General features: G+C 46.6%; 1 protein-coding gene across 5 annotated transcripts; it reads left to right on the forward strand.

Annotated features, from left to right (window-relative positions):
* The first annotated feature begins 29670 nt into the window (after positions 1-29670).
* ABCB9 (ATP binding cassette subfamily B member 9) lies at positions 29671-182858 on the forward strand. 5 transcript variants are annotated; one of them, XM_085632786.1, is made up of 13 exons: positions 29671-29786; positions 49664-49767; positions 57326-58023; positions 68291-68405; positions 68569-68699; positions 72085-72290; positions 100574-100771; positions 107062-107190; positions 138062-138250; positions 145149-145322; positions 167077-167236; positions 173783-173919; positions 180533-182858. In XM_085632786.1, the coding sequence occupies exons 2-13, from the start codon at positions 49760-49762 to the stop codon at positions 180836-180838; spliced, it is 2451 nt and encodes an 816-aa protein (XP_085488912.1). In that variant the 5' UTR covers positions 29671-29786; positions 49664-49759; the 3' UTR covers positions 180839-182858. The 5 variants fall into 5 exon arrangements, with proteins under 5 accessions (XP_085488912.1, XP_085488911.1, XP_085488914.1 ...); XM_085632785.1 differs by lacking the exon at positions 29671-29786 and adding an exon at positions 42820-43561; XM_085632783.1 differs by lacking the exon at positions 29671-29786 and adding an exon at positions 48555-48953.
* The last annotated feature ends 105500 nt before the right edge of the window (positions 182859-288358 follow it).

Below are 288358 nucleotides of genomic sequence, written 5' to 3' on the forward strand. Positions count from 1 at the left end.
TGATTTTGAACACTTTATAGTAAGACTAGACCACATACCAAAAGCAGTGATTTCTTTAATCAGAAAGAGGAGGTTGAAGGAGGGGTTCTTGACTAGTAAAAGAATAACGTCGGCATACACTGAAAGGAAGAGCCGCCTTGTGCCAAACTGTATCCCCCTGTGGTGGTGTTATTCCTGTAGAATGCGACTCCACTGCCAAAGCAAAGAGGATAGGTGACAGCGGGGCTAGTGGACATTTCTATCGCAATAATCCCTTTTACCGTATATCATCTGTCGTCAATTGAATAGATCCCACGTAAAGTATTGACACAGAAGCCAGACGCAGACCCATATGAATTTCTACCCTTCCCCTACATCATATTCTATAGCTTATGCATATTTTCTACATCTTTCCTCTTAACTTCTAATTCTACAACTGTGGTCTGTGCAGGTAACAGCGGTGGGGCCAGGTTGGGGGGATGCCGACAGACGATGCCAAGGGGAAATTAAATTATTGATTTAATTTTCCCTCTGCATCGTCCGTCGGAATCCCCCTCCACCCGGCCTCACCGCTGTTACCTGCATGGACTGCGGCTGTAATTCTAACCTTAGTCCCTCTTTTATCGGATCATTTCAACCCCCTCTATTGATGTTCTATAGTCTCCTATGCAAATACAAGGAGATGATGGACGGAGCGTTGAAACTTTTCGGACACTCACCCCCAGTCACAGATCTGGGTTGAATTCATCATCGTTCTTTAGCTCACTTCGCCACCTCAGTTCAGGCTGATGAGGGGTGTTACCCCGAAACCGGTCCCAAGATGCTTGTTTCCAGTCCGGGGAGGACCTGGCTTGGCAGTTCGGACTGGACTGTTCCCATGAGGCACAGGGTCAAGACTGATTTGCATATAGTTGGGTCTGAACTGGGGTGGTATGTGAACTAAAGAACGATGATGGATTCAACCCAGATCTGTGACTGGGGGTGAGTGTCTCAAAAGTTTCAGTGCTCCGTCCATCATCTCCTTGTGTTTGCCATAGTCTCCTATGACACCAAGGCCAATGTTTATAGTAGCCTGCCATCGGAGGGTCATTCACTGTTCTAATACATTTGATTCATGTCATGAGATCCTCTACTGCCTTATCATCTCACTGAGTTTGCTTCATGAGTATTTCTTCAGCAGTGTCCCACACCAGAGTTATTAAATTGTAGTTATTTCTGAAAATACATTTGGTGATAGATTGTTACTTAATTTCTGATATGAATTTGGTTATGTATCCATATTCGGTGAGAGCGCGTTCAGTGCCAGTTTTAGGGTGGGGTGACTGGTGCCACAGCAGCGGGTGCCAAGTTCGAGGGGGCGCCCTTGTATGACAGGCTGAGGCGAGATAAGAGCAACCTGCAGAGATCTTTGTGTGATCAGCATTTTTCAGGGGATAATAGCAATGACATAACTCTGGTGGTTATGGAGAGATTTGTGTAGTCACAGTTTTCACTCATGATGAAGTAAAATAGAGGGTTAATGTTCTCACTTCAAAGCACGTGTGACTTGCAATTCACAGATTTATACTTTATTATGTAGATAGCTCAGTGGGTTACTGCTTTTGTCACAGAGATCCTTTTGTTAATTGGAGTTCATAAGTTACAATCCTAATATAGCACATTCAGCTATTAACTGGCATCAGAGTGCTGCACACAGATTGCAAGCATCGGTTTAGAACCTTACTGTTTTTTCCTCAATCGTTCTTTATTGTAAGTTTGCCAAAAAAGGTTCCTTAGGGTAGCAATACAATTGATTAGTTTACTCCCAATCATGGTGCTACTTTTCAAAATCTGAGTTTGTGGGCAGTATTTACTAACACTTTGACCTGGTTTGCATCCGAAATGTAATGCAAACATGGTAGAAAGTGTTGTTTTGGGGTTTAATTTCCAATTCAAATCTGAAATTGCTTTGGAAATTAACCCTAAGCTAGCATACAGTAGCACTGTGCTCTACTTTGCGTCAAGGAGGCATATTATGGGTAGTGCATGGACGTTCCCAGGCACCCACCCATGGATTTTTTTGTAAACAAATTTTATTCGTCAAAGACACATCCAGCGAAGCTCTGTGACCCAGAGACTTCAACCATATCAAAAGACAACATACCAGCTTTGACATTTTTCTCATGAAGTATCGTATACAGACTACAAAAGAGACGTGCAGAACCAAAGCAGTCCCCTCCCTTAAAAAAACATAACACCACCCCCACCCCACTCCCCCACCCATCGCACTGTCCATCCAGTCAAAGCAGCAGATCTATGCACGACTACTATTCTGTTCCGTCCATGACCCATACCCCCCAGACCCGGCTGTGCCTGGTACTCCAGTGTGCCATGCCTCTTTAAAGCTAGAGGGAGATGGTCCACCACCCACCCAACTATTCCTCCAATATGGGCTCTAAGTCCAGTCCCCTGTAGTCCGCCCAGCGCTTCCATATTTTATAATGTTTACGGGGCAGCCCCGTGCCACATAGATGGGGGCCTCCAGTCCCATACAAATATCGAGACCGGTCTTCCAGACAGATAGTGAAGGTGCGACTGTCGCCTTCCACGCCCTCGCTATATCTCGCTTGGCTAGAGTAAAACCCAGGAGCATCAGATGGCGCTTATAGACATTGCCCCCTATATCCTCCATCACATGCAAGAGCACCAGTTTGGGGGACCGTGGGAGATCCCAACCCAGCACCTCTGACAGACAGGTCAAGACCCCCCGCCAGAACCTAGTTAACCCAGGGCAGTCCCATATCGTGTGTAGCAGCGTCCCCTCTGCATTCAGGCAACGGAGGCAATGCGGAGAGGCCACCAGGCCCGCCTTATACAACCTAACTCTAGTGAAATAGACTCTGTGCAGATACTTAAACTGGATGAGCCGAAGGCTCACAGCGACAGCCGCCCCGCGCGGCGAGGTCAGATCCTCCATCCAGTCCTCCTCCTCCAGCTGACCCACATCCCCCTCCCAAACCTCACGGAGATGCTGCAACGACGGGGAGCAGTGAGTTACCAGGGACTGATATATTCTCGAAATCTTGTGGTCTCGTAGGTCCCCCATGAACACCTTCGCCTCAATTGGACTAAAATCGTCCAACTCCTCAAGACCCACCAGACTGGGGGAAAGAGCATGCCGGAACTGCAAGTATTTAAAGAATTGGGTACGCGGCATATGAAAGTCCTTCTGGAGCTCCTGGAAGGATTTCAGGATGGGCCCCCTCATAACGTCACCCAGGGTGGAAATCCCTATCGCATCCCAGTCCCGAAATCCGGGGAGGGCCGCCAGCTGCGGGCCACCCATGGATTTTGATGCTAATTCCTATCTACTAACTTTGGTAGAAAGGGATTTACATCGAAGTATTACATCTCCTTGAGGCAGGTGTAAAGTTGGAGAATAGATGTGTTTTCTCTAAGCCTTTCCAACTTTGCATATGTTGTGCTCCGTACTGTACTAATTCAGAAAAAGGGGGGAAGTAGAGGTAAAAGTTAGGTTCACCCTCCACAAATGTATCTAGCAAAAAAGACTATCTGAACAAGTCAGATAGACAGGAACCTAACTGGGAAAAAAACAGAAGGTGTAGGAAACAATTTGATCCTTAAAGACACCGTTATCAGAAAGAGAAATATTATCTTTTTCTATAGTCCCCTCACTCACCAGGGTTTCCCCACGGTGACATGCTTCATCATAGGGGTCCTCCCAGTCCTCTACGGACTGAGGCGTGCTGCGACTTGCGGTGTTACGTAGGAGCACTGAGAATTTTGTAAACTATGTGTGGTGTAAGTGAAGTAGTGGTGGAGTGGAAAAATTAAAAATAATCAGCTAGTGGGCTACAAAATAAACTTTATTGGTGCTCTAAGCTGAGAATATTAAAAACGGGGTAATATGACAAGGGACCCTAACTATGATGGAAAGGTATGCCTAGCATATTGTGAAGTCAACTAGTTTCGAGCTCCCCAGCTCTTCGTCAGGACTACACTGGGACCAGCCCAATGTCGAGAAACTTGCCACTCCTAGTCGACCTTAATAGGGTGAAAATAAATGTGATGCCACAATAGTAAGGCATGCGTTTTAAAAAATATATGTATACATACGTTATGTACGTCGGTATACTGATCTGTAAATTCCAAAAATCACAGTTAATGGCGAGAAAGGATATATATACATATATATGCATAGCGTAATACATAGTAATTGCTAAAAATGTGAACACACTACACACAGGTGGATGCACACTTCCATGAATGGCGTGCCGCTAAGTGAAAGACAGAGAAAATACAGTTATTCACTCCATGCCGGCGTGGTGAAGAAAGAATTGTGCTGGAATTAAATAAATTATTAGGTCTGACTGAAACACACACAATAACATACAACATAAAACATGTAACCTACTTAAGAAAAAGCAACACTGTGCCTCATGGTCACTGGAGGGGATGTGGAGATCTCGTACATCTAATGGATGAAGGGAATCGAGATCGTTAGGAAAAAACGGCGTGTTCCGTTATGACGGATCGCCCAGCGTGGTCTGGGGGAGAAATAGAGTTTCCACGCTGCATGCTGGAGGTGAGCATGGCAGCACTTACTTGTACGTTGAACCCCACATGCTTCTGACACCTACTGGAAGCCAAACCTCTCGGACCGCATTCTAGCGTGTCCTCGTAGCCGCGATGTTTTTATGTGCTGGCGGGACTGTCTCGAGGCTCGAAATAGAAAAGGGGCAAGTTACAATGTGCAAGTGGAGCCGCCATATTTGAAAGGAGTGAGACAGACGGTCTATAATACTAATAAGTATCCAAATATGTTACAGTACGCACTCAATGTTCCAGACAGTGTGAGAGATCGCTCACAACGAGGCTGAGAGTGCGAAAGGTGGTATTCTAATGAAGCTCATATTTGGAGGAACTTCAAACTGCAAATGAATAAACCGGTTGGGTTTGTTCAGGCCCGGGTCAGTTCAAAACCACTGCGATGGATGCCGCCATGTTGGAATGGGAAGGGAACAGAATGAATGGTCAATTGGAATAGGTTCCGAATTGGTGCTTAGTGATAATCGACTGTTGGGCTGTGGAGAAATAATAATAGTGGCCACAAATGAGACATAGCTTAAGCAAATGAGGGAGGGAAATGGTCAGGGAATGACTAGAATCTTATATTAATGGATAATAATGAGCCAGGTCATTATCCAGTATAACCTGTAGGGAATAAAAAGCTAGATCAGCAAATGTTCCAGTGATTGTTGTTCAAGTAAACTGTTTAGATAAACTGACCCCAGGGTATGTCATCATTGAGACCCCTGTCGTCCGAACGTAGCTTGAACACCCAACGTTGTTCCTTCTCATGTAGCTGTTTCTCTACGTTGGGATGATTCTTGACGTGTTCTAAAACGACCCAGTTGAAGTCGTTGGGAGTATGACGTTTTTCCAGGAAATGTGTGGTCATCTTTGTGTTATCCCGTTTACATCTGAAATTACTACGGTGCTCGATCATTCGGGTGTTTACTTTCCTGGTGGTCATGCCTACGTAGTGCAAATTACAGACGCAAGTTATTAAGTAAACAACACCCGATGTGTTACAGTTAGTGAACGACCGAAGGTTCCAGGTTATCCCATTGTTGCATTCCACTGTCTTAGTCACCTTGGTCAGATGACACACACTGCAGTTACTGCATGGGAAATGGCCCTCTGGTAGGGGTTGGAGCAGGCGTTGTGGACCTGCGATTTTAGTTGTCATTGGTCGTGTATGGACAAGATGATCCCTTAGGTTGCGTGCTTTTCGATGGCTGAACATAGGTTCCTGTAGGTCTAGGCCACCGCTGTTCAGGGTGCGCCAGTGTTTCTTGATTATTTTGCTCACCAAGTTGGATGCAATACTGTATGTGGTGATACAAATTTGTCTCCGTGGCTCATCCTGTCTGGCTACAGTTTTTGTCTCTAAAAGGGCCTCCCTATTGTTATTGAGAGCCCTTTTCCTGGATCTGGATACAAGATGTTGTGGGTAATTACGTTGTATCAATTTCTCTGATAGTTCTTTTGCCTGAATGTTGTAGTCTTCTGTAGTAGTGCAATTCCTTCTGAGGCGCAAGAATTGGCCAAAAGGGAGGTTGTCCTTGAGGCTGCGAGGATGGAAGCTGTCATATATCAGTAGGCAGTTCCTTGCTGTAGGTTTGAAATGAGTGGTACTGTGGAGACGTCCGTTTTGTGCTGTTATGTTAAGGTCTAGGAAGACCATGGTGGATCTGCTTATCGAGGAAGTGAATTTCAGAAACGGGTCTTGTTGGTTAAGCCAGATTAGGAAATCTTGCGCTTCCTGTTCATTACCTTCCCAGATCAACAGTACATCGTCTATGTACCTTTTCCATACTTTAATATGTTCAATGTGAGGATTGTGTTGGTGGAGAATTTTCTGCTTCTCCAAATGGTGCACATACAACCCCGCCACACTCGGCGCAAATGTGCTTCCCATGCTAGTACCGTGGGTTTGCTTGTACAGGACATCATTAAATTGAAAAAAATTCTCAGTCAAAGCCAAACGGCAACACTCAAGGACCACATGTCTGGGTGTGTGATAACCCCAATCATTTAGGTAGAGTACCTCTTCAAGGATGTCTAAGGTTTCCTTATGAGGGAGACTCGTGTACAGACTCTCCACATCTAAACTGATCAATATGTTAGTTGTGGGATTGCATTCGAGATCCTTGATTAAACAAAGGACTGCTTTGGTATCCTGTAGGTAGGTTTCTGTAGCCTGAACCAAAGGTCTTAAAAAGGCATCCGCAAATTTAGACAGGGGTTCCAAAATTGAACCGATCCCTGATACTATGGGTCTCCCAGGGGGAGTTTCCATAGATTTATGTATCTTTGGGATCGTGTAGAAGTAAGGTGTTATTGGTTTTTTGTTTTCCAGGAAATCTGCCTCTTTCTTGCTGATCCAGTCGTTAGCCAGAGACTCTTCCACCAGACTTGCGATCTCCCTGCGTAGTCGTTCAGTGGGATCTTGTTGTATTGTTAGGTAGTTACGTTCATCACCTAGTAGTCGTAGGCATTCGTGTTGATAATCAATAGTATTCTGTAGAACAATAGCTCCGCCTTTATCGGCTGGTTTAATAGTCAGGTCCTTGTTGTTAGATAGTTGGTAGATCGCCTCCAACTCAATTTTGCTTGTATTGTGAAAGACTTTAATTGTTCTTGGATCTATCTCCGTCACCTCTTTTATAACTGCTTTCTCAAAAGCCAGTAATTCAACCGGAAGGTTGTGTGGTGGAGGGGTGAAATTAGATTTTTTATGTAGTCCAGTGTCGGTGGTGGTATTGTCGCTAGGATCTTTATCTTTGAAATAGACTTCCAGTTTGATTTTGCGAATAAACTCCTTTAATTCGCATATCAGCTTGAATTTGTCCAGAGCTGCTGTGGGGACAAAGCCTAATCCTTTTTCTAACACGCTTTTTTGTATAGGTGTAATAGTTATGTTGGATAGGTTCACAGCTAGACTTGGTTGTTGCTTGTTGATGGCAGGTTGGGGGGTCCCATACTCCGGGTATGGCTCCTCGTTATCTCTAGCGGTTGGGCCCACTGCACTTGTTGTCCCTGTCTGGTTTTTCCTCTTCTTGGGGTACCGTACTGTACACATACAAAGTAGTAAAGTGGTAAACTTTGTCAAAGCATAGAATTTTGTGCCAGTAGGGGACCCTTCCAGTGTAAAACCTATGCTTTACACCATGCACACAACCTTGCACTATGGTGCAAGGGTGTGTTCTTTGGCACAAGGCAGCCTAAGGTACGCCAGAGCAACAGCACTATACCTCAGTAGATATGGTGCCCCTGCGCACTCCAGTCTTCACACAAAGCAGCACAGCAACTTTGGTCACTACACTGCATGAGAAGCAGCGCCTTTTATTCTCCAGACCAAGCACTGTAATGTCTTCTACACCATGACTCATTGTCGGTGTAAAATGTTTGTGACATAAAATGCTCTGACACTCTCCACTGAGATGAGGAGCGCCATAAAATAAATGTGAGAGAGGAGCCTGGGAGAGATAAGGAGCACCTATTTGGGTGATAGTCTGTCAAGGAGGTCATTGCAGGGGGGGGGGTGGCCTCCAGCAAAGATCGGTGCACCGGGCGCCACCAGTGCTACAGCTAGCCTCGCTTACGTGAAAGTAAACGTGACTGCTTCCTGCTGATGTGGCCCATCCAGACACCAGTATTGGAATCCTAGACGGCCTCTACTGCTGCCTTGTACAGTAACTGGACCTGCTGCTCCTCAACTGAAAAGCATTGCTCTCGATGGGATTTTTCTTTTCTTCTGTTGAAATTTATTTATTTTTCTCATTTTGCCCTTATTTTGGAAGGGTCAGAAATTACCTCAAACGCTATCAGACTGCCTTACTTTTATCCCACATTTTCCTTTTCTGCCAGTGAGCACCCTGTTCTCCCCTTTTCTTATTTCTATATATTCTTAAACTTGCCCTTGCCATCTCCTTCCTGTTGCTGTTCTTATTTAGGCTGCCGTCTTTGTTTCTGTAGTCTTTATGCAAGCTATTGCACACACTCTCTCCTGCTGCTTTCCATATGGCAGTTTGCTCCTGCCTCGATTGCCCCGTCTTTTCACAGTAGCTGGGTGACCCCGGAAGCTGTATAATGAGTCTGTGATCAGCCGATCAACAAAGCCTCAGTTCTGCAATAGTAACCTGTATGGGCCACCTTTTTTAATCAATAATCTGTGTATAATGCCTTATTTTAAAGCGTATATAACCTGTAAATCAAAATAAACGAAATGTATCAAATTAATGAAAACGCGAATCTGAAAGTATCACAGGAAAAAATATCTGCAAGATTGGTCCTTTGAATCCAGGAAAGAATGACATTGATCCATTTAATAATCCACAGTCCTTAAAAATGATGTAGTTAGCCTTAGCTGGACCTACTAAGCTTTTGCTGGCAGACAATTTGAGCACAATGTCTACATCCACATGAAGCTTAACAAACGCAAAAAGTTGGAAAAAACTTAAGGTAATAGTAGGTTGGGAAGGAAGACCTCCCTTCAAAATGTTTTCCCCCTGAAAATCAAAATGGGGAGCCTGCAAACCTCACAACTCATCAAGCATATAGTTTACCAACTTCACCCAAATTTGAAGGCAAAGTTTAAAAGTTCTCCAAACCCTGCTTGATTCCATCCTGTATTGAATTTAGTCCTGATTTCTATCTCCGATTTTGTACTGAATTTACACATTTTGGGGAAAATAAAGATGCCCACACTGCTTGGTCTTTACAGTGCTTCTTAGGGGAGAACGACCTGCACAACGCGGTCGTTAAACCGCGGTATGTTTACAACGCGAGTCGTTACAACGACTTGCGCTGGATGGTGCTCTAAGCTAAGGAATAGCATGATTTACTACTCCAACACCTTTCCTACTGTAACGTAGGCTGGAGTTGGAATAGTAAATCATACTATTCCTAAGTCCAGCGCCCTCCAGCACAAGTCGTTGTAACGACTTGCGTTGTAAGGAACGCGATGTAAAATACCGCGTTGTGAATGTATGCGTAGTAGCGTCATACATTCCTTCTTAGGAAGCCCTTAAGACAAAGTTAGATGGCTGTGTGGTCATTTTACCCATGGTTAAAATGCCACTGCCAGATCCAGCCGTGGGCCATGTTTTTTAGTTGGTGAATTTGTGTGGCCCTATCTACCTGGGTCCGTTCAGCCATGGCTGAGGAGACCCAGGGATATGGTGAAGCCCCATTGGAAGTTGCGCAGGCTCATGGGTATGTAGAGAATAATGACGATGAACCGACCTGGGCAGGCACAGCATGAAGGATAACTGCCCCCTTCTCACCCTGGCCCTGACTTCAACAGTGAGTCCTCGGAGAGCTGCTGCTGGGCAGTTCAGTGAACTCTTCCCCACTCAGTGGGGCAGCAAGAGGCCAAAAAAGATAGGTCACAATGGCCAAACACCCCAGACCTAGCCAGGTATGGACACTACTGACCAGTAGCAGCTGCTACCCAACAGGGGTGGTGTGGCGGGGACAGCAATGCAATAAAAAAAATTGCCTTACTTTCAATGACCGGCTGCCGCCTCTCCTCCATCCTCGCCAACTTAATCTTCCTGTCCCGGCCGGCAATCCGGCTCCCATGAGCCAATCACAACGCTGCAATGCAGCGTTGTGATTGGTGTGAGCGCCGTGGATCAGCACTCAGCCTAGATCAGGGAGCATGTGTATGTTCCTGACTAGGCTGTGTAATGCAGCCTGGTAGGAACAAGCAAAGTGCGCATGAACTGTTTGGTCGGCCGAAAAGGCCGGCCAAACAGTTCATGCGCACTTAGGGAGTGCACACCACTCCTGCTCTGGCCAGCCCCGCCCGCCCCACCACTGACTGCAGTAGGGAAAATAGAATGATAATAACGATATGTTATCATTTTATTTTCCCTTTTGAGCAGTGGGGCGACGCTCCTCCGCCTCGAGCCGCCACACGTCCTGGAGCGCGGCCGGAGCAGCTGACCACAATCTGCCCGCATGAGGTGACCTATCGAAACACAGAGGCTTCTCCGCACGTTCAAGGCGGGCGAGTGGCTGATCTAGTTTAAACCTGAACAGCACAGTAAGTCTGCCAGTTGGACGACTGGCATCACCATGACCTCGCCCACCCATTGCCTCACTAGCCTGCTGTCACGTGCCTTGTCACCCTGCCTGCAGGTTGCTTTCCACACACCAGCAGATCCTGTTTTCTTCTGTCTGCCGACACCATTCCTCTTCCTCGAGGGGACACACATCCTCTCTTCTTATTCCCTTAAGTTAAACAGAGGCAAAAATCAATGGACCACTTCACCCCTCCTTTGTGTTTTTAACACACATTCAAAGCCTTCAGTGTGCTCGTCTTTCATACAAAATTAATGCACAGCACAGAGTGAATTGCCTCTGTAGGCGTAAATTATGAGCGCTGTCTTTATCTAAGACAGTGGCACCTATGTAAACATCCTTTGGAAGGATGAAAGGCAGATGCTGCCCTGTCCTAGTCAAAGAAATCTCGTGTGGCTGCTACATCAGTGATATAATCCACATGTGTCAAGCCTCCTCCTATTTTACTTATGGGTAACTCACACTCTGAGACAAAGCACATATGTATGCTTGTATGTAGCATGCTGCATGCTCCCTGGCAGCTACTTCACATCATGTAAAGGGCCTAAAAATATCCCAAAATGAACATGGCCTGTGTCGGGCCTCTGTGATGGGATCCCTGTCTTGAGTCTTACTCCTGGGAACCATCTTCCTGTAGGCAGTGAAGCAGGAGGGCAACATGAGAACAGTTGGCTAATGACCTTAGGCGCTTGAGCGAGGACAGAGAGGGCGAGGTCCTGCAACACTGCTGTACAATGTAATGAGTATGAACTATTCTCACTCAATTAGGTCAAGCTACGGTCCAGGCCTGAGAAAAAGTAAATCTGGAGACAATGTATGGGGGGTGAGCATAAAGTATTCTCATCCCATTAGGTCGGGTTACAGTCAAGGCCTAGGAAAAGGTAAACCCAGAGACCAGGTAGGGAATTTGAGTAAATAGCAGTCTGAGAGGGTAGGCGGACCTTATCAATGAAGTCTCACTGTTTTGTATAGATGTTAACATGTTTCTGACTCTTATCTAAGTTTGTGAATGTGTGATTCAAGTAGCAGCAAGTCCTAATTTGGCAAGCCTGTCCTCATATGATGCCAACATTGCCATTCTAATTGCTTTTAATTCCACATGGCGTTTCTTTGAGTACACCATCTATCTCCAGCTCTCGTTACAAATGTTTGCTTACATTCTGAATGAGGTAGGGCCTTTACCTGAGACCTGTAAAATGATAAACAATATATAACTTAACCTTCCAGACACCTCTGCTTGGCTGGACTCCCACTTGCACAAATGCCACGCATACATAAAAATTGATCCAGCGGACGAGCCTTCTCCTACATCACTCTTAAAGAGTGGACTCACCTGCTGCTACACATATGTGCCTCCTCCTCACTGCTTTAGTTTTGCAAGAAGCTGAAGACATGGCTTTTCAAGTAGTCCCTCTAGGACCTAGGTGTGCCTAGGCTCACACATGCCCATCCCCAGGATGCCCTTCCGGGTGAGAGTGCGCTCTACAAATCTGCGTTACATACCATTGCAGAATATTCCAATATGTTGTTTCTTACGGCAAATACAGTTTTGCTTGTTCCACTCTCAAAATTAGCCTCCTGATACTAACAGACAGTGAGTCACAAAAGGTCATGATCCTCGAATGCAGGCCACTGTTTTTGGGAGGTACTCAACCCCATTTCTTATGTGAGTCGAACCTTGTGTTTTTTTGAGGTTATGATTTTATTCTTCTTGTGTCATTGGGACTGGGACAGAAGCAGGTTTTCTGTGCACTGAGAACATCAACTGTATCGTAAACCAGGACCCGTGAACATGAAAAGCAGCTAAACTGCAGCAGCCTTGAGGTTCTTAAAGGCCCTCTCTCTGCTGACGAATTGACAGCAGTGCTCAAAAGCAAAAATGCATTTCGATGTTTTGGGTTGTATTTACAATATTTTAGACACATTTAAGTTCTGTTTTAATTATGACTTCAGAAAGTTGAGGGTATTTATACATGGTGGTTTATTGTTTTACTTTCTTATCTGTCGATATACTAAGGACTTGTGCAAACCTGAAATTTACTTAAGTACTAATTTGCACAGTTAGTTAAAGTGATGTGTGCGGGACCTTCTTCTAACCATAGGAATTGGACTCCGGATAAACTCGAAGTGTCGGGAGGCAAGATGGCGGCCGGCTGCTCGGCTGAGTAAACGCTCGCCGCTACTCTGCGTGTGTGTCCACTGATGCGGTAGTACGGGCATATGAATAATAATTTAACTATCGAAAACATCGATAGGAGCTTTTGGACCGGAGGAGTAAAAAAATAACGCTGTTACTCTGCCCGGTATGCTGTGGGCGCTTCTTACCTTACGGCGATCTTCACTAGTCGGCTCATCGCGCCCGCTGCAGCCCTGGTCCTGGCCGTTTGATTCTCGGAGTGCTTTGCTGTGGTCTTTGGCACTGCGTGTGCACACCCTCGGTTTGGCACGAAGTGAGATGCCTCCGAAGGGTGTGAGAGCAGGGAAGACACGAGCTGCCGGGGGGAATACACCGTTACCCTCCAAAGCTTTGGGAAAAGACCAAACCGACCCAAGACCACAACGAGGTGGACCAACTACAAAAGATGCTCAAACAACCAGTTCTGAGGCTTCAAAAAAGACTACTCCTTCAATTTTCCTGGTGCCAAAGCGCAGAGAGAAGCAAAACCAGAGCACTAGCAACGTTAGAGACGGAGAGGTTTTGGAGAGATCCGTGGAGACGGAGGTGAGCACAATGTTGAGTGGGGCCACAGTGCAAATATTTGAGGGTCTCTCTGATGATTCAATTAACAGACAGACAAATGTGGGCTTGGCAAAACCAAAATCAAATAAATTGGACCCGTCGAAAACTGGAATGAAGGAGACAGCCGCTGTGCATAGACTGTCCCAGGAACAGAGCGAAAACTCCAATGCGAGGTTAGACAACGAGACAATCAATATACAAAAGGCAGATATAGAGGGTCCCTTTTTTTCATTGTCCGATCACTCAAGCTCTTCTGGGGATGAATCTCTACAAGTATCTGAGGATCCCCTTAATCTATCAAACAGACGCTGGAGTGATACCAGTAGCATATGCCTGGAAGAGGAAACTCTGAGAGGTAGTGATAGAATATACACTACCGGGACTACTGGGACTATACGTAAGAGAACAACCCCACAGATATCTGCCAGCAATCAAATAGATCAAGTAGTTTCAAGCGAACATTCTGAAGGAGGGGTCGCTGAGCAATCAGGAGGGATTTCTTTATGAGACGATGATGGCCCATAGGGAAGAAAGTCGGGCAGAAAGTTTAAAGACACAAGGTGCTTGCAGAAAGCTGCAGAATTCTGTCCGACGGATTACTAAAACCTGCTCTGAAATTGGTGAAAGAATGACAGAAGCAGAGACCCGTATCTCCACTTTAGAGGATGAAATGGTGGCACACAGAGGCGCTATTAACTCATAGGGATGACTTACGGTGGAAGATTGAGGACATGGAAAACCGCCTGCGGCTGAATAACTTAAGAATTTTGGGCATACCTGAAGGGGCTGAAGGGGTAGATCCCCACAAATTTGTCGGTAAACTTTTTACCGAGGCATTTCCTGAGTTAACCCAATGGTCCTGGGAAAGTGAGATACAACGGGTCCATAGATTTCCGTTCCAAGTGAAATACCATCAGGCCAATACTAGACCCAGAGCTATATTGATATGCCTTTCTAATTATTTGGCCAGACAGGCAGTATTTGACCTAGCTAGGCCAGATAGACAGAGGAAAGCGTTGGGCACTGAATTTTTTTGTTCGCCCGGATTTTTGCCCCACTACAGTGGAAAAACGATGGCAATTTAGATAACTAATTACCTCTTTTCAAGAGAAGGGGGCGCAAGCATTTTTATTAGCTCCTGCCAAGTTAAGAATCATTTATAAAGATAAAACGAGATTTTTCTCTTCTGAGTTAAAGGCGAAGGAGTATTTGCAAGAGATGAGGCAATAGGCAATAAGGAAAAAGTACTTATGTAGAAATTATATTTTATAATTTGTTTGTGCCGCCGCTTCAAGACAATTGATTGCTAATGAGGGCTCTTTTTCCCCCTTTTTTTTCCTTTATACGTCTTATCTTATGTTTATGTGATGGTGGTACTAAGGGGGAAGAAGGGGGGGCGGCGTTACCTATGGAAAGAGATAGAGGTGGAATGCATCGGGGGACATGGGGAGCAGGGGGAGGCGGCGAGGCTATCCATCACAGTAGACCATGGGGTCTATTAGCCTGCGTATTGGGGAAGGGGGGGAATTGCTTTCCACCGGCAAGGAAGGCAGGCAAGGGAAGGGGGGGGGGGCTTTTTGTGTTGGGGAGGGGGGAGGCTGCCAGAGGGGGGGGTGTGTGTGGGAGTAAAAAATGGTAATAAAAGTCAGTGGCCTTTATAGGATCTTTGAGGGAAAGATAGAAAGAGAGAGAGGTAACCAAGCAGAGCAGGAAGGGCTATATGTCAATTCAAAATTAGATCGATGGCATGGTTAACAGTGTGCACATTTAATGTGCGGGGTCTTAATGATAGGGGGAAGCGACAAAGAGTAGCGTACGAAATAAAGAATATGTCGCCTGATATAGTCTGTATCCAAGAGACACATATTCCTTGGAACAAACATAACTTTTTGAGAGAGCTTGGTTTGGAGATGCAGGTGTGTACTACACACTCGTGGGGCCGCTATACTCTCTAAAAGGGGTCTTTTAAAAATAACTAAAAGTGCTGCAGATAAATATGGACGATGGGCCATGATGGAATGTATTGTTGCTAATAAAAACTATACAATATGCTCTGTCTATGGCTCTAATCATGATGAGGAGCATGTCATTCAATATCTTAATATGGAATTAGCTAATTGGACAACTCCAGTGATTTTGACTGGCGATTTCAATATTCAATTCGAAGATATTATTAAAGGCTCTGGAGATGATAAATATGGTGGTAAAAAACCTAGAGTTTATAAAGCTCTACAACAGCTTCTTCAAGAACATGGCTTAGTTGACGTGTGGCCTAGGCTGAAACATTCTGAACCAGGCTATACGCGTTATTCATGCTCCCATCAAAAGCTCACTAGAATAGATTATTTTTTTATATCTAAAATGCTCTTAAAAGACGCACAAATATCGATTTATCCCCGTATAACTTCGGATCATAATCCAATTATATTGAAATTTGCAATATCTGGTTTAATTCGACCTAGAAGTACATTCTCCTTTGATAAAAAGTTACTGCTAAATGAAGAGTTTGTTGCTCACATTCGTAAATGGGTGATAGAATTTTTAGCTATAAATCGAGGCTCTACTAAATTAGGGATGGTATGGGATGCGATGAAAGCTGGATTAAGGGGAGAGATAATCGGTTTTGGCCTACGCACTCAAACACCTGAGACAACATCAGATGCAGCTATACGAGGAGTTACGTTGCTTAGAACACAGATTAATAGAAGCGGTGCGGGATAAGGCGGACATCGCACAGGCACAAACAGAGGTTGCCTGGGGTAAATCCAAGATTAATGAGGAATGGGCTAAAGATATAGCCCAAATATACCATCTTTTCAGGAGAGATTGTTATGAGTTTGGGGAAACAACTGGCAGATGTTTAGCGAAAAAGATCAGATGCAAGGAAGTTAAAAATTCTATAGAGACAATTGAGGATTCACCAGGGAACATAATAGAAACACCTGAGGGCATTTTAGAAGTATTTAGAACATACTATGAGAAGTTGTATTCTGCGGAGGATCAAAGTATGGATGATCAGGAGGAGTTATATAAGGACCCATACAGGATAATTTTAGATGAAGAAGATAGGAGGGCATTAGAGAAGCCAATATCAATGCAGGAGTTAGTAGATGCTGTGAGGTCATTGGCTTTGGGAAAAGCTGCCGGGCCGGATAGACTCCCATTAGAAATATATAAGTTACTACTCTCTGAAATTCAGGTAGATATGCTTGAGGTGTGTAGGGAGGCACAAAAAAGTACTGCTCCGCTATCCTGGGATGAGGCAAGCATTATTGTATTTAAAAAAAAAGAAAAACCCCCTACACTCCCATGATCGTTCAGGCCAATATCGTTAATAAATTGCGATTGTAAAATTTATGCAAAAGTTTCAGCGACACGATTATCACATGTCATTAAGACTTTGGTTTCAGTTCACCAGCACGGGTTTATACCAGGTAGAGACACGGTCAATCATATAAGCAGAGTAACAACATTGCTAGATATTGCCAACACACGTAAGCTGCCATGTGGGGTAATATTATTAGATGCAGAAAAAGCGTTTGACCGTGTCTCATGGGAGTTTCTATGGGCTACACTTAGGTCAAATGGCCTAGGGGCAGGGTTTATTCAGGCTATAAAGACCATGTATAGATCCCCGAAAGCACGAATATGCACACTAGGGTTAGAATCAAAACCATTAATTATATCAAGAGGAACTCGCAAAGGATGCCCGTGCTCTCCGCTATTATTTGCGATATATATCAACCCGCTCTTGAACCTATTAGAGCATAGATTAAATGAACAGCTGACAGGCTCTAGGTTGGAGCGGGTTGATATACTTGCTTATGCAGATGATATTGCAATAATTACACCGGATCCTGCAATCACATTGGAGCAGATGGAACAATTGGCAGCAATATTTGGGAAAAGTGCAGGTTACAAATTGAATTTAACCAAGACACAGGTAATCTGTACTGAACAAACGCAATTCAGGGATCAGAGAGTTTTAGAGGTGGCTGTATACTTAGGAATACGTCTGAATGCGTGCCTAGATACGATGGTTAAACTTAATTGGGAACCCCTTCTTAATAAGATTAAAAGAGATTTGGACAGGATGGAAAATTTACACTTGTCGTTACTGGGAAGATGTAATGTTCTTAAAATGAATGTGCTTCCAAAGGTATTATACTTTTTTAGGGCAGTACCGCTGGAAATAACAAGAAAACAAATGCAAAGACTACAATCTATTTGTAATAGTTTTCTATGGGCACAGGGGAAACCCCGACGGGCACAAAAATGTATGACTTTGCCACGGGATAGAGGGGGGTGGGCAGTGCCTAATTTTCAATTTTATTACTGGGCCTGTTTACTACAACATGCTGGAATTCTATTGGTGGGAACTGGTGGTGAAACTCTAGGTGATGTACCTCATATATATCAGCTACTACTAGGTGCAAAGACAGAGAGAACATTCTTCAAAATTATAGAGCCAAGTTACTATAAGAAGACTCTGTTTAAAGTCCTTCAGGCAGCTTATAAGGTCTGGTGCCAAATAAAGAGGCAGATAAAGATGGGTAAAAAAAATGATTATACACCCACGGATGCAGTGACACTACTTCCATCTATCTTCTTAGATGGCATTATGAATAAATGGAGAAGTAAAGGTATTATAACTTTGGGCCAGTTGGTAGATGGTAGTGGTGTTAAAACTTACGATACACTGATGACTAACTATGATCTGCCTAAAGCGGACTTTTTTAAAATATTTGCAGATTCGGGACTTTCTGTGCCGTAGGAGGGATATCTTATGCTTAGTCGAGAAAAATAATCTTTTAGAAATTGTGAAAGCCCGGGGTAAAATTGGGGATATATATCAGGCACTTATTAATATACAAAAGGACGATGTTGAGGCACAGAATGATAAGTGGAAATTTAGAGTGGCCGCAGAAGGTAATATTCGGCAAGAATCCATTTATCCAGCTGAAAAGCTTTTAATATCCTCAAATTTGAAAACCCAACAATACAAAACCATGTTTAACCTATATTATACACCGGCTAAAATGGCACGCTGGGGTGGAGCAAATGATGACAAATGTACTCGATGTGGGGAGGAACAGGCGGACATAGTCCATATGTTTGCTACATGTTCAGAGTTGAAATTATTGATAAATAAGATACAGACATTTTTAACTGAAGTCACCGGAGAACACATTGAGATAACTCCATTAGTTATGATGTTGGGGGTTATAGATAATAAAACACCTCCACAGGGGATGTATATATATAGATATTTTATATATATTGCGGTTGTAGTAGCAAGGTTATGTATTGCTTCACTCTGGCGAGAAAAAGAACCCCCTACATTTGAGATGTGGAGAGGTAGGCTATTTGCTATTAGTAAACTCGAGACTAATTTGTATGCCATCAAAAGCCCGCGGAAACGCAAACTTGGTGAAGAGATATGGGGGGCTCTAACGAAACATCTCTCATCGACAATATAAGATCTTAGTTCAGCCCCGTTGGGTTGGTAGAGATTTTATCCTTCTATCTCTAATTTAAATAAATACTTACCTCCTATAGTTTTATGAGAGGTCTAATGGTAAATCAGTATGAATAGATGTAGATTAAATTTACAAATAAAATAGAGTATAGGAGGCTGGTCCGCCCAGAGAGGAAGCCAGAAAGAAAGATATATATTTTGACTCTTGCAGTAATATTGCATTTAGTAGTACTTTACTTTACTTTATGATCTGATATATGTACATTTTTTCCTGCATTATTTGCTCTTCCTTGCTTTCTGTTGATTTTTACTGGATTTTACAATGCCTGGGTTCCATCTCTGGCAATTTAATATGACTGTACAGTCTCTATTCTCTGTTATGATGAACAAATTTAGTGTGTTTTTATGATTTGACTTATTGCTCTGTATCGGTTTACTAACTTAATAAAAAAAATAAAAAATAAAGTGATGTGTGCTGACTGAACTGTCGTGGTAACAGATATTTGTCGCAGTGTCCAGTGGGGCATAGTACCGGCACAGATGTGCATTTACTTTTATGCTGCTACAGATGTCAATAGGCCCCTGACACTACTATGCATTTGTTGGCAAACACAAGTCAACAGTGCTGGTATACGTGGTGGATTATGATCTCTGTGTCCTGCTGTCACCTGTGAGCAATGTACAGACTTCTTAACAAATGCTTCCCTTTGCAGCTTGCAGCAGTCGCATACTAACCCTGCAGTGGCTCCTTTATGAGTTTCCAGCTCTAGTCCCTCCGGGTGTGACGCCCCCCACTCAGAATATGTAGTCCCTAGCTCAGGGCCTGCACCAGTCACATTCAGAGCCTGCAACTGTCTTAGCCACACTAGTGTCATGTTATGGATTTTGGGGGCCCCAGGCAAGACGTATTTTGGGGGCCCTTGTAAGGAACAGATTTGAATTTTACTACCATTTCCTGCTAATTCAAGCCAGCATGATGCCAAACAATACTGCAATATATGTCGAACTTGAATAGAGTCACATAAACAAGTAAAATATGTCTTGCCCGAGACCTAAAAACTAATTAAGATGACACTGGGGATAGAGAGGGAGTCAGAGGTACATGTAGGCAGAGAGAGAGAGAGCTTTCGAGGGAGAAATATCATAGACAGAGGTTTATTAAAAGGAAAGTTCACCCCCTTGGAAGATGGGGGCCCTGGGCAATTATCCATTTTGAACAATCCTTAAACGTCTCTGCCAGGCCGTGACTGAGCCTTATGTAATTCTCACTTAGCCTGTAGCACTCTCACTAGGAGCGCAGCCCTTCCCTAAGCCTGTAGCAGTCCCACTAGGAGCGCAGCCCTTCCCTAAGCCTGCAGCTCTCCCACTAGGAGCGCAGCCCTTCCCTAAGCCTGTAGCAGTCCCACTAGGAGCGCAGCCCTTCCCTAAGCCTGCAGCTCTCCCACTAGGAGCGCAGCCCTTCCCTAAGCCTGTAGCAGTCCCACTAGGAGCGCAGCCCTTCCCTAAGCCTGCAGCTCTCCCACTAGGAGCGCAGCCCTTCCCTAAGCCTGTAGCAGTCCCACGGCTTCTGTAGCTGTTTTACTTTGCCTACGCCCGCCCCGTCTGGGCATGCGCGGCACCCCTCTGAGCATGCTGAAGACTTCCACTGAGCCTTCAACAGGGTGTGTCCAAAATACTGGGAACGATCACTCAATTACAGCACTTTCTTCACAGCATGCAGGATTTCAACGCTCCTTTAGGATTAGAAGAGGTCAGGCATAGAGACTATGTGGTAAAGGAATATGGAAGGTTAGCATACATGCCAACTATTTGGAAGAAGAAAGGAGGAGATTTTTTATAAAAATAATAATCTGGGAATGTATTTCTCCTATTGACTTCTTTTATGGCCTGCATGGGGTCTATCGACGTGTATGGGACTAGCAAGTGGATCTGAAATCAGAAATTCAAATATATACGTTTTTCCATACCTGTCAGGAGCACAAAGAAAGCACTATGGCAGGCAGAGAAAGCATGACAAAAATGTTGTGCACTTGCTTGCAGGAGCAGGTTACTGGCAGTGCATAATCGGAGTCACACGAGACTGGTCCTTGCCATCTGAAGCCTGCCGAGGAATAGGGCTTTTGGATGCAGGAATCAGGAGGCAGAAGACTAGCCTTGAAATCGATAGTCTCCCGCTTGAATCGGGGGGGTAGGCATGTATGGTTTAGCATTCCGAGTACCTTCTGGGTTGAGGGCGGGAACTTCCAGGGCGTTCATAAAAGATACATACAGGCAATGGGTAAGTCCCAGCTGTTTCGGCTTACTCTGCTTACTTTGCCTTCGGCCGTTAGTCACTCTGCATCCATTTTCCCTCACTTTACTTTTTCCTTTTTCATATCTCAGTTCCTTTGGGTCGTATTCATCAAAGACTCTCTCCTTTGATTGCCTGGGTTTCTCATTCATACATTTTGTGTCAGATGTTTTTCCCTCCTACATGCTTTGTGCTGCACTTCTAGAAGTACTGTTGGTGTGCCGCATCTCACTATCTTGGCAGTAACTGAGTGGCATCGGTGTGTGGCCTTCCTGCTACCACTGCAAGTCCCTTTAAATATTGACGTGCTTCCTTCACTTCATCTCAGCCGCCCCAACAGTCTCCTCCGCAAATCCAGCTCCAGGCCTGATTACTGCTAGGACTGGGGCTAGTCACTGCATTTCCTCGCCAAGTGAGAGGTATGCTCATAGCCCCAGTTATGTTAGACACTGTCTGTTTTGTTTATACCAGTTTCAGTTTGTTACTTTGTCCCTATCTTTCTGAAGATTAGTAAACAGTGGTTCTGAGATGATCCTTGGCTGTGGTTGGCACCATTCCAAATCAGGGTATCCGTTGTCTTTTTCCTTCCCTCAGTTTTTCCCCGGGTTCCTAACTGACATGAAACAGGTGGACAATTGGGATTGTCGGTTACCTCCTTCTGGGGGATTTACTCTTAATCCCGGAGCCTAACAGTGTTAACCACTGAGTTTGAAGCTGTCCTGCTCTGGACCTGCAGTGTCCCTTGGTGTGATCAGGGTGGCCCCTTAGCTGTCCCTCCTTTCTGAGCCTGTAGTGGTGCCCTCTTTTCTGAGCCTGCATCAGGAACCCATTTCTGGACCTGCAGTGGCCCCCGTTTTTTAACCCTGCAGCAGTCCCCTTCCGAGCCCTGCTGAGGTTGCCCCTCTGAAATTACAGTGGTCTTACCCTATGGACCACAGTAGTCAGCCTCTGAGGTTACAGTGGTCCCCCTCCAAAGTCAGAATGGTCCTCTTCTGAGGTTGGCATGGTCCCATAGGAGGACGCAGCTGTCATTTTCTCATCCTGAAGTAATCAACTTTTGAACCTGCGCCCATCACCCATGACACAGTGGTCCCACTCTGAACCTGCAGTGGTCACCATGTTGCTTAAGCAAGCACCCACAAACATACCCCAACCCGTTCTCTGCCGAGAGTTTCTCTAGACTAAGCTCAAAACTTGCATTGAGTCATTTGAATAACAGAGATGGAGACACTTCTAAGGTGGTTTATCTGAAATGTATCTCAATGAGCTTCATAGAATAGAGTATTTTTGAGCATTGAAATGAACTTGAGTTGATTGTGGCCCATCTTGTAGGTGCAATTCTGTACGGGCTCGGTGGAGCAAGGAGTTGCGGAAAGAAAGGCTCTTCCACCATACTCAGCTGGCGTACAAGAGCGGCAGAAGGCAGTGAAAGAAATTGTAAGTTTATTTGAATAATTTTAAATACATTTAAAATGTTTCTATAACCCCTGGATACTGTAGAATAAATTACTGGGATGTTTACGTATTAGAGTTTTGTTTGTCACACTACGCCTTCCTAGTACAAAAAGAGGCTTTGAGTGTGCATGGCCAAATTGCTTTATTTATTTCACTTTGTCATCTTATGCAAGTCAGTGGGGCTGGTTCACAAATTATGTATGCAAAGCCTTTAAAAAGCTATTATAGAAACACTTTGTTTATGCCTTGTGTAGTGTAAATGTATGCAAAATACTAGTCCACTGAAATGATCCTGGAAAAGTGCTTCTAAAATTTTGGCAAAATCAATCAATCAGGGAATTGTGAAGCGCGCTACTCACCGCTAAGGGTCTCAAGGCGCTGGCGGGGTGGGGGATGCAGCTCCGGGTCAGCCGTAGAGCCAGGTCTTGAGGCTCTTCCTGAAGGTGTGCAGAGTAGGGGATGGTCTGATGTTGAGCGGAAGCTCGTTCCAGGCCTTGGCCACAACGTAGGAGAAGGCTCTTCCTCCCGCTCTGGTTCTGCGGATGCACGGGGTTTCTGCTAGGGCGAGGTCGGCGGAGCGGAGATTTATTTTGGGTATGTGGAAGGAGACTCTTTTCTTGAGGTATTTGGATCCGGTGTTGTGGAGAGATTTGTAGGTGTGGGTGAGTAGCTTGATGGTTACTCTCTTCTTGACGGGGAGCCAGGGGTGGTCTCGAAGGTGTCTGGCCGCGGTGTTCTGGATGGTCTGGAGTTTGCATAGTAGGGATTTGTTGATTCCAGTGTAGAGGGCATTTCCATAGTCCATTCTGCTTGTTATGAGTGCCTGGGTGACGGTCTTTCTGGCTTCGGGGGTAATCCACTTGAAGGTCTTGCGAAGGATGCAGAGGGTGTTGAAGCAGGTGGAGGTGACATAGTTTATCTGGCGGGTCATGGTGAGAGAGGAGTCGAGTATGATGCCTAGGTTCCGGGCGTAGTCTGTGGGGGTGTGGGGGGTTGCAGAGGGCGGTGTGCCACCAGGTGTTGTCCCAAGCTGAGGGGGTGGGTCCAAGGATGAGGACTTCTGTCTTCTCCGAGTGGAGCTTCAGACAGCTGCGGCTCATCCAGGCTGCGATGTCTTTCATTCCTTCCGGGAAACTGAGTCTGGTGGCTTCGGGGTCCTTCGCGAGGGAGATGATGAGCTGGGTGTCGTCGGCATAGGATATTATGCGGAGTCCATGTTGTCTGACGAAGGCGGCGAGGGGGGCCATGTAGATGTTGAAGAACGTGGTACTGAGCAATGATCCTTGGGGTACTCCGCAGTTGATCTCTGTGGGTTCGGAGAGGAAAGGTGGTAGTTGGGTTCTGCTGGAGAGGAAGGAGTGGAACCAGTGGAGGGCGCTTCCCTGTATGCCGGCATCGTGGAGTCTGGCTGCGAGAGGCGGTTGGAGACGATGTCAAAGGCTGCGGAGCAGTCTAGTAGGATGAGGGCCGTGGTGTGGCCTCGGTCGAGGATCGTGCGGATGTTGTTTGTGGTGGCGAGGAGGGCAGTCTCGGTGCTGTGGTTACTGCGGAATCTGGATTGGGAGGAGTTGAGGATGGCGTTCTCTTCAATGAAGTTTGTCGGGTGGGCGTTGAATTTCTTCTTGGTGACTTTGGCTGTGAAGGGAAGGCGAGAGATGGGTTGGTAGTTTTTCAGGTCCGTCTGGTCTGCAGAGGGTCTCGAGGAGGGGCTTGACTTCTGCGCGTTTCCAGTCGTCTGAGAAAGTGCCGGATTCGAAGGTGGCGTTGATGGTGCGTTGTAGTGCGGGCGCTATGGCGGCGGCTGCTCTGTGCAAGATGGGCGGCGGGCAGGCTCCGTGGGGGGTCCAGAGTGAATGCACTTCATGGTCATGGAGGTCTCTTCGGTGGTGACCGGGTTCCAGGCGGTGACGGTGGGTTGGCTGTCGTTGCTGGAGGAAAAGGTGGTTTCTGGAGTCTGTTCGCTGAAGTTGTCGTAGAGGGCCTTGATTTTCAGGTGGAAATAGGAGCCCAGCATGTTGCAGAGGTCCTGGGAGGGTGTGACGTCCGTGGCTTTGCTTGGGTGTTTGGTGAATTGCTGGATGATGCTGAAGAGTTCCTTCGAGTTGCTGGAGTTGGTGAGGATTTTGTTCCGGATGAAGGTCCTTTTGGTGGATCTTATGAGTTGGTGGTATTCAATCATGGTGTTCTTGTAGGTGGTCTGGTCTTCGGTGGTTTTGCTGTTCCTCCATTGTTTTTCGAGGCATCTGCAGGTGCGTCTGGATTCTTTGAGGTCGGTGGTGAACCAGGTGGCCTTCAGGAGGCATTGTCTGTCCCGGGTTGCAGAGGGGTACAAGCTTGTCTGCGCAAATAGTGATCCACCTGTGTAGGTTATTGGCTGCAGAGTTGGCGTCGGTCGAGGCAGGTCGTGGTTGAGGGTGGAGTTGAGGTGCTCCTCTGTGACCTTGCTCCAGTTCATTCACGGTAGGCGTGGTGTGGGTTTGTGAGCAGTGGCAGTGTTGAATGAGAAGTGTACACATTGGTGGATCTGTCCAGAGGGGCTGCGTGGTGTGGCTGAAGCAAACGTTGTTCCCTCCTGCAAAGATGGGGTGGAAGGTGTATCCTGCCTTGTGGGTAGGGGTGGTGACGAGCTGTTTCAATCTGATGTTGGTGAGGTTGCCCAGGAGGGCGGTGGAGTTGAGGTCGCTCAGGTTGTTGAGGTGGAAGTTCAGGTCTCTGATGAGTATGTAGTCCATGGAGGTGATGGCATGGGGTGCGATGAGATCGGTGATGGTAGTGGTGAATGAAGCGCAAAGCCCGTGGGTCTGTAGAGGAGGGTGGCACGAAACGTTGTTCTGGGGCTGGTCTGGATCTGGAAGTGAAGGTGTTTGGTGGTGGGAGGGTTGTCGCTTGTGGAATAGCGGTGGAGATGTTGGGGGGGTGGTAGGAGGCGTTGGTCCAGGTTTCTGTGAAGAAGGCGACATCTGGCGAGAGGGTGTCGAGGAGGTCCCAGATCTCTACAGCATGTCTGTGAGCAGTGAGCGCACGTTGAGGAGGATGCAATTCAGGGCTTCGGTGGTGCTGTTGTCTGGCGTGGGTGTGGCTATCGTGGGAGTACGTAAGATGGTGAAGGATTGTCGGCAGGAGAACTGGCCGTGGGTGATTTTTGGCGTAAATAGCTGGCAGTTGTTCCTTCTGGGTTGAATGCAAGGATGGGGGCTGAGTCGTAGCGTTGGGAGGTCAGAGAACCAGGGTCCCTGCCGCAGACGGACCAGCATTAAATAGGGAAGGGGGAGGGAAGCGCAGCGCAGCTGGGAGCGGGAACCGGCAGGGGAGAGGGGTCACGGGAGCAGCAGCGGCGGAAAGGAAACAGGCACAGAGAACACAAACAGGAACAACAGAAAAAAACAGGAAAAATGCACAAACAGGAAAAAAGGCAATAAGAAGACACCAAGACAACCAAAGGCACAATAACAAAACAACTCACAAGGACAGAAAAAAACGGGCACAAACACAGAGACAGACAGCAGCGGACCAGCAGAAGAGCAAGGCTCTCCCACTGGACCACCAGGGATGAGGCGCAGGCAGAAGCCTGCGGATGGAGGAGGGCTTCTAACACCTACCAGACAGAGGTGAACGAGATCAGCGGCACAACAGCAGAGCTGTATTAGAGTTCAGAGTCTCACCAAAAGCGGAACACATTTCCTGGAGACCATTAAGGATGAAACTCCAGAGTGCCAAAGGCTGACAATGAGAATTTTTGGGGATAGCAAATCAGTTTTTGTAAGAAAGGGCACATGTGGCAAAGATACCCCATGCTGCTTTTGGGTGCAGATTCCGCTTGTGATCGCCAAGATGTCGCCTGATGAGTTTGTCTGTCTTGATGTTGAGCAAACCTGCTAGGTGTCTGACTATCAAGGAAATCCCATGAAGTGCAACTAATTGCCAAAGCCTCCGAGCAATAAGACGCACTATACGGCTTGTTGCTGTACCGGATGGCGCTTGTGTTGTCTGTCAGCACCTGGATTGATGTGCTGATAATGGAAGGAAGGCCTTTAGAGCCAGACAGAAGGCTTATGGTTCCATAAGATTTATGTGAAGGTGCTGCTCCCTCTAAAACCAGAAACCTCTGATTTCCATCTCATCCTCATTCCCACCCCAGCCCAGAGATGACACTACTGTAATATTTGGAGGGAGCATAGACAACGGCTTAACCCATGGCAGGTTGTATTCAGTCATCCAACACCAAAGAGCCCCAGCTACCTCCTCAGAGATGCAGATTATGTCCCAAAAACATCTCCAATGCTGAACCTATTGCAGTCGCTCACTCCATTAATGGGTCTGCATATGTCAATGACGCGAGGCATCTGCAGGATACCAAGAGTCCAAGCAGCCTCACAGTCATCGAGGATAGAAGAGAAGTTAAGAGTATGCCTCCTGCAGGTCCAGGGACACCAACCAGTCCTCGGGATCCAATACCTTCAGAACCTGGGCACGTGTCATCATTTTGAACTTCTTGAGAAAGGAGTTCTAAAATCTGTCTTATGCCCCTGTCCTTCTTAGCAACAGGATCGCACCCTTTGGCAGAATCGTGGCATGATGGGCCAACAACCGAGGGTAAACAGGGGAAGGTGTATACAGAAAGAGAATGACATTACCAACTTGGATAATTTGAAAGACCCATGGGTCAAATGTGACAGATCACCAGTAAGGTAGGTAGTGTTGGATTCTGATTCCTACTGGCCTCGGCAAGAGAGTGAAGGGGCAAACTTTAGAGATTTGGCAGCATTTCCTGGAGAAGAGGACACGGGGGAGCGTTTCTGCAGTAATTGGCCTTGTCCTTTGGAATCTCCTCTAGACCTGCCACCACAAAAAGATTGCTGTAAAGGCTGAGAGGGTTGTCGCTGGCAATATGACCGCTTGAGTATCCTCTAAGCTTCCTGGAACTGTTGAAGAGAGGAAAGTTACCCCATTGAGCGGGCCGAAGCACTCCTGCTTTTAAATTTCTCTAAGCCTGCATTGGTTTTCTCACCAAAGGGCCTAGATCAATCAAATGGCAGGCCCATTGGAGAAGCCTGGATGACTGCTGAGAATTCAGCAGAATGCATCCAGGCATGTTGTCTAATGATGTAGTTGGTGCCCATAGCATATGTTAAAGAATCTGTAGTGTCTATTCCAGAAAATAGAACATACTTAAAAGTAGCCTGACCATCATTTACCACCTGAGCAATCATTGTGCATGTCCTCTGTCAAAGCTGGAAACATCTCGCGTGCAATGTCCCAAGGGGCTGATTTGTAATGATCCAAAAGAAAAACAGTTTTCAGACAGTCTTGCCCATAGTCAGTTCTTTTTTAATCTCTGTTCAGTGGAGAAATAGAAAAAGAATATGAGTTTGCCTTACTTGTAGTGGCTTGTACTACAAGGTTTTCCGATGATGGATTTTGCTTCAAAAAGTTTGGATTAACAGGTGCGGACATATGGTTCCTCACAATGGGGGGGCTCAAGGCAGAAGATAAAAAGGTTTTGACCAGCAGCCAGGATGAGTCAGACATGACATCTTTGACAGGCAACAACGGCTTACAGGTTGACAGCTTATGTTGCAGATTTTCTGTGAAGAGGTTAGCTTAGTCTCTTCTATGGGAAGCAACAATTCTACTCAGCAGGGAATGCGAGCAAATTTAGATGCTAAGGGTACAAGATCTCATTGGCGAGGAGGGGGTGTCAATGATGCATAATGCCAATTCCGTTAGTAGTGGCCTTTGTTGACACGAGCTCAGTGCATTAGACACAAGACCAAGTATCAGGAGTCTAACAATTTCACCAAACTCTTAAAATACAAACTAAGACATGTCTGTACAGCACCATCTTCAAATAACTCTGCTGGTTTACAGTGGCAGAGAGAATCCAATTATATCCAAAAGTGTGCAAATGAGAAGGCCCTCAATAGGCCGGCCCAAAAATTTTAAAAATACCACTCTGGACATAATATTTTGTCATACCTCAAGAGTAGCATCCTGCTCAAATATATGTCTAGAGAACTGTTAATTATCCAGAAGTGGGTTTGTACTGATGAACTTTTCAATTTTGAGTTTGTCAGTCATCTTAAGAGTAGTAAATATCTTCTATTTATGAGTGTTTGTACATTTCTTAATTATTACTTAGCATTCCTAGCGTAATCATCAGTGCTGCCATAGGAAATCATTCGTAAATGTATGTTGTGCCTTGATGAAGCAAACTGTCAGAGTCTGCCTTCTTTCTCAGTGTGAGTTATGTCAAGTGAAGTGAGTGGGAATAATGAAGCCTGTTTACCTTTTTTTCAGGTTACTGCCAATCTGGCTGCAGCTTACAAAAAGAGAAAAGGGGTCAAACACAGAACGAGGAGTCTCCCCTCTTTGACGTTAAAATCAGAAAATGATGTGTTTGGAAATAACAGTAAAACCCCAGCGACAGAACAGAAGAACCAGCTTATGCCATTTCAAAATGAGACAACCTGTCCTTCCAGTCAGTCTGCGTCCGGAAGGGAAAAAACAGGCTCAAGAACAGAGCAGGAGATGGCTTCTCTTCCGACATGACTCCATCATCGCTCGCACTGATGCCTCCTCTCAGAAGTAGAGTTTGTTGACTGTGTTGGTGGAAGATCTAACACCCTGCATGTAAACAGTAAAAAATGGTTTGGATCACCAAATTCATAGTAGCGTACAAGGACCCAGATAAACTGGGAAATTCTGATTCAAGCTCCTTACCACCTCCCCTACGCTCTGTGTGGAGTCTACCTGGATGTGTGGGTATCTTAAGAGGATAGAACGCTACACACCCTATAGCCGGTTCGTAAATATATGTGGCATTAAATGACACTATTCTCTTAACTGTCTGGGCATTTGAATGCAATCTAGACAAATTTTATCTGACCAATTCATTACCCACAGTTTCTATAACTATGGACTTAATAATTGCAGCGGGTTAAAGGGCAAAGTAACTTTTCGCAGGACTCTATGTTTTGGCTGGAACAGAGTTTAACAAAACCCACCATTGATTTGCTATATATCTCCAGTGTTTTAAAAGTACAGTTTTTAAACTTGTTGTCCTCCACCATGATGGGAAACTACCAGTATTTAAGAAATGACTTGTTGATGGCATCTGACGATCTCTCCCTTTTTAGCGATGGCCATGGAGCAAGTCTATCTGGCTTTCTTTATCTGAAATGTATAATGTAAGTAAAATGAACTGATATACCTCTGATTTAGTCACGGTTGACAGAATATTCATGTAAAACGTTTTGACTTCCAAAGCTCTGGGTTGTGAATGATACCTCAATTTACGGGTTTGACAAAATGAGCCTTTTCTACTGGTTTAATATTTAACCCACTGTGAACGGGCACGTTTGTGTTCAAATCTGTTGTATTATAGTGGTGCACTCTAAAACGTTTGAGAAATAGGCTATCAAAAAGTGACATACTTAATGAATTTGTTGCATATAAACTTTTCTAGTACTTGTGTTTTCCAAAATATTTTTACTTCTGGTGATTTTTTTCAACAGTGTTAAAACTAGAATTATGTTGTTTCATACACTTTTTTAGGTCTCGCCTGAGCCAGCGCATCCGCTGCGCTGGCGAGACATTTAGTGAGTTGGCTTTAAAAAGCCTACCACAGCTTTTTGTGTGGCATACTGCGTGCGGTTACGCGCACAGGTACGAACAGAGGCGCCATCTGGCTTTCCTCTCGCTCTCCCAAGCACGGGCGCGCCTCGCACACTCTTTTCACTTTCCGCCCCTTCACCGCCCCCTAGCGTCCTCTTCGCCACCTACTCATCTGGCTTTCCTCTCACAGCCCGCAAGCGATCGCAATCACTTTCACGGCCGCGTCACTTTCACAGCAGCGCGGCCAATGCTTGTTAATATATACTTTCGGCTTTTAAACACATTTGCGAGAGTCATTTCCCCCACCCCTGCCTCCCTCCCCCACGCTCCCTGCCGCCGAACGGGCTCTCAGCGCCTTAATAGCATATACATTACGTGTTTTTTTCATCCCAGAGCGGAGGTAGTGTTTTCACTTTTAAAGCTAAATTAACTGTCCAATTGAATTTGGCTGGCGTGAGGAATTTGGCTGGCGTGAGGGCTTCTCCCTGACAGGTTTTCGTTATGAAGCATATTTTACATTAATAGAACCCTACGCGAAGATTGCGCGCCTGGGGGATCGGGCGGCCGTACCCTCCAAACATTAAATCTAATATGCACATCCTCCTTTGGGAGGTTATTTTCACATGCACCAGTGGGCAGTGCAGCGTGGCACTCTCTGTCACGGCCGACGCATGAGCCGTGTGCTGCGACGTCAGTTGAGTTGCTGAAGCTGTTGTTTGGGTCACCTATGGTGCAACATAGGTATGCTGTCTTCATACCGGCTTCCACTGACCTTTGACCTTCGGCAATTTGGTAAAACCCTCTTTTTTCCAGGAGAACTGAAAGAGCAGTGTGGTGTGTGCAAAGACACGACACAAAAGAGTAAGTGCTGGCCTGGTGAGACCCTAAGAAGGTCGTAGTCGGTCTTTTTGAGGAAACAGTAAAGTAAACGCATTTGGCAGACCTGAGAGCACACGTCACCACGTCCGTGAACTGGTGGCTGCCAGACACGTCAGCCTCTAACGGCGGCACCTCTGTTGCAAAGCTGTGCACTTCAAAATTCGTCTTAGGTGTCAATTCCAATTGTATTACTACACGGCAAAGGCCACAAAGAGCACAGGAGAGCAATCTAACTTTCCTGGGGTCAAAGGTCAGTTCACCTGCCCTTCCACCTATCAACAAGTCAATATCAACAGATTAGTCGATTGATTTCTGAGGCACAGTTGTCATCCATATTTCCTTTACATATTCTCTTTCCTAGGCTTTGTTTCTTTCCTTCACCCTACCTGTCACCTCGGACTGCTTTCTACCTCCCCTTCTTTTACCCCTCTTTTTCCATTTTCTATCTTTATCACGCTCTGTCTCTTCATCTTTCTCTTCTTCATTTATCCTTTTCTTCTCCCTTTATTTTACTTTTTTCGTTCTCCCTTTCCTTGCACAATCTAGAAATACAGATAATCTTTATCTCTGACTCCTTCCTTCTTCCATTTTTTTCCCTTCAAGTTCCTTCTTGCCTTAAAACTCTCTTGCATCTTCTGATTCCCTCCTTCCTTACCTTTCCAACTCCATGTTGCCTTTCATGTCTCCTCTATTTCCTTCCATGTGTCTCCTAATTCAGTCTTTTCCTCCTTTTTATATTGTCATTCCTCCCTCCAATTTAAAGCTGCATCCCTTCCCTCTTGCTTCCTTCCTTCTCTTCCTCCCTTTATTCCAGCCCTTCCCCTTACTTCTTCCCCTTTGCATTATTTACTTTCCCTTTGAACTTCCTTTCACTTTACCCAACATTCTCTTCTTCACCCACTTGTATCTTGCCTCCATCCTTTATCTCATCCTTCTTACTGTACCTCTGTTTTTCTTCTTCTACACTCTTCGTTCTTTCCTTCCCCCCTTCCACATCCCCGCTCTGCTGCTGTAAACCATAAACTCCGAGGCTGTGATTAGCTCCTCGTGCATTTTTTATTTCTACAAAATGGCTCTGAGCCCCTTTCTATTTCATAGATCCTTCAGGATAGGTAAGGTAGGCCTGGGCAAAATGTTAATTACGCCAGAGTAACAGGAGTCATTTCAGTAACTGTGCGGTACTCTAGTGATGCGAAATTACTGAAATTAGGGAAATACTCTTGCTTGAGTAACTAAGAGTACAATGAGACAAAAATCCCACCGCAGGAGCACAGGAACAACGAACTAAGAGAGGGTAAGCGGCGGCCGGCTACTGCTGCTCATGTCCTGTAGCATTTAGTTCTCTTTTCTTAGCGCAAAATGCACCCTCTGGTACATTTCTGGAGCAAGGGTGCATTTTGCATTAAGAAAACAGCACTAAATTCTGCATTTTGCTTCCCAAACAATTGCACATAATCACAAGTAATTTAGGTAATTACGCTAGAGAGGATTACGCCAGTTATGCTCACCCCTAAAGCAAGGATGGAAGTACCATCCTGCCAGGTGAGGCGCCGACTGCGTTTTAGCCACCTTTGCCCTTTAGAAACATCCTGCATACTTACAAGTGCCCCATAAGATGCTCCAGGTATCTGTATGCAGGGGCCGCACAAAGAAAGTGCCCCCATTCTCAGGACAGAACCCTTCTCAGGCTCGCTGAGTGGAGGTTCGCTCGTTTGTGACAGAATACTATTTTTGGAGTACAGCCTGATCCCCTCAGGGGTGACATACAATACCCACACTCTGAAATCCAAAAACATTATTTGCTGACAGAGCCTGTTCCACCACACAGAACACGAGCTAGATGTCTGCACACTTAAATTCCTTCAGGGGTGACATTTGTGTGAGAGTGCCACTTGTCCTGAGGGGTGTATGAGTTTGGAAGAGATCAGAGAATCTACGGCACAATAATACTCTGCTCTAGAGTAGCCCTTTGCTTCTAGGAATCCAAGGAGGTAGGGGTGCCATCAATGAGGTAGGGATGCCAACAACCTTGTACCATCAATGCAGCATGGCCTCTTACCAACAGGTTCACCTGTCCGCCCAGTCCTAGGAACCAACCACTGGTGCCTGTCATTACGACATGTCCTCTTACCAGCAAGTGCACCTGCCCACCTCTAGGAACAAGCCCGTAGTGACAGTCATTGTGAAATGGCCTTTTACCAGCAGGTCCACCTCTAGGAACCAGCCAGTGGTAATCATCATTGTGAAATGGACTCTTACCAGCAAGTGCATCTGTGCACCACTAGGAACCAGCCAATGGTGACCATCATTGTGACATCAGTGCTTAATTTGAGCCGGTGGTTTCCAGTGTTCGGCACTGGCACATAATTGTCTACACCACCACTTGCGACAGTCTGCCACAAGGTGGCACTGTCTGGTTAATTTAGAGATGACCACAACAACAGATACTTATTAATTCAATATACAGAACAAGCATTTGCAATGCAATAGGTTTCACATTTGCGAGAGTTGGAGCTATTGGCATTGTAAATGACAATGCCTTTTTAGGTCTCGCGCCTAGCGGTGCAGTGCGCAGCACTGTCCGCGCAGCGAGAGACTTTTTGTAGGGGGGTTGGAAATGGACCTAGTAATCTCACACGCTCGTGCGTGTGCTTTTCCTTTTGGCCCAAACTATTGGCCTTTGCGTGCGTCTTTTTATGAAAGACAGCACGCAATTGGCCAAAGGCAGGCGCATTGCTCCGCCCATGGCCTATTGGTGTCTATTACACGCATTGCTGACATGTGTTTTCAATTATCGTGCCCAGACACGGGCGCGATAATTGAAAACACGTCTCGCGGGCTTGTTTGTTTTTCAATAGCGATCGCCTTCGCGATCGCTTTTACTGCCGTTTGTTTTTGTAGGCATTCTGGGACATGTAATTCTGATTTGGATAGTATACACAGGACTACATCTTTCAGAATGCAAAGCTAGAATCTGGGCGTTTCAAGCTTTACGATTTATTTTTCGGACCGTGTCTTTTTCTGCTCTCCGGTCGATGTCGCAATGCACATAACACGCAGGGAAACGCTGTGCGGAACGTCTCTCTGCCCCCGGATGTCCTCACCCCGTAACATCCTTTAGCTTCTAGTTAAATCTCCACCAGAGTACTGTGTCCACCGGCTGTGCGGTTGTCTCCACTCCATCCCAAATCTCTGCCCTATGCTGCAGAGCATGCTAGTCTCTGGCGACTTCCCGATGTTTGCCTTCTTAAACTGGGCGAGCTGGTATTTGGACCAGTGTGTGCTTCCAGGTGCACGGAGTACGACCTCCCCATACGTGTCTAAAAATTCAAGTGTTGAAAGTGTTTTTTTTCCTTCTTTTCTTTTAGGTCGCGTCCAACTCAGTTTAGCTTTGTGTATGCAAAAGGAACAACGCCGGGGTTTTAAATTTTAAGGAGAAACCCTACATGGCCTCTGGTCGAGGAGGGAATGAAGCAGGACATTTGCTTAAAACACGGTCCTCATAGGGTAGAGGCCTTTAAACATTATTAACACCGAGACCCCCACTTTATGCCACAAATTGGGGACTGGCCTGGCTGATCACAATGGGTAGGGATTATGAGATTTTATGGGCTCTTTCCTGTAGGTCATAATCCACTACAAATGTAAGACTTCTAACGGAACAAATGCATCTAACAAAAACACTGTTCTTCATTATTGGGTGCTATCCTCTTAAACTCTTGAGCCACAATGCAACTGCCTCTTCTGTTTTGTCACCCCTTCCACACAATGCCAGGCCAGCACTTCAATCATGAAACATGTCCCTTTCTGAGAATAAATTAACTTCTGCATTTTGACGCACCCTTACCTCCCACTTCTTGCAGCAAAGGTGCTTTCAGCTGTAATGCTAGCAGGGACAATGAGCCCTGCCAATGAGCCCCTGTGCCCCGCTTTTGGGTCGAGCCTGGGCAGCGCATGCAAGGCTCTGCGAGCCATGCTTTATATTACGGAGTTTTATTTAGCACAAACTTGACCTGTATCGGGTATCAGAGCGCTTCACATAGCACCAGCTGTGTTACAAGAGGACACATTCATTTTTGTTAGGCATGGGGGAAGTGATTTGCCCAGAATCACAGGATGTTCAGCGTCATTGCCGAGACTCGAACCCAGTTCCTCAGATTCGAGGTCGACTGCCCTAGCCGTTAGGCCAACTCCTCATGCTGTATTGAAGTATGTTCTTGGAGCCCCACCTGCTCTCTGCCCATATGTGTCATTGGCTTGTGTCGTTTTCCTTTCGTAAATCCTGGCTTCTGATTCGTTATTAGGCCTGTTAGTCCCTCCTAAGTACCGCATTGTCTTAATTTGTTACCTCCCATGAGGATGGCCCTTTTAGTTCGGTTGTTACAAGGTACGTTGTCTTTAGTCTGTAAACACTATTTTCTGCAATGAGTTTCTCTTACTGCAGAGGGTCTCTTTTGCGCAGTTTTGACCACTGGCTTGTTAAACTCGTAGCAAACAGGGTGCTCCTCAGGGGCCATGAGAGACAGAAGGGGGCTACTCTGCTATGCCTTCAAGCATTTGGAATGCAATACGTCTCGTATTTGTGAGAGTTTAAGCAATTGGCATTGTTAATGACGATGCCTTTCATTTGTTTTAAAAACCAAAACATAAATAAAAGGCATTGTCATTTACAATGCCAGTAGCTCAAACTCGTGTAAATGCGAGACCTATTGCATTGCAAATGCTTGTATTCATTTGTTTTGAAAACCTGCAAGCGGTGCATAAACATGCACTTTGTACGTATAGTCCTTGCTTACGAGAAGCAAGGCTGGCAGTAAAAGAGACTGCCAGCCTTGCTTCTCATATGCATGGGCTACAAGTACAAAGTGCTTGTTTACTCACAGCTTGCAGGTTTTCAAATGCATAAATAAAAGGCATGTCATTTACAATGCCAATAGAGCAAATGCGAGACCTATTGCATTGCAAATGCTTGTTCTAAATAGTTCTTTATTTAAATTTTCATTTTCTGTTTTAATTGCACGTCATAGCCATCTTTGTGATAAAGGAAAAACATTACATCAACATTTATATATCAGTTCATTGGAGGACAGACAGTTTTTCCACCAGGGGAAACTAGGCGTGCTGGGTGCTGAGACACCCTACAGTATCAACCTGGAGGAAAATGAGTAGCTGCTTGAAATCCATATGCGGGGTTAACCCTCAATGATGTATCATTTTCACCCACAGGCTCCAATCCTGATTTCCATCCATTTGATACCATCTGCAATAACAATTGCCCGAAATTCCACATCTCATCCCTTCCCCGGTGAAGCCATGGTACTACATTTGTTCCAAGCTGGGCTGATGTCTGACCAGTGCCACCCCCACATCCTTGTTATTTTGTACACTAAGAATACATCTTTGTATTGGACACACATTTGTCCACATTAACCTATCCAAATTATCATTGCAGTACATGGAAACACACATCAATGGCAAATCTAGAGAGTACTCAGACATACAAGAAATTGTGCTACATTAGATGTACCTCAATTCTTTTACTCCCCGGATTGACAAAACAATACAGAGGACCTGATTTACACTTCACACTGGGATGACGTTGTGTCTGTTGGCTCGGGGAGAGTAAACCACATACCAGTTCCTCACCGGCTTCATTAATTTTTATTGGGTTTTCAAACATAAGACAAACATGACAGGCAGAACAAAACAAGCAATCACGACCCCATGGCCTCATGTCATCATCAGGATCCTCGAGTCAATCCCTGGAGCCCAAAGTAATCCCACCAAAGTCCCCATATCATGCAGTGTTTGTGTGGGCAGCCTCGTGCTGCGTATACTGGTTCTTTTAGCTCACCAGTCCATAACCCACTGCCAAGCTTGCAAATCCAGGGCGGCAGCCAAGGTCCAGTTTTGGGATGTATCTCGCTTAGCAATTAGAGTCCCCAGACCCACAAGATACCTCTCAGATCGCCTCTCCCCCAGGCCCTCCAGTTATCCCAGGAGAGCAATCCAGGGTGAACAGTCCACTGGTTTTCCCAACACCCCCGACAGAACTGCCATGATTCAGGACCAGTACCTGTGTATAACAGGGCACGACAAGACTGCTTGATAAAAATCTGCATTGTTAGCTCCGCAGCGATGGTAGGCGGACTTTGAAAGTTGACTTTGTAGGTCGCCCTCCAAAGCCGTAGCGGTGTTAAGTACACAGCATGTATGACATTCACTTGTATCAACTGGAGCAAAGAGGATATAGCCAGCTCTCTCTGGGCCATATGCACCTGCCTCCATTCCTCGTCTTCCAGAATGCTACCTAGGACTCCCAACGGGTACAAATGGTGATGGGCAAATCGGAGAATTACTGACCAATGACCGATAAATGTGGGAGAACCTCTCCTTGCCCCCAGGGACTCATAAGAACCTTGGCCTCCATGGGACTGAATTCAGGAACTTCTCCAAGAGAGAACTGGTGGGAACGTAGGGCATGGCGGAGCTGTAGGAATTTAAAAAACTGAGAACGGTGCAACTGGAAGTCGTCTTGTAAGTCTGAGAAGATCGCATTTGTGATCCTTGCCACACATCACCCAAACATGAAATACCAATCAAGCCAGACTTCCCAAACCCCATCAAGCTGGCTGAGCTGGGTATCCGTCCAAAGGGGAGTCTGGAGGTAGACCCTTCTCAGCATCCAGTCCATCTTATGGTCAACTGCCACACCCTGAATACTACTCTAGTCAGGCCAGGGAGAGAGTGGGGGTGATCGGCGACCCGTACATGCAGTCTACTAACGTGTCGCACTACATAAGCGACAGTTCCACGTGGTATGTCGGGTCATTCCAGATGCCATGGAGCTAGTCATTCAAAACCATGAGTTGGGATGCCCAATAGTACAGCTACAGGTCTGTCGCCAGGCTGCATTTGAAGGTGGACTGTACACATTATTCAAAAGGCAATACGTGGAACCCAGTGGGCCCACAAAAAGGGGTGCACTAGCATCTGAATGGTGCGAAACCAAGACCTGGAGAGGGTATAGGGTAAGTTTTGCAGGACATAGAAATTGTGGTAGCAACATCATTTTAAACAGGGCAATTCTCCCCATAATGTTGAGAGGTAGGGAAGACCACTGCTCCAGATCTTTCTTCATGCGAGCAACCAGGGGCATCAGGTTTATGGACCAGGCATAAAGTGGGACTGAGTGAAATGTAGACACCAAGGTACAGGAAGCTTAACCTACGAAGGGGTGTATGTGCCTGCTAGCTGCGGTCTTGAGTGGCATCCATCATCGTGATCAGTAAGGACTTAGAATAATTAACCAGCAAGCTGGATGCCTGGGCATAAGTCTAGCATATTTAGTGCTCTGGGGCCCGCTCCCGCAGGGTTGCTCAGAAAGAGCAGTATATTGTCTGCATAAAAAGCGATATGATCCTCCTCGACTCATTTCCCACACTAGAATCCCTGCAATTGGGCATCATAGCAACACCAAGCCGTCAGAGGCCCGATCGCAAGAATGAAAAGAAGGGAAGTTAAGAGACACCCCTGTCTGGTTCCCCGCCAAATTGGGAACACCTGCAAAAGGATCATGTTCACCTAAATCCTGGCTGTGCAGCCGGCATAAAGTGTTTGCACATAGGAGATAAATCGGGGGCCAAAGCCCAAACCAGCAAGGGTATCCCAGAGGAAGTCCCAACCAAGGGAGTTAAACGTCTTTTCAAAGGCTATAAGGAGAAAGGCATTAGACCCTGGCAGCAGGTGACAGTATGCCACTTCTGCCTGTACCCTGTGGATACAATAGTGTGTACCGTGATGTAGCATAAACCCGCATTGATCGGGTGGACCAGCCTGTGAATGGCCCGGAGGAAACAGTTGGCTAGCACTTTTGCATATATCTTAAGATCTGAATGAATAAGCGAGATCTGTCTAGAAACATGCACAGCTCACTGGAGACCGCCCTGTCTTGTGTAGGGCCACTATAGTCGCTTCATTTAACTCTGCCCGAAAGTGGCCTAGTTGTAGAGCGCAAGCATTAATCACAAGAAGGTTGAGGCAGACATAGGTATTTGTCACACATATAATCACAGAGTCAAAGTAGATATAAACTCAAAAGTCCACAAACAGATCCAAGCTATAATTCGGTTTTCATTATTTATTTTTCTTTCTTGTATTTTCCAAATATCATTACAGAGACATGACAGCCGACACGTGTTTCGTCCATCCGGACTTTTTCAAGGCTTGTTGAAACAACAGTATTTCTTCACGTGTTAGTTTGATACGAAGTATTGTCACTTCTGTTCTCACTGGTGGATTCGTATTGTTAGATACATCAGCAACCCATCTCTAATGGATATCGTTCCTATAAGCTGTACAGTTCTCCCAGTCGTAGTTGATTATCTAACGGCCAGAATATCACCGTTTTCAGCAGGTAATGATACACCTGTCATCGGGGTCAGTAACCGCGTCCGCACTACCTCAAGCTCTGCGGACGCGGTTACTGACCCCGATGACAGGTGTATCATTACCTGCTGAAAACGGTGATATTCTGGCCGTTAGATAATCAACTACGACTGGGAGAACTGTACAGCTTATAGGAACGATATCCATTAGAGATGGGTTGCTGATGTATCTAACAATACGAATCCACCAGTGAGAACAGAAGTGACAATACTTCGTATCAAACTAACACGTGAAGAAATACTGTTGTTTCAACAAGCCTTGAAAAAGTCCAGATGGACGAAACACGTGTCGGCTGTCATGTCTATGTAATGATATTTGGAAAATACAAGAAAGAAAAATAAATAATGAAAACCGAATTATAGCTTGGATCTGTTTGTGGACTTTTGAGTTTATATCTACTTTGACTCTGTGATTATATGTGTGACAAATACCTATGTCTGCCTCAACCTTCTTGTGATTAATGTTGTGACCTTAGTTGAATACCTTTTGGTTTTCTCGACGGGTCAATTGTTCCTCCTAAAAGCAGAGGGGGTACTTTGGTTTGAGAGCACTATAGGATCCTTCTCCTAAGAATTGTTAATATGTGGATGTGCATGTAATTTCTAGCCTACTGCTGCTTAGGTGCATGTGCGTAAAGATTGTAGAGCGCAAGCACATGGGTCAACAGTGATTTCCATAATTTCCAGTAATACTCCACCGGGAAGCCGTTGGGTCCCAATGTCTTGCTGGAGTTCATGTCCAAAAGGCCTGTGTCGATCAACGCGAGGGAAAGTGGTTGTGTTTCCAGATCTGCTGTGTCTGCTACTGCAAGAGTGCTCACTGGCAGGTCCGCGATCAGAGGGGATACATATTCGCCTGGTGGTCTCAAGCGATGAATATATAAAATGTGATAATATTCTGTGAACGCCGAAGCGATGTCCAGGGCCTCTGTACCCAGTCCCCATTCAGGTACCCAGTCCCCATTCAGGTACCCAGACACTAGGGACTACTCTATTCGTCAGGCTGCTAGTTGCCTGCCAGTACAGAAGCTTACTTACTTATCACCCCAGCTGTAGGCCCTACTGTAGTAGGCCAGCACGCACAATATTGCTTCGGCGAGGCAGCGCTGTCGCAGCAAGAGCCTATCCAACAATGCACTCCGCTTCATACAATCGTTCACACCATTAACATTCAAGGTCATTATTTTAAGAGCCATCGGTTCATGGGCTGGGGACATGGGTCTGGGCGATATACCCATGCAGGCATTCGTGAGAAATAGGACTCTGGAACACAGCTTGCTGAAACATGGACAAACGCATGGACAAACGAGCTAAACCACCCTGACCCATCCCCCCCATTCAACACTTCCACCCGAGAAGCATCTGTTTCCCCAACAATATTCATCACAAACAGCAGAAAACCAACTTTTGGAGCGAATCAAACCACGTCCTCCCACCGAAAGTACTCATTGAAAAGGATATGGTACTGTTGGCACACAGATATCGTCGAGACCAATAGCAGCTGTGGAAGCCGCCTCAAGCCTTTGCCCTGCTACCCCCTCCCTTTGAAGATGAGGTCAAGGCCATCAAGTCTGGCTGGGGGAGAAGGGCCACCTGCAACAGTGGCCCCACCGCCATTGTCCCACGAAGGACTAGGAACATCCGTGGTGGAAGAGGAGGGAGACCCGCTGGCCCTCATTCGGCACTCGCCTCTTTCACGCCCTTTCAAGAGTTTGCTCCCCCCCACTAGAGTGACCAAATTGCTGCACAGGAGACAGTTCTCTGTTGCCAGGCAACTTCAAGAGTGTCGAAAAAGAAGGATTTGGAGGTGTGGATCACCCGGAGGTAGGCTGAAACAAGCATTGGCATAGCCAATAGGTCTCGCCTTTGGGACCTTATAAGTGTTTAGCCATGCAACAGTTGCATAACTAAATACTTATAAGGTCCCAAAAGCGAGACCTATTGGCTATGCAAAGCGGCCGTGCGGCCGCGAAAGTAAAAGTGATCGCGATCACGATCAAACATCAAAGCGGCCGTGCGGTCGCTAAAGTGAAAGTAATCGCGGTAAAGCGCGGGGCGCACGCCCTCGCACATGCACTGTAGCTCCAGGCTGGCCTGGTAGCACTTTTTGGAGCCCTCTCAATAAGTCTCGCCAGACCAGCGCATGCGCTGGGTCAGGCGAGACCTAAAAAGGAGCATATATGGCAAGTTCGTCGTCCGCATCTTTTGCTTGACTACTTCAAAGGATTTGCGTTGGCGCGGCACTAGGCGAGTGTTTTCAGAGAAGCCCAGGATTATGACGGATTGAAAGTTTGGTGGGGCCAACTCGCGGAAGGAACAAAGGATGACATCCCTGTCCTTGCAATTGAGGATTTTTGCGGTTATGGAGGGGCCCCCAGTGGAAGGGTTGCCGGCATCGATCTGTGGGCCCGTTCCACAACAGGGCACAAGGACAGGTACTCCTCAGGGACCCACAATAAGATCCACTTCTCCAAAAAGCTCTCGGGAGCCAGCCCCTTTAGGGAAGCCCACTTAGCGTAATTGTTCCGCCGGACCAGTTCTCTGTATCCTTGGCCTGAATCTCCTGGCTACGGGATGCTGTAGTCAGGCGAGCCACCTCACCCTTTAAGTAGACATGGAATTCTCTAGTTCTGAAATGTGACCTTACGTTCCAGCCACGTGCTACGCGATGTTGATGAGGTTCAGGTGCAGGATGTCTCCCCTCAGAACCGAGATTGAGCGAGAACATATTAGCTCAGTGCTTAAGGGGAATGCAGAATGGGGAATAGGACAGACTGCTAACAATTAACATCAGAATGTATCGATACCACGATGTATAGTTGTCCAAACTGATACCAAATGCCAATAAAGTTTGTTAAAAAAAAAATAAGGTGCAGGAGCGCAACATCCACTCCAACCTCCCAAATCCTGGTCTCCAGTGCTGACCGTGAGGTTTGGATAGCAAGAAGGCTGTCTGAAGCATTAGGTTGACCTGCCGCCGATGAGGGTGGACTCGGAGAGTCAGCGGTGTTTCTGTTTCTAGGTGGGGGCCTGTATATTTGTAAAAATGTTTTGTGCCTGAACCGGGGGTAGGACCCTTTGGTAGAGACAAATGTGCAGTCCGGCACAACAATCAGAAACGGTGGGGAGAAAAGACCGCCGTGCTCCCCCCCCCCGAGAAATATCCAGTGTGCCAGCAGGACGTACACAGCCCGGTAGTGTAGTCGAATGGAGGGGGGAGAAGGTAATGTGAGGGGGGGGGGGGGGGGGTCACCGACGCGCTTTGAGTTGCAAGAGGGCTGTCCACCGCCCTGACAGCACGAGAAGTCGGCCCCACCGCACTGTCCAGAGCCAAAGGCGTGAGCCGGCACGCCTAGAGATGATCCCCCCGGGTCCAAACACGGGAGAAGGAAAGACAATTATGCGAAGCCCACCGTTATCAGGGAGGCAGTAGGCCTGTCACCTGGAAGGCCCCGGCGGGCCGCCCTGTCCCAGGGAGAGTAGATCCTAGAAGGAGGGGGGCAGGGCCGAATCGACAATCATCTGAGGCCCCGCCAGGTCCCACCCATCAAATCCTCAGAAAGCGACAGGTCCTGTTGAGCTGATACCGCTCCGAGATGGCCCCGCCGAAGAGGGCTCCCGAGGGCGGAGCACCCGCACGGCGCCATGCCCACTCTATGACCGCTGGGGCCGGTGCGCTGCCGGAAGCCTGCAGGGGGTCGACCGTCGGAACCGCCCCCAGTCCAGCGAAGGCCTCCGGGGCCCCACACTTGTCCTTCGGCGGAGAATGCGGCGCAGGCGATGCCGCCGGCAGGCTTAGGCCCAAACCTCCCCTCACCGTAGAGCCCACGGGAAACAAGCGGCACCCAGGGCCCGAGAGGAGGAGCGAAATCTCCCCCTCAGAGGGATAATAATAGGCGCCAGCAGCAGGATGGATGTGGAGTCTTCGACCGGAGAGCCAAGAGCTCACAGAAAGATATGCCCAACACCTTGGAAGACTCGTCCCAGCCTCATTAATTAAGAGATGAATGTTTATTCAAAAGGTCCTCGAATAATGTTTCTGATTCCATACATAGGTGATAGATACAGGGATGTTTTAACGAAATTTGTCACACTTTTTTTTAATTTTTTAGGAACACCGATAAACGGTGTTTTTAGGTCTCTGCTACAGATACGTTTAGATGTCCGTAGGCAGACCTGTTGTTTCTAATATACTTAGACCAGGCTTTGGGTCAGCCCCTTGATCACGCATGGATGGCTTTGTTGTCTACCTCATTTGTGCACTCCTGATTCAATGCCTTTCCCCCCTACCCTTGTATTTCTCCCACCCAGGACCGGATGAGTTGTATACTTCCACTGCTTACTTGAAAGTATACTTTTTTCATTTTCCTTTCATTGCTCAATCTGAGTGCATGTGTTTCCTTGCTCTTGTTTTCTGTATTTCCTGTCTCCCCTTTTGCTTTACATTCCCTTCTTTCCCAGTGCTCACCCCATCCCTCTCTTCTTCAAGCACCATATTGAACGCAAACTTTTTTTTTTTGTCATGGGGAGTTCACAGATGCAACTTGATGCAAGCCGCTCACATCCAGTTTTCATGCCCATTGCTGTCCACCATGTTAGAACAGTACATTTGGCTGCCTATATCACAAAGTGACGTGGGTCCCGTACTATCCATGTCAATAGAGTCAAGCGTGCCTGGCTGATGAGGGGTGAAACTCCGAAACTGGTCCCAGGATGCTTGTTTCTGGTCCAGGGGGGATCTGTCCTGGCAGTTTGGGTTGGACTGTTCCCACGGGGAGCATGATCAAGACTGATTTACATATGGCTGGGTTTAAACTGGAATGGCATGGGGGAGCAAAAAAATAATGGACTTGGGCTCAGAGTCTGTACTAGGTGAATGTTTGCCATTGTTCAACATTCTGTCCATCAATTCTTTTTGCATTTGTCACCCCGAGTGGGACGGGTATGCCCAGATGTGGGTCCCGTGCTCTCCATGCCACTGGAGTCAAGCTAGCCTGGCTGATGAGTGGTGAAGCCCCAAAACCGGTCCTATGTGAGAGGACCTGGCCAGGACTGCTCCCATGTGGAGCAGGATCAAGACTGCTTTGCATATGGCTGGGTTTAAACTGGAATGGCATGGTGAGCATAAAAACTATGGATTTAGGCCCAATGCTCTTTACTGAGGTGAGTGGTTGACATTGTTCAACATTCTGTCCATCAATTGTTCTTTTTATCATGTATTCCAAAGTAAACGTGTTAATTCACACATGTGCATGTCACAAAGCTTGCATGTGATCTGGTGGCCAACAAAACCCATTTCATGATGGCCAAGCATGCGTGCTCATGTGTCTTGACGCCTACACACGTGTAGTTGGTAAAAAGCATTGGCAAAGCCAATAGCTTGACCGAGATGGGACCCATTGACTGCCAATGTGTGTTCATTTTCATTTGGACAGAGGTGATTTCCTGTAAGCTTCAGCACTGCCATGCTCCCCTTCGCTTACATTAAAAAAAATTACATTTCACCATTTTTCTTTCTTCTATGTATCCATACATGAGACTTTTCACTTCCTCGAAAATGCCGGGACACTTCATGCGTCGGTGCAAACTTGGGTCCGAGGCTGCCCAATCAATTATATACGTTTCACCAAGTACTGCCAGTACCAAGGCACTCTTAACAGGAACAAATAACCGCTTCAGAGTTCATCAATCACAGGAATTTTATTTTCAAAGCCACAGCCAGAAAAAATACCCTACGCGTTTCGGCGAAAGTTGCCTTGGTCACGGGTAAACTGAATCAAAATACACACACATTTAAGACTCATCATCACATGTTACGTACAACGTAACAAACATAAACAGCAGACTATCAACTCAAAGTTTATACCACAAACGTGGCGGCCATCTTAACACGGTGTTGTCATACAATAAAGTTTTGTTGAAAGTAACCTCGTCCACTCGCATTGAAATATAGCCGAGTGTGCACACAAACTTCTAATATGTGTAATTTTTGTAATTTTCGTATAATTTTTGGTGATTTTTTTGACGGTTATTATAACTCTCCCCTTTCAACATACAACTTCGTCTCTTTATTTATTATTTATAAAAAAATAAGTGTATTGTCAACCAAAACTTGACGATATAAAATAAAAAGTGTAAAGTACCTTGATCATTAGATTGTCTCTTGCCCAAGTCAAAATCAGGTCCCCTGAGTGATCCCATAATTATACATAATGTATTATCACCCAAACCTTGAAACATAAAAAACATTAGTTGTTAGGTTGTCTAATTCCCTAGCTCGGGCTCAAATCCTACAGATAACTCAATAATTGCATGCAACAACCCCAGTGGGTTTAGACAAACTCGAGGCTCTATAGTATATCAAGTACTGAACTGAGGACAAGGTAAGTGTTCACAAATATTCTGACATCATCAAAAATTACAAACTTAAGACATTGGTTGAACAAACTGTGATTTAGGCCCAATGCTCTGTACTGGGGTGAGTGCTTGACATTGTTCAACATTCTCTCCATCAATTGTTCTTTTTATCATGTATTCCAAAGAAAACGTGTTAATTCACACATGTGCATGTCACAAAGCTTGCATGTGATCTGGTGACCAACAAAACCCATTTCATGATGGCCAAGCATGCGTGCTCATGTGCCTTGACGCCTACACACATGTAGTTGGCAAAAAGCATTGGCAAAGCCAATAGCTTGACCGAGATGGGACCCATTGACTGCCAATGTTTGTTCATTTTCATTTGGACAGAGGTGATTTCCTGTAAGCTTCAGCACTACCATGCTCCCCTTCGCTTACATTAAAAAAAATTACATTTCACCATTTTTCTTTCTTCTATGTATCCATACATACATACATTCCATGCATCCTCCATACATGTCTGTGGTTCCAGCTACCCATCAATTGAGCCATGGTATTAGTAATGATGGCACTCCTGGTGTTTCTAATTGGAGGAAAGGATTGGTCTTTATTGATATATGCAACGCAATTAAAATGACCACCCCAACTATTACAATGCCACTCTAGCTGCATGTTTGGAATATGCTGCAACCAATTCACTGGTGTCACATTCGGGGCATATGCATTCAAAATTCATTTAGGAGCCGTATCTGATAGCCCCTCAACCTGTGCATACCGACCTGTTAGGCCTGTTGCTACTTTTGTTTCTTGGAAAGGGATTTTCGCTTTCAACCATATCAGTGCCCCTCGTTCATAAGCGGTAGTTCCTGTAGCATACATCTTTCTGCCCCATTTGTTCTTTAAGTTTCCAGTTTCTACCTGTGATATGTGTTTTTCCGGCAGTAAAAATACTTAGACCACCCTTCTCTTTAAGGCACGTATTTGATAGGGGATGCCATACCAGCCATGGGCATAGCTTCGATGCCATACCAGCCATGGGCAGAGCTTCAGAGGGGTGGGGGTTTTGCGGTGTTACACCCCCTAATAAATGTATTTTCTTGTAAATAGGTGGGTATGGGTGATTTTAGTCCGGTATGGTGAGGTGTCTGTTGGACTTCAACAGGATATTTTACATATACACAGACAAAAACGCACCCTGTCTCTCCCTTTCCTTCTCTCTCTGTTTTGAAAGTCTTAAAAAATGTTGGTTATTTTACAAAATATTGTGTTTTCTCTCAGTAGCCCTACCAATCTGGACTCCTCTCCCATTCCACTGCCACTTAAGCCCACCCCATGCCATTCTTGACATATAATGTATTAATTGATATGCCAACGTGATTGTTGGAAAACTGAAGCTCAACCATCCCCCTCCCCCCACGTCTTACTGACCAAGGTACACCCCCTACATAGTGCAAATATTCCAGGTAATGTCTGCCAGTTCTCGAGGAATGAGAAGAACAATGTACGAAATAGGGTTACACAGGGCTTTAAGTGGGATGAAAAAACTGGGGGGGGCTCTCAGAGGGGCATGGCGATGAAATTAAGAGTGTGGCTTAAAAGCACGCAAGCTAAAATTCTGTGCTTAGCATGGTGTGCCGCCTGACTGGTATTTTCCTGCTTCTTTCATTGCCTCCAGATATATAGTACAACATGTAATATTACACCTTCAACAATCCAGGACTATTGGCTTTGTCAGTGGTTATTAGTTGCATAAAATAAATACGCAACAACTATGGCTTCGTTGCATATAATATTGAAAAAATGCTTCCGTTTTGAAATGTTGAGATTGTGAAAGAACTATAACGAGTGTCTTTGAAGTTGCATCAAAGGTAGTGAAGAGGGTGGTACTGCTGCAGAGTTAAGATTTTTTTTTCCCACCCTGAGGGTGAGCGAAAAAATGGAGAGCCCGACAGGGATCCATCTCAGCACCTGCTCTTTAGAACTGCCGTTGCTGAGCAAAGGCAGGACCTGGCCCACGTAAAGCCCTGGGTTACATTAAAAGAAACATAGGTCTCTAAACGTCAAAGGAGGAAACCGACTGTACAGAGCCTTCGAAGGGTAACAGGAAGTAAGTGTGCAGATGCGCAGTGTCGTCGTACGGAACTGCAAACATCAAGCATGCAAATTGATGTTTTTGCTTAGCACCGTCGTTTATTTTGATTAAACATTAGAAAGAAATTATATAATTGAATCCAAGTTACCATTTTCTCATATTTATCTAAAAATGAAACTAAATGCATTTGGCAATGAATACTATAAAACATTGTCCCTACATACATGACTATATAAAAGAAGTTTATCATGTGTGACAACTTTTGACAGGATTTTATATAAAATAACAAATGTGATATGATGCATAAAAATCGACGTAGAGCGTGCTCGATCAGTGCTGCTTGTAAAACATACAGTTTTACAATCCACGTGCATAGGTGTTCTTGGAGACGGGTACACTTCATGTGGCGTAAGGTCATTGTTGAAAGGTCGGCGTTCACCGTCAGAAATGTGTCTCCACCTGCACATAACAGGTGCCGCCGGTGTGACGTCAACCATTAGTGTATTCCCAACCGCAGGTGCCTTTGTTGGTTCACGCGCCCTCACGCCACCGGAAGCCCAGCCCTACGCCTTCAAAACATACACACTGTACTTTTGCACGCAGCTGCCTGGCGCCTGACTTTGTCCCAATGCTTCCAAAGGCACACGGCATTTCCTGATAGGGCTTTCTGCCAGTGCAGATATGTTATATATCCGGTGATAGTCTGCGTCATGACGAGGGGGGTCATTTTGGCTGCCGCAGCCTTGTTGTAAATTCGACATTTTTTGCTTTTCTGGATGCCCAATGTTTGCCTGCTGGAGCTGTGCACGAGGAGAATGCATGGGATGACGGGAGTATCTCCCTCTGTGTTCCCGGCGGCCGGACCTAGGCTCTCAGACTCATCCTGACACCCTGCACTGCCTTGGAAGATGAGAGGTCCTTGGATCTGTAATATCTGATCTGAACTGGAGAGCTTTTCAAAGGTAGGACCGGCTCCTTCTTTTATACATCTACTAAACTCTGCACTGCCAGAACCCTTGCACAGTCCTCTCCACGGTGAGCAAAGTAGATAGATCTGTGGGTGAAATGACCTAGTCCTATGCTACGAATTTGTAGGACACCTGCAAGTGGGGCAGGCTCAGCCTTTCATCCTACAGGGACTGATACAATGAGAATCATTGAGCAATAGTAGCTCTTTTTAAAACCCCAGAACTATGATAGCAGATGCTCTCAATTTAAAAAATATATTTATATTAGGATCCCTGGATGTTTTCTTATCAAAATTATCTCAGGTTGTACATAAAATGAATATTATTTGTTTTTGTTTCATGAAACGGCGTTTCTAAAAAGCCGAGAGAAAGATAACATTGCTTATCTGTGCATACATTCCTGATGTATAGTGTATTTGCCACTGCGCCGCTTGTATGCTATTTATACATTGATGACTTGCCCCAAGAGGCTAACCAACTTTCTACTAATATATATATATTAGTATACACTATCAAATTTGTATTGCAGATTGTTTCTTAATTTTCCCTTAAATACTTTGTTAGGATTAATGTTATTGGAATATATTTTTTACGGATGCATCACAGAAAATGTGTGTTCTGCAAGTCCTGTGGGTTGCTTGTAAAAGCTACAACCACATGCAGTTTTCCAGAGTAACTTTATATTCATATATATTATTTATCAGGTGTCACAAAATACTGCTGGGATACTAACACTGTGGTAGAGAACTGAGGTAACCGACTTCACAGAGAAAGGCAGCGTTCATGCAGGGATTCAGTGGATGCACAGGTATGTAAAGTCCATGTGTGGATGCTGGGGCTACAAGAGTATGCACTGTCTTCACATGTACACGGAGTGAATGTTAAGTCCGTGTATGGGGGCGCAGCAGGCAGGGCCCAGCTCTCAGGGACACAGGTATAAAAAAACAAGGACACCGGGTAAAAATGTGTGCGGGATGGGATGGAATATGCCTTGCGGTGCGTGTGATGTGGGGATGCCCCTCTGGTACAGGCCGGGTGGCTCCCCACATTTCCACACTTTGTATTGTATCCAGTTCTCTCTGGGTCATTGTCTCTAACACTTCCCGGAGGTCTGGTAGCACTCATAGTCCATTTAGTGTTTGACCGGGAACCAGTCATGTTTGCAGGTGCTACCTCTGGCTTGGGCATGACACCTCCTCTGGCCTTGTGGCGCTTACTGGTGACCCACTAGGCTGGCCCAAGGGTTCTTCTCGTCCGGCCCTTCCTGGTGTGGTCAGGGTCACTCGTGGTGCCAGAAGTGTGCTCGTTGGCTATTTTCACACACCACCTTCCTTGTTTCTTTGCCCTGCTGGACAGGGCTTCTTGGTGGATTTTGCTTTTGATTTAGGTTTTCTCTCTCTGTTGGTTTCCCGTCATTCCACTATGGGATATTTTTGAACCATGAGATGTCTGGGGTACCACTTCTGTGCCTCTTTTGGTTGGTACCGTGACCTGTTTTGCTGCGAGCAAACTCCAGAACCCATTTTCACAGGGGCTACGGAATTTCCATACAACAGCATCTGTCCTTCACCAGCATTCAGTCACGTTCCCGCATCATCACATGGATGGGTCTTTGTCGCTTGCAAGCTGTTGTTTTTCTTTCTGCTTTGTTGACTGCCCTGATGACTAAGGTCGTTGAGTGCCATAGAAAGGCTGATGGAAGGGTGTCCTTCAGAGATCTTCCGAACAAAAGGGTGGCCAGGTCACACTGACTGACGCATAAGGGATGTTTTGATATGCTGGTAGGAAGCAGTGAAGGGCACACTCAGGGTCCTCCCCTTGCTTGACGCTTATCCACAAGGCCTTGTTAAGCATATGCATAAAACGCTCAACAACCTTGTTCGCCTAAGGCCACCGGAGCATTTTCTTTAGATGATGAACGTCTAGTTGGTGTATATAGTTTGGTCTCATATAGTCAAAGGCTGTGTTAGTCACTAGCTCAACCACAGGGAACTTGGTGGGAGCATCCATGAAAACTGCCAATGTCAGCCCTTATCTTGGTCCAGGTTGGTGTGCAGAATTCTCTGTGATGAACAGAGCCGGTTGTGCAGTGTCACTATTTAGTTGAGAGGCTTGGCATTCCCTAATAGTTTTCTCAACGACAGTCCATTCTGGGAACCCACAGCTTCTCCTGCAGTCTGACCTGATGTTGTTAATCTCCATGGCCTTCAGGTGTGTCGCCTGGATTAATAGCTTTATATACTCCTCTATATTATCCACTGGCTTGGGGTGGTGTTGCTGTTGCCTTTCCCTGGTGGCTTGGTGGATAATTACCTATTTTCAGCTCATAGTTGGTAGCTAACTGAAAAGTGGTATTGTAGCTGTACCACCAACTTCTAAGTCTTCGATGGCGGGTGTTGTGAGGTTCCTTGAAACAGATTGATCAGTGGCTTGTCGTGCATGACCATTTTGAAGCACCTACCATAAAGATATAGGTCAAAAATGGGTACACCTCCACTTAAAAGCTAGGGCCTCCTTCTCAATTTGGGCATAGCAGGTTTCAGCGTCTCTTAAGACCCGGCTTGAAAAAGCTACCGGGGCTCATTTTTGCTCTTGTATTACCCATTTGGCTTGCATCAGTTGTGATTTCTCTTTTGTTATACGGGTTGAAGTACACCATGGTGGTTTATTATAGTAGGGATTCCTTCACTTTCCTGAAATCTTCCTCGTAGACACTCCCCACCCCCCTCCCCCCCACCCCCCCTCATTTTCACAGAGCTTGGGATTTTGTGAGTACTCGGAGGCTACTAGATTTGGAATACATTGGTTGCAATAGTTTGCCATTCCTAGGAAGCTCCCTACTTCGGTCACAAAGGTCGGAACACAACGAAGTTGGTGTGTTCTTAATGTTCTCATACTTTTTGTGGTCAGTTCTTGCTCCTTTTTTTGAGAAGACATAGCTGAAGAACTAGACCTTGTGTTAGAAGAATTAAACATTTTCTCAATGTATCATGAATCCATAGTCAGAGTCTTTTTACGATTGCCCTTAGATGACAATTGTGTTCTTTGATTGTTTCTGAGCAGTTTATGTCTTCACTTATATTAAGCATGCCTCTAGCCCTTGCAGCGTTTCTCTTGCCTCATTCCGAAAAACTTCAACATGATAACAAATTCTGGAATTAAGTCATATGTACCTCCTAAGCTCCAGGTGAGTTGAAAAAGCAGTGATGTGTCAGCTCACCTGGTCCAGGAGTAGCTAGAGATAACCAGCATTGAGGTCTGCTTTGGAGAACCACTGACCTCCACTGAGGACTACTGTTATCTCATCCATGGGGGGTATAATGTGCCTTTCTCTCTTAATGGCTAGGTGGGGAAGACAAATGTCGATATACTCCATCAGGTTGCTTGGGTTATGATGTGAGCGATGCGAGAGACGCCCATGAGGTTGGTCCTGTCACTTTCTCAATGATGTCCATCACTTCTATCTGCTCCATGTCTTTTTCGATGTGTGGCCGTAACTGGAATGGCACTGGCCGCTGCCAGAGGGTGACAGGCAGTAATGTTTTGTCGATATGCTGCTTGACTGTATAGGCCCAGAGACAGCAGAGGCCTCTAAATAAATGTTGAAATTCTTTGAGGATGTTCCCAACCTTGCAGTCATATATCTGCCATTCGAAGACTAGCCCTAAGTATTCAGCTATGTAGCTGCTAAGCAAATTTGGTCCTCTTTGGATGAAGTTGCGAAACCTTGTCTCAATTGTTTTTATTCACAGTTGTACACCAGCCTTTAAAACATTTCTGCCATGGCATTGGGTCTTCAGCCAATAGGCGTCGTTTCTTGTCTCAGAGGCCTCAACTTGGGGTGACTTATCAAGGCTTGGAAGTGACTTACGTCCATGACATCCACACTTATGCCTTTGTACCTATTAGTGCAGTCATCTGTGTTCCAATCACCTCAACTTAGCACACGGGCTTCAGTCTTCTCTGCTTTGCCCTTTCTCCATCATCGGATATTAGGAACACCACCTCCTCATCGTCGTTGGGCTCAGTCCCGAACCTGGTGTCCGGGCCTGCTCTCACCTTCTAGTCAGCATTGGGCATTATATTGTGGCTGCTAGTAGGGTGTTTGTATGCCTGGAAGGTCTTTGTTCTCTTCCTTCCTCTTGAGGCCACATGCAAAGTGGTTCAGTCTGCCACATCTGGAGCAAGTTTTTCCTTATGCTGGGCGTGACTCCAGCTCACATTTTGGACATTTGTTTGTGGGCATGCGTATAGTGGTGTATGTGTATGTATTACAGTCCAGCAATGGATTTAGGAGTCATGAGTGTGTGCAGAGACCATATACAAATATATAAGGCTGCATGTGAATCTGCAGTTCACTCACAAATGCGTTGGTACAATGAGTACAAGTGTATTCATAGTCCGTGAGCAAGTAAAGGTATTGCACAGTACATGTACTCGTTGGGATTACAGATTGTGCAGAATCCATACACCGGAATAGTGGATGCGACTTTATGCACTGTTCATGCAGGGGTAATGGTGGTTGGGCGTGTGTGCACAGTTCATGCATGGATACAGAAGCAGCCAGCCTATGAACTGGTCGAATACATAGAGAGGAAGTGAAATAATATATATAGTTCATGCATATAAGCACATTTACAGTTGTTACAGGCATATAGGGTTGTTAGAAAATGGACAGCACAGATATGAATGCAGATGGAAGAGAGACTGTATAATTCAGGAACAGAAACATGGTGTTCAAGTGTATGCCGAGTCCAGACATGGAAACAGTGGCTATACATTTATGTGTAGTCCAGGCACAGAAAATCTAGTCAGAGAACCAAGGATGTAAGTGCATGTTACGTCCTAAAAAAACTGTAGAATCTGAATTTGTTTATAAACAGGGCACGGTCACGGAGTGTACACAGTCCATGCTCGTGCGTCCCCAGTCCACATAAGGAAGATGAATTGCAGGCTTATGCATATTGCAGTAAAATATACAGAGGGTAGGAGGTTATGACAGGTTAGAGCACAAACACAGATGATGACAGTTTTTGCTTAGTCCAGGCACAGATTCAGTGCATACAGGTCCATGTCTAGTCAGTGCAGAGAGAGAGAGGTGGTGGAAGAAAGAGGCACGAGGTGGAATCAAGACTAAGCATCTGTGGTATTTGGCAGCACCAGTGGTGGGCGTCAAGAAAAGCTCTGGGCCCCTGCACTTATTCATATGTATTGTTTTACAACATAAGCATTAGTGTTGTGTGATGAAGGCCCATGGTATATATTGCACAGCAACTAAGTAGTCCCTTCTTACTCCTAATTCTCCAATTGTAGATCAGATGAGCTGTCATGGGTTACGCCAGTAGATGTTGTGGGTTTGGAGCTTTGGAAACAATTAGATCATAGCTTAATAGGAAAGGGAAGGGTAGTACAAAGAACAACAGAAGACCCCAGAACCTTTGGGCCTGAGATATGACCCCTAATGCTGATCTAGCATTTGTGGAGTAAGGTGTGATATTCAGTTTATTTTTAGAGTCTGACTGACATGTTAGACTGTAGTGGGATTACAAAGACTTTGGGAGCAATTAGTTTACTTTGTTGCCATGCTCGAGTCAGTGGCGCCTTGTTACCAGACGTTGTGGTAAAAGTTTGTAATTATAATTGCGTTTACATGGTGCTTACTACCCCTTACGAGGTGCCGAAGCACTTTTCGGCAAGTAGCACGCTACTCCGGAACTCAAAAAGGATTAGTGGTGAATAATGAAATTGATTTGAGATGTAAAAGAAGGAGAGACTGACAAAGATAAAGATATATATTGGATGGATGCATGTTTGGATAGATACATATTTGGATAGATGAACGAACAGGAAGGAGGGACACATAGATGGAGCGGCAGACAGTTACAAGACAGAAAGAGAAGTAAAACGACAGGTATACAAACCAACAGAAGACAGCTACATAGATAGCTAGATCGATGGATAAAGAAGTGACAGATTGATTGTAAAACAGGAAGGTTATTAGACAGTTGAAGAGATTACTAGATGTTCCTCTACACCAATAATCTTGCGCACACATTACTTTCACACCCCTCCTATACCTGGCAGCAACTGCACTCTCACATCTGTTAAACAATGCCATCCTTCCATTGTTAAAGCAGCCACTTGCAGGTGAACCGTTCCATAACAATTTCTGGGAATGTAATCGCCTGTGCTTCTAGAGCAAAACAAACGAGTTATAATCCGTGCAAAGATGGCGCCTTCTAAATATATTGCCAGGACTGCTTGGACGGTGCCCCACAGTAGTAAACAGGGTATCTACCAAGGTATAGTTGCTTCGTGCACAATATGTCTTTCCTGTGTTCTATTTTAAGTCAATAGGGTGTCTAATTTACCAAGCACCTCTGGTGTTCTCAGATACAGTTATGGGGGCTAGCCGACACCAATAGTACTTCCAATGCATTTAGAGATGTCAGAAGGTTTTGAGAATGGTACCTCACAGTAAGCACCCAATGGTAGACTTTAGGATCGTGTATCTCAGAATGACCATTCTCAGTTAATATTCTTACTGATGTGATGCACCCACAGAACATGGGACACCCGCTGGATATGGTTGCATACACTGGAGCTGAGGTTTATAACCACAATAAAGCCAGGCACCCAAGTCATAGAATGACATCCCAATGGTTTAGAATTCAGTCTGGGCATTTTTGGTGAAAGACGAAAACCATACCATTCCAGATGGCCTGAAAACCTGGAGAAATTGAGCACCTCACAGACTGAAAGGGATTCTAGTGATCATTTTGAGGCTGCAGTCCCTATGCACGACTGGGGCATGGGTTCAGGCACTCAAAGTTGGCTTGTAAGAAGGTGTTCAGGGAGGGCAAGTCAAGGCGGGTCAGACCAGGTCCAATGAAAGGGGCAGTTTTTAGTTGTTTTTGGGACAACTTAAATTCTTATGTGTTGAGTATGTGCCTGGCTCTCACAAAGTGCTTTATTTGTCCTTCTGGTTGTTGGTGGGGGCCTCAACACCCATTGTGGGACCACAAATTATCTTTCATCCATCAGTGCAACAGAGTGAGAAGTAGATAAAGTAGAAAAAAGAGGAAGACAGGAAATTGGTGACAAACAGATAAAGTTGGAATGAAAAAGAATACGAAAAAGTGAGATAAAGTGAAAGGAAGTTTAGGGGATGAAAGAAAGAGGCTTGAGTTGGATTATTAACTGGGTAACCTTGGTGTTTGTCAGCCCAACCATTCGGCAGCCCATCGATGACAGGGTTGACAAATACCTGAGAGAGGTTCTGGGCCTTTCAACTTACTGTTTTACAAATTAAGTCCTGGCTCTGAGATCTGGTTCAGGTCTTCTAGGTTGTAGATACTTGTGACTCCTGGGCTGCTTTGCTGTCTTGAATTGGTCTTCCACGCAGGTGTCCGCTAGCGGGGCCCTGTGGGCAGTCTAGTTGTTCATCCTCCAAGAAGAGGCATCAACTTCCACCTGCAACTTCAGAGGAGAGTCTTTTCGTAGGCTCAGCCCAAGCCTAGGTGGAAGCCATAACCGGCCTTTCAGCCTTTGGTACACCATTCTCCAAGTGAGTGTTCAATAGCTCTCTTATGAAGTCCAAAAGAAGTGTAAAGAGTGGTTCCAGTGGTACAATAACTAGGGGAGAATGGTGTCACTGGTGAAAAGTTAGGGCCCAATCACAAGGTGCCATCTCAGAGTATTCACTTTCTGACCAATGAGTGTAGGACACTTTGTAAAGTGTGGTGGAACAGCAAATTCTTAGGCGAATGTACATTAGCGGCTACAGGCCAGACATCCTAATTGGGTTCAAGGCATTGCTGTTAGTCATAACATGGTCTTGTTCCATACAGGCAACCACATTGATTTCATCCTGGTACTGTTTCAGTACAGCTAGTCCAGTTGGAATGTTTGTGTCTTCCCCATAACCTCCAAAATCGGTGTGGCGTTTCCAGATCTAGGACCCAGGAGCTGCTACATGTGGGGTGTTACGACCACAGGGACGACGGCAATTTGAAGGGCAATCACTATTTTATGCTAAACTTATATTCTCATCAAGGCCACCATTCATGCAGCATATGGACTCCAACACATGTTCAACTCAAGCAAAACCTTACAGCACAGTCAGAGGCAAGGAACCCCGTTGCTCAGATCAATAGATACTTCTCCCCACGGTTATGTAAAAGTTAATTGCCCCCACAGCTGCCACTGTCCTCCAGTCTCCCCATACCCTATAGAGGGTGCAATAGCACAATAGGATACAAAGACAGGCAGCTAACTATATTGTACCATGATGCCATGACTTTTCATGATTTGCGCATACATTTAGAGGATTTCAAACATGCTTACTCTTTTTTCTCTCTTTTCAGAGTAAAGTTCCAAAAGTTTATCCAGAAGATCAATGCAAGCATGAAAGACGCATTTGCTAATATTTTCAAGTTGCTCAAGGCCATGAGTCCGTGGGCAGCCACATATGTTACACTCATGTTTACAGCTGCAGACCTCACTATAACAGCTTTTCTGCACACAAACAGATGCAAAAGTAAGACCATTTTCCTGGACCAAGTTCATCTTAACTTTCTGAGCTCCACGCTGGATGTATGGGGGTCATCCCTCCTTAGGGGCCTCTTACTATACGGTGCCCTAATTGGAGTAACAAATTATGGACTCTACAGACAGAAATGGTGGACGACATCGCTAGCCGCCATCTATGTTATTGGTTTGGTCACTAGCATATATATCTTGATTATGCTCCTTCTGCAGTCAGGGGACCAGGAGGCAGAGGGTGAGCCTTGGCTTTGGAGTTTACTTGCGTGGATTTGTGTGTCTTCGGTCACCATTCTCTCTCTTTGGTGGCTCTTTTTAGTATCACATTCTCAAGAGAAATCAAAAGGTGAGTGCAGCAGAGAGGACATGAAAGCAGAGGAAAGACCTGGAAGGCATGCTAGCACAATCCTGCAAGAGGGTCGACCATCGGTTGCAACAATTGCACAGCTGTTATCTCACTGCAAGCCAGACGCTGCCTTAATTGGAGTGGCTTTTATCTTTCTGTTGGGCTCCACTCTAGGTAAGTTCTACAAACATCAGTGGTTGATCTCTTCTTTTCCACATTATGAGTCTGATTTAGAGTTTGAGTTGCATGATTTCCATCCTCGAATATATAGCCTGCCGTAGTGGGCTATACCAGCCACTAAGGGCGCGCTCCAGCGTTAAAAGCCTGAGCCGAAGGCTTACTTCTAACTCTTACAACCCTTTTCTATATTCTGAATTTTTATACTTGAACTTATGGATTTACACTCTTACCCTTGAAAAAGGCAAACAGTTCTGATCTGTGGTAGTCCTATTTGTGCTACACAATTTCTCCTTTAAATTAGGACAACTCACTTCCTAGCAAGCTCGTAAGCAGTCTCTGTAGCACTAGCTAACTAATGGTAGATGGTGCTTAAAATGTAAAGGAAGAAGTGCCCAAAGTTTTGCTCACAAGCCAGGTCTCTTAACCGTTGTTGTGCCGAATACCCAGGCTATGTAGTCTTGATTCCACTCCATGTTCCTTTAAACCATCGCCCGAGGAGGGTAGAAGAGAGTTAAGGGGGGTTTCATTGTTCACAGATATTTGAGGGGAGTTTCCACCTCCTCAAGTTTGTTTGAAGCACATGCACGGACTCACAGACCACGAGCTCCATAGCAAGGACAAACGGGACATGCGAGAGCTGTAACCGCCAACATTTTTCTTAAGAGTCCTGGTCTATAAGGCACTACATGTAAGAGCCTCATAAGTATGTACAATGAAACAGCTAATAATGCTAATAAAAAAGAGTTAAAACTAAACCATCGCCCGACACTCCCTGCTTCTTTATCTCTTGCAGCTTCCTGCGTTCTTCTTTTGTCACAGTTTATACAGCTTTCTCTTCCTCCTTTCCTCCTTGTGTATTTTTCACTCTCTTGTTCTGAGTCACAATCTGATCAGGAAGAATAAATGCCAGTCCCCAAAAATGTGTGCTAGTGGCAACCACCGGCTCAAATTAAGCATTGCCTGAAAATGTGAGGGTGATGCCAGAATGTTGGTGGTCGTAGTCCTTTGTTGAGGAAAAGGTTGACTGGAACATTGACTGAAAAATCCAATCTTCCCAACCTATCCTTTTGTTAATGTTGAATTCCAAATTATCCGTGCTCTCAAAAGCCTTATGACATTTTAAGGCAAATAACGTGTCAAAGATCAGGACAGAAAATGTTTTAAATCAGGACAGAAAATGTTAGTTCATTGTGTGAAATTAAAACTTGGCCAACATTCGGTATTTTCTGTTATGAAATGGTAAAAGTTTTAAAAATCAATTACTCTTTTGATGATTCCCCCCCTGTGTTTGCTGCATAGTACTTCAGCGAAACACGAATTTGCAGGAGGAAAGGGGAGTTTCAACAAATCATATTGCTGACAAAAAGATGGGAAAGTAGTCAACGTGCTGATTTTTTTACAGCAAACTGTTTTGCTGATAAAATCTGCAGAATTAACTTGTTTTTTCGATGTTTTTATCTTGCATAGCTTATGTAGACTTTTTCTCACAATTTTAAAAATTATTACAAATGCATGAAATTTCATGACGTTTTTTAAAGAATCAAACCATTTTAGTGAAGGTGAAGTCTGGAAAATTTGCACACACCTAATACTGCTAATTTGCTAGGTGACATTAGCACTTGGCAATGGATCCAATGCTGAACTCGACTGTGGTCCAGGGAGGTCGCGTCCCACATCTATGCAGTTGAATTCAAATTGACAAACGTTACGTGTGTTCCTGCTAGAGCAACTGCATCGTTTTTATTTATTTATGTTTTATTTATTCATTCTTTTTTATCCAGGGGCAGATACCTAGATTGAAGCAGTTTTGTTTGGTTTAATTTCTTAACATAAGGTATCTTCTTCAGGACAGGCTCAGTTTGTTTGGGAAAATAATGATTAGACCAGTAACTCTATCATCATCAAAGTCTTTATTTGGATTACATAATAATCCGTAAAAAGCATACAAACCAACCAAGCATTACTTCCACAAGGTGCAATAAGTAAAAAAATAAAGTACAATTTATCAATTACCGTCAAAAAGCACCATCTTTACAATAAAATCATAATTAACCATTAATTAACTCGACTAAAAAATACATAACCATATAAAACATCCATCTTAAAACCTTTCTAAAAACAAATAAAATTATCCCAGACACAATACCAATAACCCCAGGCACTCCACCAAGTCAACATTATAATAACTAATGTTCAGCCTAACTTTGTCTCCAATTACTAATTAAAACAGCCAGGGCATCCCAGCCCTCAAAGGGGCAAGCGTTTTCTTCTCAGTCTCAATGCTCCTGGCAAAAAACATTCCACTCTAAAAATAAACTACAGGAGACTGCAACATCTGCAAGTAAATCAGGGTGGGTTTGACCTGAAAAACCCCTTTGCCTCTGAGTAATGGTAAAATATAATGCTGCCTCAGAGTGCTATAATGATCACAAAAAAAGATACAATGGTTTGTGTCTCGCATTGAAAAATTGTTACACAAACACGGCCCTTGACTTTCCACATATTTATGTGGCCCTGGGTTCTGCTCAGAGTTAATGGAAAAGATTTCATCTAAAACGTGTTAATAAAAAGCGATGTAGTGAGCACACCATCTTAAGATAGGTTTCCATACTTGGGGTTGTTTTCTAAAGGATATATGCCCTCACAGTACATTTTTGCAGTTCCCTTTCTACTCTTACACGTTTTATTCTTGCCATGAAAAGATTTTTAATCCAGGGCAAATCTTTTTTTCTTTTTTTGTTCAGGTGCCCCGAATAGGGCTACTCAACCCAACTTTTCTAAGGAGACTTTGGTGTAATGCAACCCCAGGATGGTATGGCCTTGGTCCAAGGCAAGTATCAACTAGCAGTCCCTTGTGTAATATCGTTATTTGACAATTATCCTCCAACACATTTATACAGAAATCATTAGTGTTTATTATTTAAAAAACATGTTATACATCACATTTAAAAACACAGTCTAAAATGGTCCCTACTTAACAGTTACTCTAAACAGTAAATTTTTCCTTAGCAGCACAAGAAGGAACCAATTGGAAATATATAGGGAAAACTCAAATACACAAATTAGATTTTTACACAGAAATCAAATGATAACATCATCCCGTTATGAGCCTGCATAACCGAGAAAACACCACATAAAAAGACAGTACACTTTGTCAAATATTGCACATCCTCTTGAACAAAGCTCAAATTGTACCACTTATGAGATACTCATACATTCATCTCTATAGGTCGGTACCCGTTCCTTGAATTGTGCCTTTTTTGCGTCGACGCGTTTCGATGGGCTCATTTGTTTGCCACTATCTTTCTCAAGACCATTGATGAGGGTTTTCTCAACTCAATGTTCAATATTTCGATCCTTCTTACGCTCTCAATTCTTTCTTATCTTGGGTAAATCTGCTATGTGCTCACTCTTCCTTTCTGATTGTGAGGAACCATCCAACTTTTCTATTCATATGGCTGGAATCTTCTAATTGATCTCAGTATTGCACACGTTTTTCTTCGTTTCTAATCTTGTTTATATTTTACTCCAGACGCAGGGGAAACAGATTCACGTATATGGTGTTTCTCCCTGTTCTCTAGACCGCCTTCTCCCGTGGCGTGCAGGTGATATTATCGTGCAGAGTCGTTTCCTCGGTATTCTCTTGGTCCAAGGCAAGACAATCTTTTATAATTCTCTGGTTCAGCTTCAAGTCAGGAACTGCCCAGATTTTATACCACCTCACTATAGGGGAAAGGGCTAGCTTATCCGATATAAAATTCAGACCCACTTGTTCATGCATAATAAAAGGAGATACTTATTGTGAGAGAGACAGCATACTCCAAATACAATTATTTTCCACTAACCGTATCTGACCACAGTCCTTATAGCCCCACAGATCACTTCTATATCTTGCAATTGACTGGCATTTGGATTGGTAAATTTCCCCTACGGTCTCATTTGGTCTCACCCCCAACCTTCTCGCAAAATCAAATAAGGAGGGCACTGATCTAGCCATCAAATTTCGTTTGATTATTATTTGGGGAGCCCATGTCCTATATGAGTGTTGGAATGTGCAATGGCCCCCACCCGAGCTATGTCCTTGATAGTGCCAGAGAGAGCCGTTCTCAAGTTGTTAATATACAGAGTGAACAATAGTGGAGCCAAAATGCAGCCCTGCCTTACCCCTTTATTTTAATTTTTATAGATGCTGTTAATGACCCATCAATATTATATCTAACTGAAGCACTTAGATCCAGATGGAGCCCATGTAAAAAAGAAAACACCAAGCTCCTCTCCAGGCCTATATCGATTAGCATCTTCCATAATTTTGCCCTATTTTCTCAATCAAAGACCGATGATAGGTCAATGAAGGCTAAGTACATCCGACCTCTTTTGTCCACTGTATACTTTCCAATTATCAAATGCAAATTTAAGCACTGATCAATTGTCCCTTTCCCCTGTCTAAATCCATACTGGAAAGGAGAGATGACATTTTCTGTTCTAACCAATCAGCTAGTCCTGCCAGAATCACAGCCCCAAGATCTTAACAAACGAATCAATCACGGAGATTGGCCTAAAACATCAAGGATCTGACCTGTCTCCCATCTTAAATACAGGTATAATGACCAATCTTCCCCGAGATATAAGGGCCCGCTCTCCAGGCTGTTTGGAAATCCTTTGTGTCAAAATTTCAACCCAGGCTGCCTTGTCATCATTAAATAAATTGTCCTGAACCCCGTCGGGGCCAGGACCCTTGTTCTTAGACATAGAGGCAATGATGACAAAGATCACCACTTACTGGTACTTGACGCCAGTCCGCCTTCATAGAGGGGATCGGAATGAAAAGTGCTGGAGATGTAACGACACCTATGGAACAGTTCTACATATCCTGTGGGAGTGTCCTAAACTGACTCAATTTTGGGAGAAGATCCTGACAGAGATTGACCACTACTTTGACACTCAACTCCCCCAGTTCCCTGCCTACGTGCTGTTGGGCCTCCCTAACCCATCGACTTATCCCCTTAAAGCTAGGAGAGGTAGATGCATCGGTCTGGTGCTGGGGGCGGCTCATCAAATGATCCTGGCCCTCTGGGGGACTGATACAGTCCCAGCTAGACTGGGGTGGCTCCACCGTATTTGGCATCTCGTGGGGATGGAGAGACCTACAATGATACTGAAATTACAAGAGGATACATTCAGGGAAGTTTGTCAGCCGTTTATTTCTCTCCTTTAACAGGAATTCACAGAACTCACTTGCCCTAGGTATCTAAAACTGCTGCGCTTGACTGACCCACAACCCTCATTCAATGGAGGAGACCCTCGAGAATACAATAGTTAAAGGTGTACAGAGACATAAGAGCTTGTGGGCACCTAGGGTGGGGTGATAGGGTGGGAAGGGTGTTAAGTTGCTCACAGAACTGACGCTGGCTTAATGTTGAGGCTACTTCAAAGATTACATTGCCTTATTAACTACTTAGTTCTGTAATAAATAAAAACAAAAATAAACAAAAAAAAATACTAAATGGGGAGCTTTAAATGTTCCCGCAACGGACTGCAAAAAGGATCGTATAGAGCCAAGGTGTTCCGTGGGGGTTAACCGATCAAACAAATTATAAAAAGTTAGCAGAAAAATGCTTGAAGACCCCACAAAATTTTAATTTGACACAGAACATTTTCCATACCAGTTGAAATCTGCATAGGTGTGCACCCAACCCCCAGAGAACAGAGCCCCTTTTGCTCTCCCTGCCAGCGAAGGCTTGGCCGGCAGCAGAAAGGAGTGCCTATCTAAATAAAAATGTTGTTCAGTTTCCCAGGATTCGTGAAAACCCACTATATCAAATTCTCTATTTTTTTCGAACCTAGTGACGTTATCCCTTTTGCATCTTATCTCCACAATATTCCAGCAACAAATATTAAGATAAGGAGGAGGCTTAACCTGAACCATATCGGAGGGTGTGGCTAAACTCTGTTTGGGTTGGCTCATTTCTACTCCGAGTCGGTTGTTACCCTCCATGTCTCCCAACATCCATTCCTCATCTCCAAAAGTTTTTAGGGGGTGTATTCCTACACCTGGTTATCTTATGCTACGAAAGTGGAGGATAGAAAATACCCGATGGAACCACTTGGATCTTCAAGCCAGACCCTCCCTTCATAGAATTGCCAAAAGACAATCCTCTCGCAATATCCGGTTGTCTAAAATGTAACACAATGCAATCCCCTTCAAACAGTTTCTGGCCGAAACCCAGCCAAGCCACTCGCCTAGTCAGTATGACGTTCCCACTGTCCGATCCAGGCAACGCCTCTTTTGATGAGCACCAGTGAGGCTTTACGAATAAGTTTGCTTGCTGTCCCCTCTGCCCCTGCAGACAATCTTGGCGCATTCACCACAATGGCCATAGAAGGAGTAGAATCTGGAGGGAGATGTAGTCTACGGGTTGACAATCTCTGCTGCCTACGGGCAAGCGTTGTTGGGATCCTGTCCCCATGCCTTCTGAACTCAGCCCCTTGAGAGTTTGCCACAATAGGCTGATGAATAACAGTACTACCAAAGGTTTGGCCGTCTCCCTGGCAGGTGCCATCTATCCTCCGCTCCACCCCTGAGTTATTCCCTCCTCTGTGAACAGGATGCAGAAAATCCAAAGAAGCTGGTAACGGGGGCTGAGTATATGTCTGGGGGATACTCTGGTTCTGAACGTGTCTCTCCCCTGACACAACTGAAATTACATTGGAAGAAGGGACTTCCTCCCCCTTAGCTAGGTTGCATTGTGTTTTCTTTAGAGACTCCAGACATAACCCTATCGTGACCAAGCGAGTTCTGATAGGGGTCAGCTGGGCGTCAATTACCGAGGGTGACCAGGCGTCCCGGATTTGCCAGGACAGTCCCGTTTTTCCAACAGTTGTTTCCGGCAGATTTCGGTAAAATCGTCTCATGTCCTGGTTTTTTGAGAGGGTCAACTGAAAACAGTGTGATGCACTTTTTTAGGTGTCCCAAAGCAGGGCAGTAAGCAGCTGTTATGAGTAAACAATTTAATTATTAGGTATGATGCTGGTTTTAAAAATTACATTTTATTTATTTTCTGAGTGCCTCTTCTGTATGTCTACGAGGTTGAGGGCTGTCATTCTTTGCCACTTTATTGATGTAAATTTGTAGTCCTTCCTCTATTTTTGCGAAATGTCCCAGTTTTTGGGTCGCACAATCTGGTCACCCTACAATTACCCCTTCAATCCGCTTCAAAGTTTCCTCCAACTCGCGCTCTCCCATAGTAAGGGGAACTGACTCCTTACAGTGGCCAGATGGCACCGGCTGCGCTGCCGCAGCATAACAATGCCTACTCCCTTTCTTTCCGTTTAGAGGCCGGTTCGACAAGTGATATTATCCTCTTCGGTCTCGCAGATATCAAAGAAGACCTTCCATTAACTTCAGGCGAGGGAGTATCATGTGAGTGCTGTATCCCATGGGGAACTAGTAACACTCCACTCCTAGAAGTAGAGGGTTCCTCTGCCCAATCACCATCACCCACACAGACTAGCTTAGTGCTATTAGACAAGTCCCCCAGGTTGCCAGCATGGTCCAAAGACAACTTGTGTTCAGTCAAGTTAATTTCCTTTGCTACTACCCCAATGACTCCGTCCAACATAGCATCAATACTAGTGGGCTTGCGCGGGGCGATAGAGCCTCCCTTTGGTCCCGTTGCTTTGCGCTTCCCCATGTAGCAGATGAAAGTTGTAACCAGTAAAGGGTAAGATCTCACCATGTGTGGTAGGTCCAATAGCTCCATGTTAGCAAAGTAAAGACCGTGCGGGCTGCAGCGGACCCCATCCCAGAGTCAAGGGGCTGCTGGTCACTGAAGTCCTGGCAGGCCACTCTCTCCCCACACTGTAGGACCCCCAAATGCGCTCTATAGCGTCAGCAATGTAAAGACAAGTGCAGGCTACAGCGGACTCCGCCTCAGAGTCAAAGGGCTGCTGGTCATTGAAGTCCTGGCAGACAATGCTCTCCCCACGCTGCAGGACGCCCATTTGCGCTTTATAGCACCAGCAAAGTAAAAGCCTCAGAGTCAAGCGGCTGCTGGTCACTGAAGTGACGGGATTTCAATTCTGCAAAATTTAGTGATTAAGTAATTTCATGAAATTCCCAAATTTTAATTCAGAATATGGGAGGAAAGGCTGGCAAAAATCGAAGACAGATGCTGATTAACTCTTCTCAAATTTGGTTTCAAGAATACAGTTTTGCTGCAAAAGATCCACAGATTAGTGCCCTTGCACAGCGATTTTTGCAGTGTCTGTTGCTTACCGTAAATGTATCAATAAATAAATGAATAAATGTGCATTTTGCAGGAGAATGTTTGTGCAGACACAAGAAAATATTGCCACAGCCATAATTGAAAGAACAAGTCCAATATTTGTAATTGTAAAATGATGAACTTTTCCGAGTTCCTTTTTATTCACCGCTTACCAGCATGCACAGAAAACTGCACGACTGAATAGTACTTCTAAAGACTACTACAAATTGCATATAGAAGCACTGTGTAACACCATTATGTTACTGCTGATTGGTTCACACCTAGTATGTATCATTACTTTTGCATTATTTAAAATTTGGACAATCATATAATCAAAGGCTGCACTTACAAATGATGCAGAGACCTCCAGTGATTTCATATCAGTGGTGAATAGCTGATACAATGCAGGCAGTGTTTGCTTTGTATACTAGTATTTGTAAATTCCTGATAGGAAAAAGGATAAGAACTTGAAAGAATAAATGAACTGGATTAGCGATACATACCTTACAAGGTATAAGGAACAAATGATGGACGGAATACTGAGCAATGCAAACATTCACCCCAGTCACAAAGATCTGGGTGTAATCCATCGTTCTTTTGCTCTCCACGCCACCCTAGTTTGGACCCAGCCATATGCAAATCAGTCTTGACCCTGTGCCACTTTGGGAACAGTTCAACCCGAACTGCCAAGCTAAATCCTCCCTGGACCAGAAACCAGCATCCCGGAACCGGTTTCGGGGCTTACATGGTATGACATGATATTTGTGGTGCGGGCCTCCATAAGGTTTTTCTCGCTGTGCTCCTGCGGCCATCACCAGTAGCCACACCTTTAATGCCTTACCTGTACCTGGATACTTGAAATACTTGATGTTTGGAGACAAAGGAATAGCGATGGGTTGACTTTAGTTGGTGCCAGAAAGCAACATTTAGAAAAAGAATCCATAAACCATACAGGAGAGTAGAAGGAGGGAGTTAATGAGATGTGGCCTTGCAGCTAAATCTGCTGACTTTGTAAGATGGTACCAAAGTTCGAATCCTGACCATGGCACACGACTCAACATTGGGTGATCCTGGGCAAGCAACTTCATATCCCTGTGCCTAAAAATTGTGAAATTGTATGTGTGAACTGAATTTGTTTAATCCCTTCTTGATGTATGCAGTCTTGTAGATTGTCGTCCATGCCCCAAAATAATGTATAGCGCTCCATTGCTTCCTATGTAGGTTTACACTGAATAAATTCTAATAGATACATACGTATGTCTAATTGTAAAAAAAGTGTTTGCACAAAAAGTGTCACCTTTTAGTACAAATGACAGACCTGGATCTGTAGAACCAGGACTTACAGGCATTTATACTCACAGAGGCAATTTACTACAGCAGAAAATCCGTTAATCAATAGGTTTTCCGAGTTGTAATTGTAGGGTTAGGGGTGGGGACATGGATGCTTCAGGGATTGGTGTAGGGGACACAAGTGGACGTAACCGTTGGGAATAAGATGAGCAACTAAAAAATAAGAAACTTGTTATTGTTCACAAACATTACCGTTGATTGTTCACTCCTACCTTGCGCATTTATCTTTAGTACCTAAACAGGCTAAAGTAAGTGTGCAAATTGTGCAAAAATCCTCAAACACTCCCATGTTTTTTGGGGTGCAAGGCAAGTGATTTCTTCAAATGGAAATATGTAGAGGAAAAAATTAAATATCTTACTTGTGCAAATCCACATTTCAGAATACTTATCCAACTTAATGTTCACTCTGCGGACAATACGAATGAGTGTTCTTACGGGAACCGAAGTACAGCTAGAAATCTATGACTTGTGTAGACTTCCAGGTGTGCACCTGTTTGTTTTGTAAATCCCCTTGAAGGTAGAAATCTTTAAATTTAAAAAAAATTGTTTTTGAATCAGGCTCACAGTTTCTAATATGCTTAAAGTTCTAATATATACTATTGTAAATATGTTGTGTACATTCACCTTCATTTCTATTTACTTCCCAGCGGACATATTTTCCCCATATTATGCAGGATTGGTAATGGACGGGATAGTTGTGCAGAAGAGCTTGGATCAGCTCTCCAATTCAGTGGGTTTTTTGTCATTATTTTCAGTAGTAAGGTAAGCAGACTGTGTTCTCTCTCTCCTTTGTCTATTTATATGTGACTTGCTTTGTACTAGAGGAAGCAATTTGTTGATGTCTGATGTTCTCTGCATGTCATGCAAAATTCATTAGGGGTATTGTGTATTGCCAAGTAACGTGTTGTCTTCCTCCTACTGTCAGTGCTTTTTCGGCTGGTGTTCGTGTCTACTTCTTCAGCTCAGCTTACACTAGACTGAACCTGAGAATTCGCCATCTCCTTTTTCATGCACTACTTTCCCAAGAGATTGGGTTCTTCGATGAATATCAAACAGGTCTGTTGGCTCCATGGTTTGCCCAAATTTTTGCCTGTAACCCGAGCCATCATTGGTTTCCTGGCAGTATCTGTGGTGTGTGTCCTGTTATTTATTACTCATTTACAGGGCCTTAGATACTATTGCACTCTAACGACGAGTAGAATATCTGTCAGTCGATGGTGTTCCCCAATGTTAGGGGTGGGACGAAGGTTGCGTTAGTGGTCGGGGTGGGGGACCTCATGCGAGCTAGCCATTGGGAATGTAGTAAGCAACCAAAAAGTCAGAAATTTGTTAATGTTCACAAGCATTACCATTGATTGTTCACACCCTCCTCGCACGCTTACATTTAGTATTTAAATAGGATGGAGTAAGCGTGCAAAAATCTACAAACACAATATTTTTATGGTGCAAGGCAATAGCTTTCTTCACATGGAAACGTAAAGAAAAAAATAAACTATGTTACTTGAACAAATTCACATTTCAGAATATTTGCCCCTACTTAATTTTCACTCTGTGGACAATGTGAGTGAGTGTGCATAAGGGAAAATATGTTACTTGTACAAATCAACTTTTCAGAATACTTACCCCTACCTAATGTTCACTCTGTGGTCAATAAGAATGAGTGTTTTTAAGGGAAGAGAAGTATAGCTAGAAATCTATGATTTGTGTAGACTTCTAGGTTCAATCTTAGGGTTTTTGTAAATCCCATTGAAGGCATACATCTTCATTTATTTTCTGATTCTTTGTTCATCAGGCTGAACCGGAAGGAGGCAAGTAGCGCTATATAAAACATATAGTCAATTAAATAGATCTCTGAAAATAGCCATGAACCATCTGTCATTTCCCCTGGCTTCTCAGTGGTATGGAATGCAAGAAGGGACATGCCAGTGAGTTTGAGCCTAGGTGGCTGAAAATCTACAACTGTATTTCAAAATATCAAGTCATTCGAAAACGCAAAATAACCATCCAAATTAGTGAGACTTTTACAGGGTGCCATAGGGCAATTTTCCAAAGTCAAGAGACCCAATTAACAAGCTACAAGGGATCCTGTAGACAGCATCTGGGTTACTAAGTCCAGGAAACTAATAGACAGACGAACTGGAAACTGTGCCTAGGTAGAGTAGAATTAAGCCGTCAAAGTATTCAATGACAGCTCTTCTGAAGAGGAAGTGGAAGCGCTCTTTAAGCAATTATGACAACGCTCTGAACCAGCCACCCAAAGAATGAAGAACCTACCTCAAGAGTATGATACAGTTCTGACACACTTATAGTCAAACAGTGTTGTGACAGCTAATACCCCACAGTCTTTTGATCCAAAAACCCAAATACAGTCTCATGACCCAAAACCACAAATTCAGTCTCAGTACCCCAAACACAGATTGATGCCCACAGAACCAAAATCAACTAAGATTAGAACTATCCAGCAGAAGCAGCAAGTAGGTATCAGCAGATGTCTACAGGCAGCTTCATTAGATGAGGCAACAGAAAACCAGACGCTTCTATACTATAATGATTGAACCTTACACGTACGTCTGTGCTGAGGCTGGTCCAATTATAGTATGTGGGTCCTTTCTAGCTGTACCCTCCCACAAGCTGTGTCCTTCCTCGCTCTGTTGAGATGGAGGTGGATGGTGAATGAGCCCAATGGCAGAACCTCCACAGGCTCTGGCATTCGGGCCTTTATGCTGCTGAATAGGATGGTGCGCTGGTCACCAAGTTATGGTTACCTAGCCAGGTATAATCAACAGTGGTGTCATCACTGAGAAAAGCAGCCATTGAGTTAATGGCACTCTCTCCCAGAACAAGCTTTCAAGTGTCCACGAAGCGCTGAGATGAAACTCCTTGTGATCAGGGCCACCTGATATCTGGGTACCCACATATGGCGGCAACGGTGATGTCATGCTGCATGGGAACATCTGCAACTGAGTTTTCTTCCTTCCTCAGGGGATGGACATCCCCACTGGGGCAGCAGGTTTGTAGAGCAGAGGATCTTTCTCCGCCTGTGGTATGGAAGTGTGATCTCACCACACAGGCAGATTGAACGTTTTTCGAGTGGACTTTAAATAAAGGACCACAGATCTGACCAGGATGTGAAGATTCAGCTGGTGATCTGTGTAGAAAAGTATCTTTGTGTGAGTAGCTTCCAGAAAGGCTGATCTTCATAAATCAACCAAATTCTGGAATTTCTGTTTCGGCCGGGATGTTTGAAGTGTAGTCCCTTTATGTGGGTAGCTTCCAGTCACTGTTGATCTCCGCAGAAGCTAATAGACTATGGAGCTTTTTGTGTGGGGCTGGGATGTGCGAAGAGAAGTCATTGTGTTTGGTTAGCTTTCGGTCAGCGTTGGTCTCCACAGAATCGAATGCAGTATGGAGCTTCTATGTGAGGGTGGGATGTGTGAAGTGGAGTCATGTTTGCGTCAATATCTTCCGGTCACTGCTGATCTCTATAGAATCAACCGACGCGTAGCGATTCTGTGTGTAGCAGTCCCTTGTGTGGTTAGCTTCCGTGGTCACTGCTGAGCTCCATAGAATTGAGTAGGCTATCAATAAGGCTCCCTGTTATTCGTTTTTACTGATTTTTACAGCTACACAGAGAAAACAATGTGTTTCCTCTCGCTTTTTATTCCTGTGAGTGACTCTCCATACTGTCTTTCATGAATTCCAGGCCAACAGCTAAGCAGATAGACAGCATAAGGAGTTCAATCACAAAACGAGATTTCCTTAAATACAGAGATATGTTAACATATGTGTGTGGTATAAAACCAATGTTTACCTGTGGGAGTAATGTTTTGTTATATTTGGCAGCTTAATTTGCTAAAATATGTCAGGCATCAAAGTATGAGTGCATGTTTAACAGTTAAATAACTATGGGAATATAATAACTATGGAAATATACTATTTTACAACTTCATTTATCTTCGAAAATACATATGGATAAATACAAATAAAATGGCAAAACAACAAATATGAATAAATACACTTGGTAACGTTAAAAAGAAATACCCTAAACCGGGAGCCCTAGGTATAAAGCGTCTGTGTGAGGATGGAATGTGCGAAGTGCAGTCCCTGGTGAGGGTAGCTTCCGGGCATTGTTGATCTCCATAGAATCAAACATGGTGTGCAGCTTCCATGCAAGGCCAGGGTGTGTGAAGTGCAGTCCCTTTGTGTTGATAGCTTCTGATCAGTGCTGATCTTCATATAATTGACCAGGGAGTGGAGATATAGGGTGAGTTTGGGATGAGTAGAAGTCAGTCCCTTTGTGGAGGTAATTTCCCATCAGGGCTGATCTCCATAGAAGCAACCAGGGTATGAAGTTGTGAGGCCAGAATTGCAGCGGACAGTCTCCTTCTTGAGGTAGCCTCCACTTGGTGCTATCAGCTAATCTCCATGTTTGATGATCCAGGGGACGTCATCTCACGCTTGACCGCAGATACGGGAAAGATGAGCGACGTGCTTGCAGGAAATGTGAATCTGTTCTTGCGGAGTGCGGTGAAGGTCCTGGGGATTATCGTCATCATGTTCAGCATCTCCTGGCAGCTCTCGCTCGTCACTGTCCTAGGCTTCCCCATCATGCTGCTGGTCTCCAAAGCATACGGAAGTTATTACAAGGTATGGACAACACTAGATCTTACCTTCATGATTGTGCATTGTTACATTGTGCTTATTATTACATGCAAGAGGATGTACTAGACCTAGATGAACCTTCTTCAGTGGTTTGCATGTCTTTAGGGCAGGAAGTGACATATATCAAGAGAGAAGGCAAATTTGCTTTACATATGTCTAGAGCCAGGTTGTTCCACAGCATCCATATCCAACCTAGGTCCAGATCCATGCCATATTTTCAGGATATCAACATAAGATAAATTTCAAATTTTACAATAATGGAACACAGTTGCCTCAGTAGTTATCCTGAAAATATGGCTCGGATTGGCATCGCCTGCACCTAGTTTGGACACCTAAGGATGACTATGTTGTAGGAACGTTTCTTAAACGTTTCATGGATGTGACACCATGCAATCAAATTAAACAATATAGCTACATCACTACCTCATCTTTCGTTATTACTATGTTGGTTATGATTTATAGTTGGTTGAGGCATGTTGCTGCATAGGAAGAGTCCCAATGCCTGTGCATGCAGGCACAAGCTTGGGCAACGCTCACCTAAAGGAAAGCGAGGGTTGGAAGAATTCAAATAATGCGTTGAAAGCAGAGAAGGAGAAGAACTGTAAGTCACAACAGAGACAGAACTCGAAACGGAGACAGGAAACGAAGCAAAACCAGAATAGAAACAAGCTACTCCCAGAGAGAAAAAAAGAACGATTTGAGAAAGACGTTTGATGGAAAAGAAAAATTAAGGAGTGGGAAGGAGATTAAAGGAACAAGAATAAGTGGACAGAGTGTTTGAAACATAGGGATGTAAAAATGAAAGCGAAAACTGCTTAGAACGGACTGTATAAAAACGGGAAAGAAAAATGAAAACGTTGAGCAAAATATAGTAACATAATGTTGCAAATAGTGAAATGAGCAAAAATAAAGTGGTCACTGAGGTGAGAGTCACATATAGACACAAGCATGGTAGGGGGAATATGACATTAAGAGAATGAAGAGGGAAAAGGAAAAAGAGGACAGATCGAAAGGTATGTGTAGGTTAAAGAACAAATGAATACCAGACATATACAGAGATGTACTAGGATAGTGGAAAAATAGACACTATAGTAATAGCTCTGTAATGGACCCTTTTTATGTATATCTTGGGCGTATAAAGGCTGAGTCCGCTCTGCCTGGTTGGACAGATGGTGACGACCTCCAGGTTTTTGTTGGTGAAGTTTAGGTGTAGTTCTATTTCAGGAAAATTTGATTAAAAAAGTACATAGAAATACTGTGACGATACTACAGTTAATCAGTGCTCTGTCATTATGCTATAATAAAGACTGCTACGAGCAATATTGTTTAAGAATGTTATTTCTGTATTATATGTCACGTGAAAATAATTGTTAAATCAATCAGTATCTGGGACATTTCAAACCGCAAGGCATGTTTCATTTTTAATCTTTTTTAGGTCGAAGATACCAGATAGCTAGCTTATGACTTCTTGTGGGAAAGCGGAAAGCTTCCCTGGGAATGCATTTCGCTCATTGCTCATTATTGGCTTTGTGGTTTGTAACTTGCTTGCTTTCTATTTGCTGGCTTTATTTGCTTTAGGATGTCCAGCTTGAGTTTGTCCCTCCCAAGCACATGCCTGTTTACTGTACCCTTTCGAGTACTCGTTTTCTGTAAACAGGCCTTTAAATCTTGTTCTTATCTTGTCATATTTGCTGTGCATTCAAAGACAGAGGTCAAATTTCAGGATCTATCTTCTGAAGGAGCTTGGTGTTTACTTGTCTTTCTCTGGCTTTAAAGTGAGAGAATTTATGTGATAATCCTGCTGAGTCGCCATGTGAGAGAAGAGGGTATAGAATATTTTTTTCTAGCACACAACAAAAATTAACTGTGCTGGTATTTCATAATATATCAGAATTACAAAAGTACAAATGAAGCACATTGTTTTGTAGTTCTGAAGTGTGGTGGAGGCAAATATTTGAATACGATCAAAACACCTCAGTAGATTAGGTGATGATATTTCCACACATTATCATTTGTACGCAGTAAAACTGAATGTTTCTGCAAATGTAATGGTCATTTCAATTGAATTTTTGTTGGTCTATAATGACTATACACTACCACACCATGCATACTCCACGCCACTCCACTTTCCAGCACTGTTTTTCTGATGAGAATCCATGTCACATTATAGCTTCTGCCTCCCCTCATACGCAGCGGCATCCAACATTCCTCTCCTTTCTGTCTACAAGTTTCCCATTCAGTGTTGAAAAAAAACCCTACCATTGCCCTGCCCCCTATGTCGCCTCTCTCTACACATTCACTCTCGTCACTCGATAATACATTTCAGGGAAATAAATACCTGCATCCTGTTCGCACAGGACCCTAGGTAACTCTCAGCTACATTTTCCATAAAGCAGTGCATCATGCCAACCCCCTCCCTCATTAAAACTTCCCCAGTCCAACTTTGATAAAAGTAGTACCTGCAATGCTACCACCTTTCACCTCCATCTAGGCCTTTTGAACCCTGCTTAGCACATGATCTGTGTTCTCAGCTTTCATTCATGTGTACTTGTTTTCAGCTGCGCACTGTGGTAATTAGCGCCCCTGGTAATGCATCTAGCTTTGGTGGCGACTGTACAATGGGTTGTAACCTGGTAGAATGGCTTTTAACACAGGGTACTGAATACTCCTTTTTAGGTCTCGCCTGGCGTTAGCAGCGCACATGCGCTGCTCTTGCCATGCAGGGGCTTTTTGACATCGATACGATTCCAGAAGTCGTGTCGCTGCTCCGCCTGCAATTTTGATTGGTGCGCATCGTTTTGCGTCATGGATGATGCAAAACACAGTGTAATGATTGCACCGGAGGCAATCATTACACTGAGAGTTGCCACCCTGTCCGCTTTTGACCCAGCCCACAGGGATTGGATCGTGTACTTGCGGAGGGACATGGCCTCCTTCAGTTACTCTGTAAGCACTCTTTTATTTTCATTTTCAGCGTGGTACTAATGACAGTGCGGTCGCTTTCAGTTTCGCGGCCGCGTTTATTTTCGTTTCTAAGTTTCAAGCTGCATTGCTATTTAAATCATTTGCTTGTGTGGTTTCAGCGCTGTACTAATGACAGTGCGGTCGCTTTCAGTTTTGCGGCTGCGTTTTTTTTTTCGTTTCTGTTTGTGGCATTTTTACTTACCCAGTGCCTTTACTTTCAGGTAGTATAAACTCTTTATTTTACAGGCCCAGTCAAGGCCAACCTTTTACTTTTCGCCATTTATTGTCGACTACTCAAACCCCGCAATTAGATCAACGAATGCCTCTGCAGGATGTTGTCTGCACGAGCACTTTCCCTGTAAATCCGTCAAGCCCGGGAGGGGTTTTTCAACGGTTGAAATCTTGATAAAGTGTACCTTTAACTTTTGGTTATTTTTTCACCTGGGCTCGTGCCAACCATCTGACCTGCTTGCATTCCACTAGCCGCCTGTGAGGTAAGGAATGCTCGCGCGCCGGGTGAAGCACTGCGATGTGACATTTCTTGTCCTCGTATGACATGCTGCAAACGGAGCTCACGCAGGCCATCAGTCTGCATCGCGAGGACACGTGAAATGGTAATTAATTTAAACAAGAAATGTGGTTATTAAAGTCAGTGTCCGTTCAGGAAGGTTTTTACACTGCTTTTGTTACTGAATATCTTTGCGTGGCCCGAATTATTTATTTATATTATTAGCAGGGCTTTAAGAAGGGGTAGAAAAAACTGGGGGTCTCTCAGAGGGGCTTCAAAGCACCTAACCTAAAAACCTGTGCTTAGCATAGTGCGCCGCCTGACTATATTTTGCTGTTTTTGTCATTGCATCCAGATATATAATACAGTAAGTAACATTACATCTCCAACCAGCCAGGACTTTTGGCACTTTCAGGTAGTATAAACTCTTTTTTTTTTTTTACAGGCCTAGTCAAGGCCAACCTTTTACTTTTTGCCATTTATTGTCAACTACTCAAACCCCGCAATTAGATCATCAAATGCCTCTGCAGGGTGTTGTCCGCACGGGCGCTTTCCCTGTAAATCCGTCAAGCCCGGGAGGGCTTTTTAAACAGTCAAAATCTTGATTAAATGTACCTTTAACTTTTGTTGTTTTTTTTCACCTGGGCTCGTGCCAACCATCTGACCTGCCTGCCTTCCAGTAGATGCCCGTGAGGTAAGGAAAGCTTGCGCGCCGGGTGAAGCACTGCGACGTGACATTTCTTGTCCTCGTATGACCTGGTGCAAACGGATCTCGCGCAGGCCAGCTGTCAGCATCGCGAGGACACATGAAATGGAAATTAATCTAAACAAGAAATGTGGTTATTAAAGTCTGTGTCCATTCAGGGAGGTTCTTACACTGCTTTTGGTATTAAATATGTTGCTTTTTGCTGCACTCCCCAGCGCCTGGCACTCTGTCCATCTCTCCTGTCTCCTCTACATCCATCCTCCCTGACCCGTCCCTTGATCCCAGTGTCTTTGTTCCCTTTGGAGTCCTATCGCCTTGGTGCTACCCCCCTCCCCTCTCTTTCTTCCTCTCTGTCCCCCATTCCCTCCTTCCCACTTGCTCTCTCTTCTTCCTTCATCTCTCCCTACTTCTCGATCTCTTTCCCCACTGGTTATCTCTTACTTCTCTCTCTCTCTCTCTCTCCTCTTTCTTCACTCTCACTTCCCACTGTAACCGTCACCCAGCCACCCACCAAGTCTTCCTCTGTCTCCTCTCTCTCTCTTCTTCCTCCTCCTCATCTCGGGGCGGTGATAAGGAGCCCCGAGGCCCTCTCTGAAAATGCGAGCTGGAGGTGACGTTAAGTGTGAAAGCACAAAGGTGTGAACCGAGAGAAGAGGCGGGGGTGGGGGCGGGGGGCAGGTAGAGAGTCAAAGGGGGCACTGGCTCTCAGAGAGGTGAGAAGGGGCGGGGAGCAGTCTGAGCACAAAAACAACACCAGAGCAAGAGGCAGACGCTCCGCGGGGAGCCTGGTGTAGACTGAAGAAACGTACACTTCCATTGCCGGCTTAACAGACGGGGAATAAAAAAAGGCCATGCGCACTTTCACTTTAAAAATACCGCCCGCCCCATACACTTCTTAGCACTACAAAGCAGCCGAATTGCCCCTCTCCGTAGAGCCAACAAGCGGCTGCCATTGCCGGCTTCATAGACTGGGAGCAAAGAAATAAAAACAAGCATTGAAAATGCAATAGGTCTCGCCTTTGATTGAGTTAAAGCCATTTGCTTTGCTAATGGTATTTTATAGCAAAGCAAATGGCTTTAACTTAATCAAAGACGAGACCTATTGCATTTTTAATGCTTGTTATTGTCTGACTTGACAACGCAGCTCTTGTCAGACAAATATGTGAGAAACACCGAAAGAGGGGTTTTGGCCCCGCCCACTTGTTGGGAGTCAGGAGTTATGCAGTGGCGGCTCCTCCGCTAAGGCGGAGGAGCGTTGCCTCACTGCTCAAAAGGAAAAATCAAATGATAACATAACGGTACGTTATTATCATTTTATTTATCCTAATGCAGTCAGTGGTGGGGTGGGGCGGGGCTGGCCAGAGCAGGGGGAGGAATGGTTTGCACTTCCTAAGTGCTCATGACTGTTTGGCATTGCAGCGTTGTGATTGGCTCAGGGGAGCCTGGGTGCTTCCTGCTGCGGGCTGGGACATAAAGATGAAGAGGACGGAGGAGAGGCAGTGGCGGGCTGTTCCAGGTAAGTCCTTCTTTCTTTCATTCCCTCCGCCGCCCAATTACTCCCATCCAGTAGAAGCCGCTATTAAGTGTATGTTTTGATTGGGCAGAAGTTGTGTGCCTCCACTAAACAAGTGCTTGCCCTCTAACAGCTGTGATCATTTTATTTATCCAGCTATCTAAACTTGAAATTTTAGGGGCACAAGCCTGACACTGGAATGCTATTATAGTGTCTTAGATAACTAGATAAAGTATGTCGCTTTATATCTGGCAGAAGCACAGATGGGAGGAGGGCAGTCATTGATCTACATGGATTTTTAGGTCTGACTTGATAGTACAACTGTCACTTGACCTTTTTAACTTGCGCCAATAATATTCGGTTCTTTGGTTCCACACAAATACATATCTATTCCCATTCTCTTGACTGGAAATGCTTCACATTGGCATATAACATTCCTTTAAAGGTAGACCTATTAGCATTGCCAATGCTTGTTTTAACACTGGCAGCCATCACAAAATATCAACCTTACCATAGTGAGGGCCTGAAAGAGTAGCATGCAAGCCAAACACATCTCTTTTGTTTTGGAGGTTACTTTCTAAGGAATTGTGGTAAACAGCAGTTACTTGCTATTTTCTAACAATAAAATGTAAGGTGTAAAGTTTTGTGACCCAGTTACCATAGCTTTGGAGCATATCCCACCAAAAATGTTTACCTTTCTTATTCTCAATGTAAAACATTTACCATATCAAAATTACTTTAATATCCAGTTGTGACTTTGGTAAGTAGTCTCATTTCTCCTTTGAGCCAGGGTCTTGCACACTGGCTCCACAAAGAAAATCGTGAATTGCATGGCCCTTATTCTTTTTAAAAAAACATTTTTTTAACCAATTTGCTTATCTAGATTTATATGTCAAACCTTTAAAAAAGATATTAGGTTCTGATACCATTAGCTCAATGCTGAGTACAGCACAACACTATTATGATGCTTTATGCTTCGAAGTTGTCAATATAGGGTTTATTTATTTATTTGAAGATTTATATAGCGCTGGCCAGACCCGAGGGTATCGGAGCGCTTTACAACAGTCGCATTGCAAAAAACCACAAATACAAATAACAAACCACAATGAAAGTATCACGCATGGACAATGAGTTTCAGCAGGTTAAATAACCAAAGGGCAATGACGACTTGAGGTGCCTTCGCCGGGTGACATAGTCTAGGGTCGCGCTTTCTCCAGGGAGTAGCCATCAGCGCTTCTGCAGCTCAAGTCCCTTCGCTAGGGAACGTTCTAGTAAAAGATTTTTGAGCTGTCCTTTGAATTTTGCGATGGTGGGGATAGTTCTGATGTGGGGGGGAATAGTGTTCAAAATTTTGTGCGCGTTGCCCGCGAAGGACCGGGCCGCGGTTTTTTGTTTGTGTGCGGTATGAGTAGTAGTAGAGTGTTCGAGCCCCGGAGTTTTCTGGTCTGACCGGCTTTTTTGAGTTTGGAGGCCGGGTATTCGGGTTTGCCTGTGTGAAGGGCTTTGTGGGTAAGGCAAGCTGTTCTGAAACTGGCCCGCAGTTCAACTAGGAGCCATTTTAGTTCTCTGAGTGCAGGTGTGATATGGTCAAATTTCTTCACTCCTGTGACCATTCTAGCTGCAGCATTTAGCGTTGTTTTGAGGGGCGCAAGGTGTGCCTTTGATGTGCCTGAGAGGATTGCGATCCCATAGTCTAATCTAGATGAAACCAGTGATTGGGTGGCTTGTTTAAGGTCCTTGGGGGGTGGGGGGGGGGGAGGGGGGGATGAAAGGTTTTATTTTAATTAGTAGCTTCAGGTTGAGGAAGGCGCTCTTGGCGGAGTTCTTAATGTGTTTGGTCATGTTCAGTTTCGGGTCTAGAGTGAAGCCAAGTGATTTTACAGAGTCTGCCAGAGTGATGTTTCCGTTGAGTGCATCGATCGCATTTAGCCATTACACAATTTGGGGATTATCTTCTTTGTTTGAGATGAGGAATATTTCAGTCTTGTCTTGATTACGTTTTAGGTGGTTACTTGACAGCCAGTGTTGACTTCTCTAAGCGTGTCTGTTAGACCTGTCAGCCCTTTGGGTGGTCCCTCCTCATCATTATTTATTTTGTCCCACTTTTGCCTCAAACCCTGTTTGAATTTTTCCTTTTTGGGAACCACCAGACTTTTTCGTGTTGCTACAGATTCAGGGAGCCATTTTACCTACCCCTGAAACTTCTGTCTGAGGGCCTGAAGCACAAAATGGTGGCCACCTGTGACATCACCAGCATCCACTGGAACCTACCAGCACCTTCCAGAACATTCCAGAAGATTCCAGAACTCTGTGACAGTTGGAGGCGGTTTAGAATGTTGGGAGGTTAAGACAGAGTGTTGGCAGTTGGAGCTGGCAGTTGGCACCTGACTGGTGAAGGGAGAGCAGCACAACAGTGAAGGAGGAAGGAGTGAAGCAGCAGGGGTGGAAACTTGTGCCTGGAGTGGGGTCCATAAACCCACCCTTGATACTAGTCCCTACTGATGGATCCCAGCCTGTAGCCCTGTGTGGGAAGAAGCCAGAAAAACTCATCCTAAGGACCTGGACAGCAGGAACAGGCCTTAGAAGCAGAAAGCAGCAAGATCCTGACCTGGAAACTGGTTTCCCTGGAGTCCGGCGTCGAGTAGCCTGAGACCTGGAGCCCGAGGTGGAGAAGCGGCGCTGACTGAAGAAGCAGACGTCGTACCCGGAGCCGCCTGAGGTCGTGAGGAATACCAGAGGTCGAGGAGGAAGTTAACCGAGGTCGAGTGAGCGGCGTCATCGGAGGAGTGAAGTCCGCCCTCCGGAGTCGTCGGAGACCGAGGTGAAGTGTACCGGAGGTCGGGAGTGAGGATCGCACTCCGGAGTCGCCCGGAACCTGAGAGGAGGAGCACCGGAGGTCGGGGGTGAGGATCGCACCCCGGAGTCGCCGGAAGTCGACATCGAGGCCAGGCCGGCCGACGTCATCGAAGCCGAGAGCGCCATCGGACCGGAGCCGCCCGAAGTCGACATCGAGTAGAGACTGCCCGACGCCGTCGAATCTGAGGTCGAGATCGAACCGAGGCCGCCGACATCGGACCGGAACCGCCTACCGGCGTCGTCAAAGAACTGACATTGTGCCGAGGCCGCCGAGATCGAACCGGAACCGCCTCACGGCATCGACACGACTCCAGCGGCGTCGGAGCATCAGAAAAAGGGCAGTAAGTGGAGTAGAGGGCGCCTAAGGCCCTGTGGAGACCTGAGAGACTGCTCTAAAGGGGCTAGGGAGGTGCTGGAACCAACCTGACTGTGCCAGGGGTGAATTGGGACTAACCTAGAGAGGTTGTGTGGAGAGAGAAAGCCAGGGCACTGGTATTCCCCCCTTGATCTACCTCAGTTTAGGCCTCAGCCTTGTCCCAGCCAGGGAGTAGTCCCCCTCAAGCCTTCCACAACCCTACAAGCTGTGCCTGGGCCAAATCAGCCTTAAGAATTGAAAAGTGATCTGATTACATGAGTGTTGCTGTATACTTTTAATTATTTATTGGGGGCACTGTATTTATTGAGTTTTTACATATTTATTGCTTCACTATATTTATTGGTCCACAGGGCTTGTTGGTGTACAATATTTATTGGTGACAGTATTTATTGCCTCAGAATATTTAATTGCCTGTATTACCTGCACTTATATTTATGTCCCTTGTATTTATGATCATCCCTATTTATTGAATCTTCAGACAATATTTATTTGACCTGCACTATTTAAAATTTGTATATTGTGATTGACTTATTTATTTTCTCCAATCAGCAACTAAGAGAAAAAGCAGATAAAGTTATTTTCATAATTTTTACGGTGTAGAGTCGTTTTTGGAACGGATGCACGCATGGTTATTGTTTGGGTATGTTGTATGCTTAGCACGGAGCCTGATTCCTGACCACTCGAGCCAAGCTACCACAGTGTGTCCGGAAGACCACCACCACCCCTTCTAGTGTGGGAGTGGTTTTCCAACATAAATTGGTGTTCAGTGGTGGGACAGAGCTGTGCCTACGCATACTCAACAATAACTGTGGGTAGTCCATAGGCCTACACCGGGAGTTTTCTCAAAGCGGCCTTCCTAATTGTGGGTTTTTGTTTTTTCCAAATTTACTCTGGTGGTGGGAGGAGGTATTATTAAAGGTACCCCCCTGCATAGTTACTGCACAAAACCTGTCCTCTAACCTGAGTGGGCAAGATGGAGTTTGTCCTAGAAAATCTAGAAACGTACACTGTGGCCCAACTCAGGGAGTTTTGCCAGCGGGAGGGGGTGTACTGTCCCCCAGGAGCAAAGAAGGGTGCACTCCAAACCAGCTTAAGGGCTTGGGGGGAGGCACGCCGAGAAAGCAAGGCTGAGGAGGAAGACAGGGATGGAGAGCCTGACCCCGAGGGGGCTGAGATGTACCAACCTGAGGTGGGGAACCTGTCAGCAGGGCCCAGAACCATTTCTAGGAAGGGCAGCAGTGCCTCTAGCGGTGGCTTGTCTGAAGTGGAGCTAACAGACCGGAGGGAGAAAAGACAGCTCACATGGGACTTAGCAAGGCTGGAAAAGGAGAAGGAGGAGCAGAGGATGGCCCATGAATTACGACTGAAAGAAATAGATCTTCAGATCTTGAGAATCGGGGCACAACCTGTTCCTAATGGTGGCAGCCAAACCCAAGAGATCACCAGGGAGCCTAAACCATACCTGCCAAAGGACATAGTAGCTAGCTATGGAGTGGGCGACGATATCGCCAAGTGGCTAGCGGCCTATGAGGTCTCGTTGAGGGCCCATGGGGTTCCAGAGAAGTACTGGGGAGGGGGATTGTACAAGTACATGCCTCCAGCTGGTAGGGATGCTTTATTGGCCCTCGAGGAGGATGAGCAGACCCACTACCCCACCATGAAACTGGCGCTCATCAGAAAGTTTGGACTAACACCTGAAAAGTACAGACAGAAGTTCAGGGGTAGTCACAAACTGGGCACACAGAATTGGGTGGACTTCCTGGACTATGCAAAGAAGGCACTGGAAGGTTGGATTCAGGGCAGTGAAGTGAGGAACTACGAGGGGTTGTTTGACCTAGTACTGAAGGAACACCTGCTCGAGAAATGTTTCCCTGAATTGCGGCAACACCTGGTGGATAGCAAGCTGACCAGTCCCCGGAAGCTTGCTGAGGAGGCGGACATTTGGGCTAGTACCCGGGTGTCCACAAGGGGGACTGGAGGGGATACACAAAAGGCCGGACAGGGCGCCCCCCAGAAGAAAGAGGGAGGGGAAAAGAAAAAGGAGTTCTCCAAAGGCCCCCAAAATAACTTCCAAGGGAAGGGAACAGGATTCACCCCTAAGGCTAACCCGCCCAGAAACCCTAATCCTGGCCAGAGTCAGCAGCCAAGGGTTGTCCATTGCTATGAGTGCGGTGGCGTTGGACACTATAAAGGAGATCCGAAGTGCTTGAAACGACCACCCCCTCCCACTGGAGGAAAGACCCCCGGAGTAGCTAGTGTAGTGCTCGGGGAGGAGATGCCCTTAACTAAGGGAAGGGAGTGGGCGGGTGTCACTTTAGTGTCCCTGGGAGAACGGGAGATGGTTCCTAAGATCCAGGTGCCCGCAAATACCGCAAAGTATGGGCAGTGGGTCACCATCAACGGCCAAAAAGGGGAGGCTCTGAGAGACACAGGAGCCAGTATGACTATGGTGCGTAGCCAACTGGTGTCTCCAGAGCAGGTAATTCCCGATGTACTCCACCCAGCCGCGATGGCTGACGGCAGAACAGGCCACTATCCAGTGGCCGAGGTTCCCTTTGAATGGGGGGGGGGTTGCAGGTTCACTTCGAGTTGCCGTAAGCCCTGCCGTGCCAGTCGATTGTCTGCTGGGGAATGACATGGAGCACAACGCTTGGAAGGAGGTGGAATACCGGACTCACACCGAGATGCTGGGTACACCTGACTGGGCCTGTGTTAGCACAAGGTCCGCGACTACCCGAAGAGGGAGTTCATTTCGGCTGGAGCCTGGAACAAAGGCCCAGTCAGCTGCCAGTCAAGGGAAGAACCGAGGACAGGAGGAGCCTGCCTCGGCGTCCCCACCCCGTAGGACGGATAGGCCACCGGAGGTGGTGGACCAGGTGTCTGCGGTGGGGGACGTTACCAACCTGGAGGACCTACCCATCCCGGCCGAGTGGCACGTGGAGGGAGGCCCGTCCAGGGAGGAATTCTGCCAGGGCCAGAGGGAGTGCCCTACCCTTGAGGGGCTGAGGCGACAGGCCGAAGCCCAGGCAGCAGGGAACGTTGAAGGGAACTACAGTGTTTACTGGGAGGATGGCCTCCTCTACAGTGAACCCAAGGCACCCCTACATGGATCGTCACGAGCCTTGGTAGTCCCTCAACGTTATCGAGCCTTCCTTCTGGAGTTGGCTCACGAGATACCATTGGCAGGACACCTGGGGCAAGACAAGACCTTCGCCCGTCTTGTCCCACACTTTTATTGGCCTCAGATGAAAGTGTCGTCCGATACCTACTGCCGGACATGTGTGTCTTGCCAAGCCAGTGGGAAAACAGGGGTGAAGCTGAAAGCTCCCCTGGAACCACTTCCTGTCGTTAGCACCCCCTTTGAAAGGGTGGGCATCGACATTGTGGGTCCGTTAGATCCGCCAACTACAGCTGGTCACAGGTTTATCCTGGTTCTGGTGGATCATGCCACACGGTACCCAGAGGCAATACCTCTGAGGACCATAACAGCACCTGTTGTGGCTAGGGCCCTGATGGGAATCTTTACCCGAGTGGGTTTTCCCAAGGAAGTTGTGTCCGACAGGGGGACCAACTTCATGTCAGCGTACATGCGGGCAATGTGGAAGGAGTGTGGAGTGACATACCGGTTCACCACTCCTTACCACCCCCAGACCAATGGTCTGGTGGAGAGGTTTAACAAAACCTTGAAGGGCATGATCAGAAGTCTGCCTGAAAGCCTGCGGAGGAAATGGGACGTCCTCCTACCCTGTTTACTTTTTTCCTACAGGGAAGTGCCACAGAAGGGAGTGGGCTTCAGCCCCTTCGAGCTTCTGTATGGGCACCCTGTACGTGGACCTCTCAACCTGGTGAGAGACGGATGGGAAAGAACTCCCAGAAAGCTTCCCCAGGATGTGGTGAGCTACATGCTGGCCTTCCGGAGCCAAATGGCTAAGTTGTGGAAGCAAGCTTCTGACAACTTGGAAGCCAGCCAAGCAGTGATGAAGGCGTGGTATGACCACAATGCTCACCCGGTGGAGTTGGAGCCTGGCCAGAAGGTGTGGGTGATCGAACCGGGAGAGCTTAGTGCCCTCCAGGATCGCTGGTCAGGACCCTTTGAGGTGTTGGAGAAGAAGGGTAAGGCTACCTACTTGGTGGACCTGAGGACCCCTCGTCAGCCCCTGCGGGTGCTGCATGCCAACCGCCTCAAACCCCACCACGAGAGGCCCGAAGTCATCTTGATGATGGTGACTGACGGAGGAGAGGACGTGGAAAGCGAGCCTCTCCCCGATTTGTTTGCGTCTCAAGAAAAGGATGGGTCGGTGGAGGGAGTGATTCTCTCCCCATCTCTAACTCCTGAACAGCAGGAGGACTGTCGCCAGGTCCTGGGGCAGTACTCTTCGTTGTTCTCCCTTGTCCCGGGTAGGACTCACCTGTGCGTCCATGACGTGGACACAGGAGACAGCCCACCTGTGAAGTCCAAGATCTACCGGATGTCAGACAAGGTGAAGGCCAGCATTCATAGTGAAGTCACTAAGATGCTGGAGCTAGGAGTGATCGAACCTTCTAGCAGCCCCTGGTCCAGTCCGGTGGTGTTAGTACCAAAAGCTGCACCACCGGGTGCCCAACCAGAACTGAGGTTCTGTGTGGACTATCGGGGACTGAATTCAGTGACCAAAACTGATGCTCATCCGATCCCTAGGGCGGATGAATTGATTGACCGGCTGGGAGCTGCCCAATATCTAAGTACCTTTGACCTTACTTCTGGGTACTGGCAGATCTCTTTGACTGATGGAGCAAGGGAAAGGTCAGCCTTCTCCACGCCCAATGGCCACTACCAGTTCTGTGTGATGCCCTTTGGGCTCAAGAACGCCCCTGCCACGTTTCAGCGCCTGGTAAACCAGATCCTCACCGGAATGGAGAGTTTCTCTGCTGCTTATCTGGATGACATAGCCGTCTTCAGTAACAGCTGGGAGGATCACTTGCGTCACCTGCAAGCTGTTCTCCAGGCCCTGAGACAAGCTGGATTGACGATCAAGGCCAGCAAGTGCCAGATCGGGCAGGGGTCGGTAGTGTACCTTGGACACTTGGTGGGTAGGGGAGCGGTGCAACCCCTCCAGGCGAAGATCGAGGCCATCATGGCCTGGGAACCCCCCAAGACACAGACTGAGGTCCGAGCATTTTTGGGCCTCACGGGATACTACCGCCGCTTCGTGAAGGGGTACGGTACCTTCGTAACCCCCCTCACGGAGCTCACGTCCAAGAAACAACCTCGACGGGTAGTCTGGACGGAGGCTTGTCAGCAAGCCTTTGAGAGATTGAAGAAAGCCATGTGCGAGGCCCCGGTCTTAAGGGCCCCAGACTTTTCCAAGGAGTTCATTGTCCAGACAGATGCATCAGAACATGGCATTGGGGCAGTGTTATCGCAGCTCAACGAAGAGGGTCTGGATCAACCCGTGGTCTTCCTATCCCGGAGACTACTTCCCAGGGAACAGAAGTGGAGTGCAATAGAGCGTGAAGCCTTTGCAGTGGTATGGGCTCTGAAGAAGTTGCGGCCATACTTGTTTGGCTCGCACTTCCTAGTTCAGACCGACCACAGACCCCTTCGTTGGCTGATGCAAATGAAGGGGGAGAATCCCAAGTTGTTGAGGTGGTCTATTTCCCTACAGGGGATGGACTTTCAGGTGGAACATCGGCCTGGAGTGGACCACGCCAATGCAGACGGTCTCTCAAGGTATTTCCGCCTTAGTGATGAGAACTCCCAAGGGGTTGGGTAGCTCTCCCCACTTTCAGCTGGGGGGGACGCGTGTTAGACCTGTCAGCCCTTTGGGTGGTCCCTCCTCATCATTATTTATTTTGTCCCACTTTTGCCTCAAACCCTGTTTGAATTTTTCCTTTTTGGGAACCACCAGACTTTTTCGTGTTGCTACAGATTCAGGGAGCCATTTTACCTACCCCTGAAACTTCTGTCTGAGGGCCTGAAGCACAAAATGGTGGCCACCTGTGACATCACCAGCATCCACTGGAACCTACCAGCACCTTCCAGAACATTCCAGAAGATTCCAGAACTCTGTGACAGTTGGAGGCGGTTTAGAATGTTGGGAGGTTAAGACAGAGTGTTGGCAGTTGGAGCTGGCAGTTGGCACCTGACTGGTGAAGGGAGAGCAGCACAACAGTGAAGGAGGAAGGAGTGAAGCAGCAGGGGTGGAAACTTGTGCCTGGAGTGGGGTCCATAAACCCACCCTTGATACTAGTCCCTACTGATGGATCCCAGCCTGTAGCCCTGTGTGGGAAGAAGCCAGAAAAACTCATCCTAAGGACCTGGACAGCAGGAACAGGCCTTAGAAGCAGAAAGCAGCAAGATCCTGACCTGGAAACTGGTTTCCCTGGAGTCCGGCGTCGAGTAGCCTGAGACCTGGAGCCCGAGGTGGAGAAGCGGCGCTGACTGAAGAAGCAGACGTCGTACCCGGAGCCGCCTGAGGTCGTGAGAGGGCGCCGACGGAGGTCGTGAGGAATACCAGAGGTCGAGGAGGAAGTTAACCGAGGTCGAGTGAGCGGCGTCATCGGAGGAGTGAAGTCCGCCCTCCGGAGTCGTCGGAGACCGAGGTGAAGTGTACCGGAGGTCGGGAGTGAGGATCGCACTCCGGAGTCGCCCGGAACCTGAGAGGAGGAGCACCGGAGGTCGGGGGTGAGGATCGCACCCCGGAGTCGCCGGAAGTCGACATCGAGGCCAGGCCGGCCGACGTCATCGAAGCCGAGAGCGCCATCGGACCGGAGCCGCCCGAAGTCGACATCGAGTAGAGACTGCCCGACGCCGTCGAATCGGAGGTCGAGATCGAACCGAGGCCGCCGACATCGGACCGGAACCGCCTACCGGCGTCGTCAAAGAACTGACATTGTGCCGAGGCCGCCGAGATCGAACCGGAACCGCCTCACGGCATCGACACGACTCCAGCGGCGTCGGAGCATCAGAAAAAGGGCAGTAAGTGGAGTAGAGGGCGCCTAAGGCCCTGTGGAGACCTGAGAGACTGCTCTAAAGGGGCTAGGGAGGTGCTGGAACCAACCTGACTGTGCCAGGGGTGAATTGGGACTAACCTAGAGAGGTTGTGTGGAGAGAGAAAGCCAGGGCACTGGTATTCCCCCCTTGATCTACCTCAGTTTAGGCCTCAGCCTTGTCCCAGCCAGGGAGTAGTCCCCCTCAAGCCTTCCACAACCCTACAAGCTGTGCCTGGGCCAAATCAGCCTTAAGAATTGAAAAGTGATCTGATTACATGAGTGTTGCTGTATACTTTTAATTATTTATTGGGGGCACTGTATTTATTGAGTTTTTACATATTTATTGCTTCACTATATTTATTGGTCCACAGGGCTTGTTGGTGTACAATATTTATTGGTGACAGTATTTATTGCCTCAGAATATTTAATTGCCTGTATTACCTGCACTTATATTTATGTCCCTTGTATTTATGATCATCCCTATTTATTGAATCTTCAGACAATATTTATTTGACCTGCACTATTTAAAATTTGTATATTGTGATTGACTTATTTATTTTCTCCAATCAGCAACTAAGAGAAAAAGCAGATAAAGAAAGTTATTTTCATAATTTTTACGGTGTAGAGTCGTTTTTGGAACGGATGCACGCATGGTTATTGTTTGGGTATGTTGTATGCTTAGCACGGAGCCTGATTCCTGACCACTCGAGCCAAGCTACCACAGTGTGTCCGGAAGACCACCACCACCCCTTCTAGTGTGGGAGTGGTTTTCCAACAGTGTCGTTAAGTCTCTGAATGTCATCACTGGAGGTGGTTTCCAGGTAGATCTGTGTGTCGTTTGCATACAGGTGGAAGGGGATATTGGCTTTTCTGAGTAGGGTTGTGAGTGGTTCCATGTAAATGTTGAAAAGTTGCAGGGAGAGCACAGAACCTTGGGGGACTCCCCTGCTGACAGGGTGTAGGTCGGACGCAAATTTGTTGATTTTTATTCTTTGGGTGCGATTGTGGAGGAAGGAGGAGAACCATTGTAGAACCACCTCATCTAGACCTGCCCTTTCTTGAAGTGCCTTAATGAGGAGTTTGTGGTCGACCGTATCGAAAGCTGCCGATAGCTCTAGGAGAATGAGCAGGCAGCATTTGTCCGCATCCAGTGATTTGTGGATGTCATCAATGAATGAATGAAGTAGCATTTATAAAGCGCATGGCTACCCGGAGGCATCCCAGCGCTAAGGTATGAACCGCAATGGACTTCCGCACTCACTGTGGGAAAAGCCAGGTCTTGAGCCTTTTACGAAAGATGGAGTGATCAGATTCTTTACGCAAGCACAGCGGCAAGGTGTTCCAAAGTTTGGGAGCATTGTAGGAAAAAAGACGGCCTCCGCTTCTGGACCTCTTGATTCTAGGAACAAATGCCAGATGCAGATCACTGGAGCGTAGCTGTCTTTGAGTTTTATATGGTAGAACAAAAGATGAGATAATGTCAGGGCCTTTACCTCGAAGTATCTTGTGTGTGGTGCACAGGGCTTTAAAGTGAACCCTTTCCCGAATCGGAAGCCAATGTAGAGATCTAAGAGCGGGTTTAGCTGATTGGCGATAAGGAACACCCTCCAACAATCGAGCGGCACAATTTTGCATAGTTTGGAGTTTTTTAAAGACTGCACTGGGAGCACCAAGGTAGAGAGCATTCCCATAGTCAAGGCGAGATAGAATCAACGCCTGAACTACAAGCTTCCTTGCTGAAAAAGGGAGCAGAGGCAAAACTTTACACAAAAGTTTCAAAACGCAGAAGCAGGAAGCAACTGCCTTTATGGCTTGAGTTTTGAAATTAAATTCAGAGGCAAGCCAAAAGCCCAGACTCTTTATTACCGATTTAGAAGCTGGCATAGGGCCCATAGTTGCTGGCCAGATGGTGGCAACCTCGAGGGGAGAAGGATTGCCGAGCAACATAAGCTCAGTCTTATCACCGTTAAGTTTGAGATGGGATTCAAACATCCACCTCATCACCTCCTCGAGGCAGGGGCCGAGACTAGATGAAGGGCCACTTTTATTATTAAATGCCACCACTAACTGGGTGTTGTCTGCGTATGTAATTATATGCACCCCAAAGGGCAAGACAATCTCTGCCAGAGGGGACATATAAACATTAAAGAGGGTGGGGCTCAGGGACGAGCCCTGAGGCACTCCACAATGTAAGAATCTAGGGCTAGAAATGGCCTCGCCCCCAGAGACCTGAAAAGATCTATCATCTAGGAAAGAACACAGCCAATTTAGTGAGTGCTGGACCTTTTACACCCAACCCCTTGAGTCGGTGGATTAAAATACGGTGGTTAACCGTATCGAATGCTGCACTAAGGTCCAGCAAGATCACGGCTAGAGACCCTCCTAAATCAAGTATTTTCCTTGCATCCTTAACAACAGCCATTAAGGCGGTCTCAGTCCCTTGCATGGGACGAAACCCTGTTTGGGTCAGATGTAAGAACTTACCCTCCTCCAAATGTTTGGAGAGGACCGTATTTGCAGACTTCTCCGCAATTTTGCCAATCCATGGCAAAAGCGAGATGGGGCGGTAGTTGGCAAGACAGTCTGGATCTAAGCCAGGCTTCTTCAGAAGTGCCTTGACCAACGCCTTCTTCCATAAGGACGGAACTATTCCAGAGGAGAAGGAAGAATTAATCAAGCCCATCAAAAATGGGCTAACCGAGGCCATAACTGACGTGAGAATTTTTGGAGGAACAGGATCTCGAGGTGATCCACTCCTGATAAGGGCGGAGATATTATAGAAAGTGTCTATAGTCAGGGGAGGAAATATCTCCAGCAGGGGCGATTTCCTCCTAACAGTGGTTGCTTCAGCGAGAGAATTGAGGTCGGGTTCAGTGAATGCCTTTCGAATTAATTGAATTTTATTAAAAAAGAAGTCTGCCAGCTCATTACAACGTTCAGTAGTAAGCTCCGAAGAGTCACGGGCCGTAATGCCTGAGGTAAGTTCCTTGACAATACGGAAGGTTTCCCGAGAAGAATTAGATGCACCGGAAATTTTTCCGCTGTAATAGCAGACTTGGGCTTTTTTGATTTCGGTCTTATAAGTCTTGAGCGTATCTTTATATTCTTTTTTTCTGGAAGGAGAAAAATCCTTTCTCCAGACTCTTTCCGCCCTTTTACAAGTTTGTTTAAGTTTCCGGAGCAGAGGGTTGAACCAGGCTGATTTATTCGAACCCAGCTTCACTTTACAGATCTTTTTAGGGAGGTCTAGATCTAAAGAGTCTTCAATCCAGTGATTAAATTGCTCATTGGCTATCTCACGGTTTGCATTCATTCGAGGAGTACTGTTTTCTAAAGCGAGGGTCCAATCCTCTAGGTGTAGATTCCGCCAACAGCGGGCAGTTTTCTTTACCGGCCGAGTGTGGGGACTAGACACCTTGGGAGACCAGTCAAGGGAGATCAAATAATGATGTTGAGGATTGCGGTTTCCGTGCTGCAGCCCTTTCTGAAACCCAATTGGTGGGTATAGAGGAGGTTGATGCTATCCAGGGGTTGAGTTAGTTGCAGGAGCACGCATCTTTCTAGGGTTTTGGATAGGAGCAGTAAGTTAGAAACTGGTCTGAAATTATTCAGATCTTTTGTGTCCAGGCCTGTTTTTTTTTAGCAGTGGCTTGACTTGCCCGAGTTTGAAACAGTCAGGGACGACTCCGGATCTCAGGGAGCTGTCTATGATCTTGCACCAGAGCGGGGCAAGGGAGAATTTAAGCTTTTTGGTCAGTTGTGGAGGAAGAGGATCTAGAGCGTGTGAGGAGGGCTTGGATGTGGAGATAAGGTTGACTATCTCAGCTTCCTGTATAGGGATGAAGGATTTCCAGGCTTTTGAAGGGGGCTTGGCTGTGATGTTATTGATCGCAGGCGAGATGTTCTTGCTGAGGGGAGTGATGTTGATGTCTAGTGAGACCTCAATCGTGTTGATCTTTTCCTCAAAGAAGTTTGCGAAGTTGTCTCAGAGTTCTTTGGAGGCTTGTGCTGAGGGGTAGCGGCTTTGGAGGTTTGTTGTCTAATGATGTTAAAGAGCTCTCTGGGCCTGTTTTTAGCGTTATCCAGCGCGGTGCAGAAAAAATTGGTTTTTCATTCAGGATATGTTTTTTATACTTCCAGCGAGCTGCTTTGAGTTTCTCGCGGAGGATGTCGGAAGGATTGCTTCGCCATAGCCTCTCTGTGGCTCTTAGTTGTCTCCTTTCGGAGTTGATGTCAGTGTTAAACCATGATCTTGATGGAGTGCTCCTGTTTTTTTTTTTATTTCAGGGGGGCTAATAGATCCAGAATGGAGGTCATATTTGAGATTTAATGCGAGGTGAGATCAGTTGCGGAGAGGTGATCAGAGGAGCTGGGGGGGGAGCGAGTGTATCCGTTCCTCTAGGTCCGCTAGGGGAATCTGCGATAGATTTCTGGACCATTTGGGGGGGTCTTGTGGGGTGGCCTGGAGTAGAGCCTTTTGGTTGATATGGAATAGGATTTTGTGGTGGTCGGACCCGTCCACGGGGAGGACTTGGTCGATCGTCGTTGTGTCATTTTGAGCGATAATAGTATCTAAGGTTGCTCCTTTCTTGTGCGTTTCTTCTGAGCAGAATTGGGTCAGATTGTTTTCATGACGAAGATTGTTTAGGGCTAGAATTAACGGATTGTTGGCCTCATTCCAACGTAGGTTGAGGTCACTGAGAATTAGGTTGTTTGAGTCACCGAGTTAGCAATGGGCAATCAGGTCAGCCAAGTATTGCCCGAATGCGGAGGTGTTGCCTGGGGGATGATATAGAAGATGGCAGAGAATTGCTCTATTGCCATTTGTCTTGATGTTGGCGGTAAGACATTCGATGGTGCTATAATTGAAGGTGTCCATTTCTACAATGGCAATGTTGTTCTTGTGTATGATTGCTATGCCTCCGCCTCTTTTCTGTCCTTGTTGATGATAGAGAAGCCTGGGGGCACCAACATATCTAGGCTTGGTGCAGAGAACTCGTTTAGCCATGTCTTGGTGCTGAGAGAGGATGGTTTCTGCTAATTCTGTTGCGTGTTTGGAGGCTGATCTGCAGTTTATGAGCATGCAGTTGGTAGTGTACTCCTCTTTGGTGAGTTTATTTATGGGGAGGCTCTGGGTATGGCAGTAAGGAGGGCCGGGGGTCTTGGTGAATTTGGGGAGCGGTGGTCCCTTCCGAAACCGGTGATCACTTGGATCTTGGCTTTAGGGGAGGCTTTATGGGGAGAGTCGTAGGATAAAGATAGCTCCGCTATCTAGATAGTCCTTAGAGGACATGGCTGCTTTGGTTCTTCTGGGTCTCTGGGTTCGGTACTCAGTATTGGTTTCTCTGGGTCTCTGTGTTAGGGTCTATGGGGTGGTTGGGAGCTCACTCAGGTGAGGCACGTTGTCCGGTTTTAGATGGGTGGAGCTGGTCAGAGTGGGAGTCCATTGCGGAGTGAGCCTAGTCTTTCAGGCAAGGTCAAGGGTGTTTAAGATTTTGCTCAGGCCCAGGGTTATCACTACTAGCTGTCTTTCTAGGAGGGCTAGTCGCTGTTCCTTGTTTCCCGTGGCGGGGGTCGGACGGCTTGGGCAGGGGCGTCTCGAGAGGAGGTGGGGATGTCAGTGTTGTAGGGCCTGTTGGTGTAGGAGCTGCCCGTATTAGGGACCGTGGGCAGGGAGCACAGTGGGTCGTGATGCGCTATCGCCGACCAGTTGTCCGCGGCAGGGGTTGAGGTGTCTAGATGTCTGAGATTGCAGGTGAGGATCGTTCCTACCTTGAGGGTTGGAGTGATCAGGGGGAGGAGGATGTGGGTGGCATTGTACGGGAGGTTGTAGCTCTTGATTCGTGGGGGTGGGGGTGCAGGAGGTGACTTGTGTAGGCAGGATGGTTGTTCTGGTATCGGGCGTGGGGGTGGTTGATCGTCTCTCCTGGCAGGGAGGACTGGCCAGGGGTACGGAGTAGGGCAGTTCGTCAGTTTGCAGCTGTGCGAGGTGGTCGTGGTTTTGGAGATGGGTAGCTGTATTCTGAACGTGGCGGTCCGGTCATTTGGTCTATCTGTGTGGAGGATTAGATCCATTTTTATCTGCCCTCTGGAGGAGCAATGGTAGATGTGTGCGAAAAGTGTTTCAGGGTGCTATCTAATCAGTTTGTGTTTAAGGTTTCTTTTCGCTTTGAATGAGAGGTTGAGGGGGAACTGATCGCGAAGGAGTTCAGGCTGTGAGGTATCAAGTAGGTCGGTATGGGAGGGCTCGTGAAAGTTGAAGTGTCAGGTGCCATTATCTCTCTGTTTCTTGAGTTGATGAGAGATGCGGGGGACCTTGATCAGCTAGTGAACTAGTAGATGGGGGGATGCGGACCACTCTTGAGGGATCGGCTCTAGTTAGCAGGTCAGGCTAGATCAATTAGTGCATTAGTCTGCTTCCAGATTGGTTGTAGTGGGATAAAGACAGCTCTTCAGAGGTCAGAGCTTGAATGAGGATCGGCGTGTTCTATTACGGGCAGTGTTTCAATGGCTGATGCGGCTTTGGGGAACCTCGGCCGGAGGAGGTCTATTAGGCCACTCTCATTGGAGCAGGGAGGTTGGGGATTTCTGCTCTACTAAGCATTCCCTTACCTTCCATTCACATTGAGGACTTCCAGTTCCAGGCGATGCTTGGTTAGAAGGACAGCAGCCTGGAGCGTTGGTTTGGAGAATTGTTGCGCGGTCTAGTCGTGTGGATAGATGCTCCTCCTGATTGTCCTAAGATGCTCCTGGGTGGTGGTTAGGACCTCGAGGCCGCCATTATAGGGTCAGGTGTCCGGTTACGATACACAGCGCGTCTGGTTGCGACTGAGATTCCTTGAGGGCAAGGTAGCTTATTGGGGGCAGACTGAAGCGCAGGGCTCCTGATGCACACCCTTTCTATGTCTGCTAGGGTCACATCGGTGGGGTTGTGCCGGTGATTGGCGATACTAAATCTGGGCTATGGCCGGCCATTTTGGAGACATGTAACAGAGTTATGAGCTTGCCTGGGGTGCCTGGATGCTGGGACAGGCAGCCAAATTCTTAATTAGATTGGCCTGTTGTTGCTTGATGCTTAAATTAGCTGGCCTGTTGTTGCTTGATGCTGGGCAGCTGAGGCAGACAGTAGAGGGAAAGATGCTTGGAAACTTTGTGCAGTGCCAATATCCGATCTAGCTCCGTGAGTGTGTCAGGGGCGGCCATCTTGTGGTTGGCAGAGACGAGTTAGTGTTGCTCCCTGCATCCCTGGGTGCACCATGGCGGGCAGCTAGTGGCACATATTCTCACGTGTGAAGCAGAGCCTAGCAGCTCTATCCCAGTTACCGGTCTTGGAGGGTGGGGTGTGAGAGCCGTGATCTGCTGATTATCGAGACCTAGTAATCGTCATAGTGGGAACTACGGATGCATCCATCTTGGGGTCAGGCAGTCTCCACTTGCGCTCGGTGAGAGTCCGGTGGCAGCTCCGTCTTGGACCGCGATATATGGGAGGAAGCTGAGCCTCGCTGTGATGGCTGGCGATGAGAGGTCCAATTTTTCAGCAGTGCCTAGTGCTTGTATGGGAGAGATCCATGGGATTGTCGTGCGCGGATATCATGGAGTCAGGCAGTCTCACTTAAAGAGCTGAGCTCTGTGCCAGCCTGGTGCTGGTTTCTTCTTGGCTTCAGTATCTTTTTGAAAAGCCCCACCTGGTTGTGGTCGTTCGTCAGGATTCAGGACTATTGCGGGACCAACTCAGGCTGTCCAAGAGTCGCTTGAAGATCTTTTCCGCTGCGGTCACCTCCGCGGGGACATTAGCCATCCTGGTGGTACCGGGGCGTGGATCTTCATTTCCAAGGCGGGTGTGGCTCGGTTCTGGCTCACCGTCGTTTGATTCAGATCCGGTAAGTCCTGACTTCCTTGGGGTGGGCGGTGGGGATAGGAAGGCCAGGGTAATCACAGAGTTTGCGATCCTGCTCCCAGGAGCTCAGTGTCAGGGTTCCTTCCCTGCGGCCATCTTCAAGATTGTAGGTGCGCATAGACCTAGACCCACGTAGGAAAGGGAGAAATAAAGTGCTGAGTTCATTAGAACACTGGATATTAGGGACACTGCCCTGAGGGAGGTAATTGTCCCATAAGTGTTAGCCCAAATGCTTTAAAATCCTCATGCTGTTGAAGAAATTTCATGGCACTGGCTATGCAGTCTTCAGGAAGTCATGGGCTGGATGAATCAATTGCAGATCAACTTCAAAAGAGATTACCAGGTTTCAGAACTTGCCCAAGAGTGAAGAATAGGAATCTATAGATTGAGACAATTTAGAGTAAAGCGAGGTGATAGTTGTGAGGCCAGTGAGTAACACACTCCATCTTCTATGGTGTAGTGACTGCGCAATTCTTCATGGTCATTTATCTTAAGTATTTATTCATGTTGTAGATACAATACGGGCCAGGCCTCAATGTCTGTGCCAAGTTCTCCATCACTTTTCATGACACTTCATCACATCAACATTCTGCTTCATGTCAAGGTGTCATTGACATCCTAACATATAGCTTGTTGCATAGTCAGTTGGCTTGCAACCAGCCCTGATTGTGACTTAGACAACACAGATAAATACATGTGACTTCGCCCCTTTGGGGCAATCGGAATATGAATGCCATACACACTGTATCTGGTCATATAGGAGATTAAGGTTTATTATAATGAGAACTGCTTTGATAACTGGGGAATGCCACACGTGGTAGTCAACAAGAGATGCATTATCATTCTCATTTGCTTTGTGTGGTAGGTTTGGAAGGATTCAAATAAGAACCATATGGATTCCTATTGCTGTATTCATGCTCTAAGTTCGAAGCTCCAATCCACGATGCCAGCCACGGTGACTTGATTAATGTGGGTGCCCGGCACTGGTCCACAGTAGTGCATAACTCTTCTCCTATTTTAATATTGTCGGTTTCTGTAACCATACTGATATTAACCAAGCAGGCCACTTGAACCTAAACTCAGGCTACTTGATCTTAACCCCACTAGACCTCTCTTCATCGTTCGACCCAGTCTCCCATTCCATTCTCATCAGACAACTCCCTGAGACTGCCATCCAAGGGCCTGCCCTCTAGTGGGCCTGCACCTATATCACCAGGAGAACCCTAACCGTCAGCATGCCACCATACTCCTCAGAAGCCCAGAAACTCATTTCAGGGTTCCTCACTCAGCCCGGCCCTCTTCAACATCTACTTGACTCTGCTGGAAGACATCATTGCTCACATCAACATACTCACCGATGCATATGATATGCAACTGATATTGTACATCTCTGACAAAATACCCAGCACCAGGGCCACTTTCAATGCATGCATAACCAAAGTAACGACCTGGATGAAGTCCATCTGCTTCAAGCTGAGCACGAACAAGACCAAAATGGTAGGCTTTAGAAAAGATGCCTCGCCATGGAACTCTGCCTGGTAGCCTACAGATCTTAGACCCATTCTCCCCCCCAGCACACAAGAAACCTCAGAATCATTATTGACAACAAGTTGGACATGTCTTCACAAGTCAACGCAGTCACCATGTCCTTCTTTCACACCTTGAGGATGCTGAAAAAGATATTCAAGTTGTTACCCAACAACACCAGGAAACCCGTCACCCTAGCCCTCATCACCAGTAGGCTGGCCTAAAGAAACACCCACTGTGCATGAATAACCAACCAACTAACACAAATACTTCAACCCCTTCAAAAGCAGCAGCCAGACTGGTCCTCAACATCCCAGGTTGGTCTCACGTCACATGACACCTGAAGGAACTCTACTGGCTCCCAATGCATAAGCACACAATTCAAGCTCCTCACTAACACATACAAGGCATTACACAACACAGGCCCAGCCTACCTGAACAGCCATGTGCAGTTACGCTAACCCACCAAGTACTTTCGCTCAGCTGGACTCTCACTAGCACGCATCCCACACTTATATAAAAGCAGATCAGGAGATTGTGCATTCTAGTTCCTCACTCCTAAAGTGTGGAACAACCTCCCACTCCAAATTAGAGCCTCCTCCTCCATGCTTGAATTCCGCAAGAAGTTTAAGTCCTGGATATTCGAGTAAGGCTCCCTGAGGCCAGCAGCCACATACACCTGCCAAAGCACCAGGACACCCTCACAGGTGATAATTTGCTATAAAAATAACACAACACAACCTAAAACAACCTTAGAAAAGAGTTGCTTGATAACTAGGAATTTGAGCACCATAACTGTGTGGGAGTGACAACATTGTCAATATTTGGCAAGGGATTCTGTCTACACCGTTTTATTCAAGATGGGAGGAAATATTGCTTACATAAGCTTTTTGAAGGTTGCCTTATTACTAAGAGAAGCATTGGTTAGTTTGGTGATGAGTGGACTAGGACATGAGACAAAGACGACCATTACAAACAGCCCCTTTAAATAATGTGATAGTTATCGCTTCTGACTCTATTGAGTTTAAATGTATCTAATACCACCCAATTGCTAGTTTTGCAGGTATAACACACATTTTGTTGCTTACTGCACCACATTCTGCATGTTCTGCTCAATAACAGGTATTTTTCCTCTAACGAATGTTAGCAGGTTTGCCCTGCCAATATGGATCACAAAGCTCGCTATTGCGATACGTGCAGTCACTGCAGTTACCGAAAATATCGCGATTAACCAGGCCGCTCGTAATGAGGGCCCCAGGGTCTGGTAAAAGTTGGGTGATAATGGAAATCGGTACATTTCTGCAGGAAGTGCTCAGTCCAGAGGAGAATCTAGAGGTGGAATTTAAACTTGCACGGAAAAGAATTACAGAGAAAATTCCACCAGTGGACTGTCCTTTTAATTTAGCATTAACACTGAACTCTTAAACAAGCCTCCGTTTTTTTACCAAGGTGGGGTTGCAGATGTCTTAATGGGTAGAGGAACTTTCGAAAACATGAATGTGTGTCAGAATGTACAACCTTTAACAATAATAATAAACCTGCTAATGTTGTTGTTACTATTGTTATTATTTTTATTATGATTATTATTATTGTTATTATTTTGAGTCGTGTTGCTTTATAATTAGGAATAATAACATTAATATTATTAATAATGTTATTACGCCTCATCAGGGAGAGTTAGCGCTATATAAATGCAGTTATGAACTAACCCGTATATTCACATTATTATTAGTAATAGTATTCCTTTTTATTCATGTTTTATTATGAATGTTTTATTAAACAACAACAAAATAATAGTTTAATAATACGTATACACATAATATTAATATTTATATTATTAATTGTAATCACACTACTAATAGTAATTATAATAACAATATTAAAGGATTGAGACAGAAGATACTGGTCATGATATTAAAATATTGGCACTCATTTTGGTATGAGAAATACTAGGTTTAAAATATAGAGCCAGAGATCAGACACACAGCAAAAGAAGCAAGGGAGATATTTCATATCATAGTAAAGGGAATAGATTCACACTTGCTCCATGACCAGAGTGCTGTAAAACAACTACCAAAAGGACCCTGCTCAATGGAGTCAAAGGGTCTGATTCCGAGTTTGGCAGACTGTGAACTCAGACACAAACATGGCAGAGGGCCCTGTCCGCCAATCTGCCTTCCCCCCCCCCCCTGTTTGCAGTCAGGCAGTCCATGATGTTTCGACAACCGTGTCCCTGCTAGCTCTGCCAGCGGAAACCCTGCACCCACAGCCCAATGGGGTTGGGGCTGTCTGTGTAGGTGCCTCAGACCAGGGCCGGCTTTAGCACTGGTGGCGCCCGGTGCGACAATCATTTTTGGCGCCCCCGCACCCAATGACCGCCTCCTCACATTCTCTCACTACCACCTGGCAAAAGTGCCCATCATCCCTTTAATCATAAGCTATTGCTAAACACAGCACCCTTCCCTCAGGTCGGTGCCCCCTCAACAGGTCAGCGCCCAGTGCGGCTGCACCAGTCGCACTGCCCTAAAGCTGACCCTGCCTCAGACGATCCGCACTATTTTAGAGTGGACAGTTTGATGTACTTGTTTTGAGTTTGGGACCCCAAGGGAAACCCTAGCGTTCCCGAACAGATATTTTAAATAAAATGATGCCCGCTGTGGCAGCGGCTCTTCGGAAGGCACAGAGATCTTGGCAGGGCCGCTGAAGATATCTTATTATGGTGGGCAATAATCCAGCCATTGTGACGAGGTAAGTACCTCTGCCACCCTGACAGACAACGGGCCCTACGTCATAATCTAAATGAAATCTGAAGCCCAATAGGATCATCCCTTCCATCTCATTGCTCAGCTATGGACAAAGTGTTTATTCTCTTTATAGAAACGTATTTTTCTTGTTATATTATCATTATTCGTTTTATAATCAATGTTATTATTATTACGTCTATTTTAGAAACTTGCCGAAGGCGTTCAGGACGCCCATGCAGAAGCCAACAATATTGCAGTGGAAGTACTTTCAGCAATGAAGACAGTGCGGAGTTTTGCCAACGAGGAGACCGAGTCGAAACTCTACAAGGAAAAACTGCAGCAGGTGCACCTTTTGTGCAAAAAGGAAGCCAGAGCTGCAACTTTCTTCACATGGTCTGCCAGTGTAAGTAACTTGTGTTCTTACTTTCACAAATTATGGGAAACATAAACTGCAGTAACACACCAGTGCTATTTGTGATTCCAAAATCTTAGTTCAGCTATTACAGTATCCTAAAATGACTGCACCATGTTTGTTCTGCATTTAATATAAATGTTATTGAATTGACTGCTTGTTTTGGGCTGGAGCTGCATTTTATTTGAGGCATACTTTTTATTTTTAAATGAATATAGGTTTTCAAAACAATTGTGAAAATAAGTTTTTTTCTTTTGAGGTCTGCTGGGTGTTGCCATTTATGACTTAAATTTATTTGGTCTATGTAGGTTTCATGGGTATTTTGAGGAGCAGGAAATTATGCCAATGGATATAATCTAGGGCATGTCAGGCCCCTTAAAAATCACTTTATGCTGAAAAATGCGTATGGTAGAAAGTCTTAAAATGCACTGCAAATACATTTGACAATTAAACACAGAGAGACACAGTGCTGTTCATATGGAGACATTTTTATGTGTCAAAACTCAAGACTCACAAGACTGCTGAACAGAGAAATGCAACTTCGAAAGAGACACATGACATTTGTTGTAGACAGGAGCGTTGAGGTAGGCGCAAATAGCTACCCGGTAAATATCGACCATAGATGCTCCCCTAGATTCAGTCTAAGAAGCAATCACTCCGCTGATGGTACAAACCTAAATCACAGTCAGAAGAGTGCCTTGGGCTTTGTCTCTGCCATAAGCCCTGATAATAGTAAGATGCACTCACCTGCTAGAGGTTTCAGTTAGGGGCTTCTTACCCTGATGAAAGGAACAAAGGAGGCATATGCAGTGTCAAAAGAAAATATAGCTGTGCTGCCATCCCCAATTCTAGGGAATGTAGCCCTACTTATTATCCGCCGAAGAGACCAGGCGGAGGAAGGGAATGGCAAAACCTTAATTCATGTCAACGCTTGGAAGATACGGATCCATGCTCTAGATCCCACTGGTATTCTAACCTGTGTGCAGATATGAGAGTAACAGAAGTTCACCCTAGTACATAAAACATTCAAGGATGATTCCTTTACAAATGGAGCAACCTATAAGATCCGGAGCATTAGTGGAATACTCCAGAAGTGACCAATGACGTGAATGTAGACTTTAGCTGCCGATCTACTGAACAAGTCCTCAGGATTATGGAATGCATTGATAGAAGATGCCATCTGGTCTCAGCGAAAGCTGCCATCTGGTCTCAGCGAAAGCAATCTATGAGCCCAACATGAAGCCCTCCTCAAGAAGGTTAGAACCCTATGGGCATTGAAAAAGAGGCAGGAGATCTCTCACATAACAGTAGTAGTAGAAAGAACGCCAGTGGTGAGCTTACGGACTTAGCGTGGATGACCACCTTGAGTGTTGGGCAGCCAGGGCAACCTTTGAAGACAGTCTCTGTCTTGGCAGACCAAGCTGTTCTGTTTCCAGCCATTTTCTCAGCCTCAGAACAGAGTAGGACTGAATTACCACAGCAGGGGCTACTGACGTCTGCTGGAGATTAGGAAACCAACACTTCATCAAATAGCTGGAGCCTGCCCTTCCTCTTGATCATTGTCAGGACCCTTCCAATGCAAACAGAAGTCCTGTCGGCATACACATTGATAATCCATCCAATACGAACACCCTCAGGTGCAATATGATGGACTCATCACGTTGTTCCGGGATGCCCAGCCAGTGAGCCGCCTCATACTTCATCCCTCTTTTAAAAAAGGCTAATGCCAATTCTGAGATACTTTCAAACTACCGGCCCATTTCTTTATTACCGGCTATTTCTAAGAACTTGGAGAAACATATTCACACACAACTTTCTACCTTTGTTGAATCCAATAAGCTCCTTCACTCGTCACAAAGTGGCTTTCGAGCTGGTTTCTCCACAGACACCACGTTATTAGGGGTAACGGAACGACTACAGCGACACTTGGATGCTGGAGATACGGTCGCGCTCATCTTACTCGATTTGAGCGCGGCTTTTGACACAGTGTCTCATCCCATACTGGCAAAAATGTTAAGCTCCTTGGGTATTGGCGGCTCAGCCCTGAACTGGCTAATTTCTTTTTTAACCAATCGCAGTTTTCAAATTTCTTCTTCAACATCTTGCTCTGATTATCAATTCCTACCACACAGGGTGCCACAGGGCTCTATACTTAGCCCCCTGCTTTTTAACCTGTAAGTGCGACCTTTGGCTGACGTCGCGCAAGAGGCTGGACTGTCCTTGTTTTCTTATGCTGACGACTCCCAAATCATTTTCTCTCTCTCCATGGAAAGCGAGGCCGGGCCCTCCCTCCTTCAGCTTGGCCTAGGTAAAATTGCATCATGGATGCAAAACAACTACCTAAAACTCAATGGAGAGAAGATGGAGGTCCTGATTCTAGGTAATAAAGATCTCTGGGTCCCACAACATTGGCCCAGTGAAATGGGAGTACTTCCTCAGCCCTCCAGCCAAGTCCGCAATTTAGGCGTTATTATTGACGATTCGCTTACGATGCACCATCAAGCAATCAAAGTGTCCTCCACATGTTTTACCATCTTGAAGTGGCTAAGAAAGATTTTATGGATGTTGCCCCAGCAAACTCAGAGAACAGTAGTCCAGGCTCTGATTACTTCGAGGCTGGACTACGGAAACATTCTCTACCTTGGTTCTAACAAGGTAGTGACTCGTAGACTGCAGACGGTGCAGAACGCTGTGGCAAGATTACTGTGCAGGGTCCAAGATTTGCTTCTGTTTCCAGTCATCTGCGGGATCTCCATTGGCTCAGGGTTGAGAACAGAATTAAGTTCAAAGCCCTGAGCCACATGTTTAAAATCAAGGTGGGAACTGCTCCTTTATATCTGCAGTCTTTGGTCAGCCCATATTTACCCTCGCGGTGTCTTTGTGAATCGACCCAAGAGAAATTTGTTGTGCCAAGAACTAAACTGTCTCGGATGGAAGGCAGATGTTTCGCATATCTTGGTCCCTTATTATGGAACGCACTTCCCTTAACTATCCGGAATGAAACGGTTTATACACAATTTCGTAAATCTCTCAAGATCTGGCTTTTTAACCAGTAGCTAATTTAAGCTGACACATCTTCTTCTAGTCTTTGTCGGCGTCGGGAAACCCTTTTTGGGTAGCTGTTGCGCCTTATAAATGTAATAATAATAAGGGATAATGTATATTCTGACAACTAAGCTGTCTCTCCTAATGACTACAGCTTCGCTCGTCAGGAGGTTGTTGAAGAAGGCAATGACTTCTTACTAGCTGTAGCACCTGGCTGCCTCCAAAGAATCCAAGAAAACCTGTGCATTTTAGGTACTTAAGATCACCCTCATCTTTTCATGCTAGCTAGCTAAAGGCTCCTGGGATCCAGATCTACAACTATGGGGAGGTCCTCTCCTCCTACCACCTCTTCAGCTCCCTGGGGATGGACAGAGTCACTAGAATTGTTATTGTTATTTTCATTTTATAAGGCGCACAGCTACCCTAGGGTTTCCCGGCGCCACCTGAAAGTGCACAAAGAAAAAGAATTAGAACTACATATTAAATAACCAAGTTTTTATGCCTCTCCGGAAGATCTCATAAGAAGGTTCGCTTCGGAGACCTGCCGGGAGGGAGTTCCATAAAGAAGGGCCCAGGTGGGAAAAAGAGCGATCGCCCATACGCACTAGTCTCATCCTAGGAATGACAAACTTAGCCTGAGTAGCTGATCGGAGTGTGCGGGAAGGAACATAAGGGTGAACAAGGGTCATCAAGTAGGGAGGAGCCTTACCAGATTTTATCTTAAACATAAGATTCAAAGCCTTAAACTTAATGCGGCATTCAATCCTGAGCCAATGGAGTTCTCGAATTGATACTGAAATAGACACAGTTTTGGGGATCTTACAAAGCAGCCGTGCTGCAGCATTCTGTACTAACTGCAGCTTACGTAGCACTTCCTTAGAGGCACCCAAGTACAAAATGTTACTAAAGTCCAGCCTAAAGGTGATAAGCGCCTGGACCACTGTACGTTGGGTGGAAGAAGGTAACATCCAAAATATTTTTTTAACCATCTAAGGAATTAAGTAGCCATCATCCAGGGAGGCAACAGAGGATGTACCTTTTCAAAATGGATGAGGCCATGTCCCCCTCGAACCAAAGCTACTGACACTACTGAAGCTACTGCTGGACCAACACTGACCACCCCTGAAAGTAGGAAGCATAGTTGATTCTAAAATGTCAGTGCATTAAGAGGAGGATGAAAAACCTTTTCTGAGGAAGTGTTAAGAAAACCCTTGGTGACTTTAGAAGAATGAAGAGCACAGAAACATCTGCATGGCCAGAACAGTCCAATGTGAAGGGACCACAGTGGTTAAATATAGACAGGGGTGGAGAAATACTCTTTCTGTGTTAACAATATAAACCAAGGGTACTTAACCATGGTGATTCCAGAGAGAAGGGGGATAACCTGAACTGAGAGTTTCCTGACAGAACTGTGAAGCTCAGAAAGCTTTGGTGGAGCATTGATGTTAGTGTCCTGCCTGACTGTAGGCACCAACAATTCAGGGATACTGCCAGGATGATTCCCTGAATGGTCTCGGACCTGAAGAGAATGCAGTTGAAAAACCTATTCATGTCCTTCAGGTCAATAGTAGGGCATAATTGTATGAAAGGTTTCTAACTGAAAGCAAGCTGGATTACACTCCGGCCCCAGTTCCAGCTCCTTCCAGAGACAGTAGAATGACACATTTCTACTCTAAATTGAGTGCCCTGTCTGGGAGATAACTGTTTTAAAATGTTGCAGGCCCATTGAACCTGGTGGAGTGCTTGACAGCTCAATGGGATATCCCTTTCTTAACTCATCCAGCACCCACTAGTCTGTCATGTTCCCCCTACCAGACTTTGATGACTGGCTGGAGTCTACCCTCCAACAGTAAAATAAGGGTTTGACCTGCCCATATTCCTATGGCCAGGAGGACTACATGATGAATAATTATGTACCCCTTTGAAAGTTTACTTGGTCTACAACCACATCATCTGCCTGTGGGAGGAAAGGCAGACCTGGCTAGAAAAAACAGGCCACAGGGATAGTCAGTGGGATGAAGGTTGATGCCAAGATTGTGCAGCAGGTCTGAAGGGCCTATAACAGATAGACACATTCTTATCTTCAAGTGCTTGTTTCACAAAATCCTCTGTCATCAACAATAAAGCTTCTGTCTGATGAAGGCCACCTTCAAAAACGTAATCAACTGAGAAAAACCTGCTGCTCAGGAATAAAGATTGAATTGACGCCCTGCTGCCACTCCAGAGAAAAGAGCAAAAGAGGCGGAGCTAGGGTTGCCCACAGCTATGCTAGAAATAAAAGAGCGTTGCAGTCCTAGTTGCCCTCCAAGTACCACAGCCTGAAAATCTTTCATAAGGGATTGAACGATGTAGGAACAATAGGTTTCTGACTGAGTGGCAAAGTAGCTTGCACCTTTGTCAGAGAAGTCTTGATCTCAGAGACAGAATCTGTTGCAACCACATTCTTTGAAACCACTGACATATTACCATATGAGGTTGGAAAGTCCACTCTCCTCATTCTCTGCCAGAGACCTTCAAATACATGAGTTCTTTTAACCTCACTTACAGATTCCACAATGAGAGAAAGTCCAACTGCTGAGGTACCAATCAAACATCCTCCAGACCTAGATTGTCTGCAGAGACATAGCTTAGCCTTAGGCAGTATAAATAGGGCTACTGGTTTGACACGGTGTTTGGCAGTGTCACCACTGGTGAATAGTGAACCTGGTGGCAAAACCACGTATGGCCCTGTTATCGGGTCCATCAGAATGCCCTGCTATCTTGATGGGAGAGAGGAACCCAGAGAAGGGTTGGTTGGGCTTTCATTATATGGCTCAAGTCCTGTGAGCTCCCTCCTCTGATTCACATTTGGTATCTTGGGGCCAGATGTATCAAAGGGTTTTGCCCATTCTGTGTCTATGGGGAAATGTGTTGATACATATGGCCCTTAGTATCTTAGTTTCTCTTTTTGCAATTCTTTTATTTTTTGTGATCCATCTCTTCGGTAGTTCCTATGTACTGTAGGTTTTTGTTTCCTGATTGTTTCTCTTTTTTCCTACTGTCATCCTATTATTTTTGGCCCATTTGACCCTCCTACTTATTGTTTGGCAAGCAATGTTTTAAAAAAAAAAATGGCATTTACTGGAAAAAATGAGATTAATTTTCATAACTATTTTAGACTATTTTAGTATGATCTTACCTGGGGTGACTGCAATAAAGAGTGTATCGATATAAACAAGACTATTCTTTTATTTCAGCTCACCCAGCTGGTTCTGCAGTTCAGCATCTTGTACTATGGATCACATCTTGTGATAACGGGTCAAATCAGCAGTGGGAATCTGGTTTCTTTCGTCATTTACATCTTTCTGTTGGGGGACTGCATGCAGGTAAGTCCAGCTTCCCCATAGCAATATTGTCTGAAGACGGGCAGTCTCTATTTGATTTGGTAGGGGAAAGCTGGGGTGGATAATATATGGGTTTGTGAAACACGTAGGTTTCAATGGAAAATTCTCTTTAAGAAAAAAAAGGAAAATTCTGAAGCAAAAAGTCATATTGTTGGGATTTTTCAGAACCAAATGAAGTTGTGAACTCTGCACAGCTTCACTGACAGCATTTGAATTCTACAAACCAATTGCAGTAAACAGACCTCAACTTTTACCAGTGTTATCAGAGCAACAAAAGATCCACAAGGTTGCAATTTCCTTTAGTTTTTTTTTCTCCAGTTTTTAACAAGTGTAGTCAGTCAGTCAAAATAACTTTATTCGGTCTAACAAGATCATAAAAGTACATATATCACACAATAAAAGAAACCATTTAATCTAGATCCATAGTTTTTGTCAATAGGAGCCTGAAAAACACCTAAAATATGTATTTTGGTGGTGGTGGTGGGGGTAAAATAATCATTAACTTAGGTGATACCTAAAGCAATTCCTTCATTGACGACCATGCAGTAATACTGTACAAACAACAATCGTAATATAAAATACCATTGTATTTTTGTCCAGCTAATGACACATCACATATGCACATAGTACATAATTTGGCAGATACATATGCATATGAGATGACTTAAAAATATAAACAATGAAACATGATAAAGTGCATTATGTGTAAAATCAACTTACCCAAAGAGAGTGTAAAACACTTGGATAAAATGTTCACGCCCCTCTTCAAACGTCTTTCTCAGCCTCAATGATGAGGCAAGAAAGCGAGCAACAGCATAATTTGTGTGTTCATCTGGATGAAGCTGTAGAATACATGAGGGTGGGCTTGACCTGAACAAAATGTAAGGGTTTCAACAAGGTCTATAAAAGCATTCTTCGAGGGGTGTCATAAAATCCACAAAAGACTACACAATGCAAAAGGTCCTTGGGAGAGAAGTTGTCACAAGTGCACATTCTCATCTTCGTGCCCCACACACCTGACTTAGGAAACGCCAACAATATGTGGAACTGGTTAAACCTAAATCTGGTAAGGAGGAATCTGTGATGGACGTTAAAAGTACTAAGCAGATCAGTTCAATGGCGGAACCTGTTACAATCAGTGCATGTCCTCGGACCAGAGGTTTCTCCAAATCACTAACCCCCGTCTCGGTTTTTCTCCATAGAAGAAGATTATCCAGAGTCAAGGTAATGTCAGCTTTCAGAATAGTAGGAGGCAGCTCAATCAGGGCAGGCCTACCTAGTTTGAGATAAGTGTCCCAGATATACACCAGCCATTTGACTGACCTCCACTTATCAAGCTCCAGGCAGTCCTTAATTATTTCTCTACTTAGGTGATTTTCTGATCGCACCCAAATAGTGAGCCACCTAATCAAGGGACGGAGGGAAATGAAATCCGACGAATAGGGCAGTTCTAACTCCTCATGAACCAAAAAAGCAGAGAACTGCTAACAAAAGCCTACAGAGCCCATTTTCCTCCACTTAAAGCTCCCTTGAATTTACGTATCCCCCATACATCACTACCGTAGTTGCCTACTGAAACAGGTTTGGCCTTCTATATCATAATCAGAGCATCCAGTGGTTTACTACCGATTCTAGCGGAAAAAGAGAAAAGTGCACCAATAGATCTTGACAGCTAACCTCTTGGGTTTGATCAGAGGTGCCCACAATGACTGATCATCAAATACATCTCCTAAATAGGAATAAGTCTGGACCCTAGACAACCTATTGCCCCGAATAAAACAGTGTTATTTGCGTTTAACAATGCATAAATCTGTCAGGAAACAATTTGAGGGCAGTCCACCTGCTTATGATTAAACCTTGCCTCCAGTTCATTCACAGAGTAAACGAAAAAGGGGCCATTATATACCCCTGTCTTACACTGCTCCTCAAGCAAAAGCAGCTGGAACATGACCCACCTGTGTTGTAAAGGACAACCGCTCTCGTATCCTTGTTACCCACTGAGGAAGTAAATAATGGCTGTATCCAATCCCAAATCCAGCAAGATCCGCCACAGTTTGGATCTGTTCACCTTATCAAAGGTGGAAGATAGATCCAAGTATGCAATAAACATCGACCATGGTTTTGCCACTGTGTACTTGTTGATCAGCATATAGAAATGTATACACTGGTCACACGTGCCCAGGCCCGGGCGAAAGCCATATTGATGATCTGAAAGGACAGATCCTTCCTCTGCCCACGACATGGCCCTCTCTAGGATCACCCTGCCCATTACTTAGACAACCCAGTCTATCAAAGAAATGGGCCTGTTGTAACACGGAAGATCTCTGGAACCCTCTCTAAATACAGGGATGATAATGGACTGGTAACACAAACGCGGTAGATCAGTACGTACAACCAGATTAAATAGTCGAGTTAATATTGGGGCCCACAGACTGGGTGACATCTTAAACAAATCAGCGGTGATCCCATCTTGGACCTTATGGCCTGTGATGCATTCAATTGCTAGCGCAACCTCCTCCACATCAATGCTAGGTTACACTGTTGTATTATTGGTGCTAGAGGCTAATGTGAGATAACACATTCCTCAGAACCATAAATGCCCTCAAAGTGCTCAATCCCCTTCTCAGGGGGGTTGTGGGAGGAAGTGGCATGGGACCCATTCCCACTGAATAGGGGGCGGTTAACTATGTCCCAAAATTGGCTGCTGTCAGCCTTAGTTGAAGCCTCCATCAGGTCGGACCAAGCGTCCTCTCTGAGTTCCCTCTTCCTCCTCTCATGAGCCTTTTTGTAAATAATACGTCTAGACTAGGGCATGTATGTGAGTCACATGGCACTTTGAAAAATGCATAAAAGTGCATTTTTCAAAGAAATCGCAAATTACCACCAACTTGAAGTTGGTGGTAATTTGCGATTCCTTAAGTCCAAATTGCACTTTTTGTGTGCTTTTTACATTGCATTTAAGGAATCGCAACTTGCGATTCCTTAAATGCAATCGCAAAATAGGGAATTGCAAAATTTGCGATTCCTTATTTTGCATGGGGTGGTTTGTGTCATACATATGACACTGCTGTTTTGCGATCGCAAATGCCGAAATTCTGCGAATTTCGGCATTTGCGATCGCAAAATTGCCTTCATACATATGGCCCACGATGCATGATATATTATCTATCAGGGAGTGTCCTGCCAAGTTACTGGAAGAAATGTAGCGTTTATTAAAGCTTCTGGTCAATGCCTGTAACTTTCTATTAGAAGCCAAAAGAAAACAAAATCTAGTTTCTGGCTTTATAATGATATCAATTGAAAAGAAGAGCCCATATGACTGCGGTAAGGAAGGCTTGGAGTTGAAGCCATACCGTGCTACCCAAGATCATAGAAAAAAATCTGGTTAAAAAACATCTAAAATTTAATTAAATACAAAAAATGCACACAAAATCTCAAGAACTGGGAAGAAGGGCAATAGGCAATTACCACCAATAATTACAACACATTTTGGAGGCTACTTGAATCCAGCTGGTTAGGAGAGTAAAGCAGCAACCAGAACAAAGACAATGTGATAGGTGATGAGAGCTGGTTCAAATTTTTTACATGATCATTATAAAAACGGTGATAGCACAGAGGGAATATAAAACAATCTATAATCTTGATATAATCATTGAAAAGCAGTCTTTCACCACAGGTCCTGGAAGGGTGCATCAGCAGTCACTTAAAATCTGCTCCTCGGTGGTGGGCGACTCTTCTGAATCCCCTTTTCAAATATATCCTCGAGACAGGCCTCATCCAAAAGAGGGTGAGGATTGAGTCCGTGCGTAAAAAGTGGCATAGGTGCAACCCTGCGCACCACCACTTTCTTTCAATGCTTCAGCGCCACAGAACAATTTTTGCATGACTCATCTCAGGAGAACTCATGATGTGTCATCCAGCAATTGCATAATCTTGACTTATCAAACCGGTTTTAGGGAGGGGCACACTGTCATGCACAATAACATTGAACATGCCCTGATGGCAGGATGGTTGCCTGAGGAGCTCTACCTTTGCTTTGTGCTTTTCTGGATTTCACTAAAGCGTTTAGTGGTGTGCCAGGAGCATGTTTGTTTTCCAAAATGCTTGCACTAGGGGCCCTACAAAACTTGGCGTTTGACTTGTCTCAACGGCAAATTAAAACCTGGGCAACAGTCCAACTGCTTAAGACTAGATCGCAAAATGACAGCATCTACTGCCGGTCTAGAGTGAAGCATGAAGTGATTTCCTTTCATATTTGAAACTTACTGCTGCAAATCCCCCTTGGCTATGGCTCGCCAAAAGTCAAGCATTGTTTCATGCTGATCTATTATTTGTATCACGTCAGAAAGCAATAGAGCTTCATAGACTCCTCAGATTCCCCCCTGGAAGTACATAGGTGACTCAATTGTAAGTTATTACAACTTAAAGTCAAATACTTGTTTGGCATCTCAAACTATAAAGGATCCTGGTATACAGGAAATCAGAGACTAGAGAATATATATATCGATCTATATCTATATATATATATATATATATATATATATATATATATATATATACACACATACATACATACATACATACACATATACATATACACCCCCCAAAGGCTGGCACACCCAGGTAAGTTATCGCTTCAACAATCCGCTGCTGTTTCTAAAAGGAGCCATCCACCACTGTTATAGTTCCGACGCGTTTCAAGCCGTAGCCCTTCCTCATGGACCGGAAAGAAACAGGCAGCAACTGTGTGGCTACTTAGCATTCCCTCTTTTATTTCCATTATGTGCACTTGCCTGCTCAAATGAACAACTGAATTCTGGGAATAGTAGTACAATCAAACCTAAATAGGTCACATGTTGCTGAAATCCTTCGTAATTATGCTGGGTATAGAAATGTCCTTAGCAGCGAATTGGCACATTACAAGAGCACCTCCTGTTCCGCCTCACGCCTAATCAACACGGAGGCAGACCCACATAGATATCGTAGTGGTGCCGAGCCGTGGCCGGGTGAGCCACTAATATGTTCAAAAAGAGTTACCCCAAAGGCTGGCACACCCAGGTAAGTTATCGCTTCAACAATCCGCTGCTGTTTCTCAAAGGAACCATCCACCACTGTTATAGGTCCGACGTGTTTCAAGCCGTAGCCCTTCCTCATGGACCGGAAAGAAACAGGCAGCAACTGTGTGGCTACTTAGCATTCCCTCTTTTATTTCCATTATGTGCACTTGCCTGCTCAAATGAACAACTGAATTCTGGGAATAGTAGTACAATCAAACCTAAATAGGTCACATGTTGCTGAAATCCTTCATAATTAAGCTGGGTATAGAAATGTCCTTAGCAGCGATTTGGCACATTACAAGAGCACCTCCTGTTCCGCCTCACGCCTAATCAACACGGAGGCAGACCCACATAGATATCGTAGTGGTGCTGAGCCGTGGCCGGGTGAGCCACTAATATGTTCAAAAAGAGGTCGCTGCTAAGGACATTTCTATACCCAGCATAATTACGAAGGATTTCAGCAACATGTGACCTATTTAGGTTTGATTGTACTACTATTCCCAGAATTCAGTTGTTCATTTGAGCAGGCAAGTGCACATAATGGAAATAAAAGAGGGAATGCTAAGTAGCCACACAGTTGCTGCCTGTTTCTTTCGGGTCCATGAGGAAGGGCTACGGCTTGAAACGCGTCGGACCTATAACAGTGGTGGATGGTTCCTTTTAGAAACAGCAGCGGATTGTTGAAGCGATAACTTACCTGGGTGTGCCAGCCTTTGGGGTATCTCTTTCACACATGTTATAGTTAGGTGGACATTTCACTCGTAAAAAAACAATGAAATTCCCCCGTTATAGTTAGTTCAGATAACTATAACTCGCGCGACCGCCACTCTATCAAAAGGATGATGTCATCAGTGATGTCATGAGTGATGCCACTGACCATGTCATGAGTGATGTAATTTGTGACGTCATCAGCAGTGGATTGCGGTCGCGCGAGTTATAGTTATCTGAACTAACTATAACGGGGGAATTTCATTGGTTTTTTACGAGTGAAATGTCCACCTAACTATAACATGTGTGAAACCTATGGTTTTTTAAGTGAATATATATATATTTGCACCTACAATTTGACTAGAAGATGAAAAGGAATCCTTTCTTTAAACATGAAGCAGTTACCTTTAATGGTATATCTAATGGCCTTTCAGATTTTGGCATTAAGTATGAAGGAGGATCGTTGACCCTATTAAGCAGGTCTTACTCACCAAAAGTAATTCCTGTAGCAGTCGATGGCTGCCAAGTATGGGAATGCCATCAGTCTTTTTCTTAAAGCGTTTTGGGTGGCTAAACTTCAACAGTTGACTAATGCTAGTCGCTATGCATGCAGATGCCAATGTTAGTTGTACTTGTTTTTTCTTTCTCATAAAGGATTTAGCAACATTACAAGCCTACTGGGATTACTGGTAGAATAGTAGTGTCTACACTTGAGGAACACCCAGCCTCCCTTCAGTTTACCTGGAATCAGATATTTCATGATATCCCAGCATTTCGCGATCTCTATCTGGAGATCATCATTTAATTTATATGTTCGAGGCATGTGGGCTGCTGAATTCATATCTGTGCATAGATCGCCGCCTAGTGTTGGGTCCGGATGATTGCACATTGTTGTCCTGGAAGAGTCTTCGAAGTATCACGAGATAGGTGACTCCTCCCCTGGACCACAGTGCGCATGGGCATCCTCTCCATCCTTAGATTGTTTTTTTCCGCCATTGGGTTCGGATGTGCTTATCTTAGCTCAAGTTAGGAAAATTCAGTTTAAGGCCAATAGGCCTTTAGTTATCGTCGGTACTGTTCCCGTTCGGTGTCGACTAGTTTCTTTAGTGCTTTAGCACCTTCTTCCAGCTTTTCGGATCCGCTTGGTCCGAACATCAAACTTCGATCGACGATGGAATCGAGGACTCCATTCAAAAGGTGTCCTTTATGCCACGCGAAATACCCACACATCGACGTCCACCCGGTATGCAACAAATGTCTCTCACCGGATCACGATGAGTCGAAATGTATGCCCTGTGCCCGATTCCGCTCGAAGAAGACTCTCCGGAATCGACGGGCAGCGAGATTGGAGGCGCAGCAATCGGCGCCTGCCCCGACTAACATCTTTAGCACCGAGGACGCCGAGAGCGTGGAAGACGTAGACTCCAGCCCCGCTTCCGAACACAATTCCCGATCGGAAGACGACGATGAGGTGATCTTTCAGAGAGAAGAAGTCGTCGAAGAGGTAGGAGACTACGATAAGGCCTTTGGGGCCGAGGAAGATAGCTCCAGCGAGGAGCTAGGCCCACCCGTTGATACGGAGGCCGAACAAATAAGTCGTCATAAGGCTCCGGTCGAGGGATCGCCTTCGGGCCTTACCTGAGATCAACCTCACGGTTCTTCGGCCCCGCCTTCAGGCCCGGCCTCGAACATTTTGCAAGAGCCATTATTATCGAAGACGACTGGATTCCATTCAGTGAAACCGAAACCATCCATCGCACACGTTCCATCGAAAACGAAAGTGAAACTGGTTGTGAACGGCTCGAAGGCCTCGAAGCCCTCCACTCCTTCGACGCCGGCAAAGGTCATCGGCTCCGACCGCGCAAAAAGGGATTTCGGTGCCGAGCTCACCGCAGCGGATACGGGTGCAGAGGCGAAGAAAAAGGCCCTCGGTCCCCACAAGGCACCTCGCCCTCTGGCACCGAAGACATCGGCCCCGACCACCAAGTCTGCGTCAACGTCTAAAATGGCGGCGCCTGCCAAGTCATCGACTCCAACAAGCGTCGATACCTCCCTTCGGATCGATGACCCCATGACTGCAAAAAAGTCGGGGGCCGCTTCGACGCCTACCTCCAAGGTGCTGACCGGCTCCAAAGAGACATCTGCGTTCACCGTGCAACAGGTCTCGGCATCGTTGCAACGCATCAGAGAACAGGCAGCCCTCCACTCTACGTCGGGCCCCGACACGCACAAGGCTTCGAAGACACCCTCGGCGCCGAGCAACATCACGTTTGGGTTGCCGCCGCCCACGGCGCCGAAATTGTTCGAGATTCGGACACATGTCCGCCGAACACAGTCCCCATCCACAGGACAAACAGATCTCGAGCCTTCACAGCCACGATTTATCGACGCCAACACTGGTAGGTTGATTCTCCGCAAGCGGAAGATCACACCAGAGAAGGGATTGGACTCCTATAAAATTCCTCTCAAACACAAATTACCAGCAGGGTCAGAGCCAGTGCTTCATGAACACTTTCAGCCCTTCCATCAGGATCCACCGTCCTTTTCTCCTACGCCTTCAGAGGCAGACGCAGTAGAGGACTATGTAGGGGATGATACCACCTACCCTGGGGATATCGATCCTGATGATCACCTGCAAGACCCAGATCAGGCATTGGGATGACCCCACAGACCAGGGTACCGCACCAGATACCCATGACACGCAGCTTTATAACATAAATACATCTCCCACAGAGGACACTGCTGCCTTTAATGCCCTCATAGAACGGGCTGCTGCCAATCATGGAGTAGAACTCCATTCTGACACTGTCGAAGAAGACTTCTGGGTGGACACTTTCGCCTCTTCCGAAAGAACTGTCAAAACTCTGCCCATGTTAAAAGGAGTTCTCAAGCCTGCAAAAGACATTTTTAAAGAAACAACTAGGGCGCGGGTGCTAAACCCTAGGATTGAAAAAAAATACAAGCCTGCACCCGGAGACCCTATGTACATTAGGGGTCAGTTACCTTTGGACTCCATGGTGGTTGCTAATGCTCGCAAAAGGGCCCACTCTCAAACAACAGGTGATGCTCCTCCCCCAGACAAGGAGTCCAAGGTGCTGGAGACATCAGGCAAACGGATTGCAGCGCAAGCAGCGAACATCTGGCGCATTGCCAACACACAGGCACTCCTGGCCCATTATGATAGGTCCCACTATGACACACTAGAGTCACTACTCCAACATTTGCCAGATGAATATAAAGAGGCAGCGGAGCTCCTCATTAGAGAGGGACAACTCCTTACCAATGCATCCATCAAGTGCGCACTGGATGCAGCCGACACAGCGGCGAGGGCAATCAGCACAAGCGTCATGTTAAGACGGCATGCATGGTTGAGAATCTCAGGCTTCAAGCCGGAGATTCAGAACAATATCCTAAATCAACCGGTCAACCCAGACTATTTATTTGGCCCTGAAGTTGACACTACCCTCGAGAAAATTAAAAAAGACACTGACACTGCGAAATCAATGGGGGCTCTGCAGACGCAGCAGTTTCGTAGTGGCTCCTTTCGTCGCCCCGGGAATAGAGGAGCAGCTAGAGGTCAGGGGTCACAGCAGCAATACACTAAAGGAGGCACACAAAGTACCTATGATAAAACCAACAGAGGTGGATATCGTGGCTCCAGCACCAAGGGCAGAGGACGTGGTTACGGCAACACCAGGTCCTCCCCCAAAAACAAACAGTGACGCCCTCTCCCTGCCCCCCGACCACATAACACCTGTCGGGGGGAGACTCCAACGGTTCCTGTCAGCGTGGAAAACCATCACCACAGACAGGTGGGTCAGGGACATTATCCAGCACGGTTACTGTCTCGAATTAACGTCCACTCCACCCAACATACCGCCAAAGCACCGTCCTATGTCCGTAGAGCACTTGGCATTATTGCAGCAGGAAGTGCTAAGTATGCTGCAAAAAGGTGCAATAGAGATCGTGCCTGTCAACCAGCGGGGGACAGGTGTGTACTCTCTGTACTTCTTAATCCCAAAAAAGGACGGGTCGCTCAGACCTATACTAGACCTGTGACCCCTCAACCGATACATTCTCTCAGAGCATTTCCATATGCTCACCCTACAGCAGGTTCTCCCGCTACTCAGTCAGGGAGACTTCCTAGCCACACTGGACCTAAAAGATGCGTATTTCCACATACCCATACACCCTTCACACAGGAAATATCTCAGGTTCACCATTCAGGAGAATCACTATCAGTTCATAGTTCTCCCCTTCGGAGTAACAACAGCACCCAGGGTCTTTACCAAGTGCCTAGCAACAGTGGCGGCACATCTACGAAGACAACACATTCACGTCTTCCATTACCTGGACGACTGGCTTGTTCAGGCAAAGTCAGCCCAGCAATGTGCCAGCCACATGTCCCTCACCATTCACCTTCTTCACAGTCTGGGATTCTCACTAAATTACCCAAAATCACATCTCCAACCCGCACACGTACGACAGTACCTGGGCGCGACCATAAACACTCTGGCAGCCACAGCTCAGCCAAATTTAGTGAGGATCAACAGCATGCAACTGCTGATCTCAAAGTTCAAACCTCAACACTCCCTTCCTGCGCGAGTGTTCATGCAGTTGATAGGCATGATGGCCTCCTGCATCTTCATAGTCCCGCACGCGAGACTACATATGCGCCCGCTTCAGGAGTGCTTAGCACGTCAATGGAATCAGGCTCACGGGCAACTAAAAGACCTAGTGTTGGTGAGCGGTCGGGCGTACAACTCTCTACATTGGTGGAATCCACAAAACCTTTGCAAGGGCCGACCGTTCCAAGAGCCTGTTCCACAAATAATACTGACAGCGGACGCCTCTCTCCAGGGTTGGGGAGCTCATGTACTCACTTACACAGTGCAGGGACTATGGACAACGCAACAAAAGAAGATGCACATCAACGTTCTGGAACTGATGGCAATCTTCCTAGCCATGAAGGCATTCAAAGTACACTTGTGCAACAAAGTCGTGTTGATCCGGACGGACAACATGACTGCAATGTACTACATACAGAAGCAGGGAGGAACACACTCTCCACAGTTGTCTCATCTGGCTCAGAGCATGTGGAAGTGGGCCATTCAGAGGAACATATTCCTCATGGCGGAACACCAGATGGCGGATCTGCTCAGCAGACACAGCCACCAGATGCACGAGTGGGAGCTACATCCGTCAGTTCTCCAACCGTACTTCCAACAGTGGGGTCATCCAGAAATAGACCTATTCGCCACAAACGAAAACGCCAAAGCTTTGCTGCCAGGTTCCCACATCCACAGTCACAGGGCAATGCGATATGGATGAACTGGTCCGGCAGATTTGCGTACGCTTTTCCCCCAGCGCCATTAATACCTCTAGTGGCACGCAAACTGCGACAACACTCACTAATGGTTGTTGCTCCCACATGGGCGCGCCAACCATGGTAACCACCTTTCTAGAACTCTCCGTGGTGCCGCATCAGAGGCTGCGGATCAAACCTGCACTTTTAACGCAGAACCATGGCGAGATTCAGCACCCAGATCCGCAACAGCTGAACCTGGCAATCTGGCTCCTGAAGTCTTAGAGTTTGGCTACCTAAACCTGCCACCTGACTGTATGGATATCATCAAGGAGGCCAGGAGACACACTACCAGAGCTTGCTATGCGGCTAAATAGAAAAGGTTTGTCATTTACTGCAACAACAATGACATTAACCCGCTGGACGCATCCATTCAAAACATCACTAGTTACCTCCTACACCTATACCGATGCAATCTGGCATACAACTCAATACGTGTCCATTTAACCGCGATAGCAGCCTATCTCCAAAACAGGCAGCACCTCTCTTTATTCAGAGTGCCTGCCATCAAAGCCTTCTTGGAGGGACTCAAACGAGTAATTCCCCCAAGACACCCACCGGCACCGGTGTGGAACCTCAATTTGGTCCTCACCAGATTAATGGGTCCACCCTTTGAACCTCTCCATTCATGTGAGATTCAGTTCCTCACCTGGAAAGTGGCTTTCCTAGTGGCAATCACTTCGTTAAGAAGAGTTAGTGAACTCCAGGCACTAACCATTCAAGAGCCATTCATACAGGTTCACGCAAACAGGGTTGTACTACGTACCAACCCCAAATTCATGCCAAAAGTCATATCGCAGTTCCACATGAATCAAACTATCGAACTGCCTGTTTTCTTTCAAAATCCACAGAATGTCGCAGAGAGAATGCTCCATACACTAGATGTAAAGAGGGCCCTCATGTACTATATAGACAGAACTAAGGACTTTAGGAAAACAAAACAACTTTTCGTTGCCTTTTCTCCACAACACAAGGGCAACGCCATTTCCAAAGCAGGTATAGCCAGATGGATCGTTAAATGTATTCAAATTTGCTATCAAAAAGCTAAACGCACATTAACGATTCCCCCACGAGCCCACTCAACACGAAAGTTAGGGCCATCCATGGCTTTCCTAGGAAACATTCCTTTACAGGAAATATGTAGAGCAGCCACATGGTCCACTATACATACATTTACCAAACACTACTGTGTAGATGTACACTCAAAACAGCAGGCAGCTGTAGGACAGGCTGTTCTCAAAACTCTTTTTCAGACTGCTGCAGCTGGCACGGGTAGCCGCCGCTAATGGAGGTACTGCTATTTATTCTATGCACAGATATGAATTCAGCAGCCCACATGCCTCGAACTGAATATGCTACTTACCAGTATGCATCTGTTCTTGGCATGTAGGGCTGCTGACATTCATATCGCCCACCCTCCTCCCCGGCGCCTGTAGCGGCTGCAGCACTCAGAATTACTGTATAGCATGGTCATCACTTACTGTATCTACTCCATCACTGCCACAATGGCGAAAAACAATCTAAGGATGGAGAGGATGCCCATGCGCACTGTAGTCCAGGGGAGGAGTCACCTATCTCGTGATACTTCGAAGACTCTTCCAGGACAACAATGTGCAATCATCCGGACCCAACACTAGGCGGCGATCTATGCACAGATATGAATGTCAGCAGCCCTACATGCCAAGAACAGATGCATACTGGTAAGTAGCATATTCAATATATAATATGTGATATATTTTGTGAAAGGAATAAAAACATAGGGATTACAGTCGTTATAAATAGGTTGCTATTTCCTAGCAAAGAAAAGTAACCTTTGTCCCATTTAAACATACTTTTTATCCCAAGACTAAAAAGGTTTGTTACTATTCATCTAGTAACGTGGAGTCCAAGATACAATAATTGTCTCCCATATTGCATGTTCTTCTTTTTGCAGTTGAGGAACAATATTTTGTTTCCTTTTTCTTAACTTTATAGCCCATCACCTGTTCAAATTCAAGTAATTTGTTATCTGAATATTCAAATGTGGTCTAAATTTTTTATATTATAGGAAGACATTTTCCTATAATTGTATTTTAATAGTGTGCTTTGATTAATAAACCTCAGTACATTTTTATTGCACGTAATGTTTTTTCAGCCATAGATTCCGTATATAAGGCTAAGCGTGATACATAGTGGACAGCCTGATTAATTTATTTTTATTACCTGAAAACCTTCAGACAGTCGGCATTAGCAACAACTCTTACCCAAAGGTACTAGTAATGAGACTAGTAAATTCTATTGGAAATATACATTTCGGTAGTATTGCCGTCAGGAAACCCAAGGACACCAAATGCCTTTTTTGTGACTGCACTCACCTACGCTAAAGATATTCTGTGTCCTTCTCCAATATGTGAGTAAATGTGTTTTCTGGGTGATGCAATGCCCTTGAAAAAATAACTGTTTAAGGCATATGAGCTGCAGATTATACACTGTGCATAGATCGCCATCTGGTGTTGGGCCCGGATGTTTGCAGTTTGTTTTTCCTCTTGGAAAGTCTTTGGAAGTCACGAGTTCAGTGGCTCCTCCTCTGGTTCGTATTGCGCATGGGCTTCGGCTCCATCCTCAGATTGTTTTTTTCCGCCATCGGGCTCGGATGTAAAACTTCGTGCTCCGGTTCCGAACTTCCCAGTTCACCGATCGACGCACAAATCCTCGCTCATCGAGTTTCTTCAAAGACATAAATCATCTTATTCATCTTCTCTTCGGCACTTCTTCGATTCCGGTGGACGACGGCGGCCTTCGGGCCTATTCCGGCTCCGGTCTCGGCTGATGGAAAGAACTCCCTTCAAGAAGTGCCTTCGATGTGGGTCCAAGTTTCCCCACACCGATCTCCATGAGGTGTGCAACCTCTGCCTCTCCCCAGAACACGAGGCCCGAGACTGTCCCGCCTGCAAGTCTTTTCGCTCAAAAAAGACCATTCGAGATCAACGGGCTAGATGCAACATGGTGCACTCCTCGACCTCCGCTCCAGTCGACATCTTCGGGGACGACGTCGAAGCTCCGGGACAGCAGGACATCGAACAGGAGGACGACTACCTCGTCAGCGCTTCCGAGGCCGACGACTCAGATGTGGAGGACATCACCCCGGCGCAGCGGGTCGTGAGTACAATTCCCCCTCCCCCGCCGATCCTGAAAAAGGCTTCGGTCACACCTTCGCCTCCGGGCCTAGGCAAGACCAAGGACTTTTTTTTCTCTCACCCCCCCCCACCCCCCCTTCCGGGCCCGGTAAAGAAGCTTTCTAAGCCTTCCGGCAGCTCGGGCTCGAGCCAGCCGGCCACCGGTGCCGACAAACACACTTCGGCACCGTAGAAAAAATCGGCCTCCACCTCCACACCGAACCCGGCACCAAAGCCTTCGGTACCGAAACCTTCTCCGGTGCCGGCCAAACATCACAAGACCCTCAGCACCGACACTCCCGTGCCGAAATCCCCTTCGGCACCGACCAAAAAACCGGAGGTTCCCAGGAAGTACGGCTCCGACAAACCTAAGAAGCCGTCGGCGCCGACCGATCAACCAGTGTCACAGGAGCTTTTCACACCGGATCCCTTGCAGAAAACCCTCACCAAGGATCCAAAGACCGGACACTTGACATTGTCTTCGAAAAAGAGACTCTTAGACAAGCCGGCTCCACCTCCCACTCCAAAGAGAAAGGACATTGCTACCTCTCCTTTCAGGGTGCCTTCCCCAGCTCCTTTACCACCTCCACCCTCTCCACCTCCACCCCCTCCACCTCATCGTTCCCCCACCTTGTCCCCTCTCCCAGACGATTTGGGGGACCCTTACTATGATCCAGCAGATGTGCCACAAGATCCCACTCCTACTGGATCCCCAGACCCATGGGATGATTATAACAATCCGGACATCCCAGATGTCCCACAGGATGACCTTTACCCATCTAGGCCATCCCCTCCTGAAGATTCCTTGGGTTTTCACCACTTGTTACAACGGGCGGCACACTACCACGGGGTGGAGTTACACACCGACCTAGTGGAGGAGGACTTCCTCCTAGACACCTTCGATGATACACATAGGTCCACTGCCATTCTACCTATGTTAAAGGGCGTAATTAAACATGCCCCTGAGGTTTTCAAAGACCCAGTCAGGGCCAGGGTCCTCAACCCTCGAATAGAAAAGAAGTACAAAGCCGCCCCTACAGACCCTTCTTACATTAAGGGTCCTGCACCATTAGATTCACTAGTGGTATCTGCAGCCAGGAAGCGCTCAAATTCTCAGGCGTCAGGCGAAGCGCCCCCACCCGACAAAGAGTCCAAGCTCCTAGATGCGTCAGGGAAGCGCACTGCGTCACAAGCGGCCAATATATGGCGTATTGCCAATACGCAAGCACTCTTGGCCCAGTACGACAGGGCGCACTATGATGAGCTAGAATCCATCATGCACCATCTCCCTGAAAAGTACAAGACTAAGGCTACTGAACTTATTCAAGAGGGGAAAACAATTACCAATACCTCAATACGATGTGCCCTAGATGCGGCAGATACGGCCTCCAGGGCCATAAACACCAGTGTCCTTCTCCGTCGCCATGCCTGGCTCAGGGTTTAAACCAGAGGTTCAAGCCTCTATACTACATCACCCGTTCGACCAGGATCATCTATTTGGTCCTAAAGTAGATGAAGCCCTGGAAACAATGAAGAAAGATACAGACACGGCGAAATCTATGGGAGCCCTACAAACACAGACTCCCAGACGCTCCTTTCGCCGTTCTTCCTTTCGGGGCACGGGTAGAGGCTACTCCTCAGACAGTGCATCCACGTCCTATAAATCCCCCCCTCAGTCTACCTTCAATAAAGGTTATCAAAGAGGCGAATAAAGAGGCAATAATAATAAGGGCAGAGGCAAAACAAATACCGCCCGCTCTGCCACACCTCCCGCCCAATGACTTTCCCCCGCTCCCTCCAGACCATTCCACTCCGGTCAGAGGCAGACTACAGCATTTCCTTCACGTCTGGGAGACAATCACCTCAGACAAATGGGTGACACAAATTATTCAGTCAGGGTATTGCCTGGAATTAACATCAACACCCCCCAACATTCCACCCAGGCACCGCCCTATGTCGCAAGAACATACTGTGCTACTAACACAAGAGGTAATCTCCCTCCTGCAAAAAGGAGCAATAGAGCAGGTCCCCATAAATCAACAAAATTTAGGGGTCTACTCCCTGTACTTTCTGATTCCAAAAACAGACGAGACCCTAAGACCTATCTTAGATCTCAGACCTCTAAACACTTATATTCATTCGGACCATTTTCACATGGTAACCCTCCAACAGGTTCTTCCACTTCTCTCCCAGAACGATTTTCTCACCACTCTGGACTTGAAAGACGCGTACTTTCACATCCCAGTACACCACTCTCACAGAAAGTACCTCAGATTTGTGGTAGACGGACAACACTACCAGTTCAAGGTGCTCCCGTTCGGGGTAACAACAGCACCAAGGGTGTTCACCAAGTGCCTCGCAGTAGTGGCTGCACACCTCAGAAGACAGCACATTCACGTCTTCCCTTATCTAGACGATTGGCTGATAAAAGCCACGTCCTGCCAACAATGTGTGCAACATACCGCCGCCACGGTACAACTCCTTCACCAGCTAGGTTTCACGGTGAACCATCAAAAATCCCACCTGGTACCCTCACACACAAAACAATATCTCGGTGCCACCATAGACACCTCCAAAGCCATGCCTAGCCCAATCCTGCCAGGATTGCAAAAATACAGGCGCTGCGTCAAAAATTCCTATCTCAACACTCTCTCCCAGCAAGAGTGTTTATGCAGCTCATAGGGATGATGGCCTCTTGCATCTTTATAGTGCCGCATGCAAGACTCCAAATGCGTCCACTCCAAGAGTGCTTGGCGCGCCAGTGGAACCAGGCCCAGGCAAAACTGACAGAGCTGGTGTTGGTAGACGGTCGCACCCATCGCTCTCTGCAGTGGTGGAACACCACAAACCTTTCCAGAGGTCGACCGTTCCTGGACCCGGTCCCACAAATAATCTTAACAGCAGATGCATCGCTCTCCGGCTGGGGAGCTCATCTGTTACATCTCACAGCACAGGGCACGTGGACGCCGCAACAGAAGTTACTCCACATCAACCATCTGGAGTTACTGGCGATCTTCTTCGCCCTGAAATCCTTCCAGGCGCAGATCTCAGGCAAGGCAGTCCTCATTCGCACAGACAACATGACTGCCATGTACTACATTAAAAAACAGAGGGGCACACACTCTCCACAGCTCTCTCAGTTAGCGCAGAGCATATGGAAATGGGCAATTCCGCAAAAGATTTTCCTCCTAGCCCCACACATCCCAGGAGTACAAAACACCGTGGCAGATCTGCTGAGCAGGCAGACACAGCAGATCCACGAGTGGGAACTTCACCCACAAGTTCTTCACCCGTTCTTTCAGAAGTGGGGGCATCCACACATAGACCTATTCGCCACCCACGAAAACAAAAAATGCCCAAGCTTCGCCGCCAGATATCCACACCCATTGTCCAAAGGTAATGCGATATGGATGAACTGGTCAAACAAATTTGCATACGCTTTTCCACCTCTCCCACTAATTCCATTAGTGGTGCGAAAGCTGCAGCAGCACTCCCTTACTCTGATCCTGGTAGCTCCAACATGGGCCAGACAACCGTGGTACACCACACTCCTGGAACTCTCAGTAGTACCACACCAAAAGCTACGCCTCTCGCCATGCCTCCTAACCCAGAACCATGGAGAGATCAGGCACCCGGACCCAGCTCAACTCAACCTTGCGATCTGGCTCCTGAGGTCCTAGAATTTGGATACCTTAACCTTCCCCCTGATTGCATGGACATTATCAGGGAAGCTAGGCGCCCTACTACTAGGGCGTGCTACGCAGCAAAGTGGAAAAGATTTGTTGTTTACTGCCACAACAACACAATCAATCCTTTAAATGTACCCATACAACACATTATATGTTATTTACTCCATTTGCAAAGGTGTAACAGCATATACTTCCATTCGGTTACACCTCGCAGCAATTGCAGCCTATTTACAAAATAGGCAGCACCTCTCACTTTTCAAAGTACCTGCCATCAAGGCCTTTATGGAAGGCCTCAAGAGAGTGATTCCACCCAGAGTGCCACCCTCACCTGTTTGGAACTTGAATGTAGTTCTCACACGGTTAATGGGACCCCCTTTCGAACCATTACATAAGTGTGAGCTGCAATTTCTCACATGGAAAACAGCTTTTCTAGTGGCTATCACTTCCCTCAGAAGAGTTAGTGAAATACAGGCACTCACTATACAAGAACCTTTTCTTCAGATGCATCACAACAAGGTTGTACTCCGCACCAATCCCAAATTTCTACCCAAGGTGATTTCTCCATTCCATTTAAACCAGTTGGTAGAATTACCAGTCTTTTTCTCGCAACCCCAAACAGTTGCGGAAAGAGCCTTACACACACTGGACGTTAAAAGGGCTTTACTTTATTACATCCAGAGAACACAACCTTTCAGGAAAACCAAACCGCTATTTGTTTCCTTCTCCCCACCACATAAAGGCAACCCTATTTCCAAATCAGGGATAGCTAGGTGGATTGTAAAATGCATACAGATTTGCTACCACAAAGCAAAACAAACGCTATCGGTTCCCCCTAAAGCCCACTCTACAAGGAAGATAGGGGCTTCTATGGCTTTCCTAGGGCACATACCACTAGATGACATCTGCAAGGCAGCGACATGGTCAACACCGCACACCTTCACAAAACATTACTGTGTAGATGTGCAAACCAAGCAGCAAGCTAGTGTGGGCCAAGCTGTACTAAAAACAATGTTTCAAACAACTGTACCGGATACCGGTGGTCGCCGCTAAGGTTGGGTACTGCTATGTAATCTATGCACAGTGTATAATCTGCAGCTCATATGCCTCCAACGGAATATGCTACTTACCAGTATGCATCTGTTCTTGGCATGTAGAGCTGCAGATCTATACACGCCCACCCGCCTCCCCGGCTACCTGTATCCGTTCCAGACTTATCTTATTTAGATACAATACACATGGGTTTCTTTACTGTTATTACTACGCTCCATCTTTCCCTGCTGGCGAAAAACAATCTGAAGATGGAGCCGAAGCCCATGCGCAATACGAACCAGAGGAGGAGTCACCGAACTCGTGACTTCCAAAGACTTTCCAAGAGGAAAAACAAACTGCAAACATCCGGGCCCAACACCAGATGGCGATCTATGCACAGTGTATAGATCTGCAGCTCTACATGCCAAGAACAGATGCATACTGGTAAGTAGCATATTCCTTTCCTTCTTAACCAAAGTTGGATCAGCCTGCTTAGTCAGTAAGATAGACTTTTTTTTTTTTTTTTTTGAAAAACCTTTATTGACATTTCAATCAATAACAAATATGGGCCTACAACCCCTCGGGGCCGGCCGCTAAGCAGTCAGAGCAACAGAGATCAAATGTTAACACAGGCAGCACCTTGGGGAGCAGAATCCTCATGCTAATATAGTCTGGCCAGTGAACAGCGCAGGTAGGACACCAGGATAAAAAGGGTTTTCATTTTATAATGGAAAAAGACAGAAGGATCAGGTGCCGAACAATTTCCCAACAGCGATAAAAGGCAGACAGAATAATAAACGTAAGCAATAAACAGCAATCTATTGGATCAATGGCGCAGACACAGGAAATTCAGGGCGGGGAAGAATATCATGCCCAGCTGCGCCTGCAGTCCCCTGCCCGAAAGCCCAGAGAACACCCCGGAAATTGTGGCACACATGAAAAGGCAACGATTCACAACAAAGGAGGCGTACCACGGTGATCCCAGAAAAGAGAAAGCAAGAAGAATCAGAGAAGAAAAAGGAGGCCATGGAAAAAAGAGATTAAAGACTAAAGAATCTCCTCCCCCAACCCCTCACCCTGCACCTCTGCAGATGAGTACGGCCCCCCCCCCAGCAGTGTGCCTGTCGCCCTGGAACCAGACCCGAAATATAGAAGAAACAGGGAAAAAGGAGTAAGAAAAGAACCCCACCAGACGGGGGGGTAGAGAGAGTGTTAATAAACTGGAGGAGGGCCTTCAAAACATGCCCCCGGCTTCTCCCTCCCGCACATTATGCTTCCCCCAAAGCAAACAGTAAGCAACACAAAATCGACCATGTCAAAGAAAGATGGGGAGCATTTTGCACCTACTATACCGACAGTTATACCATGAGAGCACGCAACCCCGAGCCCGCCCGCCTATTAGCCGACCACCCCTGAAAGATCATTCTTATCCTTGGCCACTCTTGGCAAATCCGCCCATGCATACCCCTCGACCCGGCGCCATGTCCAATGCTACACGGTAAAGGAGCGTCCAAAAACGACCAGGAGGCGACGCACCCCGGTGGGGTGGAAGTCTCTGAGTACCAACCCAGTCAGCATTATGGAGGAACGTCTTTCCCAGTGCTGCCCCAGGATCTGCACTGCACACAAGGTCCAAGAAGGCGGAATCAGCCAGAGGAGACAACCATTGCTTGAGTTTTCCCCGGGTCGCCGGAGGCCGCGCACCGGACAAGTCCACCCCCCCCCCACTCAGGTCCAATACCTCCGGGACAGATCAGACCCACAGCCAGCCGAGCACACGATAGTAGACTGTCCGGAGTTTCCAGCTGGTCACTAGTCACAGGGGTGGCCACGACATTGTCGTCCTGAGTGCAGTGCAGGAAGTCCCTGTGTATCTGAGGACAGGCAGGCCGCAACTGTCCCAACGCTGATGCCACACCATCAAGCCTACTCCCCAATACCCAAACGCCATGGAGCAAGGTGGAATGAAGGGCACCGAGAGCCTCGGGAAGGTCACAGTACCCCAGCACAGCTCTCTGCGATCGCTCCGCTACGCTCCCCAGAGTCGCACACTCCCGATCCTGCTGTGACCTGGTGGACAGGATGATAGACTTCATCGTGACAAGATGGCCGCCGGGTAGGTCCAACCCGTATTGGGACCGGGACACAGGGGCAAGCGCATCAAGGTCCATGTCGCTGGCAAACAGGGTTCCGGAGGCAGACATAAATGTATCCGTTATGTAGTCACAGGCAACAGTCGTCCCCACCACGGACCAGCGCCCGCGAAAATCCGGGAGCAGCCCGCAGAAATCAGGGCGAGTTACGGGCGGCGTTCGGGCAGCTCACCGTCGAAGGCAGAGGCAATCACCGGAGAGTCGTGGAACTGCCACCCCGGGCATGCACTTGTTCCGCTCCGCTTAGTGGTAGGAAGCGACCACGGCGAAATGTAGGCCGATAGTCGCACCGATCCGGCAGTCCGACTCCACCCAGTCACCAAAGGCCGCTGTTGTTAAACTGCCACCCGGCCAAGGTGTCCACTCGAGGTCCCGGCTCCTGGGCCGCACAGGCCGCAAATTGCAAATACCCGTTTCTCCGGCGGTACAGCCGCCAGAAACTTCGGAGTCACTCGATCGGTTGCCGCTCTCATTCACAAACACGGGCGCATAGCGCAGGCTGAGGATCTAATGCAGGATATCCGTGCGGGATACGGAGGTTCACGGAGCCGGGAGTCTACGCTGCCGTCCCGGTCGCCATCTTGGCTCCTCCCCCCAGACTTTTTGATTCGATTTTATAAGATAGACTTTTGGATTCGATTTTAAATTCAAAGGACATAAGTCTATCAGAACTCCGTATGTTCAATTCCCTTTTTTGTTGAATATTGAATTCTTACTAAGTTCCTAGAATCAGGGCTTTGATTTGTTTAACAGCAAAGTCTAGGTAATTTCTCCAGCCCATCATTGAACTATACTCGAAATGTTTTGTAAAATTCAGATAGCAGCCCATCTATCCTTACAGACTTATTTTTTTATTTTTTTTAAACTCTTTTTTATTAAAATGTGCTCAGCAAACAATATGTTGGGTACGTTGTTTTGATTCGGATCTGCGAGTCATACCATTAATTTCTTTTCAGCTTTACAGGAGGAGACCAAGAAAAACCTGCATCGTGTTGTCACCTTCGCCCCGGCAGACCCCGAAATGCAGACTTATTATTTCTAAGATCTTCAATTACATCTTCAATTTATTTCTTAGAGATACTTTGCCCCTGTAGCTGTCTTGTGGGTCAGTTGAGTAATGTTTTTCTACAGAATGTAGATATTCTGTACTTTTTTTCTATTTCTGCAACCACATCATGCAAATATAATTTTTGGTAGTATTTAGTAAAACATTGATATTTTCAGAACCCCAGTCAATATTTTATGTTTCATTCATTGTAATTGTCTTAATGACATTACACCAGTATCAGTCCTTTGACAGCCGTGCTAAAGACTGCCCTAGCATAGAACTGCATTGAGTTTTTTTCTGGAGATAAACCTAGGCTCCTCTTTATGCATTATATATTGGAGGCTTTTTCATATAAAGTCTGGTAATCAAGTAAACCAATGTCTGCTCTGCCAAGTGTTGCATCTGTTATTAATTTGATGTTTGACATTTTATTCTTAGTGCAGTAACAAAATACCATGATATCTACACACTTAAATACTGCTTTGAACATATGTCATCTAGCATAAAAATTGTCCTTTTGCCCATAAATGGCCCTGGATACTGAAATATATGTACTGCATCATAATGTTGTGTAGATATATTAATGATTAGCTTAGACAAAAAATAAAAGCTGTTTGTCAAATTTGTTGAAAACTTATGAAGAAGACACAAAGGGCCCAATTTATACTTTGGCGAGAAGAGAACTCCGATGCCAACATAGTGGTCCGCCTGCCCAATCTATATGCCGGCAGACCTTCAGTTTACCCACAGCGGAGACTACACCAGCTCCGCTGTGGGCAAACTTTTCTAACGGCCCTGGGGAGTACGAGCTGGCGGGGAAATGGCTACATATCTGCCCGCCCAATTTATATGGGGGGTACGTGTAGCCATTTTGTCTTTCATAGCCTGGCAAAACCTGTTGCTGAGGGACAGTAAATTGTAATAGTGCTCCCCGCCATGGGCGAACGCTTCCATGGTGATGGTATCATTACTTTTTTCTTTACAAAAAGAAAAACCTTCTTCAGGATTTTCTTTTTGTAAAGGAAAATAGAATACTCTGCGCTACAGGGCTACGTCCTGCTGACGCTGCCCTGTAGCACAGTGTAAAATGCATTGACAGGAACTGCCGTGACGGTGGTTCCTGGCAATGCTTTTATAAATGGCCACCTGATTTGCATTCATTTATAAATTAGGTGGGCAGCCCCTTCATCATGGAGACTGAATAATTTACTGGCCATCCCCTCCGATATAAATGAGTCTCAAAATCTCCACTTTACCTATAAAATCAGTGGCAATGGTGAACAGATAGAAACTAATCTGCAGAGGAAACCAACTTCTACCGGTAGTATAGAAGTCTATAGTTGATATCACCATAAACAACTGAGACAGGGATGTGACCAAGATGGCGGGTGCACTTTGAGAGTGCGCCGGTGCTCCTCTGTCTCCCGCCGCAATCCAGCTGGTACTGTCGCGTTTGATCCTAAACCACGACCTCAGAGGGGTTCCCCTGGCCACCCACCAACATTGGTCTTTCGAAGAAACTGAGACTGGCCTTTGACGATCAATGGAGGCCCTCGCAGGCCGACTGAGAGGAGCACAAGATGGCGGCCTGACTATGGGGCATTCACACGACCATGCCACTGGATGCGGACGGGCATGGTGACCTGCAGAGTAGACCACGGGACCCTCTAGATCCAGAGGTATTCACTCACTGGCCCCCAACATGCCTGGGCACAACTGTTTCCTCCCATGGCAGCCCCCGCTACGAAGCCAGGCCCGGGGCGCTCGCACTAACTTGCATTCGGCTGCGACTATCACACAACAGTGGAGCGGAGACCTGGGCAGGCCTGCTGACCTCAGCCCCGATTAACCAGAGGGCCGGCTGGGACTTTAAGGGATGGGAGAGCTTTCTGGACAGCGCAGCTCTGCGGCTGTGCGGAGGGAGTTGCAGACCACCACGGGCCCCCGTTATCTATGGGTCGAGTCCTCCTTCTTTTCCTCTGCCTCCTCCTCACCTCCTCTCTTCTCTCTCTCTCTCTCCCTAGCCTACCCCCACCAGGTCCAGGTCCAACAATTGTCGCCTGGTGGGCTTGTCAAAAGATACGAAACTCACTAATCCGGTGAAATTCCTAGAAACGTGGCTCGCCTCCTGGATCCCTGAGGTACTTCTCTTCCCCATAGCCCCCATTGAAAGGGCTCATCGATCACTCGCACATTGTTCACCACTATGTGCTCCACCTCACCTCACACCTAATGATCATTTGGATTCCAGTCCTTCTGCATTATGGTCTTTCTGGACTACACCTGGACCATCCAGTGCCAGCTCAAATCCTTTGACGAGGTTAAACAAATACTCTGCACCATGGACCTTTACTATATGCAGCTCTTTCTCGCTAAACTTGTTACTTTCTAAAGCTTGCTTCTACTTCTTTGACACCCTGGAGGCCGCCTGGGAGTGGGAAGCTAAGAGCAAAGAGTTGCGGGTTTCCGTGACCGACTGACTGAGCCCCATTAATCGACTATTGACGATGAACCAACATGCTGCCAGGGCTGGAACACAAAGACACTACAAATTGGGTCATACTTCACTGGCCTCCTCAGATACTGACTACACCAAAACTCAGGTTAATCTGGTCTCAGAGGCCTAGCCAAACTATGCAACTCCTGAAATGGAAACCCCAGGGAGACTGGCCTCACTGACACCAAACCTTCCTTGTAATTGTACTCTCAGCAGCCGGCTGCCCATCCAGTCACTAACGAGAGGAGTACTCTATATACCGGGTCGCTCACCTGGACCTATACCCATTGGCAGAACTGGCAAGCATCCTACCCATGAGGAAGCCTAACTCTAGCACCCACAACAAACATTGGTTTGAAGAAAAGTTACATGGAAATGTACGGGCAACAGATGATTCATGGCGTGGAAGTATGGGGTGGGTGTTTGATGGAGGAGGGAAGTTTTGCACTGTTTGCATTATCTCTATTTATGTTTTACACTGTCTTACCCATACACATGGTACTGTAGATCCATATGGTAGCCTTCAGATCGTCCTTCGGACCAGAAATTATCCCCCGCAACCTGATCTCTTAAGAATCTGGCAGGGGGGCCACTGACCCTCTCCTGCCCACAACTCCCCACCCCGAGTCTCACATGATGACCTTGTCTGGCCGATCCTGGCACGTTAACGGCCTCCTAGATCGCATTAAGCGGACCTTGGTCCTCCGCTACGCCAAAGCTCACCTCTCCATCGGTCCTCATGCTGCAAGAGACACATTTGCTGGGATCCGACAGCCCGTTCCTCTGCAGGCTCGGCTATGACAGAGTCTATCAGTTAGGATTTATGAGGGGCTCCCGTGGCCCTACCATACTTCTCTACAAAACATTTCGACTGAGGTAGAGGGCGCTCTTGCTGGGAAGGAGCACAATTTCCTTTGTGTCCATCTGCCCACACAGCTGCTGACCCTTTCCTTAGCAGCCATCAGAATCGCCCTGGTGGCCTTCACACGGCACCACCATCATAGGTGCAGACTTTAAAGCCCCTCGAAACTCGGCCATGGACTCTCCACAACTCCCACAGCATCCTGCACACAGAAGGCCAAGCTACTAAGGGATTGGATGGATTCTCTGGCCTCTGTGATGTATGCAGGATCTGGCACTCCCGACACAGAGAATGCATACCATCTCCACAGCACATAAAACACTCTCCCGCATTAACTTGCTCCTAATACCAGTGACCGATGCTCCTCAAATCAAATTCATGGCCATACTCCTTGTTGAAGCTTACCTTTGGGGCACCCACTGGGGCTCGGCGGCCGAGATGGCACTTCCAATGCATGGCACCATACAGACGAACGATGCAACGACCAACTGCACACAGAGCTTATATCCTACTTTGACCCAAACAAAGGCTTTGTAGACTCCCAAAGCATGCTGTGGACTGCCATTAGGGAGGTGACAAAAATCTATTGCATTTGGCACCACGAGTGGGACGGGTATGCTCAGACGTGAGTCCCGTGTTCTCCATGCCACTGGAATCAAGCTATCCTGGCTGAAGAGGGGTGAAACCCCGAAACCGGTCCTAGGATGCTTGGTTCCAGTCCAGGGAGGGCCTGGCTTGGCAGTTCGGGCTGGACTGTTCCCATGAGGCACAGGGTCAAGACTGATTTGCATATGGCTGGGTTCAAACTGGAATGGCATGGTGAGCAAAAAAACAATGGATTTAGGCCCAGATCTCTGTACTGGGGTGAATGTATGACATTGTTCTGTATTCTGTCCATCAATTGTTGTTTCTGCAAAAATCTATATTCGACACAGAGAACGTGACAAACTCCACAAGATCACAAAACTTGAATGCTGAATTCGAGACGTGGATCAACACTCCTGGGACCGAGATCCTGAGGTGCTATGCTGCCACCTAACACTCGCTAGAACCACACTGCGACAACTGGCATTAGATGAGGCCTGCCAGTGCTTGCGGGCATCAATCGCAAGGTCTATGAACATGGGGCTAAAGCTGGGGAGTTGCTCTACTGGCTGGCCTCCAGAGACATGGCCTCCAGAGTTGCCCTGGATCCAGGACTCTTTAGGCCAAATAAAATACAACCGCAAGGAAATCACGGAGGTTTGTGCTGACTACGATCATCAATTCTATGCCTTGCAACCACGCTTCCGTGCCAAGTGTAGTCAACCCCTGCTGGTGTACAATCCTCTCCCCTCTCTGTCGACACCCATGAAGACGACTTTAGACTCCCCTATCGCTATCGAAGTGATAGAGAAGGCGATACAAGGATTGCACTACGGGAAAACACCTGGCCTGCCTGGATGTCCTCTCAAATACTACCATTATTTGGCAATATTCTTTCCCCTCATCTGCTTATGCTATACTCTGGACCACTCAACAGTAGATCTTTCCTCCCAGAATGTATCACTGTAACCATTGTAGTCCGCTCCAAATCTAACTACCCTCCCCCCCACCCACTGCGCAGCATACAGACCCATTTCCCTCAAACACCGAAAATAAAATATTTACCAAAGTCCTTGCCAATAGGCTTCAGGGGGTCCTCACTACTTTGATCCATCCTGATAAAAGCAGCTTCATGCCTGGCCTCAGCACTCGCCATTGTATTTAACATATTCACATAGCCCTGGCTTGCTTACATAAACTCTGCAACCCTTGTGCCCTCCTATTGCTTGACTTCGAAAAGCATTTCAGACCCGGATTCCGTAAATACATACAACTCCTCTACTTGGAACCTTCTGCCCGCATACTGGTGAACGGAATGCTGTCCGACACCTTTCTTATTCGAAGAGGAACTGAAGAAGGATGCTCGTTGTCCCGCCTCCTCTTCGCCCTAGCCACTGAACACCTCGCCTGTCTGGTGAGATGTAATGCCCAGCTGTGCGGATGGAAGTGGGAGGGAGGACCAGAAGAGAGGATAGTTTTCTATGATGATGATGTATTCCTATTCCTCGCACATCCCCATGTCTCTGTGCCTTGCTGTTTACGACTCCTGACGCTATAGTCTATCTGTGAATAAATCCCTCTTGATACTACTCCGAGGAGACCCCGAGAGCACATTCTGGCAGACCTCAATCCGTATACAACTACTCAGTTTCCGATGTCTAGGTATCTTCAAAGCGCTGGAACTCCCTCTAACCTGGAATCTAAACTTTTCCTGCCTCATGTCGAAGATTAAGGTTGACCTCCACAAATGGGCACAACTCCAACTCAACATGTTTGATCGAGTGACCCTCTTTCAAATGATGATTTCTTCTACGTCCTTCCGAATTTCAAACTGTTGATCCGCAACAGCTAGTTCAAGGACCTGGCGTCCATGACTCATACCTTCCTGTGGGCAGGCCATCCTTCCCGAATAGCCCTTGATAAGTGTTCTCAATAGGTCAATGATGGGGGCATGGGCATGGCCAACCTACAACTATACTACAGGGCCACTCAAATGCTGGTGATCAATGACTGGTCCTGTGGGGGATGGATAGACGTGGCCTACCAGGCAGAGCTTTCCCTCCTCGATCTTGACAAAATCATGGGCATGCTGTTTGGGAACCCTATTCCCCGAACCCTCCCTGAGGTCACCAGAGTGGTCCTCCTGAACTGGCCCTCCGCACAATGGGCGGATAATGGAAACTGGCGTCACAGACCCCATCCCCCCAATGGAAGGGACTATACTTACAACACAACTCAAGGGCACCCATAAGTGGGACAAAATTGGGATCACCACACTGGGAGACGTATGTCAGGGACGCAACCTTTGCATATTTCAGGCCTTGCCTACTCACTACCACTTGTCACGGACTCAGTTTCACAAATATCTCCAGTTGAGACACGCCCTTTCTGACCACAAAGCAGACATAATTGGCCTACCTGACTTTAAGCCCCAGAGGCCAAGGTCCGGATGGGATGCCTGGAAAGGGGAGGAATCTCCCAGATCTACCTCACTTTAGTTAATAATGCCCCGGTTTGATTTGCGGCCCTCCAGCAGATGTGGGAGACTTGATTGGGCCGGCGGGAGGTCTTCATGGCCCCCGAGAACTAACTCAATTCTCCTGCCTCCGACTAATACAACTGACCTATCTCCACCCCACATATTGTTCCCTGTGCTACCTATGGCATACGGTCAAATCCCCCACCCGACCTGCTTTCACTGTATTTTCCCAGATACAGACTCCTACCACATCGTTTGGGCTTGCCAGGATATCGCCAAATACTGGCACCAGATTGAATGGACCAGGCCATGAACAGAGTTCTAGGGTTATACAATAGGCTTGTTGGATAAAGCGGCCTTACTGGGCATCATGTGGGACCTGTATTGGACACAGAGCAATCGCATTGTGGTGGGCATGACCACGGTTGTTGCCAAAAGATACTTCGCCTGCAGATGAAAACTACCGGCTCCCCCCTCGCTGGCAAGTTGGCATAAAGGTATGGACTTGTGTGAACAGCAGAAGTTGCCGATCTACCGAGCCAGGCGGTGCCCCAACAAACACACCAGAATCTGGGGTAAATAGTTGAACCTTGTTGGACTGGGTTCATAGGGTATCACCAATCTGGTTCTGTATCACCTTTATCCGATGATATCATGTTAACATCAATAAAACTGGCTAATAAAAAACCTGAGACAGAGCACTCCCAAAGACAAGTTTATATATAGGGGAAGTAAATACTCCAATGCCAAGTTCCTTCATCAGTGGAAAAACACGTGGCTACCAGATTTCAAGAAAGAGGCTACTTTAATAATATAATCCACAAAGCATTCATCAAAGCAAAGAGAAAATTAGAAATTAAAACTCCTCACTGCAAAAGAGTTGAAGCTGGGCACCATAACAACTAGAAAGAAGAACACAAAATCAGGTTTATGAAAGATTACATCCGATAACCAAATATAATTCAGAACCATTACAAATACCCCTGACTCTGATAGACAAGCATTGGCATAGCCAATAGGTCTCGCTTTTGGGACCTTATAAGTATTTAGTTATGCAGCACAATATCCTTGGTGCAACAACATCAACCGTTACATGGCTAAACACTTATAGGGTCCCCAAGGCGAGACCTATTGGCTATGTCAATGCTTGTTAGACATTGTCAGGCATACACATCGACGTCCACGTTATACAATTTGAACAGTTAGTGAGTGAAATTGATACAGATTGCCCATAATACCTTATAATATGTATGTTCAGTTGTGAAATTTATATTTATATTTACCGTGTCCTTTTGCATAAGTCTTTGGGTAGGTTAATGGGCAATTTAAGAGGATTTTAGCCAGCGACCAAGACTGACAAAGTACATGGCGTAATTGTCCACCCAATTATATGTTACAGTGGCGCTAACCACATCCCTTCTACCCTGTCCTGCTCAGACTTTTTAAACCACCCTCTCAAGGGAGCAGCAGGGATCCATACCAGTTCAACGTTCCTGTAATGTAGAGGTGTTATATGCACTCCATTCTTGGCTATGTCTTGTTTAGCTATTAGGTAGCCAAGATCAATAAACATGTGTTGGCCCAATGTACCTTCCATTTCTTCGTGATCCCCAAAAGGGCGTTTTTGGGTGATAACTCAAAACAATTGCACAACGTTGAGGTCATTGCTTACTGCACCACTTACACCTTGTTCATCTAGGGTTAGACCTGCAGATACATTTGGGAAAGGAATTGCAAATTTTCGAAAATCTTTGTGTTCACCTCATTTGCATGACCCATTTCCTAGCAGCTCATGAGAAACCCACTCTCTGGAAAGCACCACTCCTCTTTCCTTAAGTGTCCCTTACAGTTGCAGAAACAAGATGGAATCCACTTGTAAGTGGCATTTCCACACAAAAATCTATGTTCATTATGCCTTTGTTTCTCAGGTTAGGATTGGCATGCAGAGTGTTTCACTGGGGATGCATCACTCAGCACATTAATGAAATATAGCACTGAAAAACTAAAATATGAAGTGGAAAATCCTATCTTTGCTGATGCATTGATTGTGGGGCCCCATAAACTATATGTTCCATGGGAGTGAATGCATCGATAATTAGGAGGAATCCTCAGGCATTAGGTGGGATCTGCAGAAGGTATGGGGGTTGTTGTGGGGTTTGGACTATGGCGGCCCTGAAAATATTTTCTTTTATCATTTACATGATAAAGATGATTGTTTTATTCCAGGACATCAACTCTGTGCTCTCAGCGCTGATGCAAGGAGTCGGGGCAGCTGAGAAAGTATTTCAGTTCCTGGAGCGCAAGCCCGTCATGGTGTACGAAGGCATGCTGGCGCCAGAGCACCTGGAGGGCAGAGTTGAGTTCAAACATGTTACATTCACCTATCCTACTCGGCCTAGTGTGCAAGTACTGAAGGTAAGTATCCACTATTAATGTACTTAATTATACATCATTTTATTTACATTTGTTCTATCTTCCTTTTTGTTTATGGTGAAGGAGTTGCCCATCGGGTGTTAAAGTGCTGCACAATTTTGAAAAGTCAAAATAAAATAACAGATCATATTGTTCAGTGTGAAAATGTAGATTGTAGAAAACATTGTTGGGCTAAACAATTATGTTTTTGCAGCAGAATCATAAATACCACAGTGCTTGTAGGATGTCTGGGAGTGCATTTGGGTACTTTACTTCTTGATTTGTTTTTATAAATACCTGGGGTATCCCTGCGTCCCCAGCTTCACCCAACCTCCCCTGTAAATCACATAGGCCAGTCTACATTTTACTCTTACTAATCTTCACGCGTGCATTCCAAATATTTTGGATCCACGCGCTTGGAAAATTCTTGAAATCTGTGCGCTGAAGTCTCTTATGGTTTTTTCTTCTTTGTAAATGCAGTCCAAGTTAGATTCAGTACCCGATAAGGCAGCTGTAGCATACTTTCAAAAGCCCCTATAGAGAACACCCAAACCAATCTTGTGCACCATCTATCTTTATCATTCTTTCACCACACACACACAACCTTCTCTTCTAGATTATCTCTTGTTTAATATCCCTCTTCAACCAGTTTGTCTCCTAGCGAATGTGCTTTCAACTTCATGCGTTCTGCCTTTACTTCACAAAACATAACTCTGACTCCTCATAACTTTCCAATTACTGTCCTCTTTCCCAGCTAACGGTCTTCTCAAAAACCCTAGAACTTCTTGTGTTCAAATGTCTTATTCCCTTTCTCTCTATATGCGTCCAGTTCAACCTCCTTCAGTCTGGTTTCTAAGTGATTCACGCCTCGGAAACCACCTTCATCCTTGGCCCACCCCGCTCTCCTCATTGCATTAGATCTCTTGGCAGGATCTGGCACTGTCGACCACCCTCTGTTCACATAGCCCTTGCTATCCTTGACATCACAGGCATATGGCTCTGTTGGCTCTTAGTTCATCTCTCTGATGATCCTTCTTAGCCTTCTAGTGCTCCTCAAATTCACCATTGATTATACACCTGCATGTGTCACCACTACTCAGTCCTCTTCTATTTCGATATACAATAGCTCCCTGTGCAGTATTATATTTTTATACGGTTTCTCCCTCCACCACCACACAAATAACATTCAAAACGTTTTCTCATTCAATCCATCTCGCCCTTCCTCCAATCTGATACCTGCTATCCACCGTTCGATGGCCTTATAGCCCCTTATTTTGAACATCTCTAAAACAAAAATCCTATACTTTCATGCCTGTAAATTGCCTACCTCCACACCTACAGCGTCCCCCTCAGGCAGAAACCTTGTGGTCCTGTTCACTCCCACCATGTGCTTCAAATCATTTCCTTTCCACAGCTGGGCACCTACTGCTGACTGTCCACAAGATCTGTCGCAATACTCTAGTTATGAGCAAGTTAGACTAATATAGTACTCTCATCATAAGACTATTCTATCACCCATAAACTCACAGGGTATACTTGCATCTTCTTCACGTACTCTAAATGCCCACCTCCCCATAACAATCCCAGGCAGGTGAAATACGCTACTCTTTAGGGTTTTCCCTTGAAACATTCCCCATTACTTCATCCATTATACCACCATTACACCACCCTCCTACCCACCATATCACAGCAGTTGCTCACTAGAGGGTCTTACTTTTAATTCCCTCTGCCTTGTCTTTCTCTAACCTGTCACCACCCAATATGGCATTGGATACAAATGATATATGAAACTTAAAGTATACATTCCATATCTGTAAAGTTATCCACAAACTCTGAACCATTGTACTCCATACACATGTCCATCCCATGTGATGTTCTTATGTACCTCTGGTTTCTGAGTGCTTCATTCTGCTCCAAATTCTTGATCATAATAAAGACAATTACAGATCGACGAGCCAGGCAGTAAACCACATCAGAAACCAAAGACCACGTCCATCATAAAAAGGGAGGTTTTTGTCACACAAACCAGTCCTCACAAAATTGTCTGTACAAATTCCTTCGTTTTGTTTTAGTTGTTGGTGATAGCCAACATGTTTCACACATTTCCCATTATCAGAGCTATTAGTCATCTAGAAACACCAGATAATCACACCACTAATTAATTTAATTAAATAATCATCTACATAATCATTAAAATTTATGATCTCCTTTCTAAATTTTAATCTACCATATACCTTGACTCACTTTTATAACAGTTCTAATCCTATCATCATTCACTTTACTCTTAATGTAACTGTTTAAATGATTTCATCTATAGTTATCATCCTTCTACAATCTAGTCATAATAAGTTTAGATCAAATGTCAGAAGAAATACATATTTCTTCATCCAGTTGTCTGAAAGTCAAGATCCCTTTTAGATATCTCCACATTGACATTTTGCATTTTTAAATTTAAAACCATGATAAATGCCTAACCCCAATCGGTCTCATATGTAGTAACTCACGCAACAAAATTAGTATTACCTGTAACGAGCATAATGCATGCCTTAATTTCTATCCCCAGTTATGAAATTTTCCATACACCTGGCTACTCCATCTAGTGCCATCATACCATTGGTCTTTCTCGATTTCAATATCATTGTGGCAAACCGAAAAAAAATACCAAAAACATCACACGGCCTGTATCATTGCTTACAGTATATCTAGCCCAGAATCCTACACCATTCACCTGTCTTACCTTTGATCTCTGTTGGTATAAATAATAACAATGACTTTTAGCTACAGAATGAAAGGTAGCACCATTATGCTGTTCCATTTGCTAAAGAGAGCGTAGTGCCCATGTCCAAAAACCAAACCATGAAGGCAAACACACACAGACTAAAGAGTGCAAGGCACGTGCCCTCACATCTGTCTTACAGTTTACCTTTCCTAACTGTTCATTAGTCCCCCTTGATTAATATATCCCACCGTCTCCTGCTCCCTTCTTTCCTCTCCCTGCTTCATTCTTGTCAGCCAGACACCAAAGGCCGGCTACAGATTGTTTTGCTTTGGACAAAACCATTGCGTTCACAAGACCTCTTCTTCATTCCTTCTGTATTCCTCCATCTTTTCTCCCCTTAGCTCACACTGAGTTTTTGAGATGGCTTCAAAACAGCAGAACTTGCTATACTTGTAACCAACATAACCTAATATAGCCCCCTTTGTCTGTGCGTTTGTGTAGCTGCATGGGTATCTGTACGTCTGACTGTACGGGTGCCTATTTGCAGGCTTCTTGTGTTGATGACTGTAGAAATGTTGGTCTGTGTGCTTGGATGTCTGTAGGTCTGTTGCCCTATGTATATGTACCTATCGTTCATGTATGTCAGTATGTGCATGGATGGTCTGACAACATGTATGCATTATACAAAAGTCAAACTTATTAGCTTTGCCAATGGTTGTTGTACATGCAGTTGATGTGTTATTTAAGCTTTTTGTTGCAGGTTATTGACTTTATACCCACACAGTAATATTCCTGGATTCAGTCTCCTATATTTTACTTACGGGCCCGCTAAATTTATAAGGGAGATTTTAGAGATTAGACAGGTCCTACAAGCCAACTCCCTTTGAGGTCATGACCCTCAAATAGTTTTGTTTGTTTGCTTAGCTTTCCCCTCTCAGTATTTTTGTTTCCTTCTTCTGTCCAGCCCCTCCTTTTCCTAATGAGGTTTGTCGATCATATCCGTGGGTAGGTTCTGTTTTAATGTGTGGGGGTGTGTACTGTTCTGAGGCTTTCCCAGACTGGCAGCTATTTACTCTAGGTAGAGAAAGTGCTACTTTGGTTTTCGTTTTCTCACATCTATCAAATTCTCCTCGCCCTTTCCAATGTGTGTTGTGGTCGATGTGAAAACTCTGAAGTTTGTTGTATATGAGAAAGAAGACGCTTTCTTCATTTTCCTCTCAAAAAGGTGGTTAGAAGTAGTCAGTCAGAAGAACTTTATTCGGTTCAGTGGTCCATAAAAGTTTAACATACATACATAGAACTTTAAAAGGAATTACAAGTCCAGTTCATACAATATTTAAATAAAATCACTAAAACCCCAAACTAGTCCCACATGCTTAGTGCCTTGGACTACAGGCTTTAATACCCATTATCAAATTCCGTCATATCAGTATTTATAATATAAAAAGTTTAAATACAAATTTAAAAAACACCAATGTGTGTATTGTGACTCATAGCATTGTCTTATTGACAGAGCCATTCTGATATAGTTAGAAACAGCAGTACAAATAGGAGCGGTAGACAGAGAGTGTAAACAATTAAAACCATCCATGTAGGTACAGCGGCAGATTTCTCTTAAAAGTGGAACAAGGAATTGTGCCCTTGGCTCGTTGTAAAGTGTGCACAACAGCATAAAGTGCAAAGTGTTCTGTGCTGCCAAATTGTAGCATGGACAAACGGTGACTTTATCGCTCCAACCTCACTGTCTAGGGAAAGCCACTAGAAAATGCAAAGTGCATAAGCGCAGTCTGGTCATAAAAAAAGTGTCTGTGCATTAATAGTGAAAGATAGATAAAATTGCTGTTGAGTGGGGCACAGGCCTGGGTGACATTGCGTTCCCAATTGCCGGCGGCGCATGTTGCCCTCAGCGTAATATACTTCATTTATAATAGTTTTCCTATTTGTGTGGACCCTAGCAGGATTGTCATAGTAGTGCCCCAGGCCAATCACGTTGAATTCTTCTCTAACAAAATTAAGCCATGGGATCGCAAGGGCATTCTCTAGGTTAATGCAATCCTTGATAACTTCCCTTCAGAATGTTAAGTCCTCAGACGTCCAAATTTTAGCCCAGAGAAGCAATAGGACAATATTAATTCGGTCCTCTATGTAATCCAGCCCTACCTCAGAGTGACAAAAATCGGTGGGGGCAATATTTGGGGTCATCAATAGCCTTTTTATGAATTTATTTTCTAAGATTTGTAACTGGCTGCATTTATGATGTCCCCACAATCCTGCCCCATAAGATGCGACAGCTAAACATTTCGCTTTATATAAGGTAATCAACTCTGTTACCGGCTTGTGGCCTAATTTACAGGCAAAGCGGAAAAGCCCCTCCACTACCCGGTTAGTGTGCTGTACCCTTGCTGTGACAAGAGAGTCCCAATTCAATTTGTTATTAAAAATATTCCCCAAATATGTAAAATTAGCCACCTTATCAATAGTCTTATTCTGTATAGTAAATGTTCTTGTTTTGGTTAGTTTGGGGCCACACACCATGATATATGACTTGGTAAAATTAACTTTTAGGTCCAGTGCTGACCTAAAATCTGTAAATGCAATCAATGATTTTATGAGACTATTAGCTGTTAAGGCCATTAAAACAGTGTTGTCTGCGTATGACAACAGTGGGACCGAGTTGCCTCCTATTTTGGTAAAGTCAAATGCCTTCTCTATTAAAAATGCCTCAAGGCCATTTGTGTACAGTAAAAAAAGAAATGAAGCTAAAATGCACCCCTGCCAAACACCTTCTGTGGAAGCAAAGAGCCCAGTCTTCTTTCCCCTGGGGCCATATTGTGTGGCAACAGGGGTGGACTCATGCAGCCTACTTAGCCTGAAGTAGTCAAATCCCTATATCTGTCTTCCCAACTGTGTGTGTAACAAAAGTGCTTTTTTGGGGTGTGTGCAAATATAACCAAATCCAAAGGTAATTAAGTATTTATACAGCACAACTAGTAATAACAAGAGAGATATAAGTGTGCTCACATATAACAACATGGGAATACATTTAGAAGGGGAAGGGGCAGGTAAACACTGGAGAACATGTCAAGATAGATGAGTGTCCATGCATAGTAGGTTGTTGCAAGGTAATCACTATTCGGGGTAGGTTTAGCGTTGGGTGAGGAACTACTTCCATAGATGAGTTTTGAGCGGTCTCCTGAAATCAAGGAGAGGTGTGACCTTTGTGAGATTGACATGTAGATAATGTCATACTCTTTCAATGGGAGAGTTTGTGCTAGTAAGGCCTCTGGATCCTAACATGACCAGAAGTACAATTAAGTAAGGTGGAATGTTATCACGTATGGCCTTATGGATGAAAACACATCCTTGCTTGTAGAGGGAACCAATATGGGTCATAAAGAAAAAGAGGGCTGTGGTCTTTTTTTTTTTTTTTTTGGTTTGTGTACCAGTCTAGCTGACAATTGAAAAACCGCTTTGAGTGTGGCCAGAAGTCAATTTAGAACTCCAGTTGGTATGGTGTTCCTGAAGTCTAAATTGGATACTACAAGTGCCTGCACCTCTTGTGAGGAATTAGCTACCTTATTTCATTTAGCATATGCAGATTGAAAATCGCTGATTTAGCTCTATTGTTAGTGTGTGGGGTAAATGTGATTGTAGGGTCAATGTTGAATGTCGTTAATATGACTGGCGGCGCAGGAGCAGCAGTGAAGCTGTTGAGGTTTTTAGAGGCTCAAAGGAGAGTGATCATGCTTTTTTATACTGAAAGTAAGAAGCTGTAGCCACAGAGGATATTACATGTATGTGCTGAGGTCCCTGGAGTTGCCACCTGGGTGAAGCCAGTACATACTTGCTTGGGATTTGTCAGCATGTCTTACTGATATGTTCACTGATTTGCGTAGATTTCTCGGCCTGCTCCTGGGGATTATTCATGAATTCCAGGTGCACATAAATATGGGAAAATTGTATGTTTAAGTTTAAAATGCTGAGATGCATATGTATTGCAATCATACTACCAGTGTCCACCACTAGGAAAAATAAGTAACATGTAAGAGAAGATATTGGCCTTAAACAAGTAATTGTCTTTATATATTTGATTATCTTATTGCTATTTGTATGATAGGGGGGTCCAGTTCTGAGTCGTCTACAGGATACCACTGTAAGTAACACCATATATTTGCCTTCTAGAATGTTTCCTTCACTCTCCATCCTGGTAAGGTGACTGCACTGGTGGGACCGTCAGGCAGTGGAAAGAGCTCTTGTGTCAATATTTTGGAACATTTCTACCCTTTACATGAAGGACACGTTCTGCTGGACGGACGTCCTATCAGCATGTATGATCACAAGTATCTGAGAAAAAAGGTAGGTAATGAGGGATCTGTGACAGAGGTGGCTACATATGTAAATTTCTGCAGATCATGCCAAATGCTTGAACCACTGGGATGTGGTCCCCTTCTTTGGCCAGGGGCCCGCTAAAGAGACCTCAGCCACCACATGTTCTGTGTCAAATGAAATTTCTTTTCACATTCAGTACAGACCACTCAACTGTAGAACTGAACTGACATGACTTTAGAATGTTAGGTTGACACTAGGAAATATATATTCATATATATGTTAATAGCTGACATTTTGTAAATATTTGAAGAAGCACAGTTTATCCTGTCCAGTTACATACATAATCTTATTATGGGATTGTAAACATGCTATTCTTACACACAACCCTGAAATGTGGCTGTGTGACCTATATTGCCATATAGTTCCATCCGTGTTCTCTCATATGACAACGTCTTTATTTAACTCTAAATTCAAAACAATATTTTAGTGTCTGCAATTAAAATGCAGCTTACAATATTGGATATTAAGATATTAGATTTTGAAGTTTTTAATTTTTCTTCAAAAATGATTTTCTGCAATGAAAAGATTTCATGAGGTAGTGGCAGAGTTTCAAAAACCTCATTTGGCAAAGTACAGGAAGAGGGAGTGAATCTCCTAGGGATCCATTAGCTTCAATCACAGCAGCAGCACTTCCAACAATAATATCTGCAGCCCTAGATGTTAGTTTCACGGCAAGCACGGAACAAATTTGCCTTCTTTAAAGAATCTTTTTTTTGTGTGAGGTGGAACAGATGGTTCAAGCTTCAGAAAAGTCCCCGCCTTCCACTTTGAAAATTCTACTGTATTAGATTAGTCTTTTGACGGGTGTTCTGGGAGTTTTTAGTTTCCACAGGCTCTTCAATGACATGATAGGAACTGAAACATAATGAAGGAACATTTACTGGGTAGAGTGTGGGAAATGGTGTAGACAGTCACGGCTTGTATTGTGCATGAATAGTGGGGTTGGAAGACACCCGCACAATCTCATAAACTTTTAGCCACAGATTCCTTACCTTAGAATATTCCCCAGACACCAGACAGGATCCGGAAAATCTTGAGCAGTACCGCTTGCGCCAGTTGGTGGTGTCGATCGGCTGCGCTGTGCCTATATAAGCACCACTCCAGCACACTGACATCAGTTCTCTTCCTTCTGCGCCATCAAGCGCAGATTCGGAAGAGCTACCTCAGTAATTTTTAACTAGTTTTCTCAAATTTTTGTCCCACTATTTTGAGTCTGTCACAGGCAGATATCTGTGACAGACCCCCACCTGGTTTGATTATGGTGCCTGGAGCCAGGCCACAATTCCAAGGCCTGCCGAGCCATGAACCCCAAGGAAGTCTGGGATTGTGCCCTGAAGCTCCCGGTCACTCGACACCAGGCAAGTCCACACCGCTCTAGGTCCCACGAGCATGAAAGGTCCTGGGCCTATTCTCGGAATTGCTCCGATCGATTGGCATCACAGTCAAAATGTTCATCAGGTAAGTCCCACAAGAAGAAGAAGGCCAAAAAAGTTGAGGCGGTCTTCGACTACAGCAAGCCGGTCCAAATCATGCGACAAGGTGCAGGAACGATGCCACAAGTTCAGGCTTTGTTCCCACACTACAAATGCGGAGCCTGAGTCTGGGTCCGCTCCGTGCTTTCCAAAATTTCCAAGTGCCGGAGCAACTACCACTCAATTAAAATAATTTTATGAGTCCATGCGCCTTATATTCGGGCAAACAGACTCCTCTGTATCGCCTTCGGGTCCCATGGGTTTGGAAGGTGCCCCAAAGAGAAGTACAATAGTGGGTTCACCTTTGGTGCCTGTTGGGCCCTTTGGATCTATTCCTGGATCCGGATCAACTCCGGTTGCAAATCCACAGCCTTTACTGGAGTCTCTCATCCCCTTTAATGAAGCACTCATTGATGTCCTGCTTGGGGCCTGGGCCAAGCCCTGAACAGGTGCTCCTGTTCAGAATAACTCAAATCAATCAGGGGTTTGTAAGTGCACTACTCAAGGATCTCAAGGCGCTAGGGTGGGGTGGGGGTGGGGGCAGTTATGTTTAGCCGAAAAGCCAGGTCTTGAGATTCTTCCTGAAGTTGTTCGGGGAGGGGTCGCGTCTTATGTCGATCGGGAGCTTGTTCCAGGTCTTGGCCGCGATGTAGGAGAAGGATCTCCCCCCTGCTTTAGCTATGTGGATGCGTGGGGTTTCGGCGAGGACGAGGTTGGCGGATTGGAGGTTCCTTATGGGTACGTGGAGGGTGATTCTGTGGTTGAGGTATTTGGGTCCGATGTTGGGTAGGCATTTGTAGGCGTGGGTGAGTATCTTGAAGGTGACTCTTCTCGATGGGTAGCCAGTGGAGCTTCCGTAGGTGTTGGCTGATGCGCTTGTGTCTGGGAATGCCGATGACGAGTCTGGCGGCGGTGTTCTGTATAGTCTGGAGCTTGTTTATGCCGGCACAGAGGGCATTACCGTAGTCCAACTTGCTGGTGACAAGTGCGTGGGTGACTGTCTTTCTTGACTCGGGGGAGGAGGGGGATCCATTTGAAGGTCTTTCGGAGGATGTGGAGGGTGTTGAAACAGCTGGAGGCGACTGCATTGACCTGTTGGTTCATGGAGAGGGAGGAGGACGATCACCCGCTGCCACCGCCCCACTCCTGGGGATCCAGCCTTCATCACCCAGCACCCCACCCCGGAGAACTTGGTCATCCTGGTCGCAACACCCGAAGTCAACCCTAGCATGTTCACCACCACACCGCCGGATAGGGAATTCAAGAGGCTGTATACTTTTGGCAAGACGATGTTCTCTTCCGCCAGCCTTGCATTGCGGTCCTTGAACACTGCATACCTCTTGGACAGTATACCATCACAGTAAGGGACTAGGCTACACAAGTGCTGCCCGTGGTCTTGGGGAGGCCCGAGTGATCTTGTCCCAGGCTATTGCTGATGACAGAGATACATAAATGTTACCGATATGCTGCAGACTGGACAAAACAGACTCACTAGGTAAAGCGACAGCTTTGCCATTGGCACTTTGTCGCCACGTCTGGCTGAGGTCAACTGTCTTCTCAGGGGATGTACAAACATCCCTTATGGACATGCCTTTCTACATCACTCGCCTTTTTGGCAATAAGGCAGATTTAGCGCTCAAGCACATTTAATGATAGCAGGACTTTCTGGTGCCGAAAAAGGATGGAGGCCTCCGCCCTCTCAACTACTTCCTGAAAAAGGAGAAATTCAAGATGCTCTTGTTGGCTCAGGTCCTGTCTGCCCTGGACCCTGGATTGCAGCATTGCTTTGCAGGAAGCATAGCTGCATATACCTGTCCTGCTGGCCCACAAACGTTACCTGCAGTTCATAGTGGTCCTCAAGCACTTTCAGTTCGCTGTATTCACCTTTGACCTTCGGTTTCTATGAAAGTAATGGTGGTGGTTGCAGCCCATCTGTAGGGTCAGGATTTCCAATCTTTCCCTACCTTGATGACTGGCTGTTTGAGACATGCTCACCCCTGGCGGTCATCACCCATCTCCAGACTATGGCATTCCTGGGGTTCACTGTTAACATGCAAAAATCCCATCACATGCTCCCTTTCATCTGAGACATTCTGGACGCAGTGCAATTCCGCTCCTATCCTCTGGAGCGGCAAGTTCAGGATTTTCAGGCTATGAGTCTAATGTTTGAACCTCTAACCTGGATTTTGTTTAGACTTACTCTGAAGCTGCGGGGTCTCCTATCCTCCTGCATCCTGCTGGTAAACATGCACGCAGGTATATGCATGCTCTGCAGTGGAACATGAAGTCCCAGTGGGCGCAGCATATGGGGAATCTCTTCAACCTGGTCCAGATATCTGAGGGAGCTTCAAAAGACCTGCAGTGATACTAATGAACTGAGATTGGGTTAGTGGAAGACCTCTCTCCCTTCCTCACTCAGATCTCACAGTGGTAACAGATGCGTCACTCCTGGGTTGGGATGGCCATCTGGGACAGGTGGAAATCAGAAGACTCTGGTCTCCGGTGCAGTCTCGGCTCCACATCAACTTGTTGGAGGTGAGAGAGATTCGCTGGTAAAGGTGTTCACGGACAGCACCACTGCCGTGTGGTGCTGCTACAAACGGAGTGGGTAGGGTCATGGACCCTGCGCCTGGAGGCTCTGCACCTCTAGACGTGGCTGGAATGTCAGGACATTTTCCTGATCGTACAACACCTGGCAGAAACATTAGGCTGGACAAACTCAGGCATCGATGCCTCGCAGATCATGAATGGCGTCTACACCCGGAGGTGGTGTAAAGTCTGTTCCGTGACTGGGGTGGAACTTGCTTATATCCATTTGCCACCACAGAGAAGCACAATGTCAGCACTGCATGTTGAAGTTTCCAAAGCGGCTCTCACTTGTAGATGTGTTTTATCTTGAGTGGGGCTCAGCACTCCTGTATGCCTTCCAGCCAATACTACTTCTGCCCGAGTTCTGACGAAAATTAGGATGGACAGGGCCCAAGTTATCCTTGTGGCTCCTGATTAGGCATGGAGAGTTTGCTATCCCAAACTTTTAAGCATGAGCATCATCTCTGATCAGGCTGCCCCTTTGGGAGGATCTCCTGACGCAGCAACAGGCCAGGGTTCTGCACTCAAACTGCGCATGCTCTGCCTTCATGCATGGAGATTGAGCGATGACAGCTGAGAGTTTTCGCTCTCCCTCCCGAAGTCTGTGAGGTCATCTTGGCAACCAGGCATTCCTCCACAAAGACCGAATATGCCTGCCGTTTGTTTATTAAGAGATTCATATAGCATGAACAAGGCAGCTTTACAAGAATAGCAAAGTAAGGAGTGGTACAAAAGTGGTAGGCAGTATACGAAAACACATTATAAGTCATGAGGACAATATTTACTCAAGCAAATTGTAAAAGGAGAAATGGGAACACATAGACAATCATAACTTCCTGATCCAGAGGGGTGGGGTTCGCATGGTAGAAGTTTCATAGCATTCTGGATATTGGTGGTGATTAGTGTGGTTTTGTCAGTAAATATGGAGGCAAAGGTTTCACAGTTGGGTAGCATTTTGTTGTCTGAGGATGGGGTACCGCTGTTGCGATTCGTCTTGTTTTTAACAAGTTCGAACAACTTTTTTTGCTGATCAATTGCCGTGTCAAGTTTTTTTTGTTTAAATCTTTTTATTAAAATTTTTGCATATTTTTAATAAAACATACAGTCAGAGCAGCGCTCATGCATCAAGTGGAAAAAGAAAGAAAAGTGATTGCCAGCAGCACGATGCACAATGGTAACAGGAAAAACATGTGTAAATGATAACGAGCACATCAAATCATGAGTCAATATCCCTAGACAGGGTGGAGCAGTGTTGGTGAGTCACACCATCGGGTGGCATGTAAACGATTCAGGTATAGTGCAGTTCGAACCCAACTGGGGATATAGGGCACAACAAAATGAGGACAACATAAGTCAAGGAAGGGAAAGGGGAGTCACTTGAGACCTGCTGCCGCATCTAGGGTAGCCGGGGGGCCAAAGCTGCCAGGGTCTAGTGACAATGAAGTTCTGGAACAGAAGGGCTAAGTCAGCTTTGGTGTCAGTGCTACTCAACACTCCCGCCGGCGGGGGTGTACCCTGAGTATCGGCCCCAGGTAACGTATTCGGGTCCCCTGTGTTAGTGACCCTTTCTTGGAGCTTGGAAACCATTGTGTCCCACTGAGGCGGTAGGGGGAATTTACGAATGCCAAGTAGGTCCTCTCTACGTAGCACCACACCCTCCGCCTTAGCCCAGTTAAGCAGGGATCAGCACCAGGCAAGCGGGTGAGGCGACAAGGGGATTTCCATCGCTTGGTGATCAATCGTTTGGCCGTTATTAGACCCAAGTCTAGAAATCGTATGGCAGCTCTATAGTTTTTGTTTCTGCTAAAGAGGTGCAATAGATAGGCTTCCCAGTTAGGGGGAATGGCTCAGGAGGTGCAAGTTGCTAGGGTGATTGTCACATTGTTCCAGTAGTCAAACAAGACCGGACAACACCAGAGCATATGGAGAATGTCGGCATCTAACTGCCAGCAGCGGGGACAAGCCGCATCTGTGCGGAGGAAGTACCTGTTGATTTGAGCTGGAGTAAGGTAAGCCTGATGTAGTACAAAGAATTGAATTTGTTTGAACCGTTGATTACGGGGAATGTAGGTCGGGCTGCCCCTATCTGTAAATGCCCCCCCCCCAGGGCCCCCTCCCAATGATGTCGAAGCCGAGTGAGGTCCACCTCCGTGTGTCGCCAGAGAGAAGATGCGAACCAGCGCGTGAGATTTCTTCCTGTCCTCATCACGTGAAGGTATTGCAAAGTGTGGTGCGTGGGAGGTTCCTGAGTAAGTGTACCCCATTTAGACGATAACGAGGCTATGATTGTTGTATGTAGTAGAAACTGCCCAGGGCGCAGGTTCCCTTCCACTTTGAGTTCCTGGTATGGGATGAGAGTGCTGTCCTGGAAAAGGTCTTCCACGTCCTGTATTCCCTCCGAGGCCCAGTGATGCAACTCAGTCATCGTCGTGTAGGTGTCCCCTCGTGGAGTTCCCAGCAATGGGATAGCGGGTGCATATGGAATGGTGGTTCTAGTGAGAAAAAGACACCTATGGAAGCACTTGTACGCTACATTGAGTAGAAGTGTATCGGGGGGTCTGGACTGGGAGCAAGGATGGAAAATTTGTAAAAGGCTACTCTGCGTCAGCTGAGGCTGTAAAGAAGCTGTGTCTGGTAAGTAACAGGAGGATATCCACCTGGCGATCCATTGCAGTTGGGAGGCCAGGTAGTAAAGCTCGAAGTTAGGTACCGCCAGGCCATCCAGCTCGGTAGGCAGAGAAAGTTTTCACATGGACACTCTGTAGCGTGATGTTCCCCATATGAAGTCCCGCACAACCTTTTCCCACTGTCTGAAGAAAGGGGGAGAGATGATAAGGGGTAGAGTGGCGAAGTAGTAGAGAAGACGGGGAAGAACCACCATTTTGACACGGGCAATCCTCCCAATGATTGCCAATGGGACAGTCTTCCAGAAACCCATCTGTAACCGAAACGCCGCGGCAGCCCAGAGCACGTTCCCATCGAAATGATCTACTCTGGTACGATTAGCTCGGACCCCTAAATAGCGAAAAGGGTCTACGCACCAGGCCACAGGTGTCCCCCCCCCCCCAAGCACGTATCCCGTATCAGGAGTATCCTTCAAAAATGGAGAAAGTATAGATTTCGCTGCGTTAACTCACTGTCCTGAGGCACGTGCAAAATGGCTAAGGGCCCGATCAAGTGAGGAGGGGATAGTATGGAGGTCTCGAGCATATTACAGCAGGTCATCTGCGTATAGCGAAATGGTGTGAGTGCCATCTCCCAGCTCATTCTCCATGTCAACATGAGTGCGAACATGGACCGCCAGCGGTTCCACTGCCAACACGAACAAAAGCGGGGACAAGGGGCATCCCTGTCGGGTTCCATGTCGTACCTGGATTGGGTCTGAAACGTAGGGCCCCGTCCAAATCCGGACCGATGGATTACGATACAGCAGTCGCACTAAACTAAGGAAGTAGGGACCAACCCCAAAACGGGCCATAACAGCAAAGAGGAAATTCCAAGCCAGCGAATCGAAGGCCTTCTCAAGGTCAAACACCATGCAGCCCGAGCGTGGCCAATCGATCGAGGCATATTCCGCCACTCGAAAGTAGCGTTGTATGTTCAAGGCAGTATTACGCTGTGGAACAAAGCCATTCTGATGAGAATGTACTAAATCAGGGACAAGCGGGGCCAGTCGATTGGCCAGGACTTTTGCCAGGATCTTATAATCCGTGTTCAATATTGCAATCGGCCGATAAGAGCCGTGGGGTCCTTACCAGGTTTCAACAAAGATACTACATTAGCGGTACGTATGGTTGGGGGTAAAGTCCCATCTGAGATTGCCTCTGTGAACAGTGAATGGAGATGTGGTACTAAATGTTCTGCGTAAGGTTTGAAAAACTCGGCTGGGAGGCCATCCGGACCCGGCGTTTTACCGGAGGACAAGGATCGCAGTGCGTCTCGTATTTCGTCCTCTACTAGGGGGAGTCCAGCTCCAGGAACTGGTCCACAGTAAGAGTGGGAAACTCCACGGTGTCTAAAAAGGAATCCACGTCCTGGGCATAGCCCGCTAGATGGGTCTCATACAGTCTAGTGTAGTGTTCAGTCATCAGTGTGTGAATGTCTCTCTGAGTGCTTCGCTCCCGGCCTCGATCGTCGAGTAGCAACTGAATAGGGCCCTGGGGGTGCTTCTGCCTGATCAGATAAGCCAGCAATCCCCCGGCTTTGTCCGCCGCAGAGTGAGAACGGGTTGAATGCGCCAAATAATTATGGCACCTCAATCAGTCTAGAAGTGCCTCCCGCTCAATATGGGCAGCGTCCAGGCACTGCTGCTGATCCGGGCAGTTGACGACCTGCGTCTCAAGCGGGAGCAGCTGTTTCTCAATGCTGGATAGTGAGTTGTCTAGCTGTCTGCGGATACTCCAAGTCTGTCCCAGACAATGTCCTCTAATTACTACTTTAAAGGCCTCCCATTCGGTGAGAACCGAGTCCGTGGAAGCTGTATTGAGTGCGAAATAGCTAACTACCGCAGTTTCTAGTGAGCCACGGAAGAGGCAGTCTTCTAGAGCCGCTGTCTGCAGGCGCCAGGCCGGAATCGGAGGAGGCTGCGCCTCCCAGGCCAGGTGCATCACCAGGGGGTTATGATCGGAATGTGTCCGACCGAGGTAGTCAATAGTCCGTATCAGAGGAAGTAGGGCCGAGGATACGAGTATGCGATCGAGGCGCACATGCAAATTATGGACCGGGGAATAAAAAGAGTATTCTCTGGAGTACAGATGGCGTTCCCCCCCAGATGTCTGAGAGTGCCTAATTGTCCATCCAGAATTTTAGGAGCTGCGCGTTGGAGGAATCCGTAGTACGAGTGAGAGGGGGGGAAGGAGCGATCGAATGAGACATCGAGCACCGCGTTAAAGTCGCCTCCTAGGAGCCACGGGATCTCCCTCCACCATTAAGAAAGGTGCCCTGTGTGACATATGGCCATTACAAAATAATGGGGTAACCCAATAATCGCCAACGGACCTGGGTACAATGCAATAATGAAAGAGGTGGTCCGTGACTGCTTTGAAGCAAAAATGAATTTACAATTTTTCTTATGTGTGTAGCTTCATGAGTCAAACACTGGTAATGAATACCAAATTGAACACAACAACAACATACCTTGCTATCCAAGATAGCATAGTTCAACGCATACAGTCAGTGTTCAATGTGGTATTCATTACCAGTGTTTGACTCATGAAGCTACACACATAAGAAAAATTGTAAATTCATTTTTGCTTCAAAGCAGTCACAGACCACCTGTGTGACATTTGGGGCATATATGGAACCCAACATGATCGGTTGGCCGTTCAGTTTGACGCTCACTAAGAGGTAGCACCCGACTGGGTCTGACAGGACCTCCTCCTCCTCCCATGGAACCCCCGCCTTAACCCATATCACCACCCCTCTAGCCATAGACGAATAGTTGGTACTGTATACCTGGCCCCGCCAGCGACGGCACAAGCGGGTAGCCTCTATGGTCGTCAGGTGTGTCTCCTGCAATAGCGCTATACTCGTCGCGTGACGTTGCAGATAGGCGTAGATGGCGTACCGCTTGGAGGGTGTATGAATGCCCCTGACATTCCAGGTTATTATATTAAGATTGGTCATCTGGACAACTGAGATCACTAGACCCCACCCGTGTACCATGGCACCCCTGAGTGATGAACCCCCCCTCTGAGGGGGAGGGGTGTGGAGGCAGCAGGTCTGTATGTATGGCGACTCGTGCAGGGGCAAGAATATAATAATGTAGATCTTTAAAAAACCTTGAAACAGGAAAAGAGCGGGTCCCCAACATGAGGAACTGCCCAAACAAACACGCCATGTCATGGCCACTGAACTAGTGTCGTTGTATGACTTCGGGGGACAGACCAGTGAAAGAGAAGAGCCGATATAAAGACTGTCCCCTTCAGTTACCCCAAGAGAGCAGGAGATAGAGCACCAAAGAATTACTAAGAATGGCATGGCCTGGAAGGACATCGTGTTCTAATACAGGCTAAGCTCAAATAGTGCCATCTGCAGTTTGCGGGGTGACGCCCTGGAGCGGGGGGAAATCTGCATCCATGGACCATTCAGGTGTGGACCCGGAGGCTCCGGATTTTGGCAGAGTGTCAGTGGAGCCAACTGAGGACGGAGATCTGGTAGATTGGAGGGCCACTATCGTCTGCAGGGCCCCCTGGCTCTCCAGTCTAATTTAAGCAGGATTTGGGGCGGCTACCTTCGGTTTCGTGTCCTTGTATTTTTGCCCCCCACGTCTGTCTCGGCGAGGGTGCTCGCAGAGCCGGGACTCATCTGATGATTTGGGTGCAGCCAATTGCTTTGTCAAGTTGATTTCGGAAGTATGCTGTTTTGGAGTTCCTGATGTGCCTGTTGTAGGTGTTCCGTATTTGTCGTAGAAGTTTGAGGTTGGACAGACAGGGGGAATGTGTCCATGCTCTTTCTGCAAGTGTGAGGTATCAGCGTTCCTCGTTAAGGTTACAATTGTGGGACAGGAGAATGGCTTGGTGTGCTGACAAACACATTGACCCACTGTCTGCTCCCTTGTCAGCGGTGTTACTGTTTGGTTTGTCTGTACTCCAGCAAGGCCTTGCAGAGTTAAAGGTATCTTTCATCCATCTCAGCATTTTTGTGGTTGCTGGATCAGGTCAACCCTCCATGTTGTGACATGTTTTCGAAAGGGCCTCTGTTGGACCTAACGTCCTTGAGGTAGCTTGGCTCAGGCCAACAGGCTTTTATCCCACTATGGCAGATCGTGCTTGCATCACACCCAACTCACACCTTAACGCAACACCACTTAAAAATGACACTACACCGTTCAATTTTAAAGTTTACCAGAAGTCTTTATCTTTCCTTCTCAAACGTGGTTAATCAGTATCACATTTCAGAGTAAAACATTTCATTGCATTTATATTGTCAGTACCATTCCCTTCTTTACTTTTGTACAGCAGCTATTTAAACACCCTCAGGGATTCCCATCCTGCCTTGACTCAGGAGCGCTAAGTTAAATCCCCGCAGGGGACGCTCCGCCCAACGTTGACATATTACACAATTTCAGAAAATCATTTAGTCTACACAGTGTTCTTCTGACAGATGGTTTCTCTAACGGCTATACTCTCTGACTCTTATACTATCCCTGACAATTAACTTATTACATTCAGATACTAGCTGGAGAATGACATTGCTGCTGGCAGTTACTCAGTTACATCTAGGCAGTTTATTTGTAGGTTCTTTATCATCACGATTCATCCCTCCCATGTAGGCAGTACACATGAACTCTCGCTGTTACCAGAACTCGATCTGCTGCCTTCAGCACTATGCGTGAAATTACTACTACATTGACTTTAGTCACACGTGGGATTAGGACCATGTATCAGTGTTTTTAACCTCGACCCTGGCTTCCCCAGGGACCGACAATCTGGTCTAAAAGGACGTCATCTGTCCCTAAATGTGGGCTCACATGTGCTCTTCTGTGCTCTCTCGGTTCTCCCCCCTTCTTTCTATGCCCAGCTTACTGTTTCCTTGGTGTCCTCCTCTCACGAAGCTCAGCGGAAACCGGAGCCGAGTTCCCACCTCTTCGGGGCAGACGGGGATCACTGCGCTGACAAGAAGATCTCTCAAAGGGGGGAAGGCGAAGAACAGGGCACAACCACCAACCGCCTCCCCCAAGGACTACCCTGCGGGTGGGTCTCCTCCGCTGGTGGAAGCCTCGCTCCTCCGCTCCCCACAGCCCGCTGGACTCACTCCCTAGCGGTCTCCACAGGCCAGGCGCTGTCCCAATTCACCTCCGCGTCCTCAGTTCAGCACTCCCGCAGCCGCCAGAAGCAGCGCGGCTTGCGGGGGCGCGGCCTCCTCTCTCAGCTGGCAACAGCGGGGCGGCGCTTCAGCGTCTGCCCCGCTCACGTGACTCCAGGCGGCGGCTTCAATGCTGGATCTGGCCCGCACTTCCTGGATGCGAGTCTCTCCTCAGCCGGCTGACGCGATGCCTGCCAGCACTCCCCAAGAGGTCCCGTCACTTCCTCAGACCTCCCGGCGATCCCAGGCCTCTCCCTGGGCCACAGGCAGCCTCACGGACCCGGCACTGTGGCGGTGAACGGTCCAGGTAGGGCTCAGACGGGGGGGGGGGGGCAGAAATTAAGGGAGCCGGGCTCACATGAAGCTGGTGAGAAGATCTCTTAGTTACTGGGCACGGACATCTCCCCTTTAGTCAGAGATGATGGACACTCGCTAAGGCCAGCCTGATTCAACATCCAGGCTCAACAGGGATGAGGGATAGGTAGTCCCAAACGGCGATTCCTTCCCGGGTCCTCTTTCAGGGATACTGACTACCTGGGAGTCCCCAGGGTAACGATGTCCTTATAAGTCGTTGGCTGCGTTCTGGGACCGGTCAGAAGGTTAAGGGTGGTACCCACTGATGAGGGAAGTCGCGCAGACCCTAAGACCTGTCCATTCCCTATCTAGCGCAGCCACCTCTCCACTCAGGTGCCTTACTCCTGACTACCTCACAGCTCAATTAAGTCCTAAAATGGCCGCCCTGCCCTCACCTCTATTTATCACCTGGGGCCTGACTGGCCAGAGTGGCCCAGAAGGTTCCGGAACCTCTCAAGGCAGTCTATGGGTCAGGTGTTGAGGTGACAGTTGGGACCACCATTTTGTGAGACTAACCTCCCTCTTCCTGTTTCTTCAGTGAAGCACCTTGCGCCTCTCCCTCAGCTAGTGAGAATGAGGCGCCCAGAGCCTCTACATTAACACCCAAAAAGTAGTTAGTGGACAGAAAAAAAATGAGAAGGAAAAGGGAAAAAAAAAAAAATGAGGAGGGAACTGCCAAAGGGCTGACAGGTCTAACACGCGTCCCCCCCAGCTGAAAGTGGGGAGAGCTACCCAATCCCTTGGGAGTTCTCTTCACTAAGGCGGAAATACCTGGAGAGACCGTCAGCATTGGCGTGGTCCACTCCTGGGCGATGTTCCACCCTAAAGTCCATTCCCTGTAGGGAGATGGACCACCTCAATAACTTGGGATTCTCGCCCCTCATTTGCATCAGCCATCTGAGGGGCCGGTGGTCGGTCTGAACCAGGAAGTGCGAGCCAAACAGGTATGGCCGCAGCTTCTTCAGGGCCCACACCACTGCAAAAGCCTCCCTCTCAATCGCACTCCACCTCTGTTCCCGGGGGAGTAGTCTCCTGGACAAGAAGACCACCGGTTGGTCCAGACCCTCCTCATTAAGTTGCGACAGCACTGCCCCGATGCCATGCTCCGACGCATCCGTTTGGACGATGAACTCCCTGGAGAAGTCAGGGGCCCTGAGGACAGGTGCCGCACACATTGCCTTTTTCAAGGTGTCAAAGGCTTGTTGACACCCCTCGGTCCAGATTACCCGTCGAGGGTGCTTTTTAGAAGTAAGCTCAGTCAAGGGAGCCACGATAGTACCGTATCCCTTGACGAAGCGTCGGTAGTAGCCAGTGAGGCCCAGAAAGGCTCGGACCTCCATCTGAGTCTTGGGGGGTTCCCAGGCCATGATGGTTTCAATCTTGGCCTGGAGGGGTTGCACCTTGCCCCCAACCCACGAAGTGACCGAGGTACACTACCGACCCCTGCCCGATCTGGCACTTACTGGCCTTGATCGTCAGACCCGCCTGCTGCAAAGCCTGAAGGACAGCCTGAAGGTGACACAAATGGTCCTCCCAGCTGCTGCTGAAGACGGCGATGTCATCCAGGTACGCAACCGAAAAGGCCTCCATCCCGGAGAGGACCTGGTTCACCAGCCGCTGAAAAGTGGCAGGGGCGTTCTTGAGCCCAAAGGGCATCACACAGAACTGATAGTGACCCTCGGGTGTGGAGAAGGCTGACCTTTCCTTTGCTCCATCTGTCAGGGAGATCTGCCAGTATCCGGATGTAAGGTCAAAGGTACTGAGATATTGGGCAGCTCCCAACCGGTCAATGAGCTCATCCGCCCTCGGGATAGGATGAGCATCGGTCTTTGTCACAGAGTTCAGTCCCCTGTAATCCACACAGAAGCGGAGTTCTGGGGTAGTGCCCGGTGGGGCAGCTTTGGGTACCAGTACCACCGGACTGGACCAGGGACTGCTTGAAGGTTCAATCACTCCCAGCTCTAGCATCTTGGTGACTTCTCCATGGATGCTAGCCTTCACCTTATCCGACAAACGGTAGGACTTGGACTTCACAGGTGGGCTGTCCCCTGTGTCCACATCATGGGTACACAGATGAGTCCTTCCCGGGATAAGTGAGAACAAGGAAGCAAATTGCTCCAAAACTTGGCGGCAGTCTCTCCGCTGTGCGGGAGTTAGGGATGGTGAGAGGATCACTCCCTCCACCGACCCATCCTTCTCTTGGGACGCAAAAAGATCAGGAAGAGGTTCACTTTCCTCTTCCTCTGACCCATCCGTCACCATCATTAAAGTGACCTCGGTTCTCTCTTGGTGAGGCTTGAGGCGGTTGACATGGAGCACCCGATGGGGCTGCCTGGGGGTCTTAAGGTCCACCACATATGTGACCTTACCCTTCTTCTCAATCACCTCAACGGGGCCTGACCAGCGATCCTGGAGGGCGCTAAGCTCTCCAGGTTCCATGACCCACACCTTTTGGCCAGGCTCCAGCTCCACCGGGTGAGCATTTCGGTCATACCATTCCTTCATGACCGTCTGGCTGGCTTCTAGGTTTTCAGAAGCTTGCTTCCACAACCTAGCCATTTGGCTACGAAAGGCCAGCATGTAGCTCACCACGTCCGTGGGAAGTTTTCTGGGATTCTTTTCCCATCCATCCTTCACCAGGCTGAGGGGTCCACGCACAAGGTGTCCGTACAACAGCTCGAAGGGGCTGAAGCCCACTCCTTTCTGTGGTACCTCCCTGTAGGAAAACAGCAAACAAGGTAGGAGGACGTCCCATTTCCTCCGCAGGCTCTCGGGCAGACTCCTGATCATGCCCTTTGAGGTTTTGTTAAACCTTTCCACCAGACCATTGGTCTGGGGGTGATAAGGGGTGGAGAACCGGTAAGTGACTCCACACTCTTTCCACATAGCCCGCATATATGCCGACATGAAGTTGGTACCTCTGTCCGACACAACTTCCTTGGGGAACCCCATCCGGGTGAAAATTCCCATAAGAGCCCGCGCCACCGCAGGTGCAGTAATGGTCCTCAGAGGGATAGCCTCTGGGTACCGGGTGGCATGATCCACCAGAACCAGGATAAACCTGTGACCGGCAGACGTGGGTGGATCCAATGGCCCTACAATGTCGATGCCCACCCTTTCAAAGGGGGTGCCAACGACAGGCAGTGGTTCCAGGGGAGCCTTCAGCTTCACCCCCGTTTTCCCACTAGCTTGGCAGGTTACACACGTCCTACAAAAAGTGTCGGACGTAATCCTCATCTGAGGCCAGTAGAAATGAGGGACAAGTCGAGCAAAGGTCTTGTCTTGTCCCAAGTGTCCTGCCAAGGGTATTTCGTGAGCCAATCCCAAAAGGAAGGCTCGGTAACGCTGGGGAACTACCAAGGCCCGGGATGATCCATGCACCGGAGCCTTGGGTTCGCTATAAAGGAGACCATCTTCCCAGTATATGTGGAAGTTCCCCGAATCGTTACCCGCTGCCTGGGCTTCGGCCTGCCGCCGTAACCCCTCAAGGGTAGGACACTCCTTTTGGGCCCAACAAAACTCCTCCCTAGTGGGTCCTCCCTCCACCTGCCATTCTGCAGGGGTAGGTAAGCCCTCCAGGGAAGTCACATCCCCCTCTGTGGACTCCGGGACCACCTCAGTTGCCCCCTCCACCTTCTGAGGTGCAGATGCCGGGGTAGGTTTCCCCTGGCCCCGTCTACCCTTTTTGGCAGCTGATTGGGCCCTTGTTCCAGGCTCCAACCTCTGTGAACTCCCCCCTCAGGCAGACACGGACCGTGTATTGACACAAGTCCACTCGGGCATCCCCAACATCTCCATGTGAGCCTTGAACTCGACCTCCTTCCATGCCGTATGTTCAAGGTAATTTCCCAACAGACAGTCGACCGGCATGGCAGGGCTTACCGCAACCCGTAGAGGACCCGCAACCCCTCCCCACTCAAAGGGAATCTGGGCCACCGGATAGTGACCCTCTCGGTTGTCAGCCATCACAACCGGGTGGACTACGTTGGGAATCATCTGCTCTGGGGACACCAGCTGACTCCTTACCATAGTCATGCTGCCTCCAGTGTCCCTCAGAGCCTCCACCCTCTGGGCATTGATGGTGACCCATTGCCTGTACTTATTAGTATTTGAGGGCACATGGGTCTTAGGAACCATCTCGCAATCCCCTAGGGACACTAGGGTTAGCCCTGCCCACTCACCTCCCTTATCTAGGGGCAACTCCTCCCCGAGCACTACGCTCGCCAGCCCAGGTGTCTTTCCTCCAATGGGAGGGTGTGGTCTCTTGGGACACTTGGCATCCCCCTTGTAGTGCCCAATCTCACCACACTCATAACAACGGACAACCCTAGGCTGCTGACCACGGTCAGGATAAAGGGGTTTGTGGGGGCCAACCTTAGGAGGGAATCCTAATCCCTTCCCCTGCGAACTCTTTTGGGGGCCTTTAGAGAACTCCTTTTTGTCTCCCCCCTCTTTCTTCTGGGGGGCGCCCTGACCAGCCCCTTGGAAATTCCCTCCAGTCCCTTTTGAGGATACCCGGGTACTTGCCCAGATATCCGCCTCCTTTGCAAGCTTCCTAGGATTAGTTAGCTTGCTGTCCACCAGGTGTTGACGCAGCTCCGGAAAACTTTTCTCGAGGAGGTGCTCCCTTAAAATCAGGTTATACAACCCCTCGTAGTCTTTCACCTCACTTCTCTGTACCCAGCCCTCCAAGGCCTTCTTGGCGTAGTCCAGGAAGTCCACCCAATTTTGGGTGGCTAGCTTTTGACTACCCCGAAATCTCTGCCTGTATTTCTCAGGGGTCAGCCCAAACTTTCTAATTAGGGCGACCTTCATGGTGGGGTAATCGGTCTGTTCTCGCTGCTCCAGAGCTAACAGGGCATCCCTCCCCATCGGAGGCATATACCTATATAGACCACCCCCCCACTGAGCTTCGGGGATCCCATGGGCTCGTAAGGAGACCTCATCGGCAGCCAACCATTTAGCAATGTCATCCCCGACACCATAGCTGGTGACTACATCTTTTGGCAGATAGGGTCTGGGCTCCCTGGTGATCTCTCTATGTACGCTGCCACCATTAGGACTGCTGGGGGTTCCAAGCTGTAGGGCCTTGAGTTCCAATTCCTTCAGATGGAGCTCACGGAGGAACCTCCGCTCCTCCCTTTCTTTTTCCAGGCGGGCTAAATCCATTTTGAATTGCCTCTCCTCCCTCCTGTCAACTAAGTCAGCTGAAGACAGGCTCCCCCCCGAAGCGCTACTACCCGCTCTTGAAGGGGCACTAGGTCCTACGTCCATGTTGCCGCTCTCAGGGAGAAAAAGTAATTCGGTCCCCTCCGTAATGTCTGGCCCTGGTCCCTCCTCCTCCCGTTTTCCGCTAGGATGGGCCATAACCCAGGCTCTCAAGCTAGTTTGGAGTTCTATTTTCTTCGCCCCCTGCTTGAAAAATACCTCCCTCTCCTGGCAGAATTCCTTTAGTTGAGTTACAGTATACTCCTCCAGCCTACCCAACTCAAACTCCATCCTACCAGGTGGGACCCAACACTGCAGAAAAGAACTTTGCAATAGGAGAACCTTCCTTTAAAAGGAAGTACACCACAGGACAGGACAATTTTCGAAAAATTCCAATCAGGGAGACAACCTGGAGAAAACTCCAATAAAAACAATCAGGTGTAGGGTGTGGCGCGCGCTAAACTGCTAATGAGTGGATGCAAGCATAGACTCAGGATCCCACCGCTGAACACCAACTTGTTGGACCTAACGTCCTTGAGGTAGCTTGGCTCAGGCCAACAGGCTTTTATCCCACTATGGCAGATCGTGCTTGCATCACACCCAACTCACACCTTAACGCAACACCACTTAAAAATGACACTACACCGATCAATTTTAAAGTTTACCAGAAGTCTTTATCTTTCCTTCTCAAACGTGGTTAATCAGTATCACATTTCAGATTAAAACATTTCATTGCATTTAAATTGTCAGTACCATTCCCTTCTTTACTTTTGTACAGCAGCTATTTAAACACCCTCAGGGATTCCCATCCTGCCTTGACTCAGGAGCGCTAAGTTAAATCCCCGCAGGGGACGCTCCGCCCAACGTTGACATATTACACAATTTCAGAAAATCATTTAGTCTACACAGTGTTCTTCTGACAGATGGTTTCTCTAACGGCTATACTCTCTGACTCTTATACTATCCCTGACAATTAACTTATTACATTCAGATACTAGCTGGAGAATGACATTGCTGCTGGCAGTTACTCAGTTACATCTAGGCAGTTTATTTGTAGGTTCTTTATCATCACGATTCATCCCTCCCATGTAGGCAGTACACATGAACTCTCGCTGTTACCAGAACTCGATCTGCTGCCTTCAGCACTATGCGTGAAATTACTACTACATTGACTTTAGTCACACGTGGGATTAGGACCATGTATCGGTGTTTTTAACCTCGACCCTGGCTTCCCCAGGGACCGACAATCTGGTCTAAAAGGACGTCATCTGTCCATAAATGTGGGCTCTCATGTGCTCTTCTGTGCTCTCTCGGTTCTCCCCCCTTCTTTCTATGCCCAGCTTACTGTTTCCTTGGTGTCCTCCTCTCACGAAGCTCAGCGGAAACCGGAGCCGAGTTCCCACCTCTTCGGGGCAGACGGGGCTCACTGCGCTGACAAGAAGATCTCTCAAAGGGGGGAAGGCGAAGAACAGGGCACAACCACCAACCGCCTCCCCCAAGGACTACCCTGCGGGAGGGTCTCCTCCGCTGGTGGAAGCCTCGCTCCTCCGCTCCCCACAGCCCGCTGGACTCACTCCCTAGCGGTCGCCACAGGCCAGGCGCTGCCCCAATTCACCTCCGCGTCCTCAGTTCAGCACTCCCGCGGCCTCCTCTCTCAGCTGGCAACAGCGGGGCGGCGCTTCGGCGTCTGCCCCGCTCACGTGACTCCAGGCGGCGGCTTCAATGCCGGATCCGGCCCGCACTTCCTGGATGCGAGTCTCTCCTCAGCCGGCTGACGCAATGCCTGCCAGCACTCCCCAAGAGGTCCCGTCACTTCCTCAGACCTCCCGGCGATCCCAGGCCTCTCCCTGGGCCACAGGCAGCCTCACGGACCCGGCACTGTGGCGGTGAACGGTCCAGGTAGGGCTCAGGCAGGGGGGGGCAGAAATTAAGGGAGCCGGGCTCACATGAAGCTGGTGAGAAGATCTCTTAGTTACTGGGCACGGACATCTCCCCTTTAGTCAGGGATGATGGACACTCGCTAAGGCCAGCCTGATTCAACATCCAGGCCCAACAGGGATGAGGGATAGGTAGTCCCAAACGGTGATTCCTTCCCGGGTCCTCTTTCAGGGATACTGACTACCTGGGAGTCCCCAGGGTAACGATGTCCTTATAAGTCATTGGCTGCGTTCAGGGACCGGTCAGAAGGTTGAGGGTGGTGTCCACTGATGAGGGAAGTCACACAGACCTTAAGACCTGTCCATTCCCTATCTAGCGCAGCCACCTCTCCACTCAGGTGCCTTACTCCTGGCTACCTCACAGCTCAACTAAGTCCTAAAATGGCCGCCCTGCCCTCACCTCTATTTATCACCTGGGGCCTGACTGGCCAGAGTGGCCTAGAAGGTTCCGGAACCTCTCATGGCAGTCTATGGCTCAGGTGTTGAGGTGACAGTTGGGACCACCATTTTGTGAGACTAACCTCCCTCTTCCTGTTTCTTCAGTGAAGCACCTTGCGCCTCTCCCTCAGCAAGTGAGAATGAGGCGCCCAGAGCCTCTACGTTAACACCCAAAAAGTAGTTAGTGGACAGAAAAAAAATGAGACGGAAAAGGGAAAAAAAAAAAATGAGTAGGGAACTGCCAAAGGGCTGACAGGTCTAACAGCCTCCAACATGTGTTTCCACCCAAACCTTTTGTCATGCCCCAATGGAACCTTAATTTAGCTTTAACTTTCTTAATGTGTTCACCTTTTGATACCATGCATAATTGCCCCTAAGACTCCTGGTAATCAAGACAGTCTTCTTCGTGGTCATCACAACAGCCAGACGGGCCTGCGAACTGCAAACGCTTTCTGTTCACCATGCATACACCAGCTTCTTCCCAGACAAACTGGTTTTCCGCACCCATGCCTCCTTTCTGCCTAAGGTGGTGGCACCCTTCCATGTCGGAGAAAGCATCATGCTGCCGGCCTTCTTTGCTCTGCATCAGCCCTCCAAGGTGGAGGAGAAGCTCCACAGTTTGGCCCCATAAAGAGCATTGTCGTTCTACATCAATCGCATCAGACAACACGGGGTGAACGATCAGCTTTTTGTTGGGTTTGCTCCAGCAAAGAAGGGGAAAGCAGTGTAGAAATGAACCTTCTCTATTTGGATTGTACTCTGCATTAAAATCTACTATGCATTGGCCAAAAAGCAACCCGTTGAGGGCATGCAGGCTCATTCCACTAGAGCCAAAGCTGCGACTACTGTGTTAGCTTGCGGAGTCCCCATCCTCGACATCTGTCAAGCTGCGATGTGGGCATCTTTGCACACGTTCACCAAGCACTACTGCCTTGAGAGTCAGGTCTGTTCTGACAGGCACTTTGCCCATTCGGTCCTCCGGGACTTTTTAGTCTGAACCAGTTCGCAGACCCACGCAGGGAGATATTGCTTTGGTATCTATTATAAAGCAAGGAATCTGCAGCTAGAAGTCTCATATCAGATTAACTAGTTACTTACCTTTAGTTACGCCTTATCTGGTAGAGACTCTGTCTAGCCACAGATTTCTTACTGACCCAACCGCTTGGGTTGCACTTCTATAGGCACCGCCCATATCACTTCCGGGACGGCTGATGCCGAATTCAGAGCCGATCGAAGCCACCTACTGGTGCAGAGAGGTACTGTTCAAGATGTTCCCGATCCAGTCTAGCCCCTTGGGAATATAGCTAAGGAATCTGTGGCAAGATAGAGTTTCTACCAGATAAGGCATTACTGAAGGTAAGTAACTTGTTCCTCTCTTCCACCCAACCACTCGCACAAACACACACATACACGTGCACACTCAGTCACACATATCTATTTACAAGCACACACACATACATGTACCATTCACAAGCATATGCACACAACCATTCACAGCACACATTCACAAATACACATAAATTAATACATGCATGCATCCAACATGCACTTTCCAGGCTGCTGCGGTGACATCGGGTAGCGTTCGGGAGAAGCATAAAGTGGTTAAAAGCTATTGTGGTTATTGCTAAACGCATGTGGTTTCAAGATCTGATATTTGAGACCACTACCTGTATGGGAGACATTGAAATGCTCATTGGTAAGTGTCAACCTGGATGCCTTTGACCAAAGGGTTCCTAGTAACTTTATAGACACCAGCTACCATGATAATGACCATCCCAGCCACCCACCAAAGTAGAAATGTCCTATGATCACACCACATCCCTCTATACATATTAAAAAATATGTATTTTGATTTCTGCACCTGGTACAGTATTCTTGTGCTGTGTTGCCAATCTCATAATGTGTTTTCTCTGCTAGGTGTCCCTGGTTTCTCAGGAGCCAGTTCTTTTTGCTCGGTCCATAAGGAACAATATCATGTATGGCTTGGAATCGGCTCCTGAATGCTCCATTGTTCAAGCAGCAGAGAAGGCCAATGCACACTCCTTCATATCAGAGCTGCCAGATGGCTATTGCACAGGTAAATAGCTCCTGAATATGAACATCTTAACACTAGGAAATCAGTTTCAAATATGTTTAGGGTTGACTACATTGAGATTTTGTAAGTGCTACAGATCCTAAAAGATGCACTGTAAACAGCAGGGTGAAGAAGCGGCCTAGTTTTTAACCTGTTGGGTCTAAAACAAGGAGTCCTTAATTCTCAACTCTGAGATCGCCGTAGTTCACAAACAAGATCCTGGATGCACAGGTTTTATCAAACTGGATACCTTAATTTCCATGCTCTTACAACATGCAAGTGCTGAAATCTTGAGGATCTGGCTGCAGGTTAATTGTATGTAGTACAGTGATATGCAGTTGCATTACTTGTCTTGGTCCTACCTCGCCTTCCTCCCCCACCTGAGCATCCCTTTTTGAGTGCAGGGGAAGTATCATACCGGGGGTGAGGCACCAGCAGTGCTCTTTAGCTGCGTACAGTTTGACAATGCATTTCAGAGATGGAGGATCTGTTGGTGGTCACAATCTGGAGTGCCTTTTTTAATGTTGCCATGGATCTCTCTGTGATGCCATTGGCCGTGGCCACAATGGGGATTTTTTCTGAAGTTCAAAACCGAGGAGCGTTGCAAAGTCTTTGCCTTCCTTTCCAGTGAAAGCAGGTCCATTGTTCGACGTCACTATGGATTGAATACCAATGATGGAGATGATTTTGTTTAGGGCATGTAGGACTACATTGGTTGCAGTGCTGAGGAGGGACAGTACTTCGGAAAAATTAGAGCCTTCCACATCACAGCTGACAGATGCTGGCCCATGGCATTGGGATCAAAGAAGTAACCTGCAACTTGATCACGGGTGTTCGCTGGTAGGGAGGACAGCTGTAGGGATTCTATAGCTTTCTTTCCCCAAGGGTCTGACAGTCATGGCAGTCTCCCAATGTCTTTCATCACAAGGTCGTCAAAAAGGGAAACAAAACATTTTGACTTAGTAGTTGCTTTATGGCCGCAATGCCCCAGTGACCCTCATGTGCCCGGTCCTCTAGTTGGCTCTGGAGGGAACGAGGAAAGACTAAGCAGGCCCCTCTGAATATGAGTTTATTGTGATATATCACTAGTTCACTTTGCTTCTTGGCTTCACATTTTAACCTTTCCACCGATCTATTCTTTCTCCCTTCAATCCATCCATTCTTCACCCTTTCATCATCCCATCATTTCCCCTTTTTCCCTTCTTTCATTTCCACCTTCTCCTTCAAACTTACTTTCACTCTTACTTCCTTTCACTCATCCTTCCATATTTCCTTCCATAATTTTACATTCCTTCTTTTCGCCATTCCTTCCTTGCATTATTCCTTTGTACATTCTTTCCATCTCTTCATTTTACTTTCAAAGTATCTTTCTTTGTTTCCTTACTTTTTGATACCTCTATCTTTCTTGCTTGTCTCTATACTTCTCAAAGTTTTCTTTCTCTGTCCAAGCCCTGTTTTGTCTCATTTGGCAACCCTAAGTCCCCACCCACTCAGCGCTGTCATGTTTTCCCTTAAAGTGTTTTTTATGAGTTTCCATCTCCCAATACAAACATAAGAATGGATTTACTATTCTTAACTCCACATCTGTTTGCCTTGAAGATATCTTCAAGGGGCGAAGATGTGGAGTTAAGAATATTTTGTAAACAATATTCTGATACCACAATATTCCTATGCTCGATATTCCACAGTATTATCAATTCTAACTATGCAGAGGCCCTTTGATTTCAATTTGCTAGAGGCAGCGAATTTGCCACTTTTCACACAAAACTGCTCCAAGTATCTCGAAATCTGCAAGAAATTCTAGTTATTGCCAGAGCATAGCACATAGATGGCTATCAAGCTGAAGTTTTCAGCTGGCACAAGATTTGCAATGCCGTTAATGAATCTGAATACGACCCAAAGGAAATGAATCTTAATGCACGAGCTACGACTGTGGTTTCAATCTGCCACATCCATGTGCCTGCCTGGCTGCTGTCTATCGAAAAAGTAAGCCACTTCTTAAGTGTCTGCAGGAGTGAACATGAAAGTAGGGCATCCCGCGAGTCCTCTTCCTTGCTGAGATCTTCTAAATCCCTGGCTGAGAAGACCAAGCATACAGTAGAACACATCTGCTCGTCAGTGGCTACTGCTAGTAAACAGAATTGTGGGTCAGGAGATGGGTTATTGGGGAAGAAAAACTAAAAGATCACTTACCTGCCGGCCGCTGCCTCCTCCGTTCTCTTTCCCATCACACAGGCTCCCAGACGCCCTTAAGCCAATCACAACGCTGCTGTCATGCTGGTAATATCATTACCAGCATGACAGCAGAGTTGTGATTGGTCTGAGTGGCCTGGTTTGCCGCTCAGACAGTGACTGGGAGCCTGGGACTGTCACCCAGCTGTGCAACACAGCTGGGTGGAGAAATGCTAAGATGCGCATGTCGGGTTGGCCATCCTAAGACGGCCGGCTAAACCGTCATGCACACTTATGGTGCCCACCACTACTCCTTCCTGTGTGATGGCAGCCAAACCCGCCCGCCCACCCTAAACTGGCTCAGTACAGAAAAATAAAATGATTACATTTTGTTATTATCATTTTATTTTTCCTTTTTGCACTGCTTAGAGAGCAGTGGGGCGGCGCTATTCCGCCTTAACAGAGGAGCCGTTGCTCGTATTCTAAATCAAAATCTAGATAGAGAATCACAGAGAACAGCCAAAATGTACTCCATTACAGGAAACATCTTCACGATGAACTATGTGAACTGGTTACCACCATTGAAGTTAACAAGGTACCAATCCCATTTCGTTGAATACTGGTGCCATCTTCAAAATCATAATGGATGCTGCCTTTGCAACACTACCTGGCGCAACTTTTCTGACCTTCGCTGATGTCCGCCTTTATGTGTATGACTCAAAATTGTCCCTTTGAGAGTTTGGGACTATTTCATACACAGCTCACTCAGTTGACTGTGGCATTTATGTTTATGTTATATTGTTGAAGTAATTAGGGTAGGCCTCCTCCTTGTCCTTTGTCAACTGAATGCAAGAGTAGCTATGTTAATAGATATTGACTTAGTGAGCATGTTCTGAAAACTCTTCCAAGGTATGGACAAACTTAAAGACAGACGACAATACTTTACCTACACAACGACGTGATGATCTAGCTTGTTGCTCAGCATTTTCTCAGCATACCTTTCATAATTCATAAAATAAGTTGAAGACAATATTTACATTTTTTCTCTAGCAGGAAATTGTAGAATGGGTATGTTATTTATTGGGTGCAATAAATAACACTGCTTATAATTCTGACTTTGCTACAGTCAGTACACCTGCTGATCCGGAAGCAGTAGCTTCATTAACCTCCCCCCCCCGCCCCCCCTCCCCTGCCTAGCAGTGAAAGTGGAGGTTGACACTGGGCCCAATGGCCCGGTGAAATGTCTCTCTAAAACGTTTATTAGTTTCATTTTTAGGTCTCGCCTAGCGATGCAGCGCATGCACTGCTCGCTTTGGCGAGATCTATTGTTGCCAATTTAGCTTCCGAAGTGGGACAGGAGATGTGCACGCGTCCGGACAGGCAATGTGCACGTGTACGGCTCGCGGCGTTTCAGCACAACGCGTGCTTTCACGCGCTGCCCACTGAAGGAGGCGCCCAGTTCTTGTCCCATTATGGTTTGCACCCTCACACACTACACCGGGTCCGCTACTTGTACGTCTGTGACTCGGTGTCTGTAACTTGAATAAGAGACAGGAGGACTAAACCCTGGTAGGCGAAAAGAAATAGGTGTAGCACAGTGTCTGAATTACCCAGCATATTGACTTCCCAAACTCGTCATTAGATGGTCACCGCTGAAACCGACAGCTGTGGCGCTAGCACTGAACCTTTAGCACCGGCTCCCATATGGCTGGGCTATATTTTCCAGAGCACAACCCGGTCTCGTCCGAAGCAGGGCGCGTTGTCTTCCCGTGTCACTGAGGTAGCGGCTTCTATGGCGATGGATGGGCTGTCTTTTGGGGGCGTGTTATTTTGTAATAACCTTTCGCAGGGATGACAGCGGAGCATAATCCAAATGACTTTAATAGTACTCCCTTAGTCTGTCAGTTTTCAACCAGCGGTGTGATGATCCCTTCGCATGTTGAAGTTGGTCGCTTAGAGTCGGAGACAAAGTAGAGGAGACCGGATGTTAGACTTCTGTCGGGGTACGGGAGGTAGGTTCTTTTACCCGCCGTTCCATTGTTTGTCAGGGGTCAAGATGTTTCTGTGAGAGGTCCCCGACTATTCAATGTATTCCTTATAGCGTTTGCTTTCACTATTGCCATTATGTTTAACCTCTTATACGATAGGTATAAATTATGGAATAAGTTAGGACCTAGTTAACCTTGTTTCTGTTCTCTTTTGTGGTAGAAATGATTTTTTCGCTCCTCCTCTGTGATTCTGGGCAAATCACTTTATTCCCCCGTGCCTAACAATATGAATGTGTCCGTCTGTAACGCAGCTGGTGCTCATGTGAAGCGCTCTGATGCCTTCTGGTCGAGTTAGCGTTATATAACAAGCATTTACAATGCAATAGGTATCGCATTTACGCAAATTTAAGCTATTGGCATTGTAAATGACAATGCCTTTTATTCATGATTTAAAAACGAAAACAAAAATAAACGGCATTGTTATTTGCGATGTCAACAGCTCAAACTCAGGCAAACGCGAGACCTATTGCATTGCAAATTCTTGTTGGATTCTGCAGGCAAAAGCTCCTAATAACTCGTTAATACCAGGTCCTGACTGAGACGAGAGGCTCAAGAGCTGCTAAGTGAGCCAAGTTCATTTAAAGGGACTGAGAAAGAAATGATGGCCAATGGAGACAGCTGCAAATGAAGTGAGAGGAAACGAGAGAGAAAAAAATAAGATGCTAAAAGAAAGGAAGATTGAAAGTCAAAGCTAGAAAGACGGAAAATGTAAAAGGAAGGAATGAAACATGGAAAGATGGGAGTGTGAAAGGAGAGATGAAGGATGGCAGGAAAGATAAAAAGAACACAGGCAGAATGGCTGGAAGGAAAAATGATATGATATATGAAATGATGGATGGATAGATGGAATGACCATTAGATTGATGGTGGAAGTGTGAATGACTGGGTAAAAGGATGGGTGGATGGAATGGTCATTATTGTAGGAAGGGTCAGGCTTACTTGCTTCGCTCTCTCCGTGTCATTAAAGGTTTAGTTCTAAGTGGGGAGGCATTTCAATTTTCTGACTACTCCCTTGCACACACACAAACATTTTGGGAAGGAAGATTTCAATTGAAAACATACGCAATTTTAACAAGAAAACATTTCAAATTTATTTATTTATAGTTTTATATAGCGCAGACATGACCCAGGCGGGTATCACATTGCTTTACAGATGATCAAGGACAAAAAGAGTTAAGCAAGTGAGTGAGTAACAACAACAGCAATCAGCAAGATACTGTAGTAAAAATAAGAACAAAGTATCATGACATCGCATAAGGATATAGATGAGCATATATGAGATCAGTCATAGGTCATAGACATTGTCATTGTCATAGGATCAAGCGCAAAACACATTATAACAGCACCACTCAGGCGAGGCAGTCTGTACAGGAGGAGTGAAACCCGCTTGTAGCGGAACCAACAACAAATGGTACCTAGTGGGAGTAGGTACATTCAGATCAGAGGGTATTCATCGGAGTTCAATGGAGATCAAGCGATTGTCCTTATAACCAGGGAGAGGTTCAAAATCACAGATTGTGTACCTTGAAGGCCAAGGACCGAAACAGAAACATGGTGTGACGGGCCAAATTCCTTTTTAAGAGCCACCTTCTCTCAAACCAGAGCTCCAATTTTTAGAAGCCAGCCGGAAACTGGAATTTGATCTGCAGCACTGGAAGAGGGAGACTCTGGCAAATGTTTGCAAGATTGAGCATCACTGAACGTTTGTAGGTCCTGAAAGACAGCACAATGGTTAGCTATGTCAAAGGTTGCAAATATCTCCTGAAACTGTTTAGCTGGTCTTGACATCACATTTTAATAGTACACTATTTCTAAGCGCTTTCACTTTTTGGAAGTAAATGGAACTGAATCGCAGAGAGATTGAGATTTTCCTAGTATCACCCAAGATGGTAAAACAGGCTAGCAAGGTCATCGGGTGTCTAAATGTAGTAGCCTGAAATGCTGAACTACAAATAAAATACAAATTAGGAGTACTTTAGACCATACCAACTTTACGGCAGTACTGCACTCATAACAATAGTAGTTACAAATGTTCGAGTTTTTAAGGATGTCATTTTGTTGGATGTCTTTATGGGAACATGCCCTCTGCTTTTGTGAAAGGTTTATGGAATATGCTTCTGAAGCAAACTATTTCTACAGCACTTGCTGTTATAGGCTTGCAACTCCCATACACTGTAAATACAATAATAACTGCTTTCATATTATTAGGGATCCTGATTTCTTGCTAATCTTAGGAATTTTTCATAGCAATTTTAGGTCAAACAAATACTGTACTAACTGATTCCAGAACCCACAATGTCTTACTGCACGGGTTTCTTCATTTACTCAGAAGCGGGTGAGAAAGGCGCACAGCTGTCGGGTGGCCAGAAGCAGCGGGTGGCTATTGCCAGAGCCTTAATCCGAAACCCCCGGGTCCTGATCCTGGATGAAGCCACTAGTGCCCTGGATGCAGAGAGTGAACACGCAGTGAGTATGTCTGGTGGATGTATATACCACAAAGGCAAGAATCCATGGAGAAAATAAGAAAGCTTGTCAGGATAGGTCACTTGATGCATGGATCTGTGTGTGATCTGAAGACAACAGTGTGGAGTTTTGCGATTGAGAAAATAAGCACCATTTACTTGCTTTGTAGTAACACTTGTCGTTAGCACGGCATACACTCCAGTTCAAAGACTCAGCTTGTTCAGTGGTTGAATATTAGCAAGGATGCAGTCTTGTTGAAAAAATTGATTGGGGCTTGTAGCAAACATGCATTCTTAATTTTAACTGTCTGTTAGGTTTACCTTCCCCCAAATAAGAGGTGAATCATCCTGTAGTTGATAACAGCTCAAATACCCTTGGATTGTCTTGTGTACACTATCCCATGTTGCTATTTACAGTGTCATTTAGACCCTGACAGTGGTGTTACAACAGGCACAAGATGTATTTGTGCACATTAGAGCATTAGCACCGATTCAGAGATTGGGAATGATGTGGAAAACTTGTGAAATACTGTTTGCTTGTGCTAGTTCCTAGTTGAGCATCACTGTGAAAAATCCGGCGCATAATTTGGAAAACACCAATGGTATTTGGACAAGAGATTCTTACGGCTAATGTTTGCACCAGGCTGTAAATCTCCTTCCTCTTGTTACTGTCAGCTGTAAGGCAGTGGATTCTTATGCTGTAATTCTGATTACACTTTAAATATAGGATTGAAAGGATTTATTTTTCTTTCAGAAAATGAAAAATATAGAAAAGGGTCACTGGCTCGTGTCAACCCTTCATGGCCTTTTGGGGTTTTTAGATGGGAAATATGGACATGAAATGTAATGAAATTCTTAGTTTCCAATTCATGCTATTCTGGTTAATCTCTTCATTATGCTGGGGGTACCTAAGCTGTTTATTGCTTTAGTACTACTTCCTTTGCTGAACCTTCTGTTGTGAGTAGCTTCATTCCAATGCTGGGTCTGCCTTGGGAGGGTAAGGTCTTTGAGCGCAGGTGACCCAGCAGCTTTAGTATTAGTAAACATCTTGGTGATCTGGACAGATTCCCATCTGTTTTTCATAATGCACTGGGGTCGGAATAAACTCTACCGAAATGTCTTAGAAGTGGGAAACAGACAGGGCAACTCTCAGTTCTTATCTTAGTGGACTTCTCTGCTGCATTCACTCAATGATCCATGCCATCCTGAAAAGCCAGTGATTCTCAGAAGGATCTTGAGTGTTAACTATCTTTGCACTTTCACCAAAAGCTGTGGCCTGCATAGAGAATTTCTCCTCGAATCCTACTGTGGTTATGGACTTCGGACCCCTTCTGTTTTCTCAGCTTTTCCAAATAAGAACTTGTGGTTGTAACTTGTTTTTTCAATATTTCTTTACTTTGCAGGGGTCTTTCTTCAAATATTTACTTCTCATTTGTTTACTTATTTCTACTATTACTTCTTTTTTGAACACTTTAAAGTTTAACACACCTTAACATGTCCCTTTTTCCTCTCCCATCTCCTCTTTATGTTCCCAGTCCTTTTCTTGTTCCCTAACCCTTTTCCCCCATTGTTCCCAAATTTCAAAATTTTGTGTATTTTGTGGCATTTCAAATTCTTTCTTGAGACATAAACCTTTAGAAGTATTGAAGTGAGAAGTTAAGAATTCTTAGTATAGAAGTATGACCATTCTCTCAAGTCCATCCTCAGGGTCCTTTACGTTGCATTTGATTGTTGATGACATGCAGATCTATCTGCCTGGCACTCATGTGCGGTTACACTTTCCAGCAGTGTGGACTTAAACAGTATCAAATCTGATGTTTTGATGAATGTATGCTATGCGTATGATCAACCAATTTTTTATGGTGCAGTAGAAGAAAAATGCAATTAATGAATCCAGCCTTATTGGAAGGCAGCGCATATTTCAGAATGGCATCTTCTGCAATATAAGCTCCCGATTAACTAACATTCGTGTTTACCTTAGGAATGAGTAAAGCAAGGAACTAGGGCCAAGATGTATGACAGGGTTTGTCATACCACAAAACATAGACAATTCAGTGGGGATATTCCTAACTTCATCGCAGAGGAAATCTAAGATTTTATTAACAGTGAGGTGACTATGCTATGCATCCTTCCCTCCCAGCAGGTTATTGAGATGCTGTTTTTTGAGCTATCCCTGTTTAGTGTTCTCCTACTTGTTCTGTAGCTATCTTTTTTGTTCCTCTGTCTTTTCCTGCTGCCTCACATTTGTTCATGCTTGCAGTTCACACGCCTGTGGGCCCGACACAGGGGTCAAGACATGTGTCTGCATAGATGTTGATCATGTGTTAAAGCATGGTTGGTACCAGTCCTGGATGCCTCTGACCACCTCACCTATGATGTTGCCCTCCTGATGCATTGCCCATATTCAGATCTCCTCTTCTTCGTCCTCTTCCTTTCTCTATCTCTGTCTAATCCATTTTTGGATCTAGTGTTCACAAGAATCCTATCCTGGCTTTACCAAGCTATGACTTTCCCAACTTCCACATTGGGTCACTCCCATCTTATCACCACTCCAGGTTTTTCTCCCCTCCTCTCCTCTCTCCTCTCCCCTCCCCTCTCCTCCCGTCTCAACCCCTCCTCTCCTCTTTTCTCCCCTCCTCTCCTCTGTGAACAAATCTGCTGCCACTTAGGTCCTTCCTTCCACCTCTGTTCAGGAATCTTCTTTAAGTTGAGTCTCTCCAAGTTCATGTCCTCTTTTAGCACAAGGCAATCCTCCGAGCCTGTTTACCCATGGTGTGAACATGTCTTCTTTTTTTCATCTCAGTGTTTGCTTCTTCGAAGTTTCAACACTCTATCTTACTCCTCTCACCTACTCCCAAACAGGATATTCTACTAAAATCTCATGTTTTAAATATCATTCTGCAAAATGTTTGTTGGCAGAATATAAACTACCGTATTGAAATGGGTTCCAACCTGCACACCTGATTTAGAAATTATATTCAAAGGTTTTTAATGTGATAACATCTTTTTTAACAATGCGTGCTGCTGTGGGCTTAAGGGCCTGCCTGTAGCCCTGTGGACAAAATTACACTGAAAACAAAAGCGGAGAACCTCCGTTTTAACTCACAGTGCACTTTGTGAAGTTCCTAGGGCTTCTTTTTAAAGTAAAGATATTTTCAGTCTATTATATCAACAATTAAACAAAGTATACATTTGTGACTCCGAAAGTCTCTTTCATTTGATGATTTTTGTCATATACGTTATGTACAAACCAAATATTTACATCACAAGAATGTCAGCAATACAAACATAATAGCCTTCAAATGTTTGAGACTATATACTCAAAACATTTTATATGTCATTCAATCGAAGCGGACCCAATGCATTTCGGGTTATAAGACCCTTCATCAGGCAAAAATAATTTGATGCTTTCCAGTATGGTCTGCGGCCTCCTGTCGGAACAGTGCAGAAAAAAAACGAAAACAATATATCACTCTTCAAGTATATATGCAAAGACGTCAAACTGACTTCAGATATCTGTGTGTGACAAATCATAATTGTGACGGTCAAGCTACCTAAGTGTACGGTGATTCTGAGAAAATGCACATTTGTCGTATCCCTGAAATCAAGTGGAGACGCCTACATGCAAACTTAACTGTGACAAGTGATCCCTTAAGCCCAAATGTGACTCATAGAAGCGCATTTCCTGCTTCTCACTTCCTCGTTACTAAAAGAGTTGTGAGTGAATGAGATTGCATGCTTCGCACATCTACTTGCGGTAGCTACGTAAGTAAAATACTCCATTACCTTCAAATGTGAAGTGTCTTAAAACGGAAACCCAAAATGAGCTTACTGCCTCCGAAACAAACGTATCTAAAAATCAACATCAGAACGTAAGTACGAATACCATGTTACTCATTGAGCTACTCTCAACATGTTGAAACCAAAAGAATCTTACCGATATAAATGGGCAACCCGATGGATCTACAATGATAATGCAAGATATCCATGTTAATCACCCTCGTACTGCTAACGGGTGTGATATGCTTACTAAATTTCTGCCATATCAAATTACCCTTACCTGACAAACTTGATTGTGAGAAACTCGTTAAATCCACTCTAAAATGTAAAGGTTTGTAGTTAAAATTCTAGTTAGAGACGGAGATGTCCGAGTATACACTATCAAACAATTACGGTATTCAAAATCACCCGCGTCTGACGTACGCGCGTCGTAACTCGTCACGTGACTTCGTATTACGTAAGCTGTGACTCCGTGGGATTCTATATTTATAGCTGTTTCGTGTTGAGATGTTTTTAAGGTGGCCAAAACTTTATTGACTACGGTGTCCACAAATTGCATCATGGCAGGTAAAAAACTCACTGTTATGTGAGGTATGACTCAAACGAATCCAATGTGTTGGCCTTTGTGGTGCTGGGGACTTCTGATAGTGAGAGGATGAACTGGGTGTCGTCTGCGTAGGATATAACGTTCAATCTGTGGATTCTGACGATATTGGCCAAGGGTGTCATGTAGATGTTGAACAGTGTTGGGCTGAGGGACAAGCCTTGCGGGATCTAGCAGATGATGTTCTTGGGTTCCACGGTGAAAAGTGGTAGGCGGATTCTCTGGGTTCTTCCAGTGAGGAAAGAGGTGATCCATTTGAAGGCGTCTCCTTGGATTCTGAAGTGATGAAGCCTAAGGATGTGGTGGGATACAGTGTTGAATGTTGCTGAGAGGTTGAGTAGGATCAGGGCCGCTGTTCTTCCCTGGTCCAGGAGCGTTCTGATGTCGTCCGTGGCAGCGATCAGGGCGGTTTCGGTGCTCTGGTTGGTGCGGAATTCAGATAGGGAGGGGTTCAGAAGATTATTGATTTCTTGGTGTTCAGTAAGTTGGCAGTTGATGGCTTTTTCAAGGACTTCGGCGGGAAAGGGGAGCAGCAAGATGGGATGGTAGTTCTTGAGTTCGCTGGAGTCGGTGGAGGGTTTCTTGAGAAGGGGTTTGACTTCTGCATTTGTCCATGCTTCGGGGAAGAAGGCCGTGGTAATGGATGAGTTGAAAATGGCAGTGAGCTCGCTACTGATCATCTTTCTTCCGAGGTTGAAAATGTGGTGGTGGCAGGGTTCTGTGGGGGCTCCTGAGTGGACGTAGTTCATAATGGCTGTGGGGTTTTGTGTGGTGAGCTGGTCCTAGGCGATGAGCAGATGGTCGAATTTTGCATCCGGGTCAGCATCCGAGGGAGCGAGGAGTCTAAGGGTGTCAGTGGCGGTGGGTTGGGGTTCAACATTTTTGTAGATGATGGAAATCTTGTCGAGGAAGAAGTTCGCCAGGGAGTTGCAAAGTTTCTGATATGGGGTGATGATGTTTTCGGTAGCTGAGGGTTTGGCAATACCTCCTTGACGATGTTGAAAAGTTCTTCGCTGTGGTTAGAGCTGGTTTCAATCCGGTCGGTTAAAGGGTTCCTTTTTGTCTCTTTCAGTAGATGGTGGGAATGGTGGAGGGACACCTTGAAGGTGGCTCGGACTGAGGTCTCTTTGCTTGTGCACCATTTCCTTTCTAGCCGCTTGCAGTTGCGCTTCACAGTTCTTAATTCCATGGTGTACCAACTGGCTTGTTTGATGGGCTTGATGGGGATGACTCTGTCCGGCAGAAAAGGTGGGAAAAACGAGCAGGCGGCAAAAAACAGTATGAGGAGAAAACAGGCAGCACAGAGGCAAGACAATACATACGCAGATATGGCAGAATCATAGGACCAAGAGGGGGCAATGCAGACACAAAATAACAGTGAGTCAAGGACTATGAAGACGAAAAAACAGTATAGCTAAACGGTTAGCACCTGTAAGGGTGAAACAGGGATGAGCAAAAGACAGGTAAAAGTAAAACGGAGAGACAAACTGCAGTAAAAGCAATAAAAGTAGAGCGGAGGTGAGCAAAGTCAGACAGCACTAAAGGTAATGACCAAAAGACAAATAAAATCCCTGGGGTGACAAGCGACGCCCAAGTAGAGAGGGGAACTCGCACGAGATATCTTACTTATAGAGGCTATCAAAATTAGCTTTTCTGTTTTATTTTCCTGTAGTTAAATGCGAGTTTAAATCTGACATCGTGCTAGGAAAAAAAGAGCAAGCAACAATGACACTAACATTGTTATCAATGGTTTAATTTGAGTTTAGTTTAAAATAATGAGGTTGAAAGATATGCATGTGTACATAATGAAAGCAAATAATATTGGAATTTCACTTTAAAATGAACAATAAGGCACAAACTGTGTTACTAATAAGAAAATAGTGAATCCTAAGTAAGATAGTTTTGTTTTTAATGAAACGCAATATTAAAGGGACATAGTGAAATTAAGAGGAAGACATTGGCATACACAATGAAACTTGTTTTGAAGAGAGCCATTTTAGGTGAGTCATTTTGGGAAGAGTTGTTTAGTGGCAACAGACTTGCAGGCTATTAGTTGTGAAGGTGAACATGGCGTAGTTTTTCACTCTATTATTTCAGTCAGATGTGTGCATTAGACAGATAGATATTGTGCTTATGGTCAAAGCAAAAAATAGAAAGGAGCAACAAGTTGAAAAGAAAAGGGGAAGAAATTGTTTTTTCGCTGGAATCACCTTCTCTTCTCACTTTCTTCCAGATCCAGAATGCAGTCAGTGGCAACCTGCAGAAGCACACAGTGCTGATTGTGGCCCACCGGCTTACCACTGTGGAGAAGGCCCACCATATCATCGTACTGGACAAGGGCTGTGTGGTGCAGCAGGGGACACACAAGCAGCTCATGGAAGAAGGTGGACTATACGCTAAGCTGGTCCAGCGGCAAGTGCTAGTGCGTGACCCCGGCGACGAGGACAGTATAGGACCAGTCGGGCAAGCCAGTGTCCTCAAGGGATCCACTCCGAGGAAGGCAACAGCAAGAACTTCGCAGTCAGATACTGACTCGTGAATGTGATGGGACTCTGATGTTGCAGCAGCTCGGGGCATAACCTAACTGGGTGAAATGGCACATTGATATGCAATAACTTGTTTTATGATAAGACACCACAGGGTTTATTAAAGAAATGTGACTAAGACATCAAAATATGTCATTGCTGTATTAATAGTCCTCTTTCCTAGCATGAGTCTTTATACATGAAATAGTTTAAAAAGGTAGTGTTTGGATCACAGTGTTTTTCTTTCTGGTTGTTATTTATGTCTATTTGTTACTTTTTTCCTTGTATGTCTTTTTTTGTACAATCTGCTCGATTTGTATACTGCTTCTGGCCACTTACACATGCAAAAAGAACAAACAAGCCAGCCATAAAAAATAAGTACATACGATCAATAAATAAATAGAACGTGAGAAAGTTGGAGGTCTAAGGGTTCAACCAACTTTTGGTGGCCCATCTGCTGAACTGCTAGTGTCTCAGTTACGCCACTGCCATCACACTGTCTGCTAAAGGTCTGCTAAATCCAGAGTATCCCAATTTTGCAGCAAGTATTTTTCCCCAAAGCGCCCTGCCATGCAGGTGAGAGCCACTATGATAGGACAATGTCCTTGGTGGCAGGTCCATCTTGCCATGGCACCTTGAAGCAACTGCCGTCTCTAGCTCCGCTTCCTCAAACTAGGCACCATTTTCAAGATGCAAAATTGCTGGATTCAGTGTGAGAACAAAGAACAATGAGATCATGGTAACAATGACAGTGGCGCTACCATGACACATTCCAAGTATTTGCGTAGCTGTACCACGTTACAAAAATGTCAAATTATTAGAAGGTGCTCATGTTGTACAAAGTTGTATGGTATGTCTTGGAAACTTGACAACTGATGTAAACTCTTTTTGAAAAACAAAGACAATTTTTTTTTTTTAAATGGCAGTAGCGCGCGCGCAGGGGATATTGACAGAAATCACACTGGGTAGGCTGCCCTAAATTGTGAGCCCATATGGTGCCAGTGCAGCTAGTGTCATATCTACCAAATATGTGTTCCCGATAGCGGGTTGAGACGATGGCGGCTCCACCATTGATATCCCTGCCTTCTGCTGAGCCTCAAAATAGTACGTATGTAATATGTATTTTTTTGCCAGTGGTCCCACTACCACCTTCTTCTAAATAAAGTCTTACAAATTAAAATACTGCTTCGAATAAGCATATTTACAGGGACTATTTTGATCATGCAAGATTCCTCTGTCTGGAGCTAGGATGTTCCAGAATGTGACATCATGCTAAACATTTGCCAGGCATGAGCCCCAGTGTACCCCAATATAGTCCTAGGTAGCTACACAACCTTTTACCTACATTCGTCCTACCTAGCTCTGCATAACGGTTCTGGCACTGACGTTTTACCTAGTTATGTAATGAATAAATGTCGATCAGTTTTCTCTGAAACTGGCCTCATTTATTATGCATGAGGATTCCTAGTATCATATCTTAATCCACTGCCCAGAACGTTCACAGCAGGATTACCATCTTCTGTATAATAACTCTGTAAAAAGTCACCAATATCGTCATCCTTGGACAACAGGTGCACTATACGTAATGGCAAGCTATGAAATATCTTGGTAGAACCCTTGAGGTTACCTTTTGGGTATTAAAGAACCACATCTTCGCTGGGTAACCAGAGGAGAAGCTTTACGCTGACACTAGGCGCTGAGGTCCCTGCCTGCAGAAGCTCCAGCACACAGTGGTCTAACATCCATTGCGGGGTGTCCATCTTGAGACAAAGACGGGGTCCTTCGTTCTCTCCCATCAGGTAATGGGGTTGGCTCTTTCCAAGGGGATTCTTTGCTTTACACCCACATACATGCTAGGTATAAATATGCCTGCATGTCTTTACTGTTTTAGCACCATGGTAGAATTCTACATTTTATTTATTTACTATGTTGGTGCTTGTAATCTTATATATCTGTTTCTATCTAATGATTGTCGCAGCAAACATGTTTTATACTAGAATGACGCTGGTTCAATAAATGCTTAGTGAAAACGTCCCCATTGTTTATTCTGTATACCTCTCTGAGACCAAATGAGCACTGGTGACTGAGCAAAAAGTAGTGCACTGATTCCACGATCCCTGAAGGATCAAGGGTTGTCATGTTCAATGGTTTCCAGAAACTATAAGCTTCTTGGTAAAGTTAGGGGGCTTATGCTGGCACTGTGAGCTAGCTAGTCTAAAGGCTATCATATCCTTTGAGGATTTCCGAAATCACTCTGGACACCAATCCCTTAGTTTATGTTGTCTAAATGCGCAGATCCTATGTATTATTAGGAACTACACGACATGGCACCAATCGTTAGTTTGGTTCTTTTTTAATAGTCAAATCTGAGTAGTTCAGTCGTGCTTTCTCAGAGACCCCTACTCACATTTACCCAGAGACGTCTGGACTGGGAAGGGAAAATCCACCACAGCTGAGTAGGTATATCCTATGTATTGGCTGTAGGTTTGTTTAAGCTTGAAGGATTATAATTGCCTACATTGTGCATAAACCTGGTATGAGTGGTACTAGTGCAGAGGAAGCTGCTCTTAACATTTCAGAAAATTGCAGACATGCACTTACTATGAAATTATTAGATTATGGAGTCACATCATTGGGTGGGACCGTAACCTTCGTGATTGAAGCACATGAGGCATTCAGAACAGAGATATTCTATTCTTGGGTTAAATTCCCACCTGCAGATGCAAACACACATACGTTTCGTACTTGCATTCCAGATTAACCACCAGAAAAATATTCTCCTCACGAGGTCATAGAAGTCCTGTTAACTTACCAAGAACATATAAATTGATTTAAAGGCACCCTCCCCCATACCACAGATAAAGTGAGACCTGGTCTGCTCAGCAGAGACTGAGCGACTTGACAGCAGCAGACTTATGTTCACTTCACAGAGAAATAATAAAAATCTACAGAAATCTTGCACAGTTCGTAATGTGAACACTTACAATTCAACCTTCAAGGATCACTCAAGCTGGTCAACCACAAGGGACTACAACAAAAATCACCCCACCAACACTGAATGCGATTATGGGAAGAATGCCCACTAGACGTTAGCAAGTGCCAATTTGGATAGCACAGAAAATAGCCAAGCTTGGGGTAGTATTTCCACATACGGGCCCGCAAGAAAAATACAGAATACAGACAAGTTGCTTGCCTATGGGAATAACTCCCCTGATAGAAGATTGTACCACTTGGGGTACAGTGTTTGCTGCTGTTTACACCAGAACTCATGGTACCCCCTCAATAGCAGTCATACCAGAAGTATTGAAACAAATACAGAATGAGTACGGGTTGAACCTGCCCTGTACTTAGGCATGAAATTGATAGGCAATTTTGCCCAGGTATCCACAATTATGTTAGCTAACATAAAAGGGGAGGCAGCAGCCGTGGCTATACTCCAACGCCTGAGGGAATGCACTCCTGTTCAACGAGAGTGAAAACTACCTAAGATTATTGAAGATACCTATGCTTCGCTGGGTAGAAATAACTTGGGAGCTAGAACTGTGAAACCACAATAAACAAGTAATCCTGAAAAGGACAACTCAAAGCAAGCACCCGATCCTCTAAATAGGAAATGGGACAACAAACAACTAAAAAACAATTATTATTTATTTATTTGAAAAGTTTTATAAAGCGCGAACAAGACCCAAAACGGGCATCAGAGCCCTGTACGTCAGATCAGAGAGGGTACGGATAGTCACTAAACCAGTAAACATCAGAAACTTTTGTAGCGAAACCAACCCAATACAATAAGAGGGAAAACAAAAAAAAGAAACCTGTAGCGAGAACATAAGTTGCAATCTGCAAGTGCCTCAAACAAAGGAGATAGCCATGATTTCTCTAGGGTATAAAAAGCTTATTTATATTGACTTTGGGAGTTGTTCCAGCTCGTTATTCAAGAGAAGATCTTTGACTTGTATTTTGAAAGAGGAGGTCGAAGGATTCAAACGGATATCAGGAGGAAGAGTGTTCCAAATTCTTGGGGCCAGACCCAAGAAGGCACGGTTGTATGTTCTTTTCTTTTTGAATATGTGCGGTTTCAGCAGGAGAGTGCTGGAGCTTCTTAGGGGCCTAGACATACCAGAGAGTTTGAGCTTATTTGCCAAGTAAGCAGGAGTATTATGGTGAAGCGCTCTGTGCGTCAGGCAAGCAATCTTGAACGTAATCCGATCATTGAGCGATAGCCAGTTGAGTGGAATTAAGTCAGGTGTAATGTGATCAGGTTTCTGCGAGCCCGTGACCATTCTGGCAGCAGAGTTCAGAGTGGCCCTTAAGGGGGTCATACTATCTTTGGGCAAGGTCACAATTCTATATTCCACACGAGAAATCACTAGTGACTGAACTGCAAGTTGCAGGTCCACCGGAGGTAAGAACGGCTTGATTTTTCTAATCGTGTTGAGATGGTAGTTGGCTCTCCTAGTTGTTGCACTGATATGATCTTGCATATTGAGGTGTTTATCTAGCGTGATGCCTAAGGATCTAGTGGAATCCACCACATCAGGATTGCAGTTGAGGGCTGTAAGATGTTTGAGCCAGTCTTGAATGGATATGGATTGGGTAGGCGGGGCGATCAGGAGGAATTCAGTCTTGAGAGCATTAAGCAGAAGGTGATTGTGAATTAGCCATTGTTAAGTGTTCAGAAGAACACAGTGCAGCATTTTTTTGAAAACATGTTTTATTGGTCGATTGCACAGATGTTACAGGACCCTGACTATCAGTCGTCAACAAAATCACATTGCAGCATATTTCTATAGCAATCTATTTGTACGCTTGCCATCCAGCAATGCCACTGAAATATATCTCGAACAATAACAACCCCCCCCAAACTCCCCCCACCCCATCCCCTGCGTCGCACCTTATCCATGGATTCCCCACCACAGCCCTAAGGCCCCACAGCCACGTCATATTGTGATAAGATGGAACCCCCTGTCTTTCTCTCTTGCCTGGCTCACCCCCTGCTCGACTAGTCTCCCTAGGCATCCCCATAATTAATCCTTTTCTTCTGCTAGTGGCTCCAGCCACAACCCCCGGTAATCCGCCCACCTTTTGCATATTTTGTAATGCTTGCGTGGACATCCTCGGGCTACAAATATGGGCTGTTCCAGCCCCATACAAAAGTCTAGGCCGTTTTTCCATGCTGTGATCGATGGAGCTCTAGGCGCCCTCCACGCCCTGGTGATATCCCGCTTTGCTAGTGTAAGGCCCAGCCGTAGCAGGTGCCGCTTATATACGTTGCCCCCAATGCCCTATATGACATGTAGTAATGCAAATCGTGGCATGCGCGGGATCGCCCACCCCTGCACCTCGGACAGACAGGTAATTACCCCCCTCCAGAATCGGTCCAGCACTGGGCAGTGCCAAATAGTGTGAATAAATGTCCCCTCCTCCTGACCACACCTGAGGCAGTCCGGAGCAGCAATAAAGCCTGCTCGGAACAGTCTGACCCGGGTAAAATAAACTCTATGCAGATATTTAAATTGTATGAGGCGCAGCCGCATCGCTATAGCCGCTTCCCTCGGGGCTACCAGGGCCTCCCTCCAGTCGTCCTCATCTAAGGCACCTACGTCAGTTTCCCAATCTCCCCGCAACTTCTGGAGCTTCGTAGAGCAATGTATCACCAGGGCCTGATAGATCCTGGAGATCTTTTTGGTCTCCAGATCCCCCATAAAAAGTCTCGCTTCTAGCGGGCTAAGCTCTGGAAGAGATGTCAGTCCCTCCAGGCTGGAGGATAGTGCATGCCGCAACTGCAGATATCTGTAGAACTGTGATTGGGGCATAGAGAATTCTCTCTGCAAGTCCTAAAATGATTTAAGCGTCGTGCCGCTCATAACGTCTCCCAATGTCGAGATGCCTATGTCATCCCATCCGCGGAAACCTCTTAGCGCCATCAATTCTGGGAGGCGCCCATTGCTCCAGAGGGGGGTCTCTTTTGTGACAACATTCCACCAGCCCATCCGACGCAGTGTCTGCCGCCAGATCAGGAAAACCACTCGCGTGACCGACGGCAGGCTGCTGCGCACTGACGCCGAGTACAGGATAGTGTGTAGTGTATTAGTTCCCATAAGTAACCTCTCCAGCGCATACGTCGGGTCTCCTCTATCCCCATACCACCACTCGTTGAGAACAAGGAGGTGCGAGGCCTGATAGTAAGATAAGACATCCGAAGACGCAAGTCCTCCGCAATACGAGGATAAGAAACACGTTCTAAGGGCCACTCGCACTTTACCCCCCTCCCACAGAAACTGCCCCAATACTGAGTTCACCTGCCGGAACCATCGAGGCGGGATCAGGTATGGATAGTTTTGCAGTTGGTATAGCAGCTTAGGTAGTGCTACCATCTTAAATATTGCAGAATTGCCATATAGCGTCAATGGCATTCAAGACCAGGTTTTGAGATCCGAGCGGATCCTCTCCCACACTGGCGCTACATTGCAGCCCCAAGAAAGCTCCGGAGCCTCCGAAAGGAATACCCCCAAGTATTTCAAACCTCCCACCGCTAGCTGAATATCATTCGCCCACGCCCCGGACCCCGAGCAATCCCCCAGCATCCACAGTGTGGATTTGGAGGGATTCATATACAGTCCCGACGTCTCTCCAAATATCTGCATGATCCGTAGGAGTCGCGGTCCCGATGTGTCTAACTCCGTAAGGAAAAACAGGACGTCGTCTGCATATGATGCGATTCTATCTGACACCCCCGGAGACCACTCGAATCCCCGGACCTGCGCATCCATACGCACCCACGCCGCCAGCGGCTCCATTGCCAAGGCAAACGGGTATGGGGACAGGGAGCATCCCTGCCGCGTGCCCCGTTGTATGGGAAAGACAGCAGATGTCACTCCCGCCACCCGCACCGCCGCCGTCAAATCTGTATAGAGGAGCTGGAGATAGGAAAGGAAGCTCGGGCCCAGATTGAGTCGGCGCAGTAAGGCAAACAGGTATACCCAGCTCAAGGAATCAAAGGCCCTATCCATGTCTGCCAACAGTAATGCCGCCTTCTCCCCGGTCTGTCGAACCGCCGCCACCGCTACGTGTGCCCGCCTTATAGTGTGTCTAGTGGCCCTCTTGGGCATGAATCCTGCCTGGTCAGGGTGTATAAGAGACAATATGTGGGGCAGAAGGCGGTTGGCCAGTGCTTTGGCCAGGATTTTCGCCTCCACATTGAGGAGAGAGATAGGACGATAGGAGGCCCGTTGGTCCGGGGGACGGCCGGGTGTGAGAAATACCACCACTTCCGCGTGTCTCCAGTCCGGGGGAAGCATGCCCCTCTCCCTGGCCTCCTCCACGACGGCTCGATAGTAAGGGGCCAATTGTATGTTATAGCGTTTGAAAAATTCGCTCGGAAACCCATTGGGCCCAGGCACCTTCCCTGGATTAAGTTCCCCCAAGGCCGTGCTGAGCTCTTCCTCCGTCAACGGAAGCTCCAGGCGATCCCGCATCTCATCCGATACCTGTTTAGGGGGTAGATCAGCTAGGAATCGCTCAATGGTGGCCGCTGACAGGCACTCCCGGGGGGCATAAAGCTCAGCGTAATAGGTAGCAAAGTTTTCGGCTAAAAGGAGCTGATCTGTGATCGGAGCTCCTGTATTATCTACTAAACCCGGAAGGGCCTGAGCGTGAAAGGCGCCCTGACAGAGCCTGTAGATCATTTTCCCGGACTTGTCCCCCCACTGATAAATCCTGCTACGTGTCGCCAGCCAAGTCTGGCGAGCTTCATCCATGAGAAGGGCTGCACATAACTGTTGGGCCTGGAGCAAGTGCCGCACCCACCGTCCCCTCCCCCCCTCTTCCCTGGCCTGCCGCTCGAGTGCCTCAACGGAGGCCTCCGCTCGTGTCAGCTCCGCCCTGCGCTTGTGGCGGGCCGCCGAACACCAGGAGATGTCCACCCCACGTAGAATTGGCTTCAAGGCCTCCCACAGGGACCCCACACTTGACACCGATCCCTCATTGGAAGCAAAGTAATGGGCAATAGCTTCCCTCTTATGAGTACTATAGGCTGCATTCTGTAAATGCCACGGCGACAGACGCCATCGAAATGACTGCCGCCCTCTGCCCATAGCCAGCTCAAGGGACACTGGAGAATGATCCGATAGGCCGCGGGGGAGGATCTCCGTGAGCACCACTCCACTAATCCGCGCCCGGGGAAGAAATATATAATCCAGTCTCGAGAAAGTGGCATGAACCGCCGAAAGGTACGTGTATTCCTGCCTATCCCCGTGGGTCCACTGCCAGACATCAACCCAGTCAAGACTAGTCACCAGGGAGCTGAGTTTCGTGGGGCCACCTCTCCGCTCATCACCCTCCCCCCCACTCCGGTCCCTGGCAAAATCCATGACATCATTCCAGTCCCCTCCCACGACAGAGAGAATATCCGGCATATCCGCCCAGAGGGCCAATACCTTCTCTACAAAAGACCACTGTAAGGAAGGGGGGGCATACACACTACCCAAAATCACGGGGACTTCCCCAACCGTATCCCTGATAAATAAATAACGGCCCTGTGGGTCAATCCACTGCTGCGCGTGTACATATGGGACCCTACGATGGACCAGTTTCGCCTCCCCTCTGGACCCCCTCGCAAATCCGGCATGAAATACCTGGTGGTTCCCATATCGTTGCAAGCATGGGGTCTTCGTACCCAAGAGGTGTGTTTTCTGCAGCATGAGAATATCCGCCCGAGCCCTTTTAGCCTGATGTAATATTGCCCCTCGCTTAATTTTATCTAGGGCCCCCCTCACGTTCCAGCTTTTAAGTCGGAGGGTACCTGGGACTCTTGTGTCCCCCAGCTGTGCGCTAGCCATTGGGAAGGAACCTCATCTCCCTCACCCATAGAGGACTGTGGCTAGATGTAGGACTAAAGTCAGGAGCCCACCCGGAAAATGCGACGCGGAACCAATAACAACTCCCCCCAAACAAACCCCCCACCCCATACCTCAAGAACACTGAAGCATCTGTCGCGGCGGGGCGAGTACCCAACTCCAAACCGGGAAAGTGGTACTGTCCCATCCAATGGATCCCAAACTCACAGCCTATGGTCCTCAGGCCAGATCCCGACCCGGACAAGTCCGGCAGAAAACCAGCCCACTCCTTCGTTCCCCCGACCGTTACATCTCAAGGACTATGATGAGCACATTGGGGGCTTGATAGACCACACCCGCCCCCAACCAACCCCAAACAACAGGATACCAGAGGTCAATGTCCATGTTCCGGGCCACCCCCCGCAGCAGCCCCACCAGACACCGAGCGCCTCCTGGAGCGCGACCGCCTGTCCCCCAACCACTGCCGTCTCTTCGAATCCTTCCGGGCCACCTCTCCGGAGGAGGAGTCCGACTCCCCGCCAGGCAGCGTAGGCACTCGCATCCGCACAGTTTCGTTAGTCCACTTGAATACCTCCTCCGGGGTATCAAAGAAGTGAGTACGGGACTGATACAACACCCGCAGGCGAGCCGGAAACAATAGGGCGTATGGTAGCTTAAGGTCTCTCAAGCGGGCCTTCGCGGCCATGAAGGACTGACGCTGTTGCTGCACCAGGCGGGTGTAATCGGGGAATATTGAGATGCGTACATTTTCATATTGCAGCGGTTCTTTAGCCCGGGCCTGTTTCAGAACAGCATCCCGGTCCAAATAGTTCAGGAATCTCGCTATCACAGGCCGCGATCGCGCCCCCGGCGGCGGCTTCTGCATCAGTGCCCGGTGGGCCCGTTCTACCACGAAGCAGCGTGATAGCGCATCCGGTGGGAGCCAACTTTCCAGCCACTGTGTGAGGATAGCGTTCCATATTACCCGCCTCGCAGCCCTCCGGAAAGCCCACAAATCTCAAATTGTTCCGCCGGGCCCGTCCTTCTGCATCTTCCACTCGAAGCGCCAATCCCCGCTGACTCTTTTCTATAGATGCCATTTTTTGTTTCAGCGTGGTAACATCGTCCTCCACCCCTGTGATCCGGGTCTCCGCCTCTGTGATGCGAGACACTGCGTTGCGCAGATCTTGACGCAGCAATGTGACATCTAACCCAACCGCCCCGATCTTGGCATCTAGCATGTCTCTGGATTGGGTTATGGCCGCCATCAGGGCCGCATTGTCCAGGATAGTCTCTGACGGTCCCCCGGTCGCGCCAGCCGCCGCTCCGGGGCCAGTAAATTTATCAATTGGGCCATGGCGAGCGGAGCCACCGCCTTTGTCTCTTGTCATGTCCTCTCCCAGAGATCCCCCACAGGATCAGTCGCGGCAGGGCCAAATACAGGAGCAGCTGCCCCGGACCCAAGGAATCCCCTCCAGGGGACCGAACCCTTCGATCCCACGTAGAAAGAGATCCACAGAATCAATCCAATCCTGTCAGCTATTGGGTGGCCTCTCTGTGCGCCATAGGCACCGACTGACCAGGAGCTGCCAGACCAAACGCCCTCCTCGTAGCTGTCCACCAGGCCCAAGGCCACGATTCCCCACTGCCCTTCGGCCGATCGCACCACCAATTGCACACAGCTAGGACGTTCCGCTGAGTCCCAGGCGCTGCCCCGCGCGTGCCAGGTGCCCCGGTGTCGTCGCACTCTGCTCCTCTGTCTGGGGGCTGCCCTCTGACCCGTCGCGAGTATCACTCCTCCTCCCTGCTCACCTCCGCGGCCCGGTCCGGCCGCCGTGTCATCAATCGCCACCCCGCCTGGGCCGCCACTCGCGTCCAGAAGTAGGCCCTCGCCCCTGGCCCGCATCAGGTTGCAGCCCGCGTGTGGACAGCCGCTTGCATGCAGATGAGGATCGGAACCCCGCCAGGTATCGCCTCTGTAGCCCACAACGCCATGGGGGCCCTCACCAGTGTCACTCCGGGCCGTCCCTCTACTTCTCCGGCACTTGGTCAATGAGACCCGAGTTTGTTGGCTGTGATGGCTCTCGGCGCTCCCCCACCGCCAGTCCTTAGCTTTGCAGCGTGTGATTCTAGGGCCAATCCCCTCCGTCGGGCCCTCTACATCAGCTGCCACTTTTTTGTCGCCGGGTCAGCCCCACGCAGCTCCCCACCTGGCCCCCGGTGGCGCGGTAGGCCCTGTTTATTCCTCTACTGTGTCCCACAAACCGCCAGCCCCCAGCGTCGCTCCCATCACTTGCCGTCAATCTCAGCCCCTACGGTTCCGCTCGGGGCCGGGCGCACCTCGATCTGCCACCGCCAGGGGCCGTCCGGATGCAGCACTCGACTCCCCGGCGTCAGCAGCGTCTCCGGGCCCGTACCGCGCGCAGCGCGACTCCACCGCTGATAGCGCACTCAGGCTCCCCGGAGCTCCGTTGGGTGGTTGCTCGGGAGGGCAATGCCTCTACACCCCCTTCCGACCCAATGTTTGCTCGAGTGAACCAGGATATTGCAGAATATTGCTGCGGGCTAGACGGAGCCCGTCTAACTCGCGTCCGCCATTGCGGCTCGCTTAGCCACGCCCCCACAGTTCAGCATTTTGATGTCTTCCAGAGAGGCCACTTTCATACAGAGTTGCGTATCATCAGAGTACATGTGGTATTGTATGTTTGAACATTTCAGGATTTCAGTGAGAGGTTCCATGAACAAGTTGAAGAGTGTTGGAGAGAGTGTGGAACCTTGGGGCACTCCAACTGAAACCTTTGTACTCTTAGCAAGGGAACAATTCACTTTTATTCTTTGTGTTCTGTTCTGTAGGAATGAGTTAAACCAATTTAAGACGGGGCCTGCTAACCCCATCCTTTTTTCCAGAATATCAATCAGGTTTTCGTGTTGACCGTGTCAAACGCTGAGGATAGATCAAGAAGGATAAGTAGGCCTTGGCGGCGGGTGTCACTCAGGACGGGCTCCACGCCCTCAGCCTGAAGCAGTTCGAATACAAGTCCCTTGTTACGGATGCTGCTCGGACAATGTATAGGGAACAGCAGGGTAGACTGAATGATGCTGGGGATAAGGCGGGTAAATTGATTGCTTGGCTTGATAAGGAGAGAGTGAATCGAGTGGTCCCCGTGCTTCAGACGTCGGAGGGAGTAAGTGTGACTGACCCTGGTGAGATTTGGAGTGTTTTGCTGACTACTTCTGTGCTGTGTACTCCCCGGTGTCTGCTAGAGATGAGGCTGACTCTCGTCACTTGTTGAAGGATATTGCTTTGCCCTGCCTGTCGGTGGATGAGCGTGAGCAGATAGATGCCCCACTATCGGTCGACGAGATTGCTACCGGGATTCGTTCCCTTCGCTCAGGCAGGGCTATGGGCCCCAACGGACTCCCGATTGAACTCTATAAACTGCAACCGGATAAAATTGCGCCATTTCTCCGTCGCATGTTTTCGGAGTCGCTTGAACTTGGTTCTCTCCCTGATGACCAACGTCTGGCCACTATAGTTGTGATTCCCAAGGACGGTAAGCCTCGGGACCGTTGCGCCTTGTACAGGCCTATTTCTCTGTTGAACGCCGAGCCGAAAATCCTTGCCAAGGTTCTTGCTAACCGCCTGCTTACTGTTATTTGTGATCTGGTGCATCTGGACCAATCCGGTTCTATCCCGCACCGGAATATGGCCCTTAACTTGCGGCGCCTACATGGCGTACTTGCAAGGGCGGAATATCTTTCAGAGCCGGCCATCTTGGTTTCCTTGGACGCCACGATGGCCTTTGATACGATAGAATGGCCGTATCTTTGGGCCGCCCTGGCAAAGTTTGGCTTCGGGGCGGGATTTATTAGTTGGGTTAAACTCTTATACGCTGCTCCGTTGGCACAGGTTGTCGTTAATGGTAGGGTTTCCCGGCCTTTCGTTCTTGGGAGGGGCACTAGGCAGGGGTGTCCGTTGTCTCCCCTGCTCTTCGCTTTGGCTTTGGAACCGCTCACTGCTTGGCTTTGTTGGGAACCGTCGATAAGAGGGATCCAGTGGGCTCCTGGCTTCGAGGATCGTGTTTCGTTGTACGCGGACGACATTCTTTTGTACCTCACCTCACCACGTAAGTCACTCAATGTGCTCTTTGACATTCTCACTTCCTTCGGCAAGAACTCTGGTTTGATCATTAACTGGTCCAAATCTTGTGTCTATGCTATATCCGGTGGCTTTCCTCTCTTGCCTTCTCGTTTTCCCATTAAGGCGTCCCACTCCGGCTTTACGTACCTGGGGGTGTACGTCTCATTGGACCCGGCTGTCCGCTACGAGCATAATCTCCTCTCTCCACTTCGGAGATTGAGGTTAGACGTGGCCCGTTGGCGTAAGCTTCCCTTGTCTCCCCTCGGACGTGCGGCACTTTTTAAAATGATGTCTCTTCCCCGATTCCTTTACGCACTTCAGAACTCCTTTGATATTATTCCGGCGGCCTACTTCCGGGAAGTGGAGAGCTTACAAAGGAGACTTGTTTGGGACGGTCGTGCACGTATTGCTCTTGCAAAACTAACTCTCCCCTGGTATGACGGGGCCATTGCGCTTCCGGACATCAGGAGGTACTATTGGGCTTCCCAGCTATCTGCTATTAACCACGCAACGTACGCACCTGGTCCGAATCCGGCTTTCGAAATGGATAGATTTTTGTTGCCTGGCGGCAACTTTAACAGAGCGCTTTACTCTCGATCGGCTGGGAGGAACTTAACCGGTCCCACTAAGATTGCAGTACGCTCGTGGAAGGCTGCGAATGTGGCCATGGGCTGGAATGATCGTTTGACGGGTGCGACCCCCTTGTTTGCGTCTGAAAGATTGGGAGGCCTTTGGACGACGAAGGGCTTTGAGCGTTGGGACACGATTGGCATCAGCAGAGTAGGTGACCTCTGGGTGAAGGGTGCGGTTAAATCCTTTGCTGCGCTGCAGAGTGAGTACGAATTGAGTGAGAGGGAGTTCTTTCGGTACGTTCAGGTTCGGCACGCCTTGCTCTCGGCCTTCGGGGCTGAGACTGCAGTCCCTGTGTCTTCGCCACTCGAGGACCGCATACTCGATGGTCACTTGCCCGACAGTACTATTTCCCTTATCTATAAAAAACTAATAAACATTCGGGCGGATCTCCTCGTGCGTCTTCGGGAGGCGTGGATCGGGGATGGGGTGGAACTGGACGATGAGGATTGGCAGTCTGCGCTGTCCTCCCCTAAGGAGGTGGCCATACCCGCGCGTCTCCGTCTTGTCCAGCTTAAAATTCTCCACCGTGTCTACGTGACGGGCCCTCGTTTAGTTTTGATGGGTTTTTCTGAAGACGGGCTCTGGAGGCGCGGCTGTGGGCTCAGCGCCACTTTTCTCCATGTTCTCTAGGAGTGCTGTGAGGTGGCGGAGTATTGGCGCCGGGTGCATGCTGTCATGGAATGTGTCACTGGGGTCGCTCTGATGCCTGAGGCTCGCCGATGTTTGCTGAACGTGTGGGAGCCTAATGACTATAATGCGGCTCAGGCTCGGTGGGCGGCCCTTGGGAACATGGTTGCTAAGAGGGACATCGCACAGCTTTGGGGTTCCCGGCGGCCTCCCACCGTGTCAGTATGGAAGGAGAACATGGATTGGTGCATGTGCAGAGAGAAGATTGTGTATGTGGCTCGGGGTAAGCCGGGGGCGTGGGGTAGAATCTGGGGTCAGTGGAACGCGTACCGAGGGAACATCTGCACACCCCCCCTCGTGGACACATCTGATGCTGCCTTGTCCCCCTGATCCTGAGGTTCCCGGACTATTACATTGAGTGGTCCCCGGGCTGTGGTTAGACGCCCCTTTTTCGATGGTTTCCGCCTTGCTTTTTGGTGTTATTTTATTTTTTCTTTCTTTGTTTGTATTTCTAAAATTTATGTATCCTGATACCCTCTGAGGTGCACACAGTAATTTGTTAATTCGGCTGAGCCCCAGGGGGCCTATTACTGCCTTGATGTTGTTGAACATGTATATATTAGCGGCCGGCCCTGGTGGTTGTAGGCCCATGTTTGTATTGAGTTTTTATGTGCAAAGGTTTTCGAAAAAAAAAAAAAAAAAAAGAAGGATAAGTAGGCAGGGCACATTTTGGTAAAGTAGACTCAAGGAGTCATCAACAATGTGGGTTAGGGCTGTTTCAGTACTATGTCCCTCTCTAAAACCAGATTGGTATTGGTCTAGCAGCTGAAACTCTTCGATGTGATTGCAAAGTTGTATGTGTACGCATTTCTCAGGAAGTTTAGCTAGAGTCATTATGTTGGAAGTTGGGCGGAAATTGTTGGTATCAGATAGGTCTACATTGGGCTTTTTTGGAATGGGAGTGACTTGACCTATCTTTAGGCAATTAGGAATCCTACCCTGTATGAGCGATTCATGGATAATCACGGACCAGAGAGGGTGGCTCTAAAGTCTTTGAAGAATTTAGCCGGCAAGGGATCATGAAAATGATTAGAGGGTTTTATTGACATTATGATTCTTTGAAGCTCGGCATCGTCAGGCAATCTGAAATTGTTCCATGATGCATTATTTTTGGGAGTAAGGCCTGTTCCTCTGTAGGACAGAGCACTCTCACAGTTTAGGCAGGTCGCTGTAATGGACTGAGCTCGATGAAGCCTGTTATGTGATGCATGTTGGAGTTCTAGTTCGATCTTTCTAGACTTTTCGACAAAATGTGCGGAGAAGACCTCTTCACTATCCGCTTTGAGTGGTTTTCGGGGCTCAGTATAAATTGGTCTAAATCCATCATACTGCCCCTAACGGATTGTATGTCTCCTATCGACTTAGATTTTCCATTGGTATGGGGCACAGATTCCGTGAAATATTTGGTTGTATGGTTACACCGTGATTCCCAGGAGGTGGTGCGAGCCAATTATGGGGCGGCTATCACTCGTCTTGAGGAGCAGGTTACCTGCTGGGTCAAGTTCTTGATTTAGTTCTATTTGATGTAGCAGATGTCCCATTGCATCCTCTTCCCTTCTATTTCTCTCCTTTTTCACTCCTTTTCCTTTTTCCTTACTGAGGTATTTTATTCACTATGCGATACATATTCTATTATACTATTTGAGATTATAATTAATACTCGATGAATGTGTATTAATGATCATTTTTTTACATTATACCCTCTTATCTTTTTCTCCAAACTCCAGGTAGTGCCTTTCTACACCAATGTCTGATTTTTTTTTTTTTTTTTTTTTTTTTTTTGAAAAACCTTTATTGATGTTTCAATCATTTACACGTATGGGCCTACAACCCCCCGGGGCCGGCCGCCAAGCAATCAGAACAATAAAGGCAAATGTAAACACAGGCGGCACCTCGGAAAGCAAAGTCTACAATACAATATAGTCCGGCCAATGAGCCGCACAGGTAGGACACCAGGAGAGAAAGGGTTTTTCATTTTATAATAAAACAAAACAGTAGGATCAGGTGCCAAACAATTTCCCAACAGCGATAAGGGGCAAGGATAAGAGACGTAAGCAATAAGCAGCAATACATTGAATCAATGGCGCAGACACGGGAAAGTACGGATGGGGAGAAATATCAAAGATAGTTGCGCCTACAGGTCCCCGTACCTAAAGCCCAGCGAAACCCCCGGAAACTGTGGCACACATTAAGAGCAAACGATTCACAATAAGAGGAGTGTACCGCGCTGATCCCAGAAAAACAAGCAAAAAGAAACAGAGAAGAAAAAGGAGGCCATGGAAAAAGAGATAAAGACTAAAGAGTCCCCTCCCCCATCCCCCCACCCTGCACCTCTGCAAATGAGTATGGCCCCACCCCCCAGCAGTGTGCCTGTCGCCCTGGAACTAGACCCGAAATATAGAAGAGACAGGGAAAGAAGGAGTAAGAAAGAGCCCCCCCAGACGGGGGGGCGGAGAGAATGTAATAAACTGGAGGAGGGCCTTCAAAACATACCCCCGGCTTCTCCCTCCCGCACGGTGAAGTCTCCCCACAGCAAACAATTAGCAGCACCAAGTTGATCATATCAAAAAAAGGGGGGGGGAGTGGGGAGCATTATGCACCAACTATGCGAATAATCATGAGAGCACGCAACCATGAGTCCGCCTGTCTACTAGGTGACCACTCCCGACGGATCAGCCTCAGCCTTGACCGCTCTTTGCGATTCTGCCCATGCCTGCCCCTCGACCCAGCACCATGTCCAATGTCCCAAGGTACAGGAGTGTCCAAAAACAGTCGGGAGGCGACGCACACAGGTGGGGTGGAAGTCTCTGAGCATCAGCACGGACCGCTCCATGGAGGGGCGTCTTTTCCAGTGCTGCCCCAGGATCTGCACTGCACACAAGGTGCAGACAGGCTGAAGCAGTCAAATGAGACACACGTTGCTGGAATCGTCCCTGGGCCGCCGGAGACCGCGCACGGGACAAGGCCACCATCTTCCGCTCAGGTCCAATACCTCCGGAGCAGATCAAGCCCACAGTTAGCCGACCACACGGTAGCATACTGTCCGGAGTGTCCGGCTGTACACTAATCGCGGGGGGGGCCGCAACATCTTCCTCCTGTGTGCAGTGTGGAAAGCCACTGTGTACTTGTGGACCAGCATGCCGCCACTGTCCCAACGCTGATACCACACCATCTAGCTTCCTCCCCAGGACCCCGGCGCCATGAGCCAAGGAGTAATGAAGGGCACCAAGAGCCTCCAGGAGGTCGCCGTACCCCAGAGCAGCTCTCTCCGATCGCTCTGCCACACTCCCGACCGTCGCACACCCCCAGTCCCGCTGCGTCCCAGCGGACAGGATGGTAGGCTGCATAGTGACAAAATGGCCGCTGGGAAGGCCCGACTCGTATTGGGGCCAGGACCCCGGGACCAACGCCTCAAGGTCCACGTCGCTGAAGACAGGGATCCTGGGGCAGGCACAGATTCAGCCGTTGCGCGGTCACGGGCAACCGTCGTCTCCACCACGGACCAGCTCCCGCGAAAAGCCGGGAGCAGCCCGCAAGGATCAGGGCGAGCCAGGGACGGCGTCCGGGCAGCTCACCGTCAAAGGCAGGGGCAAACACCACAGAATCCGAGAATTGCACACCCGGGCATGTCCTCGGTCCGCAGCGCTCAGCAGGGGGGAGCGACCACAGCAAAATGCAGGCCGAGGGGAGCACCACTCCGGCGGACCGACTCCACCCAGTCACCACAGGCCGCTGTTGTTAAACTGCCGCCCGGCCAAGGCGTCCACTCGAGGTCCCGGCTTCGGGACCGCACGGGCCGCAAAGTTCAACCGCTGATTTCTCCGGCGGTACGGCAGTCAGAAACCTCAGAGTCACACGATCGGTTGCCACTTTCGTTTACGAACACGATCTCGTAGCGCAGAATAAGGATCTCATGCAGGATATCCGTGCGGGATGCGGAGGTTCACGGAGCCGGGAATCTACGCTGCCGTCCCGGTCGCCATCTTGGCTCCTCCCTTCAATGTCTGATTTTTATGTATCGCTTTTGACTTGCAACTTTATTTCTTCTTTCTAAATACAATAAATTATTTGAACACAAAAAAAAACAGTCGTAAATCAGAGAACTGCTGCACATAGCTGTAGGGGTGCATATTACCTTTGCATAAGAAAATATTTGGACCCTGGCACTTATTTTTCTACAATTTAAAACACTGCATTTCTCACCCAATGATTTTTTATTCTGAGGGTTGGGCTAGTGATGGCAATATGAAGGGCCCTTTGGAAAAATAGAGTTTAAATTGCTGGTCGCTGAGGACAAGCCTTGTTTTTGACTATGCAACTTTCCCGGTAAAAAATCCTTTAAAGTGGATCCTACTTAAAAGTCAGAGCTAGTGCAACCATTGATGTAATTTCACCCAAAACAATTTGAGTAGCCAAAATGACGTCATATGCCCAGAAGAAGTGATACCACAGTTTTTTCGACCACTGTTTTTTTTTCATGACAATCTTTAAAGAAAAGAAGCAGTATGTCAATCAGCAGTAATTGTTGATGATCAGCTGCTAAAATTGCAAAAAACTAAAACCACATTTACTTTGTAGAAATCGTGGGTTGCAGAGCAATCAAACAATAAACAACAATATCTATCATTGACTTTGTCTAAAATGGCCCTTCTGAGCGTAACTGACATAAACATGATGTAACACGCATTCACATCTTTATCAATACATTTAAAAGGTTACATTTCATTTTATGAGCACAGTGAAATTGACATAACAACATTGCTTCCTGCCTCACCGAGTGTTATATGATATTTACTATCAGTATTTAATTTTAAGTGCCCACACTTATACATTTTTACTGGTGACTCGTCTCGGGGCTCATGGATCTGTCACTAGTGCATATGCTACACCCCCAAGCCTGCAGTTTTGCCAACACACTTGGACACCTTCATGTCTTTAGCAACTCACCACTGTTTAGGTCGAGCCTAGCGCAGCGTGCATGTACTGCCCTAGAAGATGACCTTTAGAAATCGTTGTGCTCTTTTCAAGCACTCGTGCATGTGGCGGCATCCACCTTGCGGGAGCGAGCAGCGGCGCACAGGGGCCATCTGTTTGTAATTACCATGGCTGTGCGTGCTTGTTCTTCCACTGCCTGTCTCACCCTTGCTAGACATATTGTAATGTTGATTAGTTTAGTACCTCCAATACAGTGAGTCGCGATATAACGACATATAACCACATAACAAGGAGATCAAACCTGAGTGCTACAACTGAACTGCACATTTGAGGATCAGTGTGTGCATTTCTGAAATGTAAACCCTAGGAAGATTGCTAGACCAATCTAAGAACACTACAAAAATAATCACAATGCGTCTGCATGAACTGCACAGAACCGTATCCAGCTGAGACCGTGCATTAACATGGACTGTTCTCATACTTCATATTGAAGGCATGCTCAAACGGTGATGACATTTTGCCGACAAGATTCGCGCATGCATGTGTGCATTTCCTCTCTTATTGACTTTAAAAGAGGAAACGGTTGACGCGAACTGAATTCCCAAGTTTGTGTTTTTTTTTTAAAGTTTACGCATATTGTTTGATGCAGCACCGATGCTATTCCATACACAAAAATGTAGAAAGCAAACTGCATTATATTGTTAGCCAGTGTTTCTGAAAAGATTTGCGGTGTGAGTTCCTGTAGAGAAGGTTGAAGCAGGGCCATAGTGCGAATGTTTGAATTTTCCTCTGGTTTCTCTTTAAGTCTTTTCCTGCCCGTGTGTGGGCGCAGTCTGAGCTGTGGGTGGTGAGTCATTGTAGCCCAGCATGTCGAACTAGGGAGATTACGGTAGGGTAGGTAGTAGTTGGCCGTACAGATGAACCGGGGCAGACATAGAGCACTGCCAGGCAGGCACCAGCACTGCAGATCTGTCACAGGACACACTCTGCCAGCAAGTGACCCCTTCGAGCACGTGTTTGCTCTGCATGCTTGGTGTTTGCACTGCATGCTTGGTGTTTGCCTGGGGTATACATTCTGATTGCTCGCTGCAGCCACAAAGTGAGTTGTGCACTGTGATTCAGGCAGGGCCTGCCTGCTCTCAGAAAGTGAAACCTTACTCTGCCCTGTGATGTGATAAGCTTTATACACTACGGATACGTCTCCTAGGCCAGTGCCAGCATGTTTGTCTGCACGCTGAACCTGAAGGCATGAGAACCTCTCCGGTTGCAGTTCTCATGCGCTAGTTTCTTCTAGGCTCCGAGATGTTATGGCATATGCTGAAAAGTGATGATTTCATCCCTAGACAGCAGCAGCGGGTCTGAATGCTGACTCAGACTGAACGCTTCTCCTGCTGGCCAGAAACTAGCAGGAATGCGAACTGTAGGGACCCACATCGCATGCACGGTGCCTCATGCTATGGCTTGGTGAAAGCCTCCCATGTTGAAGGGGGGAAGTTGTGCCAATGTCACGCGGGTGTTTTTGCATATATTGCACACCTTATTTGCATGGGCTTTCCTGGAAGCTGTCGGCTGAGACAGGGGTTGGGAAGTCACTGTCGTGTGCCAGGGGCAGTCATCAGCAGTCGTGTTTGTATTCCACCACTCGGAGCCTGGCTGCTGTTTCACTGCCTGTAGCCAACATGTTAATACAAAACACTGCCTAGAAACAAGCAGGGTTAACACCAAAAGTAGATGCCCACGTGCCTAGAAAACCGCTATAACACAGACCTCTCCAGTGTAGTTTGTAGAGGCATGTTTAAATAATTTGCATAGACAAATTAACCCGTTCCTGGCCACTTGGCTTAGCAGCACCGTTTCCATAAATGGATACGGCTGTGCTCCCTTTAGAGTTTACCACTGCTTGTGCTTCTGGGTACTGGTAGCAGTTTGGGGTCCTGCGAGGGAAGCCCTGGGCAGCAGGCGAGGGTCGGCGGACCCTGAGCATAGGCTCTGTACGAGACATGGCCGTGACAGGGAGAACTGTTTAGTTGCTGTGCACATAATGAAGCTCTGCGTTTGTGCATTTCCGTGTCAGTATACGTTTTATATACGTGTGTGTTGGTGGACTCTCCAAGTTAAGTATCTAAGGTGCCAGCAGTTGGGCATCGACTACAGCGATCAGTTTGTGACCTGCTGGTTCTAGCATGGGTCCCATTCCAGGCACGCTGCTGAGCACCCCCATGCTTGCAAGGTCGGTAACGTAGATTATACTTAGGAGGGTGTTGTCCATGCCTGTTGTACGAGCGGTTACTGTAGTACGGAGTTGTATTGTAGCTTTTTGATAGCGCTTCCTACCTCCCTCATATGGAGGCTCAGACGTGTTTCCAGTCCGGTCAGGTGCGCCGAGGCGCTCTAGACGTGCCGTTGGCGCTGTGTCGGGTGTTCGGTGGGACAGCCTTGTGCTGTATAGGACGGAGAGGGGCCGACTCGTCTGCTCTTGAGTTCCCCGTTTGGGGCACGCGGAGGGCCGAGGCTGGAGGCGTGAAACGCGCACGATCAGTCCCCACCTGCCATTGTTGGTGCTCTCCAGAAAACGCCGGTGCTAATTGCTCGTAGGGAAGGTTACAGTTGTCAAAACAAACAAAAGCCCTGCGTTTTATCGGCCGCATCGGCAGTTTGAAATTGCATTCAGAGCAGAGATGTCTTGTAAAGATTAAGAAATGAGACCCCATCTCCTCACAAAGAACATAGCTTCGCTCCTCTAGGCCTTGCTGTGTTTTCAGATGCCATCTTTCACCATTTTTTAGGTCGAGCCTAGCGCAGCGTGCATGCGCTGCTCTAGGAGATAACCTTTAGAAATCGGTCTGCACTTTTCCTCATACTCGTGGGTGTGGTGGCATCCACCTTGCGGGAGCGAGCAGCGGGGCGCAGGGGCCATCTGTTAGTAATTACCGTGGCCGCGCGCACTTGTTCTTCCACTGCCTGTCTCACCCTCGCTCTCCCTTGTTCTAGTCTCACAGGTGTCACGTGACTCTGAGCGCACAGGCACAAACGCGCGCCTAGATACTGGATTCAAAGGCCCTACAAAGACGACATTAGGATTCGGCCGATCTAGATGCTAAAGGGTTGTTTTATTATTTGCAGGAATGTTTCTGTTTTGCCACGTTGTAGATATCCCGTCGTGAAGCACTTTGAGCAAGTCAAATACTTCATTTGGTTATCCTCAGCATGTTCCACCCACACATGGGCACTGCAGACCAGTCTTCTAAACAGAGGGCAAGCCAATGTGTCTGCATGCGCCTCGTATCCTGCGTCGGGTTTTTAGAAAACAGTGCTACAGACATTGCTTTCGCAAGCAGGCATTCATTTATCTGCCAGTGTTTGTTACGGAAGAGGAGCAGACTTAGAGAGGAAATGTTGTAAATTTTTTTGTTTTTTTTTTTGCTGCGTGGAGCCGCAAGCATTTTGGGAACTTTCCACCTCTTTAAAAGAAGTGTAACAGAAGGCATTACTTGTCAAAAGGCAGACTTGGCCTTCTCACGCATGTACGTGCTGCCTCGGGCTCCTGTTGCAAACAAGGAAGTTGCATTGAAAAAAACCTATATTGAATTACATCTAGGCCCATGCCGTCAGTTATCAACCTCCCACAATCATCCATTCCTTAAAAGGTGTAGCGCTTTGGGATTTCAGTTTTCTTGTGGTACAGTTCCTGGCTACTCGTGGCCCCAAGAACAATACATGGGGGCTTATTCACAAAGGCATTACGAGTAAGTTTTATCATCTCTTACATAAATCTGTGACTTAGCCCCAACACATCTGTCAAATGAATGATATACAAATATTCACGGAATAGTCAAACAATTAGTATAAACAGAAAAGACTGAGCCTTCTTTGTATTTTTACTAATGAGGATTTCGGGTTGATTTACAAAGACCTGTCAGAGTATGTAAACGAGCACTATCTGTACTTGTAGTTGCTTTTTGTGAATCAGCCACGTACTTTGTCCTACTCCATGTACATTTATACAGTGTTGGAAGTGAAGTCCCATTATATAGCGGGTGTTGGTTGGGGGCCTGAAACAGAATAGCCAATAGGTCTCGCTTTTGGGACCTTATAAGTATTTAGTTATGCAGCACAATATCCTTGGTGCAACAACATCAACTGCTGCATGGCTAAACACTTATAAGGTCCCAAAGGCGAGACCTATTGGCTATGCCAATGCTTGTTTTGCCCTAATGTCTGGACCCTACAGCACACTGAATACTTTTATGGTGCAGATGTTGTTCAACTTTCAAGAGGTCATAAACCTTCATTTCCACTTAGGCTCTGATTAGGAGTTGGTCTTTTTCTTTTCGACCCCTGCACAAACTCTATGGAATTAGGAGTTGGGTGTTATTTAACAAACTCAGTAATCACTGGGTCCCTTAAATATCTCACCCTCCATTAAATTTCATCAAGTCAAACCTGCTAGAATTTAACAGGGGAAAAGTATGCAGTATTCACCCTACCAAGCATATTTTTAAGCACCAAAAATCAGCATGTTATTCCCCAAAAACTCATGATAGACGCTATTTATCACATCGATAAATAGCGGTTGCTCCTGGGCTATCGTTATTAAAGAGGTGCGATAAATAGCAATACACAAGGAGGGTATCAGTTCCTAGGAAGGAGATGTCTGTATGGAGTGAGAGAATCTTCCTTATTGGAAGCTGGTGCCTTCACACACCCGTGTGGGTGTCATGCTTCATTGGGTTTAGCTCCTTGTGGGGCAGCGCTGCAATGCCCCACGGGCCCCTCGAGAGGACTCTTTCACAGAGATCTTTTTGTATATAGCCTTGATGATGAGTGCGGGTGTGTGGGGAAAGGTCAGTATAAGTGTTGCAATAAAGTGACTTAAAACCATTTTATTTTATTTATTTTATTTAATGTGATTTTATATAGCGCGAACATTACCCAAAGGTGTCAGAGCGCATTACAAAAGAACCAGTTGCGTTACATGAGGACTTTGGATTACAAGAGTTACATAAAAGATATAAACAGGAAAAAAAATGCAAATGTACAAGTGGAGCGAAAGGAGGGAAAAATTGCAAATGTACAAGTTGTAAAGTCACTCAAGGAAGAGATACAAACAGATAAACTCTAAAATCACATAGGAATGCTAGTAAGTACAAAGGTCTACTACATATACTAGTGGTTAGAGATAAATATATATACAAATTGCAAATTCACTCAGGATTACATTTTAACAGGGTTAAAAAGGTGTGGACTGACAGGAATCATTACGGAGCCCAACAAACTCCTAATGGGTGCTTTAAAAGGTTGACAGGCTTCACGCCTTTTAGGTCCAGGAGTGGTGGTTGAGAGCGTTAAGAGCATATGAAGCTTTTACATTTTTTTGCAACTTTCACAAAGGTCTTTGGAAATTTGTGCTACATTTGCATTCCACATCTAAATCGTGTTGTTTGCTATGGAAAAAAAAATATTCTTCTTCTATACAATGCTATTGTATATAAAAAAAAGTTCTGCTAAAGGTAAACTTGTGCAGAAAAATGTACCAAATAGGATGGATTTCTTTAAAATGGCAATTATCTCATAACACACTGTCCTGAAACCCTTTTAGTGCACAGGAAAGTGTTGGTCTTTCTTCTGCTATGTGAAAATGATTTCTTCTACCTTTAAGTTTAAAATTGTCAGAAGTAGCTTAAAACATTCTTGTTCCAACTGATGGCAGTATGATTGTGTTTTCGTATTACCTCTGTGTAGCTGTGGTCTTTGCAGTGTGCATTCTATATTGGGCAGTTATAACATGGCATAAACAAGCCTTGGAAGTAAATAAAACACAACGGCATATGAAGTGAGCATTATCGACAAAAGGGTTCAACCCAAGGGCCATGAATTGACCGCGCTAGGGAGGCGTGTTCGTTGTGTGCTCTTTTTAATGGGCTGCTGTGTTTAGTATCAGGCTGGGAGAAACGTGTGGCAGACCTGACGCGTTCGAAGGAAGATAGGGGGTGAGTTAGAGATCTAGGAAGGGAAATGAACAGGACATCTCCTGATGCACAAAACAGAATTTAAAAACAGACATACATAGTAGTCAGACTCATGCTCGAAAAACTAATTGAATCCCTGGATAGCTTCTAAGGTAAATGACTGAGGGTTCATTGTCCTATATCTGTAAATCAATCAGTCAATGAATTTAAATAGTGCGGATAATCACCAGGGGGCTATCCAGACTCTGGGGCCCTGAGGAGCTCAGTCGAACAGCCAGGTTTGTAATGGCCTCCTGATTTCCAGCAGAGAGGGGAAGGGGCTTCCATGTCGTTTCCTTTAGTCAAACAGTGTGCTAGATTTACCCACTATCCATAGCAAGCCTGAGCACTTGGAGGTCCAGCATTGATCCAGGAAGGCCTGACCTGGCTGCTGCACACCAAATTTCTGGGATAAAGAGTGACAATGCAATTAATTCCCATTGAGATTCCTTTTATGTGCATTTTTGCCATGTAGATACCACGAACATATTGCATAGATCCTGCCCTTTTCACTTATATCCAAATGTACTTCATGTCAAATGCATGTACAATGGAAAGAGAACTAAGATATTTGCAGTGTTGCCTGAATTTGCAGGAGAAAAGCGCTTTAGGTGTGCTGGTCGTTGTTGCAAAAAGCACACAAAGGGGAACAGATGGACAGTGTCAGTTACACAAGTGACAAGCAGTAAAAAAAATAGAAGAAAAACTCCCTCCTCATTAGCAAAATGTTTGTCCTATTCTCAGATTTTAAAAGCCATATACAAAAGCATGAATATATCTTTAGAAAAACAAATCCATTTTAAAAAGAAACAACACTGACATTCACAATCAAGTTCATAAAATTCAATATAAAACTGAAAAATAATTTTCTTCCTAGCTATGCAGTCTCACGATTTACTTTTCAATTTTGCTTTATATTCACTCAGAAGATTAATTCGACTCAAACAGCTTTGTTTGTGGCACAAATATTTGCTTTCAGACATAACAAGGTTTAATGTCTCTAGGAATGCGCGCCCAGACTTAAGGGACACTGCAGAGATAAGAGACCTTCGACGGCCAATATTAGACCCTGCATTAAAATGATTTTCAAAAAAACTTGCTAACAATGTCTCGGGTCCCACCACTAGTTCAGACTATCAGTCTACATAATGCTTTTCTGTTCTCTTACTGGAGGTTTAATTGGAATCCTCTTTCCATGCAGTTTTTCTTGAGTATTCCCATACTTTCCTCTCAAACATGAGATGTCATACTTTCTTCACACAATACATTTTCCATACACTTCTTTTAAAACTCCAGATCAGAAATGTGTGTCAGGGATTTGTACAACGTAAACCTATCTAGGGAACAGCGGGGTGCTGTACAGAGGTAGGGGTAGGATTCAGACTTACATTAGCAGCATATATCACAGAGAGAGCAAGCAGCGAATGGGGCATTGTGAGTTGCAGAGAGAGACCATGGCTGTGTGGAATGGTTTGAGGGCTGGGGGCAATAAGGAATGGATGGATAGGCGGTCGCCTTACGTGGTGACCAGGTGCCTTTTCTGAAGGTGAGGAAGGAGGTGAAATTCAGCTCGGCCAACATTCTTTACAGAAGGTGCAGCGAAGGAAAAGGCCTTACATCTGTTTTTCTTCTTATTGCGCGTCCAACATTGGCCTTGTGATTTTGCTACTACACCTTTTCAGCGGCGGCTCCTCCACTAAGGTGCAGGAGCGTTGCCCCACTGCGCAGAAAGGAAAAATAAAATGACAATGAAGTATCGTTATTGTCTTTTTATTTTTCCTTTAGCCTGTGTGCAGTGTGGTGCGGGCGGGGCTGGCCACTGCAGGGGAGGAGTGCTGTGCACTTGGGCCTACCAAACAGTTCATGCGCACTTTGCATGTTCCTACCAGCTACATTACACCGGCTGGTTAGGAACATGCACAGGCTCCCTGTTCGAGTCTCAGCGCTGATCCACAGCGCTCAGACCAATCACAACGCTACACTGCAGTGTTGTGTTTGCCTAGGTGCTTCCTGCTGCTGCCGGCCGGGACAGATGAGACGGAGGAGAGGTGGCAACCGGCATTTAAAGGTAAGTACGTTAATTTTTTTATAACATTCCTCACCCCCCGTCCTCTACCTGGCCCACCTACCCCGTCCGGTAGCAGCCGCTACCGCTTCTTTTGTGTAGTCCTCTAGATATCTTGATTTGAGATGTTAGGTAAGGTGGGCTGGGTTTAGTGCCTGTCTTGTAATTAATGCAGCAGCTCTTGAAAATTTTTTATGCAGAGTGTAGAAGCCACCAGTGTAGGTTTTTGAGTGTTAAAATGTTCTAGCCCGACTTCTGAAGGCAGAGCACACTTCAGCGGGTCTCCTAGTTGCAGGCCTGGATAATGTTACCTCCTTCAGCATGAGCAGTCCCTAGACTAGCATTGTGAAATCATCTTCTGGGAGGTATTACTTCCCTTTGTGATAAATAATATTATTTGAGGATAATAATAATACCTATGGGCCTGATTTAGAGTGCGGCGAACGGAGTATAGTCCATCGGCATGGCGGAGTACTTTATAACTATCATGCCGAGAGTACTCCACCCACTGTATTTGGATATGTCCACGGCCCAGCATACATCTTTTACATTGAAAATGCGCCATGCGGCTGTGTCAACATGGTAGAGCCGTACAGCACACATTTAATATCTTTTTTTATTTTTAAAAAATAAAATCCCAAATTGTGATTTTCTTTTTGAAGGAAAAAAAAAATGACCCCTGGTGTAGAGGTCATTAAAATGTTTTATTTTCACTTACCGCCACGTTTTGGATGGATGCCATTTGTTTGGTACTAAATAGGGTGGGTCGACAAATGGCAAAAACCTCCAATGGGCCATACTCCTTTAGGGGGGTATGTCAACAATGGAGGAAGAGTAGACTTTGTTGCTGACAAACTGAAGGTCCGTCTGACTCTAAATGAGGCAGGCGGACCCTTAGTACGGCAGAAAGTATACTTCATCGCCGTTGCGAAGGCGTACTCTTTCCGCCTCACCCTTATGGGTGACCCTTATCAGGCCCTATATTCTTAATATTCAAATTTAAAAAGGCTCCAATATCCCCAATTTTTATTGATCTTATTTTCCTTTGTCTGCCACCCCAGTGGTTTAGTACTACCATATTTTACCTCCTCAATCAATGTTCTTTCTTAGTCATCAGTGGCTAGCGCGAGGAATCCCACGTTTTACCCGCTTTGTGTGCGAGCCGCATTTAGGGTATTATCATATTAAGCTTCTTGCAGTGCCATGCCAGTGTTTCAGAACTTTGGCTCAGCAAACTAGCAGCAAATGGCACCCATCTACTGGTAATAGCCATTTTAGATGCATATTCATTACCAAACAGATCAGGCATTCTTCAAAATGTACAATTAAATGTTACAGGATAGAAATAATGCCTGCCCCTCCCTTTCTTCTGGTGGACTTGTTTCTTGCAATCTCTTCCTGGAAATCCCCTTCCTCAATCAACATTCTATTCGCATGTTGTTCCTCTCTACTGACACCTTATGAGAAGATTCCTCTTGGGATTCCAAAGTTTACATTATTTGAAGGGTTTCCATGGAGTCCCCTGTCTGGTACAATGTGTCAACAGGAGCGGAGTCCCTCATCCTTGTGTGTACTGTTATGATGCATACGTGCTCTGAGCGCCTTTATTTGTCCCTGTTCCTAAACCCATACTCACCTTCTTTAGCATACCTTACATAGCTTCCACATGTAATATCTACACCAATCTCAGAAGCAGCTGGTTTTTGCATAGCAGAAGACTGGACCACGAACTGGACTGCTTGATTGTCGTCTAGTTTAGCCGGTGATGTTTGCAAACATGGTTTAACCTCCGCTGCCACTGGTCTGCTAAGATAGCTTGCTAATGTGCTCACTTCACCATCCACAAATTCCTCTCCCAGGGCAGGCCACGTGACCTCCTAGTGGTTTGACCAGTCTGGTTACTCTCACGGAAAGTAGCAGAGATTGGAAAGTAGTGTTCTTAGTTATTTTTCGAATTAAGTTCACTTAGATAGAGGCACCATAGAAATATAATTTACTACTCTGATTTTCGTAAATTTGTTACATTTATTCAAATATTTATTTTCCAATAACATGATTCCAAAAACATCCCGAAACAGGATGCGAGCATACCAAATACCGGGCATATTACAGCAATCCGGGCCATATTGAATAACTCTTTGGGACACCTAAGGTTAATCAATTATTTGTATTTGCACACATCTGAAAGGTTTTGAATTACACCCCCGAGGAAGTAGAAATCACCAAACACATCCTGACTTCAGAAGGAAGACCATTTCTTCATTGCTTTAAATTTTGGGACTCACGTGCTTTGAAAATAAGAATATCAATAAATATAACAAAGACTACAAAAATCGGAGAAGTGATTTATTTTCAACAGTATCTGAATCAAAGAGAATATGTGCAGTGCAGTAGCAGCTTTCTGTAGGGAGAGGGAGCTAACATTTTGAGAGCTCTGAGCCAAAATCGTAATTTTTCCGGTCTTCTTTGTTTGGTTATATTATTATTACGTTCAGATCTTTCAGTTTCACGCAGGCGGTTTCTGTAAGGTCTATGTGGTAAAACACATCCTCTTGACTAATGCTCCCTCTTCAACGGCCCTAAACCACTACAACACGCTTAACCCTCTCCAGTAATACAGGCAGTGCACTCTGGACGTACTTCTTCTCCTGTCTGATTGATACTGGGCCTCACAAGCTGGCATTATCCTCTCGCCTCCTACAGATGCAATCACCTGCATAAGACCTTCTGAGAAGAGATGTAGGAAGGTGGATATCTGACTATGGTTACCCCCAACTTTTTGCCTAGTGTCTAGCTGGTTTTTCGACTTAGTTGGCCTGAGATCCTGCCGTTCAGGATCTCAGCCTGTCTGCTCTCTCTTTAAAATGGACTCCATGTACCCTAGGTACATACACAATTGGTAAGGATCACCTTATTGGACCCTGTACAGTGTACCCTAGGTACCCAGGGCATAGGTGTACCCTAGGCCTCCCAGGGGCTGCAGCATGTATTATGCCACCCCTGGTCTGGCCTTCCAATTTGACACAACTGGCTGATCACTCATCTGGGGTAAGTTGGTGTATCCACCTCTTACTTAGGTGTAGTATGCCTATACCTAACCTTAAATGGGACACATGTTAACCTATAAGTCACTCCTATGGCAGGCCTTAACAATCCTGAAGGCAGAGTGCTTGGTTTCATGTAAGATGGTGCTCTGGCATGAGCTGAGCCTGTCTGCAGTGGTCGGAACGACTTACTTCTACCGTTTCCAGATATCGCCATACCATATACTCTTAAGTGCATTATGGACCTCGCGGTTAAATGCTATCTTTGGTTTGGCTTTATCAAAACATGTCGAGTAAGGTGTCATACGAATTGGAATACTAACCCCTCGCCAATTCTGGCGACGGGGTTAGCATTCCACCCTTCTAGAGGGACACGACATGTACAGAACCTGAAACCCGGGTAAAATCAGACATAGCCTCAGCTCCACAAAATGGACGCTGCCACCACCGACACAAGTCTGCCCTCCTGCTGCTGGGAGTCCTTCCAGCTTGGGAGACGTGGACAAAGGGTTTCCTGCCAGGGGAGGCGCGAGCACCACCCCAGACAGGATTTTGTGTATTGGTCAGGTAGGGCTTGAATAGAATCAGACATGCCTGAGGCTCACAAGGAGCCTCGGTGCATATGCCAGTTCCAACTGGTCCCGGGGCACACCAGCCCCAGACCTGGGGCGAGCTGGACAAAGGATTGGGGGCGTAACCACCCCCTTCCTGGTCCCACCCTTAGGGAGGGACCTAGCAGGTAGTCCGGCCCCTAGAATCCGCTTAAAGGTAGGAGCTGAGTCCTAAGACTTCAGACATCCTGGAATCAACTTAACACTAAGAAGAAGACGGGAACTTCGACGTTCTGCTGCACAGAAGACTGAAGGAAATCTCCCCTATGGTCAGGGAGTGACCATCTTGCTAACGCAAGCACCAGCCAGCGAATCGACGTCTGCTTTGCCGCCGCCTCCCGCCGGAGCCCGAGCCCGAGCCCAGAGACCGACAAGAACTGGACCTCCAGACCTCTCACAGCCCGATCCACAGTCCCTGCAAAGAAGGAACCCGTGGAGGCACCGAGACATGTGGAGCCAGCCATCTTGGAAGACACTCGACAAGCTGCAAGCGCGACAACAGAGGCTTCCTCTGAGTTGTGCTTTGGGTCCTGAGAAGCCCAACATCCGAGCAGCATCTGCACCAAAGGTGAGCCCTCCAGCATCTCCACGATCTGCGTGGGGCCCCTCTGCACTTTGCGACTCGACGCGCCTGCCCGGTCCCTGGCCCGTTGGCTAGTGGCCATCTTGGCAAACCTTTTTGAAAACTACGATGCTGGTCTAGTTGCTCCAGACTGGCCCCTGCTTCCCTCCAAAGGAGCAGCCCCTCTGACCTTGCTGGTCAGAGCTAACAGCTTTCTTCGATTCCTGCAACTCCTGCTTTTGCCAAGGCTTGTTTGCTTCTTCTGAGTCGCCGACACCGCCGACAGCGAGAGCCTGCGTGGGACAGCTCGTGAACCGACTCCTGGACGTCGTCGACCTTCAGGGACCACGTGGCTGCAGAGACAAGCTACACCTCTTCACCTGTTTGCACCCGACATCGCCTGGTACCTACCTGGTGCCACGCCGGTCACTGGCTAGTGACTATGAACACTGTCCCCTCTGCTTACAGGTCTTCTACACTTCCGATCCATCCTTGGATCCACCGCATCTCTTCTGGACCGACCGCCTGCAGCATCTTTGTCGTCAGGCTCCATTGAACAGATAGACGAAACCCGACGCACTTTGAGCCCTATGCACCCGCTTCCTGTGGGTGAGGTAAAGCTGGCACTCCGGTGCACAAGTGTAGAGTAACATCTTTAATGTCTAGGTTTGAAGTCTTGATTTCGTAGTCCAACCAGAAGACCCTTCTAGCAGTAACTTTTGAACATTTACGCACCCATTGAAAACCTATGGGAGCCCGCGTGTAACTTTCCTCACTGCACACGCGACCCGTGGACCTCCTGGTCACTAACTAAAGTTAGCTCCTTGTAGGCCCAGCGATTCTAGAGGCCCTAGGCCTTCTCCCTTTCCTGTTCGTGGTACTTATACCACTATTTTAGTATATGGTTTGAGCGGCCACCAGGGCCTATCCATATAAAGTGCAACTTCTGTATATTGTGATACTTTCTTGTTTAACGATTTGTGCTCCTGTGCTCATAAAGAGTCTAGGGGATACTTCGAGTAATAAATACATATATATTTTGAATATATATATCTGTGTGGTGTCCTTTCATTGGTATAAAGGGGGGGTTACATATGGTAAAACAGCTTGCTTTACATGCCTAAACAAGTTTAGACTCAAAGACTGCTTAGCCTACGCTACCACTAGGGCAGCTGGTCCGAAAAGGTTGACTTACAACCACACCATAAGGGTTGCTTGGCATGGTACAAGGTGGTCACTTTAACTAGTGAACATCATATACCAGGCCAACTTCTCACATTGGTGAGCAGTAGTTGGGATTTGAGCTTGCTGTTGTTTTACCTCTGTAATCTCTTTGTTACCAATTGAAAGATCATACAGGTACCTTTAGGTACATATAAAACAAGTTAGTTATATACTTAAGTTCTACTGACCTTAGTTGTTGTAGAGCAAAGGGAGTAGCACACCCTGACTACAACTACTAGATAGGATTAGTAGGAAAACCCAAGTGTAGGTAGTTGCAACACATCCACCCACACTTAAGAGCAATGGCTGTGGCAGAGGGGTCCAACGTACCCATCTCTGTCGAGAGTGACCCCCAGAGGGCACCATCCATCTTTGCTACCCTAAACCAGAATGAGCTCAGGCAGTTGGCTAATTCCAGGGGCCTTAAACAGCCCAAGAACCCTACCTCTGCTGAACTCAGAGAACTCTTGCAAACTGATGAAGATCAGAGAGCTCTCAAGAAAGCCTCCCATATAGGCCCCTTAGGGACTGGAGCAGGAGGCCCTCCTTCTGAAGATGCTACTGAAGCACCCCTTCCTAACAGTCACCCCTTAGTTGAGAATCAGACTACAGATGATGAGGATCAGCATAGGGACAAGGATGACAAGGGGGATGAGTCTGATAGTAGTAGTAATTCTGATGGGAGAAATAGCTCAGTGCCAAGTGTTATACTTGGCTCAGCTAACTTAAGACTATTTGGGAATGACAATGGGTTCCCCCCCATTGAATCTCCCTAGTGGACTTAACCAGGGGTTTGGGAGACAGAGGAATCACTCAGGTGACTCTAATGCCTCTCATGCCTCTAGAGGCTCTCAGGGTCATTCCAGAAGAAGGATGACCAGCCCTCTGAGGAAGGAGCATGAGGCCAGAATGCAGGAAGCCCAGCTGAGGATCAGGAAACAGGAGCTAGAAGTAGCTCTGATGGAAGAGAAACTGAGCAAGGCTAGGCAACCTAGAGAGAGTGGGTCTATACCCACTGGTGGCAGCATTGTCCCGAGGGACAAAGATAGGGTCTTTGATAATAGGAACCTGTCCAAGGTTGTGCCCCCCTACAAAAGTGGGGATGATATCCACAAGTGGATGACTGCTCTTGAGAGAGCCTGCAAAGTGCAGCCGGTTCCTGAGGACCAGTGGGCAGCAATCTTATGGCTCTCCTTTGAAGGTAGAGGCAGAGATAGACTCCTCACTGTTAGACAGGAGGATGTCAGAAACTACAGAGCCCTGAAGAGTGTCCTGGTTGATGGGTTAGGCTTAACCACTGAGCAGTACAGGTTAATGTTCAGAGATACCCAGAAGGCACAGACTCAGGACTGGTCTGAATATGTTGAATGTGCCACTAAGGCTTTGGAGGGTTGGTTGCTGGGAAGTAAGGTTTCAGATTATATAGGATTGTACAATTTGATGATGAGAGAACAGATTTTAAGTAACTGTCAAAACCAGCTTCTCCATCAACACCTGGTAGACTCAGATTTGACCTCTCCCCAAGAATTGGGAAAGAGGGCAGATAAATGGGTCAGGACCAGGATCAGGCCTAAAAATCAGGGTGGTGACCAAAAGAAAGATACCACCAAACCTCAAGAGAAGGGTGGGGATAAAACAAAAAGAGAAATCTTCCTTAGGGCCCCAAAACTCCACACAGGGTGGTGGGTCCCAAGCTCCCTCCTCTACCACAGGTAAAAAGCCTTACTGCCATGAATGTAAAATTCCTGGGCATTGGAAGACTGACAGCAGTTGCCCAAAGGCTAAAAACAAAACTGTTCCTCCAATTACTCCTGTCACACCACCTATTACTGTCAGCAGTAATCCCCCAGGTGGTGGGAGTGCCCCCAGAAATTTGGGTGGGTTTTCTTGGGGAACACAGGGGGATCCTGGCTTAGCCAATTCCCCTACAGCAACTACTCTTGTCTGTGATGGTGGCATGGGGTTTGCCAACTTCACTGCCTGTCCCAACACTTTGGGTAGGTACAGACAGGAGCCCTACATCAATGGTAGAAAAGCTGAGGCCTACAGAGACACTGGAGCTAGCATCACTATGGTGGCCCATAGGCTAGTTCCCTCTGAGCAGCTTTTGCCTGGTTTCTCATACCAGGTAACTAACATTGATGGCAAACAGAACAGTCATCCCATGGCAGATGTATGTCTCAGCTGGGGAGGTGTCACTGGCCCAAAAAGGGTGGCAGTGTCCCCAACCTTGCCTGTAGACTGCTTACTGGGGAATGACTTAGAACTCTCAGCTTGGGCTGGAGTTGAACAAACCACCAATTCTAAAATGGTAGGCCTTTCACAAAAGGGTAGTGGGGTTGTGCCAGCCACAACCCCTGTCCAAGTAGATTTCCTCCCTGAAAAGGTTGGAAGGGCAGTGGTAGCCACAGCCTAGGCAAAGACAGACTTCCCTGTAGAGACTGGCAGAGCTGTGACAGTCACAGCTCAAACCCAAACTGAGTGCCCCCCTGAAAAGGTTGGCAGGACAGCAATGGTCTCAGTCCATACTCAGACTGACTTAGGTGTAGTGAAGCCTGAAACTATGGATCACTCCACACAAACAGAGAGTAGTGGGGAGGAAGAAAAGTCTCCCTCTCCCCAGACATTAGGAAAGGGTCAGCCTCCCCAGGGATCTGACCCCACCCCTTGTGAAAGAACTGCCCCAGAGGTAGCCAGGCCTGGCCTGGCAGAGCCTCTGATGTCAGTGGACCCTTCCAAGGTGGGACCCAGTCTGGTGCAGGTAGCCTGCCTCTCTCTACCCTGCCTCAGTCAGCCCAGGGCTGCAGAGGTCAGGGAGGCCAGTGACCCCCAAGAGGGCCCCTGTCCACAAGTACCCCCCCATCAAAAGAATGAGGATTGCCTGGCTAGTAGCCCTAGCCAGGTGATGGTTAAACACATTCCTGAGGGATTCCCTTTACAGGTAGTTAGGGACCTCCCCCAGAGAGATTCTGTTGGGCACAGGCAAACATGGGACCTTAGGGCCCCAAACCTGACCTTTCCCTCCAGTAAGCCCACAAAAGGGACCCAGCCTCCAGCTTTAGGTAGCCAGAGGCTGACCCTGAGAGCACAGTGCAACTCAGTTAGAGAAAGAAAGGCATCCATGGTGGAGGATGATTGGAGGAAGCTGAGGCCTCACTTTGAGGACACTCACTTCAGTACTCCATCTCAACACCAGCCTTTTACTTGGCAAAGACACACCAAAGGTAGAGATTCCCTATGGTGGACACCCTATGATACCTTTAGGGTGAGGGATTGCTTAGAGGACCATGAGACAGGGGGTAACCATGCCAGTGCTGGTTCTTCCTTATATGGCCACTTGGGCAATATAGGCTTACCTGGTCAAGGACAGCCTTATCTCCCTTCGTTTGGGGGGGGGGGGGGGTTGTGTAGGAAGGTGGATATCTGACTATGGTTACCCCCAACTTTTTGCCTAGTGTCTAGCTGGTTTTTCGACTTAGTTGGCCTGAGATCCTGCCATTCAGGATCTCAGCCTGTCTGCTCTCTCTTTAAAATGGACTCCATGTACCCTAGGTACATACACAATTGGTAAGGATCACCTTATTGGACCCTGTACAGTGTACCCTAGGTACCCAGGGCATAGGTGTACCCTGGGCCTCCCAGGGGCTGCAGCATGTATTATGCCTAGTCTGGCCTTTCAATTTGACACAACTGGCTGATCACTCAGCTGGGGTAAGTTGGTGTATCCACCTCTTACTTAGGTGTAGTATGCCTATACCTAACCTTAAATGGGACACATGTTAACCTATAAGTCACTCCTATGGCAGGCCTTAACAATCCTGAAGGCAGAGTGCTTGGTTTCATGTGAGATGGTGCTCTGGCATGAGCTGAGCCTGTCTGCAGTGGTCGGAACGACTTCCTTCTACCGTTTCCAGATATCGCCATACCATATACTCTTAAGTGCATTATGGACCTCGCGGTTAAATGCTATCTTTGGTTTGGCTTTATCAAAACATGTCGAGTAAGGTGTCATACGAATTGGAATACTAACCCCTCACCAATTCTGGCGACGGGGTTAGCATTCCACCCTTCTAGAGGGACACGACATGTACAGAACCTGAATCCCGGGTAAAATCAGACATAGCCTCAGCTCCACAAAATGGACGCTGCCACCACCGACACAAGTCTGCCCTCCTGCTGCTGGGAGTCCTTCCAGCTTGGGAGACGTGGACAAAGGGTTTCCTGCCAGGGGAGGCGCGAGCACCACCCCAGACAGGATTTTGTGTATTGGTCAGGTAGGGCTTGAATAGAATCAGACATGCCTGAGGCTCACAAGAAGCCTCGGTGCATATGCCAGTTCAAACCGGTCCCGGGGCACACCAGCCCCAGACCTGGGGCGAGCTGGACAAAGGATTGGGGGTGTAACCACCCCCCTTCCTGGTCCCACCCTTAGGGAGGGACCTAGCAGGTAGTCTGGCCCCTAGAATCCGCTTAAAGGTAGGAGCTGTGTCCTAAGACTTCAGACATCCTGGAATCAACTTAACACTAAGAAGAAGACGGGAACTTCGATGTTCTGCTGCACAGAAGACTGAAGGAAATCTCCCCTATGATCAGGGAGTGACCATCTTGCTAACGCAAGCACCAACCAGCGAATCGACGTCTGCTTTGCCGCCGCCTCCCGCCGGAGCCCGAGCCCAGAGACCAACAAGAACTGGACCTCCAGACCTCTCACAGCCCGATCCACAGTCCCTGCAAAGAAGGAACCCGTGGAGGCACCGAGACACGTGGAGCCAGCCATCTTGGAAGACACTCGACAAGCTGCAAGCGCGACAACAGAGGCTCCCTCCGAGTTGTGCTTTGGGTCCTGAGAAGCCCAACATCCGAGCAGCATCTGCACCAAAGGTGAGCCCTCCAGCATCTCCACGATCTGCGTGGGGCCCCTCTGCACTTTGCGACTCGACGCGCCTGCCCGGTCCCTGGCCCGTTGGCTAGTGGCCATCTTGGCAAACCTTTTTGAAAACTACGATGCTGGTCTGGTTGCTCCAGACTGGCCCCTGCTTCCCTCCAAAGGAGCAGCCCCTCTGACCTTGCTGGTCAGAGCTAACAGCTTTCTTCGATTCCTGCGACTCCTGCTTTTGTCAAGGCTTGTTTCTTTCTTCTGAGTCGCCGACACCGCCAACAGCGAGAGCCTGCGTGGGACAGCTCGTGAACCGACTCCTGGACGTCGTCGACCTTCAGGGACCACGTGGCTGCAGAGACAAGCTACACCTCTTCACCTGTTTGCACCCGACATCGCCTGGTACCTACCTGGTGCCACGCCGGTCACTGGCTAGTGACTATGAAAACTGTCCCCTCTGCTTACAGGTCTTCTACACTTCCGATCCATCCTTGGATCCACCACATCTCTTCTGGACCGACCGCCTGCAGCATTTTTGTCGTCAGGCTCTATTGAACAGATAGACGAAACCCGACGCACTTTGAGCCCTATGCACCCGCTTCCTGTGGGTGAGGTAAAGCTGGCACTCCGGTGCACAAGTGTAGAGTAACATCTCTAGTGTCTAGGTTTGAAGTCTTGATTTCGTAGTCCAACCAGAAGACCCTTCTAGCAGTAACTTTTGAACATTTACGCACCCATTGAAAACCTATGGGAGCCCGCGTGTAACTTTCCTCACTGCACACGCGACCCGTGGACCTCCTGGTCACTAACTAAAGTTAGCTCCTTGTAGGCCCAGCGATTCTAGAGGCCCTAGGCCTTCTCCCTTTCCTGTTCGTGGTACTTATACCACTATTTTAGTATATGGTTTGAGCGGCCACCAGGGCCTATCCATATAAAGTGCAACTTCTGTATATTGTGATACTTTCTTGTTTAACGATTTGTGCTCCTGTGCTCATAAAGAGTCTAGGGGATAGTTTGAGTAATAAATACATATATATTTTGAATATATATCTGTGTGGTGTCCTTTCATTGGTATAAAGGGGGGTTACATATGGTAAAACAGCTTGCTTTACATGCCTAAACGAGTTTAGCCTCAAAGACTGCTTAGCCTACGCTACCACTAGGGCAGCTGGTCCGAAAAGGTTGACTTACAACCACGCCATAAGGGTTGCTTGGCATGGTACAAGGTGGTCACTTTAACTAGTGAACATCATATACCAGGCCAACTTCTCACAAGAGACATGAGCGAAACGTGTACAACTTTGTTCTGCAAGATCTTTTATGGCTACTGCTGGTGAATCAGGCAGAGCCATGCAAGAGCAAAGGTCCATAGCTTTGGCAAATACACATTGTTTCAATGGTATATTTTTCTGCATACTAATTAGCAGTGATAAATGTAGGAGTAGTACGTACCAGGCGTATTGGTAGACTTGTAGAAGCACGACATACTGGTCGTATTTGTGGATTGCTTATTCACCCTAAGGAGGTCTCTAGGCTCTATTAACTGAAGGTTATTGTCAACTCAGTGGTGCTTATTGCATCAACTTCAGAAGGATGAAAGAGTGAGTGGATCTCCCGGGGTTGGAACCTTGTTCCATGACGTCAAACACGGATCTCTGGAATGGGCACATTATGCCACTGAACCCCTGGGATGAGATCATGCCTGTCAGCCTCCCTTCTTTTCTATAAGTGCTCTGAAGAACATCAAAGGTGGTCATTATGGATTTTCAAAACACAAAATAGAATAATAACAATGAAAATTCACCAGGTGCTGTTCAAATATGCCAATATTCGAAGGAAATGTGTGCGATCTGGAGAGCACGGCAGCGGTTTCTCTACTCAAGGGGTCATGTATCAGAAGGGCAGTTGTCATGGTGATAGTTTCAGAAGTTTGATGCAAGGCTTCCTGCACTAGGGTTACTCGTGTGTGCCCATCATGGAAGCAGATCCATGCACGGCGAGCAGGAGCCCTCACAACCTTTGCCTTCACGACAGACTCCACAAGCTGCAAGGCATGTTATTCTTTTTATTTCTGAGCACTGACAAGTGGAAGGAAGTCGATGTGTAAGTACTTTACAAGATCATCAGATCGATGATGACGTGCTTAGCAATCCTTCCCAACTTGAATGACTCCATAGTAAATCTCTGCTACATTTAAGATCTGTATAGTGTAGTGCAAACATTTTGTTTTACTCTGGACTGTCTACTGTTAGGAGGAGTCGCAGTGCCCCTATTAAAGGGTAAGGGTACCTGAAGACAGGCAGGCAGTGGCCACGCAGTCCCTGCAGGAGGGTGAGAGAACTGTACTACAAACAAGAAGGCAGGCTAGAACAAACATGGCCAATGAATAAATGACATGTCCACTATGTTCATTCGCGTGCTGGTCTGCCCCCGCTCTTGCCTGTCCTCCATTGGTGGAAGAGCGTTTTCCACTTGCATCCCTCAAATCTGGAACAAGTTGCCTGAGAATGTACGAATGGAACACTCTCTGCTCCCGTTCAGGAAAAAGCTCAAGACAGTACTCGTTCAGGAGGCTTGGGGGCACACGGTAACCTACTCCACTCCCACCTGGGCTAAGGCAGCACCCTCTCACAGTGCTTAGAGACCGCACGGTGATAACGTGCTTTACAAATAACAATTAAAATTACGTGTGAATAACTTTTAGACCAGCACTGTTTACAGTGATGCACAGGAGACCCCCACAGAGTCCCAGCTTTGTACATCCTGTGGTGTACTGCGCACTACCACTGGGCCACAAGGGAGCATGAAGGACAGGTTTAGAGTCAGGAGCTCCTCCTGTTTGTGACCTTGGTGTTTGCAACTCTACACACATACTATCCTGAAATCTTGCAAACCCATTTAAAAATACACAGAATTGAGAGAAAAGGCCACCATATGCAGACAAAGCCATCCAAGAGGAACCTTTCCAATTCATGTAATCGGGACGTATTCATCCTTACAAGCAACTGTTCGTCAATGGACCATTCTCCGTATTTGAAGGGTAACATGCATAAAGCATTGAACTTCCCTGTAACACATGAATGCATTCTGGGGCTTGTAGTTTTGGATTGCTAAATTGAACCAAGAGTTCCAGCCAAGCTAATAACATTGAATTCTAAAAGTAAATCCATTAAATGCCAACTCGGTGTCCTACCAATATTGTGCACTCTGAAAGTACCTGATGAAGCGTGTCTCTTGTTTCTGGCAGCAGTGTGTAGTGTCCACCCCCTGGGTGTACACTATGGCTTTGGTACATGTGCTGCATTGGATCCACCACAGTTTACATTGCAGGAAGCCAACAGCAAACCACATTACTTATCTGTGAACTGGCAAGCATGCCAGGACTTGTACCCACTTGCATATAACAGGAAGAGTGAGACTGTAAGTATAATAACGCTTGTCTTGCTGGTGTAAAAACGAGGCCAAGGTGACATTTTTAACTTTGCACTAGTGACATTTTGCGAACTTCACATATTTCATATTACCTGAATTTTGCAAAATTGTTCATCATTTTGTGGTCATCGTATTTTGGGCAACGATACAGGTTCCATACCTCTAAGTTATACCGATACCAATGTATTGACCCATCATTTTATTCAATCTGACAGAACTGGTAACATATATTTTTTCACCAGTCCATTATGAAAATGTATTTCTTGAATTCCTTTGCTTTTGGAATCTTCATTTGTAATGCATCCTCCATTTCAGCAGGCATGTGTTTCGTCCACTGGATGTACAGTCCTCGGGACTTCCTCAAGGCTGAAAGTTAATATACATTTTTTTAAAATCAACATTATGACTAATATAAGTTATGTAACCTATGAATCATATCTCCATAATTAAAAACAATATGTTACCAATTGTATCAGACTGAACAAAACAGTGGCTAAATACATTGGCATTGGTATAATTTAGAGGTGCCCAACCTGTCACTTCAGTACACCTATTGTGGACATCGTTTGGCATCTGGAATTCCTTTCAGATTAGCACCGTATGGAGATTATTCTTGGAGATACAGATTAGTGATTATTTAAGGGGTGTGCATTTAAAAAAATCGCTCTATTGAATTTTTATTGGACTTCTGGATTTGAGGTAATTTTTACCATGGGAGACTAGTTCAAGCAGAAAATGTCTCATGGGAACTGTAAAACTCAATCAATCAAACATTTGTAGAGCGCACTACATACCCGTGAGGGTCTCAAGGCACGGGGGGGGGCACTACAGGTCAAACAGCCAGGTCTTGAGTAGCCTCCTGAAGGTCAGCAGGTCTTGGGTCTGTCGTAGGCTCAGTGGGAGGGTGTTCCAGGTCTTGGCGGCGAGGTGGGAGAAGGACCTCCCGTCGCCATTTTCTGCTCGAACCAGACTCCTACCATTTTTTTATGTAAGATTTTATGCGAAGTATACTAATACATTCCATTTTAAGACAAAATACCAGCTAGGTACATTTCATGCAATTAGCATATTTTGTGTAATTTTCATGGAACTTTTTCCCATCCCTCGGAAATTGCAAAAACTGGTGAAAAGCTAACAGCTAATATATCTGCTTTTATTTCATTTGCCACTGGGCCATGTGAAGGGACAACAGCACAGTGGTAATCCACATCTATGAATTAGGATTAAGAATAAAAGAGGAACTATCTTAAAAATGGCTTTTGGGATTTTAGTCACACCCTACTACTAATTGGTCTTAGATCACTGATATCATATAGGTGCTACCTTTGAAAGTCCCAAGAAAAACAAGCAATGGCAGTAATAGTTTTTGTAATAATTTAATGTTGTGGTGAGCTGCTGGACCCTTACATTTATAAAAAAAACAATAATTTGCAATGCAATCGGTCTCGTAGACCTATAGTTAGAGCTATTGGTGTTAGGTGTGGAATTGTGTAGTGTATTTGTGTAGTGGATTTATGTGGTATGGTGAATCGATAGGGGTGAGAGTTGTATAAAATAGATAGAAAGTAAAATTCCGAGGGATAGGTAGTTTGTGTATGAAGTGGTGAATGAAGTCTAGACAGAGTACCAGAAAGTGTGTGACAAAGAGAGAAAGAAGGGAAGAGAAGGTTATAGATGTATGAAGAGGTTGCGTTTGTGAATGCAGAAAAGACCGAAGGGGAGGAGAGTGTGTGTTTGTGGTTTGGATTTTTTGAAAAGATATGATAAAGAAACTGTGCTGAAAGACCTGAAGCGAAGGAACATAAGAAATGCTGGATTTGTGCGTGAGAGAGCGAGAGAGTGGTGTGAGAGTACAAGAGTTAGAGGGAGTAGTAGAAGGCGTACAGGGCCGGCTCTAGGGCGGTGCGACCGGTGCCATTGCACCGGATGCTGGCTTCCGGGGGGGGGGGGGGGGCCGTATTTGCAAGAATATTATTGATTTTAAAGCACCTGCTGCCGCGTTCGTTCCCTCCAGCAATTTCCGGGCAACAAAAAATGTCAGGATAAATCCTTTGATTTATGTTCTTACTGAAGAGCGATGGGGTTTTGTTTAATTGTGGTTGACTCACTATAAAGTAGCTCAGGGGGTTAATGTGCCAGTTGCAGAGAACTAGTACCGAGCAGATTACACAGTGCATAGACTGTATATAGGTCAGTGGGTTACTGCTTTTAAAAGAGAGATCCCTTTGTTACTTGCAATTTATAAATTAAAATCCTAATCTAGTATTTCAATTTATAATTTGCAAGTAACAAAATGATGTCTCTTTTAAAAGCAGTAACCCTGTTGCCCGATTTACATTCTATGCACTTTGTTACTGTACTGAACGATTAACTTTCTTCAAAGAACTGCATGCACGCTGCAAAGTATAGATTTGAGCAAAGATTAATGTTGCAAAAAGGATTCATTTGGGCAGAAATGTATTCATATTATTAAAGGGAACCCTCAACTATGGTGTTCCTTTTTAAATACTGAGTTTGTGCTTCTCTAGACCAAGCACTATTAAATTACACTGCCTACCAGTATGGATGACATGTGACTCCTACACCTTGTAGTCCTCTGGCTTTTATAGCATTTCATATACGCTGAGTTACACACGTATGATTGATTGTCTCTGTGTAATGTGTGTGTGAGGCAAAGTGCTCTGACACCCTACACTGGTATGAGTGGCGCTATAATTGAATGTGAGAGAGATTGGTTATGGAGACTTGGTTACTGTTAAAGGGTGGTGGTTAGGGAATCCTTGGCGGAGGTGGTCACTGGGGGGCGTCATTGGGGGGCGCCAACAAACATTGTCGCACTGGGCGCCATCAGCTCTAAAGCCGGCCCTGAAGGCGTATTTGGGGGGGTGGAGACTTCCTTATAAAGGGCAGTCTTTGAGATTTTGCCAGACTCCCTGTTCTACTCGTGCCTGGTTCATTTATACGTAGGTTTGTTTACAAGCATGGAAAACACGAAACATCAATAAATGACTGCATTTGTGCCTCTCACCTACAAAGTGGGGCTGGATGTACAACATTCATTGACATGTAATTAAGGAACAGTTGTAATCTCAGAACAAATCACTGTTTTCTAGTGAAGTGTTTTTTGGGTTATTAGGCTGCAGAACAGTTAGGCTAGAACAGAAATGGGTGACGCCCAGAACTTCAGCCAATGACATCTCATATATTCAGAGGCGGACTGGCCACTGTGCCATTGTGTAGCAGGAGCAGTCCAATAATGGGTCCACCTGAGACCAGATTACAACTCCCTCACAACCCATGAATCACTGTGTTGGAACGATCGGCACTTCCGGTTAAGGGTCATGCGCGGATGAAATACTGTGTGCGCTCGAGTGACATTCTCCCTCTCAGAGCGCACCCAGGCAAACATCAGCATAAAACAAAGTTTTATGGCATGGGATGGAAGCAAAGGGTGTTTCCAGAGAAGAGATTAGAGGTCATTATGTAGAGCCAATCCTGTACCTTCAGGCTACTTTGAGTTCAACTTGAATGCAAAAATACATTTATAAGAAGAACCCCATAAAAATTAATTAATTTTTGCAGAGTTTAAGCTGACACAATATTGCAGCTTTGTAAAAATGTAAATTCCATGTGTCGCTGTTACCCTCTGATGCTTATTTTGTCGACATTGAATGAAAAAAAAGGACCCTTGACATCGCTTGTATTCCAGCGTTGATGACGTCCATAGACAGCTACAGCAGATTCATTGATTCGCTGATCTATCCAGTTACTTGCTTTGTCATTGAGTTAAATTGTGATTTTCGAGCCCTTCTTGGAAGTTAGATACAAGCAATCAGTTGTAATGCATTACTTTTGTTGTGCAGCCTGGTAATGCTATACATAGCAGGCATACTGCCAAACTCAGTGGCCCACATTTGATCAAACTCAGAGAGATGAAAGGCAGATTCAGCGCTACCAGGATTAGAATCCCTCTGTACACATCTCTTCAGCACATGCGTACATGTTCGTTTAATTGGTGATAAAAAAGTAACTCAAATTCAACACAATCTACAATGACACGCTGTTTTATTAATTGCAGTTAATAATGCGCATACGAATGCCACAGAAAATCATGAGCGAGTATTTCAACAGAATATAAATGTTGACACCAAATCTTCTAACATTAAGACATCATCAATATGCGCTCTGAGATACCTCTGGGGAAAATCTGGGCTGTTACTTCTTTGTATTACACGTAAATATCAAGAAAAGCAAGAAAGAGGCTCATTTCCACATTAAACAGGGTAACGTTGAATGTACACGATCAAGTCTTTATTAATATTTTTTTTATTTTTCACAGCGACACAAGTGGCGGGCTAGAGGCCACTGCATTAAATTCGTGGAGTACAACATAGCCTTTATTATTGCAATGATTAACAAGGGTGGAGGCGTGGGAAAGCAAAGGGGCATAATAAATGAGCATGAACGCTAAGGTATTAAGGAACATCAACCTATCCGGCCGTTGAGTGTGATCGGCGAGAGAGTGCACCTGCACTCAAAACGCAGCAGAGAACCCGCGCTGCAGCCGCTCTGATCGCAGCACAACCGATGGTCGTTTCCGACTGCGGCCAAAGGAAAATAAAGGAGCGTGCCTTAAAGGCACGAAGATTCTTAAAGCTGCAATTAATTAACGGGCGTTCGCAGATGTAAAGAGCAGCTTTAAAAAAATTGTACTAGGAAGGGAAATGCATGAGCGTGCGTGAACACAAGTCTAAGGCAGACTCCCCCAAAAAATTGTGCGCACGAAGGAATGTAAATTAAAAAAAGTGTAAGACCACATGTAGTCGGGGCAGTTTCCTGGGAGGGTGTGGAACACCAAAAGGCGGGACTAATTAAGCACGCTGGCCAAACAAAAGCAGGCATTTATGAAGGGCACGAACAGGAACGAATGGAAAAGATGGGAGGTGCTTCAAGCCACAGTCTAAACTACAACATGCCTCGCAGAGCAGAGCATGCGCTGCCTAGGCTTGACCTGAAAAATCCCTTGCACTGAAGGGAACCACTTTGTCTGTAGATGGGCATCTTGTGGAAGAAGGTAATGCTGTCAGTCACAGTGAAGTTAGCCAATAGCTGAAGTGGGCAGACCAAGGGGCTTATTTACAAGCCCTCGCGCGGCCGGTGTGTCACTTTTTCCCATATTAAAAGTGACGCACCGATGGCACAAGGGGCCTGTAAATAAGCCCCCAAGCGTCTCATGCTGTAGTGGGCGGAAGCAAAATGTGGGTGATACAACTACAGATCAATGCATGACGAGGGCTGGCTGGAGCTCTCTCTATTTTTCAGTAACAGCTAAAGACCTTAGCTTACGCCATGACTAAAAATATATATGTGAGGCCAGACCTCGACCGAAAGCACAAGAGCGCAGCTGCTTTGTTGTAAGCTTGCCAGCCAATGCAGTCTCGGTCATTGTTTTACGAGCGACAGAAAAAGAGCCACACCGCTGATGCTCCTCGAGCTGCTGTTGACAATTTTTATTTTTTATTGATGCTGTACTTTTTCAACACATGCAATCGGAACAAAGCCTATTTTATAGCAGATCAAATGCCCTCTGTCGGCCACGCCTCATACGTTCAATGGACAGAAAAATGCTTCCGGTGTTATCTTATTGTGTTATAGGAAAAGTTCTTCAATTGCAGAGGGCTAAATCTTTCTCTATCCAACCCTAAAACGAAGTCTCAGATTGTTCAATGCTCAATCCATTAAAGGTCTGTAGGATTACGTAAATTGTTTGTTTTGTTTTCAGACAGCCATTCGTATAAGTTTCCACAAACTCGCTTACATAACACACAAAATAAAACTGAAAAATTGTCACAGAATAAAACAGCGACCAAAAGAATAGGTCGCTGAAATGGGTAGTGCCAGCTCGCAGCAACACGCAGGGCAGAAAACCATGAAAACATCATAAAAGCAGGTTAACACCGGAGTCCAAATCAATAACCTTTCCTGATAAAGGGAGATAGCAAAGGTGCGGACGCAGCTACAGGGATCATGGAAAGTTGGAGATCACAGTACAGCAGTATTTTATTTTAATAAAAAAGGCATGCATGCACTCATGAATACAGGGTTGGGTGGGAAATGTCACAGCACAATACAATCAAAAATATAAGCGGGGTGAATAGAAATAATGTGAAAGTGACTGCCTTCCTCTAAACTCTGCAAAACCAAAGGGGATGATGGACGGAGTGTTGAACATTGCAAGCACTCACCCCCAGTCAACTGATCTGGGTTTAATCCATCACCGTTCTTTAGCCCACTCTGCCACCCCAGTTCAGACATGGCCATATGCAAATCAGTCTGACCCTGTGCCTCATGGGAACAGTCCAGCCCGAACTGCCAAGCCATGCCTTCCCTGGACCGGAAACAAGCTTCCTAGCACCGGTTTCTGGCATTTCAGCCATCTTCAGCCAGGCTTGCTTGAATCCAGGGGTAAAGTGAGCAAGGGACTCACGTCTGAGCATACCCTGCCAACTTATGGCGAACAAAGCAAAAACCAAAGGGGATGATGGACGGAGTGTTGAACATTGCAAGCACTCACCCCCAGTCAACTGATCTGGGTTTGATCCATCACCGTTCTTTAGCCCACTCCGCCACCCCAGTTCAGACATGGCCATATGCAAATCAGTCTGACCCTGTGCCTCATGGGAACAGTCCAGCCCGAACTGCCAAGCCATGTCTTCCCTGGACCGGAAACAAGCATCCCGGGACTGGTTTCGGGCTAATCAGCCGTCATCAGCCAGGCTAGCTTGAATCCAGTGGCAAAGTGAGCAAGGAACTCACGTCTGAGCATACCCTGCCAATTTAGGGCGAAACTATCTAAACAATAGTAAGCACCACAGGTTCATTTAGCTTTAAACTGTGTAAAGTTTCAACTGCCTGTATTGTGATTTACTAAAGACCCCCAAGAAGTCCCTATTTATTGCGCTACACATATACAACATAGGCACACCAGCACCTTAAAATAATGGCACATTTGAAATATTTATTTTCAACTCTAAGTCTCGGTACATTGTCACTCCTCCCTACCATTTCCAAAATTATGAAATCAAAATCAATGGTGGAGGAGCAGAAGGCGAATATTGACTCCCAAACCCTCTTTGGTGCTTTCCCATTGATTTCCATATTCATGCATAAATACGTAGAATGCTGTGTTCAGTGTAGTGGGCACGCTCAAGTAGATCACAGACCGAAGACACGTGGCAAGTCTCCTAACTGACCTCTAAGCACTTTTCAACACGGTGACGCAAGAGGTCACATTGACCACCTAGGGTCAGTGGCCATAATCTCCAAAGAATCCTTAAGATCGTTTTGGCAATTCTTTGGTTTCACCTTCTTGGATGCAATATCATTCCTTTCCTTTTCACTGAACGCATGACGTATCCAACCATCATCGTCATTGGTACCCGCCTGCGCTCCTTCACAGAAGGCACATGTAGTAATCATACTTGTGACTTTACAGGAGCCTTACATTTTCGACACCATAAGCTTTTACAATGGGAGGTAAAAACTTTAGCGAGATGGCCTTAAACTGGTTCCATCTAAAGGCACCCAAGAGCAAGTCGGCATTTGCATCACCTTCTGCACCGTTCGTCCATCATCAGTAAACCCCACAACATATAAGACACAGATTCCTGAGGACCAAGCCGGATCTTAATCTCAGAAGTACACCACAGGCAACCTCGGCCTTCAGCTCTGCACACAAGCCGAGACTTTATCGCTAGTGTCTCCCATTTATCCTCATCGAAGCAACGCCACCATAACTCCTCTCGCGTTAACATCATACACTTGGGTATTCTGGAAAAAATAAGAGGATTTTTTAAACTGCTAACAAAGGATTCCAATTACTGGCAAACAAAGGGTCCCAGTTAAGTCACCGATGATGGTCTTTCACAACTTCCATAAATGCACCATGGACACCCATCTCTGATCCGGAAACTCCCACCGACCGATGGTCCCCATGCAACTGTACCAGCAAAGGCCATAAACATCTCAGACAGACGCTTCCAGAATACCCAGGTAAGTTTATACTTGACCTCAAAGTATACAGAGCTCTAAAACGCACCTCTTCTCACAATCACACAACCCGTGTTCGGGCAATGGCATGCACCATATTGTGGGGGTTGTGGAAGTGCGACGATTTGTGTTGTGAGGTTTCATTCAAAAGAATCCTGGAAAATGAATATATTCTCCTTGTAACTCAGTAGACCCTAAAGGGATACATAGAAAATGTATGGATAATGTATAGAGAGCTCCAACAGCTCTCTTCCTACAACACTTGCCCTACCAAGCTAACGCTTCTGAATATTAATGCACTTATTAATTTTGTTACTCTGACCCTATATACTGCACCCTCTCTGTATGCGTCACCCATATGTGTGATGCTAGATTAATGCCCCCCAAATGTTCTTACCACGCACCTTACAATGTATGTGTATGTATCTCATTTGTCTTTAAGCTGTATACATCGCTCTGCCGCTGCCTGAGAAAGGTCAGAACCATAAAATGTCCCAAACAAAATATTGTAATAAAGGAGGTACGTTTCTGGTCACTAGCAGTCCCTGTTACTTCTCTTATTGCACCCCTGGATGTTGGGCCTCTTCTAGCAATGGCTGCCGAACAGGCTCAGCCACTTTATGTTCTGTGTATATGGACCTTTCCTTTACTCTCAGTGTAGGCCTATAACTATGGGACTGTCCTAAGGTGAAGCCTGGGAGGTGTTAAATATTATGTAATAACATATTGTACAGTAGAATTACAGACTGTCCTATAAGTTTACACATATGTTTGTGTTATGGAACGAGAAAGTAGGCATATCTATTCTCAGAGTCCAGAAATAGGTCTCATAGTTTAGAATCCCTGCTCACCTCCTGAAATGAAGTTTAAAACCAAGGAAGAGAAGGATGGAATAATGTTATTGGATTCTGAAGTTTCCATATAAAAAACATTTTGGAATCTTTGTTTTATCTTGAAAACGTTGTGTTATGGAACCTTTTGCCTAATTAGTGTGACAAAAAGCCTACATATTTTCAGGTTCTAGAGCGCCTGGATGAACCAAGAGAACCTATTGCAAAATGGCAAAACCTCATCAGACAGCTACAAAGCCTTGTTAAACTCACACCTTTATGAGATCTGTATCAAAGTGCCTTCTGGGTCCCTCAGAATGCTAATCCAATCTCATGCATCACACATCAGAACACTTCAAGCTTCGTAAATGTTTCAAAGTCCAAAGGCAGAGATCTTGACTGGGTGGAATCACCTGCTCCAGTCTGGTCTGGTGCTCTTGTGGGTCAGCGCTGGCCAAGGGGCCCACTGAGAACATGTATGACCTCCTGGGGAATTACCACAGAGCCTTGATTTGTGAATGTCTGTCTTTTTTAATATGGTATGAATATCATTTCAATCTTAACTTCTTAAAGGTTGTTTCTGCAGGACATTTGACTGCTGTTTTATTGTTGAAGAGTGAGGTTTACAAGGACATAATTGTATAAGTGATGCTCCCAGTGTCATTTACTAGTTTTTTTTACACACATTACTGTGTCAATTATGTTTCTGCTATAGTTTCAACATGCTTTTCGCTGTTTCCAATGATGTTCGAAAATTCTATTGAAAAGTAAATTAGTGTCTTGAATGAGGTGCCAGAGTTCTTCCAGGCACACTGCGGCCCCTCTATGTGTGTGGATGTTGGCGAAGCTGATGCATTTTTGCTTGAGTGTTTCATTGCCAAACATTTGGTGTTGTTTGTTTGTGTAACACACATAACTTGCGACATGAAGGTGTATGATAGAGGTGGAATCGTTGGGTTTACACCTGACTTGTGGCTCCATGTAGGTGCCTAGCTTCGTCTGTGTCTAGAATGGATTATGGTGCAGGCGGCACCTTTGTGTTTATAGTGCCTGCTTAGTTGGTGCCTACATATTATTTCTTCTAGGATGCTTTCCGCTCCCCGTGTCCTTCTCTTGCTTGTCGTGCGGCTCTTAGTGGCTGGGGCTTGGCCAAGCCTAATATTTTTCTTTGCCGCCTTGCCTCTTGAGAGAATACATATTAAAACGAAAAGAAGGCAAAGGGTTGGTGTTGTATTATGCAGTTTGTTTTCCATCCCCTTTTTCTGGCTTCTATTTCTTTTTTCAACTCCTTTTGTTGTTTTTGGTCTCTTCTCAGTAAAATAAATGCTGTCACTTCTTTCTCGGTCTATTTTTATCCCCATTGTTTACGGCAGCATTTCTTGATCTTTTGACTTCTGTGGACCCGCGCTGAAACCCCACTGGCCTCCATGGACCCAAGGAACCCCCACCCAAACAAGCTTTACGATTTGAACCTCAAACTAATAGACAAAAATACAGAAACAAATATATATCTAACAGACACACACATTATGAAATATTTTTTTTTATTTAATTCATTAACAAAATAAATGTGAAAAGTGAAAATGTAATTTTAATGGGAAGGTTGCAGCTTTTCATAATGTAGTTCCATTTCTAAAAGACAAAGTAATATGCTACACTCTAGCATATCACATTACCCTTTTTGCTCCTATCGCATGCTCGGTTTTTGTTAGCAGATCCCACTGCTGCTTCATCCGAGGCCACCAGTTATCCATTCTAGATTTTTAGGTCTCGGCCTGACGTAAGCAGCGCATGCGCTGATCTCGTCTTAGGAGGCTTCTTGGAATCGATACGATTCCAGAAGCCTCGTCTCAGATCTGCCTTAAGTTTTGGTTCATGCGCGTCGTTTTGCGTCACGGATTATGCCAAAGGCAGTGCAATGATTGCACCGAAGGCATGTCAATAGGTGCTTGTTGCCACCCTGTCTCCTTTAAGCCCCACCCACCAGGATGTGATCTTTTACTTGCAGTGGGAGACAGTGTCTCCTAATTAGCCGCTATGCACTTTTTTGTGATCATTCCCCTTTGGCAAAGGCAGCGCGTGTTTATAATTGCATCGCGCTTTCACTTTAAGTGAAAGTGCGATGCAAGCTTTCACTTTAAGTTAAAGCGCGATGCAATTATAAACACACGGCTGCCTTTGCCAAAGCAGAGAGCTTTTTATGTATTTTTTCTCTTCCGTTGCACATTTGTGGGAAAAGCTCATGTTGAAAGGTATGCTTTATACGGCCGCTCCATCGCATGTGCATTTACCTCCTTACCACAGTACACAAGATAAACTTTTCCTAGCCTTGTCCTTTTTCTAAAGTAATTATTGTGATCGTAAAATATGCTGAAATCGACAAAACGTGGTCAGAAACAGAAAAGCAGGCGCAGCTCTGTTCAGATTCACTTATCTGAGAGGATACGGCAAAAGAGCTGTAAAAGCAATCTGCGAATGTTAATGTATAAGAAGCTGTGTAATGCACGGGTGCACATACATCAAACTGGAGGGGTTCACTGGTCAGTCCAGAACTCTTCGAATCGAGTGCTTTGCTGTCCCACGGGGGTTTCCTGTAAAGCCCTCTACAGGGTTTAACTTGCAGAAGCAGCTGACCCAAGGACAACAGCCTGTGAGAGGGCACATCCGGATATTAGTCCGAGGAAGAACGCATCTGCAGTTTCATTTCCGCTTCCTACTAGCACCTTTCAGACCAGCATCAATCGGGGGGCCATCATTTTAAGCACGGAAGCAGTGGATTTATTCAAAGTTACCAGCAGATTACTCTACAACATTGTGGCGTTTGACACAAAGTATTCTGGGAGTTGTAGTACGGGCTGCAGAAAGTTCCAAATCACAGTAGTGTGTAGCAGAACGCTTTAGTTTCCTGATTCACTTCGCCTTCCAGGTTTTTGATTTTCCATTCCGGTGCTTGTAAACCTGATGTTAAAATTGGACACCTCGTTTCTGAGGCAAAATTGGACACACAGAACTGCATGTCCAAAAGGCGAGGGTTACCCTACTCTGGACTCTTGGGTTTCTCTACTACTCATTCTCTACTACTCACTCTCTACTACTCTCTGCTCTCTACTACTCACGCTCTACTACTCTTGACTACTCACTCTACTACTCATTCTCTACTACTCACTCTCTACTACTCACTCTCTACTACTCACTCTCTACTACTCACTCTCTACTACTCTACTCTCAACTAATCTCTACTACTCACTCTCTGCTACTCTCTACTCTACTCTCTACTACTCACACTCTACTACTCTCTATTACTCACTCTCTACTACTCTCTACTACTCCCTCTCTACTACTCCCTTTCTACTACTCCCTCTCTACTACTCTCTACTACTCACTCTCTACTACTCACTCTCTATTACTCTACTACTCACTCTCTACTACTCTCTACTACTCATTCTCTACTACTCACTCTCTACTACTCACTCTCTATTACTCACTCTCTACTACTCACTCTCTACTCTCTACCTCTCTCTACCTCTCTCTACACTATTCTCTACCTCTCTACCTCTCTACCTCTTTACCTCTACCTCTCGACCTCTACCTGTCTACCTCTCTACCTCTACCTCTACCTACACGCACACATATGCACATATATATATATATAAATATGTATATATATGCATATATATGCATATGCATTTATATATGTATGTGTGTGTGTATATATATATACATACATATATAAACATATATACATCTGCATATCTATTTAAATACAAATGTAAATGCATGCATACATATACATATATGCATGCATATGCATGTTATGTACAGGAAAGTTTGAAAAACACGAATAAACCAGAGCTAAAAAGCCACCTAATTACAAACAGAATTCCTTTAACTTAAACAAGGTCGAGACCTATTGCATTTTCAATGCTTCTTTTTTACTGTACTCGCGCTGCTCCCAAAAATCTAGATACGGATGCCTTATCATTCCTCAAGTTTGTATTTGAATTGATATGTACTTTATTAAACTGCTAATAATATTTCATGTTCTGAAAGGTTGTGGACCCCCTTCGTAGGCGTCACAGACCCCACATGGGTTCGTTGTCCACAGGTTAACCACTGCTCTAGGATTTTACTTTCCCTAATTATTCTTTAGGGGCTTCCCCCTGATGTTCTTACTTATCTGTTCAGGATTTTAAAAGTTGTCGCAATACTATCGTTCCTCTGGTTCCTTCTCTTTTGCCTCCCCTCCTCGACCACAAATGGGCAGTTGGCGTCTTCCTGTCTCCCCGGGGAATTCAGGAAAGCACCGGTAGTGGCTGTCAGTCGATTTCTGGCTGTCTCTCTCTCCACCCTCCACCTCTTCCACCATCCTGTGTCGGTTTCCTTCCCTTTCCCCATCGTCTGGGCGTTCTCCGTCCTTCTCCCCTACTGGCGCATTCCGCTCTGCTGGCCTCCTCGGGGGCCATCCTTGGCGCTGCAGCCTTGTGTACACACACCCTCTCCTTCATGTGTCAAGAGTTTTAGGTTTGTTCTCATCTCTTTTTCTCTTCCACTTGGGTTCGCCCTTTCTGTCAAGCGTGCATTGCTCTGTGAGACGCGCATCGATAGTCCAAGACAAGCATCCCCCTGGCATCCTCCAGGCCGCTTCTTTAGGTTGGGTGCCGGCTGGTCAACAGAGGGCAAAGTTATTAAGATGTTCCCCCGGAATATTGAGGCAGGAATCTCGATAGCACCAAATATCATGGATACAATATCAAAGGACCAACTACTGAAAGATACGCAAGTATAGCTTTCCTGTACCACCTCCACATATATATACCGTGATGCTATATAGCTTCAAGGTTCATACGCGTGGAGTTAAGAATAATGAATCTACTCTTCCTCTATGTGCACTTCATTTCCCACATTTTGTCCCTCGATATTCCGAGCCTCGATATTCTGTAGCACAATCAATACAAACACGGTGCAAACATGCGTTTTCCTATGGAGTGAGGCGTTAACCTTAACACCTTTGTAGTGAGGTGATGCTGTTTAACATCGAAGGGGGGGGGGGGGGTGGGGGGGGGGGTTTGCATGACATATTTTCGAAGAAATGTGCACACTGCCATTGTTTATACTCAGCTGAGGATCGTACACGATATGCCAACACTTCATCATTGCACCCTTTAAGCAATGTGCAAACGGATGTATTACGCAGCTTTCTGGCATAGTTCCATCAGACTTTCCCTTGACTGCCAATAGTGTTGTGTTTGGCCTTCGGGGGATCCATGTGATATGGGAAGCAGGACCTGCGAATTGAGGTGGGAGGTATTTCAGGATAACACAAAACGTATTCACTATTGAACTTAGGGGCAGATTTACAAGCCCCCTGCGACACTTTAGCGCCACCGCTGCGTCACTTTTGTGATGCAGCAGCGGCGTAAAAAATGCGGCCGATTTACAACATGACGCATCTATGGAGATGCGCCACGTTATAAACCCCTGCATCACATTATACTTGCGTGGGCGTTTCCACGCAGGAAAGCCTCGTAAAAGTGACGCAGTGCAATCTACAAGATTTCACTGCGTCACTTCTAGGACGCCACTGCGTCACAACCTTACGCCTGCTTGAAGCAGGCGTAAGGAGTGACGCAATGTAGAGGGAATAGGCCTCAAAATTCATTGCTGGAGTTGCGTCGTGCTTGTGACACGACTCCAGCAATGCGTGACTTTTGCCCCAACAAAATTTCTGACATATCTGTCAATCCTTGCGTCATGATGCGCCGTATTGTAAATACTGCACATCCATGGTGGCGCAAGGGTTTCTCAGGGTGGGGCAGAGAAGGTGACGCATCTCTACAGATGCGTCCCTTTCTTTTAAATCTGCCCCTTTGAATGGTGATAATTTTAAAGGCCTCAAATGATTAGCTAGTATACGTCAATTTTTGTGATATGTCGAATACGTTTTTAAATTGCATTGCAGTGTATTCTTATTTTTTATGTTCCCTGTTTTTTATTTATTTTTTTGTGAAGTTTGTGATCAGGATGAATGGCTCACTGGGTTGAACCTGAAATTGATTATTATTGCAGTGATATGTTTTATGTGTTATGGAATTAGACCAGAAAAACACAATACGACGATAATAATAATAAGAGCAATTAACACTCTGTACTCCAAAAACAGAACTGTGCCTAGACACCTAAACAGCATGCGTGGAATGATAATTATGTTACTGATTTCAGAAAAGGGATAGGCCGAGGTGGCACTGACAGGATTTGTACTGGTGGGCTCATATTCCATAAATGGACATCTTTTCTGACAAGAGTCTTCTTTACTTGACCTCTAGCAGAAGGTAAGCCCAATAATGTTTTGACTGGCATTTTCAGCTGACGGCTTCTGGTCGTGGAATGGGCCTGTGATCTGCCCACTCGCCTTTGCATGTCGGCAGGAGAGGCCACAGTGGCAGGTCTCTTGTGGGTTGGAGCAATTTGATCTAATATGGTCATGACCTTCACAATCCCTGTAGGATGGATTTAGTACACTGAGCTACCTTACTGCATCCGTGGATGCTGCTAGGATTGTTGATAAAATCCATGCCCTAGTGGGGGCGGTCAAATGACTGACCAGATCCCCCTTCACGATGCCCGTGTCACCATCAGTATAGACAAAGTAAGCTCTCTGAAGCGTATTTCCCAAGTGCCACTCAAAGCCCAAAGCCTACAGGATTGTCTTGCAAGCGAAGCGTTACCTCCCACCATCAAAATACTGCAATGAAATTGGCCTCAGCTCTGTATGGACTTAAAAAGAATAAACTGTAATCGGATGAAACAATGAAGCACCGCTGGGAGGCTTCAAGTATGCACACTTATTATTCCATTAAAATTCTGAAGAGTTGCCAGGCTGTAAAAGCTGTTTGGAAAAGCATTCTGTGGTGCCCGCACCAAAGGAAATTATACTGAATGGACACAGAAGAGAAATTAGAATATAAATCCATAAACATAGAGGAAAGATTATAATGCAGCAAGCTATTTTGTACGTTTTTAAAAAAATTTCATTTATGTCAGTTAAATGTGAAGTATATGTCAGTTCCCCTCTGGAACTTTTTTATGTTAACTAGGGTGATTACTTCACTCTGGGTCATTATGGACATTATCTCCTGAGCTTTTTACATACAAATCATTACCTAGGAGTCCCTGTTTCAAGAGGGCAGGACCCACCTGCCAACAGACAGGTCTGTCTTAACCATCTTGCCTACTTCCCCACCTGACTGGGTCAAAACTGTTTTTTCCTTCTACTGTGACTGTAGTCTCACTGTCTAGGAGGGTTCTGGGAAATGAATAAAATAATCCTTCAGTGACATTTCCAAGTCAAAAGAGGTAGTACTATAGCTGCCTTTTTCTGACAACTGTTCCTGTATACTCCCTAATAGCTAATCATTTCTAAGTGGTCATCAATTAACACCCATTGCCCTTTCCTGGGCCCACAGGCAAGTCATTGTTCTCTGAGTCAGAGCCTTTTAACTCTCCCAGCCAAGGTGGTGTATTCCAGCTCTGGAGGTGTGATAAGTGGCAGAACTGATTTTATGCCATTTCTGGCTCAGGCGGCTTAAAGTACATTTTTATAAAGTTATTTACCACACATCTTATTTCCCTATTTTTCCAGCTCTTTGTGAAGTGGATGCAGAAAACAAAAATTTTAAGTTTAAAACGTTTTTTATTGAGACAAAACAAACCATGGGGGAGGGGGATAGGAGGCAGGATACATGGAATACAGTCAAAGAACACAATCCCCCCCCTCCCATCCCCCCTCCTCCCAGTAACCAAACAACAACACTCCCCCCTCCCCCCCGTCCTATGGTCCCGCATCAAAGTAGCCCTAACCAGGAAGCCCCGCTCCCCCCCCCCTCCCCGGGGGTCCCCATCTCACATGTAAGCTAGTCCGCCGGGGTCACCGGCGGCCTCAGCCTGAGAAGCCTAAGGTACCTCGGGCAGGTGAGCTCCCGGAATTCAGTGGACAGCAGCGCTAGAAAGGGTTGCCATAGCTCTTCAAATTGGTCTATCTCCCCCGCAACCGCAAGCGACAGCTTCTCCATCCCCAGCACATGCCAGAGCCTATGCAGCCAACCGGTGATGGAGGGGACGGTGGATGTGCGCCAGTGGATCAGAATGTTCTGAACCGCAGACCCCAGCGCTATTGCAATCTGCCTACCCCTGCGGGACTTCAGTGGGTACATTAGGTCATTGGGGAGGCCCAGCAGGACATACGCCGGGAGTCGCGGCAGCTCTATCCCAAAGTGCTCATCCACCTCGTCCAAGACTTCTTTCCAGTAGGCGGTCAGCACTGGGCAATCCCATAGAATGTGTGTAAGGGTACCTTCCTGCCCGCAGCTCCGCCAGCACCCCTTGTCAGTGTGTTTATGCATTTCATACAGTCTCTCCGGGGTGTAGTACCAGTATGTGGACACCTTAGTGAATGTCTCCGTAAGGCCCGTGTGATATGCAGAGTGCCGAGCCCGATACGCAATTTTGTCCCATTCCCTGTGGCTGAGTGTCCTACCCAATTCCCTGTGCCAGCGCTCCCTCCCCGGGTTGTAGTAGTGAAACGGCGGGGGTTGTAGGTGTTTGTACAGATCAGTGATCAGTTTAGCGTCGGAGGTCCGAGTAGCCAACCACCGCTCGTACGGTGTAATTGGACGGGCAGCGGTGGCACGCACCTGAGGCTGGAGGGCCCAATGCCGAACTTGCATGTAGCGCAATCTGTCCAGCTCCGTCAGGCCGAACTCCTGGCGGAGTTGCTGAAAAGGAACCACGCCTTCCGGGCCATAGATCTGGAAGAGTGCCCTGCAGCCCGCCCGTACCCAGTGGGAGAAAACCCCCGGCTCCATCCCTGGGGAGAAGTCCGGGTTGCCCGTAATGGGCGTAAGCGGCGAAGGGAAGGTGGTGAGGCCCCGGGTCTCGCAGACCGCGTCCCACACCCGCAGGGGGACCCGCGTAACAAAGGAAGCGTAAAGATTAGGGGGGCGATGCGTGCGGCGCAAGAATGGAACCTCTTGTAAGGTGCGGCCCGCCACTGCCTGGTCTTGGAAGAGCCAATGTTTGTCGGACTCCCACCTGCTCCACTCCACCAGATAGCGAAGCTGTGCCGCCTGAAAGTACTTACAGAGGTCCGGAATGCCGAGACCCCCCGCTTCCGGAGCAAGCGTGGAGAGGACCCTCTTCATGCGTGGCCTGCGGCCCTGCCAGACAAAGCGGGAGATGTCAGCCTGCATTTGTCGGATCCAGCCCACCGGGGGTTGGAGCGGAAGGGCTCGGAAAAGATATAGTATCTGGGGCAGCACCGTCATTTTGACCGCCGCGATTCGCCCCAGCCAGGACAGCAAGCCTTTGTTCCATCGGCCAAGCTCGTCCTTGATCTTCCTGCTGAGGGAGGCATAATTGGCCGTAACCATCTCCGATAATGTAGGCGCCAGCAGAATCCCCAGATACGGCACCGTGGACGAGGACCACTGCATGGGGAAGAGCCGTTGAAGATCCCTCCTGGTTTCCGCAGCCAAGGATACGTCTAATGCCATCGACTTGCTCATATTCATTTTGAAGCCGGCCACCCCCGCAAAGGCGTCCAACTCTCGGAGGCAAGCAGGCAGCGACCTCCTAGGGTCGTCCAAAGTCAGCAGGACGTCATCCGCGTAGAGACTGACGGTGTGGACGTACTGGCCCATCCGGACCCCGACAGCATCCGGATTATTACGGATCCTCTGAGCAAACGGCTCCATGTAGAGGGCAAACAGGAGCGGCGAGAGAGGGCAGCCCTGCCGCGTGCCGCGCTCGATGGCGAAGCCACCAGAGCTACACCCGTTTACCCGCACCGACGCTGAAGGATGCTTATAGCAATTAAATACCATGGTGCGGAACTTATCGCCGATTCCCAGTTTTTTGAGGACCCGCTCAAGATACGGCCAGTGAACTCTGTCGAAGGCCTTCTCCGCATCAACGGACAACAACATCCGCTCCCCCGAGATCCTTGAGGCCTTCTCCAGAACATGCGTCACCCTCTTGGTGTTGTCAACCGTCTGTCTACCGGGCACAAAACCAGCCTGGTCCGCCTCCACCAGGTCGGGGAGGTGTGGACCCAGCCTGGATGCGAGAATCCCCGTGTACAACTTGAGGTCGACATTTAGGAGCGAGATGGGCCGGTACGAGCCGCAGAGGGCCCGGTCCTTCCCAGGCTTCGGGATTACCGCGACCGTCGCCCTCAGGAGATCCGGAGGGATGGCTCCCGGTTCGGAGAAAGAGTTAAACAGCCGCGTAAGAACAGGGGCCACGGTCGTGCAAAAAGTCTTGTAGAATAGCGACGTGTACCCGTCCGGGCCCGGGGCCTTGCCATGTTTCAGCCGCGCGATAGCCGAAACCACTTCCTCCACATGGATGTCCCGCTCCAGGTGGTCAGCCTGAGCCGGGTCCAGCACCGGGAGGGTCACCGACTCCAAATAGCTATCGGCATCCCGTGGCGAGGAGGGCTCCTCAGCATACAGCGCCTCGTAGAAGCCGCGGAAAGTCTCCGCTACCTCCGCGTCCCCGGAGACAACCCCCCCATCCGCACCCACCAGTTCTTTCACCACGCTGCGCTGTTGCGCGACCCGAAGCCGGTGTGCTAGGAGCTTGCCACATCTGTCCCCCCCAGTGTAGTAGGCATGTTTCAAGCGTAAGGCGGCGTACTCCGCCCTATCAAGATCCAGAGCGGAGAGGAGCTTCCTCGCTGCCTTCAACTGCCTCCATACTCTCGGCGCTCCCGTACGGCGGTGGACCTGCTCAAGCTCCCGGACTTGAGCTGTCAACTCATCCCTCTTCAGTTGCCGCTCCTTATTCTCGGCTGCAGAGATAGAGATGAATTCCCCCCGTAGGACGGCCTTCAGTGCCGCCCACTGTGTCGCCTGCGAAGTGTCAGTGTTGCTGTTGTGAGTGAGATAGTCCTGTATGACCTCCCCGACGCGTTGTACCACCGATTTTTTGTGTAGAAGTGTGTCCCGGAGGCGCCACGCCCCCCGAGAGGGGGAGGCCGCCGGCCACCGGAAAACGCCGGTGACTGGAGAGTGGTCAGACAGGGTCAGGACCCCGATGTCCGCCGCCGTGGCAGCGGCACGCATCGGTCCACTCACCAGGAGGTAGTCCAGCCGTGAGTAGGTGCGGTGTGCGTGCGAGAAGAAAGAGTAGTCCCTATCCGTGGGGTGCAGGGAGCGCCAGAGATCGTGCAAGTCCATTTCCGCAATCCGGGCCTTCCCAGCCTGGGACAGTTCCCCCGTCTGCGGAAAGCGTTGCGCCGATCTGTCCATCCCAGAGTCAAAGACAATGTTGAGGTCTCCGCCCAAGATAACGTGTCGGTCTGGGGAAGCAGTGACATCCACCAGCGCGGAATCTAGGAAGCGCTCTTGATGCTCGTTTGGGCTATAAACGGAGCCAACCGTAAATGCTATGCCTCCCAGGCGCATGCGATACGCAAGGAGCCTCCCCTTCTGTTCAGCACACTTATGCAACACCTCCCCCCGAAAGGAGCTCGCTAGGAGAATGGCCACCCCCGCCGTCTTGTTCGCTGCCGAGGAAAAGAACTGGGTGGGGAACTTAGCAGAGCGCATCCTATGGCAGTCTCGGGGCAATAAGTGTGTCTCCTGCAAAAGGCAGATGTCCGCCTGCGTCCCCTCCAGCAACGACAGGATCGCTCTGCGCTTCACCGGGTTATTCAGACCCTGAACATTAAGGGTCACTACCTTTAGGCCCGGCATTCCTCGCAGGGATCGGGAGCGCCATGCAATGGATAGGGAATCAGCGGGTGGGGCGCGCGGGGCCGCAGCGCGGGACAAGCCAAAACAAAGCGGGCGTAGACAACATCGGACGGGACCTTCCCAACCCCAAAACAACCCCCTCCCCCACCCAAAACCCAACCTCGGCAACTAGCCATCCCCAAACTCAAACACCCCATAGTCTCAGTCAAGCCCCAAAACGGGCAAGTCCGTAGAAAAGAGCAAAGTGGACGTCCAGCCACTCACCTCCCCCCGCTCCCCCCAACCCCCCCGCCCCGTGCCAAGCATGTTAAGAAGCTAAAGACATCTCCCCCCGGAGTGTGTGTTAGGCCGTCAAGGCCACGCTAGAGGAGCCGGTCGAGTCCCCGGCCGCCGCCCTCAGGGCGTCAGCCCTGTCCGCCCTAATGGTAGGGGAGTCCGGGCGCCCTGCGCTGGTCGCTGAGCGCCGCCTCGTTGACCTCCGCCGATTCCGTCCCTCCGAGGACCTCCACGACGGCGTAGCTCCCTCCTCCTCCGCTGCCGTGAGCCCCAGGACACCACAAATGTCTTGCAAGGAGCGTAGCTGGTGTAATACTCCGTTCCACCGAAAAATCAGGCGGAAGGGGTGACCCCAAGAGTACGGCGTCTCATGCTCGCGCAGAAAGTCAGTGGCAATCCTAAAGGACCTGCGTTTCTGCAGAGTGATGGCGGAGAGGTCCTGGTAAAGCGCCACCGGCCGATCCCGAAAGGTCAGGGGCTGTTTCCTGCGGGCGTCAGCCATGATACGCTCCTTTAAGGGAAAGTCGGGCAGGAAGGCCAGAATGTCCGGTGGGGGTGCCGATGGCTGGCGCTGACGGCCAACCCTATGCGCCCTGTCGATGCTGATGGGAAAGTCCGCGGCCTCCCCCAGGATCTCTCGGAACAGGGCCCGCAAGTAGTCCCCCAGATCGGACCCCTCATCCGCAGTCGGCACGCCACGCACTCGGATGTTGTTCCTCCGAGATCTGTTCTCAAGGTCCTCAGAGTGGGCCTGGAGCTCCACACACTGTTCCCGGAGGCGAAGAACGTCCTGCTGGAGATGGACTATCTCCTCCGCTCGCTGGTGGCCCTCCGTCTCCGCCGCTTCCACACGCTCACCTAGGCCCTCCACTTCTCTGCGCACTTCTCGGACCTCGCTGGCCACCTCCCGCTTCAGTGTCTGGAAGTCCTCCCTGAGGGAGCTAAACAGTTCCTCCATAAAGGCCCTCGTGACAGGTGGCTCCCCTCCAGTCACATCTGCCGGAGCCCGGGAGGGCCCCGGTGAGGGCTGTGTCCTGTCCCGCAGGTGTTGGGCCCTGCCAAGCATGTCCGGCAGAGTACGGTCCCCTTTCTTCGGGCCTCCTTTTCCGGACATCGCCAGCGCCGCAGTCGGGCACCGATCCAGGCGCCCCAGGGATGCTCAGCCGCCGGCAAGCACTCGGCCCGGGTATCCCCCACAAGTGAGGTCGCTGCGTCACAGGTGACAAAATGGCGGCCTAGTCCGGTCACCGTCAGCCGCAGGAGCTAGCGTGAGACAACCAAGGGGGCCGCAGCGGAGGGGTCCCAACAGCTCATCCCTCCGGTAGTCAATCCAGCAATAGCGGGAGGTCGCCCGCAGCCAGCAGCCAGGACTCCAGCGGAGGCCGCCACCACCGCTCCTTCGGGGACAAAATGGCGGCCGGGCGGAGCAAGCCAAAACGACTAGGCCCGGCGACACCTCCGGGGCCTCCGAGGCACCCCGCAGTAAAATAAGTGCCACCACCGGCCCCCGATTGTCACGCACAGGGGGCCAGATGATCCGACCCCATCAGAGAGTCCGCCGTACCTCGGCTAGGGGTCAGGGCTTCCGCAATGCAAGGTGTCGCCATCACCAGTCCGAGTGCCGGGGCACCCGTCCCAAGCCTTCCACACCGTCGGGCCCCTTCCCGCCAGGCTCCTTCAGTCACCGTCGAGCGGCGGGCAGATCCCCTCCAGACCGCAACTTTCAGCACCAGGCCCAACCGAGGCGTCCGGACAGCTCTCCAATACGCTCCGCCCCTCGGGCTCGCCGCCGTCGTCCTGTGATCTCGGGCGAACTTTTGGGGGGGTTCCCCCGGGGCGATCCGAACCAAAACAGCACCGGTGTATGCCCCTGATGTTCCGCCACGCTCCTCTCCCGCGCTGAGCCTCAGCGGGGGGAGAGAAGCATAAGAAAAGGGCTTTAGCTTGGCCGGGCCGGAGGAGCTACGGGAGGAAGCGTCCGCTCACCCCGCCATCTTGGCCACGCCCCGAAAACAAAAATTTTAAACCAATTTTAAACCCACCATGACCTAAAATGTCTAGTCTTTCATACATAATGAAATATCCTTGGGTTTTATTTCATCTTGAGGGCACACTAACCCCAATATATATTGTGCTTTATTTTTAAACATAAGCACCCTGCCGTGCTGGCTTACAAAACACATTTTAGGGGCGACCTACGAATATATAAAAATAAGATTTTCCTTAACGGAAAACAGGGTTTTCCCTGCCATGTGTCACTGCAGTGCGTTTAAACTACAGACTAACCTACCTTAGAAATGTATTTTTCACATATGTGGGAGGTGTAAATACATATGGCAGTTACTTTCCACTCCATAGGTGGACTTTAGGCACTATTGACATTGGACTTGTAGGGGCATTAGATTGGCCAAATAGGGAGCACCAATGTATACCACATGCTTTAGAGGCGAGATAAGGGCACTTTACAACTATTTTGGGGTGGTAAAGTGCAGAGAGCCCTAAAGTCAGCAAAAATAGGGGCCAGAAAAAAGTGAAAAATCTGGCAGAACCTTGCTGAACAAGACTTAAGATGTTCCTCATCTTAGCAATATGTTCCATGGTGGCATTATGCAGAAGGTGGTAGTTGATGCCTCAGTGATACTATTAATCTGAGTGATGGCGAAATTCCATTATCCTATAAACATACCTATCCACACGCCACTGAAAATTCTATTCAGAACCCAGCTATATATATTTATAGATGTACAGAGTGTCATATGCTATATATTACCATTGTTGAATGTGGGAGGAGCCATGACTCACGAGAAGCAACGCCTCAAGTGTGTCATTATACCCCTCACCTCCCGCACCAATGGTACTAAATAGCTTATGACACTTTGCACATCTGCATATATGGTTTAGGCCAGGACATTTTTTCATATGTATTCAAAATTAAATATATTTAACCAAAACTAGGATGCAAGGGATTAAGTCTGTTCAGTGAGTTAAAATCACATTGAATAGAATTTGTGACTATTATAGGAGATGCTTCCATGTGTGAAGTAGTTGCAATATGCACTCTGTGAGGCAGCAAATAGTGTTTTTCTCATGTCAGTTTTGCACTACTATCATAATAAACTAGAATTTCATATTTGAACTGTAATAATTAATGTATCAGTGTGTGTTTGTTAGTATTGTTACTCTAAATAACGTTATGTTATTTTATGTGTATTTGTAAGCCGCACTATCACTCGCAAGGATATCCTGATGCTGAGCAGGTGTGTGTGCCTAGCCCGAGTCACGGTCGGTTGATTCATTGAAAAGTAAGGTCTTCAGGTTCTTGCGGAATTCAAAAAGAGAGGAGGAGACTCTGATGTGGAGTGGGAGGTCTTTCCACCCTTTAGGAGCGATGTAGAGAACGCCCATTACTCCTGATCTAGTTCTATGTATGCGTGGGATGTGTGCGAGCAGGAGTCCTGCGGAATGGATGTATCTGGGGGATTGGTGGTAGGAGCTGCGACTGTTCAGGTAGATGGGGCCCGAGTTGTGTACTGCCTTGAATGTGTGTGTGAGGAGTTTGACATATGCGCATGTGTGTATCGAGAGCCAGTGTAGTTCCCTGAGGCGTAGTGTGATGTGAGTTCTGTGTGGGAGGTTGAGGATGAGTCTGGCTGCTGAGTTCTGGATGGTTTGTTGTCTTCTAGTGTGTTGCCTGGTGATCCCGGCATAAAGGGTGTTCCCATAGTCCAACTTGCTGGTGAGAAGGGCGTGAGTGACAGTTTTTCTAGAGCTGCTTGGGATCCATTTGAAGATTTTCCTCAGCATCTTTAGGGTGTGGAAGCAGGATGCAGTGACAGTGTTGACTTGTGCAGTCATGTCCATTTTGCTTCTGCTGATTATTCCGAGGTTCCTGGTGTGGGCTCTGGGTGTGGGTCCAAGTGCGTCAGCCATCAATTGGAGTCCCATGGTGATGTGTTCTTGCTGAAGATCACTACTTCTGTCTTGTTGGTGTTAAACTTGAGACATTTGGCTTTCATCCAGTTAGTGACTTCAGTCATGCAGGTTGTGAACTTGTTTCTTGTGTTGGGGGTCTTGCCCGAGAGGAAGAGTATTAGTTGCATTTCATCTGCATAGGAGAGGAGATTGATGTCATGTGTGCGGATGACGTTGGCTAGAGGGATCAGGTATGTGTTGAAGAGCGTGGGGCTGAGCAAGGAATCTTGAGCCACTCTGCAGATGATTTTGCGGGCTTCTGAGGAGTAAGGTGCCAGGTTGGCAGCTTGTGTTCTATCTGTCAAGAAGGAGCAGATCCAGTGGAGAGCGGGTCCTTGGATGCCAGTTTCGTGCAGGTGCCTGATAAGTATGGGGTGTGACACAATGTCAAGGGATGCAGAAAGGTTCAGAATGAGGGCTGTCGTGTCTTCTCTCTTAAGGATCATGCAGATGTCATCTGTGGCGGTGATGAATGCGGTTTCTGTACTGTGGTTGGGCCTGAATCCAGACTGCTGGACATCAAGGCACTGGTGGTTGCTGAGGTGTTCAGTGAGACATCGTTGATTAGCTTCTCTAAGACCTTTGGCGAGTACGGTATGAGGAAGATGGGTCTGTAATTGGGAAGCATGGGTGGGTCCTCTAACCGTTGATGGAGACATTGAGGGTGAATGTTAATGCTTTGCTGATTGGTAGGAGTCCATTGGTGAGGGCGTGGTGGGGGCAAGAGTCAGATGGAGCTCCCGAGTGAATGGTCTTCATGGTAGCAGCAATTTCAGTGGTGGTGGTGTCAGGGTTTGTTCATCAGCTGTGATGGGACGTTGAGTTGCAACGGTGACGGGGCCCAGTTGAAGTTGCCGTATAAGGAGATGATTTGCTACAGAAGAATTCTGAGAACGTGTTGCAAAGGTCTTCTGAGCAGATGATGATGCTGGCGGCAGCAGGAAGCACGGTGAAGTCTTTGATGATGGTGAAGATTTCCTTGCTGCTGTTAGTGCTGGCGTTGATGTAATCTGCACGGGCTGTTTGCTTAGTGTTCCGTATCTGCTACTGGTAGCGCATTGGGGTTGATTTGGTGATGTCTTTATCTGCGGTGTCTTGACTTGTTCTCCATTTGCACTCCAGTTGCTTACAGCGGCCTTTCTTCAGCCCGAGTTATTCTGTGTACCAGATGGTCTGCAGTTGGCTCTTGCTGCTGGGTTGCACTTGAGGGGAGCCAAGGCATTGGCGCATGCGGTGATTGAGCTATTGAGGTTTTTGATGGCTTTTAGTAAGTCATTGGTGTGCTCAGGACGATGCTTAGAGAGGGCGGAAGCCCACTTTTCTCCTTAGATGCTTTTCCAGCTGCGGTGGGCTGTTCCAGTGGTGGTAGGTCTGTGATGGTGCTTGATGGGTTTGCTGAAACTGATGTGGGAGTGTCTGTCCTGGTCTTAGCTGCTGGCTTGATGGCTGTGATGTTGATTGAGAAGAAAATTGGGTCCAGTAGGTGTTCTCTAAAAGAGCCGTAGAGTTTGGGTCGGTGCGATCTTCTAGGTGAAAGTTAATGTCTCCGAGGAGGATGAAGGTGCCGACGTTGATGATGAGGGTTGCAACAAAACCTGTGATGTTGCTAGCTAAAATGCATTGTTAAAGCTAACATGCCATAATGTTGCGACCTATTGACTTTGCCTATGCTTGTTGTCACTGAGAATAAGGTTGAAATTTATCAGTAAACTGAAACCCTTCTTGACCATAGTTCTAATCGAGATATCTTGAAATGCTAAGAAATAAACCGTGATACAGGGACAAACAGATGTGCCTTCAAGTTGTAAAACCTGGAAGGCAGCTGTGCCAGGCCCTCGCATAAGCGTTGAATGTTCGGTAACCACGGCACTTTGCACCACATCACGTTTTGTACTTACTTGTAATGACTGCCAATGATAGACTGCTTCGATTGCAGACTTTCAGACTCCACTTACATTAGTGGCATCCCTTAGAGCCTTTAAGGGAGTTGGGAAAGCACTCAGGGGCAACTTGTGCACAATCTAATTCAAGGGGTACCGCTAGACCTCTTTGCAAAGAGGTGCTATTTAGTGAACACAGCAAAGAGACCAGAATCCAAGGCTCTCCAAGGAATTTATTTTGAATTTATTTCAGAGTTTTGAACCACACACTCTTCACAAAAAAACGAATATCTGCTCCAGTCCCCTACAATTGGAGATTTGTTTGGTTTTTCATTCAGTCTTTCCACGAATACTGAAGTGTATTGTATGTGCATTTATGTAGCGCTTCATACTCCTGACCACGTGCCAAAGCGCATTGGCGGACAGATAGCACAGTACTCCAATTGTGTTGTACTCTTCCCAGGAGTACCCCTGAAGACCTTCGTGAAGTACACATGTTAATTTGCTCACACGAAAATACCAGAACGAATAAAAATGCACGAACTAACCTCTTTTTCACCTTTTCTCTTGATGAAACATTTTTTCCCAGTGGAGACATCTCATATGCGCCTCACCAATTTTGGGGGTGTTCAAAAAAGAAATATATTTATTGGTATCCAAAAATGTAAACAATTACAGTAGATATCTGCGTGGCAGGTGAGGACCCACCTAATGAGGAAATGACTAGAACATGGAGGAGCCAATGAGCTGGTGATGAGGTGGGGGAATCGAAAGAATGGCGGAATAAACAGCTGCCCTTTTTGGCAGATATTCCATAACCTGTTAGATAAATAAGACAAGATCAACTCTATGAGTAAATAAAAGGGCGCCCAAGTGCGTTGGAAAGGGGAAGAGTGCAGAGGCATATCTGCTTTCAACATGTTTTGTCCCTGAGCTGCCAATAAACTCAATGGCATGTACAGTGAATCCAAGGTAAGGTGACCAGGTGAATCCATGATACAAGATTAGCACATTTAGGGCCTCATGTAGGTAGCATACCAGTTACCACTTCTAAAATACCGAACGATACCGAATCGGTATTTTAGAAGTGGTAACTGGTATGTAGGTAATGAGTCGGTATTTTTTACCGAATCGTTACTAGTCGGTAATTACCGAATCGGTATTTACCGATTCGGTAATGAGGCATACCTTCCCATTGAGGGGAAGGTATGCCTCATTACCGAATCGGTAAATACCGATTCGGTAATGGGGGGAACACATACAAGGGTGGCAGGGTGTCACATTGACACCCTGTTGCACCCCTGATTCGGCCATGTGTGCACATGTGGCACACATACATGCCCTAAGGGCATGTATGTATGCCACATTGCACACTGCTACGCGCGTAAAAATGCATTTACACATACATTCATTATTTACCACCAACTATAAGTTGGTGGTAAATACCGACTCTTAAACACACACACACACTCCCCCTACATCTTGATTTTGCTTTCGGAATTTACCGAATCGGTAAAATTACCGATTCGGAAAAGTTACCGATTCGGTAACATTACCGATTCGGTATTTTTACCGAATCGGTAATTTTACCGATTCGGTAAATTCCGAAAGCAAAATTTGTACCCCTACATACCAATGGCCAAAATACCGGTCGGTAACGGTATAATTACCGAAAATCGGCCGTTACCGACCGGTATTTGGCTACCTACATGAGGCCCTTAAAGTACAAATCAGTGCACTCTGGGAGACCTAGTGCAGATTTCCTGTCATTGAACCAAATGGACTCACACCACTGATGGAGCTCGGATTCCATGTGTGAGGAGGTACCACTCAGTGGTCGAAGTGGGCAGGGCAACGACATTCCCAAGGGTCTCCTCTACTGGGAACGGAGAGAAGGGAAAGAGCTAAAGAAGGAAAATGCCTTATCTCCAGACGTCCTGCTACCTCAAATAAATGTAAATGTGTGCCATTTTTTAATCTGCAATTCTAAAGGCTGCTTGGGAACCTAAATTATTGATGGAATCTAGAATTTGTCGTTTTAAAGGAAACCTTTAAAAACTTTTGCACGAAATATAATCAGCGCTTTACTAAAAGAGTAACTTTCGAAAGCACTGTAAACATTAAAACAAAATACTTTTGCACATTTTGCAACATTCTGGATGCAACCTGTCTTATACTGTGTGTAAAACAAGTTCTAAACGAATGACTTACTTAGTTCCCTGTGCTTTCTGTCACAGACTCTGACCTCTTGGCACTATAAATACAAGGAGCTATTTCCCAATGGAACCGTCCAGGGTTCAAATCAGTGACTGTCCGTGAACACCCACAGATATCTGAAGTGATCACATTAATCGTCCAAACTGGGCTACTAGAAAAATGCATTTCCCACACATGAATTTAAGCTGCATTTATTTTTCATTTGAGGTGTGTGCATTATATTTTAAAACCTGTTACCTGTAGGTCAAAGGTTCACAACATATTTACAGAATATTTTGCTTTTTATATAGCCACATCCCTGGCCCCACACCCATATTTGCTGGCCACACCCCCATTGTACTCAGGATCACAGTTCCCTTACTTTTCTTCATGAACTTCGACCTCTGCGTCCACTTTTTCTGTTGTATTCTGGTATTGTACTTTAGAATGTGTAATGGGGACAACAATAATACACGGACCAGAATGTAAAGAAAAAAGCTGGACTGGAAAAACTACTCATGAATGAAACTGGAAAACTCAAATGCTCTACTGACAAGTTCTGAAAGAAAGTCCAGGAATGGAAACGTGGGGTCCCACTGGCAGAAGCCATCTGCACATCTCACCACTTGGGACAACTACCCACAAGTCATGTATACTCAGGGTCACTCGAATTATGTGTTTGTGCGGTCGCTGCCCTTTTCACATAATTAATGATTTGCAACATTTGCCACATAATCTATCATCTGCAGCCAGGGGCGGCTGGTAACCTTTGAAAGTGGTGAGGCGAGCAAAGTACCCCACCACTTCCCAAAAACCAAAATAAAACACCCCATCCCTCCAAAAGCCCATAACACAACCACTCCCTTCAAGAGCCCAAAATAAAACAACTGCACTAACATTTAAAATAAATGAAATACTTACCCACTACTGCATGTCGTCCTCTGTGTTTTGAATCTGCATTTTGCTGTGGAGCTAACCAATCCAGATGCTGCTCTCATGCTATTTACCAGCATAAGAGAAGCACCATGATTGGATGGAGCGGGTTGGCTGGACGCTCGAAGTGCGCATGTCAGGCTGGCAGTCACAAGACATCCGGCCACACTGCCAGTGCGCACTTTGGAGCGTCCGACCAACCACTGCTCCAGTCCTCCATGCTGGCAATCGTCTGCAGAGAACACGCCCTGCATGCCTAACGGCTCGGACGCAATGAGGTGCGCACATTGGTAAATATTATTTTTTTTCCGCGCTGCTCGCAGCAGGTGGGGCGATGGTGGGAGGGGAGGCTTCCCCACCCTCGTGGAGAAGCCACTGCTGTCTGCTGCATAATCTGCAGGTTTTAATATAAAAAAAATGTGTTTCTACCTTAAACAGTTCAAAAGTTACTAAAAATACAGCAACACATGTTGCCGCACAGTGGAAAGCCTTTTGCAAAGGTTGGCTGTTCAACTTTCTGTTGCCTATTGCTGCATTCGGGTGTTATACTAGTACTAATGAGGTGCAACCAACGCCCAGACAGTGTTAACAAGTGAAGTATTACTATCACAAAATGTGTTGCATAATTTGGCCTTTCTTGCCACAAATTTACTGAGCCCTGCTTCATAGTTTAATCCTCCGCCGCCGCATAATTCCAGTGGCCCTGTATATACCCACAGTAATGTGCAATAGAAAATATGCATGTCCCCAGAGCAAGGGCATTGTTACCAGTGGTGAGCAGGTACAGTGGCACTGTGGCCCAGAGGGGCCCACTGAACCCTGATAATTTTTGTATTTCATTAACCAAACAAGGGGTAATTTTACATGTTCGCACTGGGCCCCTTGGGCCTTAGAAGCCTGTTGGATGCCCTATCAGAGGGCAGGCATGTTTCCATGATTTTGTATTCGACCCGTATCTCGAAGAAATACAGCTTTAAGTTACCTCTGAAGCTAAGGAGGCCCGTAATAACTAGAAGCCACAGCCCCACAAGTACCCCACAGCCTTTACCGAGTTCCCCGTCCTGAGAGTGCACAATAAATGCTCCCATTCATTCAGCACTGAAACCTGAGCCACCACAAAGGGCCTCTTGTGCCGTGGGACCCTGTGGCTGTCTGAAGTCCTGCCAGCTGTGTGATGGGTGTCTTTCTGTTACAGTTCTCGGCACTTCCCTTTCCTTGAAGCACAGGGACCCGGTTCAGCACCGGGCACCTCTGCTCGGATGAGAAACAAACGCAGCCCCGCCCCGGGGACTGACCTGCTCCAATCCATGTATTTTTGACCGCGCAAGCTACGCAGCACAGAGTTCCGAACATACCAACGTTCTCGATTTAAAGGGGGGCTCGCTATATTTTAAGCTCAAATATATTCGTTATCTTGTTATGAGTTTACAACAACCCGCCCTATATTGCAAGCAAACGTGGAAATGAAATCCCAGCGATGTGTTTTTTTGCTGTAACCACTGTTAAGAAACAACCCAACAAGGTAAGAGGAGAACACCTTCAGTCGATCTCTCATGAAAGGAGAACCCATCCAGAATAATCTATCAACATATAAACTGCCATTCCTTTCACGGCGTTCTCTTAGAAAGTACCAATCTGTCCGGAAGGAGGGGGACAAAGGGAAGAGTGTATTTGATAATATCACAATAATATAACACATCCTTCCACTTACAACAGAAGGAAAAGTTTACTCTTGAAGAGCCCTCTAAGAAGGGCCCCTTACTCTGGAAGAGGACTTGACCCTCCCAGCTATGGTTCCTCCCTCGGAATCTGAGTGTACACGGCGGGGTTCTTGTTCTTCACCACTCCCTAGCGCTTGAGATCGAGCTTCATCATTGTGCACCAAAGGGAGGGAAGCTGAAGGTTTAAACTCATGGTCACGATATCAGGGTGCACACTGACATAGTCCAGACTTCCCGCTTCGTCAGATCCCTTTTCCATTCACACACTGGGCAACTCTGATCTGATCTGATTCAGGCGCTATATAAATAAATAAATAAAATACATAAATAAACTCTCCTGATGCTCCAACACCTTCCACCTTGAGCTCATGATGCTCCCTTTAGAGGCTTGGAAAACTTAGATTTTCCTTTTCCACTCTCACTGGCAGTTTTATGCGCACAACATCTCCAACCACCATCTCAGGATACCTCACTTTGTGAGCAGCGTCATATCTCTGTTTGACTTTTAATTGCTTTTCTTCCACCCTCCTTTTCACATGACTCAAATCTAACCGGCCTTCACAGTGTTGGTCGTTGGGGCGCTTTTTGAGCAACCACCACAGGCACAAATCGGAGGAAGGAACCCTTCCTCTTAATAGTCTCTGGTGGAGTGGGGACCCATGCAATATGCGCTCAATCTCTCTCAGACCATTTTGTGTACGGGGACATTGTTTTGCAAGGGTATGTGAAAGCTCTCCTTTGGTTATGGTTAAAACCTCTCTTCCAGGTCATTGCTTTGGGGAGCATTATTGGCCGTCCTGATATGCTTGATATCATGTGACATAAAGAATCCTGCATTTTCATGGGAGGTGAATTGTATACAGATTGTTAGTGACAATGGATTATGGGTAACCCTCTCTGCTGAATATATCCCTCATGAAATTCAAGACTTTCTCAGCTGACACTCTCTCTCTCTACAAAGGCCACCTTTGGCCATTTAGTAAAATAATCAACCATTACAATTTCATATTGCATGGGGATAGGTAGCCCATTGAAGGGACCTGTTATATCAAAGGCCAGTTTCTGGCAAGGAGATTGGGACAATTGCACCGGTTGCATGGGGGGTAAAACACATTTGTTGCCACATCTTGACCATTCCTCAAATTTTCTTACAAAATGATCGGCCTCGCAGTCCATATTAGGCCACACAAAGTGCGCTCTCAAATAATTTTTGAGAGCTACCATACCCATGTGTCATTGATGGTTAGCTCTCATGATGATTTCTCTGACAACCAAAACCATCCCTGCTCTAGTCTCGTCTCTTGTTCCAGAACGTTGTTGCTAACTGGGAATGGGTCGTTGAAAATGTGGACCACTCTGGGTGTTAGAGAGCACCGGCCGCCCTTGCAAACAATGCTGAAGTGCCCAGTGTGCACATAGATGTTGCAGTCTTTGTTTAATGCTAGACAATTTTTGCAAGAGGGTGGGTGCCATGGCCAGCTTTAGGCCAGTGCGACCAGTGCGGCCGCACTGGGTGCTGACCTGTGGAGGGGGCAGTGTGTGTAGCAATAACTTATGATTGGAGAGATGAGGAGCACTTTTGCCCTGTGGTAGTGGTAGAATCCAAAGAGGCAGTCATGGGGGGGGGGGGGTGGAGGGGGCACCAAAAGTGACTGTGGTGCCACTAGCACTAAAGCCGGCTCTGGTGGATTGTTCGATTCTGGCCTATTAGATTTACCCATCAAACTGCATACTTTGTTGGTCTTACTGGTGGACCCATCATCATTGACCTTCCACACCCAGGAAAGGGACTGCTCAACAGCCTTGGCAGACATGACCCCTTCCTCAAGGGTTGGGTCTCCAATAACCCATAGTTGCTCCTGAATACGTTTGCTATTAGTATTGACCATCAGCTGGTCACGAATCATCTCATCTGTAGATTCTCAAAGTTGCAGGTTTTAGAAATCCCCTTAGCGCTGCTATGAACTCACCAAATGACTCCCCTTCCTTTTGTCTTCTAGTATAAAAGTAATAATGCTCAGGTGTGACTTATGGTGTGTTTACATCTTCTCTCTAATCTTTCCAATGGCTCTTCATAATCATCAAAATCCTCCCCACCTTCAGGTGTCTCAGCCTTTGGTAAAGTACAGAAAATGTTGTGACCTTCAAATCCCAGACTGTCAAAGAATGTCTTTTCTCCCCTCATCAGACATTCTGCTGGCATCTATGGCTACTAAATATGTTTGAAATTCCTCCATTCAACGTTTTCAGGGAATTGCAGGGTCCTCCTTATTTTGTTAAAACTTCTGGGGTGATCAAACTGCATGACTCTTCTAAAAAAGATGAGGTATTATTATTATTATATTATAGAGGAAAAAGAGAATTAGTAATTAATAATGAATTACAACAATGTCCTAGAGGGAGGCTAGGGTATGACCTAAATATAAGTATGGGCTCAACTGGAGGAGAAAACTTGAAAGATAAAAAGACTGATTAAACTGCTTGGAAGCGCCTATTTGCTTTAAGGAAACTGGCTGAAGGCCATGGAAAGGAGGCAGGGAGTCTCTGAAGGGGTGTACCACAGCTATCCAATGGAAGATAGTGGGTGACTTCCACACAAGTGTGTTCCACCTCAGGAAAGGATGATGAGGTGTGGCCATGCCAGGAAAGCCTGGAAGCAGGCTCCGCAGACAGCAGGGGTGGATACTCATGGTGGGGTCTGCGGCAGTGTGCTCCACCCGGAGGAGGGATGTGGAAGAAGACACTCCACGAAGGGAGGAGCAGCAAGATAGTGCGGGGAGTGCTGGAGGAATCAGCACCGGCACGATTAACCTCCTGTCCGCTAGGAAAGGCACACCTCAAGTCTTCATGGGCGTTGTAGTGTCCTCCTGGACACGTTCTCGTGTTCCAGCTGTACAAGATAACCAGCCACACCTCCATTATCGGGGCTGCTCGAGACTCCCGCCAGCTCTCCCAGCAGAGGAAGAGAGGAGCAGCGTGCTCTTAATAAGGTGAGAGCCAGGTACAGGGACCCTCAGCAAGGCCCGCATGCACACCTCCCCACATAGCCATCGGCAGACCCCACCAGCAGGGGAAAAGATCAAGGCTGCCTCTTGGTGAATATCTTATACCTGCCTCTGCAATGCCTGAGTGAGCGACGTGGCCCAACAGCCTGGGGAAAGCTGCAGGGGCCTCCCTACGTGATTGTAGTACCACCTAGCGCCAAACATTAAGCCGCCATGCTGCCCGACACCAGCAACGAGCCTGCAGTACCCTCATGACCTCAACTAAAGCAGCATGAGCCAAAGGCACTGTGCATAAGGCCCGCTGCACATACACTGATTGCCTAGAGCGGCAGAATGCCTAATAGTGAACACTCACCCCAGCACCTTCCTGCACAGTCTCCGCAAGAGCAACAAGGCACACAGATTCTGTAACTGCTGCGGCACATGAAATAGCAGCTGTAGTGCCACCTAGCAATCGTGGCCTGCCCGACGGGGCTCAGGCTTTAAAAAAAACTAACATTGAAAGTGCAATAGGTCTCGCCTTTGATTAAGTTAAAGCCATTTGCTTTGCTAATGGTATTTTATAGCAAAGCAAATGGCTTTAATTTAATAAAAGGCGAGACCTATTGCATTTTCAAAAAACTGAGAATGCACAAGTGTTGATTCTTACAGCAGGAGGTGGAATATTTAGGCAACACTATTTGTGCCCAAGGTATAAGGCCAAAGGATAATCTTGTGAAAGCCATCAGAATGGCGTCAAGACCACGAGATGAGGACAAACTGAGGTCCTTTATGGGTCTTGCGGTGTATTGCACCAAATTAGTGAAAACATCTGCTGACTAGATAAAACTTATGAGGTCATTGTTGAGAAAAGGCAAATCGTCTGTATGGCTGGGTGAGCAAGAACAGGCATTCGAAACAGTTAAGAATGACAGTGAAGGCAATATTTCTAACAATTTGATATTTTAAAAAAAAACTGGGTAACAGGAGATGCAAGTGCACTTAGTGTGGGAGTAGTCCTTCCCAGATGCATGGAAAATACAGTGGCTTTTGCATCCCGGTCATTGACAGATGTAGAAAGGAAGTACTCTGTCATCGAGACGGAGGACTTAGCCGCTGTTGGCCCATGCAGTACTTTAGGACATATGTACAGGAGATAAATGTGGCCCTAATAACTGACCACAACCTTTTATAGAAGGTGAGGTGCCAGTACCTTGACGCAAGAGGGACTCTAGCATGGCACCGGGCACCAAGCACGCATGACCCTTAAATAATCCATAGATAGGGTATCTCTAACTGATGGAGCGCCGACTCAGGTGAGACCCTTAGGCCTCACGTATATGCATGGAATGCATACATAGCTATGCAGGTATACGAACTTAGCCCTGAAGAGGGTCTCAGACCCGGTCGGTCTCTTGGTGTGGGCTGAAACATGTTACCACTGGAAAATTAGGGCCAGTTGAGAATTTAAAGCTCAATTAAAACTCTGGGACATATTTTAATAATACCCCTGGTACCCTACAAATATGGAATCCTTTTGGGTATACTGGGAGGTATTTTTAATATTCCCTCTTTTATCTGGATCCCTGCATTATTCCCAAAAATATTATCTAAGTACTCCCATTCTTTTGGTTGATTCCTGCCTGGTCGTACCACCCTACCAGGGTGTGGATAGGCACCAATGATGAAGCATGTCACGATTAAGTGAGTGAGGAGTTTATGCCAATATCTTTGGATTCCTAGGTAGGACTGTTAAGTGGTGGCCCAACTGGACACCGTCCTTTTCCCCTTCTTTCGCCCAGTTGCCCGTGTTTGAATTAATTGTACACGATTGACAACATGTGATATGAAATCGTTTTTATCTCGAAATTGAGTGATTCATACTAGGACATTTTTATATACAACTTGCAAATCAATGGAATTGTGGAGAAGGCAAACAGATTGGTCAAGAGTGTAACTGAATTCGGCGTAAAGGGCAAGCTGAATGTTGAGAAAGCAGCTTTGGAGGCTGTATTGGCACATTGCGCATGTGTCACCAGTGTGACAGGTCAAAAGCATTTTACATTGATGGCAGGGAGAAACCAAATTGGTTCCATGTTGGAATAGGCAAGCTGTAGAAAAAGAAGACATCAGAGAAGGCAGAGTGATTGAAAGAGACTGATGGCTAGACAGTGGTGATTAAAGTGAAGCAGCGAATATTGGGTGTAGGTCTCTCAAAATTAAGGAGGACCTTACCAAATACGTATAGTGAAGGGTAATTATGTAATACTGTCAGATGGACAAAGATGGAACAGAAAAGGGTTGGGTATAATACAGTTCTTCTGTTACAGTTTCTTTTTCTATATTTGCTTGAGTAATTATACCGTAATCTGCATTCTCAATGAACATATATGTAAAAACCTGTCAGAGTGCCTTTTCAACTATAAAACACCTCATAAAAATAAATTGTATAATTCTTTTCACAATACAGAAGGCTTACCACAAGTATCATCAATAGAAGTATACAAACACTATGTGATTGCCAGATCTCATATGATCTTATTTATGTAGTATAATTGCTCAACCCAAACGTTTTCTTAGGCAAAAGTATAGCAGTGCATGCATATTTTCAAGCAAGTATTTATCAATAGGAAAGCATTGCTTTTACTGTGAAAGCTTTCTCTGCAAGTTGTTTGCCGCATTTAGCAAAACGTCACTGCCACATAGTCAGAGACACTGGAATTATGTGATTCTGCAGCCGTACATTTGTTTTGCCGTACATTTGTTTTGCCTATCTATGGATTTGCCGCATTTACCACATAATCCACCGTCTGCTACATAATCTGAAAATTAAGATTAAAAATGTGTTTCTAGCTCAGAAGGATCAAAAGTTACTAAAAATGTTGCAATGTGTTCCAAAGCAGTGGAAGGCCCTTCGCAAAGGTTAACTGGTCAGCTCTCAGTTGCTTATTTCTGTACCTGGTTGTTAAACTGGTATTAATGATCAGGCCCAGACTAGGAACCAAAACCGGCCCTGGCAAAGTGCTCGGCTGGCCCCCCCGGGGGGTGGGGGTGCCGCCGAGCTCTTTGCCAGGGCCGGGTTTCGGCCGATTTTGCTACAGGGCCGATTTTGCAGCTATGCTGCAAAAACGGCCCTGTAACAAAAACGGCCCCAGGGGCCCAAAACCAACCCCACCCGTGCGGCCCACTGGGGTATTGCCCGGTGCCCGCTATGGCCAGTCCGGCCCTGCTAATGATGTGAAATATTTGCCCAGAGAGTATTACGTTGGCTAGATATTATAAAATAATGAATTCTACCAAAAAAGTGCAGAATTATTCTGCATATTTTACCTTTTCTTGCCACATAATTTAGTCAGCCCTGCCGCATAATTCCAGTGACTATACACAAAATTAAATACAATTTGTGCACTGTAATGTAGGAGGCGGAATGAATTCATTAAAGTCTGCAGTGTGAGGATACAATTTGCACAATTACAACACAGATAGAAATGCTCCTGGGCAGGACAAAAGAAACTAATATTGAGGAATGCCAACAAATCAAGAGAAACCAAGCAAGTTAGATAAAGCCATCCATTCATTGCTAGGGTCTGACCTAAAGTCTTCTACAAGTATATGATGTGCACTGGAAACAATAGGTCTACCTACAGAAATATAACGGAGAATCGTAAAAAAAAAAGTGTGGACTTATTGAATGTTAGAATTAATCTCATATACATTTATTTCACCCTTCGCCATTCTACTCTATTTTTTTCAACTATCTGCACACCAATCTTAGTTTGACTACAATGGCAGCAGTGCAGCTCTAAAAGATGTGAATATCTTCCTTGGTGGTTATTACTCTACAGGTAATAGGCGGTAGAGAAAGCATCCAAAAATGAGAAGCAATAGATTAGTTAAGATGAGTCTGTCGGGGAATGGGTGGTATTTGGCGTGGATACCTTGAATGTGCCTACAGGGTATGGGCTCCGATAATGTAGTCTGCAGCTCAACTGCCAGGGCGAAGACTTACAATGTGAGTGACTGACAGGTGGGGTGGGGGAGAACGTTCAAGATGAGTGGGAGGGTAAGAACCCGGGGCAGTGGCAATGGAGACATCACACGTGAGTCGCAATGGTAAGGAACACGGTGCTAAACAACAGGAGGGGCCACAATAAGGCGGGGGCACCCTGTATGAATGACGGTTGGCCATTCTAGATGAATGCCAAGAACAGCCCAACAGCAGTTGTATGGAGGAAACATCACATGTTATTAGGTTAGGGGACATGGGTCGGTGGACATCACGAGTGTCTGGAGGGCGGCTCGGGTGCTAGAGAATGAGATACAAGTTGTGGCTGGGTGCACCTGCCCCTGACACTCTACATGCAGACTAAGGAGTAGTGGTTGCAACCGGGAGGGGGTGGAGCCAACGTGGAGAACAGACAGTGGCTGGAGTGGCGTAGTTTATTCTCTTTTAAGTAGGTAGCTCTATGGCGCCCATTCCTTCGTGCCCTAGAACCAAGCCGGTGTAGTTGCCAATTGGCGGAATCAGAGTTTCTCAATATATCCGAGTCACCCCACGACCAGTATCCTTCTATGTACCCGAATGGGGACTTACCCGCCATTTGGATTAGTTGGCAGGTACTGTCTGAGCCAGAGCCAGTCAGAGCGAATCATCCGTGCAAGCTGCACTTCCGGACTCGGAAAGACGTACTTCCGGAGGTACCCAAGAAAACCAGCAAGTTCAACTTCTGTAGAATGAGAGAGAGAGTGTGTGTGTGTGTGTGTGTGTGTGTGTGCGTGCGTGCGTGTGCTTGTCTAAAGCCGAGCGTTTATGCACTGGTGGCTCCTCGCATTAAACAGCCTGGCGTAAGAACAACGTGGCATGGTCTGAGCTTTTCATATAGAGCGTTCAGATATTATCCTATTTCTGCCTTGACTATTATTTCTCTGCATGCAGCTTTGTAAATCCATGTTATATATTATTTGTACACCCTTCTATGTTGTACCTTGCACTGGGTGCGCGAGGCACCTACATACTGTACATATCACGCGCTAGTCCAGTTCGAGGCAAACACAGAAGATATATGTCCAAAAAGGACAAAGAATATAGCACAGCTCCCCTCTTCTAACAATATAACAAGCACGATGAATAAAGTAAGAGAACGAAGAAATGAAAAAAAATAATGTGTGCAATAAGTCAGCATGAATTTAACTAAGTTGCTAGAGAACAAGCGCGGCCCATCATGGGACATGAAGGGCTCTTTACAGGGCGGACAGAAGATGTGCACGCGGGGACTGCCTTTACTGGTGGCGAAAAAAAAAGTCCCCAGTGTATCACTCTGCCAGTAAAGCATCCAATCCCCGCTTGCACATATTCTGTCTCGTTTGTCTCCCCGCGTGCACGCTGGAATCGTATCGATTCCAAAAGGCCTCTGCATGGCAGAGCCGCGGATGCGCTGCTTTCGCCAGGCCGAGACCTAAAAAGGAATATGCCGCCTTGCCGCCGGGAATGAGTAATGAAGCCTGCAGTGCCCCGCAACCTCGTCCTAAGCGACAATAAAGAGACAGACTCAGATCAGCACAGCTACCGTGGAAGAAAGAAGAGACCCTGCGGTGCCCAGAAATCTCATTGAGTGCACCACCAGCCTCTGCTCCCAGCCTCCTACGCTGCAACAATGAAAGCAGCCTGTGCTTCTCAGGAAAAGTCTCTAGGAGAGCGATAAGACTGAACTGTAAAGAATGTCATATATCAATGCACACAAGCTGAGCTGCTCTCCATCTCACATGTTGTAGCGGAGACCGGGGTTAACAAGCATTTGCAATGCAAATCGGTCTCGCCTTTGGGACCTTATAAGTATTGATAAACCTGACATTTTTTATGCAACGTGATACGCGGCTTCCACTGACAGACATAAATATATTCTCACACTGGATGGTGATATATTATGGCTGTGCTGGTTTTGCATAAGGGCGGCACAGACACAGCTCAGGAGCTGTACAGGTGTATAATACGAATGTGCTGGTAATGCGGAGAGCTGCACAGGCACAGCTCACGAGCTGTACAGGTGATGTTCTGCAGTTGTGCTGGTAATGGAGAGGGGCTGCATATTTTAAGAGTTGTACATGTGATATAATATGGATGTGCTAGTTACGCAGAGGGGCTGCACAGACACAGCTCAGGAGCTGTACAGGTAATGTTCTGCGGCTGTGCTGATAATATGCAGAGAGGCGGCATAGACACAGCTCAGGAGCTGTACAAGTGATATAATACAGATGTGCTGGTAATGCGGAGGGTTGCACAGACACAGCTCAGGAGCTGTGCCGGTGATATTCTGCAGTTGTACTGGTAATGCACAGGGCTGCACAGGCACAGCTCAGGAGCTGTGCAGGTAATGTTCTGCAGTTGTGCTGGTAAAACAGCTTCTCCATGCACGTTCGTCAGTAAATGACATTGCAAAGTTGTGGCATGCGGGTGACTTGTGACTGTCAGAAGTGCTCGTTTTTTTACTTCAGTTAATTTGCATATTTCAGATGCAAATACGGGTGCTTGCAGTTCTCATTTACAGTATTTAGAAACTGCAGAATGGGAACATATGCAAAACTGACCACATGAGCTTGACAGGGCAGAGAGGCACTGCGCCAGGCGGGAGTGCGCCGGAGGGGGCTCAGCTTCAGCAGACATGATCTTTGCCGTCCGGGCTCTTCTCGGCGTTTCCTAGCTAAGCAGAATGTATAGAGAGTGAGGCATGCACTCCAGCTTGAATTAGAAGGGTAATGAGAACAGTATAATGCTGAAAAGTTACTTTCACCACTGTGGGCAATAACAAAGATAGCCGAGGCACCACATGATATAAATGTGGCTGAGACCCTTCTTCGTCACATTTTTCATAAATCACCAATTGTGAATAAAAGACGGCTTCTGGCACCAACCATGCCATGTTTAATGAAACATTTCATTGTTAGCATTGTAATACTTGGCTAGGGTGGAAGATTGGGACAACAACTAAACTCTTAAGTCTGAGGTAAAGTAAACAACGTGGGACACGAGTAGCTTGGCCCACGACCGCACGGCTTGTCAAGTGTGGATTAGAACTATTCAGACACACAAAATGGTCACTAAACCACATACACCTATGTTGTCCAGGAAACGTGTACGGCGACCCCTTGACCTACAGTCCACTCATTATTAGGTGGGCGCCGCCCTTTCTCCTCACCTGTAAGAAGTTAGCACCACCTTGTTGACCAGCACGATGAGGAAGGAACAGAGTCCGTATGATAGTGCAGAGAGGCACTGCGCCAGGCAGAAGTGCGCCAGAGGGGGCTCAGCTTCGGCAGACATGATCTTCGCTGTCCGGGCTCTTCTCGGGTCGCTCAGCTTTCTACTGTCGCTGTTTGCCCTACCTGTGCCCCACCTTATGCCCGGCACTGTCCACGGCAGCTGTCCCAGGCACGGCATGCCGTGAGACACCTATTCAGCAATGCCCCGAGGGTGGAGGCGGATGTGGGCTGGGTCTGTCAGGACCTGCGCGGAGGCTTGCGGCTCCTTGGGTTGGACCTGGCACGCCCGCATGAGCATGCAGCTTCAGCCCCAGCAGGAAGGGGGAGGCGGCTCCAGCGCCACGTCCCAGCTATGGCTTTGTCGGGCCTGCCTCTAAATGACTGCGCACTATTTTCAAACAAGCATTTGCAATGCAATACGACTTGCATTTACGCAAGACGTATTGCATTGGAAATGGGAGTGCTGACATCAAAGAAGGCACAAACAGGAGTGGGGGGTGAGGGGTTGGCGAAAAATCACAGACTGTGTGAGGGGGCTGGGGGACACAGGGAAAACAATAGTGTTTGAGTAAAGGGGCCAATAGCCTCGAATGTATACAAATTACGCCACGGCCGTCAGGAAGAGGGACTAACAAGGTGAAAGCCAATCAGAAGGCAGCATTTAGGCTGTAAGCCAAACAAAAAGATGGGTGGAGAGTGGGCGGAGCTTATGCGAAGCTTCCCCGCTATAGTATATACTACATGCCTCGCAAAGCGAGTAGCGCATGCGCGCTGCGACGCTAGGCATGACCTAAAAAGGAGAAACTGACTAGCTCTTGCCTGAAACGGGGAGAAGAGCTTCGCATGCTCTCTGGTGGCAAGTGGCCACCACTGCAAGTAAGAACAGCAAGCATGCAGAAAGCCAGCAGCAGAATCCTCTAAGAAACCATTCCAGTTACAGAACGAGCCTGGCTTCCTGCTAGCAACCCTTAAAGATACGCTTCCGCTGATGCCATGAGGAGTAAGACTGGCACTGCTCCCCACAGCAAGACAAGTAAGGAGCTGCCTGCCATCTACCCCACACACATACCTAACACCACCAGCGCTTCCCAAAGACAAGAGGGGAGGAAAGGCCTAGCGTGGCCTCAATGCAGAAAGCACATCTACACCCTACCTGCAGTAGCACCACCTGCAGTGGGCCAGAGACTGCTCAGGAAGTGTCCTCCCCAACACTGCCTTAAGACTGATTCGCTCACTGACCCATTACAAGCATGAGAAGAGTTGCACATTCCCCAGGGACAAGCTGCCACCACCGCAAATGAAAGAAGACCCTCATCTCCCACAGCGATCCTGAGTTGTACCCGGAATACCTTGTCCAGGCTAAGGAAGGTATGGAACATTCTGCACGAAGAAGACAGCATGGCACAATGCTACATCGTGAAGAAGAAATGAAAAGAAAAGCGTGTGACATTCCTGTCACACTGAAGAACCGGACAACCACAGTTGCGCAAGAGAATGAACAAGGGGGCAAAACCGAGGACTTATATCACCACATGAGTGCACTTACAGGTACAAGCCAGCCACCAAGGTGGAGCAACATCCCTGGTGACAGCTCAACGGAAGAAACAAACATAAGCCGCCAGTGAGAGGAAACCACGTCTCTACCTCACGCTTCCCAGTGTGACTGTCAGTTCCCAAGCATCGGCTGCTTGCGACAGATGGCATCCCTGCTCACACCCGCACATGCCAAGGGAGAACAGGACCAGCAAATACACCAAGCTACATGGCTGCAAAGTCCCTCCTGTCACCCGGAATCCATGCAAGTCATTGCCACCTGTCATCCAGGTCGCCTAATGGCAAACACATCATCACTGCTGTGTGCATCACCCTATCCAACGAAGGAGCATTTCATCACCAGGGTGGAGCCTTATGGCCGCAAACATCCAGAGATCAATGAGGCGCCCCTGACAACATGAGAGGCCAAGTTTCAAGAGACTATCTGATAGTCTACAGCACCTGGGTCCTGTCTGTAAGCACACCGAACATACACTTTCGCGGTTGGCGAATGTCTTTGCCATGGTTTTTGTTGGTGATACTGCAGCAGCCCCCATGCAGAACACACACAGCGACGCGCAGTCCACGCGGTCCCGTGCCAACCCATCAGAACGGGCCTCAAGGGAATCCGGCATGAGAGATGGTCTGGAAACTGCTCCACCAACAATGTACTGAGAGGCACCAGAGTATCCGAGGAAGACCTTCCAAGCATCGTGGACGCTGTCCCAGTCCTAACCAGGCTTGCCTTCACGGAGTCAAGAGGCCCCTAAAAGTAAGCACCGCAGTGGACTCCACCGAAGCTTCTGATGCACCTAGTTTGAATTGTTTTTACACCAGCCACACCACGGCGAGAGCATGCAGTACCAACCAACAGTGCGTTAGTGGACATTGACCCAACTGACATGCTGACAAAGAATTCAGAAACACTCTATGACGTGTTCATGCCCGGTGGTAGCTGGTTAAACCATGGATGCGTGCATAGATTCCTGGGTGCTTCCAGCTGCACCTGTCCATTGCTGTCCTACAAAACTGGCTCTCGAAGTGGAGAGACTACGTGGTGTCTAGCGTGTTTTGTTTTGTTTCCACAGGTTTGACTTGTTTTTAATAAAGTTTGGGAGGAATATAGTGTGCTGATGGACACATTCTAGTGTTCCAGCAGGTACAAGTTTACCAGTTATTCATTCAGGCCAGGCCTTTACACCCACCCCACTCCCATCCAACGCAGGCATCACCAGCCAGATGACCCTGCCAATAAAAAAGCCGGAGTGCATGTGCTCGTGGCCAGTTCAGTAACCATACACACTCTGTCCTTATTTACTAAGTATGTGGGCCTAGGGCACATGGCTGTACTGACGTTAGACAGGCATTGCTATGTGCTCAAGAGTTGACTGAGCAGAGTGCGCGGCGGCTCTCCTCACGGGATGGCTGCATTGTTCGATGACACGCATACGCCAGACACAGGAAATGTAGATGGTATCGCGTTCCTCATGGAAACATTTAAGTGTTTAGAAACAACCCTTCATAAGTGAAGAGGAGAACACCTTTATCAGTCTCTCATGAAAGGAGAACTTGTCTAGAATAATCTGTAATTGTTCAAACTGTCATTCCTTTTACTGTGCTCTCTTGGATAGTACCAATGTGTTAGGAAGGGGAGGGGTAAAACAGGGAAGGGGGACAGAGGGGCAAGTGTATGTATAAAATAAATCCTGGTGCTGTGCACGAAATATATAACATCATAATGATGTAACACCCACCCTCGTATTTTGTTAGCACAAAATATTGGCACTCCCGATCCCCCCCACTGAACTGCCATGTGCGCTCATATCATTTCATGTGTAACACATTCAGTTAGTCCTGCATTTTTAGAATGACAGATCTTTGCATTCAAGGCCCTGTAGTTCACATTTAGGAGACAGTCTCAAAAATCCCACAAGGCAAAGTGTGGCGACAGAAAAGCCAGACTGTGTGTGCGGGTATCAGGAGAGGATGTGGTGGCCAGAGCTGCCTAATTTGGAACTAGGGAACCACATTCAGTGTCTGCTCAACATCCGGTTATTCAAGTCAAATCACCTGTGTCTAAAAAAAACAAGAAAAAGAACTATGACTTTGTGTAATGTAACTGATGCCAAAATAAAGAGGCAGAGTTCACTTGATATAAAAACAAGCATTTGCAAAGCCAAGAGGTCTCACCAATGCGAGAGCTATTGGCTTTGGCAATGTGTTTTAGCCATGTTGTACACCAGGGTGGCTGCTGTTCAGCATGGCTAAATGTGAGTGAAGTGGGTTGGGGTATATTGGAATATGGTAGAATGAGGTAGGTAGATTGGGGTCGTTTATGGTGGGATAGGTTGGGGTGGGGTAGGTTAGGATAGATTGGGTGGGAAAGATTGGGGTGGGCAGATTGTGATGGGGTAGATTGGGGCTGAATTGAGTAGATTTGGTGGGGAAGATTGGAGTGGGGTAGATTGAGGTAGCTGGAGTGGGGTAGATGGAAGTAGATTAAAGTCGGGTAAATTGGAGTGGTGTAGATTTGAGTAGTTTGCATGGGGCAGATTGTCATAGAGTGTGGTAGATTGGGGTGGGGAAGACTGGGTGGGGTAGTTTGGGGCAGATTAAATCAGAATTTCCACTCGAGCAGCAGCTTTCTCAATGCGAATGGTCGAGACCTGCCGCGACCGCCCGGTTGAGAAATCTTACCAGGAGGCATTCTAGCACCCTAAAATAATGCTCGGGGATGCAAATTCTTGCCCACCAACTTAAGTTGGCGAACCATGCATGAGAAAAAACTATGCCACACAGACATTGGCTGAGTTTTGCCAGAACTCCGCGTTCTAAGCAAAACGCAAAGTGGGAAAAAATCTGCAAACTTCTCTGGAATTATTTGCCCACACCTAATTAAAAGGCAGTGTGGTGGGGAAGGTAAAGAAGAAACAGATGGGGGTAAGGGTGAGACAAAAAGAAGCAGCAAGGAGGGGAAAGAAGCAAGTGAAAGCACAAGTACTCGTATGGAGTGTTTAAACACAATTAAAAAAGTAGCTCCATAAACAGGAGCATAGAATGTGCACAAGTACTTGGTTCATGCTCTAGGGGCGCTCCAAACACAAGGCAAATGGGAACCAAGGATATAAGAGCAACTTGGAAGTGAACAAATGGTGAGCTAGGGGCGGGCTATAGCCCATTAACTGTAAACAACATGTCTTGAAGAGATAGCGTATGCACTCTCTAGCCAAGACCTAAAAAACTGCAATTGCAAATTACTAAGCAAGGGTGTTTGAAGATGGAGCAAACCTTGAGAAAAAGAGTCCAAAAACTGTATTGTTATTTCAGCGTATGCCACATCACCTTAGAGCATCATTTTTCACTAGCAGACCCCATCCCAAATATAGTATCCCTCTGGGACATCTCCTGCCTTTTCCCTGTTCCCCTGGGTCAGAGGCAGCAGAACTGTTTCTTGGTATGCAGCTCTACACTCTCATGTAGTATAATTCTCCATGTATTTGCAATTTACCAACGAGTCAGGTTTGAACAATAATAAGAGGGGGAGTGTTCATTACATACAAATATATACAATGGATCTGAGGTTCAATCTTTTTCAATCATGGAAACCTCAAAAACTAGTTTGGTAAAGAAGCTCAGCAGGTTGTGTATTTGTATGTGACCTGCAGGTCACAGACTGCAATCCCGGCAGCATACATGCCAACAGATCCAATTCAGGCAGGAAACTCCCAATTGTTGAAGTCAAAAATGGCTTTATTTTAGTTGTCTCCAGCCTGAAATTGCCTTTAGTTCAATAGAAGTCAATGGGGAAAATATGTTCTATTGATAGTTGTTTTTCAAAAAACCCTACATTTTCCAGTTCTAAAATGTTGGCATGTATGCAACAGGTTAGCTCAGCCTTCCTTGCTTCTGAGTTTCAGAAAATGAATCCAAGCCAGAGGGAAGATATGTTCTCATGACGTCAGTGGTAAGCGGGGTCAGGTAGTGGAGAGGACATGCCTGATAACAGACACATATATACTGTGAAAAGAACAGGCCTTATTCCAAAGCAGGAGCAGTCTAGAAAACCTTTCTGTATTGTAAGTAGGAGGACACCACTTCCTGTTAACCCTCTATTGCCCATTTCACAAGACAGATTTGCTGTGCCTTTGACCTTTGTTCTGTAGCAGTTGTAATGGGACCATAAATAAGTTTACAGTAGACTAACACTGCAGCAGCGCTAGTTCCTTTTAAACCATCTAATGTAGTAGAAGCAGCAGCTGTGTCTGGCAAAAGGGGATCTAACTTTATGTTGACTGTGATTCTGTTTCAGTGTGTGGTGCAGCACTCAAGATGGTACATGGCTGTTAGTAACCGAGTGTGTACAAATAGGCCTGCAATGGACATTTTCGAAATCCCAATGTGTATGTGTTCTGTACGCAACTTGTGCTGAGTACCAGAGCACCAAACAAGCATTGATAAAGCCAATAGGTCTGAATTTAGCAAGCATGCATTTTTTTTCTCAAAACCGTTCATTATTCTAAGAAATGGCTAAATATTAAAATACATCAGTGGCTCAACAGCCCAGGCACACCAGCCCTGGCACTGAAGTTTACACCTTTCTTGGGAGGCTGTGTACATGTGATTAGGCACAATGCACTCAATCACATTGACTCATAGATAAATGATGAAGTGGGAAAATGTCAAATGCCAATGACACTTGGATAGACCAATGGATGACATAGATTGATCCAAGGCCCTATGTCCATAGGTATGTATTTTTATTATGATTTTTGGGGAAATTGTGTTCAGTAAAGCTAAAGATAAAGCTGACTGCGGGCCAGTCCTAACTATACCAACCATGCAAATATGTTAAAAGGCCTGTGAAATTCCTTTTATAGAAGGGGTGGTATCTGAAGCACCTGGTGTCACCATTTATGATCCATCTTCTTGGTTCTCTTTGACTCTGTGCCTTCTGAAGTGTCTGGGCCTATTAGCTAGATTTTGTTGCCATAAATAATAGAAATAAAATACTTAATGTGGATGGAATTATCCCCTTTATCCCCCTTCTAGGAACAGTTACACAGGTGTTGAAAAGAATTGCCTTGGAACCTGATTATTTAGCCTTGTTTGCTTAAATGAAACTAAATATCTTATGTCCTGATCAAGGTAGCTCTTGCATCATATAAAGGTCACAATGCCAGTGATGTCTGGAGCACTTTGAGTTTCACAATCCAGCATTTAATATAGTTGAGCCACACAAAGCTCAACAAAAGAATGATCAAGTTGTGTTTGCTTGAATTAAATGAAATGTGTTGCGTCCTGATGAAGGCTCTCCTTGAAGTATAAGAGGGCTGAAACTGCATTGACTTGCAATCCAGGTTTAATTGTAGTTGGCCTAGATCCATCTGAATGTAATCAAAAGTGGGTTACCGTATATAGGGTCAGCTTGGGCATGTGAGAGGGCACGAATGAGTGTAATCTGTGTTAATAGTACAAGAGTTCAAGTGAGGGGTGATATAAATGTTGGGTATGTGAAGAATCTGTATGATGAATTAAATATTTATGTATATATAATGTTTATGCAGCTGAGTACACATGGAAATCTACTACAGTCACTTCTTCACAGAGGTACTACTGGTATTCTTGTTGAAGCTTAAGAAAGTCAGAAATGTTCACAAGCCTATGAGTGTACATTTCCAACTTCCCAGCTCAGATTCTCTAGTAGTGTTTCCCTTCCACTGACTGCCACGTTCAGTTGTTGCACCCCCTTTTATTCCTGGGTTCAGCTCTCACCTGTAAGCCCTGCCTTTTGACCACCTTCAGCATTTCTTGATTTTTTTTTTTTAAACAAACTTTATTAGGTCACAGAACAAAATGCAGTCAATCCCCGTCCCCCATAGTCCTCCCCCCAGCCAAATCAGGACATCTTGCAATAATCACCCCAGCACATAAGCTACATCTGTACAGCATTCACCCCAATAATGTCCGTGCTACTAAGTAGTGCATCCACAGGAGTAATCCACCATGAGTGTGCAAGACAGCCATACACCTTCAGCATTTCTTGATGTAGATAGTCCACTGGGCTTGAGGTTCAATGAGGTATAGTAAGAAGTAGCGGCTGCTTTCCCAAGCTTAACTACTGGTACCCCTGGCCCTCTCCTTGCTACATCTGCCCGCCGCAGTCATGAAAGTGCAGCCGGACCTTCCCCTATGGTTGGACAATGGCTCAATACTGCGATGTTACTTTGGCCTCCCATCACATTTAGACACAACCGATGTTCATGCCCGTAGCCTTGTTTATAAAGGACATCATCTGATGTCTGACATGCACGGCGCTGCATCGGTCTTTCAAAGGACTACATGGACCACAAACTGCCCTCATCGGCTAATTCAGGAAACCACAGGCAGCTAGAGGACTTCAGCTTCCTAGGTTTCACTTCTGTAATGGACACACTCAGGATCATTTAATGCCTTCTTGTGACAGAGAATCCTATTAAACATGATAGTTTCCTTCTCCTTGAGTTCTCATGATGGATTTTCATTTAATGAGTGCAGAGGGGGAGGGGCAGGACTACTGAGTTATGGGTGGGAGTAGCAACCGCTGAAAACCAGTGTGGCTCAGCGCTCATAGATGCTTAATAGTTTTTCACTAAAACAACACGATTAAAGTGTAGTTTTATTTACAAATCAACACTGAAAGCCACTTAAATTCACCATTTATGGTTAGCAATCCATAACGCGCACAATAACCATGTAACCCATAACTGGCACACCAAATGCAGTGCTCATGATCCTACCCTCAGTGTGACCGATGTAATTCGAAATGCTGTATATAATTTAACAGATAATATTGCGTATCATATTACCCATAACACTATGAAAGAGATGACTGTGAACATGCTTTCATTTACTGGTTAGAGTATGTGTTGTTATTTAATTACATTATGCTTTTAATAATGGGTTTGAATATTGTTAGGTTATAATCCCATTGCATTTACCCATTTTGTTTTAGGGTTCATGGAACCTGCGGAGGGGTTCGAAAACCCTCGTTGACTCATGGACACACGTTGAACCTTCTGTGGGGTCTGTAGGCCTGATTCTAGATTCCCAGACCCTGCAGAAGATCCAGCATGGGTCCAACATACTTGCCATGAGTTTGCAGACCTTCAGAGCCACTTATGGCTGTTTTAATTTCTTTGTGATGTGGGACCGAGTCCCAGTGTCCTATAATGGCAGCTGCAACATTTTTCCTGAAGTTGCCGCAAGCCACCTAGAGAGCTTCAGGTCTGCGAAACCTGCTTTAGGGTTGAGGGCCCAAAATGCTTGACCGGAGAAAAAGCTCCTTTGTCCAGTCAGATTAGAATATTTTTCAAATTTGTGGACAGTGGGAAGTCCCCAAATACAGGTTCATGGTCTCCATCGATTAATTGTTGAGGTAGGTCAGTAATTTTAATCTTCCAAGCCAACCACATTTGGTAACGCTAATTTCTTGAAAACTACTGCACAAATGTACACCAAGCCAAGCTCTTGTTTGAGTAAAGTTCTACTTTCATGCAAAGTTTGGTGTAATTTCATTCATCTTTTTTTGTATCGAACAGCAAAGAATCCTATGGGAATTACAATGGGAAAGGTCACCGTTTGACCCCTGCTTAACAGATCTGCATGAAACCAAAATTGGATAAGCTAAATTTTGGGCAGATTCGTCCAGCGACGCCAAAGTTATTAAGAAAACAAAAAATGCCTTTTTATTGGCAGTATCTAATATATATCCAGGCCAATGTGCCATTTATTATCATTGTGAGTGTGGTGGGACTTACCTCACTGAAAAAAACACAGTTCATGTGAGTTATGGTTCAGCAAACATAAAATTGGAAAATCCCTTAAATTCACAAGTTACGCAATGTACATTGCCCATCGTAACTCCTTCTCTGCTATGTCTTGCTCTTAGTAGACAGCCTTTATTTTTTTATGCCATCATCTGAGGCATGTACTGATCATGGTAGCGGGCATTAGTTATGGTGCACATTTTGCACTACACACCTTAACTGGTGAATTTCAGGGCTTTTGGGGGGGATTTTGTGTGTGCTGAACCACAACTGACCTTTAAATGTGTTTTTTGGGTGAATTTCATGGATTTTATTTGAATGATGTACCACATTCACCTGCCCTGTACCTATTCTTTCCTGTGCACTGCTATCAGCCAGGTCCTGCAACCTACCCATTTGGAATAGGTACCGCGGAGACTGGTCACAGCCTCTGGATGGCCTTGCACTGGCCTTAATTTGCTAGCTGCCAAATTTCATGGAGAATTTTCAAACAGCACCATGCAATTGAGAAAACCAATAGTAGGCTATTTATTCTAAGTGTATGTCATATTTCGTGCAGATCTATCAAATGGTGCCAATGTTATATAAATAAAAAATGTTTTGCCCCCTCGCTCTGTTACTCCCTCAACTTGATCCACATGAAATCTGATGCACCTTCCAAGCTTCAGCCGAATTGTGTATATACTTGTCACACAGTGCCAATGTTATTAGCAAATGAACATTTTTTGCCATCCTTGATGGATCTAAGCTGTACAAACATAAAAGTATCAGGAGCAAGCTAAGTAGGCTACGTCTCTGCCAAATTTCATGCAGATCCATCAAACTGTGCCAAAGTTATAAGTAAATCAAAAATATAATTGACACCCGCCCCTATTTAGCGTTGCTGGCCAATTGGATCTTTGTGAAGCCTGAAATGCCTGAACTGGGTAGAACTTGCTAACTGACTGCCATATTTGATGCAAATTATTCTAAAAGCACTAAAGTTATAAGCAAATTAAGTTGTATTGACCCACCCCTGTTAGTTTGCCCCACACCTGATGGATTGGCACAAAAACTGGAGATACCAGTAGGCAAACAAATTCTTTCAAGCTTCTCCAAATTGTGTATGAATTTATCACACAGCGTCAAACGAATTAGCAAATCAACTCTTCTTTGGCCTTCTCCCCTTTTTTAATGACCTTACCACATTTATGGATCTGCACTATTTTTAAAAAACCAAGAGTAATCTCAACATACTAGTTGTATTCCAAATGTTATGCATGCAAACAGTGCAAAAGTTATAAATAAATCATCAAATGGCTGTACAGCTGACAGTATATGCAGAAGTATTAACCCTTTCAAGACACCTCCACTTTTTTTTATCTCAAATGCTAATATCGCACAAATCACTGAGCAGACACCAAACCGAAAAAACCCCATGATTTCTGAGTAAAGTTCCACTTCTATACCAAGCTTGCTGTAAATCTGCTCAATGGGTCAGGATGTAAGAGCACGCACAATTTCCTATGATAACTAAAATTGGAAAACACTTTGTTGAACCCCACTCTATCGTTTTTCCCCTGCATGTAACTGCACTAAAGTTAGCATGATAGAGTTTAGTTCACTTCGTTAAGTGAGTGCCACATTTGGTGCTGATTCATCGATGAGGGCCAAAGTTATGTATACTGCCCGCCAGGGCAAAAATCAACATCCCAAAGGATAAAATGAGTCACAAATAATATAGAACTATCCAAGAGAGAGTGACTCAAAAAGATGGACTCAAACAATAATATATTTTCACTACAATATTTTACAGCTTTCACCTTCCTCAGATAGTACAAGATTGTTTGCTTAAAGGCAAAACTGCTGACACTGTTGGATTTTCAAAAAGCATGATGGGTGAAGATTTTCATTTGGAATGTTGAATTAAGGCAGTCCTGAGATCTAATGAGACATGGAGTAATAAGGTGGTATTGTCAATGATGTTCAGTCCATCTAGATGCTATGATTTTAAATGATACATCCAGAAGTATTTCCTTTAAGGCATGTTAAACTGGGAAATCTTCAATTCTTATATCAAATTGTCCACAAGGTTAAAATGACTGGCTACAGGATGTTTAAGTTTCTTATTAATTAGTGCTGATTTGTGGTTCCTGAATCATGTACGGAAATCATTCACTATTTGTTCTACAATTTGTTTTTCACAGCTTTGCCGTTGGCACTGAATCACATAAGTAATGCACGTTGATCTGCATGTAAGAGGCTGTCTTATCCCAGATGTTCTTCTTGTAACAGAACTTGTTACTGATAATGTTTGTAAAAGGTATTAACATGTGATGCACCATTTAGAATCACAGCAATGAGCCCCTGCATTTGTTACAGCTTGCTTGAGTTTAGCTCTCACAATAAAAAGCTCGGAAATTGGGAGCTCTGCGATAAACAATGACTGGTGGTTTTGGAAAATCTTTTGTTGATTTTTGCAGGCGGATAATAAGGGAAATGTTTTTTGCATTACGTTTATGTACTTAGGAGCTGACAGATGATATTCAACCACAAATAGTATTGTGTCACTTTTGTTCTGCTGTTGGTATTCCAAACAGGTGCTTCCCAGGGTAACGCCAAAGATGTATAATTTTGGTGCCGTATGATATGCGAGGGAAACAGCCATTACATCGCATGTGTTACAATGCATGCAATTACAACGCAGTATATTACAATGCAAGTCATTACATCGACTTGCTGTAGGGGGAACGCTAACATAAGGAATAGTATAATTTACTATTCCAACACCTTCCCTTCTGTTGCGCACACTGGAGTTGGAATAGTAAATTATACTATTCCTAAATCCAGTGCGCCCCCTACAGCAAGTCGATGTAACGACTTGCGCTGTAATGTACTGCGATGTAACAACGCGGTTGTTGTACCGACCCTCGCATATCCAATAGGACACTTTACATCGCATGCATTTACAACGCATGCGATGTAAAGTGTCCTATTGGATATGAGAGGGTACCCCCACATTTGAAACATTCTAAGAAGCTCCTGTAGATGTTCTTTTCAAGTTTCCTCTTATTGCAGATAAATCTTAATTTGAGTGCTTGGCTGTAGATAGCATTTGCTGAGTTTCGTGTGGAGTGAGTGCCACAAAGTCCCCTTCGGATACAAATTAGCATGTATAAGCTTGTTGTACAGATCATTTAGAGTTTGATATGAGTATTTATATCTTTTCTGAACTGCAGGAAGGTGGAGGCAGTTCTGATGTTGAGGCTGGCAATGCTTAGTATCCTCTTCATTTGAGTCCCTATGCCACAAAAGTGAGATGGACTCTCCTGTTAGGGAGCAGGCATGCATTTGGAGTTAGGGCATGCCTCTGGTGTCATATATCTCTGACAGATGCCAATCAAAGCAAAAACTCAGGACCCTTCCACTGAATTCCAATAAACATTGATTATTGGGGGATGCAGAGGCAGTGACGTAAGCGGAGTGTATCAAGTAGCAGATTTTATGGCTACCCCGCAGATTTATAGCTGTGTTTTGGATCTGGGAACGTGGAGACCAACCTTCTAATCAGCAGCTTTGGCATTTGCCCCAAAATTGTGTGATTTTGGGCACTGTACCAGAAATTTGAAAAATAAAGTGTAATATAATGTAGACTATTTTGGGCTGTATTATCCTAATCATCACTAAACACTTCCGCTACCAGAAGAGACGTGAAACATATTTTCCAAATTGCTGAGGGGGGCTCATTGTATGCTCCTGTGGTTTTGCTTGTTACTTCTTGACGCGATCTTATGTCTCCAGCTGAAATGCAATACAGTTCAGAAGTCTGTTTGCTTTACTTTAATTGCACCATGCTTGACCTGCCATAATGCAGAGATTTACTAAATAATACTGTTTACTTTAGGTTTACAAGTCAAACCACAAATTACGCATATAGACAATTTATCAGCCCATGAACAATATATAGGAAGGGGTGCTGCAAGCCAGAATTTAGGAGCACTGACTGGCACAGGGGTGTAGATGGTATGAGTACTAGACCAGCAGGTGCGGCTTCAGGACTGAGTTGGCCCACAGTTGCCCTCTACCCTAACATTATAATGATAAAGCTATCCCCAGTACAGAAACTTCTATCTGTACCCCCAAAACACACCACTGTTCCATTATTCAGCTATCTGCTAAGCATTAACAATGCACCAGTGCCCTGACTTGCCCCTTGTACCACTATCCCAGGACTGGGACATCATAAAGCTCTCTCGAAGTACAGCAATCCTGAATCCACATGTGCACCGCCTTTATTGATAAGACTCTCATAACGGTCGCAAAAGTTCATTTAATTCAATGCATTTGAGTGAAGGTCACGAGCTAACCCGTCTTTCTGGTTAGATAGCTCAGTGGGTCAGTGCACCTGCTGCAAAGTTGATAAAATGAATATCAGCGTGCAAATGGTGATAGGTCTGAGCTCCCTAAAATTGCAGCACCTGGCTTGCCACCTTACACAACTACTCTAACTGGAAAAGTAATACATAGATATTTCCAATTGTGCCCCTTTCTATTAAAGCACATTGATTCTGGGCCTAGCAGCTTGACGTGCCCCTCCTTAGATCCTGGGGGGTTTTAAATATATTCCAGGAGGCGCATTTGCTTCACGCATAGTCCCTCTTCTACCTACCTACCAGAGCTTCTGTCCTGCTTCATTTTCCTGGACCTACAGTTTTCATTCTACAACCTGTATCAATATGTCCTTGTTTGATGAACCCACCAGTGTTTCATAGCCCACCACTAAACACCATGACTGGGGCCAGGGAAAACTATACTTACGGGTCACTGTTGTACCTTGCTATTGGCCTCCTGTTAAAGTTCTGCCTGCCACAGAGCCAGCCCTCTCTTAATCAGGGTCCTTAGAATTATGTGATTCTGCAACTTCTGTGTTTTTTTTTATAAATAAGTAAGGATTTGCCACATAATCCATCATGTGCTGCGTATTCTGCATATTTTAGTTAAAAATATAGTTCTAGCTCAAACGGCTCAATAGTTACTATAAACCTGATTGCATTGGAAGACCCTTCCAAGGGTTAACTGGTCGTCTTTTATTTGCGTATTTATGTTTTTGACTGTTATCTTTGCCCAGACAGTATTACCATGTGTAAAAATGACAAAATAATGAATACTATAAAAAATGTGTCACATTTTGCCGCATAATTTGCTTTTTAACGCATAATTTCATCAACCCTGCCGCATACTTTGATGCTCCCCAGCTGTAAAGTTCCACAAGCCCTGGTACTAATTACATAGGCCAGTGCCATGCTGTGAATTTTTCTTTTTTTAAATTTTTTATTTTTATTTTACACTGGCAACTTCTGGTTGTTCTTATCTGTAAATGAATTTCAGATCTGTGGGGTGCCCACAAGTGCCGGTGGGACGGGGACTGCCACCCCTTTGGACGGTCCTGCTCAACAGCATTACAGTTCCCCAGCATGACTATCTGCAGTGGGAAATACATTCCTCACCTCCTTCAACCTGTCAGCCCTCTGGATCTTGACTATATGGACCCAAGGGCAGTAGAGGTCGTTCCCTGCAAAAGTGGCGGGGCGAGCCGGGCCAGAGGAGGAAGGTTGGGGGCCGGGATTCGGGTACAAAAATAACTAAATAAATAAACGTACCCGATCGCTGCCGTCTCCCACTGCATTGCGCTCTTCTGGGCACAGGCTCCCCGGCCAGAATGCACTGCGTCCAATCCTGACACTGCATGAAAGCGGTGTCGGGATTGGCCTGATTGCCGGCAACTTGCGCTCCCGGGCAGACTGGGAGCCTGTGCTTGATCTCTCCAGCCCCAGACACGCGGCTGGGGCTGGAGAGAGCTTCACTGCGCACAAGGGTTTGGCTAGCCTGAGACGGCTGGGTAAACCCTCATGCGCAGTGAAGGGAATGTCCACCCCTCCCCCACCAGCAGTGTCATCCCCTGGACCTGCCTCCAAGACTCATCTGAGTCTTGGGGGCGGGTCCAGGGGATTAAAATAAAATGATAATAAACGGGTCTAAAACCCAGTTTATAGTTTTATGTGCCCGTGGTGGCAGGTGGGGTGGCGCTTCTCTGCTTTAATGGAGTGGCAGCCGCGGGCCAAGGGTGCAATAGAGCCTACTGGCTCCATGGCCTGTCCGACCCCCGTTCCCAAGCTAGTCGGAGACTTCAAAGGTCAAACCGTAAACATGATTCCTTCCTTCATATGTAACGCCATACACCCTATGTTGTTTTTCTGCCGTATACTTGGAGTGGGCAATTATGAGAATGAGAAATTCTCCATCAATTTGTCTTGCAAATTCTACCCGCCTCTTTTTATAAAAGTTACGCTAGCATTTTAGCTCCGTATCTCATGGAGGTATACCAAGAGGCCATTGACACCGGCATACTGCCCCCCTCCTTGAGAGAAGCTGGTATAATGCTGTTACTTAAGCCTGACAAACCCCAGACACAATGCGATTCATACCGCCCATTATCTCTCATCAATACCAATAATAAAATATACGCAAAACTCTTAGCAAACAGAATCCAACCCCTATTATCATTAATTGCTAGACCCGATCAATCCGGTTTCATCCCGAGACGTTCTACAGCACACAACCTGCGAACCTTCTTTGTTATACTGCATTATATAGATCCACGACTTCCCGTAGTGGCGGCCTTCTTGGATGCTACTAAAGCATTTGATTCACTGGAATGGGCGTTTCTCTTTGCGGTTCTGCGCAGGTTAGGTTTCAGCCTTCTTTTTATCTGCCAAATACAACTCTTATACACTAAACCCACAGCGCGCATTTTTGTCAATGGACAGATAACTGAGCCATTCTGTATCACCCTTGGTACTAGACAGGGATGTCCCCTCTCCCCATTGCTGTTTGCAATAGCAATGGAGCCGTTAGCGGCCCGCTTAAGACAGCACCACGCAAATAGCGGACTAATGTTCACCACCAGAGGAATAATAATCTCACAATATGCAGATGACATCACCCTCTACATCAAAAACCCCCAAACGAATTTGCAACCGGCACTGAGGGAGATTACGAGATTTGGAGGCAAAGTCGGTCCTATTCCCATTGACAGATGCAGCCACCCCATTTGAAATAGAATATCCACTGTGCTGGATGGATGGCCCGATCAAATACTTAGGGATCTGGCTAAGCAGGGACCTCCAGGAGTTATGGAACATGAACACTGGGCGAACTATTACATGGCTAGAGGGGAAAATTAAATTATGGACCACGCTTCCATTATCACTTGCGGGTCGCATTGCCATAGCCAAGATGATGGTTCTTCCAAAGTTCCTTTATCTGTTTGTTAACGTCTCAATTCTCTTAACTCAGACCTTCTTTCAAAAATTGCGGTCGCTTCTGATCTCACTGGTGTGGGCAGGTAAACAAGCGAGAGTAACCTGGGAGTTGCTGACCCTTCCTCAATCACAGGGTGGACTGGGGGCACCTGATTTACAATTATATGCCTTTTGTGCCCAGGCGTAATTCTTACATTACTGGGTGCACCCAATCCCTTTTCAACCACACGTGGCGGTGGAGGGTGACAGAGTGACGCCCTTTCCGCTTGAGGTAGCGATATATCAAACGCACAAGAGACGGCGCCACGTCATGGACACCACTGAAACGCTTAGGTGAGCTTGGGACATTCTCCGTCGTAGAGCCAACTTGCACACGCTATATGCCCCTTCAATTCCTTTAGCAAGAAATCTGTAGATGCCACCACTAGCTGAACAGAATGAGATAGACCATGCTAGAGGACGGGATATACAACATTTCAAGGATTTATATCGCAAACAGGGCTTCCTTGAGGCCCCGCAACCAACTGACACACCGCCGCCAACATTCTCTGACACCCTGCTATATTATCGCATTCGGGCAACCTTTCGTCAGCTGCTTGACACCTTTCCAGACTCACCACCCACCCTACATGCGCTAGAAAACCTGCTTACTACCCCCTCCCCGAAGAAACTCATTACCAGATTATACACTACTATGCAAACAAATCACCCGGTATTCATCTCAAAATCTTGGGAGCATTGGAACACCGTATTAACCCCACAAATCCCTGAAGATGAATGGAAATTTTGCTGCGCACAATTGGAGCAGTTATCTCCCAATTATAAATTGAGGTTGATCCATTTTAAATTCTTCAATCAATATTACAGAACCCCTGTGCAACTGTTCCATATGGAACTTAAACCCCACGCAGAATGTTGGTGATGCCATACAGACCATGCTAACTTCCTACACATGGCGTGGACCTGTCCACAAATAGCATTATATTGGGGGGAGATATTTCAAACGATATCTGATATACTGGCGATACCCATACCTCCCGCTGCTCTCCTTGGCGTACGAGACTATGTGAAAGAGTTTCCGGTGGGAGTGAGGAGGTTGTTGGCGATGCTTTTGCTTCTGGCAAGTCAAGATTGCAATGACTTGGGGTAGAACACGGCCCCCACTACTTAAAGATTGGATTGCGGATGTAACATTTTGTCAAGAACAACTTACGGTCTTCTGGGAACTAATGCCAACTGCATCTAGGCCCAAAAATATCTGGGGGCCATTTGAGACCTGGCTGACCACTTTAAATGCTAATGAGCGGGAAGCTGAAGAGACGGAGGTTTCCTCTTAGCCTATTATTTTTTGCTCTATTGCTGATAATTGTGAAATGCATATGGTACTTGTTGATATACTAGACCTCATTGCTTTACTAATAACAGATTTATGTGTATGTCATTACCCATACTTATTGCATAACACTGAGTACCCTTCGCCACTTGTTCTGTATGCTCCTATAATCTATTTGATAATACGTAATGTGTTGATTGTACCTTCTTTTCTGACTGCCAATAAAATTTAAAAAATTAAAAAAAAAAAAACATTCTTGCAAATTCACAATACTTACACAAATATCATAAAGTTTTGGTGGATGAAACAACATTTTGAGCATTTTGCAAATCTTGGATGAATATTCATCTATTTAAAAATACAGAACTCACAAAATCCTTCCCAAATGTAAGAAAGAAACAAATCTGACTTTTGAAATTTAAAGAAAAATCACAGAAGCGAAAATGTGTGGCTTTATTTTTTTTTTAGAGAGAATTTGTCAAGAGCCAACACATACGAAAGTTTTCCCTCTTCAATTTTTTGTCATTTTATGTTACCTAAGAGTTAGTAGAGACTCTGTATTGGGTAGGCACGGAGAACTGAATTTTCAAAACACTGCCCTTTTCTTACAGACGCCCCTTCTTTCTTTCTCCAGGTCTCGCTAGTGGTCCTTGATTCTATGTCAGGAAACAGAGGCTTTGTATTATGCTTCTCTTTCTTTACTGAAGCAAATGCAGCAGCCAATAAAACTTTAAACTACATCTCCCAGAAGGACTGCCCCTTCCTTCAATACACCAATCACCATTCCTCCATCAGGTATAAATGTCTGTCACATGTAAGTCCGTCGTCCTCTTTGCTGCTGCAGCAGTGAGTTAAGTGCCTTTATATTACTCTTATTACGTGATGTATTGATTTAGGATTATGTGCATGATTATTCTACTGTGGTGTTAACTAGCGTACGCGCATAGACGTGCGAGCGAGCTCATTGCCGCCCGTCTTATAGAGTCGCGTGGGAGCGGGACAGACGCACTTCGTGGCGCGTCTGTCCCGCGCTGTCCATTTCTGTCTCTCTTGGTTGTGCACATACGCGAGGGGACGAGCGGAGTTAATTGCTTTCCAATCGGCTCCTTGTGCATTGCTCTCTCCCAACAATCTTCCCAGTCCCAGAGAACACCTGACGGGGGCGTAAAAATGGTGAAGGGCACTGCCCTAGGAGAGTTCGGGGAGCTCCCTCCACAGAAATAGAATTACTAGTCTGATATTAAGAATTTAAAAAATAATTTTGACAGACTAATGCCTTGAGGCAATAGGCCTGTGAAAGTGCAAATTACAGCACCCCTGGGCATACTCTCCCCCTGAACCTCTTCCACCCCTCCATTACATAACAAGATGGCGTACTACGCCGAGGAGGGTGATGACTTTACAGAATACGCTGATTATGAGGAGGTGCCTTACGAGCACCAAATGGAGGAGCAGCTAGTCGAGGCTCTGGATTCGCATGTACAAGATTCTGTGAACCGGGCATTGATTAAGGCATTTCAGCCTTTTACCCAGCCACTGAAGAATTATGGCAGGCATGCCTTGGCAGGACCCTTAGGGGAGACCTTACTAAAGGAATTGAAGTTGGGTAAGAAGGGCATTGCCCGGGAGGTGACGTCCATGCACTCATCTGCGGAGGTTCTATCGTAGATGGCGATGGCTTCGTCAGTCCTACAGGAGTATTGATATGGAAGTTCACTCACACAAAGCTCCTTGGGTGCTTCATTGTGTTCCACCCCAGGGGTGGCTGAGAACTCTTCAAATACTCCCTCTGACACTTCCGAATTGGACGAGGCTCAGGAGAAACTGCGTCCAACAAGGAAACGCAAACGCAGAACGCAATATGTGAAACCTGAAATCTCAAGCAATAGGAATCCCCTTTTTGATTCCAAGAACATTGTGCACCCTAGGTCTATGGAATGGATACCCTGTGCAGAAGTTGCACATTTTGTGCAAGATAATTTGAGGCAAGGTTTTGAGCGCGAAGTGTGCAGTACTCTGATGTCAGAGTGTCCACGTCCTAACCTTCTAGACAAAGTGACTGGGACTCTGGAGCTAGACCCCAACATGGCTACCTTTTTGAAAAAATTCACTAAAGACCCAAAGAAGGGACTCAACAGGACTTGGAGGGGATGTCAAGATAAACGTTTGGATGTGTCAGGGCCCCTAACAAAGATTTTAGATCTGTCGGTCAGGGCCAAAGACTCCAACTCGCCCCTTGACCCATCAGAAGTTCTCGAGTGGGCGCAAAGAGCCCTCTGTCTTAGGAAACGTAAATTGTGCCTTATCCATGGAACGCAGGAAATCCTTCCTTATGAGGATCGATCCCCAATTGGCCGAACTGGCAACCACAGAAGCGGGTACCCTAGCCAACGGTCTGCTGTTTGATGACAAATGTTTTAAGATTTGGGGAAATATGTGTCTACCTTCTCGGCCATCGACAAAGCCCAGACAAATATTTAAAATGTTTTCCAAAGTGGCTATTTTGTCAGGGCCGGACGCTTTAGGGGTCGAGTCCCTGGCCCAAGGATTTTAATAGGCCTCAAGAGGATATGTGGCCAGAGGACGTGGGGAAGCTATCCGCTCCAATTTCTATCCCATCCGAAATAGAGGTGGCAGAGGTCGACAACGCGATGGTGGCTACAAGCGAGTAAACAACTCTGGAGATACCACTTATTCAAGTAAAAATATTTACTTCAGCAGAGGTTTTAGTGGGAGGAAGGATGAGTTTGTTTCAACACAATTGGGCCATACTTACTCAAGATACAAGGGTACTTCAGACGGTTCAGGGGTTCCACCTGGAGTTCTATTTGTCTCCGTCCCAAAGACTGAGATCAAATCCTCTCCATTTTTCCCTGACTGAGAGCAGGTTCATAGACAACGAATTCTCATCACTGATGCAGAAAGGGGCTATAATAGAGTCAAGCCAACACCCTCATGGGTTCGTCAGCACCATTTTTCTGGTCCCAAAGAAGGATCAAGGCTTCCGATTGCTGTTAAATCTCGAAGAGTTCAACCTTTGGATTGTGTATCGCCACTTCAAGATGGAGGGCATACACTTGTTGAGGGATTTGTTACTGGAGGGAGACTGGATGGTTCATCTTGCCCTCAGGGACCCCTGCTTAGGGGTCCCCGTATTCCCGCCTCATCGGAGATTCCTACAATTTCAATAGCGCCAGGGTTGGTTTGAGTTTGTCACTATGCCTTTCGGCCTTTCATCAGCTCTTTGGTTGCTCAGGCCGGTGGTTTAGTATCTCCAGGAACGGGGAGTTCGCCTAATTATTTACTTGGACAACATTCTGGTCACTGCACAAACCGAGGATTTGGTCTTGCTTCATTTGTCCTACAGGACCTGGGGTTCGTAATCAATGGAGAAAAGTCCATTGTGGTCCCTTCCCAACAGATGGAGTTTTTGGGATTCCAAGTGGACTCAGTTTTGACTCAACTATTGCTTCCACTAAAAAAGCAGATTTCGATCTCCTGGCTTCCTCAATCCAAGTGATATTTCCGGGCCCTGTTCAATATCAGGCCTTGCAGCGACTAAAGATATTACATCTCCACCAAGGCCTAGCCTATGCATAACAGATTGTGTTGTCTTCAGAAGCCAGGATGGAGATGTCCTGGTGGCTGGACCCCATGGATGCAAAGCCATCTTTGCATCGGTTCCGGAGGTGATAATAGAATCGGACGCCAGTCGTTGGGGCTGGGGAGCCCGGTGTGGCTCAATAGAGACGGCAGCAGATGGTCTCCAGAGGAGCTTCAGCTTCATATCAATTGTTTTGAACTCCTAGCGGGTTCTTTTGCCATTCGAACTCTGTCTCCAAGCAAAATAAGTTGTTGCATCTTATTACGGATGGATAATGTTTCAGAGATAAGATACATCAATAGTTTGGGGGGCACGGGGTCCCGTCTCCTGGCCGAAATAGCCAAGGACTTCTGGCATTATTGCCTGCAACACCAAGTTTCGGTGATGGCGGAATACATTCCGGGCAGTTCCAATGTGGTGGCGGACTGGAACTCACATTTTCGGCGAGATTCCAGCGACTGGAGACTTCATCCCTGAGTGTTTCCCCAACTGGATTTGAAGTAGGGTCCGTGCGCAAGAGACCTATTTGCATCCCACCTGGATGCACAGTTACCCAGGTTTTATAGATGGAGACCAGACCCTCAAGCTTTAAACCCAGCTCTAATCTATCGAACTACCGGCCCATATCCCTTCTCCCTTTTGTTGCAAAGATTTTAGAAGCCCATGTGGCCAGTTGTATCTCTAATTTTATAGAAACATCCGACTACCTGGAGCCTAACCAAGCCGGCTTTCACCAGGCGCACTCTACCGAGGCAGTGATCCTCGCTGTCCTGGACACAATGAGGGCTAATGCAGATAAGGGCATACACCAGGCCTTGGTGCTCCTGGACCTGTCGGCAGCGTTCGACACGGTGGATCATACCATCTTATTACACCGTGTCGAACAAGCCGGCCTACGAGGCGCGGCCCTCGGCTGGGTCAAGTCCTTTCTGAATGACCGATTCCAGGCAGTCAAGCTTGAGAACTTCACGGCACCCAAACTGTCCACCACCTGCGGCGTTCCGCAGGGTTCGTCATTGTCCCCCCTCCTGTTTAATCTGTACCTTAAGCCCCTATTGCACTCTCTAAAATACAGGAAGGTTACAATATATAATTATGCGGACGACCTGCAACTTATATTTCCACTAAACTCAATTGACTCCGTCGAGGAATTCCAGGCCACTATGCTGCACATTCAAGGGTGGATGGAAGAGAAGCACCTTAAACTCAACCCTGGTAAGACCGAGCTGGTACTTCCGGGTATAAGTGCAACAAGCTGGGGCCCTCACTTCTGGCCATCATCAATAGGATCTCCTCCGCTTCCCTCTATCTCGGTGAAAAGCCTCGGAATCACCCTCAATCTTGACCTCTCACTGAAAAGTCAGGTGGGAACGGTGATCTCATCAAGTTTCTTCCAGCTACGGAAGATTAAGAAAATTGCTCATCTGCTCACGCACTCTGCCCTTATTCAGGTGGTAATCGCTTTGGTCCTCTCCCGCCTAGATTTCTCAAACTCCATCTATTTAGTCCTCCCTTTGACTCTGTCTAAACGTCTGCAAATCGTGCAAAATCAGGCAGCCAGACTAATTTTTAAAAGTAATGGCAGGAGCTCGGCGAAATCGCTGTTGGCCACTCTTCATTGGCTACCTATAGCCCAATGGATAACTTTTAAAGTGGGCTACTTGACCTTTAAGGCTCTCCTTGGAAAAAGCCCTAAATTTATTAACCATCTCATAAATAAACATGAACCAACTCGTAATCTCCGCTCTGCCTATTTGTCCCTTCTCACCTTGCCCTCTTTTTTAAAAAGAAACGTTTTGGCGGATGCCGATTTGCTTATTTGGCCCCAAAGATCTGGAACTCTTTTCCTCTGTCACTCCGGAGATGCACTAATCTGACGGAATTCAGGGGCGCACTGAAGACCTGGTTATTCAAGCAAGCGCACGGTTAGGTCACTGTTTACATTCCTTTCTCACTATCAGCGCCATGAAACCTCTGGGTGCCCGTGCGCTTAACAAATCTCGAATAACATAACATAACAGATGAGTTTTTCCAATCTTGGGTGACGGATTGGCTTTATGCCTTTCCTCCGTTCACCATGATTTAATAAGTATTGGCACAGGTTCGCCCCCAGAGGGCAGTAATTGTTCTAGTCACTCCATAGTGGAAGGCTCAGCCGTGGTTCCCAGTGACGTTAACTCTGTCATATGCACTCGAACACCTGTCGCCTAATTACAGACTGCGACTGATACACTTCAATTACCTGCACAGGACCTACCGCACACCCATACAAATGTTTAGGATGGGTCTCCGAGCCGACACGACGTGTTGGAGATGTGGCGAGAGTGAGGCCACGTTCTTCCACCTTGTCTGGTTGTGCGGACCGATACGCAAATACTGGGACAAAGTTTTCAACATTATTGGGAGGATAGTAGGAGCGGCATTGGTGCTGGACCCGCTTGTGGCCCTCCTGGGATTCGTGCTGGGAGTGCCTAGGACGTCGTGTAAGCTTGTTGCCCTCTTGTTATTGCTTGCCAAGCGCCAAATAGCGATCCACTGGAAGAAGAGGGCCCCTCCGAGGGTGTCTGGCTGGATGGGTTCTGCGACATACTGCAGGGAGCAACTGACAGCCTATTGGGACCAAATGCCGCAGCGGTCCAGACCAGTAGATGTGTGGCAGCCGTTGGTGGAATGGTTGGCAGGGACGGCAGTTGAGGAGGAGGACTGAGTCAATTGGGTGGACGGCTGTTGAGTAGTTCGAGACTGCATGGGTTGTATTGTGTGACGCGCGGGTGGTGATGGCGCCGGCCTGGTCCGAGCGCCCCTTCTGGCTGATACTGTGTATGGTGGGGATGGGAGACGTAATGTCTGGGAGAATTAGATGGTGCGAGATCGCACGGTGGAGGGCAGCTGAGAAATTCCCCCCTCCTGTTGGAGGGTTCCTCCCTGACTCTGGTTTACAGTTGGTATTGTTTTCTAGTTCATATAAAATGATGTTCTTGTGCCTTCTTCAAATGTACACCGTGGATACGATTGTGCGATTTGCTGCACCGAAACCATGCTGCCTGCCCCC

This window comes from Triturus cristatus, chromosome 11 (assembly GCF_964204655.1).
Source record: "Triturus cristatus chromosome 11, aTriCri1.1, whole genome shotgun sequence".
Classification (NCBI taxonomy): Eukaryota; Metazoa; Chordata; class Amphibia; order Caudata; family Salamandridae; genus Triturus; species Triturus cristatus.

Bases quoted from the DNA above. Each gene is read 5' to 3' on its own strand.
- ABCB9 (XM_085632786.1), top strand. The intron at 58,024-68,290 runs GTAAGTTCTACA...TTTACTTCCCAG, and splicing joins TCTGTTGGGCTCCACTCTAG to CGGACATATTTTCCCCATAT. The intron at 68,406-68,568 runs GTAAGCAGACTG...TCCTACTGTCAG, and splicing joins TCATTATTTTCAGTAGTAAG to TGCTTTTTCGGCTGGTGTTC.